The sequence below is a fragment of the Mytilus trossulus genome, chromosome 2, assembly GCF_036588685.1.
Source record: "Mytilus trossulus isolate FHL-02 chromosome 2, PNRI_Mtr1.1.1.hap1, whole genome shotgun sequence".
Lineage (NCBI taxonomy): Eukaryota > Metazoa > Mollusca > Bivalvia > Mytilida > Mytilidae > Mytilus > Mytilus trossulus.
The window spans coordinates 16,288,167-16,576,524 of record NC_086374.1 but is presented as its reverse complement, the minus strand read 5'-3'; the positions used below and the strand labels follow the sequence as shown (position 1 = coordinate 16,576,524).

Sequence of the window (288,358 nt, the reverse complement as noted above, 5' to 3'; positions counted from 1 at the left end):
TTTCAGTTAATAGAATTTGGAATAGCTCGAAATTATTTATTATAACTTTCGTAGTCATATCTTACTGATGTCGTTATAACCAGTGAAGGACAGTTGTGTTCAAAATTGCTTTGACTTCTATCAATAGATATCAATTCGATCATAGCAGCAATATTTTTATATTCAACACAACACACATGGTATATATAAAAAACATCGATCTAGATTTTTCCTTATATTTTGTTGATTTTTATGAATGAATATAAATTTTATAACACTGATGAAAAACATTTCTTGAGTCGATATATTTATCAGCACGATATAATTACATCTTGTTCGTTTATTATTATGTCATAACATATTGTTATTTCATAAATATTGGTAAATATTGTCGCAAGGAGATTAGTGTCAGGGGTCGATCTAGCCATTGTAAAAGGGGGGTTCCAACCACACGTTGCCATTCGAATGCATTGATCGTATAAAAAAGGCGGGTTTCAACCCCCGGATCCCCTTCCTGGATCCGCCAATGAGTGTACTGCACGAGCTTGCAATAGTATGATATATATATACAAACTACAAGGGATAATGTGAACCAATATTCATCCATTAATCCTTTTGTCGTACAGCAATGCTTGAAAAACTGGACTCAAAATTAAAGATCTTTTTCGTCGGATAGTAATTGTTTTTAGGTAATGTTTTATAAGTTCATATGTATCATGAAAACGATCTTCCCAAGATACCTTAACTCTAGTTTTTCTTAATTTTCTCACTCGGTTCACTGTAAAACAGATATATGAACTGTTATTTTAAGAAGAGACATATTTTTCTAAAATTGATATAACATGGTGATTTAATTATTTCTTTTTAAAAGAAAAACTTCGTCCGAAGGCATGAATAATTTTCCAAAAAATGAGGATGCCAAGTGAAAACGATATTAGTTATTATTCTATACATAATTGTTAAACGGCAAATTATTTCTTTGCTTTCATATATCGAAATAAAAAAATGACTATGTAAAGGCTCTAAAGTCAAGAACATAATTCATCATTAAAATCTCTTTTTTGTAGGTAATTTTTCTTTTCAATTTTCCTCTATCATCTGTATTTTTTGGCGTTCTCTTTAACACAGAACATGTATAACAATTGTAACTCAAGGGCAATAACTTTCATATTGAAAAAATGATAATGCCATCTACACCTATTTTAGTAGATCCTGTAATATTAATCAATTTGCCATTTATTGTTACTATCAATCTAGATCAATAAATACCACAACAAGTGGAATGATGAATGATTTAGGATTGCCGATAACTTTTTTCCTTTAAGTAAGTAATTCTCGGTCTCTTAACGTTTTCAAGATAACAAGCAAATAAAGAAGAATTTGTACAAATCGTCAATTATAAAGGGCAATAACTATAATAGAAGTCGTTTTATCGTTTTTGACACAAATAGACAGATGTTAGTCCTCAACCTTCTGAACAACTCTGTCGTTGTCAGATTGTCTCTTTCTTTAACAGTCTTCAAGATAAAACTTGTATGTAGCTTAATATTTTCTCTTTTTAACCATGTTAGCCTGTCAGTTAGCAGGCGTAGTCATCGGACATAGTTTTTTTTTCTATAGATAACACAATGTTGTGTATGGCTAAATTTAGTTTAATTAAAGAAGTTTATCGCTATTTTGTGCATTTTTCCTTTGATCTTTTTTTGTGATAATTTTCATATCATGCTACTCGCTTGAGATGAAAAATTATCACTAGAAACTAAGCATGCACGTGGCGTTGCTAACGAAATTGACATGTAAGTGACATGAAATTAACAACGTGGTCATAGGTAAAATAGCGATAAAAAGATTATCATTGTTCATCTCAACTCGATTGCCTTTCTCGCTTTCGCCGTCCCGGTGTTATATAGCCATTCTTCCCCCATGCCAGTTTTTCCCCCGGGGGAAAGACTGGCATGAGCCAATATTTCCCCCGTGGAAAGTTTGGATCATTGCCATTTTTCCCCCGCGGAAAATTGACAATACGTATACATATAGTCACTTTTCCCCCATGCCAATCTTTCCCCCTATATTATAGATATCACTGTAGATATATACACGTCTGAAAATTAACCCGAACAGTGTTAGAAATAGGTTTATAGATACAAATTTTTAGTTCTTTTACATAAACAAAAGTCTGTCTGCAGGTTTATCAGTCTATCTATGTTTCAACTAATCTGTCTTTCTTTGTGTCCCCTAGTCTTTCTACATTCTCAACTGCATGTCTGTCTGTATGTCGACAAGTCTGTCTACATATTCACCCGTCTGTTCACATGTTTACCAGTCTTTCTACATATTCACCCGTCTGTTCAAATGTTTACCAGTCTGTCTACATATTCATCCGTCTGTTCACATGTTCACCAGTCTGTCTATGCTCACTAGTCCGTCTATATTTTCACGAGCTTTGAAATAGGTTTCAGTAACTGCGAGTACTTTTATTTCGGTGTTTTGTTTCTATTGTTTTTATGTAAGTGATTATTGTGCAACGTATCAACATTTTTAGTGAAGCCAATTTCAACTGATATTTTTTTTCTTGCGGTGTGCTGTCCTAGGTTGGGTTCATTGGGGAGGGTTGAGTTTATGGCCATGACATTGTTTATGCACCAATGCCCATTCGAAAGCCAGGAACATGTAGTACCGGTTACAGTGGTTGTTGTTGGTTCATGTCGTTTGAGTTTGGGTTTTTTTGTAAATTATTTTGTAATCAATAAGCCTGTTAGTTTTGTTTGTTTTGTTCCCTTATTTGTATGGTCGGAGCATTTTATAGCCGACTATATATGTTTTTTTTTCTTTTAGAGGCCGTACGGTGGCCTTTTATTACTTACTGCCAGGTCCGTGTAACTCCTGTGGATATTTGTATCATAAGTGCTAGATCGTGGTCGACCCTATATATACACCTTTAGGGCAGGTGGGAATATTTTTGTAGATCTTGTACAGCGAGTCACAATAATGGAGGTAGTTCCTGTACTTCCGATCCAAGTTTCCACTGCACGTCTCCCATGCTGGTTGGAGAGGGGGTACATATCTCCCCTAGGTTCACACTTATCGGACTTCTTCTCCTGAATGAAAGCTTAAAGGCGATGAGTATTTTTCTCTATCCATGCCTTTGATGGGTACTTTTACCTTGTGGTACAAAAATGATTTATCATGTAAAGTCAAAATCTTCAAACTGACCAGAAGTGGTTGTATTCAGTAGGTCAATGATACAAAGGATTCACGATTGAGAATGGATGTGATCACTGCATCAGAATGTGCTTCGTGTGTATGTATTCTTTTTTCAGGATAAAAATTTCTAACTGACGTCGCCGACGTCATAAGTTTATAAAGGGGAAAAACTAGCTTATCATGCCGCAAAGGGGAAAAATTGGCCTGATCCTCGTTTTCCCCCTATAACGTTGAGGGGGAAAAATTGGATCATGCCAATTTTTCCGGGGGGAAATATTGGATCGATCCAGTTTTTCCCACCGGAAAAATTGGCATGGGGGAAGAATGGCTATAGGACACCGGCTCAAGCGAGAAAATCAATCTCGTTGAAATGATCATCGATAATCTATAAGTATCTTTAAAAACATTGTACGACGACGGGCTCAAATATCAGCTAAAACACACAAAAGATTGTGGGGAAGCTTGTAACGACTTTGGAGAAGCTAATCGAAAAAAAAAAATATTTTATTTTATCATTACTCTTTTGTTTTTAAGGTCAAGATATTTTGTTGAAATATACTTATTTTGTTCATATTTTCTAAAACCTACCAAAAAAACCTAAAATACTTTATCATTTTATTTTGTTAGAAATTTTTTGTCACAAAAATGTACATAGGTTTATAATTTCTTTTGTAATTTAGCTATTTTTTGTCTATGCAGTTTCAGGGGAAAATAACTCTAAAATTATAAACCGTTCGTACCAACGGTTACTTCTTGCAACGGTTGCTTGAAAGCATAATCGAGTGCTCACAATATTATTTACTATAAATACAAGAAGTAACCGTATGAAATAAGTACCAAATTACAGCTAAAAATTCTCAAAGTAGTTTAATATATGATTCATAAAACATACGTTGATATTAAGTGTATACATCAATTATTTCCAAAAGTTAAATGACGGCTCCCAGTTCGTACTACGGTTGGTACGGTTGCAAATCTGGAAACCTCTAGTATAACTATTGTCATCACTAATATTATGAAGTTCCTCAGGTAACACAGCACTTGAATCATCAATATTTGACTGGGAAGAAAAAATCGATTAAATTCATTTGCCTTCTCAATTTTTTAAATATTAAGTTGTTATGAACCATTAATGGGGGAACAATTGCGTCGTTTGTTTTTAATCCGGATATTTGTTTAACCGTTTTCGATCAGTTAGTAGTGGACGGGTTACTGTTCATGATTTTTTTAATTAAATTGTTGTTATAATCATCCTTCGATTTTCTTATTAAACTTCCTTTCGTATTTTCTTAAATTTTGACAACTCTGATGGGTTATTACTTTTTTTAGCCTTTCTGTGGATTCTATTTTTTTTTTCTTATCTTTTTTTTAACATCATTTTGTAGCCATGGAGGTTCATTTTTGCGAACAGTTATTATTTTATTTGGAATACATTTTCAGCAGCTTCTATGATAGTTTTTGTTATTTCGGTTGTAAATTGTTCAACGTTATTTAAGTTAATTACGGAATCCCAATTTTTTTCAGATAAAATGTTACAATATCTGTCATAGTCTCCTCGATCATATAGCCAAATTTTCCGCTTAAAAGATTTTTGGCGACATTTTAGAAAGTTCAAAAGGCTAATTATAAGACAGTGAAAACATATTTGGTCTAATAAAGGTGGCCCGACTCCACAGTTATTTATTATGTGAGCATCATTTGTTATAAAAAGGTCTAACAATGAAGACGACGACTCGGTAAAATGAGTAGGTTCATTTATCATTTGAGCAAGACTAAATTGGCTTAACAAAGGTGTAAATTTTGAAGACAACATTATCATAAAGGTAGACAAAAATAAGACGTGTTTCAACTAGATATAGGAAGATGTGGTGTGAGTGCCAATGTGACAACTCTCCATCCAAATAACAATTTAAAAAGTAAACCATTATAGGTTAAAGTACGGCCTTCAACACGGAGCCGTACAAATACATGGTTCGTCATATGTAGCATCCAACTACAAACCAAATAGTTAAAAAGAACTAACCGAACCCCTATTGCGACAAACTCAACAAAAAACAATGCATTCAAATATGGATCACACCAAATCTTCCTATATCTATATTTCTTTCAATTGACGGTCATCCTTTTAAATTTAGTCATTCTTTATAAATTACGGTCATCCTTAACAATTTACGATAATCTTTTAACCAATTACGGTCAGCCTTGTTATGAATCGCTAATCCTGTTACGGTCATCTCGATTACGATTTACGGTCATCCTCGCGTATTTTTCAAATCCAAATTCCCGTTTTATACACGTTCCTCGGTAGAGATTTGTGACTTCCGAGTGAATCTTTTATATATTTACATCGTATCAAAGTATGCTTTGTAAAGAAAATGATGAAGAAACACCTTAACAGACAATAAAAAAACTGACCTAATTTTTCATCCGACATCTTGGGATGACCGTGAATGCAGTTACGGTCATCAGCTTTACCCCAGTGATGATATATATAATGAGGCAATTATCATTCCGAGTCCAAATGACGAAAATGCAATCAGTTATAGTCGCCGCACGGTCTTCAACAATTAGAAAAAAAACCTGTAAATAACTGTCAAGGGGACCCGACATAAAGAATGTGAAAAAAATCGTTCAGTGCCATATCAGCAGTACAAAACCGAGCATGTAAATTTTTCTTATCGGTGGGAAAGCGCACATTGAACGTAGTTTCACGCGGTGATATGGGATGGACTTTGCCAATAACCAAACAACGAATAAATTATTGTAGACTTTTGTGCAAATTGATCCGTACTGACCAACAAAGAATTTCATACAAAACTTTTAAATGGACGTCTAGAAGAAGAAAGGGTTGGTCATTTGAAGTGCATAAGATTGTTGACCGGATCAGACTAAAGGATCCGACGTATGACTTAACATTATCGACTAAATCAGTTATGCATATGATAAGTGAAAAACTATGTGAGCTGGACAACACAGAATGGTATGAAGAACTTTTTGATGACCGTCGTAATATAAAAAACGGAAACAAATTGCGCACTTACAGATGTTATAAACAATGTGTGAAAACAGAACCTTATGTGCTTTTAAACATTTCTAAACAGGAAAGGCGTGTTATGGCTCTGTTTCGCTCCGCGGCTCTACCGCTAGCGCACGAAACTGGCAGATACTCCAGGCCGCCTACACCCGTAGAAGATAGACTTTGTTTGTTTTGTGAAAGTTGCAGTGTAGAGACTGAAAAACATTTTCTGATGGAATGTACACTTTATGACGATATTCGGTATAACCTTTTTCATGAATGTTCAAAATTAATTCAAAATTTTTTCAGCCTTGACATAGATAACAAATTTATTGAAATTATGAACTGTTCTGATATACAATATTTCCTATGCAAATTTTTATATTAATTTTTCTGGCGAAGAAAATTGTTTAACTGCTCTTCATAAAATTTTTACTAGCTTCAGAGTTTTATTATTTTAATTTTACCAGGAAAGTCAGATTTCGACAATTTTTATATATATATATTAATTGAATATAGTGATTTTTAATTTTAATGGTGACTTTTTTTGTGACTTGTATGTTTTTACGGAATAATATATTTGAAATTTTTATAGAATTTTAAGCTTTTTAGTGTCTCATAAGTCGTTTTTTATGGCTAGATATTGATTGTTTTATGTGTATATATTTATATAATGTTGCTTATATTTATGTCAATCAATATGTGACACTTTAATAAACTATTTACTTACTTACTTTATATATAATGAGGCAATTATCATTCCGAGTCCAAATGACGAAAATGCAATCAGTTATAGTCGCCGCACGGTCTTCAATAACCCGACAAAAAGAATGTGAAAAAAATCACTTAAAAAAATAGCAACCTATTTCATATCAATACAATTTACGAAAATACAAACATGTTTATGTTGCAATTTTGTAAATATAGACAATGCAGTTTCTTATAGGAACCCCCTTTGCGGCCAAATCTGTGCCACCTTTACTATGTTTACTAAGTTTTGTGAAACATTATATCCTAGAAGGGAAAGTTGTTATGCACTTCTATTTTATTCAATGGTCAAAATATAGGGCTGTGCAGCATATTTCAACATGTATATGCCCTGCACCTCTACCAGTTTAAACTTATACTAAATTACTATACAACCCCTGCCCCCACTATTGAACTTCCTAAGAATTAAATTTTAAGCGCTACCTTGTTTTTCTATACTGGTAACATTCCGAAAGTTTAAATTTTCACCATGAGATAAAATACAGAGATCATATCTGAGAACCAGTACGTTAAAAAAATTAACATATCTATTAACATTATATATTTTTCTAAAAGAGGCGTGGCTTGTGAAACAGCTGTATTTACAAAGTGCAACATTAACAAGGATTTTTAAAGTCTTTCCCCTACGTGAGGAAAGACCTTATTGTTTTTAAGGTCTTTCCTCTCCGTGAGGAAAGACCTTATTGTTTTTCGCATGTTTTTTTTTTTTTTTTTTTTTTTTTTTTTTTCATCCAGCATTTGTTTGACATGGCCTCCCCTCGTTTCTATTGGAGTTATCAAAACCAAATATGGACCATCGGTAAACCTCATTATGAAGTATTACCAGATGAGGCTGTGTAGGATTTCATCATCCCCTTTAGAAGTTATCTCCCTTTTATTGATTTTTTTCAACATGGCCCCCCCTCGTTGTTTTTAAAGATATCATGATCTTATTTGGACAATAGGTACATCTCATCATGATGTATTACCATATGAGGCTGCATAGAATTTCATCATCCCCTTTGAGAGTTATTTCCCCTTGAAACAATTTCTTTCCTTTGCTCATTTCTAAAAAAATGTTAGAGATAGAATCGATTTGAAAACGGCAACATGTACAGGAACAGATGGCAATGTTAATGAACATATACAATCATTTTGTTATTAACCCTTATAAGGAGTTATTCCACTTGAAAAAATGTATACAATTTTAGAAAAAATCTATTTCAAGAACTGGAAGTCGTAGAGACTTGCGACCTTCACCAATAATCTTTAATTCATGTGACCTTCAATATGCACCCAAGGTCAAAGGTCACAGAGTGCAAAAAAAAATTACGCTGCAATTTCAAGCTTACATATTAGGAAAACGATAAGACTTTGCTGCCTACATACAGCGTATAAAATGTTCCTCTCGACGAACTCTACATTTTATATAATAAGCCCAAAAATGTCCGACCGTCTGTTCAAAAGTTACAACGGGATGATTCTTAAAAGTATAGTATTTTGGGTATATCTTTTTAAAGGTTACAGATATCAACCTACTATAAACTGAAAAGATGATCAGTAATTCAAGACCTTCAATTTGAGGTCAATTTCAGGTCATGATGAAATTTCACCTTGACCTTCACATTATACTATGACCTTGACCTTGTGATATTTGAAAGGTCAAGTGGTCCTGAATTGAATGGTGGTAGTCCCATGTCTCCACGACTTCCGGTTCTCAAGTTTGGTATTGCATCATATATTTGATGATTAATTGTGACCTTGGTGAACTATGAAATTGTCCCAATTCTTTTTCTCTTATGTTGTCCTTCAACTGTAGATCATTTATCATTTAACAGATTTGAGATATCTGCTGTCGTTTTAGAGATAATGCAGTTTGAAGTTTTGCGAGCGGCGGCATGTATTTCTGAATCAGCACCAGCTTACCACTTAAAATGTTTTAGAAATTGAAGAGGTTAACCTAGTTATTTGATTGACCAAATACCAAAAGCATTCCATTGAGAAAAACACCAAAAAATCATTTTGAAATTTTCATGTTTTGCATTGACTTTGTAAGTTTCATAACTTCTATTTATATCGTTGATATTGCATCATTTTTGGAACTTTGTCAAATGGGGTCATCTGATATATCAAATTGAAGGTCTCAATAAACTCTACTTAAAAATGAAAATTTTAAACCTCTTTTTCATCCCAGGTGGAAGGGTGGGGTCATTTAGTGCAAGAATTCAAATTTCTCAGATGGTAAGGTTGTCGCATATCAAATGAAAGAACATAAAGCGTACATTTCAAATTTCAAATTGACGTCCCCAAAAAATTGTTGGATGGGGTCATTGAGTGCAAAAAATTATTTTTTTTTTACTATAGGGTTGTTGTATATCAAATGAAAGGTCATGATGTGTACATTTGAAATATGAAATTCCCAACCTCCAAAAATTGATTGGATGGGGTTATTAAGTGCAAAAATCAAACTTTTTAGAACATGGCGTTGTCGCATATCAAATGAAAGCTCATCTACCCTGTGTTACATATATCATACTTTCGATCTCAAAAATGTAGGCGGATGGGGTCATTAAGTGTAAAAAGCGAAAAGTTTCAGAAGGTATGCTTGTCGTATATCAAACGAAAGGTCATACAAAGAACAATACGAAAACATCACTTTTACAGGAAAGACCTTTCAATTGTTTTACAAACAATTGAGATACTAGTTAAGGTCTTTCCCCTACGTGAGGAAAGACCTTATTGTTAAGGTCTTTCCCCTACGTGAGGAAAGACCTTATTGTTTTTCTAATTAAGGTCTTTCCCCTACGTGAGGAAAGACCTTATTGTTAAGGTCTTTCCCCTACGTGAGGAAAGACCTTATTGTTTTTCTAATGTTTAAGGTCTTTCCTCTCCGTGAGGAAAGACCTTATTGTTTTTCTAATGTTTTTTTTTCTTTTTTTTCTTCCAGCATTTGTTTGGCTCGCCCTCCTACCGCTTCTATTGGAGTTATCAATACCAAAATTAAACCATCAATAGACCTCAACATGAACTTTTACCAGATGAACTTTTGTAGGATTTCACCTTCCCCTTAAGAAGTTATCTCCCTTTTGTTGATTTTTTTCAACATGGTCCCCCCAAAATGTGTTAAAAGATATCACGACTTTATTTGGACAAAAGGTAGATCTCATCATAATGTATTACCATATGAGGCTGCATAGGATTTCATCATCTACTTTGAGAGTTATATCCCCTTGAATCAATTTCTTTTATTTGCATTATTTTCAAAAAGTATTAGAGATAGAATTTAATTGAAAATGACAGCATGTATTAGAACAGATGGCAATGTTTATAAACATAAACAATTTATTTGTTATTAACCCTTATAAGGAGTTATTTCCCTTTAGAAATTAAAAATATATTTTCAAAAATTTATATTCGAGAACCGGAAGTCATAGAGACTTGTAACCTTCACCAATAATCTTAAATTCATATGACCTTTAATATGCACCCAAGGTCAAAGGTCACCGAGTGCAAACAAAAATTACGCTGCAATTTCAAGCTTACATATTAGGAAAACGATAAGACTTTGCTGCATACATACAGCGTATGAAATGTTCTTCTCGACAAGCTCTACATTTTATACAATAAGCCCAAAAATGTCCGACCGTCTGTTCAAAAGTTACAACGGGATGATTCTTAAAAGTATAGTATTGTGTGAATATCTTTTTAAAGGTAACAGATATCAACCTACTATAAACTGCAAAGATGATCAGTAGTTCGAGACCTTCAATTTGAGGTCAATGTCAGGTCATGATGAAATTTCACCTTGACCTTCACAGTATACTATGACCTTGACCTTGTGATAGTTGAAAGGTTAAGTGGTCCTGAGTTGAATGGTGCTAGTCCCATGTTTCTACGACTTCCGGTTCTTAAGTTTAGTATTGCATCATATATTTGATGATAAATTGTGACCTTTATGAACTTTGAAATTGTCCCAATTCTTTTTCTATAATGTTGTTGTTCAACTGTATATCGTTTATCATTTAACATATTTGAAATATCTATAGTCCTTTTAGAGATAATGCAGTTTGAAGTTTTGCGAGCGGAGGCATGTATTTCTGAATCATCAAGAGTTTACCACTTAAAATGTCTTAGAAATTGAAGAGGTTGACATAGTTATATGTTTGACCAAATACCAAAAACATTCCATGGAAAAAAACACCAAAAAATCAATTTGAAATTTTCAAGTTTTGCATTGACTTTGTAAGTTTCATAACTTCTATTTATATAGTTGATATTGCATCATTATTTGCACTTTGTCAAATGGGGTCATCTGATATATCAAATTGAAGGTCTCAATAAACTCTACTTAAAAATGAAAATTTTAAACCTCCTTTTCATCCCAGGGGGGCGGGTGGGGTCATTTAGTGCAAACATTCAAATTTCTCAGATGGTAAGGTTGTTGCATATCAAATGAAAGAACATAAAGCGTACATTTCAAATTTCAAATTGACGTCTCCAAAAAATTGGTTGGATGGGGTCATTGAGTGCAAAAAATAAATGTTCTTTTAAGGTAGGGTTGTTGTATATCAAATGAAAGGTCATGATGTGTACATTTGATATATCAAATTCCCGACCTCCAAAAATTAGTTGGATAGGGTTATTAAGTGCAAAAATCAAACTTTTTAGAACATGGTGTTGTCGCATATCAAAAGAAAGCTCATCTACTCTGTTCCATGTATCATAATTCCGATCTCAAAAATGTAGGCGGATGAGGTCATTAAGTGTAAAAAGCGAAAAGTTTCAGAAGGTATGCTGTCTTATATCAAACGAAAGGTCGTACAAATTACAATACGAAAACATCACTTTTACAGGAAAGACCTTTCAATTGTTTTACAAACAATTGAGATACTAGTTAAGGTCTTTCCCCTACGTGAGGAAAGACCTTATTGTTTTTCTAATGTTTTTTTTTCTTTTTCTTTTTTTTCTTTTTTTTCTTCCAACATTTGTTTCACAAGGCCTCATCCCCTTTCTGTTGAAGTTATCAAGACCAAATATGGATCATTGATAGACCTCATCATGAACTTTTACCAGATGAACTTTTGTAGGATTTCATCATCCCCTTTAGAAGTTATCTCCCTTTTATTGGTTTTTTTCAACATGGCCCCCCTTAAATGTTTTAAAAGATATCATGACCTTATTTGGACAAAAGTTAGATCTCATCATGATGTGTTACCATATGAGGCTGCTAAGGATTTCATCATTCCCTATGAGAGTTACGTCCCCTTGAAGCAATTTCTTTCTTTTACATTTTTCTCAAAAAGTATTCAAGATAGAATCGATTTGAAAACGGCAACATGTACAAGACCAAATGGCAATGATAATAAACATATACAATCATTTTGTTGTTAACCCTTATAAGGAGTTATTTCCCTTGAAAAAATATACACAATTTTTGAAAAATTGTATCTCGAGAACCGGAAGTCGTAAAGACTTGGGACCTACACCAATAATCTTAAGTTCATGTGACCTTTAATTTGCACCCAAGGTCAAAGGTCACCAAGTGCAAAAAAAAATTACGCTGCAATTTCAAGCTTGCATATTAAGAAAACGATAAGAGTTTGCTGCATACTTACAGTGTATAAAATGTTCCTCTCGACGAGCTCTACATTTTCTACACTGAGCTCAAAAGATTCCGACTGTCTGTTCAAAAGTTACGACGGGATGATTCTTAAAAGTATAGTATTGTGTGTATATCTTTTTAAAGGTAACAGATATCAACCTACTATAAACTGAAAAGATGATCAGTAGTTCAAGACCTTCAATTTGAGGTCAATGTCAGGTCATGATGAAATTTCACCTTGACCTTCACATTATACTATGACCTTGACCTTGTGACATTTGAAAGGTCAAGTGGTCCTGAGTTGAATGGTGATAGTCCCATGTCTCTACGACTTCCGGTTCTCAAGTTTTGTATTGCATCATATATTTGATGATTAATTGTGACCTTGGTGAACTTTGAAATTGTCCACATTCTTTTTCTATAATGTTGTCCTTCAACTGTAGATCATTTATCATTTAACAGATTTGAGATATCTATTGTCGTTTTAGAGATAATGCAGTTTGAAATTTTGCGAGCGGAGGCATGTATTTCTGAATCATCAAGAGCTTACCACGAAAAATGTTTTAGAAATTGAAGAGTTTGACATAGTTATGTGTTTGACCAAATACCAAAAACATTCCATGGAAAAAAACACCAAAAAATCAATTTGAAATTTTCATGTTTTGCATTGACTTTGTAAGTTTCATAACTTCTATTTATATAGTTGATATTGCATCATTATTTGCACTTTGTCAAATGGGGTCATCTGATATATCAAATTGAAGGTCTTAATAAACTCTACTTAAAAAATGAAAATTTTAAACCCCCTTTTCATCCCAGGGGGAAGGGTGGGGTCATTTAGTGCAAACATTCAAATTTCTCAGATGGTAAGGTTGTCGCATATCAAATGAAAGAACATAAAGCGTACATTTCAAATTTCAAATTGACGTCCCCCAAAATTGGTTGGATGGGGTCATTGAGTGCAAAAAATAATTTTTCTTTTACGATAAGGTTGTTGTATATCAAATGAAAGGTCATGATGTTTACATTTGAAATATCAAATTCCCAACCTCCAAAAATTGGTTGGATGGGTTCTTAAGTGCAAAAATCAAACTTTTTAAAACATGGCGTTGTCGCATATCAAATGAAAGCTCATCTACCCTGTGTTACATATATCATACTTCCGATCTAAAAAATGTAGGCGGATGAGGTCATTAAGTGTAAAAAGCGAAAAGTTACAGAAGGTATTCTTGTCGTATATCGAACGAAAGGTCGTACAAAGAACATTACGAAAACATCACTTTTACAGGAAAGACCTTTCAATTGTTTTACAAACAATTGAGATACTAGTTTTTTTTCTTTTTCTTTTTTTTCTTCCAACATTTGTTTGACAAGGCCTCATCCCCTTTCTGTTGAAGTTATCAAGACCAAATATGGATCATTGATAGACCTCATCATGAACTTTTACCAGATGAACTTTTGTAGGATTTCATCATCTACTTTAGAAGTTATCTCCCTTTTATTGATTTTTTTCAACATGGCCCCCCTTAAATGTTTTAAAAGATATCATGACCTTATTTGGACAAAAGTTAGATCTCATCATGATGTGTTACCATATGAGGCTGCTAAGGATTTCATCATTCCCTATGAGAGTTACATCCCCTTGAAGCAATTTCTTTCTTTTACATTTTTCTCAAAAAGTATTCAAGATGGAATCGATTTGAAAACGGCAACATGTACAAGACCAAATGGCAATGATAATAAACATCTACAATCATTTTGTTGTTAACCCTTATAAGGAGTTATTTCCCTTGAAAAAATATACACAATTTTTGAAAAATTGTATCTCGAGAACCGGAAGTCGTAAAGACTTGGGACCTACACCAATAATCCTAAGTTCATGTGACCTTTAATTTGCACCCAAGGTCAAAGGTCACCAAGTGCAAAAAAAAATTACGCTGCAATTTCAAGCTTGCATATTAAGAAAACGATAAGAGTTTGCTGCATACTTACAGTGTATAAAATGTTCCTCTCGACGAGCTCTACATTTTATACACTGAGCTCAAAAGATTCCGACTGTCTGTTCAAAAGTTACGACGGGATGATTCTTAAAAGTATAGTATTGTGTGTATATCTTTTTAAAGGTAACAGATATCAACCTACTATAAACTGCAAAGATGATCAGTAGTTCAAGACCTTCAATTTGAGGTCAATGTCAGGTCATGATGAAATTTCACCTTGACCTTCACATTATACTATGACCTTGACCTTGTGACATTTGAAAGGTCAAGTGGTCCTGAGTTGAATGGTGATAGTCCCATGTCTCTACGACTTCCGGTTCTCAAGTTTTGTATTGCATCATATATTTGATGATTAATTGTGACCTTGGTTAACTTTGAAATTGTCCCAATTCTTTTTCTATAATGTTGTCCTTCAACTGTAGATCATTTATCATTTAACAGATTTGAGATATCTATTGTCGTTTTAGAGATAATGCAGTTTGAAGTTTTGCGAGCGGAGGCATGTATTTCTGAATCATCAAGAGCTTACCACTTAAAATGTTTTAGAAATTGAAGAGGTTGACATAGTTATATGTTTGACCAAATACCAAAAACATTCCATGGATAAAAACACCAAAAAATCAATTTGAAATTTTCAAGTTTTGCATTGACTTTGTAAGTTGCATAACTTCTATTTATATAGTTGATATTGCATCATTATTTGCACTTTGTCAAATGGGGTCATCTGATATATCAAATTGAAGGTCTTAATAAACTCTACTTAAAAATGAAATTTTTAAACCCCCTTTTCATCCCAGGGGGACGGGTGGGGTCATTTAGTGCAAACATTCAAATTTCTCAGATGGTAAGGTTGTCGCATATCAAATGAAAGAACATAAAGGCGTACATTTCAAATTTCAAATTGACGTCTCCCAAAAATGGGTTGGATGGGGTCATTGAGTGCAAAAAATAAATGTTCTTTTAAGGTAGGGTTGTTGTATATCAAATGAAAGGTCATGATGTGTATATTTGAAATATCAAATTCCCGACCTCCAAAAATTAGTTGGATAGGGTTATTAAGTGCAAAAATCAAACTTTCTAGAACATGGTGTTGTCGCATATCAAATGAAAGCTCATCTACTCTGTTCCATACATCATAATTCCGATCTCAAAAATGTAGGCGGATGAGGTCATTAAGTGTAAAAATTGAAAAGTTTCAGAAGGTATGCTTGTCATATATCAAACGAAAGGTCGTACAAAGTACAATACGAAAACATCACTTTTACAGGAAAGACCTTTCAATTGTTTTACAAACAATTGAGATACTAGTTTTTCTAATGTTTTTTCTTTTTCTTTTTTTTCTTCCAACATTTGTTTGACATGGCCTCCTCCCCTTTCTATTGAAGTTATCATGACCAAATATGGACCATCGATAGACCTCATCATGAACTTTTACAAGATGAACTTTTGTAGGATTTCATCATCCCCTTTAGAAGTTATCTCCCTTTTATTGATTTTTTTCAACATGGCCCCCCTTAAATGTTTTAAAAGATATCATGACCTTATTTGGACAAAAGTTAGATCTCATCATGATGTGTTACCATATGAGGCTGCTAAGGATTTCATCATTCCCTATGAGAGTTACGTCCCCTTGAAGCAATTTCTTTCTTTTACATTTTTATCAAAAAGTATTCAAGATAGATTCGATTTGAAAACGGCAACATGTACAAGACCAAATGGCAATGATAATAAACATATACAATCATTTAGTTGTTAACCCTTATAAGGAGATATTTCCCTTGAAAAAATATACACAATTTTTGAAAAATTGTATCTCGAGAACCGGAAGTCGTAAAGACTTGGGACCTACACCAATAATCTTAAGTTCATGTGACCTTTAATTTGCACCCAAGGTCAAAGGTCACCAAGTGCAAAAAAAAATTACGCTGCAATTTCAAGCTTGCATATTAAGAAAACGATAAGAGTTTGCTGCATACTTACAGTGTATAAAATGTTCCTCTCGATGAGCTCTACATTTTATACACTGAGCTCAAAAGATTCCGACTGTCTGTTCAAAAGTTACGACGGAATGATTCTTAAAAGTATAGTATTGTGTGTATATCTTTTTAAAGGTAACAGATATCAACCTACTATAAACAGCAAAGATGATCAGTAGTTCAAGACCTTCAATTTGAGGTCAATGTCAGGTCATGATGAAATTTCACCTTGACCTTCACATTATACTATGACCTTGACCTTGTGACATTTGAAAGGTCAAGTGGTCTTGAGTTGAATGGTGATAGTCCCATGTCTCTACGACTTCCGGTTCTCAAGTTTTGTATTGCATCATATATTTGATGATTAATTGTGACCTTGGTGAACTTTGAAATTGTCCACATTCTTTTTCTATAATGTTGTCCTTCAACTGTAGATCATTTATCATTTAACAGATTTGAGATATCTATTGTCGTTTTAGAGATAATGCAGTTTGAAGTTTTGCGAGCGGAGGCATGTATTTCTGAATCATCAAGAACTTACCACGAAAAATGTTTTAGAAATTGAAGAGGTGGACATAGTTATGTGTTTGACCAAATACCAAAAACATTCCATGGAAAAAAACACCAAAAAATCAATTTGAAATTTTCATGTTTTGCATTGACTTTGTAAGTTTCATAACTTCTATTTATATAGTTGATATTGCATCATTATTTGCACTTTGTCAAATGGGGTCATCTGATATATCAAATTGAAGGTTTTAATAAACTCTACTTAAAAAATGAAAATTTTAACCCCCCTTTTCATCCCAGGGGGAAGGGTGGGGTCATTTAGTGCAAACATTCAAATTTCTCAAATGGTAAGGTTGTCGCATATCAAATGAAAGATCATAAAGCGTACATTTCAAATTTCAAATTGACGTCCCCCAAAAATTGGTTGGATGGGGTCATTGAGTGCAAAAAATAAATTTTCTTTTACGATAGGGTTGTTGTATATCAAATGAAAGGTCATGATGTATACATTTGAAATATCAAATTCCCAACCTCCAAAAATTGGTTGGATGAGGTTATTAAGTGCAACAATCAAACTTTTTAAAACATGGCGTTGTCGCATATCAAATGAAAGCTCATCTACCCTGTGTTACATATATCATACTTCCGATCTAAAAAATGTAGGGGGATGAGGTCATTAAGTGTAAAAAGCGAAAAGTTACAGAAGGTATGCTTGTCGTATATCGAACGAAAGGTCGTACAAAGAACATTACGAAAACATCACTTTTACAGGAAAGACCTTTCAATTGTTTTACAAACAATTGAGATACTAGTGGTTTTTTTTTAAGGTCTTTCCCCTACGTGAGGAAAGACCTTATTGTTTTTCTAATTAAGGTCTTTCCCCTACGTGAGGAAAGACCTTATTGTTTTTCTAATTAAGGTCTTTCCTCTCCGCGAGGAAAGACCTTATTGTTTTTCTAATGTTTTTTTTTTTTCTTTTTTTTCTTTTTTTTCTTCCAACATTTGTTTGACAAGGCCTCATCCCCTTTCTGTTGAAGTTATCAATACCAAATATGGATCATTGATAGACCTCATCATGAACTTTTACCAGATGAACTTTTGTAGGATTTCATCATCCCCTTTAGAAGTTATCTCCCTTTTATTGATTTTTTTCAACATGGCCCCCCTTAAATGTTTTAAAAGATATCATGACCTTATTTGGACAAAAGTTAGATCTCATCATGATGTGTTACCATATGAGGCTGCTAAGGATTTCATCATTCCCTATGAGAGTTACGTCCCCTTGAAGCAATTTCTTTCTTTTACATTTTTATCAAAAAGTATTCAAGATAGATTCGATTTGAAAACGGCAACATGTACAAGACCAAATGGCAATGATAATAAACATATACAATCATTTAGTTGTTAACCCTTATAAGGAGATATTTCCCTTGAAAAAATATACACAATTTTTGAAAAATTGTACCTCGAGAACCGGAAGTCGTAAAGACTTTGGACCTACACCAATAATCTTAAGTTCATGTGACCTTTAATTTGCACCCAAGGTCAAAGGTCACCAAGTGCAAAAAAAAATTACGCTGCAATTTCAAGCTTGCATATTAAGAAAACGATAAGAGTTTGCTGCATACTTACAGTGTATAAAATGTTCCTCTCGACGAGCTCTACATTTTATACACTGAGCTCAAAAGATTCCGACTGTCTGTTCAAAAGTTACGACGGGATGATTCTTAAAAGTATAGTATTGTGTGTATATCTTTTTAAAGGTAACAGATATCAACCTACTATAAACAGCAAAGATGATCAGTAGTTCAAGACCTTCAGTTTGAGGTCAATGTCAGGTCATGATGAAATTTCACCTTGACCTTCACATTATACTATGACCTTGACCTTGTGACATTTGAAAGGTCAAGTGGTCTTGAGTTGAATGGTGATAGTCCCATGTCTCTACGACTTCCGGTTCTCAAGTTTTGTATTGCATCATATATTTGATGATTAATTGTGACCTTGGTGAACTTTGAAATTGTCCACATTCTTTTTCTATAATGTTGTCCTTCAACTGTAGATCATTTATCATTTAACAGATTTGAGATATCTATTGTCGTTTTAGAGATAATGCAGTTTGAAGTTTTGCGAGCGGAGGCATGTATTTCTGAATCATCAAGAGCTTACCACGAAAAATGTTTTAGAAATTGAAGAGGTGGACATAGTTATGTGTTTGACCAAATACCAAAAACATTCCATGGAAAAAAACACCAAAAAATCAATTTGAAATTTTCATGTTTTGCATTGACTTTGTAAGTTTCATAACTTCTATTTATATAGTTGATATTGCATCATTATTTGCACTTTGTCAAATGGGGTCATCTGATATATCAAATTGAAGGTCTTAATAAACTCTACTTAAAAAATGAAAATTTTAACCCCCCTTTTCATCCCAGGGGGAAGGGTGGGGTCATTTAGTGCAAACATTCAAATTTCTCAAATGGTAAGGTTGTCGCATATCAAATGAAAGAACATAAAACGTACATTTCAAATTTCAAATTGACGTCCCCCAAAAATTGGTTGGATGGGGTCATTGAGTGCAAAAAATAAATTTTCTTTTACGATAGGGTTGTTGTATATCAAATAAAAGGTCATGATGTATACATTTGAAATATCAAATTCCCAACCTCCAAAAATTGGTTGGATGAGGTTATTAAGTGCAACAATCAAACTTTTTAAAACATGGCGTTGTCGCATATCAAATGAAAGCTCATCTACCCTGTGTTACATATATCATACTTCCGATCTAAAAAATGTAGGCGGATGAGGTCATTAAGTGTAAAAAGCGAAAAGTTACAGAAGGTATGCTTGTCGTATATCGAACGAAAGGTCGTACAAAGAACATTACGAAAACATCACTTTTACAGGAAAGACCTTTCAATTGTTTACAAACAATTGAGATACTAGTGTTTTTTTTTCTTTTTCTTTTTTTTCTTTTTTTTCTTCCAACATTTGTTTGACAAGGCCTCGTCCCCTTTCTGTTGAAGTTATCAAGACCAAATATGGATCATTGATAGACCTCATCATGAACTTTTACCAGATGAACTTTTGTAGGATTTCACCATCCCCTTTAGTAGTTATCTCCCTTTTATTGATTTTTTTCAACATGGCCCCCCTTAAATGTTTTAAAAGATATCATGACCTTATTTAAACAATAGCTAGATCTCATCATGATGTGTTACCATATAAGGCTGCTAAGGATTTCATCATTCCCTTTGAGAGTTATATCCCCTTGAAACAATTTCTTTCTTTTGCATTTTTCATATAAAGTATAAGAGATAGAATCGATTTGAAAACGGCAACATGTACATGAACAGATGGCAATGCTAATAAACATGTACACTCGTTTTGTTATTAACCCTTATAAGGAGTTATTCCACTTGAAAAAATGTACATAATTTTAGAAAAACTGTATTTCCAGAACCAGAAGTCGTAGAGACTGGGGACCTTCACCAATAATCTTTAATTCATGTGACCTTTAATATACAATCAAGGCCAAAGGTCACTGAGTCTAAAAAAAAATTATGCTGCAATTTCAAGCTTACATATTAGTAAAACGATAAGACTTTGCTGCATACATATAGCATGTAAATTGTTCCTCTCGACGAGCTCTACATTTTATACAATAAGCCCAATAATGTCCGACCGTCTGTTCAAAAGTTACAACGGGATGATTCTTAAAAGTATAGTATTTTGTGTATATCTTTTAAAAGGTAACATATATCAACCTACTATCAACTGCAAAGATGATCAGTATTTCAAGACCTTCAATTTGAGGTCAAAGTCAGGTCATGATGAAATTTCACCTTGACCTTCACAGTATACTATGACCTTGACCTTGTGATATTTGAAAGGTCAAGTGGTCCTGAGTTGAATGGTGGTAGTCCCATGTCTCCACGGCTTCCGGTTCTTAAGTTTGGTATTGCATCATATATTTGATGATTAATTGTGACCTTGGTGAACTTTGAAATTGTCCCATTTCTTTTTCTTTAGTGTTGTCCTCTAACTGCAGATCATTTACCATTTAACAGATTTGAGATATCTATTGTCGTTTTAGAGATAATGCAGTTTGAAATTTTTCGAGCGGCGGCAAGTATTTCTGAAACAACAACAGCTAACCACTTAAAATGTTTAAGAAATTGAAGAGATTAACATAGTTTTATGTTTAACCAAATACCAAAAACATTCCATGGAAAAAAAACACCCAAAAATAAATTTGAAATTTTCATGTTTTGCATTGACTTTGTGAGTTTCATAACTTCTATTTATATAGTTGATATTGCATCATTTTTTGCACTTTGTCAAATGGGGTCATCTGATATATCAAATTGAAGGTCTCAATAAACTCTACTTAAAATGAAAATTTTAAACCTCTTTTTCATCCCAGGTGGAAGGGTGGGGTCATTTAGTGCAAAAAATCAAATTTCTCAGATGGTAAGGTTGTCGCATATCAAATGAAAGAACATAAAGCGTACATTTCAAATTTCAAATTGACGTCCCCAAAAAATTGGTTGGATGGGGTCATTGAGTGCAAAAAAAAAAATTTCTTTTACAATAGGGTTGTTGTATATCAAATGAAAGGTCATGATGTGTACATTTGAAATATCAAATTCCCAACCTCCAAAAATTGGTTGGATGGGGTTATTAAGTGCAAAATTTTAACTTTTTAGAACATGGCGTTGTCGCATATCAAATGAAAGCTCATCTACCATGTGTTACATATATCATACTTCCGATCTCAAAAAGTAGGCCGATGAGGTCATTAAGTGTAAAAAGTTTCAGAAGGTATGCTTGTCGTATATCAAACGAAAGGTCGTACAAAGAACATAACGAAAACATCACTTTTACAGGAAAGACCTTTCAATTGTTTTACAAACAATTGAGATACTAGTGTTTTTTTTTCTTTTTCTTTTTTTTCTTCCAACATTTGTTTGACAAGGCCTCCTCCCCTTTCTGTTGAAGTTATCAAGACCAAATATGGACCATCGATAGACCTCATCATGAACTTTTACAAGATGAACTTTTGTAGGATTTCATCATCCCCTTTAGAAGTTATCTCCCTTTTATTGATTTTTTTCAACATGGCCCCCCTTAAATGTTTTAAAAGATATCATGACCTTATTTGGACAATAGCTAGATCTTATCATGATGTGTTACCATATGAGGCTGCTAAGGATTTCATCATCCCTTATGAGAGTTATGTCCCCTTGAAGCAATTTCTTTCTTTTACATTTTTCTCAAAAAGTATTCAAGACAGAATCGATTTGAAAACGGTAACATGTACAAGAACAGATGGCAATGTTATTGAACATATACAATCATTTTGTTATTAACCCTTATAAGGAGTTATTCCCCTTGAAAAATTGTGAACAATTTTAGAATTTTTTTATTTTCAGAACCGGAAGTCGTAGAGACTTGGGACCTTCACCAATAATCTGTAATTCATGTGACCTTCAATATGCACCCAAGGTCAAAGGTCACTGAGTGCAAAAAAAAATTACGCTGCAATTTCAAGCTTACATATTAGGAAAACGATAAGACTTTGCTGCATACATACAGCGTATAAAATGTTCCTCTCGACGAGCTCTACATTTTATATTATAAACCGAAAAATGTCCGACTGTCTGTTCAAAAGTTACAACGGGATGATTCTTAAAAATCTAGTATTTTGTGTATATCTTTTTTAAGGTAACAGATATCAACCTACTTTATACTGCAAAGATGATCAGTAATTCAAGACCTTCAATTTGAGGTCAATGTTACATCATGATGCAATTTCACCTTGACCTTCACATTATACTATGACCTTGACATTGTGATCTCTGAAAGGTCAAGTGGTCCTGAGTTGAATGGTGATAGTCCCATGTCTTTACGACTTCCGGTTCTCAAGTTTTGTATTGCATCATATATTTGATGATAAATTGTGACCTTAGTGAACTTTAAAATTGTCTTAATTCTTTTTCTATAATGTTGTCCTTTAACTGTAGATCATTTATCATTTAACAGATTTGAGATATCTATTGTCGTTTTAGAGATAATGCAGTTTTAAGTTTTGCGAGCGGAGGCATGTATTTCTGAATCATCAAGAGCTTACCACTTAAAATGTTTAAGAAATTGAAGAAGTTGACATAGTAATATGTTTGACCAAATACCAAAAACATTCCATGGAAAAAAACACCAAAAATTCAATTTGAAATTTTCATGTTTTGCATTGACTTTGTAAGTTTCATAATTTCTATTTATATAGTTGATATTGCATCATTATTTGCACTTTGTCAAATGGGGTCATCTGATATATCAAATTGAAGGTCTTAATCAACTCTACTTAAAAATGAAAATTTGAAACCCCCTTTTCATCCAAGGGAGACGGGTGGGGTCATTTAGTGCAAACATTCAAATTTCTCAGATGGTAAGGTTGTCGCAAATCAAATGAAAGAACATAAAGCGAACATTTTAAATTTCAAATTGACGTCTCCCAAAAATGAGTTGGATGGGGTCATTGAGTGTAAAAAATAAATGTTCTTTTAAGGTAGGGTTGTTGTATATCAAATGAAAGGTCATGATGTGTACATTTCAAATAGCAAATTCCTGACCTCCAAAAATTATTAAGATAGGGTTATTGAGTGCAAAAATCAAACTTTCTAGAATATGGCGTTGTCGCATATCAAATGAAAGCTCATCTACTCTATGTAACATATATAATAATTCCGATCTCAAAAATGTAGGCGGATGAGTTCATTAAGTGATAAAAGTAAAAAGTTTCAGAAGGTATGCTTGTCGTATATCAAACGAAAGGTCGTACAAAGTACATTATGAAAGCATCACTTTTACAGGAAAGACCTTTCAATTGTTTTACAAACAATTGAGATACTAGTTAAGGTCTTTCCCCTACATGGGAAAGACCTTATTGTTTTTCTAATGTTTTTTTTTCTTTTTTTTCTTCCAGCATTTTTTTGGCACGCCCTCCTACCGCTTCTATTGGAGTTATCAATCCCAAAATTGAACCATCGATAGACCTCAACATGAACTTTTACCAGATGAACTTTTGTAGGATTTCACCTGCCCCTTAAGAAGTTATCTCCCTTTTATTAATTTTTTTCAACATGGTCCCCCCAAAATGTGTTTAAAGATATCATGACTTTATTTGGACAATAGGTAGATCTCACAATGATGTATTACCATATGAGGCTGCATAGGATTTCATCATCTACTTTGAGAGTTATATCCCCTTGAAGCAATTTCTTTTATTTGCATTTTTTTCAAAAAGTATCAGAGATAGAATTTAATTGAAAATGACAGCATGTATTAGAACAGAAGGCAATGTTTATAAACATAAACAATTAATTTGTTACTAACCCTTATAAGGAGTTATTTCCCTTTAAAAATTAAAAAAAATAATTCAAAAATTTTATTTCGAGAACCGGAAGTCATAGAGACTTTGAACCTTCACCAATAATCTTAAATTCATATGACCTTTAATATGCACTCAAGGTCAAAGTTCACCGAGTGCAAAAAAAAAATACGCTGCAATTTGAAGCTTACATATTAGGAAAACGATAAGACTTTGCTGCATACATACAGCGTATAAAATGTTCCTCTCGACGAGCTCTACATTTTATATTATTAACCGAAAAATGTCCGACTGTCTGTTCAAAAGTTACAACGGGATGATTCTTAAAAATCTAGTATTTTGTGTATATCTTTTTTAAGGTAACAGATATCAACCTACTATATACTGCAAAGATGATCAGTAATTCAAGACCTTCAATTTGAGGTCAATGTTACGTCATGATGCAATTTCACCTTGACCTTCACATTATACTATGACCTTGACATTGTGATCTCTGAAAGGTCAAGTGGTCCTGAGTTGAATGGTGATAGTCCCATGTCTCTATGACTTCCGGTTCTCAAGTTTGGTATTGCATCATATATTTGATGATTAATTGTGACCTTGGTGAACTTTGAAATTGTCCCAATTCTTTTTCTATAATGTTGTCCTTCAACTGTAGATCATTTATCATTTAACAGATTTGAGATATCTATTGTCGTTATAGAGATACTGCAGTTTAAAGTTTTGCGAGCGGAGGCATGTATTTCTGAATCAACAAGAGCTTACCACTTAAAATGTTTAAGAAATTGAAGAGGTTGACATAGTTATATGTTTGACCAAATACCAAAAACATTCCATGGAAAAATACACCAAAAAATCATTTTGAAATTTTCAAGTTTTGCATTGACTTTGTAAGTTTCATAACTTCTATTTATATAGTTGATATTGCATCATTATTTGTACTTTGTCAAATGGGGTCATCTGATATATCAAATTGAAGGTCTAAATAAACTCTACCTAAAAATGAAAATTTTGAACCCCCTTTTCATCCCAGTGGGCAGGGTGGGTTCATTTAGTGCAAACATTCAAATTTCTCAGATGGTAAGGTTGTCGCATATCAAATGAAAGAACATAAAGCGTACATTTCAAATTTCAAATTGACGTCTCCCAAAAATGGGTTGGATGGGGTCATTGAGTGCAAAATATAAATTTTCTTTAAAGATAGGGTTGTTGTATATCAAATGAAAGGTCATGATGTGTACATTTAAAATATCAAATTCCCGACCTCAAAAAATTAGTTGGATAGGGTTATTAAGTGCAAAAATCAAACTTTCTAGAAAATGGCGTTGTCGCATATCAAATGAAAGCTCATCTACTCTGTATTACATATATCATACTTCCGATCTCAAAACTGTAGGCGGATGAGGTCATTAAGTGTTAAAAGCGAAAAGTTTGAAAAGGTATGCTTGTCGTATATCAAACGAAAGGTCGTACAAAGTACATAACGAAAACATCACTTTTACAGGAAAGACCTTGAAAATTCAAAACGGAAAGTTCCTAATCAAATGGCAATATCAAAAAACTCAAACACATCAAACAAATGGATAACAACTGTCATACTCTAGTATTATATTTACCAACTCAAAAAATATTGTCAACGAAGAAAACGATACAGCTACATGTATTTGTTATTTTTATAATGCTTTTACTTGTTTTTCTATTTGGTTGTTATAGCTACGACCAAACCAAATTTGTGTATTGAAATTTAATTATTGGAGACCGAAAAATTGCTAACGAAACAAATGATATTACCTGAGGGTACTATATTCACATATGATATTCCGACATTCATGCAATTCATTAGCCGAAAACAGCAATGTCGATATAGTTTCAGTTCGCAAGTAATTACTGTACCCAATCATGGAAAGGAGACTCTACACAATCAAATCTGCTCAAAGTGGTTGCACTGAATTCACTTATTACATAAAAGAGGTTGTCACCTAGACTTTTTTAATTCGAATCAATTGCTTATTTATTGATAATGAGTTCAAAACAGTCATAGTGCAATTTCTTTCTCGCCGTCAGCTTAATTTGCACTAGTACAAACGAAACAACAACAAAAAGTCTGAATTCATGTTAAATCAACTGACATATTTTAGAAGTTCTGATTATAGGGCCGATGAAATATTCAGGAACGAATAGTACAACATTATTGGTTTCGCCGTACTTTAGCAATACCAATAATAAAGCAAGAAACAAATTATTTTTGTTTCTCGGATTTTTACTTAATCAAATTATGACAGTTGAACAGCGTTAAACTATGGTTGCATTTGTTTATTCAGCATATTCATAAATCATTTCACAAGTATTGAAAATAAATTTTGTAAAACGTACTGTAACAATTATTTTATGGAAGCCCCGTCTATATACGATCAAATCTACATTATTAGAACTACAACGGATATAAACACTTATGACTGTGGCAGATGCTGATTTAGGTATTTCACAGTTAGCATGAAAAGTAATATTTCACATAGCTTGTCTGGCTTCTGATAAATATAGGACGTCGTTTTCGAAATAGAAGCAATTACCTAATTCAAGAAATGTATTTACTTGAAGCAGAGCTTATATTCATTGCGGAAATAACAAGTTTATTTTATGTTAAAACATACATACTTGACAATATAACGTCTAATGATGTAATGGATGATGGTGCCAACGAGAGAAGTCTAAAGAAATTATAGGTTTTAAAACCGTTGTGAGAAAAACTTAAACGTTTACGATTATACAATATGTAAGAAATCTGAAACATTATTTAGTTCTTATTTACAAAATGACATGATGAATTTTCGACAAAACCTGATATTGAGTTTTGTTGTAGTTTACTGTTTCAGTTGTTTGGTTGTTTTCATCTTATGGTTGATAGTTTCCCTCTGTTTTAGTTTGTTATTATGATTTATTTTTTGCTTTATTGAATTATGGCTATCAAACAACGGTATATTACTGTATGAATCTTATTAAAATTATTGCAACACAAATTTTGTTAAGTGCACTTTACCAATATGATTTTTCTTGAAGCATCTTCTATACCGAACAAATCTACTAATCAAGAATTACAACTGATATAAACACTTGTCACTTTGGTAGATGCTGATTTGTATATTATACAGTAAATCATGAAATGCACTCAATAGTTGTATTTCACAAAGATTTTCTGGCTTCTGATAAATATACTTAGTAGGACGTCGCTTTCGAAATAGAAGCAATTACATAATTCGAGAAATATATTTATTTGCAACAGAGCTTATATCCATTGCGGAAATTACAACTTCATTTTATGTTCAAAAATACAAACTTGTCAATTTTGTACTTGTTTGGCTTCATAAATATTTTGATATGAGCATCACTGATGAGTTATGTAGACGAAACGCGCGTCTGGCGTACTAAATTATAATCCTGATACCTTTGATAACTATTGTCAATTTATCGTCTAATGATGATGCTAGGTCTGGGTCGATGCCACTGCTGGTTGACGTTTCGTCCCCGATGGTATCACCAGCCCAGTAGTATACACTTCGGTTATAAATTTTCTGTTTACAAAACTTTTAATTTATCGAAAAACTAAGGATTTTCTTATCCCAGGCATAGATTATCTTAGCCGTATTTGGCACAACTTTTTGGAATTTTTGATCCTCAATGCTCTTCAATTTTGTACTTGTTTGGCTTTATAAATATTTTGATACGAGCGTCACTGATGAGTTATGTAGACGAAACGCGCGTCTGCGTACAAAATTATAATCCTGGTACCTTTGATAACTATTGTCAATTTATCGTCTAATGATGATGCTAGACGTATAATGAAGTTATGGCTTTTTAAACAATTGTGAGAAAAACATAGACGTAACCGATTATACAATATTTAAGAAATCTGAAACATTAATTAGTTCTTATTTACAAAACAACAAGATGAATTTCAGATAAAACCTGATATTGAGTTTGCTGATTCGTACCATGCTGTGAATATACAAATAAATCTGATAATATATAGATAAGCCAAAAAGTCTATTTTATTTTTTAAATACTTGTTTTTCTTATGTTATGTTTTGTTACGATGATGCGATAATTATAGTTTTCCTTATCTGTTTACTGCAGTTCTTCTCGTTTTGTGAGAATAGAATCAGTTGTTTGCGTGTCACGGTACTTTTCTATCCCAAATTCATGTATTTAGTTTTGATGTTAATATATTTGTTATTCTCATAGGATTTTGTCTAATGCTAAGTTTATTTCTGCGTGTATTACATTTTAATGTCGTGTCGTTGTTCTCCTCTTATATTTAATGCGTTCCCTCAGTTTAAGTTTGTAACCCGAATTTGGTTTTTTTCTATAGATTTTTTAGTTTTGAACAGCGGTATACTACTGTTGCCTTTATTACTCTATGCGTGACCAACGATATTAGGTTGATGCATTCGTTAAGATGTCAAATTATCAACCAAAAACATTGCTTTTTATACCACTAATTTTGACATTTTTACCTATTATGTCTGTTTAGTTTTATAAGACTTTCATACAAGTGACAGGTTAAGTTCGCTATATAACCTGGGCAAAACCCACTATTTCTACAGCAGAAAATGCACGCACCAAGTTAGGACTATGGCAGTTGTTATTAATTCGTTTGATATGTTTGTGCTTTTAATGTTGAATTTGAAAATGAACTTTCCGCTTTGAATTGTATAAGTAGTTATTATGTTTTTGTTTCTTATATTGACGTAACGGGCTTTTATAAAATGTGTTTTTATCAGAGTTTGAGGATGTACAGTGACCTGCAGCTATTTTCATACTTGTCTTTTGGTGGTGTGGTGGAAAGTTGCCTCATTGAGAAGCATTCAATATTTCCAATTTTGTTCATAGTCTCTTGTTATTTGTTCAGATATATATTGTTTTCCAATCTTGAACCGCCGATTGAAGTGCTCTTTCCGATACGGCATAATTGCGTGTTTATTCATCTCGTACAGTGGAATACATGATCCCTGAATACGTACCACTAATGCTCGGGAGGAAAAATTTAGGTGGGCACATTTATTTACCCCAGTTTGATTCAATGACAGTGAAAGATAATGTTGTTGCACTTGGAAAAACAATTACTGTCAGCCTTATGTATCAAGCACCTTTACAGAAAGTAGTTATTACGTGAGTAAACCACTGCCTGCTCGTGTACTCATTCTACTACAAATAATAATGTCAATTACGTCAACAATATGTTATCTGTAGTCACAGGTGAATTGATACTATGCAAATGTTTTATGGTGTGGTCTTTTAAAAAAATGGCACTTACCAAACGTGGGAGAAGAAAAATGGTATATTGCGTTAAGTTTAAAACGAGATTCTATTTTATGTATAGTGTGAATAAATGAATGAAAGGAAAATAATTTTATGGAGGGAATACGCGATAATAAAACCTCGAAAACAGGTAATAAACACCTAGAAATTACTTAATCTTACCTCCGCAAAAAAACAATAAACATCAAGAGTATGACATTACCCTCCGTTTGTGACAGAACTATTTTTACAACTAAGTAGGACTGACTGAACTTGACTGTATGGGGTGTATACACATATAGTACCTACTGTGCGGTCGGAATAAATACATTCATGGCAGACTGTGTTTTTGACTGCACGAACAAACGCCATTGTTACAATACTATCTGTGGGCGGTTGTTTAATCGTATGAATAATCGTTCGAATTGCACATTCATTGGAAACATTTATTATCTCCTTTGTAAACAATAATATCATAGTGACAGTGTCGTTAGTATTATTTTAGTATGAAAACTATCCAGCTTTTCAAAAATAATGAAACTGACAACGTTCTATGACACTGCTATTCAACAAGGAATAACTGAATGGGATGATAAGGCGTAGTCGAGTATATAGTACATTCAGGTTAACACTAAACGTTGTCATGAACAGTTTTATGTTAGTAGGAGTGATAAACATTTAAACCTCTGTGATAAAATATGTTATCTTCTGTGAATGCATTTACGAAATAGAGTTCTTCTAATAAAATATTATATATCCAGTGTTCATTAAAATATTGAATCGCATGTTTTTCCTACATCTAGAATTATGTTTCGATGAAATTGAGATTGTTACATCCCAAAATGCAATAAAACAAGATTTCCTTTAGTAAATGTAATTACAGGAGTTTCCGTTTATTCAATTACACGATAATCAAACTGATTTTACATTCGCTGAAACCATGCAATGCATTGAAGTCAAATTAAGATGTAAAATGTGACCGAAGTATACAAAGAAATTAATCACCCCTCAACAAACAGAAATAAAAGCTTTGACTATATGATTATTTTGTATTTGGAAATGTTCAACAGACCTGTTATCTTCTAAAACCAGATTATTTATATTGCAAGAAATTAACTTTAACAGATAACAATATGTTTAACCTTTGAATCTTTTAATTATAATTCATTTTACTTTGTATAAACAATAAATAATCTTCTTAATTTGAAACATTGCAATTTGTCTTATTGTTTCGTTTGTTTATTTCATAGATGCATGCTTCCCTTCAATAGGTAAAGACGACATTTTCCTACTTGAACATCAATGGAAGATGCAATTTGTTGATATAGGCCGACTGATTAAAGACATCTAAAGCAATTGAAAGTAAATAAGAAAATTAGATATATATACTTTTTGTAGCTCAGTTTTCACATCTTTGATAAACTCGGTCTAGAAATGGTAGGAAATTCAGTTTTCAAATTGTTATTTTTTTAGTTTGGTGTTGCCTGATTCTAATAATGCTAGCTAGTTTACTCTGTACTTCATTGATCTTGGTCTGGTATTCCGTGACAGAGCAATGAATCACCATTTGGATATTATTAGTGTAAATTGCCCCCTTCTTATTTTATTTTCACAAAAAAACTCAGATCAACTAGTGAAAGCTTAAACACAGTTGAATAAACATCGCGTATACTTTCGTAGTTATAACACAACATACTCACTGTTAACTACACTCAAGCGCTCTTGCTATTTTGTTATAATTGAAGTGTCATTGTCTCTTTTCATTGAAACAGTAATTGGCACCATGCTTTGTAGTGCACATATGGATATGCAGTCCATATTAATATCTTGTGAGACGGAAATCATCAGATGTAATAAATTATTACATTGGTTGCAATGAATTACATTGATTTCCCAGTTAAATAAAAACCGACAATTTCACATGTGAAATGAACGTGGTTGTTTCACTCTCTGACGTCATATACCAATAGGCGTTGTCAAGACGTCGATAACGGCGGATCAAAACAAATTGTGAATGCATAGAAAAAAGATATAGTTCTCAACATGTTTGACATTAATTTCTTTTTAAAAAAGCCATTTGCTAATGTAATAAAAAGAATAACTAATTAAAGAATTCAAATATCGAAAAATATTCAACTCGTGACCGAACAACACTGATAATGAACTCATGCACTACGCACATTCGTGAATAAATGTGTTGTTCGGTCACTCTTTGAATATTTGTCTCTATTTTAATTCTTCCATTAGTTATTCTATAAACATTAAACGGATACACGTGGCACGTAGTTTTGACCAGCACAAAGAACCATCCTATGTCTCTATTGACGGCGATGTCGGTATATATAAATATATATATTGATTGACAGGAACAGTTCAGTTGCTCTGCTCTGTATAGAATTCTGATAAGAAAACTTTTTGTCCAACAAATACCTTCTCTGTTGAATAATGTTGGCTTTACCATAGTCTAATATAATGTCGTGTATACATAGTGTCACATTTCCATCAGCACTAATCAACTTCCCGTATAGCATGTCGAGTGCACTCCTTATATCTTACTGTTTTGCTAAACGTCACATGATCCTCAAACCACCAACAAAAGTATTTGTACGGAGATAGTAGTTTTCAAAGGTACCAGGATTATGATTTAGTGAGCCAGACGCGCATTTCGTCTACATAAGACTCATCAGTGACGCTCATATCAAAACATTGAGAATCACACTCAATTTTAAAGTTGGGTCATTTAAAAGCAACGTACATAAGTATTTCGGAAATGTAATGCAAGTAACACATTTGCGGTAGATTTTTTTTATGACACCACTACAAGATAGAATTTAACATCTTCTAGGGGCTTTTCTTATCAAATCAATCCGTGCAATGTCAATTGCATATATAAGTGTTTACTTAGAAAAGTGTTATACATTGTATGTTCGCTAAGGTATATGACATACACGCTAATATACAAGGGTATAGTACTTATCGGCCTTGCTGTACACCTCAGTAAACCTTAAATCATTGGCGTGTATCTGTTATAAACACAAACTGTGCATTTAATATTATAGAAGTTGAAAAAGTACCACGAATTCCATCTTTTTCAATTTGTACATCAATACATTTTTTGGTACAGAGTCAAATATTTTCTACGTATACAGGAAAACAAACAAAAATTGACTGTTATGAAATTTATTATGTGAAATGACAGATTTTAATAACGCCTAAACTTGGGAAAGGTATATGAAAAATATGTCGAGGTTTTTAAAACATATTTGCCAGTTTTTACAGCATAAGGTCAATACTTCTGATGATCACCTATCAGTCCCCAAGGGTATTATCAACTCAGTGGTCAGAACCTCGGTCCTGACATGATTTATGACAAATCTTTCCAAACATTTTCCGTCAATAGAATTTTTAAGTACCTTAGGTGAATTTGGCTATTTTAGTATGGTTCTTCTTTATCATACAGCTCGTCGACTGTTCTTATACATTAATTGAGTTCACAAATCCGGCTTTGAGGGTTCCTGAAGAAAGAAATTTATGATGTGCTGTTTACATTTTTGTTAAGCACACAACTCTCCCATTGCATGGAGCAGTGGTGTTACAGTATTATACAAGAACGAACAATACGCATATCTTAAATTACTACTACAAAAGATTACGATCTCAGCGGATGGCAGATGACATAACTTCTTTCATAGTAAAAGTACAAATTTCTAAAATTTAGTTGTCTCTTTAAATTTATTCTTAAATTTTTTATTGTTTCTCTTCACAATTACTTTAGAGACTATTAATTCATTAAGTTGTCAGTGGTGATACTGTCAACAATTAAGTTACCAGCTGAAGATGCTGTTCTAAATGTCAGTATTAATTTTAGGACAATTTCACCTGTCACTGCTTATTGCCGCTAAAATTATTTCTGTAAATATTTAACTGCTTGTGTTCAGGAAACATTCCGCGTAAAGTACATCCATGAAGTGTGTTTCTTAGCAAGGGGACTCTCAAACTTTTGACTTTTGTTGGGCAAAACCTTCTGTAAAGCTCTGTTATTCGAAGGTATGCTTTTGTGCATAACGGTGTCACAAAAATAATACCAATCTTTCATATAGATGTGCCACAAAATTCCAGTTTTTTATAGAGATGTCATACAAAATTCCAATCTTGTGCATTCGTTGCTTTGTGAATTCCTATAAGTTCCATCATTGAAAAATTCTGTTATTTTGAAGGTGAAATCAGAAAGTGTTATTGCTATTAGAGTTGTTTTGATTACCCTAGTTTTGTTGGTTTTCTTTCGTTTGAATCCAGAAACTCAGAACTCTTTTATAGGAACACTGACACTCTTTTTTTTTCTTTTCCTGTCGATCTGTAGTTTTCCACTTGCAGTTGATTCGTTTCCATCGGTTGGTTTTGTTACCCAGATCGCTTTATTAATTTATGACTATTGAACAGCGGTATACGACTTTTGTCTTAATTTAAAGGCTTATGTCTGTTTTCGTTTATTGTTGTTTAGATAAATGTAAATATATTCAGTTAATTCCAAGTAAATGTAAACTTTTTTTAATTTTTAAGATTGAATACGAACTATTAGTTTATAGTAGCTTATGTACATAATAATTTAAACAAGGGGGATGCATTGCCTTTGCACAAAAAATATGTATTTAAAACGCTTTAAACAAAAATTTTACTCTACTGTGTCTCACATTGTTTTATGAATTTTACTTTCAAAATTTTTTTTTCATTTCGAACAAAAAAAAGAACAAATGATTCCATTTATTCATAGTATGTTCCGATTCATATTATATAAAGACCGATTTAAGAAATGTTTAGACAATGATATGTTTTTATCATTGTTTTTTGTTTTATTTATATATTTAAATGTGTTTCAAACATTCCATTAATATTTAGACGTTCTAGTGTTCATCAAAATGGAACTACATTGGAAGTGCCAAAAAAACTTTTTCGGGATTGTTTTATATTTGAGGGCAAATATTGCAATGTGCAAATGGTTCCATACAAGGCTGCAAGTTTAGATTAGTAACTTTTCAGAATACCTTGCTGTTTATGATTTATTGAAAAAAAATTACCTGATAGGTTGTTAATCAAAAGTTGCTACTTTTGATCTAAACCAATGCACTTTTAGATATGTTTCTTATTTCAAAAATTAGGTATTCGCACTGTTTGTTTTCAACCATTGATACCCGAAATTAGTTATTATTATCTCTTTTGGTAATGGCTCCCATACTGTTTTTAATATATATATAAACAATAATTGATTACTGAGTTCGATATCGGAAAAAACATTTTAAACAAAATAAAATGGTTATATAACAGAAAAAAAAAGAATTATCTTGTATAAAATGTTTCACAAAAAGTTTCTAACAGAATGACAACAAATCCTTTGTAGAAGCATATCTAATAGATGTTTATATTAGAAACGTTCATATTTTGAAATAAAACAGAACATTCACAAATATGATTACAATAATAATAGAATATATCTCGACACGGTTCAAAGAATCACCAATACGAAATTTGATTAAAAAAAAAACATAAAACAACAGACATGAAAAAACAGCAAAAGATGTACACAAAGATGAACGAAATTATTTTGAAATGATTTCAGAAGGATCTGTAGATGATGAGACATCATAGAGAATGTATTCACTATTACAACAATCTAAACCCAACACTAAAAGATAAAAACCACTTAATCCTTCTCATCAATCTGCATAATATCGACGATAACAATAATATCTGCATTAATCACCAATCCTTCTCTGTCTATTCCGGGGAATTATTCAAAACTATTTAACAACTGCATAAATGCATAAAAATGTGCAAATTGTTTTATTTTTATTTTCACTAGAGTCTTATTAGACAGTTCTGTTTACTTCAAGAGACAGTAATGATATATAGACTATCCTTTACTGATAATATATTCACATGATAGGTGAACAAGTTACTGGGTGATTTAATATATTGAAAAGCTTCTCGGAACTTTTATTCAAATATCTTTAATTGTGACAACAAGGCGGTGTTCGTCGAAAATAAATGAAGATAAGTCATACAATTACCAAAATACCAATACAAACTATTAGCAAGAATCGAATCTTTGTTTGAAAAGAATTCTCTTAATAAACATATCATATTTTGGCGGTCATATTTTATCCCACTGTCTTAAAATCCAGCTATAAATAGCAACATGACTAGGAAATTCGAATATTTAAAAAAAAAAAAATCCATAATAGAAGAGGATGTGGAATGATTGCCAATGAACCAACTCTCTACTAGAGACCAATTGAAATGACATGTTTTGTAAAAGCTTTAGAGATTGGTTACTCTATGCTTTTTTTCAAATAAGAAAACAACTAATAAAAAAAAAAATATATTTAGAAAATCGTCTTAGCAGCAAAATACCAAATTCGCCAACATATGGAGAATAGTTTCATCAACTAGATCGAATTTTTTTTTTTGAGATGTCACTCAAACTTTGTAAAAGATCATCAGAATTTGAGCAAAAAAATTAATAATCATTGGTTTTGGCAAAGAACGTTAAAAAAATATCAGGAAAGTACTAAGACAAGTGTCTATTTCAAAAATAATACAATATTGTCTTTATTTATATAGTGTAGGTGCTGAAGTTATTTATAAAATTGAAAATGGAAAAGGGTAATGTATCAAAGAGATAACATCACGACCAAAGAGCAGTTTACTTTTTATTTCGTAAAGTTTTACCTTTAACTACCTCTGTGCACTGATGCTTCTTTTGGACGTATGGCTTTTGACTGTGGGGGTCGATGTGTGCAAGAGGTTATACAATTTAGTTTCCGTTTTGTTAACCCTTGTATTCACTTCATTGTACTTTATCGAAAACATGTATACTATATATGGTTTGTGTTATCAACTAAAAACACTTTCATGTCTGCGACTTTTTCAATTAACCGTCATTTTGTTGGTTTCATGAACTACAAAAGAAACCATAGAAAAGGTTCATATCTTTTACCATCTGATATATCTGTCTGTTTGGTGTAAAATTGAAAAAAACGTCAGTCACTTTTCGATTAGCTAAGACTGCTTGCTTTCAATCTGTAAGTGTAAGCTACCAGCTCTTTTAGACATTCATTGAGTTTTGGCAAAGAGTGGTTTGGTGCAGCTGATCGATCTGTTCAAACAGGAAGGAAGTTAACAGGGAGATAGTTGTCAGGTGAAAAAAAAATAATGAAACTAATTCACCATCAACTAAATCTGGCAAAAAAGAAAGAGTTTTTACCATCTCTATTTTAGAGTGGTGAATTAACCTCAGACATTTTCTAATTCGATTGAAGATGAATAGATGTGCTTGAATTATTTAAGTAGTCCAAATGCTTGTTAAAACACGTTTTCCCAACATTGATCATAATTTTACTAGTAGGTCAATGGTACCGTTTATGAGTACAATCTGTTTAAATGGCATAAATAGTGCCCTTAGAGTTCCTTTTTTTTTTATAAACGACAAGAAAAATCATTTCAAGGTAGTTAACGTAGATTGTTTTAGATATGAAAAATACTTCTTATCATGAATATGTGATTTGTTTATTTGTGTGTTTCAAATATAACAAATGCATCGATTGTGTCGAACTTGCAATCCCTACTTCTTCTTGTCTCCGTATAAGCATCCTTTATAAGGATCACCACCATATATTATGGCGTATAAAGGAAGCATTTGGAGCCTGTATCGGTACAGATTAATGTGAGCATTTGCCTACCCAATTCCCCAGCCAGACCTTGACAGGTCTTATTACCAGAAAGTTAACCATCCCTAAACATAAAATATAACAAAATAAAACATACGAACTCACACACTCACCTGATTCGCTCAGTCCTCAAAGTATAAAAAGTGTATTTTTTCTATGTATCAAATATCTTTTTTTAATATCTGTGTGTTTTAAATGGGAGAGGGTCAACCCGGATGCCCCACAAATGCCTTGGCAAAATACGTCTAAGGTAATAACGAGGAATCGGTTAGGACAAAATCTATCAAAACCGACACTACCAAATGCCCTGCTGTATCAAGGTAGAGGAAAGCCGAAAATCCTACTGAAAGGATCTCGGAAAGAAACTACCGAACCATTAGGAGAACAGCAAGAACTCTCAGACCCTACATTATACCACTCATCTACCAGTTAGACTTAGAAATATGTACTAAACACATAACCAACTGTTACTTAACATCTATCTTCCGCTTTTACTTTTTTTTTTAAACTAGTCCGTTCCTCTGGTTTCCCTTTTTATCAATTAAAATATGTGATCTGCTCCTTTGACTATTTCGAAGAATACCTCTATACTGATTTTGACGAACTAAACAAATGAGTTATATGAGTATCCATCGTTCTATGCTAATTTTCATGTTTGAAGAAGACATCAATAAACTTGTAAAATCTGTGAATTGTCTAACTTCGTCATCTTACTATCACAACGGTAAGTGTAACTTTTTTATCACGTAAGCCATACAATTGAAAATAGTTGTTTTACATGTGTTAAATTCCTGTTTGGTTGTTAATTAGGTTCTGAAGTGGTTTATTTGCAATTATATGCATCTTTATTTAAAAGAAATTGATTTCATTTGTAAAAGCATTTATTTAAAAAAAAGATAGATATACACATTCAAGAGAAAATCTAAACCTAAGATGTCAAAATAATGTTGTGATTTTTAAGTTAAGAGTTTTCGGGCCTGACTATATACTATAAATGTTGCTCCTCTGAGGCCGTTTCCGTATACAAATAACTCTGTATATCCGATTTTATAAGGTTCGTACACCATTTTGAAGATATCTGTAACGAAATTTCCCAGAGAAAGGACAAAGAAAACTTGGTGCGTCTCACATTAATCGAAGAAACAATTTGTCTTAGTAATCTATGCATACTATACATGGCCTTGCTTGCTACTATGTCGCATGCCCTAAAGTCATAGAAAACAGATCCATCTTTTAAGTGCAAGCTTGCATCAATTTATGTCTTCCACAGGTAAAACAAATTTACGACTTTTTAATTTAATTTTTACTAATGAAATATGGCTAACGTGTGTAAATTAATGATAAATTGTATGGTCTTTGATGATCTATGTTGAATCTGTTCTTAGTATTTCATATTGATATAATGCTTGACACAATGTGTAGACACTTGTTGAAACCGTATGATGACCTCTTTTAAATGTCTGTTGTCAATTTGGTGTCATTTGGTTACACGTTATCGTCTTAATGACTTGTTGTTTACTTTTCCTCTAATCAATAGCATTTCAAAAAGGCAAAGATCAAATGACTTCAAGAGGAGATTCCAATATAGCATTATCAACAAAGTTTGGTAATGATTTTGTTTATAGTCAAAAGATATGTTCAGACACCGAAATGACAGCGTACTGACACCTGGACGGCATTTATATATACATGTACATGGCTAAAATTAAAAAAAAAAATATTAAAACATACTTTTTTTACAATCCACTAAAATTTAGTTAATTATAAAATTTTCGTCAACTTTATTAAAAGGTCACATACCTTTACTTTTTATCAATATTTTTTTTAAACTGACTTTAATCGTTCCTGTTTAAGGTAAATTGTGAAATTCGGGCGCATGAAATTATTTCATTTCTATAGCACAGTGTTGAACCGCTGCTACTACTTCTTAACTGACAGATATTTTTAAATTGGACGTTAATGAATTTGAAAAATATGGAGAAACTAACGTTTGAACTCCTTCAAGCTATGTTGACCTTGGGTGAATTTGGCTATAATTTGTAGGTCCTTTTTGGTCAAATAGCTCTTAGAATGTTTCGGTTCATATACATCCTTGACTTACATATTTCCCGCTATAAGCGTTCAAATAAAGATATATCCAGGAAAAGATCCTCGAACGCATACCATTATACATTTTTTTTCTTTCATTTCTTTCCTTACCGATCCTGTATAATAAAAAAAAACAATGATACTGTTAATATTTCTGTCGCAAATTCTGTTTTATAGATACATTTTTATAATGAAAGGCAGTACTGTGAAATTCGTTATTCTTGTAAAAATCATTCACGTCATTGCAGCACACAATAACCATGGACTTGTATAATTATGTTTTACCGCTTTTCTCATATATATTAGAACATTATGAAAGCAATTAATTTAAAGACATTCAAACAACAAAATTTTCAAAAATCAACTACGTTTAGGAGTGTATGTATCCGCTCATGACGTCGGTGATCCTTTTTATGTGCATTTTTCAGGTACATGTTCTTTAACTTTTGAGGGATTCATACACCGCAGGTTTTCAAATGATTAGGTTCATTGAACGTCGTTTGGGGAAAATTATCTACTAGATAATCGAAAAAAACGCACGCAGTTTATAAAGTTTTATTTTAATTTATATAAATTTTATTGGCTTTGTTTTCTACATTTCCAAGTTATTTAACTCATTTCAATATTTCTATACAGTTTAACAATTTGTAGTTGCGAATTGACAAATTATAAGATTAAAATAAATTTGATCATTAACGTACCCTTGTCGCAGGTTTCTTGATGCTTGTCCAACTTATCTTTAATCTAGAACATCAAGGTCGTATAACTTTCTCAATCTTTGTACAACCCTTCATCAGAAGTATGTTAATATTTGTGTTACTACACGGAAAAAATACATGCGATGTACAAAAAATGACATAATTTGTGAATGTGACTATATAAAGGGATGAAGTGTTTAATTGTAAACAAGAAAGAATTTGTTATAACTTTATTACGTTGTCTCTATCTGCCAAAACTTGTTATGTAATTACTACTTGTAATGGATTAAATTGCCGTACTTGAAAAAAAAAGTTGTAGCCATCGGTTAAGGTTAAGAGGCTTTCCTATATATTGGTGTGGACTTATCTGACATTCAGGCAATTAGTTTGTTTACAGACGGACAACTAAGTACACATTATCTACAATTGTTATCTGTTAGGATCCTCTGTCTAGGGATAGTCTGTGGAGCCATTTGCATAGGATCATTATCACTTTGAAACGTTACTCTGACGGACAGTCCACGCAACATGAATATTAATCATAAAGAATGATAAACGGATCTACTGATCGTGATTTATGTAAATAATTCCAGTGCTGACCTCAAATGATATTCGGAAAGTTACGTTACTTTGAAACCTAAAAGCTTTTCAAAACTCTTTAGACTTTAAAGTACATCATAAACGTAAAAGGAAAACCGAGAAACATATTTTGTGTACAACAAATGTAGGACAAAAAAAAATGATTATTCAATTAAGCTGTCATGCCTCATATAACATGTCATTAATTGTTATTCTTTTTTTTCATATGAACTCAAAGGTTGGATATGTAGTTCTTCTTGTGTGCATCAAATTAACATTTTGCAAAGAGAAATGCTAAACTTTCAAGTTATTTTCTGTTATGAACAGACACCTTCAAACGGATTTTAATTTGTATTTAGCATAAAGATTTCAACAGTGTGTTTAATATTCTCTGCACAACAATTGATGAAAGACAAGCAAAGATGAACCACTTACATAGCGTAAACAACACCACGTTACCCGAACTGTATAATGACACAGATTTGAAAACCGTTATTGTTTATGAAGCAGCAATAGCTACAGTATTGACAATATGTGTTATTTCATCGTGTTTATTCAACATAATAATTATCATTGTGTTTATGAGGTTCAAATGCTTGAGGACAAAACATGATATGCTTGTCATTAACCTTGCATTTACAAATTTAATTATAACTGTGGGAATTTCGTTTTATTCTACTTACACTATAGAACCAGGAGATATTTTTCACCAGAAAGTCGTGTGTATGGGCTTATTTATATGTATCTTTGGAGGAATACTCACATCCCTATTAGTGCTCCTACTTCTGAGTCTTGAGCGATTTCTGTGTATCGTCTACCCTCACTTTCATGGCCGGATCCGAATTCGCCATGTTATATTGTGCAGCATCCTTGCATACCTGGTAGGTCTGTCATATACTATTATACCATTCATATTAAAGAATAACTGGGACCGTTATCATCTTTGTGTTCTGGATGTGTTTCCGTTTGAATTCAGTATTGCAGAACAGGTTTGTGGTATCGTTATTATAACGACAATTGTAACAATTAATGTTATTGTTTACAAAACAGCTCTTTCTCAAGCGGCTAAAATAAATGTTTTACTTAAAAACGTACAGCATAGGCACACAAGAAGCCGTAAATTAAGACAAAAGGGGAAAGCTTTTGTGACTGTCTTTCTATTGTCGGGTATATCAGCTGTATGTTGGATCCCTTTACTGGTAGTTTTTGCATTAGAATCAGATTCCAATTTACCGGAGAAATTCAGATGGATATTCACTCAGTTACTGTACGTTCCGGTAGCGTTGAATTCTTCTGTAACTGCTATTATTATAGGACATAGAAACAGGCATTTCAGAGATGCTATTAAATCTATGTATTGCAAAAAACAACACGAATGTATTCACAACAGTACATTTGCCTTCTGATTGATGGTTATTCTATCACAAACGTTTGCAGGGTTTTAGGTTTTGTGACTCTGTATTCAAATATATATATATATAAAAAATTACGGTGTGCTTTTTTGCTTATAGATACGAAATTCAATAAAGAAGTAACGTTAATGAAATAGCATAAACGATATATCAACCAAAATATACATCTTCAACCGATAACACTCAGAAACAGACAAGCAATCGTGCAAGATGACCAGCTGTCAGAAAGTAGTTAACCCTGCAAAACATTGCAGTTTTAACTTATCCGTTAAACCGTTATGACTTTTCAGTGAATATCAATATTATTTATAATTGAAAAGCATTGCAAATTTCTCCGTTAGACCGACCTGACTGTTTATTGAATACCAAGGTTATGGTTTTATGCTAAAAAAAACGTTGATACTCTCTCCATTCAATTGTCCTGGCTGTTACAAATTTATCCTTTTTTTCTAAACTGAAAAACGATTTAAATATATCTGTAAGACTTAATTGCCTGTTTAGTGAATATCCTTATTATTTTAAAATGAAGAATGTGCAACTTTCTCTCGTAGACCGAACTGGCTGTTCATTGAATATCCTTTAGGTTTTATACTGTAAAACGTTGGAACTCTCTCTGTAAGACAGATAACATTATTCAGTGAATATCATTTTGGTGTCATTTTGTTAAACGTTATAAATCGCTCCTAACAAACTGTTTAGTAAATACCGTATAGCGGGTTATGTTTGCGGTTGTAAAATTTCGCGATTTAGGGACAACAAAGTATACGAATAATTTTGGCGGTTTTTATTTTTGCGAATTCTTTAATCGGATATAAAATTGATTGCTGTTAAAAAGTTATAAAAATTGACAAACAAGTACCTTGTTATTGGTAAATGACTTTTTTACCTAAGTGAAGTCTTATTGGTAATATATCAAGAGAATACCTGAACTAAATTATTTGTCACAGGTGGACCGAGAACACTGTTTTTTCGAAGTGCATTTTTTATACGATAAGTTCAAAGTATTAAAAAAAAATCTAACCTACTCTATTTCAAAAAGATTTTTACAGTGTAATCAATTACGACAAATAAGATTAAAGTTATAAAAAAAGTTTTGCGAGCTCTTACGCAAAATATGGAAAATTCTGTGTTAAGGGGGTATAAAATTCAATTTGACAGTTTCAGACATACTAATTTTTGACTTTTTTAACTAGAAAATAATCAGCACCCAAATGTTTTTAACGTGTAACTTCATCTCTTACTCAATATTTCAGGAACACTTATATCAAGACCTAAATTCTGAAAGTGTATGAAAAATATTTTCAAATTTACAATGTTTACACTAGATACTATATTTTTACAAACTTTGTAAAAAAAATAGCGATAGGTTAGTTACGAAATTGACCGGACCTGTTGTACTATATAGATTATTAAAATTGTCATGAGTGACTTGCAACTTTTATATAATTAACCCTTATGAATAAGGATATAATAACTGACAAAGCATCTTACACTCTTAAATTAAAAATCATTTTGTTATATAACTAATTAACTAATCAACACCTGACAGCCAGTGAACTATGACCTTTTTTTCTTTATGTTGTTCAATTTAACATAAACCATTATTGGTCCAACGAACGGTAAAAACAGTTTACAAAACGCTATAATTATTAGAAAGAACCGAAAATGTGCATAAACTTTCGCAGAATTTAATATCGCGATTTCCCCTTACCTGCCAAAAAGCAAACATAAATTTAAAACGTAACCAGCAATAAGGTGTCATTTTGGTTTTAAACTGTAAATACACTCGTTATTGATACCAGGACTAAATTTTGTATATACGCCAAACGTTGTAACTCTCTCCGTTTGACCTTCCTGACTGCTCATTGGATATCCTCACATTTTTATACCGTAAAACGTTGAAGCTCTCTCAGTTAGAAAGATTTGTTCAGTGAATATCCTTTTGGTGTTATGCTTCAAAACAGTTTAAATCTCTCCATGAGACCGTACTTACTGTTTAGTAATTATTATTATGGTTTAATGCTGTAAATAAAGGCAACAGTAATATACCTGTGTACAAAAGTCATAAATGGATTGGGAGAAAAACGAATCTGGATTGAAAACCAAAACTGAGGGAAACTCATGAACTATAAGAGGGAAACACGTGAACTATGAGAGGAAAACTAAAGAACAACAAGAACACCGAAGTCTAGCAAAAATAATCGCCAACACACATAGAAACTAACTACTTAATAACAACTACCACATTCCTAACTTGGTAAAGAACACTTTAAGAAAAACAATGGTGTGTTGAACCTGGTTAATGACTGACCAAACCTCCCTTTTTATGGCAATGCAACCTTAAAGTTAGTACAATTATTTTCAAACAATTTTCATGACAATGATGGTATGGAAAGGCAATTTCATAATTATTTGGTCTTCAAACGATAAGACTTAACAGATTATCCAACCGAAACCATATGAATGTTAGATGTACAAAACACCGAGACACGCCGCACAACATGCAAATTCACACTCAGTATAAGAGTCATATTTGGGAATACGACAATGATGGTATTGAAAGGTAATTTTATAATAAATTGGACAACAAACGATACCACATAAACAAATTATTTAACCGAAGCCATTAAAAAAATTTAACAAAAAAAAAGAGAATTTTGGATCTACAAAATTCCGAGATACGTCCTATAGCAATGTAGATTACAGTATTGATTGGGTATCGGTTATTAGCTGACAGACGACTAAGATGTTAGACCTCAGTTAAAACAGACACAGCCATTCGTGATGTGTTCATAAAATTTACGCAGTGTCATTTTTAACCGGATTTTTGTGACAAAAATGTCGGTTATTGACTTGGGGATGCTCGGCGGGCGGGCGGGCGGGCGGGCGGGCGCCAATCAAATGCTGTCCGTGCATTAACTCATGAACCGTTCAACCAAAGCTTTTAAAATTTTAATATGTTGTTACTTACAACTAAATGAAGGTCAAGTTGAATAATGGCGATTTTTTCTTTTACCGTTCAGGAGTTATGGTTCTTGAAAGATTAAAAATGGCGTTTCCAGTAGTGTCTGTGCATTTACGCATGAACTGTTCTACCAAAGCTTCCCAAAGGAGAAGGTCCAGTAAGACCCATTTTTGGCCCCAAAATATAGCAGTTTTACAAAATTGTTAAAATGTAAACCTTTAGTTATTTATTAGACAGTAAAATGCTTCTACTACATGAATATGGGCTGTTTTTGACAATATAATGCACATCTATCGGTTACTAGCACCATTAAGTCATGCTAAATTACAGAAAACTTCACAATCCTAGCTTTTTAGTTAAATTTTAGATGGTTGACGTGTAAAACGAAAGTGGCCGCATCCGTGTTCATCCTTAATATTGAAATGTAAGTTGTATTTTACAATAATACATAACATATATAAAGGTTGAGGATAAACACGGATGCGGCCACTTCATTTTTGACAAAAATCATCTGAAAAGTGACATTTTTCGGCATATTTGGTAGATTTTTCATATTTCAGCTCGAATCTGTGCATTTTTTATGACTGAATCAGTTAAAATCTTTTACATAAACTAATTGATTCAAATGAAATAGACACTTAAGTGTTTAAAAAGTGGTCAAAAACTTTCGTCAGATGAAACTGAAATTTGAGGTCAAAATCGGCCCTTACCGGACCTACTCCTTTTGATATATTGTTACTGATGACTAAATGGAGGTCAAGTTCAATAATGACAATTTTGACCTTTACCGTTCAGGAGTTATGGTTCTTGAAAGATCGTAAAATGGTGTTTCCATTCACTTTGTTGCATTTACTCACGTACCATTCAATCTAAGCTTTTCAAATTTTAATATGTTGATACTGATGATAAAATAGAGGTCAAATTTGATATTGACTATTTTCACTTTCAACATTCATCAGTAATGGTTCTTGTGATATTGCCATGACACAAATAAATGCTAATTAGTCCGGTATGCTGTCGTTGTGACAGCCTCTTGTTAATCTTTCCTACTCATAACTCTGTTGACGCAACTTCTGCATAAAGAGCACATTTCTGTATTTGAAGTCAGTATAATGTAAACAAGCACGAACATAACTTATCAAATGATTTATGCATACACCAGACAACGGAGCAGAGGGTATGTTACTGCGGAGGAATGGGAAATTAGGAAGTTGAAATTATCACATTTGTCACAGATTTTAGTATGAAGTCGTCCATTTGTCAGGTCAATATTGAGAGAAAGAAAATATAGGTATAAATCGACCTAATTGTTCATTGAATATTCATTCCGTTTTATACTGTAAACCATTGGTACTCTCTTCGTTATACCGACCTGGCTGTTCATATAATATTTTTATGATTTTATACTGAAGAAAGTTGTAACTATCGCCTTTAACCCGTCCGAACTGCTTAATGAGTATTATTGTAGTTTTATAATGAAGAACTGTTCTTTTTAATTGTCGTTCGTATAGGACTGTTTTGATTGTATAAACCTAGACTTGTATGACCATGTTTTAACAAAATTTCACAGTTAATGTGGGTTGTCCTCCGTATCGTCACATGTCAAATGGTCAACTGTTGAAGGGCACTAAATAACGGGAAAAGTAGTATACCGATGTTCAAAATTCATAAATCTATTGAAGAAAAAAACAAATCCGGGTTACAAAGTTAAACTGTGGGAAACACGTCAAATATAAGAGGATAACAACGACACAACAGATACAACACTAAAACACACAGAAACCAACTAAACTATAACAATGGCCATTTTCCAGAATTGGTTCAGGATATTTAAAAAAAAAATGGTGGGTTGAACCTGGTTTTGTGGCTAGCCAAACCTTCCACTTTTATGGCACTGTAAAATATAACTTTAAAATGACAACATTTCATGACAGGACTTCAAAACAAATAAATGGGAGAACATACAGGACAGAAAAACACACAAATAATAGCTATCAAAAGGTATCAGGCTTATAATTTGATACACTAGACGTTTCGGCTACATAAGACTCAGATCAAAAAAGTTCGAAAGCGAAAACTAAGTACAAAGTTAAAGAGCATTGAGGAGCAAAAGTTACACAAAGATGTGCCAAAAACTAACCTTCGTCATCATTGTTCCTTTTTTCATAAACGTCCTTGTCAGTTAATTGTCGACTGTTTTAATTACCATTTGGAGTATCTTACACCCCTCTTTTTTTAAACTTTACACCGGTTTACTCCCGAAGTCTTAATACAAACAATTATGTCAATCAAGTTCATTGTCAAATATTTTTTTACTCAGCATAAACATACTCATCTACAATAAAACAAATATTTTTCAGTTATTTCTAAATAGAAAAAAATAGAAATAACTTGAATAGATCTTTAGACTGAATAGTCTGAAATCTAGATGTTTTTTTAATTGAACATAGTATCAATTTTTAGAGATGGTTAATTCGATCTTTTTTACTAAACGTGTTGTCAAGTTCAATGAGTCTGGTCGATGATATTATTATCTGTTCTCTGTGCGATACTTCACATTTTAAATCCGAAATGAAGACAATTTTTCGTTGTATTCGTGTTATTTGAAAAATGTTAAATTGGGAAAGGAAAGATCTACGAGGAAATTGCTAAATTGCCATTAATCTTCTTCTTTTTTCAAAATTTAGATGAAACTGAACTCAAATTTGGAATTTTATACCTAATATCTTCAGTGTATGGTGTAATTAAAAATATACGGTATGAAGTATTATAAGAGGGGATGGTTTATCGACATACAAAATTTTCTTTCAGACTGTTCAGCAATTTGTAATGTATTTCAATCATTTGCTACAGAAATGTACATAAAAGTTATTAATAGTTAATTTCAATGCCCCATTTCCAAGAAAAAGAAATGGCAAGGATAGGCCTATGTCATTATGACAGCAATCAAAGGACGCAATCAATAAAAATTACTTAAAGAGGGTACCCTACAATGGGCTAAGATCAATATAAAATTTCATATGGTAAGTTCACCCGGTGTATAGACAATTTGACTTTGCTGAAAATAATCTCAGCACTCAACACTCAGGCCCCTCCCATTGATTGCCTATTGTAACACAAGTTTCTAATTGTTACAATTAAAACTGACGCTTCAACACATTCCCTATTGCCTTTCTCAATTTTATTTTTAAAAAAAAGGTTTAAAACGTTTTTGTTAAGTGTCATGCAAAGCTGTTAGACACCTATATAACACTCGCTTGTGTAAACATTTCATATAAAACATGTAATTTCTTGTTGGGTTTCAATCAACTTGGTACATTTGTAACATAAGAAGTTAACCTGTCACACATTTCTTTGTTTGTTGGCTCATTTTTTTTGTTGTGAAGCATTCTCATGTTCGAATGATGTAAACTCGTGTTTTATTTTTGTCATTACATTTGCTATTATGTAATATATTTCAACCAAATTAATGTATAAATATTCTACATGTTCACATACAGAGAGAAAAAAACTAAGACCAAGTAATGAACAAATAAACAACAACACTTAATCAAACAAATTCTGCGACTTTAACTCATAGTTCGTTAAACTCCAACCACAAATGCACTCAATTTTTTAATGTTTTATTATTAGAAATGCGTTGCAAAACAATGTAGATGGAAAACACGTATTGCATACATAACAATATACAATATTCTGTTGCAAGATCAAAACGAACTTTTGCAATTGATCTTGCTTTTTGGTTTTGACATAATAAAAGTTCCTTAGTAAGAGAAGACTTACCAGGCTAAAATGTAAACTAATAATCAACAAATACAAAAACGTCAATTGCACATTATTGTAACAGTGTTTAAAAAAAGAAATCGCTCGGTTTTTCTTAATCAAAAATAAATGTTCAAAAGTAAGCAATTTTGCAAGTTTATGAAACAAAAATGCATTTGTACTTTCATTTGTCATATTCGTTCACATCCGAAATGTATGAGAGATCATTTATCACGCTGGTATCATTTTGGAATCCTTCGTTTTACAGGCAAAAAGTAAAATCACAAAAATACTGAACTCAGAGGAAAATCAATTTGGAAAGTCCATAATCACATGGCAAAATCAAAAAACAAAACGCATCAAAAACGAATGGACAAAAACTGTCATATTCCTGACTTGGTACAGGCATTTTCAAATGTAGAAAATGGTGGATTAAACCTGGTTCTATAGCGCTAACCCTCTCACTTTAATAACAATTTAATGCCTTAAACACGTCTATTTTCCCCCAAGCCAAAGTAAATGGTTTTGCAATCTACTTTTTGGTTGACGTATTTATGATGGAATTTTCAAAGTTCTGTAGACAGAGCAGTCGTGTCGTAACAATATTCGTCATTTCTGATTTCTTTTGTCATTGCATCTGCGTGTAGCCGCATATAATAAAATGATTTAATTCTTTTTAGTTTGTATCTTCAAACATTTAGTGTGCATGACTTGATCTCATTATTTTCTCTGCACTGTCTGACAGTATCATTGCTCTTCCATCATATACACTATTAGGTTTGAGGTGGAAGGAAACAATGTCTTTATTACTTCAAAAGATAATTACGTCGATTTCTCTTTCCCATACGGTTGGTACTGTACAGTGCATATAGTTGATATATTTTAAATGTCAATAAGGGGTCTTGGTATCATGTGAATATACAATTACCAGAAAACCATCATTTTCTTAATAGACAGGGGTCAAGGGAAAAAATCTACAATCTACATTCTAAAATAGTTGCGTAACATACAGGGAACGTCCTATTGGAAAACGAGGGGAGCATAAAATCTTCTGTGTATTGGGTATTTCTAAAAACTATTTGTCTTTCAATTTTACAAGACTACTAATAACTTTTTATTTACTGTAAAACTGAGGTGACTACTTGATTTAAAAGTCTGGTTTGTTTGAAAAAAAGAAAGTTAAATAGAAAAAAATCCGAACTCCCATGAAATTCAAAACGGGAAGTCCTTTACCAAATGGCAAAATCAAAAACTCAAACACATCAAATGAATAGAAAACAATAGTCATATTCCTGACTTAGAACAGGCAATTCCTTTTCAGAAAATAGTGGATTGATTACATTATTTTGATTTACAAACGAACAAATGACAACATACACGTTGAAATGTAAATTCACATATCTATGCAACTTGAAGGTTGTCATATTTCAGGGATTGCCTTTATTAATAATGCATTTATAGAGATGTACATAAATAAGACCGTTTGTTTTCTCGTATGAATTGTTTTACATTGTCACTTCGGGGCCTTTTATAGCTGATATGCGATATGGGCTTTTCTCATTGCTGAAGGCCGTACGGTGACCTATAGTTGTTAATTTGTGTGTCATTTTGGTTTCTTGTGAAGAGTTGTCTCATTTGCAATTGTACCACATCTTCTTTTTATGTTTTTATAGATATAGAGATATACTGAGATATAGTAGGGTTTCATCATAAATTCAATTAAAGATGGTATTTTGAATCAAGAGTGCAACATTCTATTTTGTTTATGCTAAGCGTGCATTCCGTAATTTTCGACATTGATTTATATGATATAAAAAATAAATTCATAATAGATACCAGGCCTAAGTTTTGTATGTATACTATTGTATTGTTTTTCACTGCATCTATTATACAAATCTGTGTGCGTCAAGTCCTTTTATGTACTGGTATTTGTTGCATATTTGTGTGTACCTTTTGTTAATCACACTTTCAATACTAATAGGGCAAAGATTTAGAACACTAATTTTACCTATTAGACTATAATCTATTGATGAAGACTGTATGTGGGTCGCTTCATGTTCCATTCAATGTGTTTTTGGTCGCTGTCTCATTGACACATATCCTACATCTCATTTTGTTCATTTGATTGTGTCTTAGATTTGCTTAAATAAGGCACCACACACCAAGTAAATTCATGTAAATTCCATAAAAGTCAAAGTGACTGAGGGAATAAATTAAACATACATGATTTTAATGTGCAAACTTTAGAGTGCTTACAACTTAATGGGACATTTTAATTGCTGAAATCTAGGTTTAAAATACGGTAAAAATACCTTCCATTGCATATCTTAACATGATTTACAGGGTTCCTGAATGTCAGGTCAATGATAAGCAGAAAACTGTCACCATTCCTTACAAAGCCCAACTTTAACTGTTTGAATTATGCTCCTCCTTTTTAGATTGTGTGATGCACAGCTACTTCTAGAACCCCTTTTCAAAAGATATGTACCAAGTATCAAAACGTATGATGATGGATATGCAAGCATTTACCCGATTGAGTCGGTTCGGTTCGACCCTCAAATAAAGAGTCAATACATTTTCGCTTTTCATTTCATCATTTTTACGTCTTTGTCTTTTTATTAGTTTACCATAATGAACATAAGCCGAACAAATTCATTATTTTCATTATAGATCAATTTGTAAATTTAACACTAGTTTCACTATTTTAATTATTCATTATTGTTAAACTACATACTCAGTCTGGTAAAAATGAACAAATAATACCACATCTACGTATTTTCAAACATAAGGTGCATCAATGGTTATTTATAAAAGACCTAACCGTTTTTGTTGAGACTACTCGCTATAGTGAACTATTTATAAGGGAAGTGTGCCTCATTCAACACTTGTGACGATAGAATTATCTTATTATGCAGCATTACAAGTTTTATAAAAAATTACCAAATGAGACAAATTTTCACCAGAGACCAAAACGAATTTGAAGTTAGCAACTACAAACGTGCACAGTTCAGGATTTCATTTGACAACACTATTGAAGCTATTAAAATGATAACAGAAAATACCGACAGATCAAACGATTACACAAACCATCAATGATAGACCCCTCCAAAATTAGTAAAAAGCAAATATAACGAATAGCTCATGATCAAGACATATTGACATGGTATAGGCGCAATATAGCGGAAGCAAATTAACAGGTATGCTTATGATTGTTTCAGCTGAGTTATGTTTACGAATGTGCCCTGATAATACGTTTTGAGGTTGGGAGATAAACGAAAAGTGAATCCACTGAATTCACATCTTTCAACTAACTACCACACTTGTTCGTACCTACTGACATAAGTCTTGAACTGCAACCGTGGTGGTATTTTGTTTATTTTGTTTTTGTTTATTTTGTTCTTTCAGGAATTTAGTGTTGATGACTAATTCTCAGCAGTTTCAGTTAAATTATTCGCACCTGTGTTGGTTATTCTTTAGTTTTCTATGTTGTGTCATGTGTACTAATGTTTGTTTGTCTGTTTTTTGTTTTTTTTTAGCCATGTCGTTGTCAGTGTATTTTCTATTTATGAGTTTGACTGTCCCTCTAGTATCTTTCGTCCCTCTTTTGTAGACTGTGAGATTTCGAACTTAACATTTGTCTACAGTCATATTGGCTTCCGCATGCTGATATCTAAATTGTTAGAATTTTGTGTTGCTGTCTTACTAACGTATATAACCCAAACTTTTGACAAATGGAATTTTATATTTCAATATTCCTCGCGTACCATTTGATAGTATTAATCCTTTCGGCATAATTATACAAAATGAAAATAAAAATACACTGTACAGAGAAATTTAAGTTCATTTAATGTAAATGCATTGGTTTATACAATATATTATATCTATAAATCAAATCATGCCTTGGCCCTTGCGTCATTAATTTTCTCTGCAAACAAATAAACATTTATAAAGCCAAATTAATCAGAAGTCAATATTTACAAAACCTCGAAATATTACACTAAGTAAGATGATACATTATAAACGAAATGATCAGCAAACAAACATTCCTGACATTTCTAGCATGATTTATATACCTTTTTTTACAAGCAGCTTAGGAACAATTACGAGTATTGATGTATTTTAATATATACAAACAGTGAAAAAATAAATTTAGTGTGATTCTTCGTGAATTTCTTTGTATTTATAACAATGTTGAAACTCTTAATGAAATAGAAATGAGATTCAGTCTATTAAGCAAACACAAAGCAACACAACACAAAATAACACAAAGTACATCTAGAGGTCAACAGTATACTAGTATCTCCATCAATTGACAAACCTGTTCACCACTAGTCAAGGTTAACTCGCCCCTAGTCTTTACAACAGGTTGAAATAAATTCAGGACTACTTAAAAAAGATGGCCTATAACTGTCTAAAGGTGGAAAAACAATTAGACAAGCAGTATAGTATAAGGTTTGACCTCTCCTGATTATTATGTATCCATTGGTGCATTGGTCCATTACTGGTCAACCTAAGCGAACCAACACAAGCTTGTTTTATTTACTTCTTCCATTTAAATAATTTCACCAAAGAATATAACACAGGTCTGCTATTAATACAAATTGTATAAAATGCATTCATTCAATATATAAGGCATAACTGTAGGATCATTGCATGACTAACGGAAAGTAAATAAAGTCTTGCATTTCTAATTAGAACAATTTAAAACTAGCAGATAAAAAAAAGAAGAAGAGATTAAACATAAGAACGATCTACGCTGCCTACAGTAGAGTTAAGAGGAAAAGGGACAACCAACGCATTCTGTAAACACAAGCAAGGACCACATGGTCATATACTCATTAGCACTTCTCTTTGTTTTCGGAAAGGGTGTTTGTTTTTAATACACAATCACGGCTGATCGAAATACGAACATTTAATGTAGGTATTATCCAGTCTTCAGACAGTGCAAAACACAATTTCGTTTAATTGTCCCTGCCTATCCTCTGTGCACACATAACTTAAAGCCAATTGTTTAAATGTTAAATACTAGTTCATGTATGTTATCATCTTAAATAAAGCTGAATCATTTGATAAGCAACTGCAAGTTCCTTTAAGTAGTCTTCAGGGAGATGGAAATCTGTATGATTTATTCGTCAGCTATCAGATCGTGAGGTCATCCGAGTTTACAGTCCGTCAGCAATTTGATTTTTCTTTCATTGGTCAATACTGGAAAGGAAATTATCTGGTTATTAGTACTTTAATATGTCTTTAAACTGGATCAGTTTTTTTAATAATATTAATTCATGCTTATAATTGGAACATTTGATGAAACGCCAAAATAAATAAAATTAAAAGCGTCTGAAATCTGTAAATTAATCCTGTTAAATGCTGAACTGGTTAAATGATCTTAAATTATCACCTATTTCTAATTCATTATGTGACCTGATTACAAACTGAAATATATATATTAACATAATTTCCATTTGTCTTTATCTTTAAAGTGTATCTGTATTCAACACTCGATGGCTTGTCGTATCCCTATATGACATAATGATGATGGTGTCAAGTTAATATGCTTCTTAATTAGGGATATGATTGTATATTGCATGTAAAATAAGCTATACCCTCCTACCACTTCTTTTGAAGTTATCAATATCAAAATTGAACCATCGATAGACCTCATTATGAACTGTTACCTGATGAACTTTTGTAGGATTTCATCATCCCCTTAAGAAGTTATCTCTCTTTTATTGATTTTTTTCAACATGCACCCCCCTCGTGGTTTTTAAAGATATCATGACCTTATTTGAACAAAATATACATCTCATCATTATGTGTTACCATATGAGGCTGCATAGGATTTCATCGTCCCCTATGAGAGTTATATCCCCTTAAAACAATTTCTTTCCTTTGCATTTTTTTTCAAAAAATATAAGAGATAGAATCGATTTGAAAACGGCAACATGTACAGGAACAGATAACAATGTTAATGGACATGTACAATAATTTTGTTATTAACCCTTATAAGGAGTTATTTCTCTTGAAAAAATGAACATATTTTTTGAAAAATTCTATTTCGAGAACCGGAAGTCATAGAGACCTGGAACCGTCACCAATAATCTTTAATTCATGTGACCTTCAATATGCACTCAAGGTCAAAGGTCACAGAGTGCAAAAAAAAATTACGCTGCAATTTCAAGCTTACATATTAGGAAAACGATAAGACTTTACTGCATACATACAGCGTATAAAATGTTCCTCTCGACGAGCTCTACATTTTATAGTGCAAGACCAACATTGTCTGACCGTCTGTTCAAAAGTTACATCGGGATGATTCTTAAAAGTATAGTATTTTGTGTATATCTTTTTAAAGGTAACAGATATCAACCTACTATAAACTGCAAAGATAATCAGTAATTCAAGACCTTCAATTTGAGGTCAATGTCAGGTCATGACGAAATTTCACCTTGACCTTCACAGTATACAATGACCTTGACCTTGTGATATTTAAAAGGTTCAGTGGTCCTGAGTTGAATGGCGCTACTCCCATGTCTCTACGACTTCCGGTTCTCAAGTTTGGTATTGCATCATATGTTTGATGATTAATTGTGACCTTGGTGAACTTTGAAATTGTCCAATTCTTTTTCTATAATGTTGTCCTTCAACTGTAGATCATTTATCATTTAACAGATTTGAGATATCTATTGTCATTTTAGAGATAATTCAGTTTGAAGTTTTGCGAGCGGAGGCATATATTTCTGATTCAACAAGAGCCTACTACTGAAAATGTTTTAGAAATTGAAGAGGTTAACAAAGTTATATGTTTGACAAAATACCAAAAACATTCCATGGAAAAAAACACCAAAAAATCAATTTGAAATTTTCAAGTTTTGCATTGACTTTGTAAGTTTCATAACTTCTATTTATATATTAGTTGATATTGCATCATTTTTTGCACTTTATCAAATGGGGTCATCTGATATATCAAATTGAAGGTCTCAATACACTCTACTTAAAAATGAAAATTTTAAACCTCTTTTTCATCCCAGGTGGAAGGGTGGGGTCATTTAGTGCAAAAATTCAAATTTCTCAGATGGTAAGGTTGGCGCACATCAAATGAAAGAACATAAAGCGTACATTTCAAATTTCAAATTGACGTCCCCCAAAAATTGGTTGGATGGGGTCATTGAGTGCAAAAAAAGAAATAAATTTCTTTTACGATAGGGTTGTTGTATATCAAATGAAAGGTCATGATGTGTACATTTGAAATATCAAATTCCCAACCTCCAAAAATTGGTTGGATGGGGTTATTAAGTGCAAAAATCAAACTTTTTAGAACATGGCGTTGTCGCATATCAAATGAAAACTCATCTACCCTGTGTTACATATATCATACTTCCGATCCCAAAAATGTAGGCGGATGAGGTCATTAGGTGTAAAAAGCGAAAAGTTTCCGAAGGTATGCTTGTCGTATATCAAACGAAAGGTCGTACAAAGAACATTACAACTAGTATCTCAATTGTTTGTAAAACAATTGAAAGGTCTTTCCTGTAAAAGTGACGTTTTTGTAATGTACTTTGTACGACCTTTCGTTTGATATACGACAAGCATACCTTCTCAAACTTTTCGCTTTTAACACTTAATGACCTCATCCGCCTACATTTTTGAGATTGGAAGTATGATATATGTAACATAGAGTAGATGAGCTTTCATTTGATATGCGACAACGCCATGTTCTAGAAAGTTTGAGTTTTGCACTTAATAACCCTATCCAACTAATTTTTGGAGGTCAGGAATTTGATATTTCAAATGTACACATCATGACCTTTCATTTGATATACAACAACCCTACCTTAAAAGAAAATTTATTTTTGCACTCAATAACCCCATCCAACCCATTTTTTGGAAACGTCAATTTGAAATTTGAAATGTACGCTTTATGTTCATTCATTTGATATGCGACAACCTTACCATCTGAGAAATTTGAATGTTTGCACTTAATGACCCCACCCGTCCCCCTGGGATGACAAAGGGGTTTTAAATTTTCATTTTTAAGTAGAGTTTATAAAGACCTTCAATTTGATATATCAGATGACCCCATTTGACAAAGTACAAATAATGATGCAATATCAACTATATAAATAGAACTTATGAAACTTACAAAGTCAATGCAAAACTTGAAAATTTCAAATTGAATTTTTGGTGTTTTTTTACATGGAATGTTTTTAGTATTTGGTCAAACATATAACTAAGTTAATCTCTTTAATTTATAAAACATTTTAAGTGGTAAGCTCTTGTTAATTCAGAAATACATGCCTCCTCTCGCAAAATTTCAAACTGCATTATCTCTAAAACGATAAAAGATATCTCAAATCTGTTAAATGATAAATGATCTACAGTTGAAGGAAAACATTATAGGAAAAGAATTGGGACAATTTCAAAGTTCACCAAGGTCACAATTATTCATCAAATATATGATGCAATACCAAACTTGAGAACCGGAAGTCGTGGAGACATGGGACTACCACCATTCAACTCAGCACCACTTGACCTTTCAAATATCTCAAGGTCAAGGTCATAGTATACTGTGAAGGTCAAGGTGAAATTTCATCATGACCTGACATTGACCTCAAATTGACGGTCGTGAATTACTGATCATCTTTGCAGTTTATAGTAGGTTGGTATCTGTTACCTTTAAAAAGATATACACACAATACTATACTTTTAAGAATCATCCCGTCGTAACTTTTAAACAGACAGTCGGACATTTTTGGACTTATCATATAAACTGTAGAGCTTGTCGAGAGGAACATTTTATACGCTGTATGTATAGAGCAAAGTCTTATCGTTTTCCTAATATTTAAGCTTGAAATTGCAGCGTAATTTTTTTTTGCACTCAGTGACCTTTGACCTTGATTGTATATTAAAGGTCACATGAATTAAAGATTATTGGTGAAGGTCCCCAGTCTCTACGACTTCTGGTTCTCGAAATACAGTTTTTCTAAAATTATGTACATTTTTTCAAGTGGAATAACTCCTTATAAGGGTTAATGACAAAACGAGTGTACATGTTTATTAGCATTGCCATCTGTTCATGTACATGTTGCCGTTTTCAAATCGATTCTATCTCTTATACTTTATGTGAAAAATGCAAAAGAAAGAAACTGTTTCAAGGGGATATAACTCTCATAGGGGACGCTGAAATCTTAATCAGCCTCACATGGTAATACATCATTATGAGATCTACATTATGTCCAATTAAGGTCATGATATCTTTAAAACCAACGAGGGGGGGTCATGTTGAAAAAAATCAATAAAAGGAAGATAACTCCTAAAGGGGATGATGAAATCCTTAACAGGGTCATTTGGTAATACATCTTGGTGAGGTCTAGCTATGGTCCATATTTGGTCCTAATAACTTCAACAGAAACAAGAGGCGGGCATGTCAAAAAAATGTTGGAAGAAAAAAAGGAAAAAAAAGAAAAAAAAACATTAGAAAAACAATAAGGTCTTTCCTCACGTAGGGGAAAGACCTTAAAAACTTCATTTTTACAGGAAAGACCTTTCAATTGTTTTACAAACAATTGAGATACTAGTTTTTTGTTTTTTTTTCATCCAGCATTTGTTTGACATGGCCTCCCCTCGTTTCTATTGGAGTTATCAAAACCAAATATGGACCATCGGTAGACCTTATTATGAAGTATTACCAGATGAGGCTGTGTAGGATTTCATCATCCCCTTTAGAAGTTATCTCCCTTTAATTGATTTTTTTCAACATGGCCCCCCCTCGTTGTTTTTAAAGATATCATGATCTTATTTGGACAATAGGTACATCTCATCATGATGTATTTCCATATGAGGCTGCATAGAATTTCATCATCCCCTTTGAGAGTTATTTCCCCTTGAAACAATTTCTTTCCTTTGCTCATTTCTCAAAAAATGTTAGAGATAGAATCGATTTGAAAACGGCAACATGTACAGGAATAGATGGCAATGTTAATGAACATATACAATCATTTTGTTATTAACCCTTATAAGGAGTTATTCCCCTTGAAAAATTGTATACAATTTATGAAAAAATCTATTTCGAGAACTGGAAGTCGTAGAGACTTGGGACCTTCACCAATAATCTTTAATTCATGTGACCTTCAATATGCACCCAAAGTCAAAGGTCACAGAGTGCAAAAAAAAATTACGCTGCAATTTCAAGCTTACATATTAGGAAAACGATAAGACTTTGCTGCCTACATACAGCGTATAAAATGTTCCTCTCGACGAACTCTACATTTTATATAATAAGCCCAAAAATGTCCGACCGTCTGTTCAAAAGTTACAACGGGATGATTCTTAAAAGTATAGTATTTTGTGTATATCTTTTTAAAGGTAACAGATATCAACCTACTATAAACTGAAAAGATGATCAGTAATTCAAGACCTTCAATTTGAGGTCAATATCAGGTCATGATGAAATTTCACCTTGACCTTCACATTATACTATGACCTTGACCTTGTGATATTTGAAAGGTCAAGTGGTCTTGAGTTGAATGGTGATAGTCCCATGTCTCTACGACTTCCGGTTCTCAAGTTTGGTATTGCATCATATATTTGATGATTAATTGTGACCTTGGTGAACATTGAAATTGTCCCAATTCTTTTTCTATGATGTTGTCCTTTAACTGTAGATCATTTACCATTTAACACATTTGAGATATCTGCTGTCGTTTTAGAGATAATGCAGTTTGAAATTTTGCGAGCGGCGGCATGTATTTCTGAATCAACAACAGCTTACCACTTAAAATGTTTAAGAAATTGAAGAGGTTGGCATAGTTATATGTTTGACCAAATACCAAAAACATTCCATGGAAAAAAAACACCAAAAAATCAATTTGAAATTTTCAAGTTTTGCATTGACTTTGTAAGTTTCATAACTTCTATTTATATAGTTGATATTGCATCATTATTTGCACTTTGTCAAATGGGGTCATCTGATATATCAAATTAAAGGTCTCAATAAACTCTACTTAAAATGAAAATTTTAAACCCCCTTTTCAACCCAGGGGGACGGGTGGGGTCATTTAGTGCAAACATTCAAATTTCTCAGATGGTAAGGTTGTCGCATATCAAAAGAAAGAACATAAAGCGTACATTTCAAATTTCAAATTGACGTCTCCCAAAAATGGGTTGGATGGGGTCATTGAGTGCAAAAAATAAATGTTCTTTTAAGGAAGGGTTGTTGTATATCAAATGAAAGGTCATGATGTGTACATTTGAAATATCAAATTCCCGACCTCCAAAAATTAGTTGGATAGGGTTATTAAGTGCAAAAATCAAACTTTCTAGAACATGGTGTTGTCGCATATCAAATGAAAGCTCTTCTACTCTGTTCCATATATCATAATTCCGATCTCAAAAATGTAGGCGGATGAGGTCATTAAGTGTAAAAAGCGAAAAGTTTCAGAAGGTATGCTTGTCATATATCAAACGAAAGGTCGTACAAAGTACAATACGAAAACATCACTTTTACAGGAAAGACCTTTCAATTGTTTTACAAACAATTGAGATACTAGTTAAGGTCTTTCCCCTACATGGGAAAGACCTTATTGTTTTTCTAATGTTTTTAAGGTCTTTCCTCTCCGTGAGGAAAGACCTTATTGTTTTTCTAATGTTTTTTTTTCTTTTTTTTCTTCCAGCATTTGTTTGGCTCGCCCTCCTACCGCTTCTATTGGAGTTATCAATACCAAAATTAAACCATCAATAGACCTCAACATGAACTTTTACCAGATGAACTTTTGTAGGATTTCACCTTCCCCTTAAGAAGTTATCTCCCTTTTGTTGATTTTTTTCAACATGGTCCCCCCAAAATGTGTTAAAAGATATCACGACTTTATTTGGACAAAAGGTAGATCTCATCATAATGTATTACCATATGAGGCTGCATAGGATTTCATCATCTACTTTGAGAGTTATATCCCCTTGAATCAATTTCTTTTATTTGCATTTTTTTCAAAAAGTATTAGAGATAGAATTTAATTGAAAATGACAGCATGTATTAGAACAGATGGCAATGTTTATAAACATAAACAATTTATTTGTTATTAACCCTTATAAGGAGTTATTTCCCTTTAGAAATTAAAAATATATTTTCAAAAATTTATATTCGAGAACCGGAAGTCATAGAGACTTGTAACCTTCACCAATAATCTTAAATTCATATGACCTTTAATATGCACCCAAGGTCAAAGGTCACCGAGTGCAAACAAAAATTACGCTGCAATTTCAAGCTTACATATTAGGAAAACGATAAGACTTTGCTGCATACATACAGCGTATGAAATGTTCTTCTCGACAAGCTCTACATTTTATACAATAAGCCCAAAAATGTCCGACCGTCTGTTCAAAAGTTACAACGGGATGATTCTTAAAAGTATAGTATTGTGTGAATATCTTTTTAAAGGTAACAGATATCAACCTACTATAAACTGCAAAGATGATCAGTAGTTCGAGACCTTCAATTTGAGGTCAATGTCAGGTCATGATGAAATTTCACCTTGACCTTCACAGTATACTATGACCTTGACCTTGTGATAGTTGAAAGGTTAAGTGGTCCTGAGTTGAATGGTGCTAGTCCCATGTTTCTACGACTTCCGGTTCTTAAGTTTAGTATTGCATCATATATTTGATGATAAATTGTGACCTTTATGAACTTTGAAATTGTCCCAATTCTTTTTCTATAATGTTGTTGTTCAACTGTATATCGTTTATCATTTAACATATTTGAAATATCTATAGTCCTTTTAGAGATAATGCAGTTTGAAGTTTTGCGAGCGGAGGCATGTATTTCTGAATCATCAAGAGTTTACCACTTAAAATGTCTTAGAAATTGAAGAGGTTGACATAGTTATATGTTTGACCAAATACCAAAAACATTCCATGGAAAAAAACACCAAAAAATCAATTTGAAATTTTCAAGTTTTGCATTGACTTTGTAAGTTTCATAACTTCTATTTATATAGTTGATATTGCATCATTATTTGCACTTTGTCAAATGGGGTCATCTGATATATCAAATTGAAGGTCTCAATAAACTCTACTTAAAAATGAAAATTTTAAACCTCCTTTTCATCCCAGGGGGACGGGTGGGGTCATTTAGTGCAAACATTCAAATTTCTCAGATGGTAAGGTTGTTGCATATCAAATGAAAGAACATAAAGCGTACATTTCAAATTTCAAATTGACGTCTCCAAAAAATTGGTTGGATGGGGTCATTGAGTGCAAAAAATAAATTTTCTTTTAAGGTAGGGTTGTTGTATATCAAATGAAAGGTCATGATGTGTACATTTGATATATCAAATTCCCGACCTCCAAAAATTAGTTGGATAGGGTTATTAAGTGCAAAAATCAAACTTTTTAGAACATGGTGTTGTCGCATATCAAAAGAAAGCTCATCTACTCTGTTCCATGTATCATAATTCCGATCTCAAAAATGTAGGCGGATGAGGTCATTAAGTGTAAAAAGCGAAAAGTTTCAGAAGGTATGCTGTCTTATATCAAACGAAAGGTCGTACAAATTACAATACGAAAACATCACTTTTACAGGAAAGACCTTTCAATTGTTTTACAAACAATTGAGATACTAGTTTTTTCTTTTTTTTCTTCCAGCATTTTTTTGGCACGCCCTCCTACCGCTTCTATTGGAGTTATCAATCCCAAAATTGAACCATCGATAGACCTCAACATGAACTTTTACCAGATGAACTTTTGTAGGATTTCACCTGCCCCTTAAGAAGTTATCTCCCTTTTATTAATTTTTTTCAACATGGTCCCCCCAAAATGTGTTTAAAGATATCATGACTTTATTTGGACAATAGGTAGATCTCACAATGATGTATTACCATATGAGGCTGCATAGGATTTCATCATCTACTTTGAGAGTTATATCCCCTTGAAGCAATTTCTTTTATTTGCATTTTTTTCAAAAAGTATCAGAGATAGAATTTAATTGAAAATGACAGCATGTATTAGAACAGAAGGCAATGTTTATAAACATAAACAATTAATTTGTTACTAACCCTTATAAGGAGTTATTTCCCTTTAAAAATTAAAAAAAATAATTCAAAAATTTTATTTCGAGAACCGGAAGTCATAGAGACTTTGAACCTTCACCAATAATCTTAAATTCATATGACCTTTAATATGCACTCAAGGTCAAAGTTCACCGAGTGCAAAAAAAAAATACGCTGCAATTTGAAGCTTACATATTAGGAAAACGATAAGACTTTGCTGCATACATACAGCGTATAAAATGTTCCTCTCGACGAGCTCTACATTTTATATTATTAACCGAAAAATGTCCGACTGTCTGTTCAAAAGTTACAACGGGATGATTCTTAAAAATCTAGTATTTTGTGTATATCTTTTTTAAGGTAACAGATATCAACCTACTATATACTGCAAAGATGATCAGTAATTCAAGACCTTCAATTTGAGGTCAATGTTACGTCATGATGCAATTTCACCTTGACCTTCACATTATACTATGACCTTGACATTGTGATCTCTGAAAGGTCAAGTGGTCCTGAGTTGAATGGTGATAGTCCCATGTCTCTATGACTTCCGGTTCTCAAGTTTGGTATTGCATCATATATTTGATGATTAATTGTGACCTTGGTGAACTTTGAAATTGTCCCAATTCTTTTTCTATAATGTTGTCCTTCAACTGTAGATCATTTATCATTTAACAGATTTGAGATATCTATTGTCGTTATAGAGATACTGCAGTTTAAAGTTTTGCGAGCGGAGGCATGTATTTCTGAATCAACAAGAGCTTACCACTTAAAATGTTTAAGAAATTGAAGAGGTTGACATAGTTATATGTTTGACCAAATACCAAAAACATTCCATGGAAAAATACACCAAAAAATCATTTTGAAATTTTCAAGTTTTGCATTGACTTTGTAAGTTTCATAACTTCTATTTATATAGTTGATATTGCATCATTATTTGTACTTTGTCAAATGGGGTCATCTGATATATCAAATTGAAGGTCTAAATAAACTCTACCTAAAAATGAAAATTTTGAACCCCCTTTTCATCCCAGTGGGCAGGGTGGGTTCATTTAGTGCAAACATTCAAATTTCTCAGATGGTAAGGTTGTCGCATATCAAATGAAAGAACATAAAGCGTACATTTCAAATTTCAAATTGACGTCTCCCAAAAATGGGTTGGATGGGGTCATTGAGTGCAAAATATAAATTTTCTTTAAAGATAGGGTTGTTGTATATCAAATGAAAGGTCATGATGTGTACATTTAAAATATCAAATTCCCGACCTCAAAAAATTAGTTGGATAGGGTTATTAAGTGCAAAAATCAAACTTTCTAGAAAATGGCGTTGTCGCATATCAAATGAAAGCTCATCTACTCTGTATTACATATATCATACTTCCGATCTCAAAACTGTAGGCGGATGAGGTCATTAAGTGTTAAAAGCGAAAAGTTTGAAAAGGTATGCTTGTCGTATATCAAACGAAAGGTCGTACAAAGTACATAACGAAAACATCACTTTTACAGGAAAGACCTTTCAATTGTTTTACAAACAATTGAGATACTAGTTTTTTCTTTTTTTTCTTCCAGCATTTGTTTGGCTCGCCCTCCTACCGCTTCTATTGGAGTTATCAATACCAAAATTAAACCATCAATAGACCTCAACATGAACTTTTACCAGATGAACTTTTGTAGGATTTCACCTTCCCCTTAAGAAGTTATCTCCCTTTTGTTGATTTTTTTCAACATGGTCCCCCCAAAATGTGTTAAAAGATATCACGACTTTATTTGGACAAAAGGTAGATCTCATCATAATGTATTACCATATGAGGCTGCATAGGATTTCATCATCTACTTTGAGAGTTATATCCCCTTGAATCAATTTCTTTTATTTGCATTTTTTTCAAAAAGTATTAGAGATAGAATTTAATTGAAAATGACAGCATGTATTAGAACAGATGGCAATGTTTATAAACATAAACAATTTATTTGTTATTAACCCTTATAAGGAGTTATTTCCCTTTAGAAATTAAAAATATATTTTCAAAAATTTATATTCGAGAACCGGAAGTCATAGAGACTTGTAACCTTCACCAATAATCTTAAATTCATATGACCTTTAATATGCACCCAAGGTCAAAGGTCACCGAGTGCAAACAAAAATTACGCTGCAATTTCAAGCTTACATATTAGGAAAACGATAAGACTTTGCTGCATACATACAGCGTATGAAATGTTCTTCTCGACAAGCTCTACATTTTATACAATAAGCCCAAAAATGTCCGACCGTCTGTTCAAAAGTTACAACGGGATGATTCTTAAAAGTATAGTATTGTGTGAATATCTTTTTAAAGGTAACAGATATCAACCTACTATAAACTGCAAAGATGATCAGTAGTTCGAGACCTTCAATTTGAGGTCAATGTCAGGTCATGATGAAATTTCACCTTGACCTTCACAGTATACTATGACCTTGACCTTGTGATAGTTGAAAGGTTAAGTGGTCCTGAGTTGAATGGTGCTAGTCCCATGTTTCTACGACTTCCGGTTCTTAAGTTTAGTATTGCATCATATATTTGATGATAAATTGTGACCTTTATGAACTTTGAAATTGTCCCAATTCTTTTTCTATAATGTTGTTGTTCAACTGTATATCGTTTATCATTTAACATATTTGAAATATCTATAGTCCTTTTAGAGATAATGCAGTTTGAAGTTTTGCGAGCGGAGGCTTGTATTTCTGAATCATCAAGAGTTTACCACTTAAAATGTCTTAGAAATTGAAGAGGTTGACATAGTTATATGTTTGACCAAATACCAAAAACATTCCATGGAAAAAAACACCAAAAAATCAATTTGAAATTTTCAAGTTTTGCATTGACTTTGTAAGTTTCATAACTTCTATTTATATAGTTGATATTGCATCATTATTTGCACTTTGTCAAATGGGGTCATCTGATATATCAAATTGAAGGTCTCAATAAACTCTACTTAAAAATGAAAATTTTAAACCTCCTTTTCATCCCAGGGGGACGGGTGGGGTCATTTAGTGCAAACATTCAAATTTCTCAGATGGTAAGGTTGTTGCATATCAAATGAAAGAACATAAAGCGTACATTTCAAATTTCAAATTGACGTCTCCAAAAAATTGGTTGGATGGGGTCATTGAGTGCAAAAAATAATTTTTTTTTTAAGGTAGGGTTGTTGTATATCAAATGAAAGGTCATGATGTGTACATTTGATATATCAAATTCCCGACCTCCAAAAATTAGTTGGATAGGGTTATTAAGTGCAAAAATCAAACTTTTTAGAACATGGTGTTGTCGCATATCAAAAGAAAGCTCATCTACTCTGTTCCATGTATCATAATTCCGATCTCAAAAATGTAGGCGGATGAGGTCATTAAGTGTAAAAAGCGAAAAGTTTCAGAAGGTATGCTGTCTTATATCAAACGAAAGGTCGTACAAATTACAATACGAAAACATCACTTTTACAGGAAAGACCTTTCAATTGTTTTACAAACAATTGAGATACTAGTTCTAATGTTGTTTTTTCTTTTTTTTTTACTTCCAGCATTTGTTTGGCACGCCCTCCTACCGCTTCTTTTGGAGTTATCAATATCAAAATTGAACCATCGATAGACCTCATTATGAACTGTTACCTGATGAGCTTTTGTAGGATTTCATCATCCCCTTAAGAAGTTATCTCTCTTTTATTGATTTTTTTCAACATGCACCCCCCTCGTGGTTATTAAAGATATCATGACCTTATTTGAACAAAATATACATCTCATCATTATGTGTTACCATATGAGGCTGCATAGGATTTCATCGTCCCCTATGAGAGTTATATCCCTTTAAAACAATTTCTTTCCTTTGCATTTTTTTTCAAAAAGTATAAGAGATAGAATCGATTTGAAAACGGCAACATGTACAGGAACAGATAACAATGTTAATGGACATGTACAATAATTTTGTTATTAACCCTTATAAGGAGTTATTTCTCTTGAAAAAATGAACATATTTTTTGAAAAATTCTATTTCGAGAACCGGAAGTCATAGAGACCTGGAACCGTCACCAATAATCTTTAATTCATGTGACCTTCAATATGCACTCAAGGTCAAAGGTCACAGAGTGCAAAAAAAAATTACGCTGCAATTTCAAGCTTACATATTAGGAAAACGATAAGACTTTGCTGCATACATACAGCGTATAAAATGTTCCTCTCGACGAGCTCTACATTTTATAGTGCAAGACCAACATTGTCTGACCGTCTGTTCAAAAGTTACATCGGGATGATTCTTAAAAGTATAGTATTTTGTGTATATCTTTTTAAAGGTAACAGATATCAACCTACTATAAACTGCAAAGATAATCAGTAATTCAAGACCTTCAATTTGAGGTCAATGTCAGGTCATGACGAAATTTCACCTTGACCTTCACAGTATACAATGACCTTGACCTTGTGATATTTAAAAGGTTCAGTGGTCCTGAGTTGAATGGCGCTACTCCCATGTCTCTACGACTTCCGGTTCTCAAGTTTGGTATTGCATCATATGTTTGATGATTAATTGTGACCTTGGTGAACTTTGAAATTGTCCAATTCTTTTTCTATAATGTTGTCCTTCAACTGTAGATCATTTATCATTTAACAGATTTGAGATATCTATTGTCATTTTAGAGATAATTCAGTTTGAAGTTTTGCGAGCGGAGGCATGTATTTCTGATTCAACAAGAGCCTACTACTGAAAATGTTTTAGAAATTGAAGAGGTTAACAAAGTTATATGTTTGACAAAATACCAAAAACATTCCATGGAAAAAAACACCAAAAAATCAATTTGAAATTTTCAAGTTTTGCATTGACTTTGTAAGTTTCATAACTTCTATTTATATATTAGTTGATATTGCATCATTTTTTGCACTTTATCAAATGGGGTCATCTGATATATCAAATTGAAGGTCTCAATACACTCTACTTAAAAATGAAAATTTTAAACCTCTTTTTCATCCCAGGTGGAAGGGTGGGGTCATTTAGTGCAAAAATTCAAATTTCTCAGATGGTAAGGTTGTCGCACATCAAATGAAAGAACATAAAGCGTACATTTCAAATTTCAAATTGACGTCCCCCAAAAATTGGTTGGATGGGGTCATTGAGTGCAAAAGAAATAAATTTCTTTTACGATAGGGTTGTTGTATATCAAATGAAAGGTCATGATGTGTACATGTGAAATATCAAATTCCCAACCTCCAAAAATTGGTTGGATGGGGTTATTAAGTGCAAAAATCAAACTTTTTAGAACATGGCGTTGTCGCATATCAAATGAAAACTCATCTACCCTGTGTTACATATATCATACTTCCGATCCCAAAAATGTAGGCGGATGAGGTCATTAGGTGTAAAAAGCGAAAAGTTTCCGAAGGTATGCTTGTCGTATATCAAACGAAAGGTCGTACAAAGAACATTACAAAAACTTCATTTTTACAGGAAAGACCTTTCAATTGTTTTACAAACAATTGAGATACTAGTCTGTTTTTATTTTTCTTTTATTTATCTAATTTTTTGACTTGACGACAAACATTTAGTTAAAATTTCCTGGCTTGCTGTCCATAAATAATGTGGCGCGATTAATGAGATATGTAAGTGAGCACTAACATCCTCCTTAACACGGGATATTGGTGTTACAGCCACGGGTGGGGGGAGGGGGTGGTAACTTCTTAACTTCCTATTATTGGGTATACGGTGATGTGCCAAAACTATGGGTCATAATTTTGCGACCCTCCTTTTTAATGACATCCTATATTAAAATACATATACGATTGATAACCGTATATTGATTTGGGGTATGATCTACATATCATATATAAATATGGTATAAAGAATCTCCCATTATTAAAATATACTTAATGTGCACCAAACGATGTCAATTCATAAATAAAAACTTAAGGGTAGCTGGTATATTTATGAATCATAAGTGATGATGAGTAAGTGCTTATATAAGAATGGGTCATTTTTTAAATATTGTATATATATAAGTATAGGTCATTCTTTCTTACATATGTATATAACTATAGATACTGAATTTCAGTGAATGTTATATTACAATGGGTACGTTTTTTGAGGCAAAATGGCACACCCCTACCAAAATAATATCGATGTTTTTATCTATGCGTTTTACTGTCCCTTTGGTATATTTCGTCCCTCTTTTGCAATTAGTGAATCATATCTTTTCATGCTATCAATTATCAATCAATACACAATAGCATATTAAGTGAAAAAGCGTAATAGAATCACACGATCCTGTGCAATTCTAAATTATAAGTTACCAGTATCGACAGAATGTAGTATTAAAAGTTCTTATAACTGTACATATATGGCATTACATATTTAGTAAGTTTTCCAAACAGAATAAATATGGATCCGATAAAAACAGCATTTAAAAACATTACTACGTTAATAATCTTGGAGAAAAAACTTCATTTAAGGATTTATGAGTTATATTGACCGTATTTGAATTAACATACTCTGTTAACCACATCACTGTAAAATTCAATGTTTTGATGTCTTAGTTTTAATAAGTACTCTACATGTACCATGTGTACTGCCAGACTTTTAAACTGAATTCGTTGTATATATTTAAGAAAACTTTTTAATGTTTCATAATTGTGACGAAATTATTTGCATAAAATATATAAAGTTTTTTTCTTTAAAATCACTGGATCGGTATACCGCTGCTGTTATACTATCAGTTCCCGAGTGTATTTTTATCACAATGGTCAGCACTTCTGTACTGAAATGATTTGTATAAAATAAATCGGCAATTGTTCATGAATTTAGAAATTATTACGATTAACCTTGAGATCGTAAATGCGGAATGTGTCAAAAAGAAACAACCCGACCATAGAACAGACAACAGCAGACGGTCACCAACAGGTCTTCAATTGCAATGCAGCGAGAAATTCACGCACCTGGAGGTGTCCTTCAGCGGACCCCTAAACAAATATTTACTAGTTCAGTGATAATGAACGCCATACTAAACTCCAAATTGTACACAAGAAATTAAAATTAAAAATAATACAAGACTAACAAAGGCCAGATGCTCCTGACTTTGGGCAGGCGCAAAAATGCGGCGGGGTACAACATGTTATGAGATCTGAACTCTCCCCCTATACCTCTAGCCAATGTGGAAAAGTAAACGCATAACAATATGCACATTAGAATTCAGTTCAAGAGAAGTCCGAGTTTGATGTCAGAAGATGTAACCAAAGAAATAAAAAAAAAAAAAAGATTTCAACTCCCTCAGTCAAAGGTGACCTTAAATGAACTTTGGTTATCATATTTATGTCTTTTGTATTTATATTGCTCTTCAATTGTTTCTGTTCTTTACATTCTTTGCTGTCCTATATTCGACTTGGATCGTTCCTGGTGATTGTTAATCTAGGAAATAAACGCTTGAGATGCAAGAAATATTAAAAGTTTTGTTTTGATAATTTCTACCACTAGGTTGATACTGCTGCTGTTGAACTATCAGTCCCGGTGGGTATCAGTAGTCAGTACTTCGGAACTGGCAGGATTTATAACAAACTATTCAAAATTTACGGTTAATGAATGTACAAATAATTACAAAACTTAATTAGGATTCATCTCCTTTAGTCAATTCAAAGTTGACCATAGATAGATTTCATTATTAATTATTTCTTGAAGATTAATCCAACAAAACGCGTCAGCTGGATGCAATTTACTGTGGCTTGTTATACGATGATGACTGATATACCCATATTTTGACCAATTTATTTATTGTGTCAGTTAAGTTAACGCATCAATGTAAATATAACGGAATTTGATGTGACTGTCGTATAACGTGAGAGGGTTAGCGCTATAAAACCAAGTTTAATCCACCATTTTCTACATTTGCCTGTACCAAGTCAGGAATATGACAGTTTTTGTCCATTCGTTTTTGATGCGTTTTGTTATTTGATTTTGTCATGTGATTATGGACTTTCCGAATTGATTTTCCTCTAAGTTCAGTATTTTTGTGATTTTACTTTTTCATGTTTTGTTCATGGGTACTAATTTCGTGGATGAAGGAAAACTTCATACTTGTGGCTATTTAACTTTGTGGTTTTGCCAAAGTCAGTATGTGTTCCTTTTAAAAATATGAAATTCATTGAACATTTTAATTCGTGGTTCACCTGTACCAACGAATTCCTTGAATCTTAGTATCCAACAAATATATATGAATCAACAGTAAAACAAGCTGTTTTTTACCATTATTGTTTTTATATATATTACTTTTATTGATATCTTAAACGCGACAATCGACATTTACATAGAGAGCAATGTGTAAAATATATATACCGTAAGAAGGGGAAAACTAAAAATCACTGCCAACAAAGGAAATTACACAATTAATAAACAAATTGTGTACTTTTCGGACTATATTTATTTTACAAAAACTTTTTTCAAACGTTTGAAAGTGACCTAATTCCTTAACATCATCATGCCGTTATATATGAATGAACTCAGGATTGAGATTTTGAATCTGCGCGAGACGCGCATTTCGTATACAAAAAATTCATCAGTGACACTCGAATAAAAAAGTTAAGGCCAAATAAAGTTCGAAATTGAAGAGTCATCTTTTATGTTGAAAACTATGATAGTTTTTGTACTCGTATACAGCAGAATTAATTTAACAACTTTTAAGAGACAAACAGAAAAAGTACCTTGCGAAATTGTTTAATTTTAATATCCGATATATTGTCCTGTCATTGACAACCCCATATTTCAGCCAATACTTGCATCTCATTTATCCCAGTGAACTTGAAATTAGGGATACTACTGATACTAGAGGGACTGCTTCATACCTTGATCTTTTCCTAGATATTGACACAGATGGATGACATCACACGAAAATCTATGATAAATTACCAATTATCAATTTCCCATTTCTCAGCAGTAACAGACCCTCTTCCCCTTCGTATGGTGTTTACATATCTCATTTGATACGTTATTCTCGTGCATGTTCACATTATTCTTCATATACAGGAGTGTGCTCCTAACGCAGAAAGTGCTCCACACGGTTATGAGGAGGATAGATTAAAAATGACATTCCGTAAATTTTACGGACATCATCACGAATTGGTTGATCCATACGATGTATCTTTGTCTAAAAGAGGGACGAAAGATACCAAAGGGACAGTCAAACTCATAAATCTAAAACAAACTGACAACGCCATGGCTAAAAATGTCTAAACTAACTAAGGACATTTTTACCACGTGTTAAATTATGGTTTGTCATAACGTCGTCTGATCTTTTTATTACCGTACGTGAATTATTCCCGATTGTGACTGTTTTGCTGAGTATAAATTCGCATTGCTATTAGACGTGTTAATGTACTTTTTCATATCAAATTCATTTTTTTAGTTTTGATTTTATATTTGTTATTCTTATCGCATTCTGCAAATGGTTTAACCTTTTTAGTTGTTGTTGTTAGTTTTTTTCTGTTGTATTCGTGTTTTATGGTAAACATAATTGACCACCCATAGATATAGGAAGAAATGGCGTTAGTGCCAGATGAGACAACTCTCCATCCAAATAACAATTTATAAAAGTAAACAATTAAAAGTCAATGTACGAGTTTATTTAGTAGATTTTAGTTTGGATTAACGACATTTATACGATATATTTGGTTAACAGTTTGATTCAGAAGAAACACAGACATAGCTAGATAATACAATTGATTATCTAATTACTACTCCAATTTGATATTAATTAGAAATGTAACAAAAATTAACGGTACCAATTTTCTTGCACCAGATGCGCATTTCGACAATACATGTCTCTTCAGTGATGCTCGTGGCCAAAATATTTGAAATCCAAAGCTTATATAAAAGATGAAGAGCTATAATTCACAATGTCCAAAAAGTATAGTCAAATTCGTGAAAGGAATCAGAGCTTTGCATGAGGGAGATACATGCAATTGGTTTCATTGTTATTAACAAATGTTATATAAGTCTTACAAATCTAATCTTGAATTATATTCTTCTTCTTTCTTTATTTTGGAAAATCGTTTTAGAAATTCAAATGTGACGTCACTTTGTGCTTTGAACTGGCTTTGGCTAACTCGGCTGTGTAATTTTATGCGCTGGTATTTGGGCTGTTTAATGTAATCTATCCGGGTTTTTTTTGTATTTAGTCACCACTTCGATTTAATCATGTATATCTATTTTATAATCATTTAAAAAAAATACTGTTTACAAGAGTATGAATTATTCTTAAAATTAAGGATGTTCTTAAACCAGGCAAATAACCCTGGCAAAATTGGTCACCATTTTTTGGAACTTTTAGTCTTCGGTGCTTTTCAACTTTGTACTTATTTTGGTTTTCCAAATTGTTTTCCTCTGAGCGTCACTGGTAAGTCTTTCGTAGACGAAACGCACGTCTGACGTATTAAATTTTAAACCTTGTACCTTTTGTTGGCTATTATTCGTGTGTTTCTTTGTCTTATATTTTCTTCCATTTATTTGTATTGTAGTCCTGTCATGTGATGTTGTCATTTTAATGTTATTTGTAACATTACCATTAAAGCGGGAGGTTTGCCATGCTACATAACCAGGTTCAACTCACCATTTGTTTTAAATGTCCTGTATCGATTCAGAAAAATGGCCATTGCTATATTATAGTTGTTTCTGTGTGTGTTACATATTACTGCTGTGTTTCTGTTGTGTCGTAGCTCTTTTATATTTGATGCGTTTCCCTCGGTTTTAGTATGTAACTCGGATTTGTTTTTTTCTCAATCGATTAATGAATTTCGAACAACAGTATACTACTGTTGCCTTTATTTACAGAAATTTTAGTCAATCGACAATTTACAAATACGTTTACATGAACACTATCGTCAAGCATGGACTGCTAATAGGAATTATTGTTTTGGAAAAAGGTTATTAATTGTGTAAACATGTCGTTTTGTTTAGTCTTGAGTTTTACATAGGATAAACAAGTGTATGCAATAATTATAGATTATCGTTGGTTATCTCAACGAGATTGGTTTTCTCGCTTAAGCCTCGGTCACACCTTACCGGATAGCTCGAACGGACGCCTAACGGATAAAAAAAAAGTTATCCGTTGACAAAATTTTTATTCGTTGGGAGTCCGTTGGTGTACTAACGGACATATAACGAATGTCTAACGGACACACAACGGACATTGAACGTACGTGAAACGGATATGTACCGGATAGAACGGACGTCGAACGTACATCAAGCGGACGAGTAGCGGATAAAACGGACACCTAACGGAAGCGTAACGGATAAAACGGACGAACAAAATATTCTGAAAATTAAAGGCAATAGACCATCTAAAAATTAAAGGCAATAAACCATTAGAAATTTCAATTGGCATTTGTCCGTTTGACATCCGTGTTTCAACACTGCTTTTGAACGATTCTAATTTCTTTATAAAAATACATCTTTTATTGTAACTTGTTATTGAAACACACCTGCACCTCATAAGGTATAACTTTCAGAAATATTATGTAATGCTCAATAAATCTTTAAAAAATGAAGGAGCTTTCAAAGCAACAAGATTTTTCTTATTTTATAATATTTAATGTTTTGTGACTGCAAAGAAATATATTTTGACATAACAAAGAAGCTCAAATAACTACAATAAGGTCGTCATTAATATTGTTGACATATATTCTTAGTATTAAATTTTATGCGAAAAATACCAAAAAAATATAGATGACGTGTCGCTGAAAAGTTCAATGACTCTGTAATTGGGGTTTCGTGCTAGTGTACTAGCCTAGACTACTGTAAAACGTCGGTTACAAGGCCACATGGTCCGACCAAAGAGTGTCAACCTGTTAGTTCTTGCTTTTAATGAGTTAATACTGTACAGAAAAAAATGAACATACGGCTTGAAAGCTGAATTATATGAATGGTTTTAATCCGAGCTAATACTTTGTGAGCTGACATTTACATTTGTTTTAGCGTATATGTCTTAGGCAACTTATTATATACTCATGTCACAATTACATTTGGATTATAGCTCTTCATCTTTTATATAAGCTTTGGATTTCAAATATGTTGGCCACGAGCATCACTGAAGGGACATGTATTGTCGAAATGCGCATCTGGTGCAAGAAAATTGGTACCGTTAATTTTATTACATGTTATATAATCAGCATGCAGTAGTTGACGATGGATTTAAAACGTCCATAATAAATCAATATAAATATGGTTGAAAATAGCAGCAATATAGAAATTTGATTTAAAATAAGGTTTAGAATATAAAAATGCTCCTCACAATTATGTTGAAAACGCCATCTTTAGTATATTAAAAATGAGTAAACTTTACAATGCTATAGTTGCAAATCACATATTTTAACAGACATACTACACATAACGAAAAGTTATAATTATTGATATTTTGTACCCACCTTGACTTACTATTTTTTTATTTCGGTTTTATTAAGAGTAAGGCATAATGGTTGAACTACTGTTAGAAAATGCGAATATTTTTTTGTAATGGGTTGCATGATGAATTGAACTTTGATGTATATTTTATACGCACTCAGTACGGGGCGCCGAATGGGACTCTTGTGGTTTTGTACAAAATTCAATTCTGTCATAACAAAATCATTTTTGTCTTACAAAACTATGTGCTACAGACTTTTTTTGTGAGAACTTCAATTTTGTGATGACAAAATTCATTTGTGTAGACAAAATTCATTTTTGTCATGACAAAATTCATTTTTGTAGACAAAATTCATATTTGTCATGACAAAAGTCAATTTTGTCTTAAAGGTATGCAAATATAAACATATTTGCATACAAAATTGACTTTTGTTACCTGATATGGAAATTAAATCACAAAAGTCAATTGTGTACGGTAAGATTCAATTTTGTGAGACAAAATTGACTTTTGTGAAACAAAATTAACTTTTGTGAGACAAAATTGACTTTTGTGAGACAAAATTGACTTTTGTGAGACAAAATTGACTTTTGTGAGACAAAATTCAATTTTGTCATTTTTGTTGAGACAAAAGTCAATTTTGTTAATTTTGTTGAGACAAAAGTCAATTTTGTTAATTTTGTTGAGACAAAAGTCAATTTTGTTAATTTTGTTGAGACAAAAGTCAATTTTGTCAATTTTGTTGAGACAAAAGTCAATTTTGTCAATTTTGTTGAGACAAAAGTCAATTTTGTCAATTTTGTTGAGACAAAAGTCAATTTTGTGACGACAAAATTCATTTTTGTGATGACAAAATTGACTTTCGTGAGACAAAATTGACTTTCGTGAGACAAAAATCAATTTTGTTGAGACAAAATTCAATTTTGTTAATTTTGTTGAGACAAAATTCAATTTTGTTAATTTTGTTGAGACAAAATTCAATTTTGTTGAGACAAAATTCAATTTTGTCAATTTTGTTGAGACAAAATTCAATTTTGTCAATTTTGTTGAGACAAAATTCAATTTTGTCAATTTTGTTGAGACAAAAGTCAATTTTGTCAATTTTGTTGAGACAAAAGTCAATTTTGTCAATTTTGTCTCACAAAAGTCAATTTTGTGTAACAAAAGTCAATTTTGTGTAACAAAAGTCAATTTTGTATGCAAATTAGTTCACAGAAACCGAACTAAACTAATTTAAATACAAAATTGACTTTTGTGGCTCAATTTTCAAATTAGGTAACAAAAGTCAAGTCTGTGTAACAAAAATGAATTTTGTCATGACAAAAGTGACTTTTGTCCGCTGATAGATAATTTTGTATGACAAAATTTCAAATTTGTAGTATGATACAAATTTTGTTAAACTGAACTCATTTTTGTTGAACAAAAGTCACTTTTGTCCGTACAAAATTGAATTTTGAGTACAAAATCACAAGAGTCCCATTTGGCGCCCCGTACTCAGGTGTTCAAACATACAAAAACATATAATTTGAAAAGGATGAGATTTGGCGAATCATAAGTCCTTCATGGCTTCAATAAGCATTACAACAACAAATCGGATGACTAACCTTGTTTGTATTGGATACTTAAACTTCACAAAATTCATTACAAACAATGCTACATTGCCTCAATCTACATGATCGACTTAAGACCTGTCCATTAGATTGGAAAAAAACCTCTGTGGAAGTGGAAGGGGGTCTTCAGAAATTCTGTGAAACTGTTAAGTCAAGTAGTATTAATAACCATATGTATGTGGATTCTTAAAAAAACTCTTTAAAGAACATCTGGGTAATTTTAAATCTTGTTCTTGTTCTGCGATTAGTTTGATCAAAACGTTAGATTTTCAACCCTGTTAACGACAATTCCAAATGTGAAATTGAAAAACGTCTGAAAAAAATAATCCAAAATGCTTCTCCATACATACATAGTAGCTTACGATATAAAATTTTCAACAGATTGTCTCTCATGGCCGACCTCTTCTTATTTTCATATGGATTGGAGTTCCTTCAGACACTTGTAAAAATCAACAAGATCAAAGAAGCCGTAATTAAATAACACATTCAGATACATTGACGATGTTCTTTCCATTAACAATCCAATCTTTTCTGATTAGATTCCATTAAAATACCCTCTCCCCCCTGAATTACAAATTTAAGAAACAACAAATACAGTTTCTCCGCCGCATTTTACTCTTATACCTCGAATTTGACATACACGGTCATCTCACTACCAGAATATATGACAACGCAACGATTTTAATTTCGAAATTATCAACGCTCCCAGTGTCTGAGCAGAAAACTGATTAACCAGGAGTATGTCAAAGAACGTCTCGTCCTTTTTGTACAAAAGTTCATTTGAAGGTACCAATATTTTGTTGATAAATATTCCGTATCAACTTCACAAATAATACAGGATGGTGATGAAGTATAGATGATGAGTACTGACGTTGTTCATAATCTTAATAACATGTTATAGTAGGCTTTTATTTGCCTTTGATAATATTACTTTTACTGTGTGGTCTGTTTTTGTGGTATCAATTTGACGTGATTCTGTACTGATACATCCCGTTATTGCTCTATGATAAATTTTGTATTCGTGTATTTCATTTTTGCTAATGTGATTTGTCTGTATAACTTTTTGTGTTTCTTTGAAACATATGATGTGAATCTGTACTTCTACATTCCATCATTGTGTAGTTGTGCTATCATATTTTTTTTTATTCTTGTCTTTTCTTTTTTGCTAATGTGCTTTGACAACTGTACAACTATTTATGACATTTTTTCCTATTATGTCTGTTTGTTTTGGTCACACATTGTTGTAAATATAATAGTATTTGTTGCGACTGCCATACAAGTGAGAGGTTTAGTTAGCTATAAAACCAGGTTTTGATTTTGTCATTTGATTAGGAACTTTATGTTTTCAGTTCAGTATTTTTGTGATTTATTTACTTCTTATGGATATTTGAAGAATCAAACCATCAGTAACAGCAAAACCTATAACATATGCAATTTTCTAAAAGTTCAATATGAATATTATCATATATTTCAGTACTTGTATCATTTTTTGATAATAGTCCAGTTTCATTTGGAAATATGAAACAAGTGTTTAGGCATACAAATAAATTTGAAGAAGTATATTGATTGAAATAGCAATGTTAATTATAACTAAAACCATTAAAATAATCATAACAATTATAGAATCATCTGAAGCAAAGTATAAAATCAGCAGATCATGTGAAATAGATAATTGTAGTCTATAACTATAGTTAACGGGTGGTCCTGTCGGATTAACATGATTTATGTACCTTAGTTTTATAAGTTATTTACATGGATCTAATAAAAGGTTATTATCCATAACGTATAAGTTAATTGTAGTCAGTCAGACTGGGTATTCTTTCTTGCCGAGAATAACGCTTTTTTTTTATCAACACTTATTATAGATGGTAATGTTTGAATGAATATAGCATGTCCGGTATTGGTCATATGTGTTACCTTTTGTTCAACAATTATTTTTCAGATGAACAACATGCAATTTTTATAATGTTTGCAAGTGAATACATTATACTACTAGTAATACTATTAATAAGCAATGATTGCGAAAACTAAATAGTCGATCTTGTAAAAATTAAAACCTTGCTATAAATAATCAAGATAATTTTATTCAATTTTACAAATAATACACGATTATCAATGTCCCTATATGTACCGTATAAATAATAGCTGTCAACCATAATAATTCACGAACAAATTATTTTGAGCAATACTAATTGTTGAAAAACACTTATGGTTCTTCTTTATGCAAAGATTTAATAGTTTTACACCAAAATGATAAAACAAGTTTAGTCATAGTATCATAATGTTCAAAAAAGAAATTAAAAAACATCTAGACGCTAGTATACATCAATAATGTTAAATTGACTATCTAATGCTATCGTTTCATCAGTCAAGCAGGTCTACCAAAAGAAAGTATCCTGCTATGATTAAAACTAAATTACAGTTTAAATGTATAAACTTCCAACGTATACATAGATATTATGAATTCAATGGTGAATTTAAGATTGCAATTAAGTGTAATAACTTATAGAAATTAAGGGTCGTGCCTTTTGATTGCCGTCATAATTTTAAATGTCTAAATGGAAGCTCATAATAAATGTTTAATGCTGCATTTTATATATGTATGTAATTGTCAAACATACTACGGAAAGTATTCGACGTTATTTATGTTCTTTATAAGACACATTTTTACATATATATTGAAATTGCACTAAAGTAATATAACATTAAACGGAATTTTTAGTCGTTTGAAGGTAGGGTCTAAATAAATATTATACTTTTATAATAACACAAAAATTTTGACTCATAAAACATGGTATATTTATCAGCATAATTATGAATTATTATTACCATCATAGGGGAAAAAGATTAAATTCGTCCAGAACCCTTGAGTTCTTTTGTTTTGTGGTCAATCTTTAGTTTTTCAGAGTAGTGATTTGTGAGAGAAAAAAATCATCTTGCTTTCACGGCATCGCATTGTCTTTCTTCTACCTTTTTTAGTCTGTATAATGGCTTTTCCTTATTTCAGTAAAACTTAAATTATTTTGTGCAGACGTTCATGAAAATAGTTTGATCTTAGTAATCACCGCAAATCATTAAGATAGACAAATTAAACATACATTGCATGAAATGAAACTATGGAAACATGGTATGACTTCGTATTATACTGTTAATTCCTGCTTATGTTCTAAAAAGATCACTGAAGGTTAATGTGACACAGATGCTACAGGATTGATATTGTCTTTGTACCAATATTACACGCGTTAAGAAAATTCATGACAATGACACTTTTGGAGGGACTCGCGACAGGGTCTTGGTAAATAAATTATGCAATGAAGTTTACTTTTGTCTAAATGGTATATTTTTTTGTCTAATCGTATTTGTTTTTGTTTTATCAAGAACTAACATAAAACAATTCATTTTTTTTTGTTTCTTATCTTGTACATTTAAATGTTCGTCAATATATTGACAATCAGACACACCAATTACAGGCAAAAAAAGTCCTATTGACAACAATACTGAACATAACATTTGATTTTTATAACATAAAAAACAATAAAAAAAATAAGGAAAATACAATTATGTTCTAATTCATAACTTCACGCGAACATAAATTAATTACAAAATATACTCAACACCTTTGTATGGGATCAGCTCGCCTGACAGTGTGCAGTAAAGCTTTAATTTTGTTAAAGGCAAATGCAGTGTAATACATGTTCATCAGTGTTACTGTCTGCCTATGCCGCTGCAGGTAAGAAACACATAAACCAATCTACAAAAATAAAAACAATTTTCATTATGTATGCAAATACATATTATGAATCAAATAAAGATTCTGTTTTTACACACATTATTATTCACATTAATAAAAAAAAACAAAATAACGCAAGAAAATACATTACGTCGGGTTGAAGGAAGGGAAACTTCACTGCAAAAGCGAAAGGGTTATTAAGTTTAATAATCTCAGCTGGCTTACTAAAGGTTGCCATTTGGACTTAAAACTATTGGTTATCGGAAAAGAAACTCTTTTCTAAGATCAAAATGTGCAAATTGATAATTAAGTTTTCAATCATATAAAGACATCAAGACGATTTCTCGTGATAAAGTAACAAAATAGGTAAAACACAACTCATCATCATCTTCCGAATCTCTATCGTTCTTTCTTAATTCCATCTCCTTTTGATAGAATAGTTTAGTAAAATGTATAATGTTTATATTGTATAATGCATAATCACGTTCATTTTGTATTGGTATACTAGAATATAGTATATAGTTGAATTTTGAGAAGACTTTTTAAGTATGTTTTACTTGTGTCTGGTCCTTTTTGGTTTGAGCAAATAAGAGATTTTTAAAATAAACAGAAAAGTTTCCTGTTGATTTACCATAGTTATATATACCAATAAAGGTAATGATCATAAAGTTGTTGCTAACCTATTAGGCACCTTAACGGAATTATTACTTTCGGCTTTACACTGACCTCGTCTTCCTGATTTTTCATGATCAATTGTTTTGACCCATTATCACAATTGATAATGCATCTTTTTTAATTCACTGTTTACAAATTTTGTGTTTTATATCGTTTCACTATTTTTAATATTTACTTTTAAGAATTAAGTATGTCAATAAATTTTCAATTTTGTTCTCGTACTATCAATATAAAATTTTAATATACATGAAATATTTCCGTTTTTTATGCACCCATGGCAAAAACAATTAAATTTACCCATGTACATTACCTTATTTAACGCCATTATGTACAAGGTTAAAGTTGTCTTTCTGAAATTGTTTTACTTGTCCCTCTTTTTGTTAATAATACTGTATTCGTATTGATCCATAAACCAAGTTTATTCGGTCCTTGTATGTTTATCTATTGGGTTAATGTTAATATAATTATTGATATTTTATAGCTGGTTTTTCTGTGTTGTAATGTTACGCTACAACCTCATGTTAGGTTGGTGCTTATGAAAACTTTCAAACCAGCTGCATTTGTTTGCACATGTCGAGGAATTTGTTGTGAACAATTGTCGTTTTTTTTAATGTGGTTCATATGTGTTTCTCGTTTCCTTTTTTATATATATAGATTAGACCGTTGGTTTTCCTGATTGAAAGGTTTTACACTAGTCTTTTTTTGCCCTTCATAGCTTGCTGTTTGATGTGAGACAAGGCTACCTATAACTGTTAATGTTTAACACATTGTGACTTATATCAAAGGTTGTCTCATTGGTACTCATGTCACATCTTCCTATTACTATAAATAAAGACAAGGAAAATGTGGCATGAGAAAGGGATCAAACAGAGACAACATAACGTGAATTTAAGCAATGGAAGGCTCGGCATTCTTCACATAACATAATCCAAACCGTAATCAGTTTTAAAAGATTTGATAAACGACTTTGAAATGGCACATGCAATAAATGTGTCAGGCCTGATAGTTAACCAGTCATATGATACATCAATCATTTCAAATTCTGAGTGTGATTGTGTTTTTTGTACTGTATTCCTGTCACGTAAAGTCGTAATTTTAGCATTACAATTTAAGCGGGAGGTTAGACTAGCAATAACATAATGCTCAGGTAACCTTGTTTCTTAAAAATAACCTGTACTATACTATTTCAGGAATATGGCAGTGTTTATCAAATAGTCCGTTTCAGTGTATGTTGGCGTTTGATTTTGAAGCAGTACAGTGTTTCTGTTGTTCCTTTCCCCCTCTTATAGTTGATAGATTTCCCTCAGTTTCGGTTAGTGATCCGGATTTGTTTCAGTTATAATGATTTATAACTACTAGACCTCGGTGTTCTAAAACTGCTTTTATATACTAAGACATTACTCACGTCCACAGATTGCAAATGCTTTTATATTAGTAGAATAGTATATCATTAGTATCACTAATTGTATTATGTTATACAGAGAAATGACATTAAGGTAATATAAATGGAGTTCCATGATAAAGCTTTTGATATGTCAAGCAAATTATAGTTTAAATGTTAACACTTCCAACTTGTACAACGTGTTCATATTACAATTGAGTGTAAGTAGATATAGAAATTAAGGGTTGTGTCGTTCGGAGTGTCATTTTTTTAAGTGTTTAAATGGAAGCTCATGATATATGTTTAATACTGCAGTTGTATAATGTTTATTAATGTCAAACAAATATGGGAGAGGAGTCGACGCTTTTTATTTTCGTTATACAAGACAAATTATACATATATATTGATATTACATTATTAACAAAATAGTATACCACGGAAGTTAAGTCGTTTGAAGGTAAGATCTAAATTTATGTTATGCTTCTAAAATAACATATTTTTATTTTTATTTTTAAATATAGATTATTTTTTTCTTTTTTGTTGATCAATCTTTAGTTTTTTATGCTGTGATTTGTAAACAGGTTTTTGTTTCCTTTTATTTGATTGTGTTTTGTGCTAATCATGTCTTTTGTCTATTTTGTATGCTTTAACAGTTTTTATTTATTTATTGTCCTTAAAAACTCTGTTGTCATTCAAAACTTTCCATCTCCAGAGAGTGTAAGAACCAGATACTATATAGTTCATAAATGTGGTGATGCTGTAGGGTTAGAGAAAAGACGTCTACAAACCTACTTTATGTATGTATGATGACATATCACCGAATGTGACTCACGTATTTTACATGAGTAACAAAATATGTGTAACTATAGAGGAAGAATACATTTTGATCATTTCGGAAAACCATAATTTACCGCCAGTTTCAATTCGATTTGTACTGCTCAATCTTTGTTTTCATTGTATTGTTGCAGTCTATTATTCATAATATCCGCTTAACTGTAATTAAGAACTTCTTATTTCAGACAATATTCATCAAACGTAACCCTCTTATTGTTAATACATTGATATGGATATCTTATATATATTTGTTATCATCAAACGTAACCCTTTTATTGTTAATACATTGATATGGATATCTTATATATTTGTTATCATCAAACGTAACCCTCTTATTGTTAATACATTGATATGGATATCTTATATATATTTGTTATCATCAAACGTAACCCTGTTATTGTTAATACATTGATATGGATATCTTATAAATTTGTTATCATCAAACGTAACCCTGTTATTGTTAATACATTGATATGGATATCTTATATATTTGTTATCATCAAACGTAACCCTCTTATTGTTAATACATTGATATGGATATCTTATATATTTGTTATCATCAAACGTAACCCTCTTATTATTAATACATTGATATGGATATCTTATATATTTGTTATCATCAAACGTAACCCTCTTATTGTTAATACATTGATATGGATATCTTATATATTTGTTATCATCAAACGTAACCCTCTTATTGTTAATACATTGCTATGGATATCTTATATATTTGTTATCAGTATCACATTGGCCATTTGTTCTACAGTGAGTGGAGTTCAACGTTAAATCTCTTTTATATTTCACATGTTCATTTTAGGAGTAATAAATATAAAGATTGACAACAACGCTCGCCTTCTGTGATTTACAACGCACGCAATACCACTTATTTGTTATTCGGGATCCTTTATATATATATCTCCTGAGCCGACGTACAAAGGGGATATAGAGCACTGATCAGTGCATGAGCTATGTTAATATCCTCTGTTAAGACCGAATAACAATCAAAGAATACAGGATGTCCAGATTTCAAAACTCATTACCATTTTCCCCTTTAGGTGACCAATCAAATTGCAGGATTGACCGAGATGTATTTAATGCATGTATGTAAAAAACCAATATATAGGGTGATGATCCTTAATTAGGCAATGCTTGTAATGAAAAATGCATGATGTATCTTTTATAAAAATGCAATTACCCTGTCTGAATATGTATACCAGACATGTTTTATATGATTGAATTCCTTATTGAATAAAAATAAATAAAAAATACAAAGATTCATTATTTGTTGGAAATGCAGGCGGAGTAAGAATAGTTTCCCTCTTGCTTATAAGTTGCTGTTTACGTATATTCATTGTATAAACAGCTCATGTATTAATGAAGGAATGCTTTACGCAATAAAAGAAAAAAAGTTTTTCAAAGTTTAAAGTAATTAGGAGGCGTTTTAACATTAGAATAACATTAAAGGAAAATTGCATATCATTCACTCCAAAGTGTTCAATATGCTGTCATTCGTAAACCCAGCAGAACCTCGTCTCATTTTGTCCCTGGTTTTTATATACAATTCAATTTTAAAATTTACGCTGTTTTAAGTTTTAATGCAACAGTTACTTTCAACCCATCTGGATCATTAGTTTTCATTTGACAGATATTTGAATTTATCCAAACATTGGCAAACTAAAATCATATACAAATAAATAAATAAAGCGTTGGCGCATCAATGCAATTGTATGCATGTCTGCTTTATTTGATCATTTGCCTTTTGATTTTTGATTTTCCTTTTTGAATTTTCCTCGGAGTTCGGTATTTTTGTGTTTTTACTTTTTTTGTAATTTGAATAAAAGTAACATTTTTCAAAAGGTGTGTCTACTTTTTGTATTTTAAAAGTCAATGCATGGTACTAGTCAAAAAATTGTGAAACTTCCGTGTTATCTTCATTGGTTATTGGGACATCGTAGAACAATTCAGTTCGGGTCGGCTTTCTAAGCACCAGTTAGAGTTTGAGTCTAACAGCATATTGAAGTGTAAAGATGTAACCATATGGTAACTGAAAATGACGCTGTGTTAATTGATTGATCCAATTAATACATGTCCCTATACAGTATAAAAAAGAGGGACAAAAGATACAAGAGGGACAGTCAAGCTCATAAATCGAAAATATACTGACAACACCATGGCTAAAAATGAAAATGACAAACAGACAAACACTAGTACACATGATAATAAGCCACATAGTCTACATAAATGACAAAAAAAAGATTTATTGGAAAGAAATTATCAATATTGATGAAGGCTGTGTTTAATTCTTTCCTTTAAAATAAATAATTTTCGGAATTCCCAAACACCAATATTGTTTTTTTCGTTGGCTGTATTTGGTAAAATCCTTTGAATATTTTGGTCCTTAATTCTTCAACTTAGTATTCTATTTGCCCTTATAGATACCTATTTACAGCTGGGTTTTTATTACCCTATGTAAGTACAATGTATTTAAGACATTTTAGAACAACATATTGAATGATAAAGAACGGTATAACAATGTATAGAACTACTTAATATTTTATAACCAGATGCAACTTGTCCAAAACTTCATCCTTTATTGTAGGAACTTGATACCAGTGATATTTATATGCATTTCACAACAGACAATAGACGATATATTTAATAGATAATTGAATAATAAAAGCAAAAGATTGCCAACTTGTCAACTTGTCAACGTATTTTAAAGAACTGAAGATGATCTCGGTACTATATCTGCTGCTGTGTGTGATTCTTTCACATACCATATACGAAGGTAAATGAAGGAACTATAGTCTCTCTCATTTTAAAATATGTTTTGCACTGATAAAATATACGCATTTTGTACTTTTTTACTTTTTGTGTCCGTATAATGTAATATTTTTGTTTTGTAACGGTTGCCTTATGTATTCTTGGAATGTACTATAATAATTTTGTTACAGATGTTGTGTTATTTTCGTATTGTAAAATTACCTGTGAATTAATTTTAGTATTTGATACAGTTTAAGTACACAATCTCATTTTCCTTATGTTTGCATCAGAATAAACAAATCAGATGTCATCTATAATACGATTTTCAACAACAAGTACTAACAAATAATGCATTGGAATAAAGATTTGTAAACAATTTATAGTTCGCTATGATGATAAATAAAACAGAAATCGGTTTATACTATTTGTTTTCCTTGCTGCTTATAAACAGTTAACTTACTTGATAATTTGTAGGTAATAAACAATTATGTATACAAAAAAACCCACCATATTTAGTTTCAATTGAACAGTGTTTAAAAAAAATTGAATCACAGTAGATGTGAAAAATTTCCATTACTTAATTAATATCGTGACAAGATTGAACTTTACTCTTTTTTCTCTACCTACCTTTTTAAATAAATACCTTTTCATTGAATATGATAATGTTTATTAATGTTAACATTCTAATTCATTCTACACATCACAGTAGCAGCACAATGTAGTGGCACATCAGCTGAAATAATTGTAGGATATAATATTAATAGCATCACACCTCCTGGATATCCTAACGGATATGCTGAGTAAGTATTATTAAATAGTATATTAGTTTAAACATTTTGTATTCGCTCAAAGCAAAAATGGCCGGACACTTATAAATACGTATCAGAAGATAAGACAACTATCATTCCTAGTCTCAATTTGTACAAGTTCAACATCATTAGTCAAATTACAGAAAACATGGAGCCTTGCCTCACACCGAATAATGACATGTCTAAGAAGTCTAACCCACAACACAATGTTTTCTCAACAATGCAATATGTTTAACCATTCAAATTGAGTGTGAGCGTGCATTTCTTAATATCAACAACATCAAAATTACTAAACTGTACTGAAAAGGGGATAAAGAGAGAACGACACAACAAATCAGGATAACGATGATTACTAGTAATATTTAGTATAATGATAGACTCAAACTTACAGGCTGGGTGAGTATCAAAACAGTATATAATGCTATTTATAACGAGTATTTTCGATCTGGTTCAGCAGTATTCTCTCGAACAGCGTTTAATTGAAACGAAACATAGAATTGACTTGGTAACATTGCAAATTAAAGATTACAAATGGTGATTATGACAATAGTTTTACACACATTATTATCATTACCGTACTTCGTATTGCAGATATCTAAATTGTTCTTGGATTGCTAGAACGCAAGTGCAAGGTGATTTTTTGTTAATAATGATAACAGAGAACACACTTTCATGTAGTGGTGACACAGTCAACGTTCATGACGGTAACTATTTTTAAATATATACAATAGATTTAGGAGATGTGGTGTGAGTGCCAATGAGACAACTCTCCATCCAAATAACAATTTTAAACCATCATAGGTCAATGTACGGCCTTCAACACAGAGCCTTGGTTTACACGGAACAATAAGCTATAAAGAGCCCCAAAATTACTAGTGTTAAACCATTCAAACTGGAAAACCAACGAACTAATCTATATAAAAAAACGAGAAACGAGAAACACGTATAAATTACATATAGTACGGTGACCAGACCCAATATTTTTGAAATTTAATCGTCAAACATACTATATGGCTATATCATATATCATTGGATTCGGAAAAATGAGTACTTTTGGAATATCGATGTCGTCAAAAAGAAATGTGGTAACAGTTTTGCATAAATTACGGTCAAAGATTCATACTGTTTTCTTTTTTTCTTTCAGTATTTTCAAAATTGAAAGATATCAGCAGCATGTTGTGTTAAATTTCAAATTAATTGAAAATGAATTATCTCGACAATGTCCAAAAAAAAAGGAACTTATTACTTAGTAATCGATTAATTCTGAAAATTGGGAAATTGCGTTTTTCAAACACTTGTTCTATAATACAAGATCAATACAAATTCCGTTAAAGTTACAGTTGTTACCTTGCCGGTTGACATTCAACCTCAGCAATAAAAGGTAAATGTTGTTTTCGAGTAAAGCCTTCTATCACGAATGTTTATTTTGAAAAAGCTCATGCATGTAATTCATTGCAACCAAAAACCACCAATTACCTCGAAGAAAAGTTACAATTAAAAAACCCAATCAAAATGATCACTAAACAGATTTCATCCAGAAGTATCTTCTGATTCATCTGTCAAGGAATTTCTACATAATTCTTACCCTTGAAAGGAGCAAAGCTCCGTACATGTAAGGTTTTGTTGTGAACAAACACTTTTCACATGAAGATTTTCCCTTACATGAACACAAAAGATCCTGCAAAAATTCTGCTGACATATGTCCTTTAAGATAAACAGGGTGTAATGAAATAATTATTTTTCGCCAACCATATTTTAAAGTTGACAAACAGGGGGTTTAGCAATGTGTGATGCGGTCAAAATTGCTGCTTCACAGAGAGGTAACCTGACTAAACCTACTTTTTTTTACTGGTGGCGAGCTTGACGCGAATTTTATTCATATCATGATGGAATGATTTAAAAAGATCTTCCTCTTCTAAACTAAATTCTTGCACAAACAAGGGTTTCACCTTCGTCAGTACCCCCAAAGCTCTGTAACTACAATAGTCGTGTGTGTGTCTTTCAAAGTCTTTTATAAAACAATTCAAACGAGAAAACTAACGAAAAACAAATATGTAACACAGAAACGAACGACAACGACTGAATTACAGGCTCCTGACTTGGGACAGGCACATACATAAATAATGTGGCGGGGTTAAACATGTTAGCGGGATCCCAACCGTTCTCCGTAACCTGGGACAGTGGTATAACAGTAAAACATAAGAAAGAACTATAAAAATCAGTTGAAAAGGCTTAACACATCAGATGGACAAGAATACAAGTGGATGTGGCCAGGTACTTGTACAGCCCAACAACAATAAGACACTAGGAATAGATCTGAGAGTACTCGCAGTTATCTGATAGTTAGTTCAAAGCCACCAACAACTAATAAATCATACATCTAAGACTAAACTATCAATCCGTACACATCCAACTGCACCTACAACTCGCATGCATGTGTCATTTGTTTGCAGTAGTGAACACACAGAACAATCACACCCGTATCAGAGATCCTTATGATTATTATGTCGCTCTTTCCCATTTCTATTAACTTTATGTCAAAGTATAAGGCATTAATTATCATACGAGTATTGGCCTTTGGTGAGTGCTAAGCAAGCTACGACAGTCATTAACATTATTGTCTAAAATAACTTCGACAATTTCGGATTTACAAACGTTCCAGCTGAGTAAAGCTCACAATAAGGTGGAATCATAGGAAATTTGTTTTGAAGAAGAAAAACTACCAAAGAAATTAAGGAGAGCCTGTTGGTTTTCTTTAACAGAAAGAAACTTCTTCCAGTCAGGAGTCCTTCTCCCTTCAATAATCTGATACACTTTGGTTGAAGGTGTACTCTTTGTGCGGCTTTCCTTTTCAACAGACAACTTTATTGAGCTTTTCATGTCGTAGCGGTAAAAAAACATGTCTGCTACTGTGTGCGCTAGAGAAAAGCATTGGGTCATATTTTTATAGTAGTCACCGGAAAGATCACCATTTTTTTTTGTTGCTTTTCTGTTATCATCAATACATTTAAGCAATGCCATACCACCTCTCAGACTGGTGTTAGGTGTGAGTGATGGATCAAAGAAAGGTAGGGAAAGTGCACAAGAGGCATCATAATTGAATTGGTTCACCAAATCATGTTCAACAAACGGTCCATACTCTACAGCACATTGCTGGCAGATTCCATCATTAAGTCTTTCAACAGAACTTAAGAAGCAACATTTACTCTTTACAGTAAAGGAAGTGATTCGATACTTTTTCTCTGTCACACGATACAGTTTTCAAAATTAAAAGCCAGGTGTTGCCTTTTTTAACTACTAAAACCTAATCGTAAATGACTTCCTAATTCAAACATTTTCCAGATAACTACATGTCCAAATTCAGACTTGGTTCTTAATTTATGAAATATATAAAAAGAAAAAAAACATATCAAATGAAAATACGAAAATATGAAATCTTTTAAAAATACACCAAAAAACACGATAACCAACACGAAATGGAACCATGAACTAACAAAAAAGATCGAATTGAACAAATTTTAGCAATGAAAAATCGTTGTGATACAAAATATCATTTATAGATTAAAATAATAATATCGGCCCGGTTCATTTTTTTTTAACTTGAATTTCAAGTGGAAAACCTGTATCTTCATTTTGTAGTGTACATTTTGTTTCAATGCACAAGTTGAAATAATGCTTCTGAAATAAATGATTTTGAAATTGTTGTTTAATAAAGGTTTGAAATATCATATGAATGTTGTTTATTTTACATTTTGCGTAAAAACAAATGATGAAAATAAATTGAAACGTACTCTATTAAAAGCAAAATATTCGTAGTATTCAATTTTTGCAAAAACTCCTCAATAACGGATTAATTTTGCTAATCTTTGTTTCAAAATAATGTGTTACAACAATGTGTATAATAACAAAAAGCATATCACGAATGTTCTTTTAGAATGTAGGTCAAAAATCTTTTGAAAGTATTTTTTTCTTTAAAGTAAGGGAACGAACTTCAAAGCCCATTTTACAAAAATTGCACCGTACGATTTTTTGACGACAAGTCAAAATGTGAAGTGTAACCTTTGAACTACCAATACTGTGATTTACAGCCGTATAGTCCGAATGACGATTAAACTCCTTAAATAAGCGACTTTTCCTTACTTGGTCACCGTACTAACAAACGACAACTACTGTACATCAGAGTCCTGACTTAGAACAGGTGCAGACATTTGCAGCGGGATTTTTTCATTTCTAATCGAAATGGTTTATTTTTTTATTTTTAAAGGAACATTTCATATTTGTGTGTGATTGTTCTATGAGCTGTACACGAAGTTCTCTATTGCTTTTCCTCCATTCAAAAGTGCTCCAATTTTCTTTTTTTTTTCTATATATAGTAGCAATTTAATGATTCAGAATTTATTCTACTGGTTTATTCCCGTTGATTGTTTTTCTTTCTTTAAGCATGGTGTATGTGGCTTTCATAAAACTCTCAACTATTGTTTCATTTACTAGGACATGCTTAAATAGATATAAGAAGATGTGGTATGAGTACCAACGAGACAACTCTTCATCCAAGTCACAATTTGTAAAAGAAAAAGCATTATAGGTCAAAGTACGGCCTTCATCACGGCGTCGTTGCACTCATCGAATAGCAAACTATAATGGGCCTCCAAAAATGACAAGTGTAAAACCATACAAACGCTTGAATTACTTGACTACATTCTCGTCCAAACTGATGATTTTGATAGTTTACTAAATGTTTCCTTGTTCAATAGAGAACTGTAAAAAATGATGGAGTGATATATAAAAAAAAAAACAATAATTCACTGCCTTAGTATTAAAAAAAAACTAAAAATGGTTTCTCATGCTCAATGTTTTTCGTTTACCGATGACAAGGTGATAAACCAATAGAGAAAATCAATACGATTTACTTAATTTATATCTCTTGCTTTACAAATCAACATATGCAAACTGTTTGTCATTTAAGGTCAGAATAGTTCCGCTAATAAATTGAGTTCGAAAGGTTGTTCAGATAATGGAAATGTTGCAACCAGTGGATTCAAAATAACAACAGCGGAATCGGCATATATTGAATTTGTATCAGACGGTATATCTGCATCTACTGAAAAAGGATTTGATATGAAAATAATCAGTGGTCATGATTTTGGTAAGCATAGTAAATTTTCGATGTTCTTATGTCAAAATAAAATATGCAATGTACCGCGAAATTTTGCTGCATCACGATAATTGATTTCTGATCATAAATAAAAAAAAATCTGATTAGTTCATTTACCAGTTGTCTAGACAATGCATTAAAAAAACAAATACTTTCACTAATTAAACCCTTTCAGGTTTATATTTAAAGCATGCAATCAATATATCAATATACTTTTTCTATTTATAGCACTCTTTTTCATTTTTCAATTCATTATAATCTGAATTATCTCATTATTCATTGTTATCTTTTTACAGCAGGATCAGCATGTGACTCATCGGTCACTCTCACTGCAACCAGCAATACACAATATATTTCTTCCCCTAACTTCCCTGAATCGTATCCCATGTAAGTTGCAATATATATGCACGACACGAAACATACTAGATATTATTAAAATAAATGTGGTCAGTTAATTCAAAATGAGTATTCGAGCTTCGTTTTCACCTCATATGGAAATAACTGACTACATATGTTTCGTATTAGGTCTCTAGCACACTATGTAAACATTGACAATATATATCTTTTTCATTTTTCTTCACGAATATTACGTATTCAAATGAATGTCAACCTAGAATTAAAGCATAACAGAGTAGATAGGAGCTATATGGTTTCCTACAAACGTGTGTACATTCATCTGTAACACATTATTCAAATACTTAGAGACAAAATATAAATATTAGGATAATTTGCCATGGTATTTTCGATATAAAAACAAGGAAATGGGGTATGATTTCCAATGAGACAACTGTCAACCAAATTTGGAATGAAGTGTATCTAAGCAATTAAAGACACCTGTACAGCCTTAAAAACAGCAAAACATCCTATTCTTTATAGAAGGCTTTAATAGGCCCCAACATAAAAAATATAAAACAATTAACTTTCAAATACTAACGCCCTAATTTATAGCAAAACAATTCAGGAAAAACACCTATGAAAAACATGAACCAACGACAACCACTGAAATACAAGTTCTTGCCTTGAGGTAGGCACATACATAATATGGCGGGTTAAACATGTTTGTGAGCGCTAAACCCTCCCCTCACTTACTTATCATGTTTTACTTCCATACCACAAAGGCACCTTTCATATGCAAATTATTTGATACTATTATACTAAAGGTTTCCATTCTGAATAGATGATTTTGCCGTTCCCTGTATTTCATCCTGATACTTTGACCTCTTTGTTTGAGTTGGCAATTTAATATATATACATTTGTATCATTGTGACAAATAGCAACAGAAAGTTTTTCGATATCTGACATCACCACTGCTTAATGTAAAATTGAAAAAGGAAATGAGGAATGTGTCAAAGCGAAAACAACCCGACCATTGAGCAAACAACAGTCGACGGCCACCAATAGGTCTTCAATGTAGCGAGAAATTCCTGCACCCGTAGGCGTCCTTCAGCTGGCCCCTTGAAAATATGTATACTAGTATAGTGAAAATATACGTCATACTAAACTCCAAATTATACACAAGAAACTAAAATTTAAAATCATACAAGACTAACAAAGGTCAGAGGCTCCTGATTTGGGACAGGCGCAAAATTGCGGTGAGATCTCAACCATCCCCTTTATCTCTAGCCAATGTAGAAAGTAAATGCATAACAATACGCACATTAAAATTCAGTTAAAGAGAAGTCCGAGTCCGATGTCAGAAGATGTAACGAATTTTTTTTTAATAAAATGACAATACATAAATAATTACAGACTACTAGCAGTTAACTGAAATGCCAGCTCCATCCCTCAATTAAACTGATTGAAAGATTATGTCTTCATCATATAAATATCAGGCACAATCCCTCCCGTTAGGGGTTTCGTATCATACTATCATGAATTATATTAGAAGAACAAAACCCGTGTCATGCCAACAACTGTTTTGAATAAATGTGCAAAACGCTTATAAGTGAATCAATATTAAAGCCAAAATATTGTAACGTTCCGGGGTTCTCTTGTCAGGATGAAACACCCGTATTTACCTTTGTGGGCCTCCGGTGAAGGAATAAATAATATAAATCATAATGGAAGTTCATAAATTGTATTATTATTATCAATATAAATTCAGCATAAGTAAATCATGATCACAACAGATACAGTGGTTCATAAAACACATGAATAGAGTTATAAACAAAGATACATTTTATTCTTAACTGCAATACAATCTAGTCGGTGCTAGAAATTTAGTCGGTGCAGAATCTAGTCGGTGCTAGAAATTTAGTTGGTGCACACCGAGCAAATAATTTTAGGTACTGCTTGGTGCAGGTTATATATTGTTAACCTCATAATTTTATAAGGATCATAAAATATTATTATTTAAATAACTAGAAGCTTTTTATATTAAGATAAATACTTTTCACCAAGTAATTCCACTTGGTGCAGCACCGAGCAAATCTGCCTGGTGCTAGCCAAAAATTATGTCAACACCGAGTACGCTACTTGGTGCACTACGGCAGACGCAGGTTTTAATAAATTTTCCGAACAGTGAATTAACTTCTCTTTACAAATAAAAATAAACAATTACCAATCTCGGGTTGAATCTTAAGTGATTTTGTGTCATTTTACTGCATGAGATAAAATATAAAAGTTGCTTGGTGCAATATAATTTTGATTGCAAGTAAAAGTGCTGCGATCGTTCTGCATTGAGGTGAAAAATCCTACTCGGTGCACACCGACCTTGTTATTTATACTTTGGCCCCGCCCACAAATCTGACGTAGTACACAAGAAAAACAAAACATGAAGAATGGCGCCGATAAGTGAAAGTAACGATAAACTGAGACAATATTTGGCAAATGCACTGTCAAATGAAGATGACACATCGATTAAATAGAATCATTAGATAGGTTTAAGTACAGGTAAACCACTCCTCTCATAAAAATAGCATACAAAGCGTACTCGGGAACATCTGCATGTCGAAGTGTGGAACGGGGGTCACAAATTACACATAAAGAAAAATATACATTTAAGTTTTATCAAATAATGCAAAGGGCCAGAGCGTAACAATATGCAATCTTTTATGACCTGACAACAGTATCGTAACAATATCCCTTCTAAATAAGTCTGTTTAAAGGTTTTGTAAGTTTTTGAGGTGAATACTGATATTGTTGTGCTTTGTTAAGCAAAACTCTCATTCCTTTCACGGATTTAGCTATACTTTTTGGAACTTTTGGATTATATAAATTTTGAATTTTTACATATTTTGGCCACGGCATCACTGAAGAGAAATGTATTGTCGAAATGCGCATTTGGTGCAGAAAATTGGTACCGTTAATTTTATTATTACCATAAGAGATTGGATGTGAAATACCTGAACGTAAAAGATGTCTGCATGTTGAGTTATATTTACGATTTTTTTTTAGTTTGATAAAGGTTTACACTGGTCACTCAATATGTAGGCGTGCATTAATATAATAGGATTATCTAAAAATGTAGCATCCTCAGTGTTTACATGCTTTGAATGGTTAATAGGAAGATGTGGTGTGAGTGCCAATGAGACAACTCTCCATCCAAATAACAAAGTAAAACATTAAAGGTCAATGTACGACCTTCAACACGTAGCCTTGGGTCACACCGAACAACAAGCTATAAAGGGCCCCAAAATAACTACTGTAAAACCGTTCAAACGGGATTTTCAGCGTTTGTTATTACCAAACGCTTCTTCTATTAGTCTGATGTTAAAAACATTCAATTAATATTTAGTATTAAAGGAAATAATTCCTCATTATATAGAGCATAGGAATCATGAATACATTAAAACATAGCAGTCTTTTAAATTATAAATATGAATTATAATTTAACGATGGTGATATTTCGACCTGAACATATATATTAACTCATAATTTACCAATTCTTCTTATATTCAGGGATAAAGACTGCCAATGGATAATACACACTACATTAGGAAGAGTTATATTAAACCTTTTGTTCATGGACATTGAATCCTGTCAGTATGATTACCTTAAAGTTACAGATGGTTAGCTATTTAATTTTACTTTCTTACGTTTATCATCACAACTATCGTCACTGTCATCGTCATTATCATCATTTCCATCACCGTCACCTTCTTCGTCATCATCGTCTTTATCACCATTACCGTCATCGTCAATTTCATTAACACCATTTCCATTACCGTCACCGTCACCATCATCATCGTCTTCATCACCATTACCGTCAATATCATTATCACCATTTCCATTACCGTCATCGTCATCTTCATCATCGTCTTCAACACCATTAACGTCATGGTCAATGTCATTATCAACATTTCTATCAATGTCACCGTATGCGTCATCGTCAATATCGTCATTATCACAATTACCGTCATTATCACCATTTCATTTACCGTCACCGTCATCATCATCAAAATATGTTTCATCAATGTGTGTTTTTCTGAATTCTTAGAGTTTAATCGACAAGTCTAAACAGCATTATTTCTAATTACTGTCAGAGAAGTGTCAGTTGCTTTTCAATAGTTTTGAAAGTGTTATGGTTCATTTGACTGCGGTTTTATAAGTGACGTATGATTTCAGCATACAATATTAATCTAATGTAGATAAGAAATGAGTCCATAAAAACTGACAAAATCAAACGCACAACTGTATAAACCAACGGCAATAGAAATGCACTGTTATATTTTTGACTCAGTTAATATAAATAAAGGCAACAGTAGTATACCGCTGTTCGAAACTCATAAATTGATTGAGAAAAAAATCCAGGTTACAAACTTAAACTGAGGGAAACACATCAAATATTAGAGGAAAACAACGACACAACAGAAACACAACGTTAAAATGTAACACACACAGAAACGAACTATAATATAACAATGTCCATTTTCATGACTTGGTACAGGACATTTAAAGAAAAACAATAGTGAGTTGAACCTGGTTTTGTGGCGTGCCAAACATCCCGCTTCTATGGCAATCTTAAATATAACATTAACATGACAACATTACTTGACAGGACTAGAATACAAATAAATTTCAGAACATATAGGACAGAAAAACACACGAATAAAACCTAACAAAAGGTACCAGGTTTAAAATTTAATACGCCAGACGTGCGTTTCGTCCACATAAGACTAATCAGTGACGCTCAGATGGAAAAAAATTCGAAAGCCAAACCAAGCACAAAGTTGATGAGGCGGCGAGGACCAAAAGTTACAAAACATTGTGCCAAATACGGTTAGGGTTTCTTCCAGGGATAAGAACATCCTTATTATTTAGAATAATCCATACTTTTGCAAACAGGAAATTTTATAAATTGACTTTTTAATAGATGTACATGATTAAACCGAAGTGGTGACTAACTACAGAATGAAAACGGATACATTAGATAAAACAATATAAACCAGCTCATAAAAATACACAACTAAAATATAATGAAGGGGTGATTAATAACCTTAACCATAACACACGAATATAACCAAAAAAAAAATAAGATTCACAACTACAAATGTTAAGAAAGTTGACAGAATCCGATGAGAATAACAAATATAACATTAAAACAAGAAGGTTTGGTACCATTAAAATGTTAAATCCCGCTGCAAATGTTTGTACCTGTTCACAATCAGAAATCTAATGTATAGAGGTTGTCGTTTGGTTTTGTAATTTAAACGTGTTTCTCGTTTCTCGTTTTTTATTTAAATTGGACCGTTAGTTAGTTTGGACACAGCATATGAATCAACCAATTCATGATGGTGTCCGTAAAATGTACGGAGTATCATTTTTAATCTGTCCTCCTGATAACTTTGTTGGAGTAGTTTCTGCGTAAGGGTCACATATAAATGCATTTATCTTGTGGGGTTTCACCTAGTTTTATAGTTAGCTTAATATCCAACTTGCATGACAAGTGTTTAAAGTCTGTTATATTGACAAAATTAGATGAACAACAACTATTTTTTTTTTAAATTTCAGCGTTTATAATTTGTTCTTCTTTTCAGTATTTCGAGAACGATTTTACTACTTCTAAGTTACCGTTACAAAATTTTACGCGTTGCTTATAGTATATATATCCATATTCTAATTCCTCGAGTCATTTGTATTTATACTGTCAGATTAAAGCCAATTTCCTGATATTTGATGCATTGTTTTACTCCTTCTTAGAGGGATATAGTCTAAATTTCTGTAAGGAAAGATATTGGTCGGAGATAACATATGTCTCGAATGGGACGTCCATAACAGTCGATTTCCATAGCGACGAGGAGTCACAACGACAAGGATTTATGTTATCGTACCAACAGACAAGTAAGTATAATAGCGTTTAAAAAAAATTGTATGAATTGCTTAAAATTTCAAAATTTAAACAACTTCGCGTATGTGCTGTAATATACAAACACACATATCTTTTTTTAAACTATGAATACACAATGCTGGTTTTAAATAGATTTTAACAAGAAGAGAATAGACAGCGTAAGCCGAAAACAAAAAAAAAGCTAAGTGACGGCACTTGTATTTATGTTCTTAATTTCAAAGTCACATTGAGGCCTTAATAACTGAGCAATGATTTTCACCTCACTGCAAGTTTTAGACGGCTTATAGCGCGAGTATTAGTTGAATTATTTGCTAGCTGACAATCTCGCCACAACTTTGAATTAAAGAATAAAACCATTGAATAATATCAATAAAATAAATTTGACAAAAATATAATGTATATCACTGTGTAATAGAACAGTTACATGCTTTGTTTTGTTGTTAGATTGTCTATGCAAATATTATAATGTAATTATGTATATGATAAAGGTAACAGTAATATACTGCTGTTCGAAAGTCAAAAATCGATTGAGAGAAAACAAATTTAGGTTACAAACTAAAAAACACAGCAAATATAACAGTTAAACAACAACACAATAGAAACACTTAAGTGCAACAAAATATACTACAATGAAACACACACACAGAAACAAACTATAAGATAAATATTGCCATTTTCCTGACTTACGTACAGGACATTTTAAGAAAAAAATGGTCGGTTGAAACTGGTTTTGTGGCTCGCCAAACCCTTCCATTTTTATGGCAATGTTAAATATCACACCACTAAAATGACAACATTGCTTGACAGGACTTCAATACAAATAAATTAAAAAGCATTCAGGACAGAGAAATAACGACATGTTAATAGTTAAAGGTAACAGGCTTAAAATCTAACAATATTTTACTTAATACGTTAATTCATTATCAAAATCAAATTTGTCTTCTTTCTTTTAAATCAAATTACTGTATTATCAACTCATTTTGAATGTATCAGTTGAGACATTTATTGCATGCACAATCTGAACAAAAACATGAGAATTAATAATTCCATGGAAGGTTTTGTGAAAAAAGATGGCAAATGTTAAGATTGTAGACCAGGCAAATATGTGCTTCAAAATACGTTCATAACTCGGCATAAATCACTGAGACTTTAAAACAGCTTTCAGTTGTGAAGACAAAAACAAAAATATAGAACCTAAAAGCAAAATCACTCCATAATATAAAAAAGGAAAGCAAAATGGGACTTGACAAATTGGTTTTTTATCTTTTCTCAAAATTAGCTGCGAAAATAAAACCAGCTACATACGATCATGACAACACCTAAGCAACTTTAAAAACAACGTATTTGATTTCAGCATAAGATATTATTTTAGGAAGAAAAAAATAAGTTCAGATATTTCACATTCAATGATTTTTCATGGTGGGTATGGTTGTCCTGCGAGAGAACGTTCTGTGCTAGTGATTCGGTCCTGACGGGTGCTGGTGATCATTGAAAAAATGTAAACAAAGACAAAAATGATGATTTTTGACATTTTCTCTCATAAGAAATGAGAGGAAACAGTTGAGATTTTTCAATTTTGTTTCTTATGGGTTTATAAGCAAACCATTAAAAAACTGACACTCTAAACTGTTTCAGTAAGCGTAGCACAAAAGGGCTCATTTTCAGAAAAATCTAGAACTGGAAAAATAAAACAAAAATGCTCATGAAGTCCGCTTTCTATACTCAAATCCAAAAGACAAAATTATTTTGTGAAAAACCCGTGCAATTAAAGAAAATTTTGCATTTTCTCAGTTGATTTATGTCCTGATACTGTGCTGGTGGGTCCTGTCATTGGGTCCTGATACGGTGCTGGTGATTTTGGGTAAAAGTTTGTCATATTTGAAACAAATGTTACACAATCAATAAAATTTGACTGATTACTGTATTCAATCGGATCTGTGACTCCTATTTTTACTTTAGTGCATCCATTTGGCTGTTTTATAAGCGTTTTCAAATTATAGTAACTCATATTACATAAATACATAAATGAGCAACATCTTCCGTCCAATATCAGATGAAAATATATCTAATTAGAATAGTTTTATTCAAGATATTAAATGCCCTTCAATTGATAATTCTTTACATAATATGTTAACTTAAACAGTTTTAGAAGTTGCTTAAAGTAAAGCGACATTTGTAAGAGGGGGTCTTATATTGACATTAATGTTTGACTGGTTTATTCAGTTAAATATGCGTTCCACACACCGCTCGGAACTCCATAAAACCAACCCCTCCTCCTTTCCTCATTCATTGGTACAGTAAAGAAACAACACAACAATTTATCACATAAAACAATAACATTAAGAGACAAATTATTGAACAACGCATACTCGCAGCTACTGTGAAAGCTAGTTCAAAGCCGCGTATTCAACTAACACATTCTACTTCAAAGGCGTGTTTGAGTTGATGTTTTGTCCTGAAAACAGTTAAGGATTATTGATCTTGAATAATTGACACTTTTGACTAAAATATAAAGGCACAGAACCAGGACCGTTTTTCTTATCACCAGCACAGTGTCAGGCCAATTTCATTTAACGAACTTGCACGACTTTTGCAATAAAATATTGTTGTAATATACTTTGCATGATACTTATGACGTATCAATAAGCAACAAAACAGTCGTTTTATTGTCGTTCTGATACAAAGTAAAAAAAACACCAGCACAGAATCAGGAACCACCAGCACCCGTCAGGACCAAATAACCAGCACAGAACGTTCTCTCGCAGGACAACCATACCCACCGTGATTTTTGGTAAAATTCTTTAAAAAGCACAAACTGTTGGCATCCATCTCAAAAGATAAACCTAACCTTTAAGCAGACTTATTCGGAAGGGATGTAATTTACGATATTGTTGTCAGGTTATTAATTATTGCATATTCTGATATTAATATTGATGAAAAAATGATAAAAAAATGTTGTTGGCTTGAGTCCTTTGTCAATTAATGTATCATTGTAATTTTGCTTAGTTGCTTTTGATACCTATTTTGATATCGGACTCGGACTCCTTTTCAACTAAATGTTACTGTGCGTATTGCTATGTGATTCTTTATTATACATTGGATAGAGTTCATTTATGTGGTTTGGAGTTTAGTGCTACGTTCATTTTCACTGAACTAGTACACAATTTTATTAAGGGGCCAGCTGAGGACCACTCCAAGTGAGGGATTCTCTCGCGGCGTTGAAGACCTATTGGTGGCCTTTGGCTGCTTTATGGTTGGTTAGTTGTCTCTTTGACATATTCCCCATTTCCATTATCAATATTGTTATTTTAAATAATAAGTATAAATCTAACTGTAAAGACATTAATATGTGTACAACTGTCAGGATTTATTTTCTTTTTCAGATTTGCCATGCTCATACTGCACAGCAAATATTACAAAACCATTTTATATTTTAACATTCATCTTGGCATTTTGTCTCTGCTGAAAATATAGCAAATATGATCATACCTTCAATTAAAAAGTATATTTGAGTATCATATATAATGCATTTTCTGTCATTGCCAGAATTAATGTATGGTGCGAAAGGATTTTAGTATAGAATCAAAAGAAAAACACCTGTTGAGTTGAGAGTCTAGATATTTGTTTTCCATTGATGTTGTTTCCACCATCTTAAAATTGAATCTAGTCACTTTCCAAACAAACAGATCAGATGTTCAATAACAGCATTACTTTGAAACATCAGTTGGGAATAGTTTTAATCGACCTAAGAAGTAGACGTTTTACTAACCTATCAACAATAGGGTTCGTCGGGAGAACAATGCAATCCCTATATTGCATCATTAGAACTTTTTAATCAAACTTGATTCTCTGATCTAGGAAAATACCATTATTTGCACACGTCACAAAACATAGTTGCTCAAAATACCCTTCAATTTAGTAAACAATTAAAAAATATACTGCCGAAATAAATTGTAAGAGAATTTGTTTGAAATGTTTTTTCCAGATGTAAACATCTTTTCACACTATGGGTAACAGAAAAATCTAAATGTTGGTACTTACATTTACACAATGCTTCATATAACAGAAATAAAACGTTACTTTCTTGGCAAATAACTATATGAAATTATACAATCAAATTAAAGACATATGTTACTGCAGCAAAATCAGAAACAGTAGTTTGATAAACGGTCATACCTATTACAAAAGGGATATCTTTGTTAGTATTTTAATAATTTAATTCATTAGCAGTTTGTAATTTTAGATGGGTGGATGAAGAAAGAATAACAAAAAATAAGTGTTTTTAATATTAATGATGATGCACTGACACTTGTCTGAGAAATTTTTTCTCTATATACCTTAATGTAACACAAGGTATTTAAACTGCATTATCGAAAAATGTCAGACGGTGACGAAATTCCGTTATATGCCGCTTTCTAGGCTATCAACCTCCCTAAAACTTGTAATATCGTAAATCTAAATTGATTTATCTTTACAATGGTGTATAATACGCCTACATTTGTTGTTGGAGTCAACCGTAGCAATCTTACCCAAGTATGTCAATCGTAATAATGTTTCCAACCGCTGAAAATTTGGCAATAAACGTCTCGCAGTAAATGATTGATTATTAAAAAACTGGTTAAGAAAAAAACTGTTAATTCTTTGTCTGAATAGAACTTATCAACCAGCAAACCTAACAAATCTTCTTTGTGGTATGTCTAATAAGTCACGAGTTTCCCTTTTTAAATTCAAATTTTCCCATGACGTCAATGTCATTCAGGCTCTCTCTTGACTTTACGTATGAAAATGAAAAGATCAGATAACTCCGAGAATCATTTAGACATTCCTATAAAATTGACCAATCGGAAACCGAGATATATATGTAGATGTGACGCGTTTTTTGCCAAATCATCAGCGGTTGGCAAAATTATTACGATTGACACACTTGGGTAGGATTGCTACGGATGATTCCGACAACGAATGTAGGCATATAAAGATAAATCATTTTAGATTTACGATATAACAAGTTTTAGTGGGGTTGACAGCCTAGAAACCGGAATACAACGGAATTTCGTCATCGCCTGATATTTTTCGAAAATGAAAGTTAAGTACCTTGTGGTGTATTAGGGAATATAGGGGACAACAAGTGCCTGTGACATGTTGATATGAATTGGCCAGCTAGGGAAATTTGACATTAAGTGATATTTAATAAAGGCTTCGGTAGTTAACCACTGTTCAATAGTCCTAATTTGATTAAGCAAAAGAAAATTCGTCAAAAGGAAATTCGTCAAACAATTTAATTTGAGGGAAACATATAAATCATAATAGTAAAAAACGGAACAACAGGAAAAATGACCTACAAAAAAATCCAACCCTAAAACACATAGATTGTAGATAACAACTGTCATATTCCTGACTTGGTATGGGACATTTTAAGAAAAACTGTGGGGTTTAACTAGCCAAACCTCCCGTTTTAAACGAAACGTAATCCTTCTATATCAAACAAGCTTTAAAGAGTAACTCGGTTGAAAATAAACAAATATCAATATCATATCAAACACAATATAATTATGAAGAACTGAAATAGTTTAAACAATTAATCAAGTTGGTAGGGCAAGTCGACGAACCAATTATAATAAGAGGATATGTGGAGGTAGAGTCATCAATTTGGCACTACAACAAAACACGTAAAATGTAAAATACTCCAGTAATTGCTGCAATGATTCCATTACATGCAAACTATGATATGTCGATGAGAAACTGACAACGTCGTTGCGAAAAACAGAGACAAAAACAAACACAAGCCTAGAAGTAAAGCACTACATAGAAAGATACATACTGATCAATGACATACAGAAATGATTGATAGATTGATTGGTGATAACAGAAATGGACAAGATGTCTTGACGAATTGTTTTAACTTATGAAGTTACTCTCATTAGCCATTGTGTTTTGCTAAGCGAATACGACACATAATCGTTGTTAAATATTGGAATCTGAGAACGGATTGTAATTATGATTCGTGTATTGTTGTTTTCTAGAAAAAAAAATTCTAGGTTTTTGTCATGACACTGTCAGTTTGTTATCGAGTCATGAGTTTCACTTTCCCTGTGAGATCCAACCAAATACTCTCTTTGCGTACATTTTTTAGTTGTTAATACATCTATAGTAAATAATAGGAATACAAGAATTATTCAATATTGCATACTTCAACAAACCACACATACCACAAAATATGGTTGAACAATGACACACAATGTAATCCCTAGTGTTAACAGTGTATAACTTGCCATTTTTTTTTATACCTTTACCCAATTCATTTCTTGATATTTCATGCATGAAATATTAAGTAAGGGGATGAACCTACATGTTAAAGAAATTTGGGTGCTGAATCTTTATGTTAAGTAGTGATTTTGTCTAGTTGACAAAAGTCAGAAATGATCATGCCTGAAACTGTCAAACTGAATTTTTAACCCCATTAACATAAAATTGTTCATATTTTGAGTTAACTATGGTAGACTGTTCAATATTTTTGATATTATATGCCCCAATAGTAAAACACTACACTGAAAAACTCTTTTTGAGATAGATCAGGTGCGATTGTTTTTATTCAAATGTATTGTCAAAAAGAAATACAGTGAGAAATAAAAGTGTTTTCGGGCCTCATGGTCCACACAGCTTTAACTAGTACAAAAAAAAAATATGGTTAAGTTAAACCAGTTTAAGGCGAACCCCAACTTTGCTTAGTTATACACTATGTTGTAAACACTATAACAACCTGCAATGTCCTGCCACTGATCGATCAGATCTCATAAAGCAGCTGACATTTGTTTTCTCGATAAACATGCGTACGTTGTTGTTGTCAGATTCTTTAAAAATGTTCGATTGGAACTTGGACACAATGATAGCCACTGAGACAAATATCCAAAAAAATATCAAAGAACAACGGTGTAATCAACTACAGGTTACCCACAAAGGCTTTAACAATGAGCAAATACCATACTATATAGAAAGATAAAAAAAAGGTAGTTAAACAAATGTAAAAAGAAAAGAAAGGTCATAAAGGTCATAAAGTTTATCATATTAACATTTTAGACATTTTCATTTTACATGCATCTGTTCTATCTTTTCCTTGAGATAAATTACAACTGATTATTATCTCGACCAACATGCAAATTGTATTTTTTTTTATACCTTTAAATGTTAATCAATAAAATCTACAGACATATACTGACCGTTATTGATTTAAAATATGTCACTCGAATACTTTTAACAACAGCGGTAGTGTCTGACTTATATAAGTTCCTCCATTCTTTAACGACGTTGTGGTTTTTTTTTAAAGAAAATATTGAAGAACAAAATATTCATGTAAGTAAAATGTTGTTTCACAATTGACGTCTATCTGTAAAATTGTGTACTTAAATATATGAATGTTTTTAACTCTACATGTATTTTATATATTTTTCTCAAACACTAAATGACTTATGATTTGTGAAAAATAAGATTTTGAAATCCAGACTTTACTTGTAGTTTAATTAACTGTTTTTTTTTATATTCTTATTGGATTAAATTTCAAGACAAAGCACTAAATATGATACCCCATTCAATTCTTCGCTACTTTGAAAAATAAAAGTCATCGGTATAGCATGCATGCTTAATGATTTTATTAATTATAACTTACAAGTTGTATAGCGTTAAAAAACTTAATTAATAATCAACGTCAAAAATGTCAGTCTTATGGACGCCATCGGGCGCGGGAGTTTCTCGCTGCATTAAAGACCTATTGGTTACCTTCTGCTGTTGTCTGTTCTATGGTCGGGTTGGTGTCTCTTTGACACATTCTCCATTTCCATTCTCAATTTCAAATCCTTGGTAATATTTTCAACGTTGAAACATATAATGCTGTCTAGAATAAATACTTCAATGATTTATAGAGGACAAAATAATGTCTTTAAAATTGTTATATGTGAGATACAATTCTTTTCAAAATGCATTTCTCACAATCATCGAAAAATTTTAGAAAGGAAAATTAGTAGAAATGTGCCCGTCTAGTTTGCAGAACATGTTGTTCGCTATATGTTTATCTTAAACAAAGAGTTCGGTAAAACATTAAAAAATAAAGGAAAGGTAGACGAGGGGAAGGATTATAAATCTCACGAACATAAATCCTATATATGTAAAGCAAAATTATATCCGGGTGAAATTTGTTCCGGAGGAAAAAATGTCACAGTAGTTGTTGTTATTTTTTTATCCGGAGGAAAATATTTCCCTGGGGTATTTTTTCCTTTGCCGTGAAATTCTATCTGGGTAGTTAACTTATTGAATAGTTATTAGAAAAAACGTATCCTTTACAAATACTATAAAATAATAAAAATGTATTTGAATTAAACCTATTTTGTAAAAAAAAAACATATTTTAATGGGAATTATTTCACAAATTATCATTGAAAAAATTTCCTAAAAAAATTTCAGTAAATATCATTCTTTTAAAAGAAAATTATCATTAAACATAGGAAAGAAAACCATAAATAATTTCAAAGATCATAATTGTGAAATAATATCATGATTAAATAAGGTAAGTGAAATACATGTAAAAGTGAGTTGTTTTCAGATCTCAATACAAATATAGATTAAAACGTAAAGGTAGAAATATAGTTGCATTACTACTATTTAATAACAGTAATGGAAAAATTTGATTATGATAATATTTCTAACTATATAAATAGTCTGGGGACAAATATGTTGTTGTTGATTATATGGAAATCAGATAAATTATAGCATAACAATATATTGGAACAAAAGCAGTTATAACAGCTGGATAGTATTTACCTGTGAAATAATATCTGTCTTATTAAATATTTATGTTGTAAGTCATCTTGTTATATAAATGAATATATAAAAAATAAGATTCAAGGAAAAATTTCACTATGAAATAGATTCAGGAATATATTATATTAATATCTTTAAGATATAAATTGCTCATATATAATTACCTCCCTTTGATAAATTATGCAAATTTGTTCTACCTTTGTGAAACATTTTACAATTAAAGTCAGGTATATATTGATTGCGAGTAACTTCCATACTAGTTAATGGGAGTATATTTCACAAGGTTCTGTGAAATATGATACGGCAAATATATACCGGTACATACTATCCGCATAACACAGATAGATTTTCACTCTTCTGGAAAAATTCTACCTGTGAAATACCATGCCTGGAAATAAATTACCGTGACAAATTATCCTCAGGATAAAATATCACAGAGGAAGAAATAAACCGTTACATATGCATAACATTTCAGACTAATTAAAAAAAAACAAAAGTAAATCACGAAAATACTGAACTCCGAGGAAAATTCAAAAAGGAAAGTCCCTTATCAAATGGCAAAATCAAATGCCTTAAACACGAATGGATAACAACTGTCATAGTCCTGACTTGGTACAAGCATTTTCTAATGTAGATTAAGGTGGATAAAATCTGGTTTAGGCAAGTATATAGTCAAATTTGCAAGGCAACTATTTTGTCAATAAATTGTGTCTTTATTGGTAAAAGAGAGGAAAAATATACCAAAGGCAAAGGGATTTTCACTCTCAGAAGCCGAAAATAACAGACAACGCCATGGCTAAAAACAAAAAAAGACCACTCACAGATAAACAGCAGAACATAAAACATAGCAGAATAGAAAACGACAGACTGACCAACACGTACCCCACTATAACTTTGGTCTATAAAAGATACACCGGAAGGGTAAGCAGATCCCGCTAATAGTTTTTGTTTTTGATTGTACATTTGCTAACGCAAGCAAATGCTTGAAATTCAAGAATTTCTAGTATGACTGATTGTTCAAAATATATTTAATTTAACTCAAATACACCTTCATATGCATGTCCCATGTCATAAATCTCACTTATATTGTTAGTTTGCTATCTCATTGACGTCACTCCAACATCTACTGTGTTTGAATTTAAAATTAACTTGGCGTCCGTCGTCGTTAACTTTTACAAAATCTTCTCCTCTGAAACTATTGCACCTAATTTTACCAAAATTGGCTACAATCATCATTAGGGTATTCAGTTTAAAAAGGTGTCCGGTGACGCGGCCAAGCAACCCAGATGGCCGCCATGGCTAAAAATAGATTATAGGTGTAAAATGTAGATTTTGGCTGATATCTCTGAAACCAAAGCATTTGTAGCAAATCTGACGGGGTAAAATTGTTTATCAGGTCAAGATCTATTTGTTCTGTCATTTTCAGACCTATCAAGCAACTCAAATGAATCGGACAACCCATTTTTGGGTTGCTGCCCCTGAATTGGTAATTTTAAGGCAATTTCTCCGTTTTTAGTTTATATCTTGAATATTATTATAGATATAAATAAAATGTAAACTCATATAAGACTTACTAAGGAATTGTTAAACGTAATCAAAATCAACACTTATAATTGAATCCTAGCAGTACAGTACGATATCCGATCGGATCGACTCGGTGAATATAGGGTATATGCCGTTCAGACGTCTCACAGCAATTACAAACCAAAAGATATGCATTTCCATCCTGTAAGCGTATTGTACTGCAAAAAACATATTGACAAGTAAAAAACGTAACGTAAAACTTCCTGCGATATATGCTCCCTTTCAAATGCGAAATTTGGTAATCAGAAATCATCACTTTCTATGCTAAAAAAAGCAGTTTTGATAGTGAAAAATACCTTTCCCTAGACGTTTTACCATCAAATGCGATTTTTTAATGTGTCTGAAATACATTTCAGAGAATGATTTATTATAACATATTTCATTGCATTTATTGAAAATGCACTAAAAATACGGCCATTTAGTATTTTTTAAAAGAGGACGATAACATTCCACGATAGTCCGTCGGAAGGGGACGATAAATGGCTGATCCGTGTTAAGAGAGAGCCACGTTTTGCTAATGCCGCTACAAGGCAGCACTCGCACCCTCAAAGTGGAAAGGGATTAATACAAGTTGCAAAACTTGTTTCCCAATCCACTCTATATAAATATGTTTAAACTAACATTCCACGTAATTCAAAATAATAAATCATGACAGACGTGATTAATAATGGAAACCAAATGTCCTATTGGCAAATGTAAATAAGATTAGGTTTAAAGAAGTATTTAAATTTAAACTTCTGAACGGTTCAATAAAAGATAAGTATCACTTTATGTAAATACTTAGTGTCAGTATTTATTTTCCCGTGACTTGAGACAAATGAGTTTAAACAACACCATATAATTATAACATAAATTACATTTACATTTCCTAATTGAAGAAGTATTTCGTTTCTTCTTGATTGTAAATATTGAAGGTTACGGCACTAAATATAGTATCAAATAGCACTTCAGATTAAACAAACAAGACATACATGAAGTACATGCCAAGATCACATGATTGTCTCGATCAAAGCTACGGATGCCATATGGTTCCATCCACTTGCTAAACATTCCTGTCCATATTACATGCTTTCCCTTGAATATGTTGTCCAATATGTTGAATAGGATCTGTGTACTGTCCGAAGCATTTAAAATCAAACTCAGTTTTTGCGGATGAGTCTTCTATGTAGTGGTTTGCATTTCTTTTCGTAGCTTTTAAATTGTTTTGGCATTGCTTTGTCAGTGTGTTTTTTTCAATTATAAATTTTGAATGTCCAGTTGGTATCTTTTGTCTCTTCTATATCAAAAGAGTGGCGAAAGATACCAGAGGGGCATTCAAACTCATAAATAGAAAAACTTACAACGTCTTGGCTAAAAAAACAAATAAAACAAACAGACAAATAATACTACACGAGACACAAGATATAAAACTACAAACTAAATAATACGAATCACATATTAAGTTATATCAAGTTTTGTCTTATATGATGAGAAGTTACAGACACAGTTGGACAAAACAAAGTTACCATACGAATGTATACAATCAAAGTTGTAAACACCGTCTAAAAAATGTGTCTCTGCAAAAACTCTGAATCAGTAACTTGATAACCTGTCCTTCTAATTATGCCAGGAATATCGATTGTAAGCATCTTTAAATTTACTTCATAACAGCTTGTAATTCAGATGGGTGGATGTTGAAAGAATTGCATATAAAGTTTTATACACTTACTCTAATTTATATTCTCGGTTTATCTAATACATATATTGAACTATGTTTTATTGCGGTTATTTGTTATTTCATATGATTTATTTGAGCCGTTATTAGGGAAAAGAAAAGTAATGTTATGTGATGAATTAGAAATAGAAATTTATATAAAAATTTTGCATTAAACAAGTTGAAAGAGTTTTGTATTCGTTGTTTCTTTTAAACCAACCTTTAAAAAATAATAAATTATACTTAAATTATTTTTATTGAAAATATTTAGGTGTTCTCAAACACTTGAATACTCGTATAGCGTATATTTATATTCATTTATTTTGAAGTATTTACATTGAAAGGTAATTGACTATTTTATCAAATAACAACAAATAGAATTGTCCCAAATGTTTTCAAATAAGAAGTCAATTGGTGTGTCAACTACATTCGCGTGATAACATGTTAAATCGTATGTGATGGTAACTGTCACTACTTATTATAGTTTTAAGTAGTTACTAATTGCGCGATTTAAATGCACAGACTTTAATTTTAAGGTGGTGAAATTTTACAGCACTTGTAACTTTGACGTCATATATAAGACTCGTACCTAAAAGCATCAACTGAGATACTTTGAAAAGAATTAGAGTGAAGTAAAATTGCACCGTATATTTAGAAAAAAGATAGAAGTTGTCACAAAAACCAGAAAACAAAATAACTGCAATCAACAAGTAATTCGTTGCGCTTCATTTGTTTAATGTGAGACCAAAGTTGCAATTGAAGTCATCATTTCAAAGGCAATAAATTGATGTTCAGTGATAAAACAAGTATGATTATTTTACTCTTATCAGCTCAATTTATTGTTTGTTTTCGCTAAAGAGTTAAGGGAAGAGACCCAAACAAATATATGGTCCATTTTAAAACCATAAATAAAAATAAATAAAAAGTAGCATATAGTTTAAACAGATCAGCTGTGTCGGCAAGGTTAAAATATTTCGGTTAATTTACCATCCAGACAACGGCTTTTACTGATATCTGAAGTTAGAAGAAAGGAGTAGGTCCAGTAAGGACTGATTTTGGCCTCAAATTTCAGGTTCATCTAACGAAAGATTTTTATCACTTTTCAAACACTAAGATGTCTATTTTATTCGAATCAATTAGTTTATGTGAAAGATTTTAACTGATTTAGTCATTACAAACAATCCTATTCAAGCTCAAATATGAAAGGTGTACCAAATATGCCAAAAACTGTTACTTTTCAGATGGTTTTGGTCAAAAATGAAAGTGGCCGTATTCGTGTTCATCCTCAACTTTTATATATGTTACGTATTATCATAAAATACAACTTACATTTCAATATTAATGATGAACACGAATGCAGCCACTTTCGTTTTACACGAAAACCGTCTAAAATTTAACTGAAATGCTAGAATTGTGAAGATTTTAGTAATTTAGCATGACCTAATGGTGCTAGTTTCCGATATATGTGGACTGTATTGTCCATACAGCCCATAATAATAGCATTCTACTGTCCAATAAATAACTAAATGTTTTCATTTTAAGTATTTTTTAAACTGCTAAATTTTGGGGCAAAAAAGGGGTCTTACTGGACCTACTCCTTTGTTCATTTTCCCTTAGATCTTACTGCCTAATATTTTGCAGATCATGAAGAGGACTTAATACTCGAAAATATTAGGCAATGCCATCATTTAAAAGTACAGCGACGCCGCGTGATCAAGCCTGAATTCCGTCTGGGGTAGTGTATTAATGAAATGCGATACAGGCTCGCTTAATATTCTTTACGATAAAGTCAGTATCAAAAACAAAAATGCTATCATTATAAATATAGATTATTACATTGATACCAGTGGATTATCGGATTTATCCAATCGAGATAGTTCAATTATCAATTTTAAAGTCAGAGCCTCGGCGATGACTTTAAAATTTATTCGTAAACTATCGAGATTGGATAAATCCGATAATCCACGCGTAACTATGTAATAATCTGATTCTCTAATGATTAATAGATAAATTTTCCTTTTTTTTTCTTAACAAAAATCCCCTTCGAGTGCCTTTTACTTTCCTAGAAGTTGTCAATTTCATTTTAAAACACCTGTTAGAATATTTTGACTCATTCAGAGAGCTGTGAAAGGTTATGACCCTTAAACTCAGCCAATTATCTATTGAGATCATGGTAATCGTAAATCTTATGTAAAGTCGATTTCAATCAGTCGGTATCGCTCGTGGTTTATTTTTAAGACGAAGATTGTGATATTCTTTCGTATACATAGTTATCTCAAATAACACGTTGGTTAATAATTAATCATGCGCTTATGTAACGTTTTCTTTGATATCATTTTAATGGATTTGAGATTATTTGTACTGTATCAAGACATAAGGTAATATGTACATGATAAAACCTTTTTTTTTTTTATTAGGAACTCCTTTTTTGCGGAAAACTCTATTGTTCGGAAAAATTAAATAAAACTACATAGAAATTTGTCCTCAATATTAAATTAATATGTATTTCTTCATTGCTAAAATTTCTCAGTATACAAATAGATATTTAGAACAAATACATGTGTACACATGTGTTTTTTTTTATTTTCCTACTGCACATTATTGAAAACACACTATCACAAACTAGTCAAAACATTCACTTCATTTTATCATCGGTACATCATTCGTAAATATAACTCAACATAAGATAGGATAACAAAAAATAAGAGATAAGAAAATTATTTTGATTCGGCATAAGTACAAATAAGCAACACAAGCTCTAAGGAGCTTTGACCGAATATAAAAACATATAAATAACATAATAACAGTGTTTTTATTGACATATAAAACAACATGTAGACATCTTATACAATATGCTTCCCTTTTATTTTTTCTTCAATTATTCAAGTATATCGGTGTGTTATTTAAAACAAATGTCATTCATGATGGTTTACATCTCAATCCAGTAATGTTCTGCGTCTAACTTAGATTTTCCATACTGATGTTTTATCTGAGTTTCATAAATGTCTGTTTTTCAAGTACCAGAAAGCTTTCTGAGATTTGTCGGGAATTGTCTATAATATAGTTAACTTCCAAAATACTTTTAAGTATTAGGAATTTGTTTTTTTTATATATACTTATTTGCATTTACTTTCTGTCGTGTTAGAATTTGTCCTTATAATTAAGAAAAATAATTATTTTCTGATCCAAGAAAACTTCAATCAAAGCCGGTAATAATGTTATGTTATTTCATATGATGATTTTATCTTTTATGTTTTGATAAAATCACAGTGTTTCAAGTGAAAAACTTGTGCAGGTTAATATCAACAAATCGCATGTAAAAAAAAATCTCAGGAAAAGTTAGTATTTCAAGTTATTACCATATTAATTGACAACTTTCTTTGGTGGAGGTGTGCAATTGCAAATTACTTGATAAATAGTTAGAAAATAAAATGGGCGTGAGACACGTGTAGGTGAATAGATAACTTAATAAATAGCGGTATTATATTGAAAGGTCTAAATGAAATAACTCTAATAACCAGGATAATCCATATTTTTACAAGGTTAGTTGTTATGCGTTCTTTGATAATGTTAATGTGAAGTGGTTCTTTATTTTAAAAACATCCAAAAATTACGAAAGAAATATACTTGAATATCTCTTTATGTAAATATATTTTCTTCTGTTTTTGTTCATTGTAATTTATTTTTAGATTTAGCAACGAATATATAATCAATTGCATTGCCTTTATATTATTCTGATTATATACAGTTTTTGTAAAAGGTCTTGATAAGACCGTCACTGATGAGTCTAATGCCGGCGTCACACATTGGCGTATAGACCGGCGTGCACCAAACGTACCAAAAAGAATTGGCAAAGTCGGTACACGTTAGTTGTAAGCAAGGGGAAAATTAGCAACCGTTAAACGCGAGTTGCATAAGTTTGAAGTACTTAGTACGTCGAAATTCCAAGGTATTCGCTTGGTGAACGCTTCAACTCGGGGAAATTTTTATGCAGCAAAAATCTTTCAAACAGCTCAAGCGTGTGTCTAGCGTATACCTGTACGCAACACGCACGTTATACATACGCTACAACTAACAAGCGCGTTTAACCCGCTACAGATAAGTTTGAGATACGTTTCGGGCACATTGTATACGCTTCAAGTTCGTTCGACTAATATGGACGAAAAGCGTGTCTGTATGGAAAATTAAATTATGTAAGCCTGGTACCTTTGATAACTATTTATTCATTTACCGATACAACTCAGATATGTCTTGGAATGGTCCTGTATGTTATGACTTTTATACAATTTGAAGTAAAATTGGGAAAGATACAAATGGGTTTTGAGATGGTCTTGGTCGTAAACTTCAGATGTTCCATGTCAAAATATGAAAATAAAGTATGGCATCTGTGTAAATGTAAACACTGATACAGTCCAAAATAATTTGACGATACTTATAATATACGTCAATGATCAGATTATATACCAACGGACCTTGGTAGACGGTGTAACTGTTATAGAAAGAGTAGACGTTGTGTGTATCTCTGAACAGATATACTTTCTCGTGTTTTCATTTAGCATTGTCCGTTGTTTAACTACAGATTAACTAACAGTGTTGTTTAACGTGTATACAGGGTCAAAATTACCCGATACGAGAGGCATTTCATGTACTGTCCCCCTCCCAATGGACATTAGAGGCGCATTTTAGATCCGGTTTTGCAAAACGGAAGCCCCACTGTAGCAATAACTCAAATAGTTCATCAGCCTCTATCGGTCAGAGTCCTCTCGAGGTTAATGTAGCGATCGAGTGAAAGTCTGAATAAAACACCTAGAGATGTCGGACGGGAGAAGTACAGAATTGACCATATGTGTAAACCTCAAACAACCCTTAGGGTTCATTACAAATACAATCCTAATGTTTTACGTGAATATCTGAAGAATGTTTTGTTGACATTTACTAATGATTATCTGTTAAAGCAAACATATATTAGCATTTTCTTTTTAACAGATTAGATTTCTTCATCTAAAGAAGTCTATTTAATGCTTGTGCCGTTTAAAAACAAGTAGGAATCCGTTTTCAGAAAGGAGAACTAATGATTTAGATTCTATAACTAGACAATTTAATATTAAGCTTTATATATGTATTTAACTGCACTTCGAGTTTATGCTCAAATATATGAATTTTAAGATTTCTAAAGATTTTTGATATACACGAAAACAGTATCACAAAGGTTGTAAAAGCTATTAAATAAATGAAGCACATGATCATTCTATTTTTTGTGCAATTAAGTAAAAAATTGCTGTTAAGATATGATGAATCTGTTTTATCTTTTTATGATTGGGATTTTGTATTTTAAAAGATATATCCTTTCAAGTCTAAGTAACATTTGTATTTTGCCTTGTTAATTCTATTTAGCTTACTCTAATGGTTATTTGAAAGTCAATCATTTTACAAGTAAATGCGATATTTAGTCATAAAATGATTGCTTTTGTTGGGTTCAACAAATCGCATGTAAAAAAAAATCTCAGGAAAAGTTAGTATATCAAGTTATTACCATATTAATTGACAACTTTCTTTGGTGGAGGTGTGCAATTGCAAATTACTTGATAAATAGTTAGAATATAAAATGGGCGTGAGACACGTGTAGGTGAATAGATAACTTAATAAATAGCGGTATTATATTGAAAGGTCTAAATGAAATAACTCTAATAACCAGGATAATCCATATTTTTACAAGGTTAGTTGTTATGCGTTCTTTGATAATGTAAATGTGAAGTGGTTCTTTATTTTAAAAACATCCAAAAATTACGAAAGAAATATACTTGAATATCTCTTTATGTAAATATATTTTCTTCTGTTTTTGCTCATTGTAATTTATTTTTGATTTATCAACGAATATATAATCAATTGCATTGCCTTTATATTATTCAGATTATATACATTTTTTTTTCATTGAGTGATACTATCTTGATCAGACCGTCACTGATGAGTCTAATGCCGGCGTCACACATTGGCGTATAGACCGGCGTGCACCAAACGTACCAAAAAGAATTGGCAAAGTCGGTACACGTTAGTTGCAAGCAAGGGGAAAATAAGCAACCGTTAAACGCGAGTTGCAAAAGTTGGAAGTACTTAGGTAGCAATACACAGTTAGAATTTTAGTTTCGCATTTTGGCCCCTGTGGATTTTTCAAATAGGAAAGTTATTGTGTAATAAAAATCATTTTAAACAGCTGAGTACTAATTTAGCCTTCAAAGATGGTTTATAAGAGCATCAAGATTGTTTTTAACATGTTTTATGGGCTATTTTCTGTTTGACAATCCGTATTTTTATAGCTTGACCGGCCATCGGTCCAGAAATTAATGTAATGTTTACAAACACTTTTTTTCTACACGAAGTTTTTGACGCCATTTTACAAAAAAATGAGACGAAAGACATATGATTTTCATTGGATCTACTGAATAATATATGTACACAGTTTCAGAAAAGGTATTACTTCAAGCGATTGAAATTCTACTTTATCCAAATTTTGGTGAAATATGTGACATCTTTTCCACCCTTTTTGCAATATTTTATAGTAAATAAGTGCAGATTGTTGCCATGGATACACCCACTAGAAATTATATTTTACCATTTTATATACTGGATATAAAATCTATGGACGATTCTGATTACATACATATGCACATAAATGACACAAACAGTAAGCTTAGTATTGCAAGAAAGCAATGAAAAGGGGATGGTAAAATTTATAAGGGCAAATTTAAATATTTTTTCCTAACTGTTTATTGCTACCTTAGGACGTCGAAATTCCAAGGTATACGCTTGGTGAACGCTTCAACTCGGGGAAATTTTTATGCAGCATACAAATTTTCATCCAGCTCAAGTGTGTGTCTAGCGTATACCTGTACGCAACACGCACGTTATACATACGCTATAACTTACAAGCGCGTTTAACCCGTTACAGATAAGTTTGAGATACGTTTCGGGCACATTGTATACGCTTCAAGATCGTTCGACTAATATAGACGAAAAGCGTGTCTGTATGGAAAATTAAATTATGTAAGCCTGGTACCTTTGATAACTATTTATTCATTTACTGATACAACTCAGATATGTCTTGGAATGGACCTGTATGTTATGATTTTTATACAATTTGGCGTAAAATTGGGAAAGATACAAATGGGTTTTGAGATGGTCTTGGTCGTAAACTTGAGATGTCCCACGTCAAAATATGAAAATAAAGTATGGCATCTGTGTAAATGTCAACACTGATACAGTCAAATCAATTTGACGATACTTATAATATACGTCAATGATCAGATTATATACCAACGGACCTTGGTAGACGGTGTAACTGTTATGGAAAGAGTAGACGTTGTGTGTATCTCTGAACAGATATACTTTCCCGTGTTTTCATTTAGCATTGTTCGTTGTTTAACTACAGATTAACTAACAGTGTTGTTTAACGTGTATACAGGGTCACAATTACCCGATACGAGAGGCATTTCATGTACTGTCCCCCTCCCAATGGACATTAGAGGCGCATTTTAGATCCGGTTTTGCAAAACGGAAGCCCCACTTTAGCAATAACTCAAATAGTTCATCAGCCTCTATCGGTCAGAGTCCTCTCGAGGTTAATGTAGCGATCTATTGTGAGTCTGAATAAAACACCTAGAGATGTCGGACGGGAGAAGTACAGAATTGACCATATGTGTAAACCTCAGACAACCCTTAGGGTTCATTATAATACCATCCTAATATTTTATGTGAATATCTTAAGAATGTTTTGTTGACATTTACCAATGATTATATGTTAAAACAAACATATGTTAGCATTTTCTTTTTTAACAGATTAGATTTCTTCGTCTAAAGAAGTCTATTTAATACTTGTGTTTTTAAAAACAAGTACATGTAGGAATCCGTTTTCAGAAAGGAGAACTAATGATTTAGATTTTATAACTGGACAAGTTAATATTAAACTTTATATATTTATTTAACTGCACTTCGAGTTTATGCTCAAATATATGAATTTTAAGATTTCTAAAGATTTTTTTATACACACAAAAACAGTATCACAAAGGTTTTAAAAGCTATTAAATAAATGAAGCACATGATCATTCTATTGTTGTGCAATTAAGTTAAAATTGCTGTTAAGATATGATGAATCTGTTTTATCTTTTTATGAATGAGATTTTGTTTTTTAAAAAATATATCCTTTTAAGTCTAAGCAACATTTGTATTTTGCCTTGTTAATTCCATTTAGCTTACTGTAATGGTTATTTGAAAGTCAAACATTTTACAAGTAAATGCGATATTTAGTCATTAAATGATTGCTTTTGTTTGATTTTTTTCACATCTGTATAGATAGGAAATTGTTTTGATTATTTATATTGATTGAACAATGAGCACTTTTATTACAAACTATGGTTTGGTTTAAGATCCGGTGAATTTGAGCTTAACGAAAAAGCTTCCTTAATTTAAGTGTCTTATAAAAGGGAAATCTTTAATTATTTAGTTTTACGATATACGAGCCAAGCTATCCATCTAATAACAATAATCTTAGTAGTTTTACTACACAGGTGCGTATTTTAACCCTCAATGTCTGTTCGAGGCAAAATTCTTGCACACACTATAGACGTGCACATACACGTAATCCATTTAATATTTTATTATTAATTCAATCCGCTTTTTTAACGACGGATATTAAAGAAAACCGAACAATCCTGGTACTAGTTTGAAATAATTGAGTTTTTACTGAGTTTCTGCACATCAAAACATATGTTTGTAAGTATGTTTCTGTAGTTCTATCATCAAGTATTTTTTACAGAAATTTCTTAATATCAAGCGTATGTACATGATGTAAGCAGCCATGCAACTGCGCAATTTATTATTTTGAAGATTGGTCAAGATTGAATCATGAGAACTCGAATAAAGCTTATCAGGAACATTGATCATCTAAATATGTACTTCTTGATTTTTTACATTTTTTTTTAACACAAAATAAGAATGATTTTTTTCAGGATTTTTTTTGTCATTTATATGATCATGTGGTCTAGAAGATAAAGATATAAAACATGAAAGGGGATGTTTGTGACATGTATAACTGTTTCATCCATCTCGAATATGTCTTAACCCTATGTTGTTTGTTATGCATGTCACGTGATTGTATGAATGTTTGTTTTTGGTTGGTGATCTATCACGGTTTGTTCTATATTGTGTGATTCCTGTTGCCAAACAATGACATTATTTATTTTGTATTGTTACATTATACGAGGTCAATCGTGATTGGTTAATAAAAGTTTTGTTGCTTTTCCTTTACCTCAAACCTTTGTTTATAAATTTCATTTTTGTTAAATATTAACCTCTAAATCTATAAAGAATATATATTTTCAATTAAAGAGAGAATAATCCGTGGTTTGTCGGCGAAATACTGAAGTTGATATAAAAAAAAGAAGATGTGGTATGATTGCCAATGAGACAACTATCCACAAAAGACCAAAATGACACAAACATTAACAATTATAGGTCACCGTACGGCCTTTAACAATGAGCAAAGCCCATACCGCATATAGTCAGCTATGAAAGGCCCCGATAAGACAATGTAAAACAATTCAAACTAGAATACTAACGGCCTTATTTATGTAAAAAAATGAACGAAAAACAAATATGTAACACATAAACAAACGACAACCACTGAATTACAGGCTCCTGGCTTGGGACAGGCACATACATAAATAATGTGGCGGGGTTTTAAACATGTTAGCGGGATCCCAACCCTCCCCTAACCTGGGACAGTGGTATAACAGTACAACATAAGAAACGAACTATCAAATCAGTTGAAAAAGGCTTAACTCATCAGATAGACAAAACATACAAGTGGACGTGGCCGGGTACTTATACATCCCGACACAAAAAGACACAATGAACAGATCTGAGAGTACTCGCAGTTATCTGACAGCTAGTTCAAAGCCATTAACAACTAATAAAAAAATCATGCCTCTTAGACTAAGCAATCAATCCGAACACATCCAACATACAATGGATTTAGTGTACAGACGTCATATCATAAACAGCCAGAGAAAATCATGACCTTGTGCAATGCCAAGTAACTCTTTACAGTAGGCTAAATGACTTGCAACTCAGATCTGCTAAAAAGAAAGACGATATAAATGTCATAATAATGTTTTAGGTTTTTTTAAATATAGATCTCCAGGTAGCACTCCACAGTTCGGTGTGTACTTTCGCATTTTGGCCCCTGTAGATTTTTCAAATATGAGCTAGTGTGCAAGAAAATTAATTTTTGGATAGCTGAGTATTAAAATAGTCTTTGTATTGGGTTTATATGACAACCAAAGTTATGTAATGTATGTCATATAGGCTGTTTTCTTTGTGACAGTCCTTATTTGCATGTCTACCATACATTGGTCTGGCAGTTATTGTAATGTTTTTTTCCAACTTTTTATCGCACGAACTTTGTGATTGGGTTTTACGAAAACATGAGGCGAAAGGCACCCATTTTATATTTGATCATTAGGAAGATTTATGAAAACAGTTTCTGAAAAGGTATCACTCAAAGGCATTGAAATTCTAGTTTGGTCCAAATTTTGAGGAAAATGTGACATGTTCAACCCCCTTTTTGCAATATTTTTTGGTAAATAAATGCAGAATGTTGACATGGATACACATAAAAGGAATTTATTTTCACCCTTTTTACTTTTGAAAATTAAATCTATGGAAGATACTGATTACATACATATGCACATGTACATCACAAACAGTTAGGTTAATGTATAAGAAATCCAGGAATAGGAGATGATAAAACAGTTTGTGGCTCATTTTTAATTTTATTTTTTAAATGTGGAGTGACTTCAACGTTTTTCGTTACTTGTCTATCATCGGATTTCAAATGTTTAGCTTTGAGCGTTCCTGATGAAAGTAAATCCAGAAAAGCGCGTTGGACGCAAAAAATTATTAAACGTGTTGTTTTCAATATTTTGAACGTGTACTTATCAAGCTCATATGGGTTTCAAGCAACAAACAATCCCTTCACGACTGCATCTCATTAAAGTGGACCAATTCTTTAAAATATGTAAAATTATTAACTTATTAATAAGTTAAAGAAATCTGAATGTATTGGTATGTTTAAAAACATAAGTGAGAGTGTCCGACTCACTTTACTGGATTTACCTCAATCACAACAACCCAATCAATATTAAGGCAAGTTTGTTTCAATGTTACTTTCCATTCGAAAACAGATAAACAAATTTCAATATAATTAAAGGCAACAGTAGTATACCTATGCTCAAAACTCGTAAATCGATGGACAAAAACAAAATAGGGATAACAAACACTAAAACTGAGGGTAAAGCATTAAATATAAGTGGAAAACAATTAAAATGTAACCAAACAAAAACTACCTAAGACCGGTTATCGATCGCAATATTAGGTATGTTACACATATACCAATATAACGACTGGGGCGAGTTTAAAGTTACCTTGAACTTGTTTACAACGTTCTTCCAAATCGGAAGTATTTCTAAACCAAACGTCGTCTATTGGCGAACTTTTTAATCTTGGCGTCCTAGCAGACGCTCCTCACAGAATGAATTCTGAGATCAATCTGTCGAGAGTGTTATCATAAAATCATAATTAAAAAGATAAATAGGAACAAAAACAAATAAAAAATAAAATGTTATGAATAACAAATATATTCCAAAACTTTGACATAAACAGTGAAATGAAGAGACCTGAACGGACCTGAAATTATACTTATTCAAACTCCAATAACTGTTTTATTTTTCAATGGATTTTTTTTCAACATTATCAAAAAGTTCTATATATAAGTAATAATATTACAATGAAGTTAAAATTTGTTTTATACTGCTTATTTGACAAAATCTTATAATGAAAAAAAACTATAACAAAGTGTCATTGGCATTTGTCATTTGTTTCATTGAAATTGTCTTAAGAAGAAATGGTAAACATTTTGCCTGCTCTGACTAACGCTTATAGCTTAATTCCTAATGTTATGTATGTAGATCAACACTTTGATTAGCGTGCTTGGTTTGTTTTTATATTTTTGATAATTATATTTTTATAATGTCCGATTGAATTTAAACAAACATATATACAAGTTTACATATCTATAAAAAAAAAAAAAATAGGGGTGATCTCATCAGGTGCTCCGGAAGGGTAAGCAGATCCTGCTCCACATGTGGCACCCGTCGTGTTGCTTATGTGATTATAAATACGGTAAATAGTCTAATTCGGTAGGTCACATTCATGAAAGGGAAGAGACTTGTAGTTACGACGTAAGGAACATATCCGATATCATTTGTGAAACGGTTATTCCATAACGGTCAACCAACTCGTGATGGCGTCCGTAAAATTTACGAAGGGATGATTTTAACTTCACAATTTGGAACTCTTGGTTTAATAGCTTCCTTGTGCGCAGTAACCCTCTATCAATAAAATCATGATAGGAAATGCAAGCACGTGAATATCGTATCAATCGGGAGATATATACCCTGTATGCAGGTGCTGCTGGAATGTTGCTACTTAGAAATGGAAAGTTCACAATTTGAAAGCTGAAATAATCTCTTTTGTCGTAAAGTTTTGTTTTCAACCGACACTCGTTCTCAATTTCTAGATATAAGTCAAGATATGAAGCCGACTTAACTGTATCTGTAGTATCCTTTATCTCCAATTCGATGGGATAGATGCGTTCCACATAGTCACCAAATTTTGAATTGTTTAGTGAAAGAACGTCATCTATATAGCGGAAAGTAGAGTTAAAGGATATTGCTAACTTCTTATCTTTCTTCCTAAGAAGTTCCTGCCTCATAATAATAAAGAAACAAGTCGGCAAGTGGAGGGGCACAGTTTGTCCCCATTGGGATACCGACAGTCTGTTGAAAAACACGTCCCCCGAACGTAACAAATATGTTGTCAATCAAGAAATAAAGCATCTTCATAATATCGGTTTCAGAGAATTTTTTGTTTGAATCAGAATGATTCTTTACAAAGTAAGATTTATCCCTCCCTACGACAAGATACTTGTATCTGTGTTGGCCATTCTTTTTTATGAAGAAAAGTAATACCAACTGTTTCAATTTGTCTTTTAGTTTGGAATGTGGAATACTTGTGTAAAGAGTAGAAAAGTCAAATGTTTTGATACTGTTACAAGATGAAAGAGATTTAGATTGTATGTACTCTAAAAGATCTTTGGAATTTTTAAGTAGCCACATCCGATGCACGCCACCTCTAGAATAGGCAGTTTCACAATAACTTTGAAGCCCGTCTTTGATTGCTGATAGAAAAGATGTTAATAATTTAGAAAGAGGTCTCGTGGAGCACTTTGGAGACCCAGCAATATACCGTTGTTTGTAAGGACACTTATGTAGTTTAGGTATCCAATACAGTGATGGAAGATGCAGTTCTTCATCTTTGGATAAAATACCAAAGGAACAAAGAACAGACCCATGATTTTCCAGGATTTCCTCTTTGGTAAGTGTCGTGAGGGTATTTCCTCTTTGGTAAGTGTCGTGAGGGTATTTCCTCTTTGGTAAGTGTCGTGAGGGTATTTCCTCTTTGGTGAGTGTCGTGAGGGTATTTCCTCTTTGGTTAGTGTCGTGAGGGTATTTCCTCTTTAGTAAGTGTCGTGAGGGTATTTCCTCTTTGGTAAGTGTCGTGAGGGTATATGTGAGGGTATAAATGAAGATATCAGTCTTAATTACAAAGATTTTATTTCGTGAAGTTTTTTTCGGCTTTGATAACTGTTTCATCAAAAAGTACTTTTAAAGTTGAAGTTGGTACACAAAATTGAATTAGGTTTACAGGGTTAGCTATAAGAAATACGGATAAATGAAAATGTTTTGCAAGTTTTCCGTTATCATTACTAGACGTCGTGACACGCGTAATATGCTAGGGACGGCATAAACTGCATTCGCGTGTTCCTTCCTCCACATAATATAATTGTCCTGCTTTCAACAACAAAAAATTATGCATATATTACAAAAATGCGAAGTGAGAAAAATTCAGTATCACAACTATAAGTCATTGTATTGTCTCTTGAATACCATTGCTTAAATTAAATCATACTTGGTTTGAATATATAATGCAGCAATATTCCTCCAAAAACACATAATAACTAAAAATCCTGTGTAAATTATAAAATCATATTAGATTATAGTCTCACGGCATTTATACGTGTGTGTAATATTTTGCATTTACCCCCCCCCCCCCCCCCCCCCCCCAACAAAAAAAAATAAGCAGGAAGAACTAGATAGTGCGCGTTCCCAAATTAACGTCATTTTTCTGTTACACTACATGGTAGCAATATCTGACGTTGCGTCATTGTTTATACGCACTCAAATATACGATAGAAAACAAACGACACAACAGAAACACAACGTTGAAATGTAACACACACAGAAACAACTATAATATAACAATGACCACTTTCTTGACTTGGTATAGGACATTTTTTAAAAGAAAAATAAATGTTATCCTAACTATGAGGCTCACAACTACGTCATTAGGATTCGTTAGATCGTTGTTTTATTGGTAGTTATATTTGAGATGCAGAACAGCAACGAAAGCGCTGTTATTTTGCTTTTTGGGTGTTTTTCGGTGTGCATGTTCTAATTTTGTGTCCAAATAGATACCCCATATTCTTTGTTTGTCTATTAGATCACATCTTCTTTTTATTTAATTAAATGACTGGAATGCATGTATTATTTTTAATTTATACTTATAAACGCAAACAACAGGTTTAAAAATGATTTAGACTAAGTGTTTGCTAATGAAAGCTTTCTTTTACATTGTATATCTGTGCGTGTTATGAACAATTGTGAACTTTCCATTTCTAAGTAGCAACAATCCAGCAGCACCTGTCTACAGGGTATTTATCTCCCAATTGATACGATATTCCCGTGCTTGTATTTACTATAATGATTTTCTTGATAGAGGATTGCTGCTCACAATGAAGCTTTTAAACTAGGAGTTTCAAACGGTAAAGGTGAAATCATTTATTCGTAAATTTTACGGACGCCAGGGAATTACCGTTTCACAGATGATAGCGGATATGTTCCTTACGTCGTATTTACAATCCCCAATTTCCCTTCATGAATGTGATCTTTCGAATTATACTATTTATCAGATTTGTTATAACATGAGGTAGCAATACACAGTTAGGAGTTTAAATTCGCATTTTGGCCCCTGTGGATTTTTCAAATAGGAAAGTTATTGTGTAATAAAATTCATTTTTTAATTTAGACAGCTGAGTACTAGTTTAGCCTTCAAAGATGGTTAATAAGAGCATCAAGATTGTTTTTAACATGTTTTAAGGGCTATTTTCTGTTTGACGATCCGTATTTTCATATCTTGACCGGCCATCGGTCCAGAATTAAATGAAATGTTTACAAACACTTTTTTTCTACACGAAGTTTTTGACGCAATTTTACAAAAAAATAAGATGAAAGACATATGCTTTTCATTGGATCTACCGAATGATATATGTACACAGTTTCAGAAAAGGTATTACTTCAAGCGATTGAAATTCTACTTGAAGCCAAGTTTTGGGGAAATATGTGACATCTTTTCCCCCTTTTTGCAATATTTTATAGCAAATAAGTGCAGATTGTTGCCATGGATACACCCAAAAGAAATTATATTTTAACATTTTATATACTGGATATTAAACCTATGGGAGATTCTGATTACATACATATGCACATATATGACATAAACAGTAAGCTTAGTATTGCAAAAAAGCAATGAAAAGGGGATGGTAAAATTTATAAGGGCTTATATTTTTTCCTAACTGAGCAACACGACGGGTGCTACATGTAAAGCAGGATCTGCTTATCCTTCCGAAGCACCTGAGATCACCACCAGTTTTTTTGTTGTTTTCGTGTTGTTTTTTTTTGGGTTTCTATGTTGTGTCATGTGTACTTTTGTTTGTTTGTTTGCCTTTTTAATTTTTAGTCATGGCGTTGTCAGTTTACTTTCGATTTACTGACCCTGTTTGATGTTGTTTTCGTCGTTTTGCGGATTTAATGTAAATTTTATTTCTTTTAGAACATAATAACCTATATTTAAAATATTGTTTTTACTTTCGTTTTTTTAAGTTCTTTTATTCAGTTTTTGGAGTTGGTCAAGTTGTGAAACATCAGAAAAAAATATATGAAGTTTGCTATTATACATGGAGTATTGTGGGCGACCAGTAGGAAAATTCAAAAAATTCAGTCGAATGATACCGATCCGCGTGGTCGCTTGAACTGCATTAACTTTTGCCAATTTCACAATATTACAAACCTAATACTTGAGTTTCTTATTTTCATTTGAATGAATGTAATAAAATAATAATGTTATAAATTTAGTGCTGTATAAATTCTTGTATAGTTTCCTTATTTAAACTCTAAAGACCGTAACTAATTAATAAGCTAAGTAGTTAAATTATGCATCGTTCTATTTTATTGTATGATTTATTCATTTATTCTTCTCTATCAAAATCAAAGAAATCTATAGATGAATATCAATTCAATCGCATTCAATTCAATTGAAAACCAAAAGTGCATTTTTTAATGAATTTGGGATATTATATAATTTACCAGCAGGGATTATTATTCATTATGAATGGTGCATAACCCTATTATCGTAATTACATTGAAGATAAGCAATAAAATTGAACACAACACGCGACTTTTTCGATTTTTATTTATATCTTACAAAACAGTCATATTGACGATTTTAAAAGTTCATTATGTTGAAGAAAGAATAGGTTAGGTAATATATATCTTACAATTAAAATCATAATCTTATAAGCTATGAAATGAAAGAACATAGTTCTTGACATTCTATTTGAGTATTATGTCTCATACGTATAAACAAATTAAACAGACTGAAATACGTACATACAAATTAGACAGACTAAACATATTTTCTTTTATGTTGTAGACTTATGACTAACATGTTTATGTTCGGTGTGAGCCAAGGCTCAGTGAAGAAGGCCATACTTAATTACCTATTATGGTTTATTTTTACACATTGTGACTTGGATGGAGAGTTGTCTCATTGACACTCATACTTCACTTTCTTATATCTATTTGTTAGGTATAACTTACTTTTGCAGAAAAGCGCATCACCCATATGACATATCATTGAACCTGCGAGACCCGCATTTACTATATCCAATGAGAAGCCTTCTTACAAAATCGTGATGAGAGAACTCATTTGCAGAACCCAAAACTAATTTGCATACAAAATTACTATTGGGAAAATTGATTTTTGTGACACAAACTTTGAATTTTTCACAACTGTTTAACAAAACTCAATTTTGTCGAACAAAAATTAGCACAAAATTGAATTTAGTCTCACAAAATTGACTATTTTGTTTTAATTTCCATATCAGGTAAAATAAGACAATTTTGTATGCAAATAAGTTCATATTTACATACCTTTTTGACAAAATTGTAAATGTTTTGTAATGACAAAAAACGAATTGTGTTTCAAAAGAAAGAATGTTGTCAGTACAAAATTGAAGTTCTTATAAAACAAGTCTGTAAGACATAGTTTTGCGCTCCGTAATAAGTTGTAAGCATATATACCTACTTGCATTATTGGCACTTCTACCATTTCTCTTATTTTTTCTCTAATTTTTTTTTTATTAAAATGAATTCGGTAATGCTTTTAAAGTGATTTGATTTTTATGATTTTTCGTTTTTGTCATGTTAATATTGTTTTCAAAATGAATAAAACAGTACAAAGACAGTGTGTTGCAGGAGTCCTGGGACATACTCTTATTTTCTTTATATTATATATCATTTGATTTCTTTATGAGTCTTATGAAATTTAAGTGTAATAAATGAATTCAAGCGATTACTCTATTGTAATTGTAATTAAAAATAAGAAGTTCAACTTGCATTTCAATATTATGTTTTGTAATTATGTTAGACAAGTAAATGTTTATATCACGAATCTAATACTTTCTACATGACAAAGCTTTAAGTAAACAACATAAAAAATAAATTTAAAATTCACTGGCGAATAACAATGGCATCATACTTACTAAGCGCAGTCAAGTTTTTCAACTTGAACTGTCAATAAGTAAATTAAATATTTTGACTACTTTTTTTTAATTTTAAAACTAATATTTTCCTAATTAGTTACGCCTCTGTATTAAAATATGGCGGGGTAATTAATCCTGATAAATATCGGTGTATTAGATTGCTGATAGAAATATACGGATTTAATCTTGACAGTATTTTCTATAATCTCTAGGTATGATTGGTAATTATCGTCTATGCATTTACAATGTAGTTTAAAGTTTTAAGGGAGTATCCTCCATAACTGTCATCAAGGTACAGTAAGTGTATAGTAGTTTTAAATGATATGATTCTAAATTAGTCAATTTATGTAATATCAGGATATCTCGTCAATAATGTGCAAAGAACGAGGACTTGACATAAAGAGAAAGAAACAGTTGTAGCATAGCTTTTGTATGGTACACACATGTTGGGGAAGGTGCCAAACGGGCTATGAAAATCACAAAGATTCAAAGAAAAATCTGCCAAACATTTAATTTAGCTCTTTTAAATATACTATACATACAACCCCGTATTAATATTGAGCAGCACCAACCCCACTATTTAACGGAGCTTAATCAAGGAACAATTTGACATACATTCGGATTTGCAGGGATCCCAAATGAAATTGTAACGAAATGCAACGTTACAGTTAGCAATAAATGTGTTCTTAATGAAAAATGACCCATTTATATTGTTTTTCTTTGATATTAGTTTTCACAATTGTATCAAATATGAAATGTCTGATGTAAAATTGTTGAGCAAAATGTGCTCGCAACCGGGTTGAATTAAATAAATAGGATATTCTCCACGTAATAAACGCCGATGAGAACTGCAGACAAAGTACCTATATAGAGTTTATAAAAGTCGTATTGCATTTAAACAAGCTATTTTATTGACTTGACGAAATAACATTTTTTCTGATCTATGATGGGTTTTATTTATGTCATTTCAGATGTGAATCCATGGCATTCTAACAGAAAACTACTTGATCAATCATATATTTAAAAGCAATATCAATGTATACTTGGACGTAACTGTGCAGCATTATGTAACAATATGAATGGTGCTTTTGTTATTTCATTGGTATCAACATTTGTTATCTGGAAAGTATCTGGACAATGTTCTGGTACAACTGAAAATACGACTGTCGGATACACAACAGTTAAAGTGTCTCCACCAGGATATCCAGCGCCTGGCTATGCTATGTATGTACTGTTCTTCCTAAATATATATATATATTCTGAATCTAATCATTTAATTATCTTAGCTAGTAAACTGAAGCTTGAAGGCTAGACTTGAATATAATGCTGTCTAGGAATGCATGTTTTGCATTCTAACTACTAGTATTATGATCTCAACGTCACTGATGAGTCTTGTGTAGACGAAACGCTCGTCTGGCCTATTAAATCATAAGCCTGGTACCTTTGATAACTATAAGTACCAACAAATTTTGTTTGTTTTTGACAATTCTTAGATCATAAAAGGTTTTAAATGATTTATTGTGTAATTATCTTTGAAAGTCGCAGTTAATACCATCCTTGCAATCTCCCATATTTTGTCATACCCCTCCTTCTTTATGCACATTTATTGTTATCACTCTCAATTCTTCAGATTTAGTTTCGATTTATATTCATATAAGAAAGAAGATGTGGTATGATTGCCAATGAGACAACTATTCACAAAAGATCAAAATGACACAAACATAAACAACTATAGGTCACCGTACGGCCTTCAACAATGAGCAAAGGCCATACAGCATAGTCAGCTATAAAAGGCGCCGATAAGACAATGTAAAACAATTCAAACGAGAAAACTAACGGCCTCATTTATGTAAAAAATGAACGAAAAACAAATATGTAACACATAAACAAACGACAACCACTGAATTACAGGCTCCTGACTTAAGACAGGCACTTACATCAATAATGTGGCGGGGTTAAACATGTTTGCGGGATTCCAACCCTCCCCCTAACCTGGGACAGTGGTACAACAGTACAAGATTAGAAACGAACTATAAAAATCAGTTGAAAAAGGCTTAACTCATCAGATAGACAAAAAATAAAAGTGGACGTGGCCGGATACTTATACATCCCGACACAAAAAGACACAATAAACAGATAGAGAGTACTCGCAGTTATCTGACAGCCAGTTCAAAGCCACTAAGAACTAATAAAAAAATCATATCTCTAAGACTAAACACTCAATCCGTACACATCCAAAATACAATGGATTTAGTGTAAAGACGTGTTATCTGCAAGAATTCTAAAATAAAATACTTTTATAATAGTAATCAGAAAAGACTTAATTCCAGCAAATAAATATGTTTTAATTACTATTGTTCCTATCTTTTAATAAAAAAAGAAAGATAAAACTACTTCAAGAAAAAGGATTTTGAAATACAGTGTAAAAAAGAAATAAACAATAGTAAAATCACAAAAATACTGAATTCCAAGGAAAATTCAAAAAGGAAAGTCCCTAATCAAGCGGCAAAATTAAAAGCTCAAACACATCAAACAAATGGATAACAACAGACTGTCATATTCCTGCTTGGTACAGACATTTTCTTATGTAGAAAATGGTTGATGGAACATTTTACTAGTATGAATGAAGTTACTATCAAATTATATGTGCAAATAGCTCTCCGAAGTTTTCTACAGCTGCTATTTTTTGCAGAAATTCGAATTGTGCTTGGTTAGGATCGACCTCAATATCTGGAGACGTCCTTCTATTTAGAGTTACTGACATCACTTTAAGTTGTGCAGGAGACGCGATTAATGTTTATGATGGTAAGATATTTGCTTTTACGCATTTAAAAAGTGTATTTATAGTCCTGGTAACTTATTATACAAAAATTGTACACCCATCAGCTTGGATATAATACTGGAATGCATTTGGTCATTTTATGCTCATACATGACATCATGTAGTGATTCGGGAAGTTCTTTGGTGAAATAAGCTATTTCTTGTGTTACAAACGGTACACAAGTAAATATATGTTCGACTAAATAATTTTTATATATTCCGATTTAAAACCGATCGTAGATGACATCACTCCCTATGAGCTTCCAACGCTTTTTTAAAAATAAAAATATGAACTAATGTGTTGTTTCATTAATAAATGCATGGTCAAAATAAATATGGATCATACGCAGACTATCTGGTCCCTGAAATATCTGCTTTTACAATGTAACCGAGGTGAACAAAAATAAAAATAATATAAAATAAAGAAAAAGGCTTAATTAAGTGAAAAGAAGTTTTTTGAGCTTCTAATACCTTTTGATACATTGTATCCATTGACGTTAAAATGATAAAAAAACAAAACCGCATAGTTGGCCAGAAAAGGGCAATGACCTAAAATATACAAATCTATTCAAATGAAAAAACTATTCTGATGAAAAAGGAAATAATTTACGAAAAACACATATGACAGATATGAACCAAAGACAACCACTGAAATACAGGCTCCTGACTGTGGACAGGCACATTAAGAGTGCCGGGGTTAAAATTAATTGAGCGCTCAACAATTCCCTAGCCAGGGATAGTGGTGTACTCGCATCACTTACAAACAAACTATCAAAAGCAGTTGGGAAAGGCTTAAATCATAAGATCGACACACACCAGATGAAAATCAGACGCTAACACAAACCAGACGTGGCAGAGTACTTTTCCATTCCCCGTGCATAACAACCATAGCGACAAAAATGACAGACAGAGAAAATTCGTAGTTACTGACAGCTAGTTCAAAGCAAAGATGAAAAAACATGTATCTTAGGCTAAAAATTAATCAGTAAACCAACTTCCAATAAACGTAAATAAATCATACACAGAGAAAATAGATGTAGACAAATTGTAATACCGTGAAAATACATATTTCTATAACAATAATGTTTTGTATAAATTTAATTTACTGATAACAAAATCAATATGTAAACCTATAATAAATTTATCCTGATCGTAAAACAATTTCCGCGTTCCGTCATCAACATCTCCGTAAAAATGTATTTGCTACTGCGTTTGAAATAAGCTGTCTGCAGATATAGCCAACCTTTCAAACCCATTTTTAACTTATACACTATAAATTTTCTTTATTTTTTTTATTCAATTAGGAACATCAACTTCTGGGACCCAAGAACACAAAAATGAATGCGCATCGGGATCTGGTTCAAGAACTCTTGGTTATCAGACCGCTTCAACTGGAAATGTTTACACGACTTTTACATCCGACTCCACTTCTTCAGCTTCAGAACTGGGATTTCTTATGTATATGATCAGTGCTAATGATTTTTGTAAGTACAAACACACTTTTACATAATTTTCCCTAGGGTTTTTAACAATTGACTTGCATGCTTACATTCACGTTACTTTTTGTCAACAACTACTTTTTTTTCTCATACCATTACAACAGAAATACTAACACTATATTTGAAGGGGTTAATTAGACATTTAAGTGAAAACTTTTCAATTAATGTTCTTAATTTGATTATACAACAGCTGATATTAGAGTTTTAGAATGCATTGCTTGTTTTACAAACTTGTTAACCTGTCTAGGTTGCTTCCAGTACTTAATCGACGATAATTATACATAGAAGTCAATATAGTTCCTGCAAAAATCAAAAGTTTTCTATTTTATATAGCATTGAACACGTTTGAAACAGTATGAATAAACAAGGCGTATATCTTTTTAAAGCTGGAACAGGGTGTTCATCAGCACAAAGTATGAATGCCACAAGTACAGAGCAGTATTTATCAAGTCCAAGCTTTCCAAGTACTTACCCACTGTATGTATCTTAACATATTTTACATTTTAGTTCTTTGTATACAATTATGTTTCCTTTGCTTTGTCGTTCACTTCTTATCGTTTACGCTCACTGAAATTCAAGAAAAAATTAAAATCGAAATAAAATTGAGAATGGAAATGGGGAATGTGTCAGAGAGACAACAACTCGACCAAATAAAAAAACAACAGCAGAAGGTCGCCAACAGGTCTTCAATGTAGCGAGAAATTCACGCACCCGGAGGCGTCCTTCAGCTGGCCCCTAAACAAATACATACTGGTTTAGTGATAATGAACGCCATACTAATTTCCAAATTGTACACAAGAAACTAAAATTAAAATAATACAAGACAAACAAAGGACAAAGGCTCCTGACTTGGGACAGGCGCAAACGAAAGTCTGTTATCGAATGACAAATTCAAAAGCTCAAGCATTAAGAAATGGAAAACAATTGTCATTTTCCGAATCATTCCTTATTAGGAACAGGATTTTCCTTTAATAGAATTTTTATATTTTCAGAAATACAGTTTGCACATGGGATATCACAACAACAGATTCAAATGCCAATGTTATTTTGAAGATACTATTTATGGATATTGAAAAGGAATCATCGTGTGGGTATGATTACATAACAATAACTGAATCGGGTATGTGTTTCATTTTTTTCATACAACAAAAAACATTATCTTTGTTAAAAGAAACACACTAATACAAGAGGCAGTAAACTCAATCAAAGCAAACACTGGAATTCTGTTAGATTTTAATGTCAACCTACATCCCACATTGGTATGAAGAAAAGTCAATGATATCTGTCAAGAGTCTGGTTGCCAATTTTATAATTGACCATGTAATCAAAGAAGCATTTTGGGAGTAGTTTCCATTAAGAGGGACATACATTTTTAATGTAAATATATAACAAGCGGAAAGAGTCAATCATTTTTTGCGAAATGAATGTAAACTTAAAGTCTTTAAACAGATTTGTAATACAATTTGCTTTGTTAGAATATTGGTAAGAACACCTATATGAATATATATAAAGGCAACAGAAGTATACCACTGTTTGAAAGTAATAAATCGTTTGAGAGCAAAGAAAGTCATGTTTCAACCTAAACCTTGGGTAAACTCATCAACTATAAGAAGAAAACAACGAAACAACAGAAAAAACTGAAGTGCATAAAAAAAAACCAATGCAATACACACAGAAACATCCTATCAGAAAATAATATACACCTATCGTAGTTGTAATGGCAGGTAATTTTGTCTGATATGACATCCTTTCAAAGGAGAACCAGTCTATAAATGTCAAAAAGAAACAACCTATGTCAAAAATGTGTAAAAATGGACTTCAATCAGTAACTAGCAAATAATCTATTGGAATGAAAAATGCACATATTTCTTTTAATTCCTGGACATATCGTTTTCTCTTCTTAAAGCCAGTCCCACTAGAGCACGAAAACACCACGCTCACTGCGATCTAAAATAAATTCAGATCGTGGTGAGATCGCGGTATGAGCGACATGAAAATGTAAAAATTTCGTTGCGTTCACGATGCTACTACGTCCTCATTACGCTTCTAAAACGATCCCCACTACGATTATAACACGTTCTTATCGCGCTATTCTGCGACCTCACTGCTTGTATCAAGATCTTTCTATGCTCATCACGTTCTCACCACGACCAGTCTACTTGTTATCCGATTGCAACACGATCTTACGACGCTTCTATTGCGGTTATAGCACGTTCTAACCACGATTATACTATACGTTCACACCGATCTTACTACGTTCTCACCAATAACGTAAACATTGTGATAATACCAGTTACATTCCTTCAACATCTGTTAATACGTAGATTTCTCGGAAACTATATAGTCATGTCATGACACAAAAAAACTACCAGAAAAGGTTGGCGTGGTGGTAGGGGTTGATGTAGAGGCAGAAGGAGCCCCGATACTTACGAATCCTGATACATCGAACCTAAATTACAACCTATTGTTGGTCCATCAAGCTCAAATCACAATATTTCAATTTATATATATATATATTTTAACTATAACAAATAAGACATTGATGTGTGAAGCTTGTTTGAGCCATTAGATAAATAGACGTGAGGTCCAAATTACAGATAAACAAAACCTGTAGAGCTGTATAACACAGTATTTTCGAGGGTCTAAAATGTCGCGTTTTTCATTGAATAAGATATACAAAATAGATTGGTGACCATTAATGCGGGGATAAAAAAAAACTTTCATCAATACCTTAGCACTTTTAACTTGGCGGAATTTATTTTGGCAATTTTGTTCTATCGAATATAAGAGAAAATTAACACTGTGCGAAAATAACCCGCTATACGGTATATTGTGACAATGAGAAAGAGCATGATTGTCGTGGTTCGAATGTAGTTAGGTGGTAAGAAGAGCGTGACGAGGACGTCATGAACGTGCTAGAATCCTACTATGATCTTCAATAGCGTGGTGAAAACGTGGCATAGTCGGTAGTGTAAGCGTAGTTATACCGTAGTTAGAACGTGATTGTCGTAGTGAGGTCGGAATAACACTGCTGCGAGATCGTAGCGCAGTCTCTCCGAATAGAATCTAGCTTTTGCTACGCTCTTGCTACGATGGCACAGTGATCTCTTTGATCCTATCACAACCTTACTGTGCTCTCACTACGCTTTTATAACGACCTGGTTTCGCCACGACCGCACCACGTATGTATTGCATATGTTAAAAGTTGGCCACGCTCATCACGTTCTTGAAGACCTCACCACGAAAGTGATTCGACTTTACTGTGAATTACACGATCGCACTCGGATCGTCAACATTTGCATTTTTTACAGATTGTAGTGCGATCGTGGCCTAGTAGAACTGTGATGTTAGATAACAAATTGTACTTTAAATTTCATGATTCATAATAAAGTAAGGTATTAGAACAATACGAAATTTAAAGCGCTGTATTAATTGTATATTCTCTATGCGCTAATATGAGTATATATTTATTACATGTTTAATTAATGTGAACTGCATTTACACATATGTGTAAGCCTTTTTTTTTAATTTAAAATCCTGTTATAGTATGCACAGTGAGTTAATAACTCTTAATGAGTTAGACCCTTTTGTAAAACGACTTTTGTCATTTAGGGCTATATTAATTTACCGATGTTAAAATCGTGTATATCCGTTACTAAGAAACAACTAACAGAAGTGAGTGAATCGCGTGCATTTAAAAAGGATCGAAACCTCGTATTTGGACATAAAAAGCGTCTCCTGGTAAAATGATTCAATCGGGAATGGAATCGGTAAATTACAGATGAGACGAACCTTCTATTATCTATAGATCTAAGACCGCGAAAGCATTTCATCAGTAAGTTGAGACAACATACCATATCATCTGTCAACCCACTCTGTTTTGATTGTTTCTTTGATTATTTATAATGAAGAATTAACAGATCACACATATGTGTTAGTCTTATAAAAAAGAAGATATATGTTATGCTTTTTTATTTTTAATTCATTTATTTGTTTTGGATTTTTTTATTTAAAAAAATAATAAAAAATTCAAGTATCAGAATTGTAACATTTCGTGTATCAGAATTGTTCTTGTATAGTATGCTAGACTCCGTCTAATTATTCATTCTTTGACCATAGACGAATATAAATGACAATTTAAAAATAATAAATTATAAGAAAAGTGCGATCAATAGAGCGATGACGATTTTTCTAGGTCTTTTAAATTTTATGTCGAAGAATGCAAAAAAATAATTCATTGTCTTCCGAATTAGCCATAAGTGGTTTACCTGTAATTGCCTTGTTTTACTTTTTAAAGTCGACGCCCTCTGCTTTTTGAGAATGATACCTGCTGTACACATGGCTTACCCGTTTCAAGCAATGGTAAAATGAAGGTCGCATATTTCGGATTCAAATGGGATGGATTTAATGGCTTGAAGTCAATAATGCAATGATTTTAATTGAGTTTGACAAAATGTAATCAAACTGACTGTAACGATTTTTTTTTATCTAAATATATTGTCTTTTTAAAAGTTACTCTTGTTACTTGTTTGTTTTATGCAATAAAACAAAATTGATAATTGTGTGCTCATAGGCAGACTCTATGATGGGCTTACTATTTGGTTAAAATGTCACAATTTTGTTTCACTTAGGAACAACAACAAAACACTGCACGCAAGATTTATGGGAACCTACATTCACATATACTAGTTCAGGAAACAATTTTCGTGTTGAATTCAAGTCTGATAATGCCAGTCCAAAGAGAGGATTTTTGTTATCCTATGTTCAAAAAGGTATGATTTTCATTATCAAATTAATAGAAAGATTTTGCGCAGCATCAAGCGAGCATCCAAAGCAGTAAATTTGATAACTTAGTCAAGTACTTCGGTACTGGCATGAAAATACAGATTTGTTTGTGTTATTAAAATTTGCTGTTACAAAATATTAGAAATTATTATAAATTAAGGAATGTATCTCCCTCATGCAAAGCTCTGATTCCGTTCACAGATTTAGCTATACTTTTTGGACCATTTGGATTTTAGCTCTTCATCTTTCATATAAGCTTTGAATTTCAAATATTTTGGCCACGAGCATCACTGAAGAGACATGTATTGTCGAAATGCGAATCTGGTGCAAGAAAATTGGTACCGTTAATTTTATTACTGAATTTTATCACATAGTTGTGTGAACATTTGTTATATTGAATAGTCTTTTTATATATGTTAAATTCAAATCGTTGCTCGGTCTCTAATCGACGTCCGTTTCTTAAATCGACGTCCAAATCTGACATGTATATTTATATTTATCTTGATAGAAGTTAATCAAAGCGATCAACATTGAAGTGTGGCATTCCTGTTCATATTAATAATGACATGCATTTTTGTGTGAATCAATAAAAAAAAAAAATCCAACCACAGAGAGAACTGAAGGCAATCTAAAGGGCGGTGTTCAGTCTTCAACCATTTTTTTTTATAAATTTAGTTTAGGTCCCAATATGCCGCTTTGTTCCTTTGCTTTGACTATATCCATGTAATTCGACATATCGCCACAAGATGATAAAAAATTGGCCATCGATTTGTAATGATTACATTGTGACATTAGAATTGGACGTCAATTTGAGAAACGGACGTTGATAAGAGACCGGACGTCAAATATTATGACGTCGCGGATAAGTTTGGATCAAGTTTATTTATGCCGAATGAAGCATATTTGACATTAAAAGCATTTAATTTTTTAAAGAGCTTGGCATATATTTTAGACTTATCAGTACCAATTTTCTGCATATTGATATTGTAAAGTATTAGCTGTGAGTCACAATTCTAAATAAAGCGCAGAGAACAAGTTAAAACAGACCCTACATAAACCTTGTCGAAATCTGAATATTACGTAATCATTTTTATCATGTAATAAGTTATGTGTTATTAACTGCAAATATATATCAAGACATAAATCAAAAATTGCAAGGTTTTATTTTTTTTCTGTTTTATATTGTTTCAGATACCTCAACAGCTCAGTCATCTGGACAATCTGATGGTGATTCAACAATTGGAATAGTATGTGGAGTACTTGCAGCATTACTAGTGCTCACTGCAATAGTGGTTGCTATTATTTTATATAAGAAATACAATAAACAGCAAAAAAAACATAATAATAAAATATGTCCATCTGTATCACCCAATGATTGCTATGATAATAATAAAAATGTTTCGTATACTGATAGCATAATGTTTGCCTTACCAGAGTGTACTAAAGATATGTCTCAAAAAGCTATTTTTTCAGAAAAATCCCTTTAAGTTTTCCCAGGTCATAAAAGTATATCTACTACTAAACAGATTGATGTATACTTATTTGCATTTATATAATATGATTTATTGTGTATACTGATCTGTATTGTAATAGTATGAACAAATATTTGATTTCTTATTTTTAACTTTTTATGGTTACTAGTGCAATTACGCTGTTTATATGTGACACATATATATGTTTTATGAAATTAATAAATCTTTTTTGTTTCAAGCATTATTACTTTTTATTGAACAATAGATTTATAAACTTGTTTTCTTTACAAAAATAGATATTTTAGTCACATTGTATCTTCCTTAATATATATTACTACTATTTCATAACTTGTAGATTTATTTTTTCTTGTATATCATATTCTGCATTATTATATTTTTTTATTTGTATAACAATATATTTCTTATATATAAATGTAGTTTCTTTATAATCAGTCTGTTTAGTAGTGTATTATACTTGATCCTTTCTTACTCTGTTTCACTAAGTTCATACTTATCTTAAATTCAATAACCTGTGTCGATAGTTAAAAGGATTGTTCATAAAAACAATATTGAACTTATCCCAACAAGTAATATAGGTGTGTATAATATGCTAGATGTATCTAGAAAAGCATCGCAAAATGTATGAAGTTAATTAATATCAAAATAATGATACCCCTTATTTAGTTAAGATATGTACATAATTTGAAAATCTATCAGACTTAACCAGTCGAAAACCAGGTTGAAATAGAACAAAAGAATCGAAGCTCTTTATTAGAGAAGGCGATAAACGTTTACCGTATTGTTTACTATAGTGACAAAAGTTTTAAAAGTTAATAGAAACAAATAAAAATTGCAATTTTCTTCTCTATAACGAGGTGTTTTATTTTAAAAACACCATTATCTAGTACATAGTTGAGCAGAACAATTAGATATCAAGTCGACGACATGGGTATCTTTCAAGTTGGATGAAGAAAATGCATAACCTTCGATTTTTTTTGAAAAGATTACAACGGACGAAAAACATGTCAATCTATTAGTTCAGTAATTTTCGTGTCTGTCCTTCCATTATGTGACTGAAGAAAATATTCCAAAAAATGGGTAACAATTGTATCAAAAAGAGAAAATCGAGTGCACCTTTTTATGTTAGGGCGTGTTTGAGTTGAGTATTTTGTCTTGATATCGTACAAAGTAAGAATATTTCATACATCGTCTCGCTTCAGATTCTATCATTTTTATATATTAAAGCAACAGGTTGACTTTATAACACACAAAAAAATCATAGTACTAAAAGATGAAATATATGGGTCAAGCAAAATACTTATCTAATGAGTCACAAAAACAGAGAAAGTGTGTTCGAATGGCATTTTTTTTACTGAAAGTACTTGACGACAGCCTTTCATGTTGGATGATGAAAATGTATATCTTCGAAAAATTCTATTTTTTTTGTGTGTGATAACTAGGGTTTATAGTCTTCATACACTAAAAAAATCTAGTCTGCCCTTCCACGAAATATTTGATAAGATTTTTTTTTAAATGTTCATGAATTTTCGAAAATTCCACCTGACAACCGATAAGAAAAAAGTTTTAAGTTGAATAAATGCAGACAAGATTATTAACTGATGCTCATTAGATAGTTGATATATTTGTCTTTTAAAATACAACTGACATATAAGGATCGTAATGGTGCAATGTGAATAAATTTATCGGTTCCAAGAGCAAAATTGTTAGCGCGTCATCCCTACAATGGCTTCCATTTCAACGATTGTGAAAACGAACTGGCGTAATGGGGAGATAATTTTGACGAAGTAGGATCCTGACTGTAACAATGGTATAGAATTTAGCTTATCTAGATAAAATTTTATTGTAAAAAGGGAATTTTACCTACAATAAAAGATCGTGCGAGGTTCATCGACAAGAGTAAGAAGCACTGTTTGTTGGTGTCGTTTGTCAAGGCGGTATCAACAAGTAATCGTGATTAGGTCAGTTGAAGGAGAATCAATTATGTTAATCTAAAGGTAGTTGGTATGATTAAATGTGTATCGGGTAATTTATAACAAAAAGCTTTAGACGTGTTTAGCCGAACAGTTTTCTCATTTTTACATTATTCAACTTCCTGTGTGCTTGTTCATATTCTTGACGCCAATCTTTGCTCCTTTCTTATAAAATCGACATACCAAAAAACAAATGTGAAGCTTAGGAATGGAAAAATACTAAATTTTTGAACTCGTTCAAAAGGATATCTTCACGTCTCAATCTTAGAAATACTACCATCGCTAAAATTTGTATGCCCCACCTACGATAGTAGAGGGGCATTATGTTTTCTGGTCTGTGGCTCCGTTCGTCTTAGTGTTCGTTCGTCTGTGCGTCCGTTCGTTCAGGTTAAAGTTTTTGGTCAAGGTAGTTTTTGATGAAGCTGAAGCTCAATGAACTTGAAACTTAGTACACTTGTTGCTTTTGGTATGATCTTTCTAATTTTAAAGCCAAATTAGACTTTTGACTTCAATTTCACGGTCCAATGAACATAGAAATGAAAGTGAAAGTTTTTGGTCAAGGTAGTTTTTGATGAAATTGAAGTCCAATCAACTTCAAACTTAGTACATATGTTCCCTATAGTATAATCTTTTTAATTTTAATTCCAAATTAGATTATTACCCAATTTCACGGTCCATGGAACATGCAAAAGGATAGTGTGAGTGGGGCATCCGTGTACTTTGGACACATTCTTGTTAACAATAAAAATCGTGTTTACCCTTCTGTCGATAATGTGTCATGCCTAAAAATGACTTACATGTCCCCGTCTTTTCACTAACAATACGGTTAGGTCCATGTTAAATGGTCGCACATTTTTCTTTAATTTTTTAAACTGATATTAACTGAAAAATAAACAGGTTTATTATTACTCACATGAAACAAAACCTGGATGCGTTATTCAGTACGTAGGTGAAACTGGACATATTTATCTAAACGCACGCCTGTATCGTTTTGAAAGAACCGAAAAATGTAAAAGTATCATTTATCAACATCTTAAGAAGCACACTCATCCTATTAAATATTTAACTGTTCAACCTTAAAAAGTAGTAAAAAAGAAGCCGAGTGAATCTCACTCAAAAGGAGAAGGTCCGGTAAGGACCGATTTTGGCCTCAAATTTAAGTTTCATCTGACGAAAGATTTTGACAACTTTTTAAACACTTAAGTGTCTATTTCACATGATTCAATTAATTTATGTGCAAGATTTTAACTTATTTAGTCATTTAAAACGATCCAATTCCAGCTCAAATGTGAACAATCTACCAAATATGCGGAAAAATGTCACTTTTCAGATGGTTTTTTGTCAAAAACGAAAGTGGCCGCATCCGTGTTCATCATCAATCTTTACATATGTTATGTAGTATCATCAAATACAACTTCCATTTCAATATGTTGGATGAACACGAATGCGACCACTTTCGTTTACCCGGAAACCGTCTAAAATTTAACTAAAATGCTGGAATTGTGAAGATTTCAGTAATTTAGCACGACTTCATGGTGCTAGTACTCAATATATATGCATTGTTTTGTCAAACACAGCCCTTATTTATGTAGCAGAACCATTCTACTATCCAATAACTAAGAAAAAGTTTAAATTTTAACAATTTTGTAAAACTGCTATATGTTGGGGCCAAAAAGAGGTCTTACTGGACCTACTCCTTTGTACGATCACGGAAAATAATGGAATTAAATCGGATTAAAAATTACAGACAGTCTACCCTTTCGGTCTGTGCAAAAGGAAATCACGAATTCACCAACATTCAAACTTACTTCATTTTCAGAAAACGACATCTGTAACAAACAAAAAGTGTTAGCTACCTCTTTACAAGCATAACCAAATACAATGAAAGTCCCAACTATGAACTGGCTTCTAAAGCTACACAAAAAACTTACAATTATAGATTTATTTCATCTTCAAGCCATTTTTCCACTACTTAATTGTCTATTCTACTTTCTAGTACACTTGGTACAATACAAAAGCCTGATAATAAATTGTTCAAATAAAGCCTTTGAAAATTAATAACTTTTGGAGTGTTAAACACTCGTTGGAAGTACTTGATAAATTGCATTCATATATTGGTGATTTTGAATCTGTTCAAAGTTTTGATTTTTCTACCCTATATACCACTTTGCCTCAAATTTAAATTAAGAAAAAAAATCACATTCCTAATTAAATCGGCATTTAAAAAGTTAGAATGCGAGTACGTATGTTCAAACTCTTTAAGGTCATTTTTAAGTAGCAATAAACAAAAGCACTGTGTCAATTGGACATGCTTTAATACTATATATGCGCTTGAATTTTTACTAAAACCAGTTTTATTTGCTAATTGAAAATTAAGCGGAATAAAATAATTTAAGACAGCAGAGAAGATAATTCTGTTTAATTGGTTATTACTAACCGACTTAAATAAAAGAGTGAGCTATTATTACTGTAAATGTATAATGTCTCTAGTCTGGTCAAAGGGTCAGAGTGTCCTACTTAATTAAACGATAAATTGTTGAAATTAGATAACTTGTTTTCACGTGCAGAGAAATTTCTTTTATGTCCAATGCATGACCGGATATCATCTTTCTTATTGGTCAATGGCATTGCGGGTCAGCACGAGTTCACGTGTAAGTGCATTGTGGTCACTTCCTTTTATCATCAGTATTTGATGTGTTAACTTGTGATTCTTATCAAACAATTTGTTCAAAATTATATGTGGATTAATTTTGGACTGGAGTGATTTCATTTTAGCTATTTCAGGTAAAATCGAACTATACTTTTATATTCTATGCTTACATTTTGAACAAACGTAGAGTTATTTTTTTTTAACCATCCTTTCATTCGGATAAAACTCACTATTTAGATTTATGCCAAACATGAGCAGTTGGTCAAATTCATTTCTTTGTCAAAGAGATATTGGGTCAATTTGATTTTCATGTGGGTGGCGACACTATGCGTTTGCGATCAAAATGTAATTATTTACCATTTATCTGAAGATTAACCTGATTGTAATTTTACAAGTTACTGCATCCTTTACAGCATCATAATATTTGCAGAACGTATATCCGCCTTATGTATGTGTAAGATACATGATTCGTTTAAATTTTACTACAATTAAAAATTTGATTATTGCATAACGATAATAATACCATACATGATAGAATGCAAAGTTATACACTTATAATTTATATGATGTTATTAACGGTTTCATACATTTTAAGTACTCGTATATGAAAGAGCAAGACAGTTTAAGTATTAATGCTAAGCTATTGTGTTACAAACCCATTTGACTTACTTGTTTGGGTAAGGTTGGAGTTATTTCAATTGGTGCAGTGAGCTTGACTGCTTGTACTTATGAACTCTGTGTACTATGTGCTTTTTCATTACGTTTTATGCAGAGTTCATTGTTTTATGCTATGTCATGAAACTCATGCTACTTTCGTAAATCTCGTCACGGCAGTTTGGTTTGAGCTTATCATAATTTTGCAAGTTAGCCTAATTGCTATAATTGTTAGTATTTTAATTTATGCAAGTGTACCTTGTTTGCTTTATGTGATCGGTATAAAAAGGATATATCTCTTACCTATATGTTTATCGCAACCCAATGCTTATTTATTACGAACCAATTTACCTGTCTTTTCCTGTTTTGGGTAATGTGGACGATATTTAAATTTTCGCAGAGGGCGTGGTTGCTTGTACTTATGTCCTCTGTGTATTATTTTTCTCAGAGGTTGTGGTAGCTTGGTCTATGACCTCTGTGTATTTACTTTTGCAAATATTGTAGTATGTAGTGGGTATTGTTTTATGCTTCGTCATGAAACTCATGCTGCTTCGGTTTTACAGAGGTCGTAGTAGCTTGGTCTATGATCTCTGTATTGTTGTATGCTTCGTCATGAAACTCATGCTACTTTTTCAGAAGTCGTAGTAGCTTGGTCTATGACCTCTGTGTATTTGCTTTTGTAAAGTTAATTTGTAGTGGGTTTTGTTTTATGCTTCGTCATGAAACGCATGTTATATTTTTGCAGAGGTCGTAGTAGCTTGGTCTATGATCTCTGTATTGTTTTATGCTTCGCCATGAAACTCATGCTAAACTACATTTAATTATTTTTTCGTCATGGTGATTCGTTTGGAATAAATTAATTTTGTAATCAATTCTTTAACTTCATACAAAATTGCCAGTATTTTGATACATGTAGTCAGATTTACATGTTTTTCAGTTTGTAATACATGTTTTTATTGTATTATTTTATTTATCTTTACTAGTATAATTCATGTAAATGATATAGTTTGGGTTGCGATGAACGTAATTGATAATTTTTATGCCGATACTTATGCACTGTAAGATCGTTTGCTTTTTTCTTTATACTAGATTTGTTAATAAAAAAAAAAAAAACATTGGACAAGACATATATAAATATAAACTGATGATATTTTAAAGTTCATACTCTTCATTTAATACATGATAAAAACATCTTTTCTGTTTAATGGTTGATTATTAAAGAAGAGAAACTTTGATAATTTAATTATCGCATATTATTCCTTAACATGCGTTATGTTTGTGGTCCTTGAGTAAGACCAAGTTTGTTTTTAATGAGAATTTAATTTTTATCCATTATTTTATATTCTTTTTTTGTTTGTTTATTTCATGCCTTGACTATGGACGAAGAGCGCTAAGAATGGCATTCATCTACGAAAGAACTTTCTCCATTTAAGGACGTGTGCAATAAAGCGTGATATCAACAACTTCCATATACTTTCTTTTGCAAGCGGTATGCCACAAGTCCGATAATACGAACATACGAATATTGATGGGTTGCTGTTTCGCTGACATTAAGGACACATACCTAATTTCGTGATTAGAATTTTGATCCAGAAGTGCGAGTCGTATCAACATTGACTAACCAAAGCCTAATTGACTGTTTTATAAATACAAATTTACAAAATACGACTTCAATCAGCATTTTGATACACAACTGGACCCTAGTTACGATGAAAGCTCAAAGCACCTAATGTTATTCCATCATCTCTTTAAAGTTGACTATGTCGTTAATTGTCCAGGACTCTCGTTACTTAAATACAGCACTTAGTTTTGGAGGAAGGAAAATAAAACAAACAAAGACTTCTGCCGCAGTTCATGGATGAAATGGTCCTAATAGTGTCCGTGATTCAAGGATTGAAGTCAAATACGTTTTATAGAATTTAACAGCTAAAAAGAAAGAAATTTAGTATCAGAACTTTATACTTCAGCTGTTGCGGGTCAGTATTACCTGACAAAACATTATGATCTTTATTTCAAACCATCACAACTGTCTTGTTTTGGGTCAGCATTGCCTGCCAAAACGTTTATTATCTTTATTTCATATAATTACAACTGTCTTGTTTTGGGTCAGCATTGCTTGCCAAAACATTTTATGATTTTTATTTCTTATACTTGCAACTGTCTTGTTTTTGGGCCAGCATTGCCTGCCAAAACGTTTTATGATCTTTATTTCTTATAATTACATCTGCCTTGTTTTGGGCCATTATTGCCTGCCAAAACGTTTATTATTTTTATTTCATATAATTACAACAGTCTTGTTTTTGGTCAGCATTGCTTGCCAAAACATTTTATGATTTTTTTCTTATAATTACAACTGTCTTGTTTTGGGCCAGCATTACCTGTCAAAACGTTTATGATCTTTATTTCTTATAATTACATCTGTCTTGTTTTGGGCCAGAATTGCCTGCCAAAACGTTTTATGATTTTTATTTCATATAATTACAACTGTCTTGTTTTGGGTCAGCATTGCCTGCCAAAACGGTTTTTATATTTATTTCACACAATTTCAATGTATCTTGTTTTGGGTCAGTATAGCCTGCTAAAACGTTTGTGATCTTTATTTCATACAATATATGTCTTTATTGCCGCCCTCCTCATGCTTTCTTTACACCTTGTTCGAATGTCAATGGGATCATTCGGTAGTCTCGGTTTAACTTCCTGTCTGTATACAGGAATAATTCGTAATTCATGTAAATGTTGCCGTGCTTATTCATACTAATTATTCAAATTATATATATAAAACGACTTAATGGTTCATTCCAATGTTGTCTAAATGCTATGGTCTTTAGAGATAAATCCATCACAAACCAAAGTTTTTATATTTAACTAAACTGTTTATTAACTAATTTTTTTTTTCTTTTGGTTAAATGTTTATAGTATGTGTCAAAAGCTATAAATATTTACTCGGTTAAAACTTACATCTTTTTAACTTTTATTGCAATTAAGGTACAAAAAATTATATTAAACATCACTTAAAGCTGGAATTTTTTATTATTCATTTTACAACTTTATTTACTACTATACAATATAAACCTTTTTTAATCATTTTTACCAGTAAAAGATAATTTTAGAGTAATATCTTGGTATATGAAAATAGGAACTTTTAATATTTTTGCTAAATGTGGAAACGTTTTACATAATATAATTGTATTCACGTCGCCAGAGTCCTCGGGTGGGGGATCCACTCTTTTAGCCTTAGAGTGGATTTCACATCCACTCTTTCAGCCAAAGAGTGGATTTGTGGCAGGTTTTTCTCCCCACCTTTGCTATTCTTTGTCATTTATTCAATTGACATGATATTAGTTGATGTAATTTCGTAGTAATTATGTATTATTATTTCATATTAAATATGAATTTTTATGTCAAATGTTTTATTTGCAAAATGTATTTTTTGCATTTTATGATTTTGAATAAATGACCTTTTTTCGTCAGTTTAGTTTTTATATCACATAGCAAATCAAGCTCAGACTATGGCTTGTGTATACGTAGTATGTTTATGGTATCTAGCTGTCTGTCTTAAAACCAGTTTTATTTGCTAATTGAAAATTAAGCGGAATAAAATAATTTAAGACAGCAGAGAAGATAATTCTGTTTAATTGGTTATTACTAACCGACTTAAATAAAAGAGTGAGCTATTATTACTGTAAATGTATAATGTCTCTAGTCTGGTCAAAGGGTCAGAGTGTCCTACTTAATTAAACGATAAATTGTTGAAATTAGATAACTTGTTTTCACGTGCAGAGAAATTTCTTTTATGTCCAATGCATGACCGGATATCATCTTTCTTATTGGTCAATGGCATTGCGGGTCAGCACGAGTTCACGTGTAAGTGCATTGTGGTCACTTCCTTTTATCATCAGTATTTGATGTGTTAACTTGTGATTCTTATCAAACAATTTGTTCAGAATTCCCACCCACATACCGCCCTTTATTTTATCTTTTGAAGTAGATATGTATATTTTTACTAAATAACATTTTTGTTCGCTTTGGAGATTCCGCATATCGTCAAGTTATTGGAATTGAAATGGAAATAACTGTGCAGCACTTATTGCGGGCCTGCTTTTATATTGTTATGAGTAACAATTTATGACTAAAATTAGCAAAGACCCATCGGAACAACATTTGATACAAAAATTTAACAATAATTTTAGATATTTGGATGATATATTGGCTCTCAATAATGACGACTTCAATATGCTTACTAAAGAAATTTATCCTTTTGAACCTACTTTAAATAAATCTAATACTAACAATGTCCACTGCCCTTTCCTCGATCTTGATATCTAGATCATTGACGGGAAGCTTAAAGTCATAAGAAACCTCAAATCAAAAAAAAATAATGCATATGGTTTTTTATAACTCAATGGATAGTTTTTCATTATGAAACTTGTGTACATATACTTTTTCTGAAGAAGATTCTTTAACTTATTCATATTTAGAAGAAGTTTACTTTATGTTAATTGCTTCCTTCCAGGAAGCAATTCCCCGACATATTTTCCGTAGCCAAGTGACCTCAGGGTGACCCATCTCGTAAAAATCCTTTGAAAACAATACGCATGGATGTCCTTTAAATAAACTATTAAGTGAAGTTACATGTTAAACACGTGCTCAATTTCTGTGCTTTTTGTTCATTTTTAGTCGATTGTTGACAAACAGGTGACAATCGTTAAACTTTGGCTTCAAAGCACGAACTTTAATTAACTGCCATATTTTCTGCCATGACACTGACTGATTGAAAAAAATGGCGATTATACGAAATTTACACAAAACAAATGATAAATTCGTGCAAAGAAGACTAAGTTTATGATGTTTGTATGCATATGTTCAAGAATTGGAAGAAAATTAATTTTTACCGGTCACTCGTTTCCTTTGACTTTAATACAAAAGTTTATGATAAAAGAGATGATTTTTCACTTCCTATCGTTAATTATCCATTTCTAGATGATGAGGTTCCTTTCACACCATCTTATGGTGTTTATATTTCTGAACCTTTACAATTCGCTCTTGTTTGTAACAACGTATTAAATTTTAGCGATTAATTAAGCATAAATTTATGTATTACTGAAAAAATTATTACACCAGGGTTTTCAATATCACAAACTAGTCAAAACATTTACTAAATTTAATCATCGGTACAAAGAAACGATTCGCAAATATAACTCGTATTTTACATCCAATCTTTTATGGTAATATTCTTCACAAAGCACAAAATTGTCAGTATCACCTGAAAAGCTTACAAACGCTTTAAACAGACTTATTTAGGTGGTACCTAACACTACAGAGAGCTACCTCTGTAAAATCAGCTAAACGTTTTCTTTACAAATATAGACATTTTAGTCACATTGTATCTTCCTTAATATATATTATTACTATTTCATAACTTGTAGATTTATTTTTTCTCGTATATCATATCTGCATTATTATATTTATTATTTGTATAACAATATATTTCTTATATATAAATGTAGTTTCTTTATAATCAGTCTGTTTAGTAGTGTATTATACTTGATCCTTTCTTACTCTGTTTCACTAAGTTCATACTTATCTTATATTCAATAACCTGTATCGATAGTTAAAAGGATTGTTCATAAAAACAATATTGAACTTATCCCAACAAGTAATATAGGTGTGTATAATATGCTAGATGTATCTAGAAAAGCATCGCAAAATGTATGAAGTTAATTAATATCAAAATACTGATACCCCTTATTTTGTTAAGATATGTACATAATTTGAAAATCTATCAGACTTAACCAGTCGGAAACCAGGTTGAAATAGAACAAAAGAATCGAAGCTCTTTATTAGAGAAGGCGATAAACGTTTACCGTATTGTTTATTATAGTGACAAAAGTTTTAAAAGTTAATAGAAACAAATTAAAATTGAAATTTTCTTCTCTATTACGAGGTGTTTTATTTTAAAAACACCATTATCTAGTACATAGTTGAGCAGACCAATTAGATATCAAGTCGACGATATGGGTATCTTTCAAGTTGGATGAGGAAAATGCATAACCTCCGATTTTTTTTGAAAAGATTACAACGGACGAAAAACATGTCAATCTATTAGTTCAGTAATTTTCGTGTCTGCCCTTCCATTATGTGACTGAAGAAAATATTCCAAAAAATGGGTAACAATTGTATCAAAAAGAGAAAATCGAGTGCACCTTTTTATGTTAGGGCGTGTTTAAGTTGAGTATTTTGTCTTGATATCGTACAAAGTAAGAATATTTCATACATCGTCTCGCTTCAGATTCTATCATTTTTATATATTAAAGCAACAGGTTGACTTTATAACACACAAAAAAATCATAGTACTAAAAGATGAAATATATGGGTCAAGCAAAATACTTATCTAATGCGTCACAAAAACAGAGAAGGTGTGTTCGAATGGCATTTTTTTTACTGAAAGTACTTGACGACAGCCTTTCATGTTGGATGATGAAAATGTATATCTTCGAAAAATTCAATTTTTTTGTGTGTCATAACTAGGGTTTATAGTCTTTATACACTAAACAAATCTAGTATGCCCTTCCACGAAATATTTGATAAGATTTTTTTTTAAATGTTCATGAATTTTCGAAAATTCCACCTGACAACCGATAAGACAAAAGTTTTAAGTTGAATAAATGCAGACAAGATTATTAACTGATGCTCATTAGATAGTTGATATATTTGTCTTTTAAAATACAACTGACATATAAGGATCGTAATGGTGCAATGTGAATAAATTTATCGGTTTCCAAGAGCAAAACTGGTTGCGCGTCATCCCTACAATGGCTTCCATTTCAACGATTGTGAAAATGAACTGGCGTAATGGGGAGATAAGTTTGACGAAGTAGGATCCTGACTGTAACAATGGTATAGAATTTAGCTTATCTAGATAAAATTTTATTGTAAAAAGGGAATATTACCTACAATAAAAGATCGTGCGAGATTCATCGACAAGAGTGTGAAGCACTGTTTGTTGGTGTCGTTTGTCAAGGCGGTATCAACAAGTAATCGTGATTAGGTCAGTTGAAGGAGAATCAATTATGTTAATCTAAAGGTAGTTGGTATGATTAAATGTGTATCGGGTAATCTATAACAAAAAGCTTTAGACGTTTAGCCGAACAGTTTTCTCATTTTTACATTATTCAACTTCCTGTGTGCTTGTTCATATTCTTGACGCCAATCTTTGCTCCTTTCTTATAAAATCGACATACCAAAAAACAAATGTGAAGCTTAGGAATGGAAAAATACTAAATTTTGAACTCGTTCAAAAGGATATCTTCACGTCTCAATCTTAGAAAGACTACCATCGCTAAAATTTTTATGCCCCACCTACGATAGTAGAGGGGCATTATGTTTTCTGGTCTGTGGCTCCGTTCGTCTGTGTGTTCGTTCGTCTGTGCGTCCGTTCGTTCAGATTAAAGTTTTTGGTCAAGGTAGTTTTTGATGAAGCTGAAGCTCAATGAACTTGAAACTTAGTACACTTGTTGCTTATGATATGATCTTTCTAATTTTAAAGCCAAATTAGACTTTTGACTTCAATTTTACGGTCCAATGAACATAGAAATGAAAGTGAAAGTTTTTGGTCAAGGTAGTTTTTGATGAAATTGAAGTCCAATCAACTTCAAACTTAGTACATATGTTCCCTATAGTATAATCTTTTTAATTTTAATTCCAAATTAGATTATTACCCAATTGCAGGGTCCATGGAACATGCAAAAGGATAGTGTGAGTGGGGCATCCGTGTACTTTGGACACATTCTTGTTAACAATAAAAATCGTGGCTACCCTTCTGTCGATAATGTGTCATGCCTAAAAATGACTTACATGTCCCCGTCTTTTCACTAACAATACGGTTAGGTCCATGTTAAATGGTCGCACATTTTTCTTTAATTTTTTAAACTGATATTAACTGAAAAACAAACAGGTTAATTATTACTCACATGAAACTAACCTGGATGCGTTATTCTGTACGTAGGTGAAACTGGACATATTTATCTAAACGCACGCCTGTATCGTTTTGAAAGAACCGATAAATTTAAAAGTATTATTTATCAACATCTTAAGAAGCACACTCATCCTATTAAATATTTAACTGTTCAACCTTAAAAAGTAGTAAAAAAGAAGCCGAGTGAATCTCACTCAAAAGGAGAAGGTCCTGTAAGGACCGATTTTTGCCTCAAATTTAAGTTTCATCTGACGAAAGATTTTGACAACTTTTTAAACACTTAAGTGTCTATTTCACATGATTCAATTAATTTATGTGCAAGATTTTAACTTATTTAGTCATTCAAAACGATCCAATTCCAGCTCAAATGTGAACAATCTAACAAATATGCGAAAAAATGTCACTTTTCAGATGGTTTTTTTGTCAAAAACGAAAGTGGCCACATCCGTGTTCATCATCAATTTTTACATATGTTATGTAGTATCCTCAAATACAACTTCCATTTCAATATTTTGGACGAACACGAATGCGACCACTTTCGTTTACCCGTCTAAAATTTAACTAAAATGCTGGAATTGTGAAGATTTTAGTAATTTAGCACGACTTCATGGTGCTAGTACTCAATATATATGCATTGTATTGTCAAACACAGCCCTTATTTATGTACTTTCCAATAACTAAGAAAAAGTTTAAATTTTAACAATTTTGTAAAACTGCTATATGTTGGGGCCAAAAAGAGGTCTTACTGGACCTACTCCTTTGTACGATCACGGAAAATAATGGAATTAAATCGGATTAAAAATTACAGACAGTCTACCCTTTCGGTCTGTGAAAAAGGAAATCACGAATTAACCAACATTCAAACTTACTTCATTTTCAGAAAACGACATCTGTAACAAACAAAAAGTGTTAGCTACCTCTTTACAAGCATAACCAAATACAATGAAAGTCCCAACTATGAACTGGCTTCTGAAGCTACACAAGAAACTTACAATTATAGATTTATTTCATCTTCAAGCCATTTTTCCACTACTTAATTGTCTATTCTACTTTCTAGTACACTTGGTACAATACAAAAGCCTGATAATAAATCGTTCAAATAAGGCCTTTGAAAATTAATAACTTTTGGAGTGTTAAACACTCGTTGGAAGTACTTGATAAATTGCATTCATATATTGGTGATTTTCAATCTGTTCAAAGTTTTGATTTTCTACCCTATATACCACTTTTCCTCAAATTTAAATTAAGAAAAAAAATCACATCCCTAATTAAATCGGCATTTAAAAAGTTAGAATGCGAGTACATATGTTCAAACTCTTTAAGGTCATTTTTTGTTTTAGATTTACGAGTTTGACTGTCCCTTTGGTATCTTTCGTCCCTCTTTTAAGTAGCAATAAACAAAAGCACTGTGTCAATTGGACATGCTTTAATACTACATGTATATATGCGCTTGAATTTTTACTAAATAACATTTTTGTTCGCTTTGGAGATTCCGCATATCGTCAAGTTATTGGAATTGAAATGGGAATAACTGTGCATCACTTATTGCGGGCCTGCTTTTATATTGTTATGAGTAACAATTTATGACTAAAATTAGCAAAGACCCATCGGAACAACATTTGATACAAAAATTTAACAATAATTTTAGATATTTGGATGATATATTGGCTCTCAATAATGACGACTTCAATATGCTTACTAAAGAAATTTATCCTTTTGAACCTACTTTAAATAAATCTCATACTAACAATGTCCACTGCCCTTTCCTCGATCTTGATATCTAGATCATTGACGGGAAGCTTAAAGTCATAAGAAACCTCAAATCAAAAAAAATAATGCATATGTTTTTTTATAACTCAATGGATAGTTTTTCATTATGAAACTTGTGTACATATACTTTTTTCTGAAGAAGATTCTTTAACTTATTCATATTTAGAAGAAGTTTACTTTATCTTAATTGCTTCCGGACATATTTTCCGTAGCCATGTGACCTCAGGGTGACCCATCTCGTAAAAATCCGTTGACAACAATACGCATGGATGTCCTTTAAATAAACTATTAAGTGAAGTTACATGTTAAACACGTGCTCAATTTCTGTGCTTTTTGTTCATTTTTAGTCGATTGTTGACAAACAGGTGACAATCGTTAAACTTTGGCTTCAAAGCACGAACTTTAATTAACTGCCATATTTTCTGCCATAACACTGACCGATTGAAAAAAATGGCGATTATACGAAATTTACACAAAACAAATGATAAATTCGTGCAAAGAAGACTAAGTTTATGATGTTTGTATGCATATGTTCAAGAATTGGAAGAACATTAATTTTTACCGGTCACTCGTTTCCTTTGACTTTAATACAAAAGTTTATGATAAAAGAGATGATTTTTCACTTCCTATCGTTAATTATCCATTTTTAGATGATGAGGTTCCTTTTACACCATCTTATGGTGTTTATATTTCTGAACCTTTACAATTCGCTCGTGTTTGTAACAACGTATTAAATTTTAGCGATTAATTAAGCATAAATTTATGTATTACTGAAAAAAATTTTACACCAGGGTTTTCAATATCACAAACTAGTCAAAACATTTACTAAATTTAATCATCGGTACAAAGAAACGATTCGCAAATATAACTCGTATTTTACATCCAATCTTTTATGGTAATATTCTTCACAAAGCACAAAATTGTCAGTATCACCTGAAAAGCTTACAAAAGCTTTAAACAGACTTATTTAGGTGGTACCTAACACTACAGAGAGCTACCTCTGTAAAATCAGCTAAACGTTTTACTTACGTTGTGTTGATAATGGAAAATTAAGCTTCTAAATGATCAAATACTGTCAGTCAAACTGCTATGTAACCAGTTTATTTTTTTCTGATAAAATGGTTTGATCAAATTTTTGGAAATTTCTACATTTTTGTCAAAGGGTGAAAGTAAATTCTCTGTCAAAAATTTTGTGAAAATTAAACGAGCCAAATTAATTTTAGTGAAAGTGTTGGGTACCACCTTAAGAAAGGATATAGTTACGATACTGTTGTCAGGTCATTAAAAATTGCATATTTTGGCTTTGATATTGATTCACTTATATGGTCTGTGCATCGGAACTTAACAAATTTATTTAAAAAACAGTTGTTGGCATGCATGACACGGGTTATGTTCTTCTTATATATCTTATGATAGTATGATACTAAACACCTAACGATGGGGATTGTGTCTGATATTCCTATGATGAAGACATACTCTTTCAATCAGTTTAACTTAGGCCGGGAGCTGGCATGTCAGTTAACTGCTAGTAGTCTGTTGTTATTTATGTATTATTGATATTTTATCTTTTTCCTTTTCTTACATCTTTTGACATCGGCCTCGAACTTCTTTTGAACTGAATTCTATTGTGCATATTGTTATGCGTTTACTTTTCTTCATTGGCTAGATGTATAGTGGGAGGGTTAAAATCTCATAATCATGTTTAACCCGGCCGCAATTTTGCGCCTGTCTAAAATCAGGAGCCTCTGGACTTTGTTAGTCTTGTAGTGTATGCCCTTATATTTTTACAGTTAGTTTTTTTTTAGCTTACTATATGCGGTATAGGCTTTGCTCATTGTTGAAGGCCGTACGGTGACCTGTAATTGGTAATGTTTGTGTCATTTTGGTCTTTTATGGATAGTTGTCTCATTGGCAATCATACCACATCTTCTTTTATATATATTGCATGATTTTTAATTTTAGTTTCTTGTGTATAATTCGGTGTTTAGTATGACTTCCATTATGACTGTACTAGTATACATATTTTTAAGGGGCCAGCTGAAGGACGCCTACGGGTGCGGGAGTTTCTCGCTACATTGTAGATCCATCGATGGCCTTCGGTTGTTGTCTGCTCTATGATCGAGTTGTTGTCCCTTTGACACATTCCCCATTTCCGTTCTCAATTTTTTTTGCCATATATATGTGTTTAAGTCGGACTTCAACTCATGATTGTATCGTCTGTTTGATTGATTGATCAGTTGGTTGATGTTTCACGCCACTTTCAACACTATTGTGCAATTTCTATGTAGTCAGTATTATAGATGGAGTAAACTGGAGTGACCAGATATAATAACCGACCTTCGTATGATAATCTGCTAATCATAATTCATTAAGATTGGAAATGAGTGAACCTGTGTCATGAAGGACCGAATTCACAACCTTAGTATAAACTAACTAGTTATACAGTAACTTGACTTCTTAGTGGGTATTCGGAAATTTATTCGAAAAAAATATGATAAAATCGTGCATATAAAACTAAGTTAATGATATATGTTTGCATTGGTGCAAGAATTAGATTAACATTATCGTTTAACCGGTCACTCGTTTCTTATGACTTTAAATGTACAAAAATGTGACAGTATAACTTCTGGGTGTCCATAGTTTTTTTTCGAATTTCAATTTTTTATATTGGAATGGAATAATGAAATCAAATATCCGTATTGTGTTATAAATAAGTCTCAAAATCTAAGATGTACACAAGCGGGTGTATTGGAGTCACTAATTATGAAAAGGACTCTCTTTTTCCGACATAAATGATCGGAATATTTCTGCCTTTACCTCCAAGCTGAACATGAAGGGGTTTTCCCATGACGGAAACATACATTTATAGTGGAAAGTGACAACATCAACTGCAATACCTTTCGATTTTGTTTTCTGACATGGCAGTTACTTCGCATTTGTGTGCAGTTCCTGTTCGGTATTTGATTTTCTATGTAAACTAAAAATGTTTTGTGGATTTTGTTTTTTTTTAATGATTTCTACCCTTCTTATATTGAGATGGTCTTTAGATGTTATTGAATGATGTACCCTGCCTGTTGTGAATTTAAGAAGAAAAAATTGGCATTTCTTTGATCATGACTAAGGATGGTCTTTACTATCACTTACCCAATATTTTCGTTCTGGTATGAAAACGGTATTGTGTAATGAAAATGGTTTGTACATCTCACGCTTAAGTCTGTTTTTGACGAGTTTGTTTTTTTATAGTATCTGGTTCTTTTATGTTACATAAGTTTGTTTCATTATTGACGAGAACTTCAACATTTAATTATGTTACTGGTGACGTGAAGTTATATTATTTTTACTGTGTCGAAACATCTGATGGGGGATCAACTGTTAGTCATCGAAAGTTCTGCAATTAAGTATCTCAGCACTTTGTTCCTGGCGAGAAACTATGGATATTGTTTCATTGCAATGTGTTTTATAAATAAAAGCAAGTCGTTTTGATTCATCTGGTGCAGTTGGGTTTTTTTTTATATCATAAGAGGTGTCAACCATATTTTTCCAACAAAAGAGAGAGGGCGTTCCCAATTGTTTCCCCTGAATTCACCATTGATTAATATTCAATTATTGACTAAACATTTTTCTCACAGGCATGATACCGATATCACAAAGTGAAAAGGATTTTAATTGAAAAATTATAATCACATAGAGGACTTTTCTTTTTTCATCTTCATTACAAATCGATTCATGTGATACCGTGATGTACAATATATTAGTATAAACATGAATATAGTAAAAGTGTAGATACCATAAATCAAATACAAACAGACTACCTACACCATGGCCAAAGTAAAAGAAAACTACAGACAGAACATTTTCGAGTTAAATGAAGTATTTTATGTTAAATACAGACACATGGCAACAGGGTAATAATGGTAGATTCACATAATGGGTTTGTGACCGCGAAACACATTAATACAAATATAGAAAAACAGTAAACATTGAATAAACACATAATTATTTCTATCTAACGTCTGTTCTCGTGATCATTCAATATGCCTAGGTTTTTTTACTTTAATAAATTAAGACTGCAATCAACATCGTCGCCATTTTCGAGTTTTGCATTTACAAGTAATCTAGTACTTCCGAAAGTCATATTTACGGTAACAGTTGTTCCAAGGTATTGCTTGTCAAATTTAGGGAAACTCACACAACCTAGTTTCCATGTGGTTATACCATGTGGATCTCGTGTGTATTCAGGATCTCTCTCCGTTGACGCATACACATCAATTTCTAATGATCCACCAGAATTAACTCCCACTGCGTTAAAATTGTGCGTCTTCTGTTCCCCGGGTCGAAATGTATCGCCTGCTCTTACAAATGGATGAAATTTATCTTCTATGTATTCTTCCTTTTCTACTTTGTGGTAGTGGGGAGATGAGCGAGAATGCTTTTCTTCATCAAATACTACACGAGTACTTATGCCATACGTATGACGAATGACTCTTTCCGTGATTATATCTGGTGCAAATCCATAAATGGCAGCACCTTTTAACACCACGGATCCTGGGTCAGTTGGAACAAATACTTTCGCCTCGCTTTTCTGACTAAGCGTTTCCTTGATAGCAGACTGGACAATTGAAGATTCCGAAAATCCTCCTACCATCAGCACTGCATATATGTCTGCCATTTCTTCATTTGAAAATAAGTCGTCTACCGTTTTAATCAGCCCTTCTCCATTTGTTCCTCTCAAGGAAGCATCGAAAAACTTCGTAAATATTTCGTTCTTGAATGTTATTTTGCCTCTCTTTATCGAAACATCTCCGATTTGTTTTCTTAATAGACCTGATAATCCTTCAATTTCACGTATGCATTCTGGCAGCGTTAGTAATATTTCTCCTCTAGATTCGTGTTTATAACTTCTTTTCTGTATTTCAAATCTGTTAAAAAATTCATAGATTTCATCTCTATATTCCAGCTTTAGTTGTGTCCATGTCTCTGTTCCTATGCATGTTCTCCAGAAATCCTCAAATGCTTCATCAACCTTTCTACCTCCCCAAGGTCCGCCAGTTGCTTTGTATATTTCTCTTAATTTATTTTTACCTTCAGTTGTTGTAACTTGATACGTCGTTATATCCACGGTACCACCTTAAACATAGAACAAATTAACCGTCAATTTTAAACTAACTTAAGCACCTGAGATCACCCTTAGTTTTTGGTGGGGTTCGTGTTGTTTATTCTTTAGTTTTCTATGTTGTGTCATGTGTACTTTTGTTTTTCTGTTTGTCTTTTTCATTTTTAGCCATGGCGTTGTCAGTTTGTTTTAGATTTATGAGTTTGACTGTCCCTTTGGTATCTTTCGTCCCTCTTTTAAGCATAATTCAGAACAAAGTAAGTTTTAAGTTTTGAATTGAAAATGAAATAGAACAACTTAACAGTATAGGGAAAACTGATATAAATATGAAGCTAGCTCATCATTCTTGTTTGAACAAAAATTAACCCGGGTGCAAATCACAAGCGGTTTTTTGTGTTGTGCTGTTACAAACCACCGCTTCGTTTTAAAGTGATGGCTGGGCGCCTACAAACATGTTTAACTCCGCCACATTCCGTGTCTTTCTAAAGTAAACTGACTTTTTTTATATTTTTAAATAATATGGTTTGTACAGAATATAAGATGGAAAATGATATGTACCATACTTCTTATTTCATGTTATGGTTATTGTTAAAATGAAACGAGAAAGTAAACAACGTCAACCGTTATTTCAGTCATAATTGCTTAGATTTAAGTTTTATTCAAGAGCCTGAGGTCCAGTGGTTGTTGTCAGTCATATTTGCTTTTCGTAAATAGTTTGTTTTAAAGTATGCCGTTAGATTTTCTCAATTTATCAGGTTGTATTTCTATAAAAACAGACTATGGAACTTCCCATAGGAACTCCTTTCACGTCTAAAATAATACCACTTTTACCAGAGATCACCCCTAGTTTTTGGTGGGGTTCGTGTTGTTTATTCTTTAGATTTCTATATTGTGTCATGTGTACTATTGTTTTTCTGTTTGTCTTTTTCATTTTCAGCCATGGCGTTGTCAGTTTGTTTTAGATTTATGAGTTTGACTGTCCCTTTGGTATCTTTCGTCCCTCTTTTACAATAAAGTTTCAAAAGAAATTGTATAATAGAATGGAAAGCTCATATGCACTTCTATTTTTTTCAAAGGTCAAAATAAAGGGCTTTGCGGAATATTTCCAACCTTTATATGCACTAAACTTCTACGAGTTTAAACTTACACGCAAATACTGTACTTTCCCTCTCTTCAGTTTTGGTGTCCCTCCGAAATCAAGACTGCTAAGTTTTGTCTCTATGACACGAAACATAAATGTCATACCTGGGTACGTGTGGTTTGTGAAACATCCATTTTTATCTTCATTTGGGTGGATACTTGGCTCATTAGCAAGTGTACTACATCCCCTTAGTTTCATAAGTTATTGTACCAATAGTAAAAATTACATAGAAATATAAAAACTAAACAGTAAAAGTTTACTCTTATTCTAGAGAATTTGTCATTTCAATAATATTCATTGCACGTATTAATTGCAATAGTAAAATGTAACCTGATTCTTATTATGGACAAACAAAGACGCTTTAATTTAGAAGCAAAGCTGATAGTACCTCCTAAATCTAGAATCATGATTTTCCGTCCATTGTCAAACGTCTTCAAGTTTACGGAAGTTTCATCGTTCCTCTCTAAAGCTAAATAGTTGCAGCACAATGCTGCAGACTCTGGTTCTAGTGTGATTTCTAATTTATTTTCTGCTATCCCTGCCTTAAAATGATAAACAAATATTTTACCTAAAGAATATCTTTCGTAATCAATAGTAAGTGTAGGCATTATATGGTATTCACTCCCTCAGATAAAATTGACACCGTGGTTTTGGTATAAAAAATTTAAACGATTAACCACTTTCATTCGAGATGACATTAAATTTTCAATAAGCGGAATCAAAACTCTTTTAAAAAAAACTACTACCGTCCTACCTTTTGTTGTGATCAAACTGTATAATTCTGACCTTCACATTATCCAAGATTAAGGATGAGATCTGGTTATTTCGGAATGACATATGCGGAAACTATATATGTCTATACCTAGGATTACAGTTTAGACTTACGATTCCGGAATCGAAAAACAAGTGGTCATCTCAAAATACAAAAACAAACCAACACTACAGATACAAAAAAGCAAATAGTGTCTTCTATAACAAAAATATGTAAACAACAAGTTAAATTTCATGTGTCCGCTGCACTTTTTTTTTTATTTACCACCAGGACTGCACAAAGCCGAATATTTGAAGACAAGGATTTATAAGGACCGAATGTGTAGATAGATGTATGATACATCTATTATCAGCATGAGCATTAGACTTCACCGCGAAGCAGGATACTTTTGATGCAATGGTAAGTATACAAAAACAAGCAAAACAATTGTTCAGAGAGGATACTCTACAAACTGTGTGTTGCTGTTGAAAACATAAATAGCAAAGTTTTAACTATTTGAGTACCCCGATTCTCATTTTAAAACTGAGTCTGGCGAACAATGTAAAATATATTTCGGACATATAGAAGTTCGTTGATAACAGTTTTTTTTTCGTTTTTTTTCTCCTGGAATTGTTTTTTTTTCTATTGAAACCAAATACCTATCTTTAATTATTGTTGATTAGTTGTAGAACTTCCATTATATTGTTTAAATCAATTTTTTGTTTACTCTATATTTTTTGTAACAATTTAAAATAAAATTGAAAATAGACCAGTATCGAAACGTTTTGATCTTATATGCATATTAAACTTTACTCACAACCTCTTTACTTGCATACACCATAAACTGTTTTGCAGATTCACTCCATATAGCAGGAAGAGTTATGATCCATTTAACATCTGTTTCTTTAATAACACATGATTTCATAAGTTCCTCTAATGCTGTATCCTTTAAAAATTTGATTGCTTCTCCAAATACTTTATAAGCTGGCATCTTTTTACCGCTTTCATCTTGTATCTTCATATTCTTCCGCAGTTCCTAAAATGTCAAGAAAGATAATTTATGAGTTTCAAATACTAAACATAGACATTTATAAAACAAAAAGGTGCAAAAGTAAAATCACAAAAAAATCTGAACTCCGAGAAAAACCAAAAATGGAAGTCTCTTATCAAAATAATGGCAAAATCAAATCATTTAACACATCAAACGAATGGACAACAACCGTCATATTACCGACTTTTTACAGGCATTTTTAAATGTAAAAAAATGGGGGATTGAACCCAAAAGGACATTAAAACTCATGAGTCAAAAATCAACTGACAACGCAATGACTAAACTAGAAAAGGACCAACAGACCAACAGTAAACAAAACACAACAAAGAAAACTAAGGAGTGAGAAACATGAAGTCCACAAAATCGGGGTAGATCTCAGGTACTCAGGGAGGGTAAGCGGATGTATGTGTCTCCTGGCGTGTTGCCCATGTTTATAGTACAAACCCAACATAAACTGTAAAAAAATCGATGAGAAATTCTGAACTCTTAAGATCATTTCCAGGCACAAAAAACTATCAACGGAAAGAAAAGATGTGAAGTACCTATCTCATAGTACTCACAGTTTTCGAAAGTTATACTAAATTCAAACTTCTATATTTGATTTGTATTTTAGCTTCAATGAATATGTCATGACATGTTTTATTTGTTTTCAATGTCTGCTTTTGATAGACAAGACATGAACATTTTTTAACCAATGACTGGATGACATTATCACTATAACTTATTCCGTAAAAAGTGTAGATGTCATATATTTTAATGGAATAATTAACACTATGAATTATACCGGAAAAACGATAAAGATTACGGAAAAATCGTATTTTTGTTTTATTCTTTTTTTTTTTTTTTGGTTTCGTTCTTCTTTTTTCTCTTTTTTTTTTTTTTTTTATCTTTTATCGTGTGTATTTCGGTTCAAGGTAAAAAAAAATCTTTCAATTTATCATTCATCTTATCTAACATCTGAATTGTAACTAAAAACACCAAGATATTTGAAGATCTCTAAAATACTCCACAAACCTTTTGATGCTCTTCATATAACGCCATTTTAAAGTATCGAAAGTAATAGTATTCCTTTGCTTCATCGACACTCATTTGTGCATAGATATTCTCAGCATCATACCCAAATGCAACAAACTCTTTCATTTGGTTTAATAGTATAATTGATTTAGTTTTATACAGTGTTCCTAACTCGCCAACATGCCAATGCTTGCAATGGACTTTCAAAGGGTTTATTTTGAAATCATTTCGTGTCAGAAATGCGAATCCTGAAAAAGAAGTTCCAATATCCAAAGCGACGGAAACAAGTACCCCTGTGGAATCAGCGTCCAACGCTGTTGGGTCTGCAATAATTCCAGACATCTGGGTGGATGGCTCTAAACTGGTCCTGCATAAAAAGAATTAAATATGAGCGAAGAAGATGCTAAATAGGCATCAAGTGGTTCTCTTTTTTAGCTCACCTGGCCCAAAGGGCCAAGTGAACTTTTCTCATCACTTGGCGTCCGTCCGTCGTCGTCCTGCGTTAACTTTTACAAATATCTTCTCCTCTGAAACTACTGGGCCAAATTTAACCAAACTTAATCACAATCATCATTGGGGTATCTAGTTTAAAAATTGTGTCCAGTGACCCGGCCAACCAACCAAGATGGCCGCCATGGCTAAAAATAGAACATAGGGGTAAAATGCAGTTTTTTGCTCATAACTCAAAAACCAAAGCATTTAGAGCATATCTTACAGGATGTAAAATTGTTTATCAACTTAAGATCTATCTGCCCTGAAATTTTAAGATGAATCCGACATTCCGTTGTTAGATTGCTGCCCCTGAATTGGTAGTTTTAAGGAAATTTTGCTGTTTTTGGTTATTATCTTGAATATTATTATAGATAGAGATAAACTGTAAACAGCAATAATGTTCAACAAAGTAAGATCTACAAATAAGTCAACATGATCAAAATGGTCAGTTGACCACTTTAGGAGTTATTGCCCTTTATAGTCAATTTTTTACTTTTTTTTCGTAAATCTTAGTAATCTTTTAGAAAACTGAAACTACTTGAAATTTGGCCACAATCATCTTTGGGGTATCTAGTTTAAAAAATATGTCCGGTAAATCGGCCAACCAACCAAGATGGCCGCCATAGCTAAAAATAAAACATGGGGGTAAAATGCTTATAACTCAAAAACCAAAGCATTAAGAGCAAATCTGACAGGAAGTTAAATTGTTGATCAGGTCAAGATCTATCTGCCCTGGAATTTTCGGATGAATTGGATCATCGGTTGTTAGGTTGCTGCACCTGCATTGGTCATTTTGGGGAAATTTTGATGTTTTTTTGTTATTATCTTGAATATTATTGTAGATAGAGATAAACTGTAAACAGCAATTATGTACAGCAAAGTAAGAACTAAAAATAAGTCAAAGTGACCAAAATAGTCAATTGACCTCCTAAGGAGTAATTGCCCTTCATAGTAAATTTTTAACAATTTTCACAAAATTTGTAGATTTTCACTAACATTTTCCACAGAAACTACTGTTATAGATAGAAATAATTGTAAGCAGCAAAAATGTTTAGTAAAGTAAGATCTACAAACACATCACCATCACCAAAACTTAATTTTGTCATGAATCCATCTGTGTACAATGTGTAATATAAACATAGACCAAGGTGAGCGACACAGGCTCTTTAGAGCCTTTAGTTAAACGTGTGAACACAATAGATATTGGCACCACTTTTGGAAATTTTTGGTCCTCAATGCTCTTCAACTTTGTATATGTTTGACTTTATAACTATTTTGATCAAATCGTAACTGATCAGTCTTATGAAGGCGATCGCGGTCTGGCGTAGTAGATTATAATCCAGGTACCTTTGATCACTGTTTAAACCCTGGTTCAATCCACCATCTTCTACATCAGAAAATGTCTGTACCAAGTCAGGAATATGACAGTTGTTATCCATTCGTTTGGTGTGTTTGATCTCTTTATTTTACCATTTGATTTGGGACTTTTCGTTTTGAATTTTCCTTGGAGTTCAGTATATTTGTGTTTTTACTTTTTTTTTTAATGCATTGAATAATGAACAGTTGTCCAGTCCAACTTAAAAAGATATGTACCGGATTTTTTTTTTATCGATTTACGAGTTTTGAACAGCGGTATACTACTGTTATCTTTATATATAGTTTTTGGTAAAAAAAAGATATAAGCAACAATCTTTTCAAAGAATCGGTGTTTTGTGCAGAATATTAAATATATCAGGTATAAGATTTTTGCATCTTTCTTTTTTTTTAAGACTTTTGATGAGTAAATTCAGATACCACTTAGGACGATACAATTTATAACGTGTTGTTAGTTTAAGACTCTGACATACTGTATTCAGACTAGTATGGATGAAGACATATATTGTCCGCTGACTTTTTGTCATTGGGTTGCAGTCTCATTTTTGTATACCTCAGCCTTTAATCTTCCTCATTTTTTTTTAACATTGTATTCCATATCTTGTTGCGAACATGGTTATGGTTAATGATATTGCTCTTTGTAATTTTAATTGTAATAGTTAGGAGTCAATCAATTATGCAGGTGTGTCTTATCAATCTAATTTTTCAACCTTCCCTGGTTTGTATAATGTAGGTTGTTTGAACGTAAATTAATATGAAAATAAAACTGTTAAGATCTGAAGGATATTTTTTTTTAAAGATGTACCTTTGTATATGGTTCTCGTATTTAAATCATAAAAGATAGGATGACCTCTTAACATGCCGAGAATTAAAAAAATCGATGTAAAAAGTGAGGAAATATGAACATTATTTAAACTGTGAAATGATATAGTTTAAACACATCATTGCTTTTCTACCTTGGAGCCAGTAATACCCTAATGTTGAGTGTTATCTAAATTTTACTTCCTAATCTTGGAAATACATTTGACAATAAATGTTTAGTCCTATCAACATTTTTTTTTATAACTTCTATGAATAAGAAAACAGAACAGTTACGTCATAAAACAAAAATATTTTCTATATCACAAATTGTTTTTTAAATAACTATAGGATTTTTTTTTAGTTGTCATGTGATAAAGAGATAACAAATTCATTTTTATATATATTTAAAACTTGGTTAGAGAAGGTGTGATATAGAGTTTTTAAAAGCGATCCGGTATTATGTTTAAGTATTGGGTCAAGGCTAGTTGTATTTGTTCGAGTCGTAAGACTGTACGAGGACATCATAGATCATCATACATAATTAATATAAAACACCCACTACAAAAGGTGACTCATACAGTCATACTAGATCGATATGATAATATTTTGTGTAATATACACTTCTATCTTGACACCTTTTAAAACCAAAAATAGAAAGTTGAAATCTTGTAGTAGGACCAGTAAAAATTCTGTGTTGATCGGCTTGTCTGTATAAGTCCTATATTGTATTAATGACCAGCTCTCAGATTCATGGAATCGTCTTAAAAGGACAATTTATAAATTATTTTTCAACTCATTGCTTAACAAAATGTGTTAGTTTTATTTTGGAATTAAATATATTATTGTACATATATATGTACATGCAATCCTTTGGCAGTTTTAAGGGTGGGGTTCTGTTGTATCAAATAAAGAAATTGTTGGGCTGTCAGTTCATTGGAGGTGACCACAGTAACTACAACGTACAGAGTGCTTATTGTCATGTATTATGAATATGGATCATGTTGAGTTTAGGTCATTTATATATTATGGTTGTGTCGGACAATTCTCCTGTGGAAGTTTTCATATTAATCTTGTATCAAGTCAGGAATATGACAGCGATCCTTAGTTCGTTTCTTGGTACGTTGCATTGATATTTGTTTTTTGTTGTACTTCAGTGTTTCTGTTGTTTCGGTGTTTTCCCCTTAAAATTAATGTGTTTCCCTCGGTTTTAGTTTGTAACCTGGATTTGTTTTCTCTTGGTCGATTCAATTGTGACCTTTGAACACCGGTATACTTCTGTTATCTGTATGTGTTATTATATTATTTTGTTATTAAACATTATTTACAAGAGAAAAGAACAAGTTACTGTGAGCAACAAACCTATATTAGAGTTGTGTCTTATTTATTTGAAATAATTTAGAAAAAATATACTTAAGTTCGGACAAGCATGTAGTAGGGTCCTCAGTGCTGAGGCGGGTGTTATCTACGGATTGACACATTTTTTTCTTCATCTGTTGCTGTTTAAAAAATTGTAGACAACGACGACATCAACAATTCAATGAGGCTTATTCTCCTCTTTTCAATGATATAAAAGCCGTGAGCTATTCCGGTAATCGTTTATATTCGTTGACTCTACTAATGTCGAGGAAAAAAATAATGGTCATGTTTGTTAGTTTTAAAATAGATGATTTAAAAAGATCTGTAGTTACCTTACACTGCAATTTCTGAATACACATCAATCGATCAACCTCTCACCATTAATCAAAATATATGTTTCCAATTGTAATTTACTTCCTTAATATTGTAGTAGATTGTTTTTACCTATTTATAAATTATATGAAACTGATATGGTTGTGTGAAGTTATTTAAAAAACAAAAGAATGCACTTTTAGTTACGTTGTTATTGGTGAAATTGCATTTAAGAAAATCCGACCATAATTATGTTTGGACTTATATCTATACCATATGTATGAAACAATTATATCCTGTACGAGTTATTTTTACAAAATGTGAAAACTGCAGTAACTTTATAAATAATAAGATAAACTGTCATGTTCGTATACACATTAATATAATTACTCACATAATTTGGAAATTGTTCAAAATATTTGAAATTGGCAAAATTATCCCTCAAACGCGTCAATGTCCGAATTCCTTTGTAGCGGCGTTTTATGGGCACAATAACATGGATCGATTTTACTTAGAATAAATTTAAAGGACAGGTAAAAAGTCTTGAACCATCAATCAACGTTCCTCGGCAAGAGCATAGTCGCTATAATTTATGATGGTTGTAGTAAGAATTTCCAAAACTGATGATTTACGTACCAGTTAGACCATGCTATTTTAAATCATAAACTCAATCGCATGACTTATGTGCTAAGACCGAGTGTCGAATTGTTTGCATGACGGATACATAGACTACCTTATCTTTTATGAAACTTCCCCAGTCATTTTCCTTTAATTCCACTCACACGGCTTTGGTGTACAAAGTTGGGAATCATACTCATTTGTTTTTGGTGTGTTTATTGATAAAAGAAAGTTTTGCTGCTATATGTTTGAAACGCCCCAATGCTGAAGCTGGACAAATGCAGATTGTATATCAATAACAGCTCACCTGACATTTCACAGAGTAATATTTATGTACAGTCCTCTGTTCTTTTTCATTGATGCGTCAACTTAAGCGTTCAAAAAGTAATATAATGTGCCTCTTTTAACTGTTTCCATGATAATAGTGACACTGCCACTGTTAATGCTAAACATAATGCTCACCTTTGCGTAGCGGGTAGAAGTCGTCATATGTAACCAATATGTGTTCTCTTCCTTCCATCCTCATCTAACAGGAAGCTATTGGTATATATGACCATAATTGAAATTTTGTGAAATTGAACAGTCAGGATCCTACTTCGTCAAAATTATCTCCCCATTACGCCAGTTATTTTCACAACCGTAGAAATGGAAGCCATTGTAGCGATGACGCGCTACCAATTTTGCTCTTGGAAACCGATAAATTTATCCACATTGCACCAATACGATCCTAAAAGGTCAGTTATATTTTTAAAAGACAAATGTATCAACTAGCAAATGAGCATCAGTTAATGTTCTTGTCTGCATTAATTCAACTTAAAACTATTGTCTGATCGGTTGTCAGGTGGAATTTTCGAAAAATCATATAAACATTTAAAAAAATTCTAATTAAATATTTCATGGAAGGGCAGACTAGATTTTTTTAGTGGTTACAGACTATAAACCCTAGGTAACACACACAAAAAATTAGAATTTTTCGAAGATATGCATTTTCATCATCCAACTTGTAAGACTGTCGTCAAATACTTTCAGTAAAAAAATAGCTATTCGAACACACCTTCTCTGTTTTTGTGACTCATTAAATAGGTATCTCACTTGACCCATATACTTCATCTTGTAGTACTGTTATTTTTTTGTGTTATAAAGTCAACCTGTAGCTTTAATATATAAAAATGATAGAATCTGAAGCGAGACGATGAATAAAATACTCTTACTTTGTACGATATCAAGACAAAATACTCAACTCAAACACGCCCTAACATAAAAAGGTGCACTCGATTTTCTTTTTTCGATACAGCTGTTACCTATTTGTTGGAATTCTTTCTTCAGACACATAATGGAAGGGCAGACACGAAAATTACTGAACTGATAGATTGAAATGTTTTCCGTCCGTGGTAAAAAAAAAAAAAAAAATCGGAGGTTATGCATTTTCGTCATCCAACTTGAAAGATACCCATGTCGTCAACTTGATATCTAATTGTTCTGCTTAACTATGTACTAGATAAATTGAAAACTTATGCAAATGGTGTTTTTGAAATAAAACACCTCGTTATTGAGAAGAAAAATGCAGTTTTGTTTGTTTCTATTAACTTTTAAAAAAATTGTCACTATAGTAAACAATACAGTAAACCTTTATCGCCTTCTCTAATAAAGAGCTTCGATTCTTTTGTTCTATTTCAACCTGGTTTCCGACTGTGAATTAGTAGGAAATTGTTTCTTGTCTAAAACAGGGAGAATGTGCAGTGTCTTTATATTTCGCAGCAGAAGCAGTTTCTTTTTTTACTGACTCATATTCAATATCGAACTATATTGACGCCGAAACCGTATTGGTCTGCCTTAGGGAACGACCAGTGAACTTAACGAAAGGGTAGGTTAAAGGTGTATAATTTATTATTATGACCCCCATTGGTGAAAAAAAAATTATGGTCAAGCAGATGACAACAAAAAATATTCCGAATCGAGATAAATTTTGGTAAAATAATTTGATTGATGCCGTCGAAAAACTTTTTAAAAATCCTCACAAAGACAAGAAAACTTACTACCCCCCTTTTTTTTAAATTTAAATGGTTTGTCCCTTCCCGCCGCCCACCTATTACATCATTAAATCTACAAAACATAGTTTAATTATGTTTAACTAACAATAGGGGATACTGTTTTCCTTAAAATTGGTAACTTTGTGAAGTGAATATTTTTTTATAATACCAAGTAAAGGATGTGATTAACACCACGTGTTATGCAAAAATGTAAACAAAAGACTTTGTGTGTGATTGCACATAATTGTCACTGCGTCAATATAAAAAGATTTATAATTTACATAAACTCATCATAAATACCAGGATTTATAAGTTAATCTGCAATTCATAGTTTGCGGACAAAAGATCAACGTCCAATGTTGATTTTTAATAGAGGTTGGCCAATTGAAAATAACTCCATTCCTAAAGATACATCTCCAAAGCCTTAGGTTTGCAGTTTAGCCTCGTTCTCTAATTTTAAATTGAACTGATTCTTAAACAGCAAAAATGTTGATAAAAGATACGTGCCATCTTTAACATAATTATAATTCCCTTATAAAAAGAAACGTCGTTCAGAGAGATGATATGTATTGTAAGGTCATTATTTCACCCTGATTTAAGTACTACAGTGTAACTGTTTGTAAACAGGTTATATTCTACATGAAATACTCCAAATGAAAATTTGAAAGAATAGTTGCAGGTAACAGGGTTTTTTATTGGCACTCTCATCTGTTAATTAAAAATATAACAAAATATCTTACTCTGAGGAAAGTCCTTTAAGAAATGGCAAAATCAAAATGGCAGAAAATAGTGAGTTAAACCTGGTTTTATAGCTAGCTAAACTTCTCACTTGTCTCATAGATATAATAGCCTTGATATATATGCTTGTTTGAATATTCAACCGACTACTAAATGGTTCAACCAACAGCTGTTGATGGCTTTGCCTTTATTCTTCCATATGTCTTAATCCATCACAATCGCTATTTATTGAATTGCAAAAAAAATCTAAATTCTTAATTTCATCCTCAATTTTTCTCGGAAACAACCACGGTGACCTATGTTTTATTTCGTGATATTTTTTTTTCAATTCGCTCAGCTGGACTTAAACATATTTCAAAAAATGACAGTATAACGGGAAACTGTATCGGATGCCATTAATTAAGCAACATTTTCATTAACGGGATAAAGAATGGTTTAAGTCTCGGTCTTGATTTGCGTCACATAACGACTTTTAGAGCTGGGCTTACTGAATCAATTTCTAACTTAAACATTTTTTTTTATCTATTTATCATAATGTAAGTAGCAAACACGTTTAAAATATTCTCACCATTTGTACATTTTCAATTGGACCTTAACCAAAGCCTTTTGGTTTTAGGTCATAGAGTAATAAATAAAACACACAAAGGAGAATTTATAATCTATTTATTTGATATTTGGGCACAGAAATTTTCCTTCCATCACAGCAAGCTGAACATTAGATACAAAATCAGCAGGTACCATTATACTACACATGTCCATGTGCATCTGCTTCTTTATTATATTAACTGCAACAGGAGTAAATATATTACATTTATTACTTATTTCTATTGTTTTATCTTCATCATGTACGAACTACTCAACATGTCTATTTATAAATAATAACCTGACACTATATTTATGAGAATGAACGAATCAACATGAGTATTTAGTAATAATAACCTGACACTATATATATATATGAGAATGAACGAATCAGCATGAATATTTAGTAATACTCCTCTGACACTATATATATATGATAATGAGCGAATCAGCATGAATATTTAGTAATACTAATCTGACACTATATTTATATGAGAATGAACGAATCAGCATGAATATTTAGTAATACTAATCTGACACTATATATATATGAGAATGAGCGAATCAGCATGAATATTTAGTAATACTAATCTGACACTATATATATATGAGAATGAACGACTCAACATGTTTTTGTTTAGGTAAACTAACCTGACACTATATATGAGAATGAACGAATCAGCATGAATATTTAGTAATACTTACCTGACACTATATATGAGAATGAACGACTCAACATGTCTATTTATTAATACTAACCTGACACTATATAAGAGAATGAACGACTCAACTTGTATTTTTAGTAATACTAACCTGACACTATATATGATAATGAACGACTCAACATGTCTATTTAGTAATACTAACTTGACACTATATATGAGAATGAACGACTCAACATGTCTGTTTAGTAATACTAACATGACACTATATATGAGAATGAACGACTCAACATGTCTATTTAGTAATACTAACTTGACACTATATATGAGAATGAACGACTCAACATGTCTGTTTAGTAATACTAACATGACACTATATATGAGAATGAACGACTCAACATGTCTATTTAGTAATACTAATTTGACACTATATATGAGTATGAACGACTCAACATGTCTATTCTAGTAATAATAACCCGACACTATATATGAGAATGAACGAATCAACATCTTTTTGTTTAGTTATACTAACCTGACACTATATTTTAGAATGAACGAATCAACATGTTTTTGTTTAGTTATACTAACCTGACACTATATTTTAGAATGAACGAATCAACATGTTTTTGTTTAGTTATACTAACCTGACACTATATATGAGAATGAACGACTCAACATTCGTGGTGCACATTCAATGAAGTCTCTCAATGCAAAAATCTTGGTTTGATCTACTCCTGTCAACATATTTTCACCCTACCGAAAAAAAATTAATCTCGTTTAAATATGATTAGTTAAAAAGAAATGCTGCTAAATAGGAATAGCTACATAATTCTATTTTCACCGTAGTGAACACCACCCATAGCAGAATAAAACATTTATTTTTATGTTATAGATGCGAGTTATGTCGCTTGTCTGGCAAATATCAATTTAAACAACAAAAATTGCTGAAATGAAAAACACACATTTTTTTTGGAATTTTAGTCGCCTCACTTGTCTCAACTTCATACCTGTATACAAGTTTAATACTGATAGAATATGATACAACATTTATTATTAAAAGTGATTCTCAATGCAAGTTGCATAGAAAAAAGACATATATTACTAATGTTGTAGATTATGAGTGAACGTGTCAAATAATGAGTAGCAATGAGTAGGATAAATTATTTTCAAATGCATTTACTGTTCATTATAAGCATTAAACAGTATAGTATGAGAGGATTCTCGCAACGAAACCGGTGAAGAGATGTTTAAATGGACTTTGAAAGATAAAAGTTTGTTTAAGAAGGCTAACTGCCTATAGTTGTAAATGTCTGTATCATTTTGGTTTCTTGTGGACAGTTGTCTCATTGGCAATCATACCACATCTTTTTTTATATATTCATGTTTTAGCTGTTCCTACATAGTGTAAAAAAAATACTTAAAATAGTGTAGGGAGTTAAATATAGATATTTTTGCATATAGTGGACCATTAATTGATTGTATTGAGTTTATATATGAGCATGTACTATTATAAATGTTATGTCTATGTTCTTCAAATTTCCATGTTACCTTCAAAATACGTTTGACATCAACAGTATACTTGACAAATTCCTCTGTGGATCTCTTTGTGTCTGCCCACATGACATCAATCAACTGTACATCTACTTGTATAACTACAAAAAAGGCAAGTAAAAAAATAAAAAATAATTCTGAAGATAGTTGCCCTTGCAGCTTGCATATTCAATTAAATTCAAAATTAGATGGTATCTCTTAAAATAGTCAGTAATTGCTGTAGGATTTTACAACACATTTAACGAACGAATTTGGATGATTTTAATGAGTTTTGTGTTATTGTCATAAGGCCATCATACACTGCGGCCATTGCTTATTCAATTATAGCTTACGTATTCAAATTATATTCAAAATTATATGGTATCTCCTTAAATAATCAGTAATTGCTGTAGGAAATTACAACATATTTTACAACCGAAATTGGATGATTTTAACGATTTTAACGATTTTTGTTTCGATCACTTTAGGCCATCGAACACAGCAGTCATTGAATATTCAAATTAAGCTCGGATATTAAAATCATAATAAAAAAAAAATGGTATCTCTTAAAATAATCAGTAACTGCTGTAGGAAATAACACCACATTTTACGAGCGAATTTGGATGATTTTAACGATTTTTGTATTGATGTCTGAAGGCCATCGAATACTGAAGCCGTTGAATTTGTGTAGGTAATTTCAAATTAAAACTACTCTTATGAATAAATATGGTCGACACACTGAATTACATACACAAACTCTATATATGTTATACGTAAAATAATGATAGTAGCTTATCCAACTTGACCTGTGCATCACTCTGAATAATTTATCTCACTTATTATGTTGATCTTGCATCTGAATGAATTGCCCCCCCCCCCCCCTTTCCCTCCCCCCAAAAAAAGGCAACAATAGTAAACTTTTTTCTTTCTTCCGATAAACAGGACTTTAGGCAAGAATAAATAATTTAGGCTCGGTCGGAAAGAACATACAAGAAAGTAGTACATATTTAAAACCAAAAAAAAAGTTCCTACGCATAAGTGACATGTTTGGGTAGTTTTGCTATCGAATGAAATCATGGGGACTTTGAATCACTGAAAACCCCTTGTTGAAAGTTTCTTATGAACAATAAAAAAAGAATTTGGAATTTAAATAGGTAGCACATTTGCCTTGTTGTTCAGATTAGATGTACTTGTTATTGTACTATCAAACTTCCGAGAACCAATAACTGCCCTTTATTTAAACTTTAGACAAAGCAGCTATTTTAAAATGCGTGAAATTGCAGAATTTAACATAGAAAGCAATTGGACTATGAATTACTGGTTTAATTAACATGTATTTACATTTAGACGTCCATCGTACAATGTCCACGGCAATGAACTGACAACAACAACTTTTTCCATTTTATTTGACATATTATATCGGTGACCACATGAACATTAATACAGAAGAGAGTCTTTCTGGAACAAAAACAATGCGAAACAAACTTCAGAGAAACATGCATACCAAAATTGTAATTATTTATAATTTCGAAAGAATTAATTTCTCTCAAATAAGAGCGGGAAAGTCCAAATAAATAGAATCAAATAAGTGTGGACAAATATTTAGCAATAAAAACACAACGAAGAAAGCATTGTTATAAACGGTGCAACACATAATCATAAAGTTATACAGTTTATCGTTTATCAAGCTTAATGTGCTTCTTAGTCTAGTTAATATTTGTAATAATAAAGAGACTCAATGGAATGTCAATCACTCACAACGTGTATATAAGTACTTACTTATTTTTTCAAGACACATATTGATTGGAATGTTTTCATCAGCAACGTCAACAAACTTGTTTCTGCAAATGCATCGTTTTAGGTTTGTAGCAAAACATACATATATTCCAAGACTGACGAACAACACAAATTTGAAGAACATGTTAACCGTCAGTGCAGAATACACAAAATGGAAACAATTCCGGCAACTGCTGTGAATTTTAAATATCTCTGTCCGGAGGGTTTTCAATAGGTTTGATGTAATAACGACATATTGAAAATAAAGTGAATTTGTCTGCAACGTGTCATTTTCACCCTTAGTTTATGTCATTTAAATGTAAATGAATCGTCCGTTTCGGCAGCTGTGTGATTCTAATATAATTTGGACGATATTTGTTAAAATTAGATAAACTATATTATGTTAATTGCTTATTGGTGGTAAAATATTCTTTAAGATTTTACACTCGTCCATTTAATTTATTTCTACTGCCTTATTCTTGTATATATTTCTTTATGATGTCAAGGCAGTACACTATTATTCTATTGATGTTAAATTATTTGAAATCTTGTTCAGCAAGTTATCAGAATTTGCTATTTATCAGATAGCATAAATTTTCCGAAGTTGATTTGAATAATGAAATTACAGAAGAAACCAGCCACACCTCTTTGTAAAACATATAAGCATCCATATGTACTTCTTATTCTTCCGTGTTTGTTATTATCTCACTAAATAATTCAAAAATTGGTGACTATTTTAAACGCATCTATCCCATTGAACTAGAGATAAAGGGAACAACAGATACAGTCGGCCTCATATTCATCTTGAATTCCATCTAGAAATTGACAATGAGGGTCGGTTGAAAACAAAGTATTTACGACAAAAAAGATGATTTCAGCTTTCCAATTGTGAGCTTTCCATTTCTAAGTGGCAACATTCCAGCAGCACCTGCATACGGGGTATCTACATGTATCTCCGAATTGAAACGATATTCCCGTGCTTGTATTTCCTATCATGATTTTCTTGATAGTGTGTTGCTGCTCACAAGGAAGCTGTTAAACCAAGATGTCCAAATGGTGAATTTGAAATCATCCCTTCGTAAATTTTACGGTTGACCGTTATTGAATAACCGTTCCACAGATGACATCGAATATTTTCCTCACGTCGTGACTACAATCTCCTTCCCTTTCATGAATGTGACATACCGAATTAGACTATTTACCGGATTTTGTTACAACATGAGCAACACGACGGGTGCCACATGTGGAACAGGATCTGCTTACCCTTCCGGAGCACCTGAGATCATCCCTTGTTTTTGGTGGGGTTCATGTTGCTTATTCTTTAGTTTTCTATGTTGTGTCATGTGTATTATTGTTTGTTTGTTTGTCTTTTTCATTTTTTAACCATGGTGTTGTCAGTTTGTTTTCAATTTTTTGAGTATGTCTGTCCCTCTGGTATCTTTCGTCCGTTTTTTATAGAAAGCCCTCATTTTCTATATTACGTATAACGACATTTTTTAGTTTATTTCATTTTAGATTTTAATATACATTGAGGTCTTCGTGACCATCATTTAGTTTGTATTTTAAAAGTATTTATTCGCACTTTATAGTCACGTGAATCTATTTATTAACATGTCTGCGATTGAAATCATGCAAAATAATGTTAATTTGAAACCCATATTTCTGTCCTTCTGTCTATTACAAATGACACAGTTTTATCTTCTGTCTGTATACAAATATTCGATGTGAACTAAGGTTCCGTGTTGCAGGCCGTACATTAAACAATGATTGTTTACTTTTTTTTTTAAAGTTGATACACAAACCACATTTTCATGCCCCATATTTGGGCATTATGTTTTCTAGTCTGTGCGTCCGTCGTCCCGCTTCAGGTTAAAGTTTTTGGTCGAGGTAGTTCTTTGATGAAGTTGAAATCCAATCAACTTTAAACTTAGTAACACATGTTCCCTATGACATGATCTTTTTAATTTTAATTCTAAATTAGAGGTTTTACCACATTTTTACGGTCCACTGAACGTAGAAAATGATAGTGCGGATGGAGCATCCGTGTACTGGGAACACGTTTTTCGGTCTTTTGAGAGAAAAAAGAGTATTCAGAGTACCGAGTTTGTTGATCTAGTTTGGTCTATGGTCAATACTTGTCTCATTAGCAATCATTCCACATCTACTCAACACCAGATAAAATAAATAAAACACTGTTTGGCTATTCAATAATAAAATAAAAAGTTGGTTCTTAATTTTAAAATAATTTTGTTTATATATAAATATATTAATTTTTCTTTATTAACGTACATAAAGTAATATCACAGACAGATTCAAACCTTACTGCCTTTACTTAATGGCAAGACAAATATTTCTTATAAAAATTAAACAAGGTTTTTATAGAGTATTGATCTTCTTTTGTTCCAAAGTTCTTTTACTTATTCGGGATGTTAAAGTTCACACATTCACTAAAAGTATTTGAACTTATTCTGAATTTCAACTGTATGAATAATGAAATAGATTTTCGTCAAATCCTTCAATTACACATTGCCTTTTTTGGTTAAGATTCATAGATAGTTATAATATTAAATGCAAGATGAATACTTAAACAAATGCTTGTGTTTTGTTCCTGATTTGAATGCCCTTCGATACAAAAGAATTAATGTTGATCATGTTGATGGGTTGAAGTTGATGTTGCTACAATCCCGACAACAGCTAATGGTAAGATCACAGTAATAATGACATGTACACAAAGGAGGATCAGCTTGACCGTCCATGCCTGAAACAGATAAAAAAAAGTTTTCTTTCATTGACTATGCATAATTAGTTGGCCATTTGATTTTATATTATAACAATAATTTTTATAGTGGATTCCACAATTTTAAATACCTTTTCGTAGATAATTAATTTACAATAATGACAGGTACCAACAACGAAGAACAATAAAAGGGATGTTTATCGTAAAGTAGTTTGGATATACATACATGTAGATATTTGTTAAAGGCATAGTGGCATTAAATATTTTAGTGTTTTGTAAACTTGGGCTTTAGTTTGTTTTTGAGGTTTTTTTTGCCATCGAGTAGTTTCAATTTCTCTTCGCCTTAAGAGCTTGGAATCTTCTGCATCTTTTTTGTATCTATCTGAACTTATAAGAACAATAGTAATTGAATACAGTTAGCATTCAATGTCATCACGGAATTTTCTTCTTGTCTGATCAGTAAAACATTTATTCACATAGTTATTAATCGGAAACTATTTAAAGTAAAACGATTTATTTTTAATTCCTGACTTATACAATATTTTAATAACACTTTTCTCGTTTTAATATTAGATAAATTATTTACATAAGGTTGCTCTACTTTGTCCTTTTTAGCTTCTTCTTTATCTGCAACACCATCGCTACTAACTGCCGTCATTTCCCTGTCCGCTAAAGAAATAAGAAAATTATAAAAAAAAAAATCCTCAAATTCCTTATTTGGCCTTTTAACTTTTTGGGATTTGAGCGTCACTGATGAGTCTTTTGTAGACGAAACGCGCGTCTGGCGTATATACAAAATTTAGTCCTGGTATCTATGATGAGTTTATTATATATTCCAATAATAAAACGTAGTGAGTCAAAACACAGACAAATGAAGATTTTATCGCAACATATATTTTATAACAAAAAAGTTGATGGACATCATCGTAAATTTTAGACATGATGCACCAGAAAAAAGAAGATGATCACATGTTTTGTTTGTTTGACATACGTCATCTAAGCTTTACACTTTTATTCACCTATTCAGTCTGATTTTGTATTCTTGAAAAATAAAAAGCAGAATTTTTAAGAAAACTGTTCTCTATAAAATAAAAATGAGAATACATGCATGCTTGATTATTGGATATTTCTAAAAAAAATAAAAAAATCGATGTATATATATATATATATTATACACTAACAGGAATACTGTCCATGAAATTCAAAATACTGGTATTTTCAAGATATATTGATATTTCAGCAAGCATTCAGTAGAACTTTGATGTCAGTATTTATAAGTGGCACACGGTATTGAATAACCATAGACCTGAAACTTGGTCTCAGTTATTAGAAACGCACAGCTTGTAGTTGCTAAGGAAAATGCCACAACAACGTGTTTCTGACAAGCAGACGACCGCTCAGACGGACAGAGGTAAAACAAGCATATCGCTATTCCTTAAAGATGGGAATAAAAGGCTTAAAGTGTGTCATTTCGTTTGACATAACCTAAATATTTAGAAATACTTCGACTGTAGATACTGAAAATGAAAGACAGACAATGCTAAATAGTTACCCCTCCTTTTAAGTAGGTTAGTATAACTTTAATTATAGTACTCAAATGTTATAAACAAGAAAGTTAAAAAGATGAACTCACATTCAACGGGCTTTGCTTGCTTTCCTTCTAAATATTTAAGTACTTCAAGAACTACTATCATGGCAATCTGGAAGGATTCGTACCCAAGAAATACATAATATGCTTGGTTTGAAGTATCAGTTTCTTCTAGTCGTATCCCAATAAATATGTTTATTACTGAAACGAATTAAGTATATCCAATAACATACAAAAAGGAAAAAATATATCAGCAAACAGCTACTAGTATAATTTTTATGTTAATAAAGAGCTATGACAAAATAATCATAGAGAAAAAATCGGATGTATTTCAACATCCTGATTTAGTATCAATTAAAACACTTATGCGCAGTGTAACTTATTTAAAACTGGTTATTAATATCAAGAAAATGCTTTTCGGTGTCCGAGTAAGAAATATCTCCTACCTGACTATCACACAATGTTTTTATAAATCGTTATACATGTTTTGTCAAATGTAGCTTAGCTAATCTATTCCTTGTGCGAAACCTCCATAGTATTTAGAAAATTACAGTTTTTTAAACAGTTTATTTACGAATTTGTATGACTAAATGTCAACACGTACAGAAGTGTTGACTACTAAGTTAGTAATAACCCGGTGGAAACCTCCACCAGCAGAGGCAGACCTCCACGAGCAGAGGTATCTACGTTGTGATTGTTAATTAAAAAAAAATACAGGTAAACTGAAGACGTGTGGACTTGTACATGTATGATCTATTAAAATTTCGTTTAAATAAAAAGTTTTTACAATACTCACAGCCTAATATTAGAACACCAGCTCCAATGCAATAATGAACCCAATACTCACAGGCTTATATGAGAACACCTGCTCCAATGCAATAATAAACCCAATACTCACAGCCTAATATCAGAACACCTGCTCCAATGCAATAATGAACCCAATAAAAGATTTTACAATACTCACAGCCTAATATGAGAACACCTGCTCCAATGCAATAATGAACCCAATACTCACAGCCTTATATCAGAACACCTGCTCCAGTGCAACAATGAAACCAATGAATGTTTTTACAATACTCACAGCCTAATATGAGAACACCTGCTCCAATGCATTAATGAACACAATACTCACAGCCTAATATCAGAACACCTGCTCCAATGCAATAATGAACCCAATACTCACAGCCTAATATCAGAACACCTGCTCCAATGCAATAATGAACCCAATACTCACAGCCTAATATCAGAACACCTGCTCCAATGCAATAATGAACCCAATAAAACACAGGTCTGTATTTACTTTGTTTATCAGGTCTTAAAATTCCAAGTACTGGCTGAAAAGAAATTGAAATTCATATTGGATGTAGGATGCAAGCAGTTGAGACTGTTCTCTGGCTTAAAAAACAGGTCGTCTCGTTTTGCTAGCGACTAACTAACCAGATTACCGAAACCAATTTCTGCGATTTCGCTTATATGTGTAAAAAGGGGTCTACAAGTATCGCTTGAAATTGTCTGTTTTTATTTCTTTTCTCTAACTGAAATGTTCAATTTTACCATCACATTCAATGCAATCATTATTGAGTAGAAAGTTTTACTTTTCAAAATATCTGTTAGATCTTAATTTTTTCAAATACAATTTCACTCTGGTCTTTTTGATTTAAATCGTACACTCATAAAATGAGCAACACTTACATTTATAATGACAAAACAAAACACTATAATCCCTATGTATGGATGAGATCGCTCAAAGTTGTTGCTGCCTACCTGAAAAATAAAATTGGGTCTATATAAATATTAGTATTCCGTACCTATGTTAAAGTGCATACTAGTAGTTTAAAAAAAAAAAATATAAACTAATATAAACTAGTAACAATTTTGTGTTGTCTTTAAACATTTATACTTCGGCTGTTTTCTGCTATTTTGTTGGGTTGACGTTTTTTGGACACATTTCCAATTCTCATTTTCTATTTCATTTGTATTGGAATTTTTAAAACGTGTTTTTATAAGATGAAAACTTTTGCCTTTACATTACACCATAAAGCATGGTGCATGGAAGGGTTGTTATTTTGATACGTGCAAAATGGTAGTTTCTGAAAATCCATATTTCAATCTAAAATGAACACTTATTCCTATAGATCAAGGGACGAGGATGTAACCAACTACAACTATAGATCTTCCAAAATTGAGATTTGTAAGCGATTACAGATACTGCATTTATTTAAAAGTGGAACAACGCTGTGTCGGCATGAAGCATTTCGAAACAATAAACGACTCCGAGTACGGGAGTTTCTCGCTACATTGAAGACCTGTAAGTTGGTGAACTTCTGTTGTTGTTTGTTCTATGGTCGGGTTGTTTTCTCTTTAAAACATTTCCTGTTTCCATTTTCAATTTTATCAGTGATGTAGATTTGAAACTTACCGTGAACTTTCCTTGAATTATGATACCAAACGATATTATAGTTAAAACAGCTGCTGAAACCATCAGTACTCTGTGGATCTGTGTAAAATATTATATACTTTTATATCCTATAGGCTATAGTATATGGATATGTTTTCATATACATTATTATTGACAATTTTAATAATTAAATGAATAATTTTAATTAAAAAAAACAACCGTATATTACCGAATCTGTTCTCGTATATTATTAACGTTCACTTGGTATGATCGAGACCCAAACAATAAATAAAAAATCAAAATATGAAAAATCAAAATGTCCTCATCAGAAGCACTTGAACATCGTATTAACTGAGATATATATATTCAATATGCAGTCGCTGCTGGAATGTTGCTAAATATACATAGAAAGTTCAAAATTGTGAATCTGAAATCCTTCAAATGATTACTTCAACTGAAAGTTCAATATGAAGAACGAGTTTTGGAATTGAGTGCATGTATCAACTGATATATGTTTCTTTTTGGTAGTTTGGGATCAATCTCAATGATTTATAACCATATGACATAAGGATAATGAAATTACGTTGGTATATATGTGATTAAATGTGTTTATTTAACTTGATATCTTTATATATCTACTTATCTATGAATTTTAAATAATTTTTTTTTACCAGAAACCATATATCACTTCCAAAGACTTTCTTGCTTGACCACAACGGTTTATAATATCTGGCAATGAAATAACCGAGATTCGCTAGTATCATCCAAGCTATTATGGCAATACAACCTGGAAAAAAGCAAAATAGATGGTATAAACACGGATATGTCAATATAAAAGGTCCATGGTATAAGTAACATTCTTTGCAAACATTTTTTGGGGAAATTGTTTTACTCAAAATATTGTTACCACCAAACAGGTAAACGGCTAGCTGCTTATCTTTTCCAACTTAATTCAAACTTAATAATGGGTTCGTGTTGCTGAAGTCTATAGTTTTCTATGTTGTGTTTTGTGTATTTTAAAAATTGTTGTCTGTAACTGCAGTCGTCAAGATATATCAGTATATCCTTATTAGCCATGATTAATAAACTACCTATTTATTCTATTGTTTTATACTTTTAGATTGGCCGGGTATCGTATTAAGTTGAACTTACACACACTCAATTTCGATTCAGACAATTTACAAATTTCTTGCAAATTAAATCTTATCGTACTTTAAGGAATGATTCATATAAAAAAAGAAGATGCGGTATGATTGACAATGGGATATATTGAATGATATATTGAATGGTTTTATGCTAAGGGTCAAATTTGTGATCTAGCCATGAAACTTTACTTAAAGTCTTAATTTTGTATTTTTTATATGAAAATTCACAACAAATTTAATCTTTACCAATAATGATAGAAACAATGGCTCTTCAAACATGATACTCATTTCATTCTTTGAAAACACCAAACTGAATATACTCTCTACTAACAATTCTTCTTTATTATGAATCTTTTTTTTTCGATTCTAAAAACGAAATTATGAAATGTTTTTACCTTTAATTTAAAAGATCTCATTCGTACTGATAAGTTGGTATAACCAAATGTTTCTCGGACCTCGAAATGATAATGTACTATACGGTAGAAAGCAGGAGTACTTATCTTTTCCACAAGTAGCTATAGTCATCTGTATTGACGCATATGACAAACCAACGGGAAATGATTAGGACTCTTACTTAAGTGGTACATCCTTAAATTGTCTTTTCAAGTGTACTCTTTGGTTCAATTAAATATGTTATCGACATTATACAGGAGATTATATTTCTTTTCCTCCTTAAAGACTCGACGCTGTGTAGGAGTACTACTGCCCAACCCTCCTTTAGTACCAAATAAATAGCGTATGTATATTCTTTTGTATAATAAATAATAACACATTTATTCCTCTGTCTGCACGTGTGACTGAATGAATGATTATTATCTTGTATGGTGGGATAGATGATAGACTTGTACGACAAACGTACGATACAGACTCATCGGATCCAAAGTCTTTACAAACAAAACATGTCAAGATATACTTACCATGAGCTTTCACTCTCATATCAACTCCAGCACATACGTTGGTTAACGATTGTAAGTCCACTTTAACTGAAGAAAATGACCTCCCAGAAGCTGCATGTTGTTGTATCGTATTACCTACAGAAATAAATAACACAAAAGTCCATTCGTTTGAATAGGAAAGTTTACACTGGTCACAGTAGCGTGGCTGTTAAACCTGTTAAACTAGTTAGCTGCTTGTGTAATTGGTGATTGAAGAATTATTGTATAATAATAAAATAATTTTGGTTGCTCGTCTGAAAAATATGAACAAGCAGATTGGAAAAGAAAAAATGTTCTCTTTAGGATGGCAGATACAAATAAAAAGTTATTTAAGTTGGTCTCGCTTTCGAACTTGAGTCAGTTAAGAACTTTGTCTAATGTATGAACACATGTCTAGTGTAAAAGACTGTATATAAACAAACTGACTTTGCGATATGAGCTTTGCTCATTGTTGAAGGCCGTACGGTGACATATAATTGTTAATTTGTGTGTCATTTTGTCTCTTGAGGGGAGTTGTCTCATTGGCAATCATATCACATGATGGGTCATCTTCTTTTTCATAAAGATGTGTATGTGTGTGTTTTGTATTTGTCATTAAGTTGCTACATCTCATTTAATTTTAAATACATGTATCATATAAAACTAATTGTACCACCAGATACGCTTCCTCTTGCATACAGTATGTAATAATCACTGTTGAGGTCAAACACTTGTGGGTTAGTGTTTGTTAGTGTTCTTGCAAAAGAACATGTAAATACGTTCCCTATATAGCTTCCTGTTGCTCCAGAAAGTCCGTCAGTTGGCTGAAAAATATAGATGTCAATTAATTCTTTTGAAACTCGTATACTTCAAATAATTTGCAGGTTTTGTTTTTTAGTCATATGTGTTTAAATCAAAGACAACACAGTAAGTTACCGATGTTCAAATCACATAAGTCTGCTAGGAAGATAGCAATACATTAAACACAGATAACTAAGGGATTTGCATGAACTCCTGCGTCGAAAGGATGTATTCTTCAATGAACGAATCAACCACTAGGCGAAACCCAGTCAGTCAGAATGTTACAAGCATGAGTAAAGGACACAATCGGTAAATTTAAAAAACAATCTAATGTTGCTTATACTTTTATCTAAAAATATATATATGAGTGCGAAAACATGTTGCTATTGATTGTTTGTGAACCGATTCGTCATTCTTACCTTACAATTTATACAGTATGATTATGAAAGAAATTGCCCACAACTACCACACGTCACATTATTTCTCTGACACTACTGACAGAATATTGACTAAAACGCATATTCTTTATCTCGTATGTATGTATATAAATTGGAATTACAAAATATCCTTTAAATTTAAATTACGTATAATTTATGTAACGAGTCAAACTTGTTTAATTTATCATTAGTTACTTACGTTAGGTGTGACAGGGGAATTGCTGCGACCTGTATTGTAAGAGTTCTGAGCTGTAATTGTGTTCGCACTGTTGGTCATTAGACATGATGTTACACTAGTATCATCCTTAAATAAATAAGCGGATACATTAATATATAAACATTAATTCTAATATGACGTGCTTCTTTCGCTTTGTAACCAACACCGTGTGAAAATTCTCGATATATCTATACTTAGCGCAGACTCAGAAATATACATAATAATGGATGTTACAATATACCTCCCACGTAAATCCACATGTAATTGAACCTATTTGCAAACGCATTGCCGATTTTATTGTATTAGAAATTGTAATAAAACAAAAGACAAAAGAATTTTTATTCTTATTCGGATGCATAATAAAAAGAATTAGTATACTTCAACTTGTTGTGTTTATTTCCTAAATATAGTAACACAGCTATATTTTGTGCAATGTCAATTTCATCATGGAACATCGTGTCTCCACAGACAGGGGTTCATTAAGGGATGGAAATAAGCTTGATATTTATGTTACGATTTTAAAAGCTATCAATCATATACTAACTTAAGTTGCAGTAAAAAAATATATATTGTTTTGTAACCATCGTATAATATTGTATTAAAATGGAATTCTGAGGTAGATTTTGTTTTATTTTCTATTATATTGCATGATTTGCATATTAACTGATTTCATGGAGTCAACATGGCAGCTCCTTCGTTACGAAATGTCAATTTTGGTTTTGACGGTAGCTTACGAGAAAACATGTAAATTAAAAATCGTGAATATTGGGTTTTAGAATTAAACATATTTTTTCTAGCGGTTATAAACGAAATAATCAATGCAAGCTAAAGATTTCTGAGAATATTTGAGCTTTATCTAACAAGGAGTAAAAAAGAACAGCTACACACACGGCTTCAGTATTTGAGTGAACTTTAATATTTGTCCTATTAGAATCGAAATAATTCATAGAAGCCATAGATTTGTTGGAAATTTACACATGGCCTGGGCCGTGATATTCGAATTTTATCCTGAGCGTTAGCGAGGGATAAAATTAACGAATATCACGGCCCAGGCCATGTGTAAATTTCCAACAAATCTATGGCTTCCATGAATTATTTCTTAAATCAAATATGCTTGAATCTTTTGAAATAGACAAGGATGGACTTAGATGGAGAGTTGTCTCAATTCCACTCATGCTACATCTTATTATTTATAAAAATCAATAGCAAAACATTCGGAATAATACTATTTACAAACACTTTAAATAAAATCTCATCAAAGGTACCATGTCATTACATTTTCTATTTCTATTCACATTAACATAACGATGGTTGCAGCTTTTTTTTTAAATACAGAACGTTGAGACAATAAACTTTTCATTTTTACGATCAAACAGAGGATCTTGTATTCTAGGATGAAAATTTATATTGGTTTTTCAAAATATATTAAAGACTACAATTTTATGAATAAATTGAGTACCATGGCACACAATATCAGTAATTCCTATCTTTATAAAGAAAATATTCGTAGCATTCTTTTTCAATATCTTCATACCATTGATTGAGAATTTGATAGTCCAATCGCACCATACTGATCAGCATTAGATGTAAGTTCTACTTGAATTGTAAAATTAACTGCTGTACTGTCACTAGTCCATGATATAAGAAACGTAGTGCCATCATCACCACAGTCACTATAACAGCCCTTTGTTTTCCCACATTCACTGTCCGGAGTAAATAGTGCCTTCAATATAAAATTGTGTCAGTTCAAATTGTAAACAGTGCGTGAAATTATTTCAAAACACTCTACTGTCTTTAATGTCACAGTTAAATGCTAGACGCGCGGGTTTTCCTGTGTAACTTTCAAAGAAATTATTGCTATGGTATAGACAATGAATATTCTTAAACAAAACTTGAAATGTGAATCAAAATTTCACTAACATAATGACTTATTAGCCTTTAAGGTGCGTTGTTTCTGATTTTTTGATTTTCACCGCCGTATTCAACCTTACGATAATCTCTTGTCAATCCATGTGGTAGCGAAAACAATTTAACCTTGCTTTCCAAATCATGTCCTGCCAAGCTCTACCATGTTCAAGTAAGTTACCTCTTTGTTTTTTTTTTATTGTATGTTGTTATGTTAGACGTATGATCTAAGGCAAAGCGGATGTTTGTGCGCACATTTAACAGGTTTTAACTGCCTTACGATGTTCCTGTACCCAGTTATCCTAACTGGATAATCAATCCGTTGTTATGACTTTGAATGTCCGTTCATGTTAGTGGTTCGTTTGTTCTGTTGTAATGTTTATATTTAAAAAAAATGTACTTCCTACTACATGTATCGTTTTTATGATTTTTTAAAAACATTTATGGTTTTAATTGATTTAAATATGTACTCACGTGTGTGTCGATCAGAAAACAAAGCCACAACAAAAGTACATTCATTGTAAACAATATCTATAAAATAATGAAAAATAATTGTCAACAAAATCATTCAAACTTAACAAGCAATTATAGCTAACAAACAATACTTGACAGAAGTAGGTGAAGTGTGTATAATGAAATAAGTTTGCCAGAAATAGTACTGAAAGGTGTACATTGAAAACAAACTGATCTGTTAAAGTTTCATTCATTACAAACACATTGTGTTTATGAATAAGATTTTATTGAATTATGTGTATGTCTACCTACCTTAGATGTGTTCGATAATTATCCAATTTTATGTATCGAATATTCACAATGTTATAATATGGTGTGTATGAAACATGTCCGGGTGTTGGTTATAAATCGCTAGCTAATATGGATATTATACTATATTTCGTGTCGGTAATATACATTCTCCTTATGTACCAATTTCAAATATAAATATTAACCTTTCTGCTCCATATAACATGAACAAAAGTCCGACTTTAAAATCCAATACAACATTAAAATGTTGCTACGTCAAACGGCATATTGATTTATAAAATTGCAAACGGTCTTTTCATCATTTAGAAAGTAAAAATCTAATTTGAATTATCACTGGTATTAAAGAGATAATAGTAACTGCAATTACGATTATCCCAATATGGCGACGGCAGATATAGGTAAAATCTTTACAGTCATTTTACTCAAATGTAGCATGGTTTTGTAACTAGCTACTCAGCTGCAAGGTTTTTCTATACCATTACATCATATTTGAATCGTAAGGGTGCACTGGAATTGTCTAAGCGCTTTGAAAATTGCCGTTGAAAAATTCGGGATGATAATCGTAACTCGGAAAAAAAGATAATCGTAATTATGGTATTAAAAAATGCGAAGATAATCGTAACTGGATAGTGTTTTATTGATATTGACACTAAAAACGTATATCTGATAGCACACGATGAAATTATGGTGATGAAATAATCACGTTTCAACATCTTATGACATATCTTTTTGTGCATATATTATTTATGGTTCTAATGAAAACAGCTACATACTATCATAAAATTGGAAGGGTGAACAAGCTTTAAGAAATTTGTATATGGGAAAAACACGAACTATATTAAAATACAGAAAACTCCCAAAAACAAGGAATGTCACAAAATATGGGAATGAGCGATGAGGCAATTGTATAGAAAGTTATCGGATATATGGCAATACTTGTCAGGGGAAACGCACGTGTCACCCTACATCAGATTTGTGATTAATAAAATTGAGAATGGAAATGGGGAATGTATCACAGAGACAACAACCCAACCATAGAAAAAACAACAACAGAAGGTCACCAATAGGTCTTCAATGTCGCGAGAAATTCCCGCAACCGGAGGTGTCCTTCAGCTGGCCCTACGACTGTTCAAGAACATTGATTTATCCTGAATAAAAACATAATAAATATAGTAATTATTGTTTTAAATCATTTAATGCAGGTGGCTATGTGTGCTATTTCTTCCCCCGGGAAGCGACTGCTGGTTCAATTCTAGTCCATACCCGTTATGCCATAATGAAGTAGGAAAGACGTTTAGTATTCGCCAGAGACAGTTTGACGAGAAATTAAGAACAACAGTTTTGCACTTTTGGGATATGGGATATTGCTTATACCCCTCCATTTTCTCCCAAAAAAAAAACACTTTAAACGCGCACATAACATTGAAACTTTGAAAACAATAAGAATATCTACTTACAATATCTAATACCTGACCCAACAGCTGCTTCACTGTCAATATATTGAACAGGTACATAGATATAGGAAGATGCAGTGTGAGTGCCAGTAACTCTCCATCCAAATAACAATTTTAAAAAAGTAAACCATTATAGGTTAATGTACGGCCTTCAACATGAATACAGTAAAAGGTAATGTATATTGTTGTCTGTTATAAGGGCATTTTTCAATAAAAGTGTGAATTTCAGACCTAAAAAAAAATAAAAATCAACTTGTCGAAATTTTTATTTCTAGAGTTATTTTGAATAACTCTATTGTAGACCTGTTTGTAAATAAAAAGTGCAATCTTAAATACTCTTTAAAATTATATCATTTTCATAATGCATGTACTGTTTCGCAGGGGACATTTGTCCATTACGAAACTGCTTTTAAACGCACATCTTATTGCATTTTAATGTCTCCTATAGACATTCTAATTTGTTTAACTTTATAAACTAGAAAGATCTCATTTCTGAATGTGAGAACTATTTTTTATCGATAAATATTAGACAGTACTTCACATATGAACGTACAACTTATGTTACGTAGTGGACATTTTCATGAGTGTCGAGTGGATAAAACCGCTTGGATCGTAGTGGACAAAAAGTTTCGTAGTTGACATCAACCCTATACTATGTTGATAACATACTGAAAGTTACATGAAACTAACTCTTGCTATTTGTTTTGAACGAATAGAATTGAAAAGAAATAAAAGTCTCCAATACTTGTTTCGTAGGTGACCGTTTTGTAGTGGACATATTTAAATGTTTACAATCTCCATATTGCAATAGTAAGAAGAATAATTATATTCATCAAAACACGTATCAAGCTGTACGCTGATTTTGTTTCATAATTTTAAAACCTGAAGGAGATTTGAACCGTTTCGAAGTGGACATTAACAAAAATACGGTGTCACTCTGGTCCATTTGATGTGCTCTTTTTTGTCAATAATTTAAGTGCCGTTATTAAAACATCATTTATTTTGTAAGACCCTTATGTTTATATCTCTTGCAAATATTGAGCATAAATGTTGAATAGGGCGTCTAGGGAAATGCCAGGAATCCATAGCTTATTGGTCCCTCTAAAAATAGTATGTTTCTTTGCTTAAAAAAAATTAAATCTAATTTCATGTACTGACTGCACAACAAAATACTTGTAAAGATCAAAAAAAATTTTTTTAAAGTGGCTGTGACAAGAAATCACGGTTTTGTAAAAAAAAAAAAAAAAAAGCCAATAAAACGAGAGAGATATAAGTAAATTTGTCTTAAATATTAACCTGTAAGTTTCTTCATTTCTTATTTTAGTTTCCGTTAGTGTCATCAATTAACTGTACGTTGGCATTTTAATACACACAATACCATTGAAATCTGAAAGACACATTTAATTTTTCAGTTACTATTATCCGATAAAGAAATTACGATTATCAAACAAGAAAAATTCCATAGAGTTACGATTATCATCCCGAATTTTTCAACGGCAATTTTCAAAGCGCTTAGACAATTCCAGTGTACCTTTACGATTCAAATATGATGTAATGGTATAGAAAAACCTTGCAGCTGAGTAACTATTGACAAAAACATGCTACATTTACGTTAATTGACTGTAAAGATTTTACCTATATCTGCCGTCGCCATATTGGGATAATCGTAATTGCAGTTACTATTATCTCCTTAATACCAGTGATTATACAGCGTTAATGGTATTGTTATGTTACCAATGACAACTTAAATAAAAAATATGAATAGAGTACAATGTCTTTCCGATCATTGGTTTTCATAGAGAGATGAATACAAAAATGTGATGATGATGCAACAATACAACATTGTATAGCATGTCTTCGCTTAATAAAAGAAAACCTCATCTACTTCTTTATCTACATTTTAAAAAAACTCAAGAAAGAAAACCGTTTTCAGTACTACCGTTTGTGCTGGTGGACTTAAACATATTATTCAAACTTCAACAAATATTTTTTATTCGTGAATACATTAGCTAGATATCCTTGTTTCAAAAATGTCGATTGATAATTTAGTCTGTGAGAACATGATTGATTTACAAGTTGCAGTTGAAATTGAACTGGCTTTCATTTAGTGACTGCGAGTACTCTTGTATGGATGCTCTGTGTCTGGTGTTTTTATGTTAGTTTTTTGTGAATTGTAATGAAAAAAGTAAAAATCACAAAAATACTGAACTCCGAGGAAAATTCAAAAAGGGAAGTTCCTAACCAAATGGCAAATCAAAAGCTCAAACACATCAAGCGAATGGATATCAACTGTCATATTCCTGGCTTGTTACATGCATTTTCTTTTGTAGAAAATGGTGGATTTAACCTGGTTTTATAGCTAGCTAAACATCTCACTTGTATGATAGTCGCATCAAATTCCTTTATAGATCCATTGAGTTTGAAAATTTATTTGCAATTTTTCTAATAAAAGATTGTTCGTATGAATGGTCATCGTTATTGTCATTGTTATTAAATCAGATAATACCTGTTCATTTCAACTTTTTTGTATTTTGTGATGTATATGAGTTATGACAGATGGAAATTAGGGATCAATTATTGATAATCCGACATAACTTCATTATAGATACCAGGATACAAATCCTTATCGCTAAACGCGTATTTCGGCTACAAAAGACAAATCAGTGACGTTAGAATCAACGAAGTCAGTATGTAAGCGTCTTTCAACCAGATGCTGGAAACAGGTGTTTCCTTAAGAGCCTGTGTGAAACTTTAATATATACTAAAAAGTAAAATAACAAAAATACCTAACACCAAGGAAACATTTTTTAAAAACGGGAAGTCCCTTAAGAAAAAATCAAACTCATTTAAATTTTAAACTGACATTTAAAATCATAAAATATATGAACGAACATGATATGGTCAACTACGCGTGTAGTAAACCATAGATGTGAAGTATATATACAACCATATTAGTATTTCAAGATCAAAAGCGCATATGGAGTAAGACCTGTATTCAGAAATCATAGTCATATAAAATTATAATCACCTCTAAATGTAATATATTTTTTCATATCGACGACCATCTTGGTTTTAAGATCAACAACACAAAACATCCTAACATTTAAAGAAATACCATCATCTTAACAAATGAACAGAACATAGACTCGACCTAAGACGAGTTTTCGAGTTTTGCGTCTTACTATTTTTCACGATGACGTCGTAACCATTTGATCCAAAGAACATTATCTCAAACTTCATAGTTTGAACTAGCAACAGTAGTTTATCGATGCTCAATTCTAATAAATCGTTTAGAAAAATACAGATCAAGGTGTTAAGCACATTTTATTGATATACTGAGGAAATTGCATGAACTTCCTAGGAGTAAGGCAAGATGCGTCAACTGAATAAGCGTCTCTTGTTATGAATACATTAGCTGCAATGCAAAATCACATATATAACATTATAGTTCAAAGTTGGTAAAATAAAAGATCGAATGGATAATGTGTGAAAGCACTGTATATGTGTTTGAACAGAATGCATATACAGTACTTATTTCGGTAAAGGTAGCACAATACAAATATTTTTCATCCCCAATCAGACACCTTTAAACTGATGCAATTATACTCATCTTTCTTTAAATGTTATAAATGAGGTACCAAAAGAAAGAAGAAGGATTAATCTTTCAAATTGTGATAATTTCATAATGACATAATTATTATATGATTAATTATTATGTAATAAGTTGCCATATTGTGATGTCCATACTTGAATGAATTTAGCTTCTTTGTTATTCATAGCATCCCAAAATATTTTATAGATTCTTGCACAACACAGTTTGACATCCAAAAGAGTGTCTCAGATTTGTCCTGTTGCATTTTATTCTCTCATAAATCTTCAATGAAGTTTGCAACATCAATTCATAATAGACCACTAAATTCAATTGGGTGTAAAATTTGTTTTATTGATGTTTTTAGAAATCTGAGACACAGTTTTAGAGGTCAAACTGTTTTGTACAAGAATCTATAAAATATTTTGGGATGCTATAAAAAACAAAGAAGCTAAATCCATTCAAAATTTCGAATAATAAATGCATACTTTTGCAAACAGTAAATTTCGTAAAATGTTCATATAATCGATTTTCATGTTAACACCGAAGTGCTGAATACTAGGCTGGTGATACCCTCGGGTACGAAACCAGCAGTTGCATCGACCATACGGGAGTGCAATCACGATACTGAGTTATTTTAAACTTCAAACAACATAGATTCGAATGCTCGAAATTGAAGTAATTAACAAAAACATATTGGTATGCCTCTATAATTATTTCAAAGGAACATGAATTTAGCAATATCTGTTATTCCGTTCATGCATTTCTGACATGAAACTTTACTCTGGTCTCGGAGCACAAAAATTGTGCTCAAACAACCAAATCCCAATATATTCACTAAAGGTAGTTTTTTCTGATATTCCTCTGAAACAGAGCCACATCTCCATCATCTTTTATGTTTTACGAAGGTATCTCAATTATACGTTTCACATTTCCTGTTTTAACAAATTGATTTGTCGAAAAGTAGTCTCTGGTGCAGCAGAAACTGTCCAATTTTTATGTTGATATCGAGATATCAAACAGCTTTGATTGGTGTCTCTAAATCTTTAGAAAAACATACTAAATGAAGTTTTTCTGAATAATTTTGTGTTTCATTTGGGTCGAAATATTGTCTATACTCTTCGTCGTGTGGTTTTTGATTGCCTACAGGGTAGCTTTTTGTCTAATATGGTTTGTATAGTGATTTTGATAATGACAGTGTTGACTGTTGTACCCCTATATTTGACATATTTACATATTGTGTCTGTTTGTTGTGTTCCCACATCGTTGTCAATACAATGGATTTTTTCAACTGTCATACAAGTTAGAGGTTTAGCTGCTAGCTATAAAACAACGTTCTTTCACTATTTTGCACATACGAAAATACCTGTTCTAAGTCAGGAATATGACAGTTGTTACCTGTTCGTTTGATGTGTTTTAGCGTTTGATTTTGCCTTTTGATAACGGACTTTCCGTTTTATATTTTCAACAGAGCTCGGTATTTTTGTTTTATATGTGACTTTTATACATTTTATCTATTACGTCTGTTTGGTGTGTTCACAAATCATTGTCAGTAGAATGAAATTGTATGCGATTGTCATACAAGTGAGAGGTTTAGCTAGCTATAAAACCATGTATATTTCACCATTTTCTTCATAAGAAAATGTCTGAACCATGTCAGGACCATGAGAGTTGTTTACCATTCGTTTGATGTGCTTGAATTATTAAGAGTTTATAAATTAAGGTAACAAAAACAAATTAAGGAAATCACATGAATCCAAATTAAAAGGAATGATACAGGTTGCAGAAATTGAAATTTGTTTCTGTCCTTATTTTGATGGATACAAAATTATATGTGTCGGTAAGGAGTGGTACGCAGATCGTGTTTTAAAATGATTATAGGCTTTACTAAAAATACTTAACCTTGTAAATTGTCACGATATCGATCTCTTCTAATTCATTTGAACATAATACATAGAAGCAACCCGGATGTCGTAAGCATGAGTTATTACAAATAGAATAAAAATATCCGTATATAGTCTATAAATAACTATTAGAGATCTACACTTTCGGCATCTTTTTCGTAATGTTCTGTTCATCTGAATATATTCAAACCCAAATCAAAGGGAGAAAAGGTTGATTAACCTAATCAAATGAACAAACGTTTTACAAACAAAGAACATTCATGTCTTATTTCATACTTTCCCATAATAAACTAAGTGCTTCCTGATAAAAAAAAAAAGACATCCATTAGTTGAAACCATTTAACGACAAATTTAAACTACCCATTAATTTTACTCTAGAAACGCGATCCATTTTCACTTTAAATTGGCATTCTGTTTCTTTGGTCATTTATTTTAAACGACAATTAGAAAATGTCAAAAACCTAAGGAAACGTTTTGAAACCTAGGAGTTTTTTTCTCTGCTGCGTGAGTAGTATTCAGTTCGTATTTATACCGTTCCTTGCACGACATTTGAACATATGAATGTCATATTACCTTATAAAACTCCAAAAGATGGCCATTTTGATTTTAAATTGACATTTTGCTGTCATTGCGCTATAGTATAGGTTACAAGAGCGCAATTATTCGTAATGCATTTTCCATAGGGTACAACTAGTGCTCCGTATTTTAATCCTAAAGACTACACAAACTAGGGAAAAACTGGTAGCAGTTCCTGTTACTTGAAATGCCAGTGTTGCATTACAACTAAAAACATATATAGGGTTATGCGGCTCAAATCGACTAAAAATGCAGTCGAAAAATACCGTCTACTTTTTTCGCTTAATGAAAAATGCATATTTTTAATGGGATCGACGTACAGAAATAGAAGATATTTTATATTCTTCGTAAACTGTAAATATGATTTTCGGCAATTTTTAAACCTAACTGGATAAGCTTTCGATTAAATATAATTCCAATCCTGTATCAACCTATCAGAAGCCGTATAGGATTCTATTCTGAGTACTATCTTGGGGTAAAAACATGTAAACAAGTAATTGCGCTCTTGTAACCTATAACAACACTTTCAGGTCATGGTTCATTGATAGAAAACACGACGACATCTTATCTAATGATGCATAGTCTTGTTTAATTAGTGTAAACGAGTAAATCGACCTATCTGTAAAGTATTAAAACTGTTTCTGGGCAGTTGTGTAGATTTATTCCATTAAACAAAACAAATAAATATTAATCAATGATGATGGCACTCAAGGCAAAAAACTTTCAAAAGTAAAGCATGGTAAACAACACAATATTCATTTTTCTTAACGTTTTGTTTAAAACTAATTCACACAACATGTCCAAAACTCTTTGGACTAAAAACATGCCACAGTGTTCAATACTATGCAGATAAAAAACACAACAGTGTCTAATCATGTGCGACCAAAAGGATACCAAAAAGAAAAAGAATGAATATTGTCAAAGTAAATGATTATCTTAAAAAACAATGTTCTGTATTCTTATGATTTTAGATACTCAACAGGATATTTCTTTTTTCGCATACTGGTCAATCTACTTGAGAAGTATTCCGCTCATATTTCAATATGTGTCAACATTAGTGTCATATTAATCTGCATTGGCGTTATAATTAAGTTCATCTAAAGTAATAAAATCTCAATTGCATTAGTTCATATTTCATATTCGATGAACAGTTTTATACTGTTAATCAAAAGTAAGTAATTTCCTTAAAATTCGTGATAAAGTAATCTCTAAGAATGATCGGTCATAATAAAAAAAAAGAACATGTAAGCATAAACGTCAATTTAACGACAAGATGTTTGAATATAATCTGTAGATATTAACCCAAACATAAATGTATATTCAGTTTTAAAGAAGTAGGGTTTATAAACAATAAACAAACGGTTTTATTTGCAAAAATGTCAAGCGTTTTTCCTGCCTGTACTGTCTTTTAATGAACAAACGATTTTCCAATGTATTTTTTTTTAAGTTTAACGTAAATTGCAAACTTTGATGGTCTTTCATGGCTAATAAGATCTTTTACATTAACAGTTTTACACCTTTGTTTTATTAATTCATTAAATTTAGATTAAAGTGTTTTACTACTATCTTCATCGCAAGTTATTCGTTTTACATATTTTTTTTATCTTTTCTATTTTGTTACCAACTTAAGTCATTTTCGGTTTTGTTCTTTTATCTATTTTCTTATTCCAGGACTCGATTTCCTTAGCCGTATTAACTTTTTGGAATTTTTGCATCTCAATGCTCTTCAACTTTGTACGTGTTAGACTATTTTGATCTGAACGTCACTGATGAGTCTTGTGTAGATGAAACGCGCATCTCGTGTATTAAATTATAATCCTGGTACCTTTGATAACAATTATGTTTTTATTTATTGTTTCAAAACTTTTTTTTTTATTCTTATTATTATATCAATCTATGGGTTGTTGATTAATTTTAAATCTGGTCACGATTTTATTCGTCTCCTCTTTGCCTGATTTGTGGCTTTTTTTTTTTTCGCTCATTAATTTGACTGGTCCCCTTATTTTGGCTTCAAACAAATGTTGTGTTCAAATCATATCTCTACCCGACGGTTTACATTATGACGTTGTCTTATCGGTTGTGAGGTTTTTTTGATAGTTTGATGAAACCCTTTTTTTTTGGTCGAACATTGTCTAGTCCATTTATGTCTATTATTAAAAACGTGTTCCTTATCTGATTACTTTGCCTTTTGCGTAACTATTTAACCGTCTGCTTTTTTTTTTACATCGGTAGTGACAGTTTTACATGTAATTTTGCCATGTGATTATGGACTTTCCGAATTGATTTTCCTCTAAATTCAGTATTTTTGTGATTTTACTTTTTAATATACTTTAATAACTATTTAATCTATTAATATTTTAATGGTTGACTGTTTCATTTAGTTTTCAATTTTGATGATTTTCTTATCTTGCTACACGAGTTTGATATATTTTTTTCAATTTTGTTAGTTTTTTTTCCGTTTTATGTCTGCCTTATTTTTGTCTGACTAACTTTAGTTCTTTGTCTCTTATCATCGTATTTATAGAATATTGATTTATTTATTCATTTTTATTTTTTACATTTTTTGTTTGTTTGGTTTTGTTTTGTTTTAATTACTAGTAATGAACTACTGCTAGTATCCAATCATAGTAAACGTTTGAAACAATGTAATTTATCAAATGACATTGTCGTAGTTTTAGGACACTGTTGTTATCTGTATCAACATCAAGTACTATTGTACTTTAATGTCGGAGTTATAAACTACTGTTCAAAATATTGTTGATTTCAAAGACAAGCTTTGTCAACTTTGCTCTTCAACTTTGTATTTGTTTGGCTTTATAAATATTTTGATATGAGCGTCACTGATGAGTCTTATGTAGACGAAACGCGCGTATGGCGTACTAAATTATAATCCTGGTAACTTTGATAACTATTTGTAACCGCTGAAAAAAAGTTGATAGTAACTTATTGTTTTGATTATATCACTTCATGTCGTGTTTATTGTTTAAGCCATTTTTGTTGATGATGAAAACAATATTTTGTTAATTTTTTATTTAAATCATATAAAACTTTGTCCATGATTTGACCCGCCAACTGTTTAAATACAAGCACTTCCGAAGATTTTTTTTTACAAAATTGCTAGCCTGGTGTCTTCGATGATTTTTTTGTTTGTTATACCCATTCTTTTATTTTTCTTCGAAAGCAATATTACGATACAAACAATACACACATTTATTATCTTTTTTATTTGTCATAAACATGATAAGTGTGATATGTAAACAGTCACCAAGAAGACAGAAGATTGTTATATAAAATCAGCGGATTAATTAAAGAATGCATCAGGTAACTACTATTGTTTATTTGTGTTTTGATCAACTTAGCAATGGCTAACATATATCATTTAGGTTATATATATTTGAAAAAATAAGTAATTTCCTTTGAACTTAATGTAGTATGTTAATGATAAACAGGTCAAAAAGTGGAGATGGTTATGTGTACCCGATTTACTCCATGATAAGTACTCGTTTTATACTTTTTAAGGTAAGGAAAATGTGTATTTAACAGTCAGTAAAGACTTTTCGTCAATCTCTCTAAGATACAAAGTATTTATGATTACTTGAACAAAATATATGTGACACCTCTATTTCAATCTTTTCTAGGGCAGGTAGCAACTCTATTATTATTAATTTTTTGGACCATTGCGATTGGTCCAACATAATTAAATGACTTAAACTAAAATAAATACTCTACTTCGAAACTATAGTACATGTATAAAAAAAATTCTGACGTCAGAAACTCAAATCAATCAATGTATTCGTAGATAGTAGATGTGTTTGTGTTCTGTTAAATTGTTCCTCGAAAAATTGTTATACGATGATGACTGATGTACCCATATTTAGACTATTTTATTTATTGTGTCTGTTTAATTAACGCATCAATGTAAATATAACGGAATTTGATGAGACTGTTAATAAAGTGAGAGGGTTAGCGCTATAGAACCAGGTTTAATCCACCATTTTCTACATTTGAAAATGCCTGTACCAAGTCAGGAATATGACATCTTGGCCATTCGTTTATTGATGCGTTTTGTTATTTGATTTTGCTATGTGATTACGGACTTTCCGAATTGATTTTCCTCTAAGTTCTGTATTTTTGTGATTTTACTTTTTATATATCAATGATAACCTGCCATCATACAGACACTTTATGTATCTTTATTATGGTCATTGAACTGTTTTGATAGCAACACGAAACATCTTCAGAACCCTCCTTTCATGTTAGCTCATATTTATTTAAATATATATATTTTTTTGCATTTTATAGCCTCTCTTCTTGGAAAATTTGCTTCGTCGATTAATCGCTTTTTATACACATAAACAAACCATACATGTTAATACGCTTACAGCGCATTTCAGTCAGTATGTAGCTAATGGTAATATCTTTGGTTAGCTTGCTTGTTAGCTGAACCGTGAAGTCATTGTTAGGTAAAGTAAACTTCCCTCCTTTTAAAGTAGCTTAGTCCTACAGAAATAGATATTTTATCTGTTGGGCTAGTCTACTATTGAAGGAGGGAAGTTTACCTTACCTAACAGTGACTTCACGGTTCAGCTAACAAGCAAGCTTACCAAAGATATTACCATTAGCTACATACTGACTGAAATGTGCTGTAACGTTAGATTTGTTTCAATGATAGATGTTCAATAAGTGTACATGTAATCAAATATATTACAATGTTGGTGAGCCTTGAAAACCTGAAATTCCAAAAATGTTGTTCAAAATCTGTCAAAAGTAACCTGTGCCAAGGGATAGACATCTTGAGTATATTATTTATAAAGAAATATGGAAATTCTGTCGCTCCACAGAAGAATCTTTATCATTAACTGTCAGAGTCTTTAACATCGGTATTACACAATCTTTGATTTTGTTTTTATTATTTATAAAATGTCAAATAGTTGCACCAGCCAATAAGTGCATGACCTTAAAAATATTTGTCTGTAAACTTATCTAAATTAGACAATTCAAACGTCGAACTTCCTGAAGTGACAATGTATGCATAACGCCCTGCTAAGCTGATCCCTAGTACTAAATCATACGGCCAAAGTTTAGAGTTTAAGATATAACGTTTATCTATTACTTAATAATTCCTAGGGTTCTATTTACATAAGTCAACGGATGATTTTAACTGTTTTGTTGAGAAAATTTCGCATTTATATTCTTAAAGTTTTTAAATATCTTCGCTCCCCAAAAAAATTTATCGGCTTTCCCTGGTGATGTTTTTTTCTTTTACAATTACCCCTTGTACACCCTAAAATGGATAATATACGTGTAATTCGATACAGCTAGGTATAATATAACTATATCGATAGTCTCAAAGTCATAGATCAAGAATTTCACCGATAAGACGTGACGTATGCGTTGAAATCAGCTTACGCGGTATTAATAAAAAAGCAAAACTCTTATGTTTTATTGAAAAAAAAGGAGGCTGTTCATTTATCATTAAGCATGATAGTTAGTTCTCGTGATTGAAACAGCGGTTTAATTATTCAATGTCCCAAATCCATCTCTGGGCTAATACAGTACTAAATGAACAACTGCATTTCGTTGTTATCTTATAGTTATATACATGTCAGTTTTCGATACGAAGTATTTTTGTTTATTCAATTAGGTTTTTTAGTGTTATACTTGATTTTGTCTAGTTGAAATTATTTTTAAAAAAGTTATTAATTACGCAAGCGGAAAGTTATGTTAGGTTGTAAACTTGTGGTACTTTTATTGTCCTAATCTTTAACATTTGTGATTATCTGAAGACAATGTCGATTGCATTTTAACTACAAAGTTAAAGTAAGTCAAACAGATTATCATTTTATGCATTCATCAGAATTATGAATCAACGTCAAATACAGTATCGTAGTTGAGATTTTAACAACAACTGTATTTGCCAAAACTCTTATATTATCTGTGCTTTTCTGTCCAAAAATTGTTGCAATTGTCAATTTTAAATCCTTATAAAACCAGTTTGTCGTACAGATACTCTTTATGACCACCCCATATAGCAAAAAAAAAAGGTTTGAAAGATCTTCTCCTTTTGAGAATGCCTGCAACAATTCAGAAATATGACAGTGGTTTTCCTCTTGTTTCTTTTGTAAATAACTTTTGATTTTGTTAGTCCCTTTTTTAATTTACATGAGAGTTCGGTACTTTTGTTACACGTTTTTTAAAAGTAACTAAGTAAGTGGAAAATACAATATGCCGGTAACTGGTGTGTGCGGGAAGGTGGCATTTCAGCATTTGTGTAAAAGAGGGACGAAAGATACCAAATAGACAGTCAAACTCATAAATCTAAAATAAACTGACAACGCCTTGGCTAAAAATGAAAACGAAAAACAGACAAACATGACACAACATAGAAAACTAAAGAATAAACAACACGAACCCCAAAAAAAACTAGGGTTGATCTCAGAAGATCCGGAAGGGTAACTTAATTCCAATTCATATGTTTTGTGTTTATATTCTATTTGGGTATTCAATTGTAACACCACTTTTATTTGTGTGTATTTATCTTATAATATTTCAGTAAATTTTTACATGATGGACTTTGAATCTTGCGTGTACTGTGTGGTTGGAATAATGCTGTTTATGCACTCTGAACATGCTTATGTAAGTTTAATCGTTCTGTCTTGGTAAATGTGGTTAAAGCCGAAAAGTTTCATATAAAAAACAGACAAATAAGAACAAATAATTATAGTTCAATTTAAAACATACTTTTGAGATCTATGGTCGGGTTGTTGTCTCTTTGACATATTCCCATTTCCATTCTCAATTTTAATTTTATCAAATCCTTTCCAACCAAAAAACTTTTCAAGATATATTTTACCTATATGTCTTAATTATTTCCAGGCATTCTCGATAAATCCTGAATGTGGTAAAACAAAGGGTTGTTATAGTGACTGTGATAATGGACAATCGTGTACATATTTGGTATCCTGGTTAAGTGGTAATTCATCGACAGAATTCACTATACAGGCAACATTGTCTACAGATACGGACCACTACGTGTGTTTTGGATTGTCTCCTACACAGACTATGGTATGTCATATATCTCTGTCATCTTCTTTTATACATGATTTTATGGTTTTTGTGGATTTTGTAAAGATCAATAATCCTTGGTTATTACTGTCTGTTTTGAATCACTATTCGACAAATAAGTTAATGAAATGTCGTGTACTTTTGTCATTCTATACTTTATCTTGATAAATTGTTCAATTTATACAGACTCGCTTTAGATACAAGTTTTTTTTATTTTTTTTTTATTTTGAACACCGGACACTAGTTTTGTCTACCTAAGGCAATCAGTGGCGCTCGAATTAAAACAGTAAGAAGGTCATATCAAACACAAAGTTGTAGAGCTTTCAACACCGAAAATTCCAAAAGGTTGTGCCAAATTCGCGTAAAGGCGCTATATACCTTATGTATAAAAACCTCAGTAATTACAATGATTTAACATTTTCTAACCAATAAATATAAAAAAGGAATATGTCCATGATATAATATGTCGAAACAAAAAGTGTAACTGCAGAGCAAGATATAACTCTTGGATTAAATTTCCACATGCAGTTACATTCACTCAGTGGTTCCAAATACAAAATTATTCTAAAATTCTATTTAGATTACTTTAAAGCACATGAAACTGTGGAATAAAACATAAAAACACTTGATATATAATTATTTACAATCAGTATTTATTCTTGATTCTGTACTTTTGAAGGGTGATGCTAGTGTTTCATCATGTTTAATGTCTAACAGTGGATCTTTCAGCTACGAAAATTCTTACAATCATGGACATCACAACATCTTAGTAACTTATGTAAGTTTATTCACTCTAATATATATACAATATTTTTTGAAAATCAAATTATTGCACATGATTTTTTTGCTAGCTATGAAACAAGATTTAATCTGCCATTTTCTCAATAAAACAAGAATGTGTCCCCAGTACACAGATGCACCACGCGCACTTTCATTTTCTATGTTCAATGGACCGTATAATTGGGGGTCAGAACTCTAATTTGGCATTAAAATTAGAAAGATCATATCATAAGGAACGTGTATACTAAGTTTCAGGTTGATTGGACTTCAACTTCATCAAAAACTACCTCGACCAAAAACTTTATACTGAAGAAGGACAGTCGAACGACTATCGTAGGTGGGGCAAAAACATATCTGTACCAAGTCAGATATATGTCAGTTTTTGTCCATTCATTTAATGTGTTTTGTAATTTAGATTATGGTCTCTCCGTTTTGCGGTATTTCAAAATTGAGTTCAGTATTCTTTTGACTTTTGCTTTTTACTCAAAAGATAATCCTTTGAAATACTATTTTTATTCAAGTTTTGTCAATTTGACTACAAAGCCATTTAATTGATTAAGTTTATATCTTATACTCTACAGGTATATATTATAACTCAAATTGTCCTCAGTAACGTAATGTTTGTATAATATCTCAATTTCAACAATAACAAAAAAAACTGTTTAGATGGATGAAATTGCGTAGTTATTTTAATATGAAAAGGGAAAACAAGTTGTTGTTTATGTAACGTACTGCTTAGTTACTGGCATAAAATGACACATATCCGTACCGCATATTGTGTCAAACTAAACAAAACAATCTTTAAAAACTTTCCCTGTCATAAACACTCTTAGTTGTAAATATGTATTGTTTGGGTCACTTGAAAGCATGGTGTTTGTCCAGATCCCAGCAAAGTGATATACTTGCCATTTAAAATAAATTTCGACATTACATTAGTTTTAAGATGTTAATTTGGTTTTTAAACCACGATTAATTGGTTTTATTATATATATAATCTGTATTGCAAAATTACACCCATAAAATTCAAGAAATACAATTAAACAATGTTATACAATACAATATATACATGTAGAACATTTTAGAGTTCAATTATAAATTTATGTAAAAAAACACTATCATAAGCTTGTCTGACATGGGTCTGACTTCCTCAGTTCTAAAGACTGCTTAATGAAGACTCCTACATGACAAACAAATTCAGGGATGGGGTTTAGAATATCTTTTAGTTTATTTAATTCATCAAGATGTTGAAATAATGGTACATAGTCTTATATAGATCGGTATTGGTATCAAAATTTTGTGATATTTATTTATTGTATTTTAGCCAACTAACGGACTATCAAATTTGGTTCACTTTTACGTGAACAACATCATTACATGTACATTCAATAGAACAAATTCTAACACAGATTCGAAGGTTTTCGATCTAAATTCCCATTTCTACATGATGTATGCACAAGGAAAGACCAGTGGAGGTAATTATAGTAGTCTTGTTCGTATGGATATGTGTAAACTGAAACAAATATAAATAAAGGCAACAGTAGTACTGTTCGAAAGTCATAAATCAAAATCGAAAAAAGGCTGGGTTACAAACGAAAGTTGAGGTAAACATATCACCTTTAGAAGGAAAATAACGAAACAGCAGAAACACTGAAGTGCAACAAAAAAAACGACAATGCAACACACACAGAAACGAATTATTAGATAACAACTATCATTTTCCTGACTTGATACAAGACATTTTAAGAAAAATGGGGGATTGAACCTGGTTTTGCGGCTAGCCAAACCTTGTACTTTAATTGCAATGTTAAATATAACACAAAGATGACAACATTACATGACAGGATTACAGTACAAATAAATGCAAGAACATTCAAAACAGAGAAATATACAAATAGAAATTACAATCGGACATTTCAACATTCTAATAATTATAAAAGGTACCAGGCTTATAATTAAATACATCATACGTGCGTGCTTTCCTCTACATGAGACTCACCAGTGACTCTCAGATCAAAATAGTAAAGAGAGCAAAACAAGGACAAAGTTGGAGAGCATTGATGACTCGAAATTCTAAAAAGATGTGCCAATCATGGCTACGGTTATCTACGCCTGATAGGAAAATCCTTATTAAAGTATTAAGAATAATTCTTTTTTTGCAAACAGTAAATTTATAAAAATGACCTTATAACTGATGTTAGTGGTAACTAACAACAGAATAAAAACGAACAGCACATAAACCCCGATTAATGTTTCTAAGTAAAGGTTGTTTTGTCTACTGAAGTATGCGATGGGTCTTTAATCCTCATCCTAAAATCTAAACCAACGTTTGGGAAGGAAAACAATTATCGAACATCTTGTGCGTCAAAATTCGGTTTCCAGGTAATATTTTAACTTCAAAACACTATCTTATCTCAATTGATACACAGTTTATATGTTCTTCAGGATAATAATTCAGTACACTGTACAAGTGCATACTTCCTCCTTTTTAAAATTGTATTGGTACATCAAATAAAGTATATTGATTTAGTCTTCGACTAATCTTTTATTATTTTCAAAAAAAACTGTTATAAATACTCTTTGGACTAAAGTCTGTAAAATATAACAGTTTTAATTTGATTTTTGTTTTACCTTGGTTATAATAAATATACGTAATAAACATTAAATATGTTAACATGTTAACAAGAATGCAATTCATAGGTTATGCACCTCTAATTGTAGGAATAAAGTTAAAACATCACAAATATTCACTGTCTTCAGAGAAGGTAGATCTAAAATCCGTTGCTGAAGTAGGACAAGGCGAACCTTCCAGAATAAAGGCACATGGTAACTGTATTCAAATGTTAACGTTCACTACACTCTTTAGATCACTAGATTAAATTATCAAACTAACTTTTATAATATATGTACTTCTTTCAGACAGATTTTTGTTTATGACAAGACTGTATTGCGAAAGTACCGAAGTATATAAAGTTTAATACAGGTTAAATTGAAATGTTTGCTCTGGTTACAGTTTTAAAGCATTTGTGCTATGTTATTGCATGAAAGATGCTTAAAGGTGACATCTTAAACAGTATCTTAAGTGATTCAGACGCCCCCTGCCATATAATTTATAGTATATAGTTGCAGACATTTTGCTATTGTTCCTTCAGATAGATGTTGCAATAATTCTTTATCCTGTATATAGCGTGGCACTCTTCTAATGTAATTCCATGCGGCTGTCATACGAGTGAGAGGTTTACCTAGCTATAGAACCAGGTTCAAGCCACCATTATTGACATAAGAATACGCGTGTACCAAGTCAGGAATGTGACCATTGTTATCCATTCGTTTTATGTGTTTGAGCTTTTGTTTTTGCCATTTGCTTAAGGACTTTCCGTAGAGACTTTTCCTCGGAGTTCTATGTTTTGTCATTTACTTTTTCCTGTGCAAGGTGTCAAATTTCACGTCCCAATTACGACTAAATGTGGTTACTCTTTTATAATTTCCACACAGCCAAACTAGCTTTCTTTAGAGAATGTTTTGCTGTATTGTTATCATTTGATGACGATATTTGTCAACACAAGTCAAACATTTTTATTATGGTATGATGGTCAATAAATACAGTAAGACGTCGGTGAACATGTGATGATAGTATAAATTAAACGAAATTTATTCTCCTGCAACTCGAGCGCATTATTTTTTTAAGAGTTAATGGATTTTGAAACTTGGCCTCTGACCAACAAACTGAAATCCCTCAGACTTTTGTCTAGTTTTTGAGCTAACAGTTAACACATCAATTACCACAAGAAAAGTGTTTAATCATTGAATAATAAGTATTTTTTCCATTATTATGTAGTAAACAATACTATGGTCATAAAATTCCTTTGGTCTAGAACACCTCCTATATTTTTGCTCACGCTTATACTACTAGTATTACCTTTTCAGGTTCGTTAGCCATTATTGCCTGGATGTGTTTTATGAATATTGGAAATATGATTGTTAGATACTTTAAACCACTCTGGTCTAGCAAACAGATATTTGGTTCTGCAGTATGGTTTCAGGTAAATTATTTTATAGCATTTGTGAGATTTGCACAATTGGTCCTTATTTGTCAACATTTTCGTTCTATAAATTGTAATTTTTCGCATTTAATCTTGAATTTAAGACAATAATAAACTCTAAACAAGACATAATACACTATTACAAATAAAAAAAATTAGTATGCTCACCTATTTCCCTTCTGTTTTACAAAATTTAACTTTACTGAAGACTACCTAAAACTATGACTTAATTCTGATTCTTACAAAAAAGTTAGTTTGCTTCAAATGAGTAGTCAAATTACAATAAAACATTGTAACAACCTTTTTCCTGATAGTATTCATGTAGATATTGAAGTATTTATGTTGGTTTTAGATGCCCCAAAGAGCTTTTATTTTACTGTATTGTATTCTATGCTATTTTATCAATTTGAATTTTATTTAATGTTATTTGATTTTGAAGTTCTTTATAGCTGACAATGTGATTTCCAGGTTCACAGACTTCTTATGAGTATTGGAGCTGTTTTGACAATTACCTCCATTTGTGTCGTTATTCGTGGCTCTTTGAAAGTAAGTGATCATTCGTGGATTTTTGAAAGGAAGAACTTTGTTGCAAGCTTTTCACATTAAAAAAGAAAAGACATCTTATACACAAAGTTAATAATACTTTTAGATATTTGGAAGATACTTTGGCTCTCAATAATGACGACTTCAGTATGTATAATAATTTTTTTTATCCTGTTGAACTTACTTGAAATATAGCTAATACTGAAAATGACCACTGTCATTTCCTATCGTTAATTATCCAATTTTAAATCGTGACGTTCCCTTGTCACCATCTTACGGTGTTTATATATTTCAACTTGTACGATTCGCTCGTGAATGTAACAATGTTTTAGATTTCAACGAGAGAAATTTATGTATTACTGAAAAATTAGTACACCAGGGTTTTCGATATCACAGACTAGTCAAAACATTTATTAAATTTTATCATCGTTTTAAGGACATCATTCATAAATATAGCTCAACATGCAGACTTCTTATACGTTCAGGTATTTCACATCCAATTTTGTATAGAAATATTCTTTATAAAGCACACAAATGTCAGTATTCATTTCAGAGGCTAACAATACCTTTAAATAGACTTATTTAGAAAGGATATAGTTACTATATTGTTGTCAGGTCATTACAGATTGTATATTTTGGCGTTTATATTGATTCACTTATAGGGTCTTTGCATCGGAACTAAACACATTTTTTTTAAACAGTTGTTGGCATCTCACGGGTTGTGTTCTTCTCATATATGTTATGATGGTATGATACTAAACCCCAAACGGGAAGGATTGTGCCTGATATTCATATGATGAAGACATAATCTTTCAATCAGTTTAATTGAAGTCCGGAGCTGGCATTTCAGTTAACTGCTAATAGTCTGTTGTTATTTGTGTATCATTGTCATTTTCTTTATTTTCTTTGGTTACATCTTCAGACATCAGACTCGGACTTCTCTTGAACTGAATTTTAATGTGCGTATTGTTATGCGTTTACTTTTCTACATTGACTAGAGGTATAGGCTTAGGGTTGAGATCTCATAAACATGTTTAAACCCGCCGTATTTTTGCACCTGTCCTTAGTCAGCATCCTCTGGCCTTTGTTAGTCTTGTGTTATTTTTAATTTTAGCTTCTTGTGTACAATTTGGAGTTTAGTATGACGTTCATTATCACTGAACTAGTATATATATTTGTTTGGGAGCCAGCTGAAGGACGCTTCCGGGTGCGGGAATATCTAGCTGCATTGAAGACCTGTGGGTGACCTTTTGCTGTTGTTTGTTCTATGTCGGGTTGTTGTCTCTTTGAAACATTCCCCATTTCCATTCTCGATTTTTTTTTAAACATTAGAATGATAAGTGTGTATATCAGAGACCTATAAACCATTGATTTATAAGTTTATGAATTTATATCTACAAGTTGCCGCCATACAGTGATACTTACCATATCAATGGAGTTATTGGTTATGAATTAATTGATTGAATACTATCTTTATTGATTATTAATTGTTTGCAAAATTCTTATAGCTTAAAGATGCTTTAAAATTTAGATATAAACAAGGCTATGTGACCGTACCTTGAACTATAATGGTTTACTTTAATAAACTGTGCCTTTGATTGGGGGTTGTCTCATTGGCACTCATACCACATATTCTTTTATCTATTGATTTGTATTTTTTTTTATAGTGCCTTACAAGTTTCTCATGTCTCCTACATATAGTTGAAGTCGTTCCACATTGTGTTGTTTCTAATTGATCAAAACTGTTGTCAGCAAAATCAAATACTGTTACATTTTTCATATAAGAATACTAACATAAGACTTGTTCTTAACAGTTGAGTTTACATTTGAATTGAATGTGATGTTCTTAAACAATTCATTTCAAATACATCCTTTCGTTAATATGTCCAAGTTCAAGATTTTTTTAATCACATCTTTATATTAACAAAGGAATGTTCAAATCATTGAAGAAAAAACAATAAGATGCAGATGATGCCGTTGTGCAACTGCAGTAATGTATCATCGGTTGATATCAAACATTTCATGTTATTTATAAAGATAATATTAAATAATTATATATATGATAATACGAGTTCCCAAATTCATTGACACTAAAATACAAATAAACTGGTCAAAAGTAAAGACAAATGATTTAGGAAATAGTTCTACACAAGTACAATATCGTACTTAGCAAAGTTCGCTTAATATTTCAGCTATTTCTAAAAAAGATGTAAGGCTTGGACTAGTCCTTATCACATTGCACTATTCTTTGAAGCACTTGATTGTTACATTGATCGTTATAGACAATTCCAAACAGTCTTAAAGCTTACAAAATGTGTTCTGAATTAATAAAACAAAACCGTTAACAAAGTCATAATTGAATCCAATTTGGTAATCAAATGTTTCATAACATTGTTGTTTTGTGTGTTGTTATCGTGCTTTAAATATAGCTTTATACACTAAATCTTGTTTTAGATTGGAGATACACGATTTGAAAATGCTCATCCAATTATCGGCATAACTATTCTTTGTTTGGTCATAATAAATGTAAGTATTTAATTAACATTCTATTTGCTAATCTAACGTTGGTCAATCTTAGTGACTTTCTTGATAGTTCTTATTCAATGATTCCTGCAAAGTTACGACATTTCTATAAGTAGAAGGGCATTATATTTTCCGGTATGTGCGTCCGTTCGTTCGTTCGTTTGTCTGTTTGTTCGTTCGTGTATCGGTATGTCCTGATTCAGGTTAAAGTTTTTGGTCAAGGTAGTTTTTGGTGAAGATAAAGTCCAATAAACTTGATACTAAGTTCCCATGTTCCCTATGATATGATCTTCCTAAATTGAATGTCCAATAAGAATTTTCACACCAATGTCATGGTACACTGACCATATAGAAAATGATAGTGTGAGTGGGGTATCCGTGTACTACGGACACATTCTTGTTATAGATTTATGTTGTATTTAGCAACCGTAGCCAAGATTAGACACATAGTGCACGTTCTGGAAGGAACTGCTTTATGTCTACAACCGATGCTACCATTTCTTTTTAAAGAGGGACGAAAGATACCAGAGGGACAGTGAAACTCATAAATCGAAAAAAAAACTGACAACGCCATGTCTAAAAATGAAAAGGACAAACAGACAAACAATACTAAACATTACACAACATAGAAAATTAAAGAATAAACAACACGAACCCCACCAAAAACTTGGGGTTAAGCTTCGCCATCTCATGTGAACAAACTATTGATTGAAGGAATAATAGCAAACAACAGCTGACCTGACTATTTGGCATTGAAAACTTTTCAGTTGAAAAAAAGTATACTCTAATGCTGAATCGAAGTTGGTTGAATGTTATGGAATAACCGTTTCACAGATGATATCGGATATGTTCCTTACATCATAACTAAAATCCCCTTCCCTTTCATAAATGTGACCTACCGAATGAGACCATTTACCGGGTTTGTAATAACAAGAGCATTTTTAGCCATGGAGTTGTCAATTTATTTTCGATTTATGAGTTTGACTGTATCTCTGTTATCTGTCCCTATTTTGGAGAAATATAAGACACTCTTTTCTGTTTTACTTGAGAAACTATGTTTTCCATTTGTTTAATTTTAATCGGCTTTCTATAGATTTTAGGAGATTATATATGATATACAAAATATATAAATCGACTCCGAAAAATAACTATTTAGTAAAAATACAAAAATACTTTTTACTTATTTTATTTGACAATATGTTTGATGCTTTTTTTTTATTTTATCAAAAGTTATGATTTTAAACATTCAGTGGGCATTCATATAGGAAACAACTTTCACTAAGTTGATTGCATTTATCCGGTTAAACTTGAAATAAGCGTAAATTCATTTACAGTACACAAGTCAGTTGTATCTAGAATTTTACAGTAGATGGTTGTTAAGAATTTATGTTTAAGACAACAGAAGGGATTCTTAAATCAGATTGTGAACTTTCCATTTTAATATGTCAAACGTCAAAACTGCACTTATATATACATATCTCCAAGTTGATATGATACACAACCTGCATGGTTTGTTTTTCAAGTAATTGTTACTTTGAAATAGAGTTATTGGGGAAAGGGGGATATTGAATCAATGATTCTTAATTGAAACTTTGAAATTATACCTTGATAAGGACCTTTCAAATTGAGGTTGGCCTTCTTTATGTCAGCTTTAACTGTAGTTTTGTGTTTGTGTTTTGTTTTTATGTTTCGATGTTTTGCCGTTTATAAGTAGCAGCTGTTGTTAACTCTTTCTTGCACTTGTTATCAAAATATAGTATGTGTGTTCATCAATTGATGGGTCAATATGATTTAAACTTTATCTTGTCATGATGGTTTATTTTTTAGGCCTAGAGAATAGCTTCTTCTATCAAAGCAAAATATCCTTACCCTATAATTACGCATTCTAGCGCAAATTGTTGTAGCTAATTTTATAGCAATATGTTACTTTTTAATACGCTATTTTGATACTGTTTTATTATATTTTAGCCAATGCTTGGTATCTTAAGACCGGACATGGATAGTAAATACAGACCTGTTTTCTACTGTACTCATTGTATTGTGGGTCTCGGTTCTTTAATATTAGGGCGTAAGTACAAGTTTATAGTTAAATGAATTAATTCAACAGAGAACTTTGTAAACGGCAACTGTTATAAAATATGACCAAAGTGACTTTGATGGAATAGAAATGTGACATCCACAGTACAAAAACTGCAAAACAATTTACGATTTTTTAAGAAAACACATAGCATTGATAACTGCTACTCATGAAGTGCCACTTCAAACTTATGATCTCACTTTTTGTCAACGTGAATGGATGCAATTCTTGCAATACTTTATTACCAAGAAGGTAAACCTACGAATGGAGCAAAATTTCTTGTGAGAACTGGATGCGGTGAGGGGTTAGATAATAATAAGACAGCTTCCAAACGACAAATATAAACAACAGACACTTAGATGACAACATACGATACCATGAATTTTAACATTTTGCATGAATATTTAATTTACTGCATGATTACCAAATGGCATCTCTTGGATTTGATACCTATCAATCACAGTAAACCAGATTCTTTCTTAAATTGTAGGCTAGTATGCCAGTTTGTTATGTTAATAAAAAAAAAATGACAAATTAGTATGCTCTTCAAAATAAGAAGATATTAATTATTAATATTGTGTACGATTATGCATGTTGTATTTGCTCATGAATCGATATTGTGTCGATTGTCGATGTTACAACTTTGTCTGAACACAGATTGTCAAGAAGTCTTTGTTCTTTCTTTTTCAGCTGTTAATATTTTCATTGGAATACAACTTAAGAAGGCGAATGTAACCGAAACTGCCTTTTATTTTTTAATCGTTCATGAAGTGCTCAAATGCATAATGATCGTCATATTCGAAGTTCTTCTCATTAAAGAAAAGAATATAATAAAGCAGGAGGAAACGTATCAATTAAACTGTAAGTTACTAATACCAGATGTATTTCTTTATTATAATGGTATTGTGTGATTCTTTGAGTTTGTTTAGTCTATCATAGTGGCGCTTAATTAAGAAGAATCTCCTCATATCTTTGTCATTTCACAACTCAATCTGATTTTATCGGTTTCATACCTTTGTCTGTGGCTTAAACATACCACTTATATACCAAGTTTTACTTTATAGTATGCATAGGAAAACATTTGTTTAATTGATTTTAACATAAACTCTTATTTTTATTTGACAGCGAATGAAATGCATAAACTACCAAGAGACAACAAACCATCACCACAAAATATAGAAACCGATAGACCTCCTTATGTAAGTCAATGAAATTGGTAGAAACGAGAAATAGATAATAGATGACGATTTCATTATTTTTTAAACTTAAAAGTCCTTTATAGAACACTCTTCAAATGTTGTTGGTTTATTTAATCTTTAGGATACACGGATTGAATCGTAAATTCATATTATATGTCACAATGAGAATGCTTCAGTAAGATTTTTTCTCAAGGAATCATTCATCATTCTTGAAAAACAAAGTCGTGTTGACCTTCGAAGGGACAAAACACTTGTTAGACAAAACTTCGAATAAATTTGTATGAGCTGGTTCTTTAACAGAAAAAAAACCCATTTAAAATGATAGGTTTAGCTAGCTATAAAAATAAGTTCAATCCACCATGTTCTACATAAGAAAATCAATGTGCCAAGTCAGTAATATGACAGTTGTTAACCATTCGTTTGATGTGTTTCAGCTTTTGATTTTGCCATTTGATTATGGACTGTCCTTTTTGAGTTTTCATCGGAGCTCAGTATTTTTGTGGTTTTACTTTTACATTTTACTTTTTTATTTTATTTTCAGGCATGGAAACTCAGGAAAATACTTCTTTCCGTCCATGTATGCATTGCCTTGACATTTACCCTTGTTATGGTTATATTGGTAACAACATCAACGTCTTCATAAAACTATATTTGTATATTTCGGAACAAACTTCTATAACACATTTTTTGACATTTTGATATGCATTTGTATATGGCTTCGTTGTATTGAAAGTAAATTTAATGCACTCTAATTTTTGTAAAAATGTTTTTGAAAAATATTATTTGTTGTCATAATATGATATCAGAATTGTAGTTGAAGATATTTGGCACATTTTTTTTTGAATTTTGGATCCTAAATGCTCTTCAACCTTTGTACTTGTTTGGCTTTATAAATGTTTTGATATGAGCGTCACTGATGAGTCTTATCTAGACGAAACGCGCGTCTGTCGTACTAAACTATAATCCTGGTACCTTTGATAACTATTTACACCAATGGGTCGATGCCACTGCTGGTGGATGTTTCGTCCCCGAGTGTATCACCAGCCCAATAGTCAATACTTCGGTGTTGACATGAACATCAATAATGTGGTCATTTCTATAAATTTCCTGTTTACAAAACTTTGAATTTATCGAAAAACTAAGGATTTTCTTATCCTAGGCATAGATTACCTTAGTCGTATTTGGCACATTTTTTGGGAATTTTGGATCCTCAATGCTCTTCAACCTTTGCACTTGTTTGGCTTTATAAATATTTTGATATGAGCGTCACTGATGAGTCTTATGTAGACGAAACGCGCGTCTGGTGTACTAAAGTATAATCCTGGTACCTTTGATAACTATTGTAGCTGTTTTGGTGGTTGTGTTTGTTATTATTTTATTTAATATTTTAAAAACAAACTGACTAAAACATGCAATAGCGTTCCAATGACAAACTGCATATAAAAGCATGTGCTTATGACATAGAATTGAGGGTAAGTTCATATCCCTGCATGTCCATGAAAAGTGCATGACGTTAACATGACACCAACAAGGTAAGTTCTAGTTAACGATCATTCAGTCTCTTTATTACTTTGGTTGCACATTACAACACAGATATGTATAGTTATTTCAAATTTTAATTAATTTCTACTTAATTTGCCAAACAAAATAAGCAATGATACAATGAAACGATTGACCTTTAGTAAGAAAATAATAAATTTTACCATCTACCAATAAAACGAGTTCCCTCCATATTCATATCGTAAGAGACCTTGGGTCAATTATTTTATACAGAGTTCAAATTCAAGTTTTTTTTATATTTCTCTAAGATCTCAATATAAGAAACATGACAATGAGGTCGAGGTCACATAAAAAAAAATGTCTGACAGAAATATTCACCTTACAGTTATTACATGCACCAAATAAAGTTGACTAACTGCTTATAGTATTTGAAACAAGAGTGCACACTCAGAGTGCACATGCTGAAATGTATCGCCTGCTTTACTGGTCATTTGATGGTATGTTAAAAATGTTTTAAAGATAAAATTTGTTCTACAAGTATCCCATAAACTAAACCTTTCTTAAGATCCATGACATGGAGGTCAAGGTAACATAAAAACTGCCTGACAGATAAATTCACATTAAAATTATAGCATTTTTTTTTTTTTAAAGTTGACTTGGTGTAATAGTTTTTTAAACAAGAATGCAAACGCTGAACTTGATGAATCGCAAGATTTACTGATCGGGATAGAATTTATTCTACACTGAGTATCACACAAACTAAACCTTTCTAAAGATCCATGACATGGAGGTCAAGATCACATAAAAAATGTCGGACAGACATGTTCACCTTACAATTATTACATGCACCAAATAAAGTTGACTGATAGTATTTGAAACGAGAGTGCACTCGCTAAAATGTCTCTCCTGCTTTACTGACCAGTGAGTGTATGCTAAAAGTCTTCTAACCGACATGTACAGTAACACCTTACTATTATTACATGCACCAAATATAGTTGACGTATTGCTATTAGTATTTTAAAAAGAAACGAAACAACGAAATGCAAATGATATCGAGGTCAGATCAGAGAGAGATATACACATAATCATGATATGTCTCTGGTCACATGATACCGGCTATACATGCATGTACACCTTACCATACTTTCACTCCTTACACCAAATAATTAATATAGTAGACCTATAGCTTGAAACAGATCAGAACGCAAAAACTTAATATAAAAAATTAACTATGAAAATGGGTTTTTTTCACACGGAAATCCGAATACTATAGATAATTACATGTCATTTTTCATATCGCATATATTATCAGCCCTAGGTTCAATATCAGCCCAAGAGCCGCATGGCTCGAGGGCTGATATTGACCGAGGGCTGATAATACATGCGATATGAAAAATGACATGTTATGATCTTTTTTTATCATCATATGCTTCAACAGTAGAGAAAAAGAACAGATTCATATATTGATCTTTTGCGTGGTTCCCGAAAAGAAGTTGAAAGAGTAAAAAGATCATGGACGTCGGACCCAAAATTTGATACAATTCAAAATGAAATATTTCTATCATATTCCTCAACAGAGAAAAAAAAACATATTTTTATATGGACGAATCGACAAAAAAATAATTCAACAATATACATAATGAACATTGAATGGAAAAGTCAACGTTTTTAAGGTAACTTTCTAAATCATGTTTCAGAAAAACTATAAAAAATGCATTTATTAATTTAATTTTTTTTTTAAATTTAATTTAATTTTATAATTTTACACACTATACATTCCAGTATTCAAATAATTGTTTTGTACACTACTTTGTAATGTTTTTCACTGAAAACATAGCATTGAGGTGTATTTTCCGGAATTTGCCGAATATCACCGGAACGCCATGTGATAACGTTACGGAAAGGCATGTGATAACAATCAAAGCATGTGATAAACTTTTCATATCAGCCCGCTAAGCACCAATTCGAAAAATATGGAAAATACTTTAATTTAATGCTATTATCATACGGTAAAAATCATATGTTATTTAGTCTAAGTATATGATAAATATAGAAAAATTAAACATGGCAAAATCCGTATCGCATGCTGTATCACCACGAGAAACCAATATCAGTCCCGAGGGCCGAAGTATTATTCTGTTTATCATATATTTTAACAGAATCAGATTCATGGAATATCCGGTTTTCTTGTAAATCGTCCGAAAATATAAGCAAGAAAAAGGAAATTATGCCGATTTTCCTGTATTTTTTCAGCTGACTATTTTTACATACTTCCTTATTAGCTAAATATCCACATTGTAATTTCCCTTTTAACCTTATTTCATTCTCAATATACTTCGCAGACCATGTATTTAAATAATTTACTTTATATCATCGGAATGTCTACCTATAAAACCCATAAGAAGCACCATGTGGTTGTCAATGTATATCTTTTGTGAGTTACGGCTCGTAGCCTACCTTATAATTATATGCATAAATATAGAGTGGGGTTTCTTTGACATGGTTTATTTGTTTCGTTCTTTCATAATAGTTGCTTCCCTACAACTGGCAACCTAATTATTCATCTGAAGCTGATAGCTTGGTATATTGTTTCCTTGTTCTAAACACTGGCTAAATACTCATATTGAGTGGTTCTGATATTCTTCCTTATTGAATATTCACATAATCATTCTGTTCACTGCCTACAAAAAAAAGTTACACTATGTACAGTACCTTAGTCTCATATTTATAGAAGTCAGCTGTAAAAGATGTTTATTCTTTGTGTTTTCAAAGTAGGTTTCTGACCCAACATAATTTGGTTTCAGGACGCAGTTTTCATATTTCGAAATGGACAAAAACTTTTTATTCAAAGTTTTTTTTTCGGAAATATTTTTTTCCGGAAATATTTCATAGTCTTTCCAGTTCCATTATGTAATTAGAAAATACTCCCGCCACTAACTTATAAAGGAAGAAGACTGTTTATCCATCAAATCCTTGTGCACATCCATCAAAGTGCAACAGTAAAATCTACATGGTAGCAAAAATATCCCCTTACTTTGATTCAATGGTAATATCAAGTCCTTGCCCTTTAGATAAGAAAAGCAAGTATACCTTAGTTATAGACCTCATTTGCTCAGTGCACCAGTGCTGCCACTGGATATCACCTAACACGACTTAGTCATTAGATTTTTGCTGATTATGTACACACACTAGTTCAGCTCTGATTTTGGGAAGTTCATGATATTTCAGTGTGCCATTTTGTGGACTGTTGACAGTCTTTTTTTTTCTTTTTGCATTGATTCTATCGGGTTTTCTTTAACTTGTGCTTTTGATTGACATCTTCTTTATATTTGTCCCAGATAACTCAGACATCCACGGGACTGCCCAAGATTGTCTTGCAAATCAGCTGTTGGACGTCAGAGTAATCTGGGACTGACTTCATATCAACTCTTCTTTTTGATCTCCTTTGGCCAACAAATGATGCGTGGAAAGGATAAGGGGAATTATCAAAATAATTGGACAGTATAATAGACAAAACTTATCTGCAAAGCTCAAATCCTATTGAAAAAATATACATACAAACAGAGACAAATATCATCAACCAAGATATGGTCAAGATAATATTCCGTGCACATTTTTAAGGGCTTTTCACTTTGTTATTCTTTAATCCTAACAGACTTTGCTTATTATGTTATTCAAGTGTTTATGATAACACATACTTTTGAATAGTGTCCTCTTGGAATCTTGAAGGCAGTTGTTTTAGAAATATTTATCTATTATATAAAAAAGAAGATGTGGTATGATTGCTAATGAGACATCTGTCCACAAGAGACCAAAATGACAGACATTAACAACTATAGGTCACCGTACGACCTTCAATAATGAGCAAAGCCCATATCCCATAGTCAGCTATAAAAGGCCCCAATAAGACAATGTAAAACAATTCAAAGGAGAAAACTAACGGCCTTATTTATTTATAAAAAAAAATGAACAAAAAACAAATATATGTAACACATAAACAAACGACAACCACTGAATTGCAGTCTCCTGACTTCGGACAGATACATATATATATAATGTGGCGGGGTTTTACATGTTAGCGGGATACAAACCCTCCCCTAACCTGGAACAGTGGTAAAACAGTACAACATAGAACAAACTACAAAAATCGGTTGAAAAAGGCTTAACTCATCAGATGGACAAAAATACAAGTAGACGTGGCCGGGTACTTAAACATCCCACCACAAAAAGACACAATAAATAGATCTGAGAGTGTCTGTTCACACATCGTTATCAATATAATAGAATTTTATGCAACTGTCATACAAGTGAGAGGTCAAATTAGCTATAATACAAGGTTTAATCCACCATTTTCTACATAAGCAAATGATATACCAAGTCAAGAATATGAAAGTTGTTATTCATTGCTTGATGTGTTTGAGATTTTTATTTTGCCATTTGATTGGGGACTTTCCTTTTTGAATTTTCCTCATAGTTCAGTAGTTTGGTGATTGAACTTTCATGACTTTATAGCTAATTATTATCTACTTTTGTTGTGAACTTACTTATTTATAGAACAAACGGGTCCGAGCGGGTAAAATCATACATGGGCTTCACAAAAAGTATTTGTCTCATGAACCAATTACAACAACTTTATACAGCAGTTATGTTTTTATGCAAACAACATGTAAAAATACAATACTTTATTAAAATACACATTAAATATACAACACAGTTTATTCACACAGGAATACGTGAATAAATCATAACAAATGAACAACCAACGTGAATGTGTTTCAATCGTCGATTGCGTTATATATAACAGGGGAAACTACGATCTATAAATAAGACAAAGTATATATTTAGAACCTGATGTGGAGATCAGTAAAATACTATAGTGTGTTAAATGTATGCTGTTTACCTTTTATAAAATATGTAACAAGTTAAACACCAATCTTCTTATTCGTCATTGTGTACAACAGCTTCACTCTTCAAAACCAAATAAACAGTTGCTGGGCGGAAGTTGACGTCTACAATGGAAAAGTGAAAGTATGGGAATAAATATAACGTAACGTCGTGTAAATTGTACTTTCACAACAACTTTACAACATCATACAATGTTAAATCTATGTTACTGAAATCCAAATTAATACAAGGTATATATGCATGTACATATACAGCTCTCAATCAAATTTATGGTTTTGAAATTCTTTCAAAATTAGTAAGAAATATTGAAAAAATCAAATGAAAAATGGAACCAGAGAAGCAGAGAAGTTTTCAAAAAAGAACTTGTTGAAGAATGTATACTGTGAATGTAATTTGCAGAAAAAAAACCTTTTGCAGAACCACAAAAAAAAAATAACCTTTAAAAAACATTTTTGCCTATGACCAGGAATATTTGTACATGAACCCTTGAAAAATATATGAATCCAAAGTTTACTTGAAATTCAGTCATTGGTTTAGTCACCTTTCATCAGAAAGCTACTGAACTCTTCTGCATGGATTTAATAAGATTAACTTTATATATATAAAGTGATGGAATAAAAATTACACCCATCATGAGTAGAGATACCCCTTGATAACATTCTATAATATATTACCAAATAGGTATTTTATCTATCTGTAAATATTGACATTACGATAAAATATGGGTATTGTGGTATTTGTATATGCTTGTATTCCTTTTGTGTAACGATGTCACTGTTTTGTTGTAGGATAATTAGAATGTGATTTTTGGGAAGTGTTATAGTGACTGTCTAATGTGTGACGGACATCAGTATTTTGACCTGTAGTTGGACTTTGTATCACTTTATCATTCATCTTGATCTTTACAATGGTAAGTTTTACATCTTAGAATTCATCAATTAAAATAAATTTATTAAAATTAAAAAATAATTTTTGATAAAAAAAACTTATGTTTCTGGGTATCAATCATAATTTTTATGTAACATTTTATATGTCAATATATACAAATGTACCTCCCTTTTTTGGACCTGACTCGTATTGGCTATAAACTAATCCAGATGATTTTTTAAACTGCACCTTTTTACCTCTTCAACTCTTTATGCTGTTGTTTTAATCTGCAAATATAGAAAAAAAAATATGAAATTTTTAGAATGACTTTGAAATGGGATTTGGAAGCTTAATTGTAAATGACATTTATCAATAGATATGAGAAGATGTGGAATGAGTGCAAATGAGATTAATCTCCATCCAATTCACAATTTGTCAAAGTAAACCATTATAGGTCAAAGTACAGTCTTTAACATAGAGCCTTGGCTCACACCGAACAGCAAGCTATAAAGGTCCCCAAAAAATGACTAATGTAAAACTATTTGATGCATGAGTGAAATCACAGATATATAACATATTATGATATTTGACTTTTATTTAAAACAGTGTTGAACATTTTTGTTTGTTTAGAAACCGTATTTGGTTTTTTATGTAAAAACTGTATTTGTTTTTTTATGTAAAACAAGAAGCACACCATATTTTTGCAACTATCCCAAGTCAGGAGCCTCTGGCCTTTGATAGTCTTGAATGATTTTTATGCCCCATCTAGGGGCATTATGTTTTTGGTCTGTGTGTCCGTTCATCTGTCTGTCTCTCCCACTTCAGGTTTAAGTTTTTGGTCAAGGTAGTTTTGATGAAATTGAAGTCCAATCAACTTGCAAATTAGTACTCATGTTCCCTATGATAATGATCATTTGTATACCCCACCTACGATAGTAGAGGGGCATTATGTTTTCTGGTCTGTGCCTCTGTTCGTCCGTCTGTGCGTCCGTGCGTCCGTTCACTTCAGGTAAAAGTTTTTGGTCAAGGTCGTTTTTAAAGAAGTTGAAGTCCAATCAACTTAAAACTTAGTACACATGTTCCCCATGATATGATCTTTCTAATTTTAATGCCAAATTGTAGTTTTTACCCCAATTTTATGGCCCACTGAACACAGAAAATGATAGTGTGAAGTTCAGGTTAAAGTTTTTGGTCAAGGTAGTTTTTGATGAAGTTAAAGTCCAATCAACTTGAAACTTAGTACACATGTTTCCTATGATATGATCTTTCTAATTTTAATTCAAAATTAAAGTTTTGACCCCAATTTCACAGTCTACTGAACATAGAAAATGTTAGTGTGAGTGGGGCATCCGTGTACTATGGACACATTCTTATTATGATCATTTTAATTTCAATTTTAAATAAAAGTTTTGACTCCAATTCCACGGTCCACTGAACATAGAAATGATAGTCCTGCTTCAGGTTAAGGTTTTTGGTCAAGGTAGTTTTTGATGCAGTTGAAGTTCAATCAACTTGAAACTTAGTACACATGTTCCCTTTTATATTTTGTTTCTAATTTTAAATGTAAAATATGAGTTTTTACCCCAATTTCATGGTCCACTGAATATAGAAAAGGATAATGCGAGTCAGGTACCTGTGTACTATGAACACATTCTTGTTAATTTTAGTTCTTCAAATCATATGTTTTGGAGTTTAGTATGACATCCATTTTCACTAAACTACTTTGTAGTGCTCATTTTTTGGGGGGACTTTTTTCAGTTGAGGTATTTTTTTGCTGTGTTAAGACCCATTTGTGGCCTCAGGTTGTTTTTTTGCTGTTTGGTCATTTTATTTTCTCTTTGACACATTTCCCATTTTCAATCTCAATTTTATTGTTCAAAATGTAAATTTTTATTTTGATTTATCATTTTAAGACCTATATAGTTGTTATAAGATTTGTCCATCCCTGATGTCCATCTAGCATTGGTAATAGGAAAAATATGTTGAGTTATCTCCCTTAGACCATATGAACATTATGCAGTTTTATAACACTACTCCCATTATGTTTACTAGATTATTCTGATTAAAGAAGAGAAGCTGATAAGTCAAAAAAATCATCCTAGAAAATTTAAAAAAAAAATCTTCAATGAAATATTACATTTGTAAGCTTCTTATCTCGTCAGCTGATTTAATATTTATAATTAATTAATCATTCAAACCATCTTCCCTATGGTTAAATGGTGAATATATTTATAACTTTTGACCCTAAACAATAGTTCAACAGTAGGTGCAAACACAAGAAATTAAAAAATCCTCCTTTATAAGAAGGGAGCACTATATTTGGGACAGTTAGATATAAAATTATTCAAATTTTAAGAATCAATCCATTTACTTACCTAGCTTATCAAACAACTTATAAGTAGGCAATATAGGAAATGTGTTTTGACATAATAGGTCTCTAAACACATTTACCTTCCTATAAGAAGTACTATTGCTGAAACACAGTCATGGTGTATTTGGATCAGCTTTACTTTTATATATATTTTATGTCTAAGCTGTACTTCTTCAACTTCTACCTATGAAATATATGTAAATTAAGAACTTTTATGTGTGCATTTGATATTAGGAGTATAGGAAATAATGCATACAAATAAGGCAATAAAGGAAATTTTAAATGATTGATCAAATTTTTGAAAGACCTGTTACTTCACAATTTTTCCAGTAGTAAAACATCACAAACGTATCTACACATTTCTGAATCAACAGTATTGGTGGCAGGCTCACCACAGTAGTTTTAGCTTATGATGTATTGAAATGATGAACAGAATGTATGGATTTAGTCAGTGTAAAAGTTGTCAGCATTGAAACACCATGCTATCTAAATTTTATCTTTATATTGCAAAAAAATGACACAAAACCAATAACAGGTGTGTCACGATTACATCTTGTAGTTCAGTTAGGTCACTAGTCATGACCATATACATGTATAGGAGTTTGGTAAACAATATGTAGTTTAATGTAATATGTTTTAAGTTATAATAGCCTTTAGTTTACAAATCTTTAGTTTGTTTTTTTTTGGTGGAAAAGGGGGATTATTAAGGAACAAACCTTTCTGTCCAAGTGTCTGTCTATCCATTCTAAGCTGATTCTCCTCTTCACTTGATTAATACTATTGAAGCTTTACCCAGTTGTAGTATACTGTCAGAAGATGTGTGTAAACTAAAGGAATATAATGCACGTCCAAGATAATCAAATTAGAAGAGTGGAGAATGCTTATAATGATTTCACATACAATTCTATTTCAGGTTTTAAATGTCTTTCTTGTACATTAATTTAATTCTGGCTAGATGTTGCAGAATAGTTGTCCGTTGGCTTTGGTAGTTTATAGTCACTATGCATTCACTTGCTGTTATATCTTTTGTTCCTGACATGAAACAAATTATATTTCAGTGAAATATTATACTGAAATTTTTATTTTCGAGTTATCTCCGCTGCTTTATGCAATAAATATACATAATTCTAAACCCCTGTTGAACACCTCAATGTTATATTGTGTTTTTATTTTGTGAGTGATGTTTTTTACACTCTAATGTAGGGCGAGGTTAAATATTTTGAAAGTTAAATTAATTGTATTACAAGATGTAGTAAAAGTATATTTATTGTTGTATATAGATTTAAATATGTAAGAAATTATAAGTTCTCCAAAAACATGAATAACATTTATTATGTTGTTTTAGGAAAGACAAGGATTGTAAAAAGTTTTATCCAAAGATATCTCCAGATGTTATTATTAAGGAAAAGACAACATTCAATACTGTTACAGGTAAATATGATAATAAGAAGATGTGGTATGATTGCCAATTAAGACAGTTCTCCAGTGGATGAAATAGGATGTTGAAATTAACAACTAAAGGTTGCCATAACAACTCTCCTCCAGATACTGAATGTCGTAGTATTAACAACTATAGGTCAACATTTGGCCTTCAACATGAATGTGCAAAACACATACCAAGTACACATAGATGGCTATAAAAGGCCAGAAAGACGTATGTAAAATAAATGAAATGAGAAAACTAAAGGTATGATTTATGTACTTTAAATACAAATATGACTTACAGAAATATACAACAACCAATGAATTACATACTTGGGACAGGCACATACATTATGTGGTCAGTGAAAAACTTGCTAGCACCAAACTCTGTTCATAACCTGTAACAGTGAATGTCAGAACAAGTATGGCATGCATTAAATCCAGATACAATGTATTTGAAATACTACTACAATATGAAAAAGAAGATGTGGTATGACTGCCAATGAGACAATGTATTTTATAGTGTGATTGTTTTATCTACTGGTATACTCCTGAAGGTCACCCTGTAGTAATATATCACATTTCAATATCTTTTTATTATTCTATAAAGATTGAAGACAATTGTAAAAACAGTAAAGTAGATGGTTCAGACAGTAAGACTGGTTTTGTTTGACTCATCAGAACTTTAATTTTCTAATGACATCAATATATCAATGCTATCTTTTTATCATCATTTATTTCAGTTTAACTTATAAAAATCATTTATCATTTTATAATTGAAGTTTAAGGCATATTTTATCAGGAGCTTAAGCAATTGTCCTTCTATATAACACAGAAAGAAGTATATACTAAACCATCAGAATTATACACAGATACAGATTTTGACCTCAAAGTTAAGGTAAGAAAGATGTTCTAATAAAGCTAGGTTAAGCTAGCTTTGAAATATTTCAATTCGCCAAAACCAGACCATCTTCTCTTGGGTTACAAAGTAGCTGGGTGAATTCTATTCTCATTATTCTTGTGGTGGGGGTTGGGGAGGGAGGGGAGGCCATAATCAGTAAAATGGGAAACTAACTGTCTGAAAAATAAGAAACTAAAAGTATAATCTATTTTCAAATAAAAACCAAATGAACAAGATAATAGAGAAATAACTAGATAAATGTCATAACAGATTACAAACAAAATATGTAGCAGGGGAATTTAAAAGAATTTTTTGACCTCATTGTAGTTTTATAAATTGTAAACACCCCCCACCCAACCCCAAACAAATTTGATGTTGAGGTCAAAAGGTTAATTACAAGGTCAGCTATTAATAGACTGAAGTTTTGCAAGAGTTTTGAACCCTGATGCTATCGTTTGCCGTATATATGTCCATACCATATGTTCAATTAGTCCCCGTCCCACCATTTGATGTAAATTGTAAGCAGACTTTACAGTCAATATTCGGTCTGGCCTATGTAAAAATCTATTTCTTCTAACGATCCATGAAAAGTGCATGCATCTCAGCCTTTGAACCCATGACACTTCTGTAATTTTATAATATTTGTATTGCAGATCACTTCATTAAAGGTAAAAATGTTTTAAAAAATTGGCCTTGTATAAGGTGCCTGTTCTCTATCTCATCTTTTGTGTATAAGTCATGCACCTTAAAGTCTAGTGTGTCAACTTGGTTAAATTACCAGTGATAACAGTTGAAAATATTTGCTATTTTAAATTAGTATATACGGATAAGCCTTTGATCGATATCTTGTTTTCCCTTTTAAGTACTACATTTAAAACCAAATTTAATTGTCAATGTTTTTAAAACCTGAAATAAGTCAATAATTATGTTGAGAACTCAGTGAAACGGTATACATTGTATCCCTGTGTCGGAACCTATAATTTGCAAGTTGATTTTGTAACTATAAATCCTGTTGAGAAATTTTTTCCCAAAGTGTTGATAATGAAAAAGGAAGGATAACATGTATGTTGTCAATGTAAATCTTGAGATGATGTGATCTTTTATGATAAAATAGAAATCATTTCACTGGTGAATAAGATTTAGAAAAGGTTAACACTTTCACTTGCATTGGATTAATTATAATGGGGTGAGTACTATATAAATGAAATTCATTACCTAAACAAGGGTATACTTATGTACTTCCTTTTGGCAGAAAAGATTCAGCATTGTTTTGAATGTATCTTCTATCCATCGCAGTAATTTGTAAACACATTCTGCAATTTGTTTTGAATTTTATGCCCCATTTATGTGCATTGTGTTTTCTGGTCTGTGCGTCTGTTCGTTTGTCGTTTTTCTGTCCCACTTCAGACTAAAGTTTTTGGTCAAGGTAGTTTTTGATGAAGTCCAATTAACTTGAAACTTAGTATACATTTTTTTCTTATGATATGATCTTTCTAATTTTAATGCCAAATTAGAGTTTTTACCCATTTTCGCTGAACATAGAAAATGATTCTTGTTCATGTTTGACTAAAGAATTTTTATAAGAATGTTAGCCATCATACATAGTTTTATAGCAAGTCACTTGACTTTGTTCTTTTCTAGATATTGTTACTTGAGTATGTGTGCAGCTCATAATTTTCCAATGTCCAGTGGATTATTATCTAATTGAAAGATGATTCAGTTAATACCTACCTACCTAGTGGTTACCTGTGTTAATTTTGTATACTGACATATATTGTTCTCATTTACTTGGTTTACAGCTTAACAGTAATGAAGAACTAAGAAAACCAGGCACAGATCCTGTCATTTTAAAAACAGGAGTCCAACCCTGACACACCATTAAAAAAAGGGGGAGGGTTTAACAAAGTTTTACCTTGGACTTAATTTGACACAGTATATTTGGGGGTTTACTTATTATCCAGTCTGTTATCAGATTAGTCATTCACCTGTTGTGATCAGCTGATGCTAAGCTCAAACCTGTTGTGTTAATTACTGTACAGAGAAATCATAATTACCATATTTAATTGACAAGTAAAAATTACAAGTGTTCCCCTGAGCATAGGAATTATCAATAAACAGATTATCTTTGAATAATATATGTAACAATTTAGTAATGATTCTTTGAACATTTAGTTTAATGTGTTTATATTGTGTAGTAATATGATTGGATAGGAAAGATAATTGTAAATATGCCCCAGGCTGTTGTTTAAAAAACATCAGAAAATTTATTTATTTTCTTGTAAACTGGATCTTACAAGCTATTGAATGAATGTTTTAAGTCGTGGTTTGAACAATTTAAAAGTATCAACATCTTTATCTGTCTGACATAACAGGCTAATACTTTGTGGTTAAGTATTGTCATCCGTACCATTTTAATATTCTTGATTATTGTGGGCATTTTTAATTAAAATAAAAGAATCTATAGAACAACAATAACATTGATTATTTTCATATTTAAATATCACTAGTAAATGGACTTTATCAATTAAAAACTACTGAGAACATTTTGGGCCTACTGTATTCTCTCAATGGATTGTGGGTGACCCTCAGTGAGGGTTAAAGTAAAAGAGCTTGTTGGACTGTTTTCATGAATGATTGAGAAACAATTTTTATTCAATTAGAAAAATATTTGTATCAATACAATGAAGCCCAAGGCAGGTTATTTGTACTATCTGTCATTGTACAAATCACACTTCCTTTTCTAAAAGGATAAAGCCTTAGGCTAAAACAGCAGCAAGGCCATTGTCATACATTCCTAAGTCTTGTACTCATAAAGAAATTGGTGTTTTTTATGTGTCACAAAAAAAAACCTTGACAAAGAAAATTATGTAATTTAATAAATATTAAGAAATTCATAAGACGAAATAGACATTGGCAGCTGTCAGTTGGCTATTTGGTGAAAGAGAATTGGATTTCTGCGTAGCTTTAGATAATATGGATACAGAAACCTTTTATTGTTTCCCACCAAAGGCTTAATTTATTAATGCGGATATAATGAATGTTTAATGAAGGAATCTATTGCATACCTTTTATCAAAGAATGGATTAATTTTAAACATTGGTTTTCGAACAGGTTGTGCTTGCTTCAGACAAAGCGTCATTACCAATGTATCTTTGGAAGGTACATTTTGATTTCAAAGATTATTTTTTTTGTGGATAAATGCTTATTTGGTGTTTTATTATTATTGAAATGATCAATTATAATCAATGAAGATAATTATTGCTAGAAGTGAAATTAATCAATTAAACACATTAAAATTTCATCAATATTGAGCCAACTAGTGTGCATGAGATTTCATAGAATGAGGAAGAAACCTTCATAAGTGAAAGTGAATATTATTTGTACTGAAGTTAAATGAATGTTTTAATAACATTTAAGGACATATTTAATTAAAAAGTAACACCTTGAGAAGAGAGATATTGTCCCAGGTGAAGACTGAGCTAAGTAATCAGATTATAATAAATGATAAAACACTTGGGACACTACAGCTAAGATAATATTTTAATTTCGTTCAGTGTAAATGTTTTAAGCTGTCAATATTTCAACTTGTGCTGAAAAATTTCGGAGGAGTAAACTAAAATCTTGTGACTACAGATGTGAGATAAAGAAATGAGGACATTTTTTGTCAGCCTTTTCTCAAAAATTCATTAAAATAACTAAAAGCTGACATTGAATACCATCCTATTTCTGAGTGTGAAGAATACACAAATAATTGTGGTATAAATACTGCATTTCTTTACTGAAAGGATTTAAAATGAAATGACGATCACCTAGTAAAATGAGATGACCGCTTGGATCAAATTATAGGGAAGACTATTTAAAAGACTCCCTGTTTATTGTGTTTTCACTGATGCATGAAAGGAGATTAATTTTGGTGGAAAAATAAATGTTTTTCGTATCTGGTTATTTGACAATTTTCGACACTTTTCGGAAGAATTTTCTGAGGAAGTTCCTTAGTTTTGGATACAATGCTGAAGTGGGTTAAGTCATTGTAAGTATATAAACTTTGTATGATCATTTAAAATGAAAGACACAGAAATAATCTATATATATTTTATACCACCAGTCATTATCGTGGGCGTAGGGAACAGGTTATTAAGTTTTGTATAACTAGTTGACAAGGATTGTATTTAAAATTTGAATCCTAGCTTATTTAAGGTAAAAATAAGGAGATATGGTATGATTGCCAGTGAGACAACTTTTCACCAAATGAAGTGGATGTATGCAATCAAAGGCAACCATACAGTCTTCAACAATGAGAAAGACTCATACTGTATAGTCGTTACTAGTTAAACTGTTATCCTACCTTACGTGTGAATATTCTGCATTATTGACCATTTATAATGTTTTCAGCAAGAACAATAGCATTCAAATCAATTTACAATAACAAAAGTGGCTCTTGGTCATATCTTTTATATTCAAATGCACCAAAAAACAAAAATATAAGATTAATAAAAGTCTGAAGTTAAAACTTCATATTTGGTTTTAATACCTTCTGTCACAATACATGACAAGAAGATCCACTTAGGAAAAGTTGATACCTTTGAATCAAAAGTTGTTATCCATAACATATCCCATACATCATTGGCACATTTATAGAACTCTTGGGTGTAATTTTAAAAGACCAGTGACGTATGAGGTATCAATTGGTTTAAATAAATTTTATAAGAATCAAATTAAATGCATATAGATTTCTGCAAGTGAGCAGAAGTGAAGTAATTGGTTCAAGGATTTTAATTTTCTTCTTTCTGAATGTGAGAAAAACTTGATTTAATGATATTTGGGTATGTGTTTGGTTTGGACATTGGAGGCTTAATGCTAAGGACATACACTGGGTGATCTCAGTCTACAAGTATGTGATAGATTTAGTTTGAATAGTTCTATATGATGGTAAAACCCATCTGTATAAAGTTTTGTAAGATTTTATAGTGTAATAGATTGTTTTTTAATCAATAGTAAAGCAATTTTACATGGAAGAAAATGTGCAAATTTTGTATTCCATACGTTGTGATATATTAGTTACCTTTAATTAGAAATAAAAAGGTCAATTTGAAGATATAACAGAATTTTACCTTTTGGCAAATGACAATAAGCAAGGCCTTGGTGTTCCAGTAGTCTATTATAGTTCAATAGCTTGTCAACTCTTAGGTGTGTTTGAACAACTGAACACAGATTAAGATTTGAGCTGCTATTTTACCTATTTTCAAATTTTATGCCCAATAGTAATGTGGAAATAAGTAAAACTTCTAGTTTAGGTTCAATAAATTGTGTACTTCAATGATGAAGGGTGGCATTGTGATTTAGTATTGCGTCTAATCTTCTAGTTTTAGTTCAATGAATTGTGCACTTCAGTGACATTATGTTTAAGTAATGTGTTTTCTTCTGGTTCTTCTGCTTCTAACACAACCATATTTGGGCTTTATCTTTTTTGTTTCACCTAGGGGCCTTATGTTTTTCAGTCTGTGTGTTTGTTTGTTTGTTAGTTTGTTCCACTTCAGGTTAAAGTTTTTGGAAAGATTAGAACTTGTTCTAAATCTTTACTTAGGCACCACCCTCCCTAACAGCAGGACAGGTTAGCTACTGTTACTAAATGTATTCACACTAAAATATAGTTCCCTATGGTTCTCATGAATGTGCACATAATACACAAATAAACTGAAAAAAACTGGGTATATTATTGGAGCAGTTCATTCAAGAATGCATGTTATTAAGGTGTGTTGATGTGCAGGCTTTTTTATAAACATTTTGATTGAGGTAACTGGGTATTGATTCCACTAGTATGATTGACAACTGTCATTATCACTAAACAATCAGAGACAAGGTGGACCTTTAATTAGAATGCCCCACCTCCTTAACTGCCAATCAAATTGACCACATTACCTATCAATCTCAGTCTTACATAATTATACAGACCATTCAACACACATCTAATTCTTAATACACAAGCATTTGACCTCATAATATAATACACAAATGTGTATATAAGATGTTTGATATTGATAAGGATGATAGATTTATTTATTGCCAATTACTTTTGATCTACATTACATAAAGTTATTCTGTAAATTATATCTGAAAGATAAATGACTAATGGATTAACAAGATCTTAAAAAAATGAAATATGAATATAAATATGAATATATAAAAGGTATTCAAGTATGGCCTATAACTTACTTGATAATTTTCCAATAATCATGCATCTGTAATTAATCAACAATTTAGATTAGTTCACTTTTTTTATCAGGAATTGGCTTGAAACAGTTTTAAAACTTATAATAATTATTACAAACCATTGTTTATTAGATTATTTCCCATCAATCATTATGTCTATTTTAGTCATTTGAATTTTTATTAGAAGTAAATATATATTTTTGCAATCAAGAAAGAATCCACATTTCAATAATATAAGTTTTTTAATTGGTTTTTGTTGAAAAATAAAATTGAAAATGCCCTGTGTTGAAAAATACTTAAAAATTTGATCAAAAGGCACTCTAAAACTTTTAATTTTCAATGCCATATAACCTCTGTTTCAACTTACAAAATGCCCCAAAACAACATTTAGAATATATTTGTTGGCACTTTAAAGCTTTTAGCTGTATGGCTTACAAGGATAGTTGATAACAATTACTAAAAGAATTTTTGCATTTTTTTGTTTTTTTAAAACATGTTCTGAACTGGCAACATAATTTCAATTAGATATATATTAACTGCAGTTTAAATAAAATTGTGCAAATTTAGAGACTCATATTATTTAATTTGAGCTCATTTTATCCTCATACTGGAAAAGCAAATTTCCTTCTAAAGACCTGCTGTAAATGTAATTTTCAGCAACAGTGCTCTATAAATGTTCATTTTCTCCCACCATACCTTAATATGAAATAATTCAAACTACTGTTCTAATCTTTCCATGAGTGATATCCATCACTTTGATTGGTCATGGTACATAGTTTTTTAAAAAGTTAAAAAAAGTTTTTTTTTCACAGTCCACCAAACATAGAAAATGATAGTGCAAGTAGGGCATCCGTGTACTATAAACACATTCTTCTGATGTTTGGTTTGAAGGTGTATTACCATAAGAAAGTACATCTGTATGGTCATGACTGTCATTCTACCTTGACCTTGACCTCTGATATACTTCTAGGTTAAATTACTTCATTTTTTAAAGGCGGTGAAAAAAAGCTATCAACATTAATAACATGAGTCTATTTATAATCTAAGATACCCATCACTTCTGATTATAATGATTAAAAGCATTGTAAAAATTCACAGTATAAGAAACCACAAACACAGAAGGGTCCAATTTAAGTTTTGCATATATTTCACTTTTTAGTGTTTTATCAGTATGTATAGTCCAATGTACTGAAAAAACACACCTGAATGAAGATAAACTTTATTTAAGGTTTAGAATTGACAAGAATGACGAGTGAAGTGACAGTTTGTGCTTAACACTAGAAATATTCTATTGCTTTAGTTGAAGTAGAAAGTTTTGTACCTAATCAGTTTTGTATACCTGTATACCTCATACTTATCATATTGTTTACTGAGGGGTTGTTTGGGTGGATAAATTAACCAACTTTTTTTTAAATGATAAAAAATGACTAGATTGTGCAATATTATGTAGGTTGCATGCTTTAAAAACATAGCATTGCTTTCTTAAACTTTTCTGAACATAGGTTTTCCTTTGAGTAAATAAGTTGACCCTTAGTTTCCCTAAGATAATCCTGGCTATCTTGACCCTTGACATGTATAACCTGTAAATTAATAGTCTACTGAATATTTAATTTATTTGGAAGACTGGTATGAAGTGGGTGTGACTGTGTATTGTTAAAATACATGATAGGCCAAACAAACTTTTTGTTTGTTCTCTATAGATATGATACCGAAACATTCATATTTGAAGGGGTATTTTCAAATGCTGTAAGATACAGGAGTCAGTTTCACAAGAAAACTTGCAACTAAGATTGATCATTAGCATACTGATTTGTTTATGACTTACGATCACTCTTAGTCGTAAGTTTTTTTTGTGAAACGGACTCCTGAATTAAAAAAAATATGTGAGATCTTCAAATCTTCTGAAACAAATTGTAAAAATGTCAAGATATTCACAAATATGTGAAATATTTTATAAATATTAAATAACTTTTTCACAAAATGACTCATAGAATGTGTTAAACAATTTTTCTTTTGAAAAATAAAAATTTATATAGTAAATCTTCATTGTCATATTGTATCTTTTATAAAGTGTGAAAATATATTGCTACTTAAAAATCTTTTATGTAAGAATACATAACAGAAATTTTTTTATCTTGATTAATTTACATGCATTGTTACCCAGTAAGCTTCCTGTGTTATGAAAAAATTCTGTTGCAAGGTGAATGTTTGAATAGCGATAGAATATTGTTTAGATAATTCCTGAACAATACTGTGTTCAAAGTTCATAATGCTCTTAGAATTCAAAATATAATTCTGCATCTGGTGCCTGAATTAGGATATCCTATTAATTATTTCTTTATTTCTGAAATATACTATCTTGATTTGCACTTTTAACAATTTGCTAGGGACAGACATAGAAATTGTAGCCAAAAAGAGAGAAATTGACGAGGGACAGTGCAAGACAGGGATGACTGTATAATCTAGCAGCTGAGATGGCTTAAACATTTGACCAAATCTTTATAGTTCAAAAGGTAGAGGACCTAGATGCTTCATTCTTTCTACACAGATACCTTATGTTACAAAGCTTCTATCTGCCATATATCCATTGTCCTTGACCTTATTTTCCTGGTTCAATGACCACTAGAATAAGTTTTTCAATACTCACTTATAATGCTCGAGCATAGATGTTATACATCTATGTTAGGAATAAAAGGATGACTATACTTGGAATCTGGGTTCCTTGCAATGTCTTCCTGTCCTACAGGTAGGGTTCACTTGACTGACCTTGACCTCATTTCATGGATCAGTGATCAAAGTTAAAGCTACATGGTCAAGCATGTATCTAAGATGTTATACACATAAGGTTAGGTCAAGTATATTTGGTGTATGGAATGATTGTAAGGTGTACATGTCTGTCTGGCATGATTTGTCTCACTGTGACCTCATTCACTTGGATCATTGATAATAAAGTTAAGTTTATGTAATACTAGTACAATGTAGTAAAATCTTCATATTACAGACTTTCAAATAAATTCAGTGATAAGTAAAACAGGCAAGACATTTCAGCAGGTGAACTCTTGTGAGTTAATATGTTGGAAAAAGTACTGAGACCCTTTTGATGATGTGTTAGAACCAATCTGAAGGTATATAAACATAAAATATGAAAGTCTTTGAACTTAAAAAAAGATAAAAAAAAAATCAAAAAAGGAAGCCAATATTATGCCCTACACTCTTTTAGTTAAGGAGTGTGCACCACAGAATGGTATTCATCAAAATTTCTTCACTCTTGTATACAGTCTATTTGTTGAACATATCTGTATCTATATAAGGGGTAGCAGGTTCCCCAAAAACACTCTCTGAGCCTTTAAAGGTCTGTCTACATTAAAGGGGGGTTCATGACACATTACATAGGTTTTTGTCTCCAATATAATTTAGAGATTGCTTTGCTCATCTAACCAGCTTCTAACCTTTATATTTATTTTGGACAGGTTTTTTTACCTAACTGCTTTGAGTTAGTTTTATAAAACTTGGATATTGTTTTATACTTCTATTATTCCTTTCAGACACTGTAATTATTTTTCAGACATAAGATGTTGCATGATTGTCAATGAGAAAACTATTTATGGACGTAGATATTAGCAACTACATGTATACTGTTACCTTGTTTCAGAAGATTTTATAGACAGAAATATGTTCAAAAAGATATTTATTCGTCTTTTTTCTTTTTGAATAATTATGATACTTCAACAATTCTAATAAGAACCTGATCAAATTTGTCACCAATAAAAATTAGCATTTCATTTACATCTGTGTGTGTTATGAATATGCAAAGTAAATGACAAATATGTTGAAAAATGTATCAATAAAATATTATCAATGCAGAACATCTACAAAGTCACACTTGACTTATTATTATTTGTCATGTCTTAGTGAAAATGGTCCACCTATTTTTATTAACTCTCAATGAAGGCCATATATAGTTACAAGTCCCCTTTAACCTTTGTGAAATTGAGTTGTGTGAATATAGATTAAATATTTGTAACATATAAACTGAATGCATTCTTTAACAAGCACCTGTAATACCAGAATAAATCCTGTGATATCTGCACATATTGTAGTTAAAAATATTGCTAAAGTAATTCTTACTATTGCAATTATCATCTTGTCTTGTTCTCTGCAATAATACAAAAACTTAAAACTTCTCAAGAGAATAATAATAATATTTGCTTGGCCTTATGTAAATAAAGTTTTGAATGGCCTGAGATGCCATGAAGATTATTGCTTGATGTTTCAATATAATACATAATATAAATGTATGTAAAAGTGACAGGATGATGGGTTTCCTTACGATTGTATTGTCATCTCATGGTCTTTATGTAACAGCTTATTACTAAGGGACCATATGGGAATGCGTATTTTAGACTTTGTATTGTATAATAGAAGTATACAGTGATGGTTATGCCAGTACTTTCATTTCGTGACATAATATTTTTTTAGAGGATTAAGAAAGCACATTATTGTTGAAAAATGATAAGATTACGGTAAGTTTGATTAATTTTGATATATATTTTTTTAACTTAATTAATTTTTTGTTCAAACATCTGATAAAGGTCATTGAAATTTGAAAAAATACTTCATTTTTCAGTTGAAAATAAATTTGAAGTAGTTGAAGGGTTTTTAAAAATGAAAATTTGTCTGTTAAGCTCTTTAAGTTTCATGGAATTGTTTGATAACTGATAAAAAAAAAAAAAAAAAGATGAATGAATTTTGATTTTGATTTTTGAAAATATTTCATTGTTGAATGAGTCAATTGCAGAGGAGGGAAAGCGATGTTAATGTAATTTGATGCCACACGACTCAAATGCACCAACAAAATTATCTAATCTATAAATAATGGAAAAAGATAAAAAAAAAAGTAAAAAAAACATAAATGCATACCATTGTAATTCACAGTTACATATTTCTGACAGATGTTACTGGATCGATCACACATAGTACATAAGACATATATAAGGTGCATAATCAGCATTTATTCCACTCCAACAATCTTAGGTTTATTTTTTTTTCTCTCTGTGATAAATATTCAAGGTATTTTGATGTTCTACTGTTTATTATCATTCTCCCCTCTGACAAGTACATGCTCATACTGAGTTATTTGAAACAAGTACTTGTGATACTATAAGCTGATGGGGAGCACTTTTCTTCAGAATATTAGAAATTATTTCAAACAGGTTTTACAGCTCCCTCAGCAGTTAATGTTGACATTACTAGAATATTTTTTGGTTTTGATGATCTTGAATCTTGTTTTAATATATTTTGATTCCCAAGTATTTTGTCTTGATGGTTGACCTGTTGATGGTAATTTAAGAAATGTACGTGTCCAGTGCATTGAAAAATGGTACTATATGTTTGGATTACCAAGACAGTTCATTGACAACAGGAAAAACTTTATGTTTTTTCTTTAACAAATATTGCAAGTAAAGCTTTCATAAATGCATGAAATTGCAACTGCTTTTTTTCTCAATTTCATGATCTTTCCTATAGGATACAGCTTTGAATCTGTCTTCCCTGATGATACATGAAAATAATTTATCTTTCTGTTTAATATGAGTAGCAAAAAAGACAAATGTATAAGACTGACAAATGTGTGCTAATATCAACACTATATATTAGCAGAGAGACTTCCTTTTCCAATTAGTAACGCGTTATATTCAGGTGATTTTTGTGGTGATATTATTATCTCATTATTATACTGATCTGTATATTGATGAATTGTTCAAGTGATACCACTACAAACCAATCAATTAAACATGATCTATTTATCAGATGTTATGTAAATATCTGCTGAATAAGATCTTTTTCTGGCTTTTCTAATTTTGCTGAATGAGCAATTAATACTTGACTTCAAAATGTGAAATAATTCCACAGAATGAATTGTTTTGACATCAGATACCATGAAATGAAAATTTGATTACCCATGCCATATTTTTGCTTTATCTTAAAAACTATAATTCTGCAATTGATAAATGATGGTACTGGCTTATGTAAAATATTCTGATATATATAAATGTTAAGAATTTCGTCTGATTGGGAGGTAGGATTCAGAACACATTCATGTTTTTACTTGAAGTCTGCAATTTACAAAAAGTTTAGGACATTTTGTTTCCAAGGCTGTGTATTTGTGTCCTTGACCTTTTGTCAATCCGTTCATCCATTTGATACAAGGTCATGAGTTCAAGCTTGGTGAACTTTAACATAACAGTGTATTGTTGTTTTGTGAATTAGGAAACAGTTGCTGCAATCAAGCGTTTGTATTTGAAAAAAAAAATAACAGTAATGGAACAATCAAAACCAAATAATTGAAAGCCAAAGCATTAACCTATCTGAGCCATCACATTTTGTTGCCCCATTCAGTTCCTATAGAAATCATTTATATCATATAAAGAAGACTGTAAAATTGACATAAATGTTCCTGTTTTGTATATAACTGGTGTTTTAGATGGTCAATGACTTAGAGTATTGGGAATTTATGGTATTTTGATGGACACTATTGGAAGTTATAATGTAATTATTTCAGACTTTCTCATTTATTAGTTTTGTTTGAATCAAATTGATTGCCATGACCTTCATCTTTGTAAAGGACAGTTTCTAACAAAATGTTTGACTATATTTGGTAAATTAATTGATTTGTATGGTTTTTATTTTGGTCTGTATTGTGTTATTAAACGAAATGGTGAAAAATGCCTTTTATAAAGGTTTTATAGTCTTAATTATGAATGTTAGATTTTTCCATATAATGCTTTTTCAAAAATCAGTGGCTGATCCAGAAATTTTCATAAGTGGGGGCCCACTGACTGACCTAAGGGGGGCACACTTCAGAGATTCCCTATATAGGCAACCAATTTTTTTCCCAAAAAGGGAGGCAGCCCCCCCCCCCCCTAAATCCGCCTCTGGAAATACAATAAAAAGTTATCTGTCACAGTGCTTAATTTCATGCAACAGGTTGTCTGATTGTGTATAGATTAGAAATGAAAAACCCAATTTTGTGTGATGAAGAATTAAAAGAGGGACGAAAGATACCAAAGGGACAGTCAAACTCATAAATCTAAAACAAACTGACAAAGCCATGGCTAAAAATGAAAAAGACAAACAGAAAAACAATAGTACATAATGACACAACATAGAAAACTAAAGAATAAACAACACGAACCCCACCAAAAACTAGGGGTGATCTCAGGTGCTCCTGGATTAAACTGGATGATAGAAATTTAAAATATATTTCATGAGAAGATATGTGTTTCCAGGAAAGAAATAAGAAGTTCATTTTCTTACTTTATCAAACAAAATGGGTAAGTTCACAACTCATTCCTTTATAAAAATTATATTATCAGAGTTATCTCCCTTCAAATGTCAAAGTTGAGAGAGAAAAAATGAATCAAAAAAAGATCCAGTTTTGGCACTAGCTTAGACTAAGAGACACATGTGTGAAATAAATGATAGATATGATTAAAATTTCACATTCAGTTAAAGGGAAAGAATTGCTCTAATAATTCATCAATTTAAACAATCTTCACAAATATAACCTGAAAACATTACTTTCAAATAAGTTGTCAGAAGAAGAAAACCAATTTGATATCCAATGTTTTGAGATAATCAGTATATTTGGTAGCTAAAGCCTTATAGAGAAAATGCCATGAACAATCTGACAGAAATGGGTAAATCAATCGTTTGTGTTCTGTTATGGAGAATTGCTTTTATTTTCATCTGCAGCAGTTGATTGTATCGCCTAGTGGCTTAAACTTTATCAATAAATAGAAAACTAGCCGAATTCAAATCAGATGATGTGTATATTGGTAATTAACACAGTGGAATTATTTTCTTGTGAAATTTGAAAAATTAGCCTCAGGTAAGCTGTAATGTGGTAAATGTATTCTAATATGGATTGTAGATTTTATCATTTAATGGAAAACTGAATGTTGTATAGTAACTTAAATTGTGGGATTTTTAACAAATAGAAGAGATACAATGTGGGGTAATCTTAGAAATATTACAAATGTTGACAAAATAACTGGCAAGTAAAACACACATTTTAAAGGTTTCTATATACCACTTTTGATGAGTATAACAGAATATTAAAATGAACGAGCTTGTGAGTGAGAGAAACAGTTATCACTAATTTATTTCCGATAGTACTAAAATGAATACCTTCATTTTTTACCTTCAATAATAAGGATAATTTCAAAGTGCATTGTGGTTTGTGTAACGGAAACTTCTCAACCTAACATAACATTTTATTACAAGGTTTCAACATTCCTTCTTAACTTTCTTTCAAGTTAAAAGTCAATGAAATCCCAAAGATCAATGAACTTGCACGGTTGAACTGCAGCATTTTATCCTCAGAACTGTAGATTGGTGTAATTATCTTTCCATTGCCAAATTATATATCTAAAAGCCCAATATTCTGTATTTAATATTCATCACAGTGTTTTGTATCAGTTGTTGATTATCAATACAGACATGCATCAAAGGCAAGCATCCTGGCATGTTTTTATTTCATCTTCATTATTGAAATCTCAATAATTCAATTTGCATGTTAAATGTTAACCATTAATTGTCAAAGAAAATATCAGTTAGCTAGCATCGAAGGGCCTAGAACATCCATTTATTTCAGTCTCAGTCAACCGTTTTACTCTATCAAGTCACAAAGATATAGGTAAATAAATTTCTTTTACAGTAAAATGTCCACTGGTGAGAAGTTTTGAATCTGCAAAAGCGCTTCTCTAAAATCTTTTAGGAATGGAACTATTTATATGCAGCTATTGCAAGGCAAGGGGGCATTAAGTGTTACCCTAGTCCTTACGTATGTCTGTACAATGTTATAGTCAGAGATCCTTGTCTACATTTCTATTGTAGATATTCACTAAAAAGTTCAAAGAAAATATATTTCTTTGAGTAATTGCCCTTGGAAAGATAAATATGTATGTGCAATGTGCACAACATTAAAACACTTTATTTAATAATGCAGGCGACATTGAAACACTTTATTAAATAATGCAGGCGACATTGAAACACTTTTATTTAATAATGCAGGCGACATTGAAACACTTTTATATTATTAATGGGGAACTATTCTCAGACTAGTGAAGTAGAAATCAATCTAAAGGGAGTAACCTGTAACTGGGCTTTATTACCTAATCTTTCTTGACACATATTCTCTGGATATAAAGTAAAGGGTATGCATATTTACATTTTTAGACATATGTCTAAAGATAAATGAATTGTAAAGTAGCTTTAATCTACTGATTCAATGACTACACTAGCGTATAATTATAGTTTGTATAAGTGAGATTTTTTTATTGACTATTTAATTGAAGGTTTGGGTGTAGCTCGTCCCCTGTTTCTATATAAACAGTGTGACAAATTCATGTATTCTGAGATAGACTTAAGTTAAATGGACTTTCTGTTTGCTCAATTTGCAGCATATAAAGAAGAGCTAGAATTAAAATTTTGACTTTAATTTACAAATACTTGTAGTCTTATACAAATAAAATATACATATGTATTATCCCTGGGTGGGGATGTGAACCACTTTCTGAAAAAGTCTTACAATAAAATCATATTGAAAATGTGATAACTTTTGGAACCAGTGCATTGGTTTAAGCTATACCAGAAATTAAACTCCTTTCAACAAAAGGTTTGACTTCAGCACTTTTATATCAACATGCATTTGCAGGAACCACTTGACGCTTACAGATTATAGACCAAATACATTTCAGCTGATATAACCAAGTTGTTTTGTCTGAAAAATTGAGATAGCTTAAAGTATCCATTATTGAATTTCTCTTAATATAAGTTGAAAATTTAAACCTGAATAAGGAAAAGATTTCAGAACATCTGTATATCCCTGTCATTTTCAATGGAACAATGACTACAAATAAGTTTTGAATATAAGAGGTAATTGAGCAAGGATTTAAGCTAAATTTATCTTCTGTAAAATAATTTTGATTCTGCTTCATGAACGAAAAAAAATATTGATCAACGGTCTTCCAATTTTTCCAACATCATTATTTGTTTTATCCTTAATTAGATAACAATTATTATCTGTCAAAATTGTTTTAAATTGTTTATGTAATAAAAAAGAAAGAGCAAGTGTCACAGATGAAATAAGATTCTTTTATGAAAGTTTTAAAGTACTTTAATATTTCTTTCTTCTGTGGTTGAAGTTGCTTCATCCATTAACTTTTGACACATATACTTTTGTATTATCACCGACAAAGGACCCTGCAGCTTTTATGGTCAAATCAGACACACAAACTAGCAGATTTATTATGATAATTAATAATTCATAAACTGTTTATCTTTAAGAAGATGATATATTTATCTGCCTGTGTCTTTTTGCTTCATTTACTATTCTGTTAGGTTTGGCAGTTTTTTTATGTAAAGATATATGAGCCTCTGATAATGAGAGCTATGACTAACAATCATAATTCATATCTTTGACTAATTTCTATTCATCTTCGGTGAACGACATAAAAAGGGTGATTTGTAGTTTAATTAAACAACAATGGATATATATATGATTTTTCTTAGCTATATAATACATTAAATGAGCTCAAATTAATATATTTGTGCAAAGACATATAATAGCATAAAGAGAACAAGATAAATAGAAAAAGTCCTATTTAGAATATTAAGGGTTAAAATATCTTGCACTTGAAAAGGACTTGGTCTGTTATAGCTTTTGTTCACTTGACAAATGAGTCTTGTAAGTCCTTTTGGACTTTCAGTATAAAGTAATAAAAGTACAAAGGAATCTCAACTAGTTATTTCAAAAAAAATCTTAATAATGTTTCTTTTGAACTCAAGAACCATTCAGTGAATTAGATATCAGCAGCTCATCTGTACTTGGTCCAAAAACTTTCTCTCAAGTTATACAGAATTTATATTGTATCAAGATAAGGCAGCTAACTGTATTTGCTTAAAAATCAATTTAATGTAAGATATGTGGAATGTGACCTGCTGTCTACCTAGTACCTGTGAAAGGTATATAGAACTATCGATAGATATTATTGTAATTCTATATAATATCAATATATTAATAAAATATTTTATAAAGTAATACTTATATACATGTTAGGTTATTAATATTATCACCATGTGGGCTGATTTGCTTATATTAAATACTATGTAAAAAATCATAGAATAGAGAAATTTTGGAAAACGTATTCTGAAAAAAATAAAAGTTTGTACTAAAATGAACACTGATACATTGGAGTAGTTAGTAGGTCTATTGGTTGACCAATAAGGCTTACAAAGGATCCCAAAGTAAGGCTCAACAGTTTTGGTCTCGTAAGGTTTGACACTACAATGTCTAACTGTCCCACAGTGGCCTGCTTTGGTAAAGTAGCTGTGGCTGAGAAGAGGGCCTTTCCTCAGTTACAAAGAAATTGCATACTGAATATAAGTACCTATGTAAAAGTTGTGATAAGTCTGTATGATGATCAGATCTTTATGATTAGATTGACTTGAGGCTGAGGTGGTTCAAAAGTGGTGATAGTGGTTATCAAACAGTCAAACTGAAAAATAATCGATTTTTACATTCATTTCTCTATTAGATGTATACCACACCAACTTTTTTGGTTCTTTATTACTATTGATTGATTTTTTCCTATATTCCCTAGGTGTAATGTTTTGATATAAATAGTGACAGAAATGGTACTTTTATGGTCACTATGTTGACAAACATAGGTGACATTGATCTAGTGCAGGACACATGGTCACAGACAATACCTGTTTGTTAATTAAATGTTAACTGCTGTCCTATCATTGGCCATTTGTATTCCCTCTGGATATAAAAGTCCTTTTATTGAATCAGTCTGGTAAACCATAGGTCTGTTGAATGATTAGGAGATATGTTGGAAATCTATGTTGAAAATAACTTTTACATTTTTACATTTTAACAGAGGCAAATAAGCAAAATAAGTAAAACCCTTTTGGAAAAAAAGGGGGGAATTGTCCTGTCCCTATGTACCTGTATATCTGACCTGTAGTCAAGTCCCTATGAGTAAAACATTTTGTTGCTATTATTTAAACTACACTATTAAGGTATATCTGCCCATCTCTATGGGACATGTAAGACTTTTATAATGGTTACTTCTATATATTGCTGAATCAGCACTTTTCTTTATCTCTTTCCCTTAGGCCATCAGGTGTCCATCCACTAATGAATACAAAGTTTTCATCACTTTTGCTTGATTTAGAAGTAAGGAGACATCATATGTATGGGGGACTCTCGCGTCATCTTAAAAAGGGAGAAAAAAATAGGAGGACATAACACAAACAATACTTTGTCAATACACCATAGATTTATTTTAAACGTCTGTTGTGTAATGGATCTCCTCCTACTAATATAAAAACATTATTCAGAAGTTTTTATTATTATATGGACTAATTTAGTACAATAACCAGAGTGTGAAATAAGTACTAAGGCTACAGGCAGACATGTTAATCATTAAGCGACAGGACTGTCAGGTTTATGACAGTCATGGCATAACCTACGGCCAACACAAACATTAATATCACCCTTAATATAGTAGTGTTGTATATAATCAGTAATAATACTTTTGTAATAAGACAATCTACTTGGAATTAGTTTCTGTTCTAATATTATATTGGTTTTAGTATGAGTTTCTTGGATTAATTGATTTACTAAAAATAATTTGTTTTTATCATCACGGAGGGTTATAGAGATGTCAAGGGAATGATTTGTGGCGAGAATATAGAAAAAGTTTTAATATGTGAATTTCCTAGATCAGTGTAGTTTTATATTAGGCAACTGAAAAGGCGTGACAAGAAGATACTTAAAAATAGATAAAAAAAATGTTTAACTGATTTTTATGTTGTAGATATTTTGAATATTAAAAAGTAAAAAAGTAAGAAAAAAATCAATTTTAAACAATAATTTAGAATAAATGCATGATATGGATTTCACTGCATATATATATATAAGACTTTTATGAAATATCCAGACCCTATCAAGTGAGTCTCATTGGGGTCTAAGCGAGATGCGGGATTGATGATTTTTTGTAAGCGTGACACATGAAAGTCAAATTATTGTGTCTTGAAAATGCGAAATGAGAAAAAAAATGAGAATTGTTTATGTACACAGTGTAAGCAGGATAAGGGAATCTTACAAAACAGTAAGAGGGATCTGGGATCGAAACCCCCCAATGAGAGACCCCCTATCAAGACTAATCAAAGGGGAAATCTCATATAAATCATTTGTTACTGTTTTAAAGCATCAATCAGAAAAAAGGCAATACTGAACATTTATCCCAAGTCGACTTTTCCTTGAAGAGTAACAACATTACTTTTCAGTTTAACCATAAATAAAAAAAGTCTATCATAAAAATCATCATTCTTAAAATTAATATTTCATACAAAATATGGAACCTGATAATATAACTTATCTCTAAACAAATAATGTAGATAAAAAGAGCACACCTTTAATTAGAGGTCAGATAAGATGAAATATTATATGTTTACAGAAGATTTGAGATAATTATATGTAAAGCTGCCATTAAATATTTTAGTTGATACTGATTTAAGTGAGTGTCTGTGACAATGTTGAGTTGTAAGTTTTAGTATTATTGCTATAATCCTCTCCATACTGACAAAGTCAAGAAACATAGGAGATATTGCTATTCGTTTGATGCATGTATGATGCATTCGTGAATTGACTACGCGACAAATCATCCATTATCTCTTACTTCATATTTTCGTAAAGCATGTGAAATATCCCACAATTTGAGGTTTTGTGGTGACAACTTTTGGAACCTTTTCATATTTGCGATTTTCATTTTTGTAATTATAAAATTGTTAAACTTTGAATAGATGCTCATCTGTGATATAACGACTTACTATATTTTGTTATGGGTTAAATTTTGTGGCTCATGACAGCAAGTTCCTTTTAAAATATTAAAATTTAAATTTTGTCATTGAATGCTTGAAGACTTTTGTGGGATAGCTATATATATATATATCTTAAGTTAAAGAAAACAAATGTCTTTCTTAACTCTTTTTTTGTAACATTTAGTTCATTTGGAAGTTAGAGTTACTCCCCTTTGATTGATATAGTAATTTGCCCAATGCATGTTTAATTTGTTTGACCTTTTATGTGACAAGTTGACCACAGGGCAAAAATTACTATTTATTAGCATTCATTGATTATTAATTAGTAATAAGACATTAATAGCTGGAAGGTTTGTATGTTTGACATGGATTACTGATATATATATATGTTATTAGTGTGGGAGGAACACAGCTGTTAATGGAGATTATTTATAGATATTTAAAAACATATTAGGCCAAATGCAAGTATTTAAAAAAATGAATAAATAAAAAACAAAAAATGAGAAAAAAACACATTCATTCTTCTTGAGAGAGATTCACACAAGCTACCATATATTGTCAATGGTTATACAATGTTTCCACGTATTTAAAGATATTAATTCTGGGTTGGAAAAGAAGGCAAGTTTCCTTTTCTTTTTAGAGAATTTTGAGAGAGAAAAATGGCAATTACATCTTATGAGAACCAGCTGCTTGTGAAAAGCAAGTGATTTGTTACATTGTTTTATTCAACAGAAAGTTATAGACTAAAATTGTAACTTGTTATATAAAGCAATGTTTGCTTTATAAAATCCTTCACTCCAGATATTGAAATAACTGAACTGTCAGTTTATTTCTGATATAACCATAAAACCCATGTCATCTTTAATATTGTCCATTTATGGTATTGAAAAATATATAAACGGAATGGATTACACATATGAAAAGATAAGATACACTTAACCTAGATATGATCAGAATTGTCTTATTTACTTTATAATCAGCTGATTTAAAAATCTCTAGATAAACTTCTTATGAATAGATATTAACTTAGATTTTATAAAAACTTTAAAAGTTTGACAAACCTATGAATGAAAGGGCTTACTACACTCGACACAAACGTTGGAATATCGACAATACTAAAATCTATCCATTCATGAGTAAAGCCTTTGTAAACAATACAACAAAAGACCACTTCATGGTTGAGAAGATTTCCGAAAGGCTAGTTTGAAATTGACTGGATTTTTACTTATTTTTAATTTCCTGTTTTGGCCTGGGTGTATATAGGTGTCATATTCATCAGTCGTCGTAGGTGTTGTGTAGGTAATCGTTGTGGATTTCAGGTGAACAAGACTGTGACATAGGTTTACTAATTGTTTCGGAAACTTCTGTGCTGAAAAAGTGTATTAATTATCTCTGCCTGCAGGATTATCAATAAGTGTTTAATACCAACAAATCTATATTGGAATGAATTCTTAGGAGAGTTTTAAATAATTTGAAATAAAGGTGAGTCAAAGTGATATGGCATTGTTACTTTCTGATATAAGAACTTTGAATGAATATGAATATTGGATGTATTGTTAAATATTGTTGTTTCAGCATTCAGCATTGTTAAGATACAAGATGCATTGGTCCTAAAAAAAAATTAATTTTAAGTTTTGTAATATCCGTATGATTTTACAGTCTGACACACAGAAATATTCAGTTCTTATTACTTAGTACCTCCTGTTTGTTTTTAAATCTTGTTTTTACAAATAATTGCCTATGAAATGTGGTTTCATATAAGTTATTCTTAAAGTTTCGTCTCTATAGTATGTAGTTCTATAAGATATATCTTCCAAGTTCATGCCATAATGCATGTTGTATTATAAAGTTGATCTGACACCTGTGAAAACCCATGCATTGATTCATATCTATTTTCAATACATATATTTGTACATGTATTGTTAACTGATTTACTTAGAAGAAAACTTAGTTAAGCATTCCAATTGCTATTTTGTTCCATGTGTGGTAGATTTTTTTGGGGGTTACGTCCAAGTTTATTTTTTGGTGAATTTGTATCCTGTGCATTATCTATTCAAATGAAACTATTTGGTTGTTGCAAAACTAAAAGTGCTTAGCCTTTTTTCAACAACATAAAAAGGAGGTTATTAAAAAAATATTCAAATTTTCTCCCAATTTTGATATTTTCTTTTTTTTCATCATACATGTAATGCATGATTAATAATATGGTTCAGCTTAAACCATTGATTCATTTGTTTAGTTCCTAATCTAAGTAGTGGTTAATTGACATCAAACTTGGTATTGTCCATTTAGGATATCAAAACTAAGAATGCATGTATTACCATCAATATAAAAAATTACAATATTTTGTTGATGCTGGAATTGATTTTCAACATTAAAAAAAATATGTTTTTTTTATAAAACAAATGCAAGATTTTTTCCTGAAATTAAGTTTAAAACATAGAATTTGATTATCAACCAAAGAAACAGTACACCATATTGTTGTTTGTCTGGGTTCCTGGTCTGACCAGTAATGAGTGTTTGATAGTGTTATTTTCATGGCTTGTTAAAGGCTGTATTTATGGTCTGTTGGTTGTTATTGTCCACTGTGAGGACTCTGAAGTAGGTAACAATGAGACATTCTAAATTGATGTGTCTAATATGTTCAGACCCAGGAGATTTATGACTTTGAACTGATGTGTTTTTGTTCAATAAATTTTGCCATGAATTTAAAATTTTGTAACGTTGATGGTCATTGTTTGGGATATTAGTTATTTGTCAGACATTATGGTTTTGCACGTTTATTGAAATACCTAAAGATTTAACAGGTGATTTTTTTCAATGTTTATAGGAGAGATGTTTTGAAAAAGATGAAGAGATTATGAATATTTTCTTTACTTGACGAAACAGAACATTAGTGTTGACACAGTTTGAGTTATCTGTCTGTCCATCTGTCCTTTATCAGGTTACCTCTTTATGTATTCATTAGTAAATAACCTTGTGTTGAATAATTCTTCAACAATGAACAAAACCAATATTAATAGGACCAGGAATGACAAAATGTAAAACATCCAAAAGATAATATCAATGTCCTGGTTTAGTCAAATACAATAATGAAACATTTTTACCAACCACAACCAATGGATAGTAAGGTTCCTGGCATTGCATGAAAACATGTTTGCTAGCAGTCAACCATATTCCCATCCAGGAAAAGCATTGTAACTATGTATAGCAAATTATTGATAATGGTTAATTCAACTGATAAAATTCAGAGGTGGATTTAGAAGGGGGCCCTGTCCCCCTCTTAAGCATTCCATGGGGCCCCTTATGAAAACTGATGGATCAGCCACTGGTCTTTTTGAACTTTGCCTTATTATAAGTAAACGTAACATTAATTGGAGAAGGTTCAACAATTAATTTAAATGTGCAAGTTAACAAAATTTTAGAAAGATAATAATATACATCACAGTGTATGTGACCTTGAAAACAGCAACCGTTGTTGAAAGAAACTAAAGAAATAATAAGAAACAGCTTTTAATATACAATTACTTTTAATAGTGAGATACAGTACAAATATATATATATATATGTAATTGAAATATTTTGGGGTCAAGTTATCAGAAGATTTAAATTAAAAGTTTTGACCTAAATAAGATACCAGTTTTGATGTAACTTTGACCTATAAATCTGGTGTTTATAACATACTTAAAGCTGTATACTCAGAACGTTAGATTTATTTAATGTTTAATCTTTTCTTTTCTCATCAAAGGAAAGTTGCCAGAACATTGTGGTCTAATCCATGGTCAGAAATATTATTTAATTCTTGTTATCTACCGGACTTTCTGGACTTTGTTTGACCAGGGACTACAATATTTGCTTTTATGGATAAAAATCAAATATTGAACAATTAAGTGCAGGGTTAGTTAAAACAGCATATTTAAACAATGGACTGAATATTCTTTATAAACTTTTACACACATAGTTGGCTTTACTTTTGTTGGAATTTTGTTTTTACTAATGGGTGATTTAAATATTTGAGGGGATTACCACGAAAACACAATGGACATAAACAATTAGAAGGAAATTTTACTATTAATAATTAAATCTGGCATGTCTATTCATTAAAACAGTTGAATTAGAAAGTAATTTAGAATCAGTATTTTATTATGGAATTTTCTCATAGAAAGTAAGTATTTATTACAGCATATCTTGAAATAGTTATGTTTTTGAAATACACATTATTTGTTCATATATTACGTTCATTGTTGTTTGATCTTCACAACTATCATGTGAGACGCTGTTTAAAAAAACCCCAAAAACATATTTTCTTAATTGATCAAGCATTAAATCAGAGGTTCTGTGACATATCTGACATCTCCGGGTCTATTATATGATAAAAATTAGTCCAACATTAAACCATGATGGTCCCTAACATATTCAGCTTGCCCCCTGGTTCTTCACAGAAATGAGCTATATTTAATCTGGATAGCCAGTAACATACTTAAACCTTTCCTGATGTACAACAGAATTGGACCATGGTTAATCTGGATGGTCTGAGACATACTGGCCCATAGTTAATACAGAGGGTCTATGGCTTATTTAACCTTAGGTCTGTGATGTAGTAATAACCAGGGTTAATACAATAGGTCTGTGACATATTAACCATTTCCTAGTCTGTCATATAATAGGACCAGGGTTTATTCAAAGGGTCTATGACATATGCACCATTTCCTAGTATGTCACAGAACTAGACCATGGTAAATCCAGTATCAGGGTTTGACATATTTAACCTTCCATGAAGGGATAAAACATAACTTGAAGTAACAGATCAAGAGTTGATGACCTTTGTTGTTGAAAGGTCAACTTGTAATACCTGTTGATTTTGTTCATGTCTCAGCTATGAGTATGGTGGACAACTCCATCAATTGTTGCTTCAGGGATAAAGCATAGATTAATTTATATATTTGTTCAGTCCAAAGTTTGATTTTACTTTTTTCCAAACAATGGCTAGATTAAAAAGAACAACTTTTTTTTCAAGATTAACCTCTCAACAGTTCTTATCTGGAGTCTGATTTAAAGTTAAGACTTTCTGAGGTCTATCAGGTAATCTAAAGTGGTGCACTGGTATTTTACCTAAGGGAACAAGCTATGAATAAAGCTGGGTTTAATATGAGAAGGGGATTCCTTCCAAAACTAGTGTTAAGATAAAAACAAATAATTCTCTCAAACATGAATTTAGAGAAATTGAAATAACAAGATATCAGTTAAATGTGTCCTTTATGTACAAGGTAAATGGTTTCTTTTCCTAAAGAAATCAATAACTGATTATTGTTTCAGACAGGTTTTTCATTTGTACAAAGTATTGGTTATTATTTCCTTGAAACCTTTTGTTTTTTTGTTGTTTTTTTAAATCTGCAAGTTGCTGTATGATGTAAGAATTATCCCATTATCAGGTCAATTTATCTACTTTGGTGCATCTGTCCTTATTTGTTATCTAAGTTGGCTCTGTTTTAGGTATCATACTATCTTTTAACTATCACTTGTCTTATGAAAACAGAAGTGCATTTTTTGGTAAATGATATTTCATCAACTTTGATGACACATTGATGATACCATTAAGGTTGTTAATAAGTTTTGAATTGTCACTTCACAACTTTAGCTCAACCCCTCTTCATACATTTAAAACCTTGAAATGGCCATAAAAATTATACTTGATGGATTATTAACCTAATTTACATGAATTTATGATATAGTGCTTAATTTAAATATTATATTATCATAGACAAATATTATAATGGTGTTGTGTCACTGAACTTTGGACAAAGGTTTAGTCAGTTGTTTAGGGTTCTCTATTCTTTATGAAAGAATTTCTTAATAAGAAATTTAATCACCAAACCTAAATGTTTTTATTTTGGGACTTTCAGGTTGATTTTGTTGAAGTCAATATTAAGACTGAAGTACTGAATGTTCCAAAATAAAGATAAATGTGTATGAATTTTTTTACACCTGTCATCTTAGCAGCACTCTATAGCTTGCATGTGTGTGAGCCATTCTGTGTTGAGGGCCATACATTCTGTTTTGCAGGCCAACCATTCAGTTTTGAAGGCCATACATTCTATTTTGAAGGCCATACATTCTATTTTGAAGGCCATACATTCAACTTTAATGGTTTACTATTTACAAATTATGACTTGGATGGAGAGTTGTTTCATTGGCACTCATACCACATCTTCTTATATCTATTGGTATGGTCAGACCACTTGTTTATATGAAATGATGATTAAATCCTTTTGATGGTCTTATGAAACATGATCATTTTTAATTTCATTTATATTGAACATGCAGTGAAAATTTGCTAATTCACACTGTAGCGGGCCATATACACATGTACTTGAGTTGAACTTTGATTTCAGGAGCACAATTATGACATCAGAAGATAGATAACATTTGTGTTGCAATTACGTGTTAATTTATAAGTGAACTGTAACATTAGAACTCCTATGCACTTTATCAAATTTTTAATGATACCTTAGATGTTGAACAAATTGAGATCTATCGATTTATATAAAGTAATTTGTGGTTGTTTATCTACCTTCTTTCCGTAAAACAGTATGACCATATATGGACAGTCTTATGAATAAAAGTTCAGTGATATGTTTATTATATTTGATATCTATATATAAGCCATCGGTAATTGATTTTTAGGACAATTTTGTACCCAGGTATGAATGATTCATTTATCATGGTATAACATGCCTGTCACTTTTACGCCTAGTGAATTTTTTGATTAAAATCAGAATTTTGTGTTGCCCTTGAATGAATTTGAAATGTTGAGATTTAATGAAGCAAGTATTATATCAATCTGATAGACTAACTAGCTTGTTTTGATAAATTAAATGGATGTCATTCGTTTGTTTGACATGACCATTCTGTATCAGTAAACCTTTAGAACTACAGTGGTCAGTTCTGGGGAATAGTGAAATGGAATTTAAGAAAACTGTGATACTATCTTAGTTATTGAAGGACAGGTTTTAGGAAACATACTTCTTAAAAGGTAAACATTTAACTTTCAGATACAAACTACTTATTCAAATGAACCATACTTTCTTGATGTGAAATTTTTTTATGATCCTTAGATTTGAGGTTAAGTTATCAATTTGAGGCTTTTATAGTTGACTATATGCGGTATGGGGTTTGTTCATAACTTGTTGAGGGCTGTACAGTGACCTATAGTTTTTATTTGTTGTGTCATTTGGTTTCTTGTGAAGAGTTATCTCATTGGCAATTTTACCACATCTTGTTTTTAAAATTGATCAAATTTCCATCACTGCCATCCACCCATTCATAGTCCTCTGGATGAAATAGAACCTCCTTTTGTCTGAATGTTACAGGTCTGTCAATCATAGTCTTCTGTTCAAGGACATGAACTCTGCCCTGGTGATTTTGTTGGTCTCATGATAGTGAAAGTGCTTAAGCTTAATTTTTAGTTCTACATCCATTTTATAACTGAGATGCCTTAAATGATAATATGTTTATATGACAATAACAAACACACAAAAAAATGAAATAACTTTCTTAAAAAAAAAGGGGCACAAATGTGTGCTATCTTTCTGAAATAACATATACCAATGCACTTTGCCTATTGTACTGTATATATATATTTTGAAAACACCTTTCGGCTTGCCATAAACCACAAACATGAGAAAATTTAATTTCCACCTGTAAATAATTAATTGCAGGTAAAAATTACATGTGACACATGATAAGAATATTTAAGTAAAGCAAATGGGTGTGTGATCTGTTTTTGATTGATTGATGTGTAAATTTCAAGTGTAAATTTCCATGTTTTTGGTATCATTTATTTCATTACTTTACAGGATTACTATAATCTAAAGGTAAAGCATAGTTTTTGATAGAAATTTGAAATTTAAATTTAGTATAATATGTTATGTGTCATATGGCTATTGAAATGATCTATTGAATATGATATAATGCCTGAGGTATAAAAGTTAACAACAAATGCAGAAAATATTTGTGCATTGTTGTCGTTAAGGACATAGTACGCATATAAAATATTTATGCAGATAATAACAACAAGCTTAAATTTTATAAACAGGGTTTTGAAATAGTTGCCAAAATTTTTTTTTTACAAAAGAGCGCAAGGCTTTATAATGAGAACATAAGATCTACAGTAGTAACAATTTAATATTAATATCCAAAGCAAAATAAGATAAAATAAAAATCAGCTTGTACTTTCTTTTGATTTTTTTGTCCAAGTTTATGGGCACAGAATTTGACAAGGAAACAAGTGTGAAATTGTTAAGGAGGTAAAGTTTGAAGTAAAAGGTCACTTACAGGGAATTGTATCTAACATTTTTTCAGCATTTTGCGAGTGGGCATTCTGTCAAATTATTACCCTTAAATCTGTATTGACTGCCTGTTTATCAGATGCTGCAAAATATATTTTCTGTGAGTTCAGTCAAGTTGGCCTGGATATTCACATATACGAACCCCAATAACTCTTACTGCTATTTCTACAGTTAGGTATAAGTTTTTTTTCTGTCAAAAGCTGAATAATAAACTATTTATGTTTATTTTTGTCTTAAAAAAAAACATAAAAAAATACTTTTCAGTAGTAAAACTCTAGGGACAGCAGTCATTTTATGAATGTAAATACTATATGTTACTATAAGTGGTAGTTCTCACACTCACTTGAGTACTTACTATAACAGTATTTTAAGACCAAGTTACTTGTAATTTATGTAAGATTAAGATTCAAAGGTGTTAATTAACTGTAAATTATTGCTTTAAAGTCAAACATTGAGTACAATAGGTGAAACAGGTAAATTGACTTATTTAAGCCTTTAATCTGAGATCATGACCTTTATAAATATGGCCAGAGTATAGGATTAGCTCTGACTAATAGCAGTGGGAAGTTTTCTTACGTAACAATAAACCATTGAAAGACATAATATAAAGACTACTTAAAATAAGATCAAAGATTAACTGGGATACTCTCTGTCTTTTATAACTGATATTTAAAGTTTATTTGAGAAATGAGGACTGAAGAGTTGACTGGGCCACGAGTGACTGGGTAGCAAAGAAGAAGCAATGCTTCATTGCCTGAGGTGAATAAAGAGAGGGCATGACTGTTGATATTCTCAGTTTAATACTAAGAATTAATCAATATGCTGTCATTTACCAAACAATCTAACTATCCCTACATGCTCTAAAGGAAAATGTTGTGAAAACAGAAGGGTTAGACCAAGAGAAGTATAAGCTTTGACAAAAGACCAGTTGCCATACATTATATGTGTTTACTCTGGAAACATTAGGCCTTTAGTAAAAATTACTTCCAATGTAGCTCTGGAAAATTCCTTTATTAAATGGCAAAATCTATTCCTGATTTGGTACTCTGCAGGCATTTTCTTATGTAGAAAATTTTGGATTCAACTTGGTTTATAGCTAGCTAAACCTCTCTCTTGTATGACATTTACACAAAATTCCATTATATTGAAAACAATTTTAATACCACCATTTTAAGGTCTTCAGTTATCAGAATAACAACATTTTTTTTCAACGTATGCAATTTATATATTTAAATGAGAAATCATTTACAAATTACTAGGTCTGTGACAGCAAGGGTTGTTACAGTGATATAACAGGATAGTCTCAGTAACTACTGACCAATGCTAATTGATTATTTTATGTTTTCTGTATGACCAGTGACCCATTACTTTAAACATATAAAGTTTACATATGGACAGTGTGTATAAACATAATTATTTCAATTGAAACATGAATATAACAGGTCACAAAACCAATATTATTCTGTAATCGACCTTTTCATTTTGTCTAGAGGGCAACTAAATTTTACAGCAATAAAAGTTGTATGTTTTATTAGTTTTGTCTATTTTAAATTGAATTGAATTTGTTTTTATGTCTGAATAAGGACAATATTAAGTTATAGATACAATTTCTTTCTATTGAGAAACATGAGTGGCCAGTGGTATTTGAATTCTGAATAATTGATTAATAAATCTCCCAACTTTAAATCTATTTGGCAAAGGACTTGACTTTTGTTATATCAGAAGAATGTTCAGATAAGGTTAGAATTAATTGGTCAAGTTTAGTACCTTTTACAAGGCCACTAGTTTCATTTTAAATCTTAAATGTATAACCAAACACATATATTATCTATATGAATAAAAGGTCTAGGGTATACATGAAGTAGACAGCAATCCAACACACACAATCTTGAAAAGAGATCAAGAGGTCATGATAGGATCTTTGAAAAATAGACCAGGGTTTATCATTTTTGGAAACATAACATTGATTGTTAAAAATACTAAGAAAAACTCATTTTTTATGTGATCAAAGTGAGAAATTATTAAATCAGGATGCCTTAATTAATGCTCTACCAGGATAAAGGAAACATGATGCCTTTAATATGACCAAAAAATACTAGTTGTATGCTCTATACACTAAAGTAATCAGTGGTATCAGACTCGTTTTAAGTTTTAAAAATCTTGTACAAAGCATTGTATTGGTAAACAGGAACTGTTTCGGCTTATGTTTATCAGATGAGGAAACATTTGTGCAGAAATTGTTGCCTATTGTTTATTATAATATCTTAAAAAATCTATATTTTTTGTTTGTTACAAAAAGCACACCTGTTAGGGAAGTATCTATAAAGCAATTGTCCTTTCAAGATAAAACATATTTAGATGTATTAGATGACAAAGTAAAACTTTTAAGTTTATTACAAAGGACTATTTAGTGTGCATGGTAAGTGTAAATGTATTTTTCTTGCCAGCATCAGGACATTTGTATTCTTTACTAATCTATTAAAGTATTAAGAGGCTGTGATGAGGCAACAACTTTTAAAACAGAATAACACAAATGGGAAAGGTTAACATAGGAGGGAACATCATTGTAAAAGGAAAAATATTCAATGCAATAGAATAAAAGTGTGGGAGCTAAATAGTGCAAGTATTGATTGTGGTAGACATCCACAGTTTTAAAGTTAACTTTACAAATCATATATCCACTCTAAGAGTTAACTTTACAAATCATATATCCACTCTAAGAGTTAACTTTACAAATCATATATCCACTCTAAGAGTTAACTTTACAAATCATATATCCACTCTAAGAGTTGGTTCTGATTATTGCAATCACCTTTTTAGTCTTTCTGGTTTCCTCCCATGAAAGATGGAAGCCATTGATATTGCCAGGTCACTTCTTTTTCTTTAAATAAAGGTTTTCCTCCTTGGCTAGCAAAGATGACTTTTAGAGGATTTTTGCCTTTTTGTGTTAGGCATTTAATGTAAGACATTTAATGTGAGTTATAAGACCAATGACAGTTAAAAATAAAATCACTTTATGAATAAAAGGCTCCAATGATTTTATCTTTGGGAATTCCATTTTTCTTCAATACTTTGAATGGTGACAATTTAAATTAGGATGCATTGTCTAGCTTATTCAAAAGCTACTAAAACAAGATTTAAATATCTTCTCCTCCAAGAAAAATGATACCTGTTTTGAACAATAGTCTTATTCATGACTTTGTATAATTGAAAATTAATATTGTAGGTGATTTAGTACACACATTGTAAGGACCTGCTGACAAGGACAGGTTAATCGTGTATACATAACAAGGACATATATGTGTATATTCAATGAGCAAACAGATTGTTGTGTCTTTAAATATTTGATTTATTTTTAAATGCTCCACTTTAGGATAGGTGATGGTATGCTAAGATTTAAAAAAACGATTGTAAATGAAAACTGTATAAGAAATTTAATTTAAACATCAATCTATATTTCCAAATAAGGAAGGTTGTCAAGTTGTTAAGTCTATCAGGAATACTAATAAAATTGAAAATGGAAATGGGGAATGTGTCAAAGAGATAACAACCTGACCAAAGAGCGGGAAACAGCCGAAGGCCACCAATGGGTCTTCAATACAGCGAGAAAATCCCACATCTGTAATCATGCTTCAGCTGGACCCTAAACAAAATTGTGTAATAGTTAAGTAATACACATGTTCATTTTTTATCCAAAAAATATTAAAAAAATACTAAGTTAGTGTTATTTTGAAGTTAACTGAATATGCTTTAAATGGAACACTCAGCCAAATAAAGAAGAAAAAGGGTTATATCGCTTATACATTGTACATAATACTTCAAAGACAACCCTACTGTTGCAACAAGTAATGACACAAATTGTAGAAAATATTGAATATGTCTATTTTGGTATTATTGTGTTGCTTAGATATTGTTTCATTAAGATTACGACCCACTAATTGCTCTCTTAGTGGCACGCTAGCCCTGAGTGCTGGAGGTTGTGGATTTGATCCCAAGATGTCTCAAACTGGAGACCTATAAGAATTAGTAATTTATACTTCTCTACTTAGTACATGGTATTTTTTGTAAGAACAGAGGTTTTCTTTGAGTGAAAATAATGTGGGATGCTATGGTGACATGTCCTCCTGTAGACTGTTATGACCTAGCAAAGCTGCATATAAAAAATCAGGATCAGCATGTCATCCTAGGACTTAATTTGGGTTTATTTTCATATCACATTACCATTTTTTTTGTCCTAAAGGTGCCCTTGGATGTTCAACAGCCATCTATCATCATCATTGACTTAAATACAGAGCTTTAAATTATATATATTATAAGAGAGATAACTCTGATTGAAAACTGAACTTCCAAATACCAAACTAATTGATGTGAAGATATATAAATATATATATATTGAGCGATTTATGTGTTATATGAACATAACATAATAGATTTCTTTTTATCTTTTTCAGTAGGGCAATGAGTTCCCTGAGGAAGGGGGCTCCTCCTCCCAGAATGAAAAAGAAGAATTCTGACGCTGCTGTGATAAGTAATGGCAATGGAAGTACTTCACTATATTATGCAAATGATCCACCAGATGATGAAAACATGAATGAAATAGCTGATGAGAATGTAGAATTAACAGTACTATTGCCAGAGGGGAATGTCAGGGATACAAGTGTCAACTCCAAGTAAGTTTGTACCTAACTGTAAAGGATATTTAGATGATGTAAATAAACTCATCATTGATACCTATATTTAAATTTTGTATACCAGAACAGATTTTTCATCAAGTAAGACTCATCATTGATGCTTGAATCAAAAATGTTGAAATGGCAGTATAAAGCATAAAGTTAAAGAGCATTGGGAACACAGAATTACAAAAGGATTGAGAATTACAAAAGGATTGGCCAAATATAGCTACGGTCATCTATTCCTTAAAGAGTAAGAGGTGTGCTGAAGCGAATACATTAAACAAATATTCATAATTACCTTTGTGGAGGTTAATTTTCACCTTAAGCAACTTCATAGTAAATACATGCACTAAAAACAGACTTAGGAATGTGATCTGTAATAATAAGCATGACCAGTGTTATTGTTTAAACCATTATTCTAGTACATGTACTAGTTAGTAGGTAATATTTGTTTTCTTGAAAGTAATAAAGAACCAGGGTAAATGAGATTGACAATCTATCTGGAAAAAATCTTTTAATAGTACAATAGAATATGTACTGGAGCTGTAAGGAATGGGAGATAACTCTATATGTTTTAAGTCAAGATTATCACCAACACTGAAAAGGAAATCTTATGGGTGCACTGAGTAATTTATAAGTTTCAAATTATAATGTATATAGTATTGATTATTAAGAGTGGGCAGTTCAGTTCAAACAAATTTAAATGGAATTTTATCTCAATAATTTTATTTTTTCAAACCATGTTTAACTTGTAACAGAATTGCAGTACTGTTGTGCAAGTTTTTCAAATGCGGAAGTTGACTAATCTTTTTTTTATCTTTAATGTTATGATAGTTCTTTTTTGTTTGTTATCACTTCCTTACTTTGTACAATAAATGCATCCTTATAATTTTTTATAAGCATTCCAAACATACAGTTATATAAAACCATTAATTGTCAGATATATATATGTAAAAGTGAACAAACAAAACACATTGTATACTGGGGAAAATATGTCATGTGCTGTGAGCAATGTTTTGTATACCCTTGGTTAGTGGTTTGGTAGATGTATAATAACTAGTTTCCTTCAACACTTTTTATCATTATTTTCTGTGATGCTGACATATCAATGAAACTTTTGTCACTCTTGTCTGCGAAACTATGTAAAATAATGACATTCGTGTGTATATGTGAAGTGTTGAGGGATTGATCACCGGGGCGATATCTTTTTGCGCCAAAAAGTAACTCATTTGCGCCACAACTTAATTGCGCCAATACCTCTTTTGCGCCACCTAATTTTCAAAACTATAGGTATCATTTGCGCCAATAAAATAATCATCTAATTGCGCCAATTCTATATTATATTTTTATTTATATATAACAACTAAATGATTGACTAGGTACAAACAGCAAAAAATTCCTCTGACATTGTACACTGAAATTTCAAATTATCCTCGCATCCTAATAAAATTATACCGCTTTCTTGATCGTTACACAATACAAAGTCATCATCTTTGTTTGTAACAACACCAATATCATCCAATATTCTGTAAAATTCTGCTCGATTTTTAGATTAAGCCGGACGCAGTTTTCTTCTCTCATATGCATAGACTGACACACATATTTTAAATCTTTCTTTTGTAAATTTTCTTCTTCAATTTTGTAGATCTCTGAATTTATTATTTTTGAAGGTCGCTCTGACAACACATTGGTTGCTTTTCTTTTACACGCAGTTCTTAAAAAGTTGACGTTCTAATTTCTGGACACTGATAATGAAAATAATTATATTTCTTTTTACAAATGAAAATATTGTATTTTATACTGCCAAATCTGCTATGAAATTTTAATAAAGCGAAATTGTATTTTATACTCGTGTTAGTTGACTTGTATTTGCATTATAATTTTAAGAAAAAATTGTTTTATAGTCTCTCAAAACTCTTTATCGAGTGGCTCTTTTTGTTAACGTTTGTTTTAAAAAGCTGTATATTTTATATGTAACAAGTGGCGAGACTTTAATAAAGTATTTGTCTTCTCTTGTCTTGATATAGGTAAAACATGTAAAGGTATGATATAGGTAAAAAATATTAGCAGGTAAATGTGGCGCAATTTCATTTCATTTATTGGCGCAATTAATACCATCAAAATGAAAGAGAGTGGCGCAATTAATACCTTTTCAAAACTGCAATTGGCGCAAATTGATTCTGCCCGATCACCGTGAGTGAGCCATTTGATCAGATCTTAAGAAAGTCTTAGTATCTACTGGTAAATAAGTCTGATAAAAATTTTACTTCGTTCAATGTTTTATTTTAATGTTTTAGAAATGAAAATGTTTTCAATTTCATTAATTGAATCAAAACTTAAAACTATTAGGATAAATGTGGATTCTTATGGGCCATAAAGCAGTGTTTTCTCAAATTTATTATTTGTAATGGTAGAAACTTAATATAGAATCAGAACCTCAACTATTTTGAGCCATAAAATGACATTAGTTTGACAAAACTGTGTTATCTTTACATAGCCCATGTCCCTCTTAAAAGAGTAGATATATAGTAATGTTTAAAAGAACAAATTGAATATAATGCTTGTACAGGATTAGAAAATTTTAGAAAAGTGCAAACTTTGGAATGCATTTAATCATAACATTAAACATGACATATATAATATTTTATAAATGTAGATTTTTTTCCCCTTTCCATTTATTATTTGGGGGGGGGGAAATCTTTGTTCAAACATATGTTTTCCTATCTAAACTTGTTTTATTTAGTGTCATATGAAATATGAAAACTAAATACCCCAGAGTAAATGTCTTAGGATCACTTCTACAAAGACAGATATCATTTGTCAGGGAGATTATAAATTTAATAAATCATTTGGCTTTGTGTAATCTAAAATTATCATAGAATACCTATAATTAACAATGTTAACACCTGTAATTAGAGAATTGTACACTGTGGGATACAGTGAGATGTATTCACCTGGACAAACCTTTACACACCTGGAATTTCTTATTGAAATCTACACTAGTTCAATTGTTCCTAATTTAGAATTGATTAACTCTTGCTTTGATCTTAATATTAAAGTCTATTCTATATTGATTGATAATCTAAACATATATATAAAAAGAGAGAATTGCACAAAAATATAATCATTTCACAAACAAATAAGTAGAGGTTGAATACATCTAGTAAGTATTTAAGTGAAAAAGTCATATATTAGTGGTATGATTATCCTTCTTAATAACATATTTTTTTTAATTTCACACATTAATTTAATGCACTTTAAAGGACTATACTGGCGCCTACTATAAATCTATAAATCTATTATCCAACATTTATTGCAACTTAATTTCATTATAGTAGTCTCAGTCTGGGCATATGATTATACCAAGATGGAAATGTCATCAATAAAATTGTCTGTATTAAAGAATAAGTTAAAGGCTTTGCTCATTGTTGAAGGCCGTACGGTGACCTATAGTTGTTAATGTCTGTGTCATTTTGGTCTTTTGTGGATAGTTGTCTCATTTGCTATCATACCACATCTTCTTTTTTATAAATTCAATATATAAAAGATGACTTTTTGAAAGAGTTTACAAGATAATGAAATGCTGTAGGCGCCAGTATAGTCCTTTAAAGTGCATGTAGAACCATTACAAATATCTCTAAAGACAGAAAAGGTTTTAAATTAATTGAATAACAGTTAAAAAGAATTAAGCTCTGATATAATAGTCTGTCTTAACCTAAGAAATGATACCTTTGGACTTTTTTTTCAGTTTTTTTTTTAAATCTTCTTGTCTTCAAAGAAAATGTGTTAGAGCCACCCGTATATTAACTGTTGGATGGAAAATTGAAAAATTTTACAAAATTATATAGTAAACTAGGACTAAAGGATCAAGGCAATAAACGTAGTATGATATTTTGTAATAAAATTTAGCACAATCAATCCTATTGTGTAAAAAAAGAATTTTATTTATCATCTTTGCATTTTAAAGTAAACTTAAAAAAATTCTATAGTTTACATTTTTTATAATTTAAATAAACCCACATTAAGGATAATACCGAACAAACCTCATACCATAGGTACATATAAATCTAATTTTGATTTAAAAGAAACAGACTATAACAGATTTACCTGCTCATCCATTGAGGGATCATGTGACCTTACTGCTAGTCAATATGTATACACACACAACAACACCTGAATGGGAATATTAAGAAGGGATGTTATGTGCCTTTGAGGGACCCTTTGATATCTAAGGGGTCAGGATCTGGATAGATTTTATCAAATAGTGCATGGCTAAGGCTATTCTAAAACAACAATGTTTAAAAGGAAGAAGAAAACTCTAAAACTGACTACAGGTGGTTCATGTTCTGACACAGGTGAAAATTCACAGGTAGAGTGTTTCTTTTTATTAATTAATTTTAATTACATATAATAATTTTGTTAATTTCAGCATTCCCATGATGGATTTATTAGTGAATTTAGCAGCAACGAATAAGTTAAGTCCTGCAGGATATACAATTGTGGTTTTAAATGAGGAAACGAGAAAACCAGTGGATTATAAACCAAACCAAACTATTGGCTCCTTGTGTCCTAAAAATATTAATGGAACCCCTAGACATCTTACTCTTCAATTAGCTCCTAAAAAGGGAGATTCAGAAAAGCAACGAAATGTTAAGAATGCTCAGCCCTTTGAGGTATGTATGTAAACTAGAAAATATATAGCTAGACATATGGTTTAATACATGTAGGTATATATCTACCCATTGAATATTCAAACACAGCACAATGAAATAAAAAATATTGGAAAACAATTATGTTGAACAATTGAATGATCATCAAACATTTTGCAGTTCCACATGTATTTTTACATACAATGTACCTTGCTATAAATAGGGAGGTACTTTTAAAAATAATTGTTTTTCTGCCTTGTCTCTGGGACTATTATATTAACGTTAGTATAATAGTCCCAGCTTGTCTGAAACTGGTCCAGCTTTGAACAAAGTTGGCATGTAGACTGTGTTTAAGGCCTTTTGTTTTCATTTAAGTCTATTAAGAATTAAACATGGCTGTTATATGACATTCCTTATTCTGATAAGATCAGTTTATCCAAACTATACCTGTGTTAATTATTATACCTTAGTAAGCAAGTACTTAAATGACCTACAATCTCAACTGAGCATATGAATGCATCTTGACAAGGACCTCCATTGAAAAGAAAGCCTCTTTGACTTCTCAAGTACAATGTATAACATTGAATGTCAGATCTCGGATGCAAAGAATTTTAAAACTTACTTGGTGGAAGAATGTACTATTGTAATACAGGCCACTCTGACTTTTTTTTTGACTGAGGATACATGTATATAATGTCTTAGTTCAAATCTTAGATCTTGTCTATGTGACTTATAATCATAAAACTATTGACTTACATGTAGCAGCCCTTCTTAAAGGGTAGGCTTTTTTTCTGTCTACTCAATCTAGGAGGAATGGATATCGTTACTTACTTACATGTATTATAACCCAGCTATCGGTAGTTGTATATACAAAAAATGTATGTATATCACATGACGAAATAAGATCTGTGTTTTATTGAAGACATTGTGGATGCCACCTTCTATGACTGCTGACAATTTGACTATTTGGTGTAATATATTCAATATCTGTGAGATTGCTGAGATTTAGATACAGGTCATCAGTTTTAATTTAAAGAAATTGGTTTGAAGCTGAGTTTTTAATTTTATTGCATATAACCTTTATGAAGGATATACCAGTCTAATGTGCAAGGATTGTAAAATTTGATATCCTTGCATTACTATATATAGCTACATACTTATTTAAATATGGACAAAAAATTGATATCCAGGCCTGTAACCTGGAATTTCCAGGGGGGGGGGGGGTATTTGGACTCACAAACTTGACTTTAACAGTCATAATTCGAACAGAACGTTGACTTTAACAGTGCTTATTTGTTAGGGGGCGGGAGGGTTCGTGGCTACGGGTATAATATCTACAGAGACATTCTGATGGTTTCTAACATTCTCATGCTAATAACCATGACACATTATTGCATACAGACACGCATTACACAACAAACTTTCACTGACAATTTAACCAAGCAGACATGTATGTACACTGTTAATGTAGTTTATTGGTAATTAATATAGGGATTTATAAATTTAATGAATTTTAAAACTATTCAATTATATACAAAGTTTATGTCTTAAAGATTAGGAGTAATTTCACTTACTTGTAAACTTAGATAAAAGGAAAAATGGATAAGTGAATAAGATGGACTTGGTTAAGTTTAATACACTTTTATGTTAAAGAGATATGTTTATAAGAAATACTAAAAGTTCACTAGAGCATGCTTGACATTAATGATGACATTAGACGCATGATATGATTACTAAAATTTAAATGTGTTGTAATGCATTTTAATGGCTTAGAGTTCTACTCTGTAAAACAATAAATTATTGATATTAAATGGAGATATACAATTGTAAAACATTGTCTTTAATGTTATATCAAAAACTTTACTATAAATAATAATATTATAATTGGGTCATATATGTTTGGTAAAATCTAAATTGCTCAGTCAGGTGATCTATGTTTCCCAAATTTATTTACTGGGTAGTATAAACTTGGAGGAAAAAATACTAAAGGGAAAACATCAATCAATTAGTTAGAAACTTATGCATGTTATGAGACTTGTTGTCTAGTTTCTCTTACCACAGAAATATTGCTTTTAAAAAAAATCTAAAAAACCTTACCAAAATGGCAATGGCAAGCAAAATTATACTGAAAGTCTTTTATTTTGCATGCTATCAATGTCAGAACTCAGTTACTTTTCTTTCTTATATAAGTCTGATAAGAAAACTAAATATTTGTGACATGAATGAATGATACAAGTTGAAAAATAAACACATTTTATATTTATGATGTGGAACAAATTGTCAATTCCAACTAAGAAAAAAAATTGCATTTAGGAGATAATATTTTGTGCGTTGCACAGTGATACACTTTTACACCTTCAGGAAGTTGTGCGACTTTGACACAGTTTTAATGATTTTTAACACCATTTCATGTAAATATACTGCCAGAAGGTGACTATGGTAATCATCTTAATTCACATAATAGTTTCTGCATAATATTGTGACAAGTGTGTGCAGCAGACATGCATGTAATCACTGAATAGTGGGGGGATTTGTAGAACTGCATTAATGTGGTATTTGATGAAAAAACTTCTCAGCCCATCTAAGATGCAAAACCTATAAGCCCAACCTATAAGTTACCACTTGTGTGCCCTTTAGACAGGTGCAGATCCATGATTTAGAATAGAATAGGGCCCCTGGCAAGACAGCACAAGAAGGACTTGTAAAAAGTCTATGTATTAATCATTTATGTACAAAATGTAGCTCTAAAAGTTAAGAAGATTGGCCTCAGATATCATAGATACCAAATGCATAATTTTGCTTGTCATGACCAATTTTCTGGATTTGTCTCTAATGTCAGTTTATTGGTATATCATGTCTATGTTTTTCAGTTTATAAGTTTTAAATTGACTTAAGTCATTTAGTTTGAGATTTTTCAGTGTTCTGATGTTGTATGCTAAATTAAAGACAATATACCTTCCAAGTTAACTTTAAAGATAGTGTATGTGATTTTCATCCCTAAAATTTAGGTTGCGGTTAAGAAAACAGTGTTAAACAGATCGATTAAGTTCAAATTAAATCTTGTGTTATTCACATCTCGATAAAAAGGAAACTGTATCATAGTTGTACAAGATTTTGTCATCGTTAAGTTGACTTCCTGTAGAACAAGAAATGTAAACAAGTAAAATTATCTTGACCACCACAAAACATCAATGACAATGGAATGTATTACTTGTTGTTTATTAGGAGTTGATGACGAGTTTCAAATGGAGGTTAGTCATACTATCATGTCATTTACCCATGTTAAACATGTTGTATTTGGTTTTTATGTTTTTGAAATTCAGTTCAGTTAGGATGTCGCAGGACAGTACCCTTGTTTTCACAAAGTTCTGAACACAAAATTCCTGTTAAAAGTATAAGCTTTTAATTTTATGTCCCACGTATAGGATCTTTGTCATGTACATGTACTTAAAAGATGCTGATTCAATTTTGAAAAATGCATGATTTCTATTGATGGCTTTCAAACAATTTATATTCTGTTTGGGAGGAAATATTAAAGACATTTATTCTGTACATTTGGTTTAAATATGAAATCTGAAGGCTTATTTTACTGTGCAGTTACTTATAAATTTAGTGTTTCAGTTTGATAGAATGTTTGTGTGTTTGAAGTTCAGTTACAGCTATTAGAAAATGACCAATTAATTGGACACCTACAGATCAACTCCATCTTAAATAAATAGCAAGCATTTACACTATATAATTTATAACATGTACTTGTATACATATACATTTTGTACATGTATATTTTTTTCTTTATAAAGGAAGTGTTGCATTTGCATGTATCCAATACATTAAGACTATAACAGTACAAGGAAGTCACAGATTTATAAGGGTTCTTGCCATTGAAGTTCTCTACTTATATCAATTGTTCTTGATCTGTTTATACTGATTGGTCTTATTAAGATAGACTAGGGTAGTGAATCTTGAAACTTGTAATCTTAACTGATGAATGACTACTCTTGACAAAGTTATAAAATGGAATTTCCTTTATAAATATTATAACTCACTTGACTTATGTAATACTGATAAATATTTATAAGTTGTTAACATTCTAAATCATATAAATGAATATAACGGAGGACTGTTGGTTCAGGCTCTGATCATTCTACATCATATAAATGAATATAACGGAGGGCTGTTGGTTCAGGCTCTGATTTATTAATGCATTGGAATTAAAAAAAATACAATTTATAGTACCGGTATCTCAAGGATATTTAACTCTTTTTGAATTGTACAAATGTTATGAAAGTTTAAGCTTGGTATGGACCAGAGAAGTTGAGTAACCTCATTTTTGATGTTGCATCACTAAATCTTTTTAGTCTTTGTACCACTTATACTTGTTTTGTTTCAAAGGGCTGACATTTTTATGCCTCACCAAGGGGCAATATGATTTTTGGTCTGTGCATCCTTTTTTTCGTCCATTACTAGTAGTTCATTTGTCAGTCTTTCCTGCTTCGGGTAAAAGTTATTGGTCAAGGTAGTTTTGATGAATTTGAAGTCCATTCAACTCAAAACACTGTACACAAAATTGTTCCCTGTGATATGATCTCTCTAATTGGAATGCTAAATTAGAGTTTTGACCCCAATTTCATGTTTCACTGAACATAGAAAATGATAGTGTGAGTGGGACATCCGTGTACTAAAGACACATCTTGCTTTTTTGGTTACCATACCAAAAGTTACATTTAGCCAGCAATAATCAATAATGTGCATGTACTATTTGCCACTTTTCATCAAACATAAATCTATCATTATATCATCGTCATACTGTTCTGATTGCCCCCTTAGTAAGTGGATACTATTGTCAAATCTCTTCTGAAATCTAAGATTGTATCAATAAAGAATTGATCATTACCTGTATTGTGACACAAATTTGTTCTATAAGTTTCACAAGTTACAGAACTACCTGTATTGTTTTGACTTTATTGATACTAATGATTAAAAACAATTTATTTTTTAATCAGTTGTATAAACAATCATTATGTACACAATCTTCTACTAGTATATAATGGTGAATGTGTTAAATGTCTCTAAACAAATATTTGGCCAACATTTTGTGGATGCAAGATATATTTGGTGTGGAACATGATATTCCAAACTTCTGTTTGCTAATATTTTTGGTCAATAATTGAACAATTTCAATAGCATGCACATCAATATCAAGAAACAATTACCAATATTTAATGTAGAATTGTGTTTCTAGTATGCAAGCTCTTTATGTGAATTATGTGACAAATAGTTACACAGTACCACTATATACAAGCACTATACTTTTCAGCTGGGACAGGCCTCCTTGGGTGGGATTTTCTCGCTGTAGACCCATTAATAGTGGCCTTCAGTTGTTTTCTGCTCTTTGGTCGGGTTGTTGTCTCTTTGAATCATTCCCCATTTTCATTCTCAATTTTAGTTTCACTGTTTGTGAATGGTTTGAAGTATGCAATGGAATGACATGTTTTGCTGTTTATAAAATTGTACCACCATTAATTACTGATATACTATATTTTTTGTTCACAACAAGGAAGCATATTTCTAGACAACACACAAGTTTAAGTACATGGCAACATTTCATTGGGGATACATTTGTACTCGTAACAAGTGACATGACGCCATATCTATAAGTCATAACTCACATAGGACACTACATATTAACAAGGTGTAGCTGGTGATTAGCAGAAAGGAACTGCTTCTTTTATGCTATGTTACTATGGAATGTCATATGACACATTGTTTAGAGAAGGACCCAGTAATGTTATCTCTTAAGATGAGGTTGTTTTTCACAATATATCTCAACGGTAAATGATAGTTTTATATTTTCTCAGCAACACTAAAATTCTTAGTTGTGGAATCGTACAATGATGATGGCTAAGGTTTTTAGGATTTTTTAAAGCAAAACATTTTACAAGCTATGAACTGCAATGTGTATTTCTATGAATAATAAAAATCATGAGTATTATAAACATTCAGGGTATAGCACTGTCACAGAAATTTCAAAGTGATAAAAGTATTATATAAAATGAGACAACTATAGATATCCACCTAATAACATGGATGAAAGCAACCATAGGTCACCTTACAGCCTTCAATAATGAGCAAAACCCACACTGCAAAGCAAGCTGTAGATGTCCCCATCATAACAAAATGTGCAACAGTTCAAACAAAAAAAGCACCATCAACCAAGATTTATACATGTACAAAACTAGAAACTGTATTTTTTTATAACAAAATTGAGTATATGGCAATGTGTGCAATAGCAGGAATTATCACATGATATTTGAATTATTTTAATGATATTATTATATAGCTATACAACTTGTATTAATCTTCCTATCCTTATTTTGCAGATGACAAAGAGATTTACAGTCAATCTACCTCAGAATCAGAAGAAAGTACTACGCATCAGTCCTAATACACAACTAGAAGTTATACGACAACAGATATGCTCAGAGAAAAATCTAGACCCTTTTCGTTACACATTTCAACTCCCTTCTGATCCCCATAACAATCTGGATATGAAGTTGACTGTAGGAGATCTGAAATCACAGGAAATAAACATGACTGGTGCAGGTAAATTAAATATAAACTGTCCTTATGTTGTGCAGTTACACCAATGTCCCAGGTCAGGGGGAGGGGGGGCTTCAAACAAGTTTAACCCTGCCACATTCTGTATGTGCTTGTTCCAAGTCAGGAGCCTGTAATTCAGTGGATGCCGTTTGTTGCTGTATTTGTAACACATTTGTTTTTTGTTTTATAAATAATTAGGCTATAAGTTTCTCTATAGTCATTAATTACCGTGTCATTTGGTCTATTGTGTAGTGTTTTCTCGTTGACAATCATACCCCATCTTCTTATTTTGATGACTACATATATCCTTTTCATCACTGATCAGTTGTTATATGAATTATACGAAAGGCCCGAAACATTGAGTAGTAAGAGTATAAATGTGTATATTTGTTTTTACTGAATTTCTTATGAGCTTCTAATAGTTAAAAGAACTGAAGACTTAATTTTATGAGTATAATTATCAAATTGAAATCATGCAATCTTTCATTATGATGGCCTTATCAGGACATTCTTAAATCCAGCATTGTATGCATACGAGATTACTATTATAATGCAACATACTAAAGATATACAAAGATTTTGAACTTAAAAAATATCATAAGTAAATAAACCAAATCTTTGAACTAAAGACATTTTTAACAATATTAGATATCCAATATCATGTTCTTCAGAAATTATACTGATATAAGTTGTTTGATTTATAATCACTTGTCCTTCCCTGTAAAAAACCCATTCATTCTAAATTCATTGAAAAATTAGAGGACAAAAACTAATAATTTGTCACCCAGTTAAACTATCAACCAGGTTATTAAGTGTTGAGGTCTTGTATAGTGTTCCTGCCATTTTATAGATTGGTTTATACTAAATAAGTTTTTGTGAGAAGATCATACATGCACTTTACTAGTAGGAAAGTAAATTTGCATTGAAACAAAAACAAAAGAAATGATAAAAAAATGATAATTATGTTTGCCCATATACTGAGAGCCTATATGAATGAAACAACTCGTTAAAAAATCACCTACCCTAATTGTGTCAATAGATATTTAATTTATACTGTCTCATTTGTTCAGAAAAGCTATGGCGTACTTTTTAATATATCGGGAACATGTGTAAATCCCTTCAAAAGTGTCACAAACAAAAACATCTTTTTGACGGAATATGAAATGTTGAAAAGTTATTTGTTCTTGTGCTGAAAGAAAAAAATACATTTATCTGAAAGACTTCCATTAACCCATCACTCAATTTCTATTTACTTTTCTTAAAATTAAAGTTATGGGGCACTTTTAAAGCTGATCTAAAACTAAATCCATTCGGCATTGTGTCTGTTTCAACTTCTCAATATATACAAACCTCTGGTAAGAAGTTAGGTGACAAAACATTAGTCATCTGGTGTTTTTTGCATTATACTTGATTAACAAAATTACAATGTCCCAAAGATATTTATAAACAACAGAAATACATTAGGATAGATAAATTAAGATTGTAGTCAGTATTTTCCAAAAGATGTTATTTTCAATTTATATATAAAAAAAAAACAGTTTTAAAATTGTAACCAATAGTACTTCCATTATTATTTTCTTGGCCTTACTCCTGGATCCTGCTTCTTTAGTCAAATATATATGGTGCTAAAACTTTATTAATAACTATTCACTGGCAAATAAAGTTATTAAAATCTGAACTGTTTTAGCTTCAGATGTAGAATTTTTCTGCTTATTCTTTATCATTGTGAAAAGATCACAAATTAATACTAAACAATTACCATTTTCATAAATTCAGGAAAAGTTTCAAAAAGATATTGCTTCATTAAGAAATGATAAGTACAGGTATACTCAATGTATAGTATTTTTTCAAGTTCAACTTGAGCGAGCTTTTTTGGGAGCAAAACCAGCCATAATGATTAACCCTTTCCATTCAAGAAAATATTCTCACAGTACAAATCTATTTTTTATGTTTGCAATTATCCAAAACAAAATTATCATTGTGTGTTATAATAAGGGGCATGAATGAAATTTTAGAATACAATTTTGCTTACATTAAATAAGTAGTTAAATTGTCAGCGACTCAAGACTTCAAATTTATCATGCATGACAATTTTGATTTGATTCAAGTATGTACTGACACTTTTAAATAGACTTTCACAGAGGAACGTTTATAAATTACTTTTTCGCTGGTAAGTAGGTATAATATTAAATAGATATGCATTAAAAGAGTACTGGGGTGCACTTTTAATCAGATTAATTCATGGTCAAGTATACTGGTCAGGACAATGCACACTATTTTGAGCTGGTTCAGAATTAGAGCACTCTACATTGTGACATTTAGGACATGGAAATTTCAATGAATCATTACTGGTTTTTGGTTTGGCTTAGTTTCCAAAACAGAACTAACAGTTTTCTCTGAGTCACAAGGGGAATTATTTCAGGTCTTATGACAGTAAATAATAAACCTAAATCACAAGCTTGTAATTTTGGGCTTCCTTCTGTAAACCAAAGGTATAAACAAAATTTTTTGTCCCCATTATATTAAATGTAACCCTTTGAAAGGCTCTTATAATGTTTAAGAGACTCTTAAGATTTTGAAGGATCACACATTTTCTGTCCAAATTCCATTTTTCTTGTTAAGAACATTTTAATGTTTGACATCATGCAAAACGTTGTAGGTTGTACATCCTTAGTCCTGGTCAGTAGAAAAAAAGTCATTTGTGTCAGACCTGATGTAAATACTGAATTTGAGTACAAAATTGAAAAAATCAAATATTATCATAAGATGATTAAGTACCTCTACGGAGATATATAAATGAAATATATACTGTATTTTGATCCTGTGATAATTATGTTTTGGTTGGTTGGGTATTAAATATTTGCTATACTGTATAAACCTCTTCTCTGTAAAATGTTTTTATATTTTCTAAAGAAATAGTATATATAGAAATGAAAAGATTAAATGGTGTGGTTAGAAAAAGTAGGACATAATGAAATCTCAACGTTTTATGAAGAATGACTTGAAAAAGAAAATTGTATGCTTTCATACCATGCTTACTGCTTGTATACAGTATGTTAATTCTCTAATAGTTTAATAAAACTTTCAAAACAACTTGTAAGGCATGGATTAGAACGGTTCACTGATGTATTGATTTAATGAGAAATAAAATGACCGATTGAAGGAATAAGGTCAGGTAAAAGGGGCTAGACTTCAAAGGGACACAACTCAGAACTTATATTTTACTTAATTTATCTTAAGTATGTACATATAATTAAGTAAAATAACTTTATATCTTTTACAGGAACTGTAAATAGTGCCATGTCTATGCCAAATCTATCTGGGAATCAGAGAACAGAACAGAACCTTTCTTACATGCCTTCAGCCGGAGAAACAAAGAAAAAGAAAGGTTTCTTCTCCTTTCTTAAAAAAGACAACAGTAAAAAGTTTTCTGTGGTAAGTCAGTATGTTACTGTAGTATTTTTCCTGGTTCATGGATTTTGAGGCATTGTGTATAGAATGATTTTCCCTTTTTGACCCTAGCACATTTTTTTTATCCAGGGCTTTGAAACCAGGGCTCATCCTTTTGTGCTGGTCAGATTGATGGACTGTTTCATACTGATGAAATTTATCATGTTGGGATGTTAGTCAAAGGTTTCTAATTTTCCATTTATATATATTTATTCAAAGTTGTAGCTTTAAACACGTTGATGAAATTTGTATACAATGGTAGTTTAGCCCATGTAAACAGCTGCAGTTGATGGACTAAAGCCAGCAAAAAGTACATTCAGAGTTTCCAGATTGATCCTAATTTTTAACTCTTTAACACAAGTGTTATTTTTATGATGATTAATTGAAAATCTGTTTACCTGCCTATCAGTTGTTACAATGGCTAAATTGATGTATCATTTGTGTGACAGAATCTATCTTCACCATGTTCATTAATATTTTGTTTATTGACAAATTGCAAAATTGGGATAAGAGATTTATGATACCAGAATATGTAACTTGTAAACTTGTAAGAATATGCCATGTTAAGGGAAAAAATTGCAAAATGTACATAGACGGTGTGATGAGTTTTCTGCTATATATTGTTTTGATATTTCCATTCCAGCAAAGTGTTCAAAGAGATGCATATGTGGAGCAACCAGTTCCTCTCAGAGAAAAACCTATACGATCTACATCTCAGGATACTCCACCAGAACAGTCAAATAGAAATCCAGGTGCTAGACCAAAAACAATGTATGCAGTATCTACTTCAAATTTAGACAAAATTTCAGATGCCAAAATGACAGTGCCACCATTAGATCTATCAGGATTAAATAACAGTCAAAATGCTAGTTCAAAGTCTAAATCAATGACTGCATTAAAGGCAGAAAGTGACAAAGTTGTTGCTCCTCCTCGTAAAAAGAGGAGGGCACCACCACCCCCACAAGCTCAAAGTGTTCAAAATACTGTTCAAGTGGAAGTTAGTGTGGAAAAACAAAAAATGGAAAAACATGTCAAATCAAAACAGGAAATCAGTGAAATTAGACAACGAACTGAAAATATTTCTAATAAATACCACTCACGGAATAGTTCTGATTCAAGTGGATATCATGAATTAACATTAAGTGGTGCAGAATCACCTGATGGTCCACGAATTGATGAACATTTGGAAGTAGAATTAAATGTAGATACAGCATCTCTAGACAGTGGTGGTCTGTTAAATGGTGATAGTGGCGTAAGGGATATATCTCCTTCTTCATCACGGAGAAAAGACATTGATGGTGAAATTGGTTCAAGTCAAACTTTACCATTAGAGAGAACAAAGAAAAAGGCAGTGCCATCCTCAACACCTAGGTCTAGTTCTCTGGATAGAACGGGCAAAAAGAAAAAGGCCCCCCCTCCTCCACCTGGTAAAAATCATGTCTTTGTGTGGTTGAATAGTTGCTAGAGTTGTTTCCCTTTGTGTAGAAAATACAGTAAATTCAAAAACGTATTTTATTATTGCAAAATTCCAGTGGGATAAAAACTCAATTTAAATTTGATAGAATTATTGTATACTGCATTTTCTGAAATTGCAATGATTAACTTTGCATTTGTATTTATTGTTCAACCAAATTTTGCAATAATAATTTCACTTAAAATTTCTGCATTTACTGTACATCAGTAAAAACCTCATCTTTATCATCCTGATTGCTTGATCAGATGATAGTAACAACAATATTCAAAAGAATGGCATTCTATTGTCATTTATCATCCAATCATTGCATCATCTCCACAAATCACAAAATGTTCTACACAAAAATCATTTTTGAATTTGTCTACAGGCACATTTGATTCATAAATTTTTACCCTGACTGGAGATTACCAGAGACATATACATGTATACACAGAAACAATATCTATTGAGACAAGAAAAAGTTATAGACACACTGGGTTGCATTATATTGTCTTATAAAACCCTGTAATCAAATGTTATCTAGTTAAGGCTATGGCTAGGTTGTAGGTTCCAAATTATAATAACAGAGATTGTTTGTTTGATTTGAGGAAATTACAAATATTGACCAATGAGAAAGCATTCTTCAGGAATTTTGAATTTTATGGGAAAATGTATCATACTGGCACACTTGGAGCCATTTCTACAAAACACATTGTACTAATAATTTTTTTTTTTTTTTTTACATTAATAAATTAAATTTTCTATATAACTTATTAATCTTTGTCTTATATTTTTGGTGATACTTGTTATTTGTTTTTAAAAACATCAAATTTAGGGGAGGGCTGAGCGGGTAGGGTTTCAAACATGTCATAACACTTCATAGCATGCTGTATCTAGATACAGTGCTCTAGTTCACACAATTAAAGTTTTAACTTTCATGTGTGGTGGTCTAAGGTAAAGAAGGTATGATAAGATTATGTTTTGCATCCTTGCTCTTATTAAAGGAACTAAAAACTATAACAAATCTTTTAATATGAATTATATATCTTTACAATAAGATTGATATCACACACACATTTTCTGAACTATAATGATGACTACAGTCCATTGCATGTTAGAATAATTGGGACAAAATTTGAAAGATCAAAGAATTTTACTGTTTTTTTCCATTTCACAAAAATGTTTCAGTGCCAAATAATAATTCTTATCATACCTCCTCCTTTACATTATGGTTTAGTATTACACAGAGTGTGATTTGGACAGAGGATTGTATAACTTTGTGTAACCAAGTCTATCATTTATACATGACTTTTTTTTCATATTAAACATATTAAAGGAATTGCATTTGAAAGTATTCTGGCAAAAATGCGGAGCGAAATTATTATAGTATAATTGGCATTTAATTCTGAAAAGTGTATGTGATAATGGTTTTAAAAAAACGTGAATGATAGACTTGCGTATGAATAAAACAGTGTTTTCCCTAGGATGTGTGTTAAGTTTGAAGAATGGGGGATAAGGTCAGAAATTTTGAAGGATGGGGGTCTAAATTAATGCATGGCACATACAATACATAAACCCTCTAGGGAAAACACTGTGAAAGTATTGTATGATTCTCACTGCTTATACATTAATTTTCTGATTCCATAACTGAAAAATAAATTAACATACTGTTTCTTTTTTGGTGTATGGCAAAATTTCTGGTTAAAAATCTATATAGAACTTATATCTTTAGTGAGAATCATGCACTCCATGCTAAGCTGTTAGTAATGCTAGTCAATAATACAGAGCTTGTAGTGTTTGCTGTGATTTTCCAATCATTTCCATCTTTAGGTCCTCCACCTCAGCCTCCTGTAAAAACTTCTATTTCCTCCACTGCACCTGCTCCAAAAACAAAGAAAAGTAAGTAGCACTGGTTTATCAAGTACTTTTTATTTCTGTAAACCAGATTGTGCAATCATTCGTAGATGGTTGTGTTTTTATTTTGCCTTCTCTGGAAAAAAGTTTGACACTTTAGAAAAGAACATCGTGAGAGGACGGTTGAAAATGGAGGATGACAAAATGTATTGCATGAATGATAATAATTTATATAACAGAATGGTGTGAGGTTCAGAAATTTTTATAATACATTAAACACAGAGAGAAGCTGGATATATTTATGCTTGTGTTATTTGATATGCTAATGTCCTTAACATTGTTAATATTTACATTAAGTCTAAGAATACTTTACCAAAGGGACATAATCCTTTCTTAGCTTTACAAAATTTGAAATATTATCTGCTTTAATAGGTATCCCTATGACTATGTAGAAATATGATATTCAGATTAGACGAATGACCTTAGCTAGAATATATATATAATAAAACTATACTATTGTGTGTAACGACGGGAATTTCTGATGACCTCTTTATTACAAGCAATATAAACACACTCAATGCATGCTATTACAGTAGGCAAATGAGCTAGTTACATTGTAAGCGATATTTTATACATAGGAAGCTTATTTGCTGAAGTTTTTCGTCAGACATCCATATGGTAGTTGGTTATGACCTTATTTTCATGGTTGAAAGACTTTCTGTAGTTACATTATGTTTTTCTCCCTTGGTTCAGTAGATAAATTACCTAAGAAAAAGTCAGCTGTAAAAAAGGTGGTGTATAATTGCCAATGAGACAACTCTCCACAAGAGCCTAAATGACGCATAAATTAACAACTATAGGTCATTGTTAGGCCTTCAACAATGAGCAAAGCACATACCGTATAGTCAGCTATTAAAGGCCCCTAAATGACAAATGTAAAACAATTCAAACGAGAAATCTAAAATTAACAGCCTAATTTATGTACAAAAATGAACCAAAAACAAATATGTAACACATCAACAAACGACAACTACTGAAATACAGGCTCCTGACTTAGGACAGGCACCTACATACAGAATATGGGGGGGTTAAACATGTTAGAGGGATCCTAACTCTTCCCTCCCCTAAACATGTTAGCAGGATGAATATATAAAAAAGAAGATGTGGTATGATTGCCAATGAGACAACTATCCACAAAAGACCAAAAATGACACAAACATTAACAACTATAGGTCACCGTACGGCCTTCAACAATGAGCAAAGCCCATACCACATAGTCAGCTATAAAAGGCCCCGATACTTGAATGCTTAATACAAAAAATGTAGTGGTACATGCCCGTTTTGTATAAAATAACTGACCTTGACTTTTCATGGATTTATTATATGATCAACATTATGTTTTTGCATTTAGGTCAATCTGACCAAGGAAATCTACATCAAGACTTCTTTTAAAATGTGCTCCATCATCTTATAATATTATACTTTTTATATCATTTCCTTTATTTTCATTTAAGTCACTGACAACTGCTAATATAGGATAATTGTTACTGCCAATAATACAGGTTGGATATAATCATAAAAACAACAGAACTTAACTATGCACATCATTTGTTGACTCAATTATAAAATTAGTTAAACAATATGAAAAGAATTGGTCCAAAATCATTTAAACTGATCTGACTGGTAAATTTATATTTTTAGAAGACGACGATGTTGCAATAAATGCAGTCCTCGATAGCTTGGACCAGGATTTGGACGACCAAGATACGAGCGGTGAGGGAATGATGATGGTGGAAAATTCTTCAATCCACAGCGAGGACATTGATGTGGATTCAACATCCCATCTACCTAGACCATGTGCTTTTATAGCTCCGCCTCCACCTTTAGAACCACCTCCAGATGATTCTGAACCTGTGGATTATAACATGATAATTAATGGTCGGGTGGACACTGTGGATGTTGGTGTGGAGACAAGTGATGACAGTAACTCGTATGGTCCAGTAAGCACCAGAAGTTCTACAGATTCTCCTGTCAGTAGTAAGTATTTAATTACTGCTTGTTTGTTCAGACCATATAGTAATAACCATCCCATCTATAGGCCATGTAGTTATAACCATCCCATCTATAGGCCATGTAGCTGTAACCATCCAATCTATAGGCCATTTAGTTGTAACCATTCCATCTACCATACACTATACCAATAGTTATAACTGTTCTACAGGAATATTTAGTATTAATATGCATCACACCTATAGTCAAAACCATATAATTGTAATCCTCCTCTGCAAATTAAAGACTAACATAACCATTTTCACGTTAATTTAGAAAAACAGGTACCTTTATGTATGAGTAAATACAGAAATCTAACCATAAATGTTATTTAAAAATAAGAAAGCAATTATAAGAGCAAGGTTTGATTTTTCTTTGACCTTCTACTGTAGGTTAAGGCATACTTGTTTTCTCTTGCCAGCTTATACATTATATTGTTATTCGTGATAGCTGTAATGAACTGATTGTTGATAAGTTAGAGTTATTCCCCTTACAACACAATATTTCATGTATGGTATCAACATTTCTTATACTATTTTTATGTGAAGGATTGGACAGTTTTATTTACTGGGAAGATAATGGTAGGATTATTGTTGTGATCTCCATGTGTGTGTTGCACATTTGAAAGCATTAGTACATTGCAACCTTTTCTGTTTTCTGTACTACCTATTCATAAATCGGTTGCTTGAAACCCAAATAATGGCAGCAAAATATAAGACATACACTGTCAGTACATATCAATTTTTGTTGCATTAAATGATGAACCCTTAGAATAAACCTAGATATTAATAATAAATCTTGTTTTATTGAGAAGTAAATTTTTTATTTGGTGAAAAATTTCCATCAAACTAAATAATTTTGATAAAGAAAATTGATATTTGAAGATCTGAAACATGAACGATAAATGAATTGAAATTTTTGCAGCATAAAAAAATTAGATATAAAATCTTGCCAGCTGTTAGAATTTATATAAGAACCTAAATTCTCAGACCTATTGACCATGATCTCTTACTAACTCAATAACTTTAAATTTTCTTTACTGTTTTTTCTGCTTATAAATTGCCTTTTTTCTCATAAAATAAAAATGCATTTCATGATTACTCAATTTTTAAGCTTTACTTTATGCCTTAGATGTTAAAACTCAGCCTTATTTCTGTTTTTACTGCACATTTTATTTGCACTTTTTAATTTATTTGCATGATACTGCCAAAATATTGAACCTCTTATGCTTAAAATTTATGTTGATCTCAAGTTACATGCACTTAGATTAAAGACTTTTTTTTACATTTTACTAAATTATTATATAACTTTTTTATCTTTGCGGATTCCATCTTAAGTTGCAGTTCATATGCACAGACATTTAGAAGATCAGAATATTTTCAAACACATCTGCTCGTGATGTTTGTTTGATTTGCTAAAAATAAATCAGTGATTTAGTTAAATATTTTTTGAAAAAAATAAGACTGCACATTAATCCCTAATTTAGATAGATGTCTGATTAGAAAGTAAAAAAAAATGATGAAATCTTTGATTGAATAGGCACCTTCTTTTTTAGATTAAAGTATATATCAATTATTCAAAGAAAAAAAAAACTTAATGAGGATTACAAATTAAAATTTAAGAATCATATAGCTGTATACAGAACTTATAAAATATTTATTACAGTATATATTTGTCTTGTGTCGAACCTCCATGTCTTTGTTCTAATTAAATCAAGATCTGTGCATTATCTCTACCCTGTTTTAACTGACACATGAAAGATTATTTTTTTGCCAACATGTGACTAAATTTTATGAAAATGAATCAGGAAATTTTTAATGTATGACAAATCTGAATTTTATTGAAAAAATTGAGGGAAGATTTCAAATTGGCAAACAAAAACAAAATCCCAACCAATAACTCCTTGTTGAATTAGTGTTGATGTTAAATGCACAGATGTTGAGATTGCATGCATGTTCTAAGCTTGTGTAATCCATGTGTATCCTCTATTTTACCTTGTCCTAACAGTGCATAGCCGAGCTGAGAGTCATACCAGTATCAGTTCTGTTAATACCGTTGACGATGTTAGCATGGATTTTGAACGAACAATAGCTGTTTGCCAAGAGGAAGTGATGCGGGCAGAACAAGGTATTATGGGATACCATGTGTGACCATCTCATAATAGTGCCTCATCATGCTAACACAAGAAACTTTCTTTCTTTTTTTTTTTTTAATTTGTCTGGCTTGTATTTTTTAATTCAGCAAATAATGGTGTCCTTGTGTACATTTTATCAACAGAGATTGACTTACAAAGGGTTCTTGTCTATAAGGGTAAAAGTGTAAAACATTTTTTACACATCTACATCTACATAATACTTCTTAACTTCAATATGCTGAAGATTTCAAGAAGATTGCAAATTTGATAGGATTTTTCCTTAAAACTACAAACTTGATAAGAAACATTGACATTATAAAGAGAGATAACATAGATATTTTCATACTGTTAGTTTTACCATTTGTAAAAGTATTTCTACAAACTGAAATGATAAAAAGAAAGTTTAAGTGAAATGAACTTCGGAATCAATCAATTCTTGGATAATGAAATACAAAAATATTGTCGGTATCATTATAATATTATGATTGTACCAAAATATTAAGAAGGGAGACAACACTTTAAAATTTGTTTTGATTTCTGTTTATGCTTAAAGCAGCAGGAAGTCAGTATGAAGATGTTTTATTAATTTATAAGAACATCTTACTACTACCTGAACCAGGAAGATCTCTTGTAGATAAAGTTAGTACTTTAACAAGGACATCATCTCTATAATCTAATTACGTTTGTAACACATTAACACACTATAATTTTGTGAGAAACATAATATTGATACTGTTTGAGGATAAAACATTTGATTAATGATTAAGTATGGTAACATTTTGTTATCTTCTGGTTGCTTTTTCATTGCTTCAATGTAATGCTTTGTCTTTACTCTAATTTTACCTCTTATTCACAAAAGCCCAAAGAATGTTAAATATAACTTTCTTTAGAGTTTAAATTTGAATAAAAGCTAATCTTATTCTACAAATCTTCATCCTTAATACTTACAAAACTATACACTTTTTTATGAAGTGAGAAGTAAACCATCTCCAACACAAAATCAAATCTACTTAATAAAGAACTAATCGAAGTATTTTTAATGGGAGACGGATTTATAAAAGTTTTTCCAAACTTGCGTCCGAATTCGATATTTGAACTTTATGTAACATTGTAGTATATATCTTGTATTTTTTCATTAATAAATACTGATTAAACGTAAGTATTTTTAGGAAATAAGTCAACATCCTAGCAAAATCTGTAGTTCATGCTTAATTGTCTCTGGTTAAGTTTTTTGTCTGACTTCATATCAATTTTAATAGTGAGACTATGCCTTTCACACTTTATTTAATTCATTAACATCTGAGTTCATATCACAGTAACAAAAGCTCATAACTAAATGTAATAGTGTGATAAAAAACTGTGTAGTTGTGTATTTTGAGGTGTAAGACAGCATTCAGTATAAAAATGGTCATTGTAAACTACATTTCATAGTTGATTGAAGTTTATATGAAATAAACTATCAACTTGACTGTAAAAATATGAATCATGTTAAATTGTGTAGAGATAGATATTTGCAAGTAGATCATTATGACCTAGATTCCATGCATCATTGACTATGCTTTGTTTGATCCTTATGACCTGGATTCCATGCATCATTGACTATGCTTTGTTTTGTTGTCTGGTAGTAGTATTATCTTTGAGAGAAGACAAATGAGAAGAAACCAAACAGTTCTGTATCCCAAAATTTCAGATATTAAAATCTGATTTTTTTCAATCTAGTTTTACATAGAAGCAATGTTGTGGTGACGGAAAAAAATTATAAAGATAACTTCTGTAACCATTAAAAAAAAACCTTAAATTGTTAAGGCATGGCATGAAATGTAAGGTAAAATTGTGTACCATAGCATGCATTTTTAGCTTTATCACAACCAGTCTTGAGCAAAAGAGTTTCTTTGTAGTAAAGGTATTTCTTAGTGTTTTGGTTTAACGTACTTTTAGATATTGAATAAAGCCTACAAAGGAATTATTGACCTTTCTTTAACAGTCCCTGAATAGCTGATAATATACTGAACAAAGTGTAAATACAATGCTTTCCCGATTTTCACTGGACCTGAAATAAGGGTCCTCTGTTTTCATTTGATTTTTTTTGAAGAATATATATTCTGCAAAAAAATGCATAAAAAAAACCCACAATATCACCTCACCTTAAAAATGGTTATTGCCAAAATAAGTTTAATGTTAAATTAATTAACCTCTTAATCTGATGGACTTATATATCTTAGATTTTACAGATGAGGATAGAATTTTGTACATTATGAACAAACACTCATCACGCTATTATTTCCTTTCTTTGTAGAAACCCCTGAATATAAAACCGAGATGGCACAGTTTGTGGAGAAAATGACAGAAATGACTGTCGATGGTAGCAAGAAGGCTGTAGATGATTTTGAAGAGGATGTAATTTCAAATGAAGCAGTAGCCGATGATGCTGTTTATATTTTCTCAAAAGATACCCAGGAGGATTCAGACGATATGGATAATATTCCTCCCACAGAATCAAATCAAAGTGAAAAGGATAAAATCCAAAATATACGAAACTCAGACAGAGAAGTTGCTGAAATTACCTATGATTTCAAAATAAACACTGTTCCCCCAGAATTCCAGTCTGGAATGGAAGCTCCTGATGAGGTCGAGTTTAAGGAAGAAATCAAAGAGGTTCAGCATGAACAGGAGGAGGAGGAAGAAGAAGAGGTTGTTATAACAGAAACATATGAAATCATTTATCCATTTTCAGAACCAGAAATTGCAGAAACTGAAGTTGAAAAGGAACATACAGAAATTTCATATGTAACCAACCAGAAACCAGAGGTCAAAATAGAAGAATTACAAACAAAACCAGACAAAATACAGGAAGTTGCAAAAGTTCCTCAAATCATTCAAGAAGAAAAAATTATTCCTAAAGAACCAGAAAAACCAAAACCTAAGGAAGAGTTTGTTTTGACATTTGATGACCTGAGTAAAGTGGATTTCTCATTAATGAGAAAAAAGAAAAAGATTCAACCAAAACCCAAACCAACATATCAAAGTACTCCAGATAAACGTCACACTGTAGCAACACTCGATGAAATCAAATCTAACTTTGCCATTAATAATGATAATGTATTTATAACCCCAACTAAGGGACATAATCTGGAAATGGATGATGGCTTTATCATCACTGAAGCAGGTTCTGTGAGGGGACATAAGGGGGAAGTGAAAACAAAATGTTCTGAACTTAGCTTTTCTCCAAATTCTGAAGGGGAAATGGAACATGTTTTAGAAGAGAAATCAATTTCTATGATTAATCTCCCAGCGGTTAGGGCAACTTTAGACAGTTCCATAGAAGACAATAAAAGTGAAGACAATATAAAAGATGACATTGTAGTTTCAAGAACAGAAATTGTATTTTCTGTGAATTCAAATTCTACGAAACAGGAAGAGGATTCATCTGATAGAAAAACTTCAGTAAGCAGCAACTTGGAAAAGTCTGTCAATGACTCTGGTGTTGAGGCTGAACATGATACAAGTATAGACCATCAGGAGGTACTAGCCACTCAATATAAACAATTACAACAACAGTTCTCAATGTGGAAGGTACAACTAGAAGATAACAAAAGATTACTATCATCAAGTCAGGCAATTCCTTCTGATGAAACCACCAAACAATTCCAACAACAATTACAGTCACAAATTCAACTTCAGCAACAGATGATTCAACAAATGCAACAGAGTATGGAAGCTTTATCATCACAACAACAGCAAGGTAGTATGGTGGACCAGTCATCACAAAATAATCTTTCGTCGCAGGACAAATCATCACAAAAACAAATATCAGTTGATATAGGGAATCATGTCAACCAAGTTATTGAATCGACTTCTGTGAAACAAACATTTGTTCCTCCTCCACCTCCAGTTGCCCCTGCCTTGCCAAATGGGAAAGCTGTTGTCGAGGTTACTTCCTCAAACGAACAAACAAAACCAAAATCTAAAAGTAAACCTCGTAAATATATAGAACCAAAACTGGACCCACGAGAGGAACTAATGATAGCTATTAAAAACTTTGGTGGAAGAACTGCAATGAAAAAGGTATGTTGTGATTTTATTTTAAACTTTAATTAAAATGAAATTCAGTTCGTCTCAGTTCATTCTGACAACAACTGATGATTTAATAGGACAAATCTTGAAGGATAAAATGGAATGAGCATGTTATTTGCATGTCAATTAAAATGATAGTGGCAAAGGAAAGAAAAAAATAAGTACAATTCAGTTTAAATAGGTTTCCAAGAACAAAATTCAACTTGAATTCAATAATTACTGATTAACAGAAAAGTTTAGAAATATACCTAGTGTGATACATATACCGGTAGCAGAAATGACAAATTATTTACAACACATACTCAATGTATTTGTACATCAAATTTGGAAATATTTAAGGTCAAGATACTCTGACATTAATAGTGCAAATTTGTGACTTAGACAAACTGTCACTGGACAAACTTGCATATATTTTATCAAAAATACATCACACACATGACACAAGCTTGTATATGTTTATTTTAGATATTTGATTTCTTTTTTTTTTCTTTTGCAGGTGCCTGTTAACAAAACCCACTGGCATTCAGGAATACCTTGAATTGTCAAACAAATGATTAACAAAACTTCAATGGTGCTATAAGAAACACAAGAGTTATCTTCTCTTCAAGAGTTGTGTCCCTTGTGTGATCAGCTGAATCAAAGTCAGAAAATGTGATAGACTGGCCAGCCATTCATAAACTGACGACATTTGAATGACATTTAGGTTCAGAATGTATTGGTGTTGATATGAAGAGCAGAAGTATTTTGATAATATGCCTTGTTAGCCCATGTAAATGAAAGGGTTTTATATTCCATATATTCTTCATTTTGGGTATTTTAACAAAACTCATTATTTACAAAAATGATTTTATAGCAATTGGAACACAAGTATTTTGGACCTGAAAGGCAATTGTTACTAAATGGGAAAGATTCAAAACTGACATGTGCAGTTACCAAAAGTGTGCATCTATCGTATTGTTAAGAGAGTGAAATCTATAGGAAATTATCTTTTATATTTTATTGGGTATCCTTATATAGATATAAAATTATTAAGATAGTTGAAAGTACCTAATGAATATTTAAAAATTTTGAAATATAATTAAATTTAAGCATTTAATATTCTTGTACATTTTGATAACATAACTTTTTGAAACATATCATTTTTATTAACAATGTTAGCATTTATACTTGTATATGTGTATTAAAAAGGGAAAATTGGGGACGACAAGTAACTGTGATACATCTTTATAAACTAATAATTAGAATGATATAAATCTACAAATTTTTGTTGCTCTACAACAGTCTAGGTAAAAAGCTCCAGGTTTACAAGTATGATTTATAAAACTATTTAAACAGGGTTTATCCTTGTATTCTGGAATGTGACAAAAGGTTGATGCTAAATATTCTTATAAGCATTTATCAGTAGAAATCAACGAGAGGCAATGGCAGAAAAGTACCATTTTAGAGGAAATATGTTCCTAAATATTTGTATAATTGATAAATTTCTATAATTTGTCTTCTAGTTTTCATGGCCAGTAGGCTGTTTACGTGCAATGTTTTGTTGAATAAAGGTTGGAACTCATAACATAGAAATATTATTAGCACACAAAAATAAAAATTCTATGGGGTTCAACAAGGGTAAATATGACCACTGTATCTTGTTTTATTTGCATGAATAACATTGATAATTGTACATAGTTATAAATTATAAAAGACTTACATACATTAATACCTGTGATACCTTGTTGATATTTTTATGTAATTGTGTAGTATATATTTTATACAGAATAATACTCCAGTATTTAACAGAACAAGTGTTTAGAGTAGTTTATTTTCTTCTTGACCATTTTGTATTTGTAACTGTTACAAGCTTAGTGACAATGAAAAAACATCAACACTTGTAAAGTTTTATATTCCCTAAAATAGAGGGGCATTAAGTATGCCTTGTCATCTTTCCATTTCTTTCCTGTTCCTCTTTTTTTATTTCAATTCAATTTTTTAAAGTTTTCCTTTCTTATATTTCTAGTAGACATATTTGTATTAACCACAATTTCAGATTCATAGTTTTGGGGGCCTTTTTAAAAAACATGCTATTTTACATATTGAACTAATTTTGGAAGATAGATAGATAATTTATGTGTCTTACTTATTTACCACAAAAAGAAGTAGATAAAATGAGGAACAAAATTGCAGTTCTGTACTAATGCCAAATGGTCAAGAAGCAATAATGAAGATCTGGGTTGGAAGTTTTCTCAATAGAAATTTCGTAATACAGCCATTCCAAAAAATTGTACAGGAAAAAATTTCGTATGTCTATTCAGATTCATATTCAAATTATTATTCATTTGTACTATACAAAGTATAAAATTCCCACCTAATATTATACTATGTTAAAATATGGCTTTACTTTAGAAGCCAAAAGTAATAAAATATTTATATTAAATTTTAATTTGTTTTATTATTTGATACACTACTGTCTTATCTGCAACAGTGCTGTAATAAGATACTAATAATACAGATTAGTCCAATGGATGGAGTTTATAGAAGGTTAAATGGCCGTTTGCTGTGGTATGAGGATTACAGATTAGTCCAATGGAGGAAGTTTATAGAAGGTTAAATGGCCGTTTGCTGTGGTATGAGGATTACAG

General features: G+C 31.6%; 8 protein-coding genes across 28 annotated transcripts; 5 read left to right on the top strand and 3 right to left on the bottom strand.

Annotated features, from left to right (window-relative positions):
* The first annotated feature begins 40,890 nt into the window (after positions 1 to 40,890).
* Positions 40,891 to 42,242, top strand: LOC134704939 (melatonin receptor type 1B-B-like). Its single transcript, XM_063563724.1, has one exon. It carries the CDS (start codon positions 41,234 to 41,236, stop codon positions 42,215 to 42,217), a length of 984 nt encoding a protein of 327 aa, XP_063419794.1. The 5' UTR covers positions 40,891 to 41,233; the 3' UTR covers positions 42,218 to 42,242.
* A 37,383-nt stretch (positions 42,243 to 79,625) lies between these two features.
* LOC134704938 (neuropilin-2-like) lies at positions 79,626 to 102,150 on the top strand. Of its 2 annotated transcripts, none has more exons than XM_063563723.1 (9): positions 79,626 to 79,726; positions 86,214 to 86,402; positions 87,084 to 87,177; positions 87,778 to 87,890; positions 92,153 to 92,332; positions 92,638 to 92,728; positions 96,243 to 96,352; positions 98,484 to 98,624; positions 102,015 to 102,150. In XM_063563723.1, the coding sequence occupies exons 2-9, from the start codon at positions 86,345 to 86,347 to the stop codon at positions 102,095 to 102,097; spliced, it is 870 nt and encodes a 289-aa protein (XP_063419793.1). In that variant the 5' UTR covers positions 79,626 to 79,726; positions 86,214 to 86,344; the 3' UTR covers positions 102,098 to 102,150. The 2 variants fall into 2 exon arrangements, with proteins under 2 accessions (XP_063419793.1, XP_063419792.1); XM_063563722.1 differs by lacking the exon at positions 79,626 to 79,726 and adding an exon at positions 83,039 to 83,237.
* Positions 102,151 to 105,863: 3,713 nt separating this feature from the next.
* Positions 105,864 to 139,404, top strand: LOC134704937 (deleted in malignant brain tumors 1 protein-like). Of its 4 annotated transcripts, none has more exons than XM_063563718.1 (8): positions 105,864 to 105,978; positions 129,739 to 129,991; positions 131,460 to 131,572; positions 132,892 to 133,071; positions 133,473 to 133,563; positions 134,079 to 134,206; positions 137,718 to 137,858; positions 139,063 to 139,404. In XM_063563718.1, exons 2-8 carry the CDS (start codon positions 129,843 to 129,845, stop codon positions 139,356 to 139,358), a joined length of 1,098 nt encoding a protein of 365 aa, XP_063419788.1. In that variant the 5' UTR covers positions 105,864 to 105,978; positions 129,739 to 129,842; the 3' UTR covers positions 139,359 to 139,404. The 4 variants fall into 4 exon arrangements, with proteins under 4 accessions (XP_063419788.1, XP_063419790.1, XP_063419787.1 ...); XM_063563720.1 differs by lacking the exon at positions 105,864 to 105,978 and adding an exon at positions 116,322 to 116,431; XM_063563717.1 differs by lacking the exon at positions 105,864 to 105,978 and adding an exon at positions 128,884 to 128,979.
* An 18,838-nt stretch (positions 139,405 to 158,242) lies between these two features.
* On the bottom strand, positions 158,243 to 167,909 carry LOC134706604 (heat shock 70 kDa protein 12B-like). 2 transcript variants are annotated; one of them, XM_063565693.1, is made up of 5 exons: positions 167,809 to 167,909; positions 163,454 to 163,820; positions 162,206 to 162,424; positions 161,026 to 161,179; positions 158,243 to 159,510 (listed from the first exon to the last, which is right to left on the bottom strand). In XM_063565693.1, exons 2-5 carry the CDS (start codon positions 163,793 to 163,795, stop codon positions 158,432 to 158,434), a joined length of 1,794 nt encoding a protein of 597 aa, XP_063421763.1. In that variant the 5' UTR covers positions 163,796 to 163,820; positions 167,809 to 167,909; the 3' UTR covers positions 158,243 to 158,431. The 2 variants fall into 2 exon arrangements, with proteins under 2 accessions (XP_063421763.1, XP_063421764.1); XM_063565694.1 differs by having other exon boundaries at positions 162,209 to 162,424.
* Positions 167,910 to 171,822: 3,913 nt separating this feature from the next.
* LOC134704936 (uncharacterized) lies at positions 171,823 to 176,064 on the bottom strand. Its single transcript, XM_063563716.1, has 4 exons — positions 175,728 to 176,064; positions 173,967 to 174,070; positions 173,063 to 173,171; positions 171,823 to 171,959 (listed from the first exon to the last, which is right to left on the bottom strand). Exons 1-4 carry the CDS (start codon positions 175,867 to 175,869, stop codon positions 171,838 to 171,840), a joined length of 477 nt encoding a protein of 158 aa, XP_063419786.1. The 5' UTR covers positions 175,870 to 176,064; the 3' UTR covers positions 171,823 to 171,837.
* Positions 176,065 to 177,951: 1,887 nt separating this feature from the next.
* On the bottom strand, positions 177,952 to 188,936 carry LOC134706603 (ferric-chelate reductase 1-like). Of its 2 annotated transcripts, none has more exons than XM_063565692.1 (13): positions 188,814 to 188,936; positions 188,341 to 188,397; positions 187,496 to 187,684; positions 185,944 to 186,048; positions 185,180 to 185,330; positions 184,510 to 184,623; positions 183,119 to 183,234; positions 182,469 to 182,546; positions 181,742 to 181,813; positions 181,284 to 181,383; positions 180,095 to 180,250; positions 179,048 to 179,130; positions 177,952 to 178,482 (listed from the first exon to the last, which is right to left on the bottom strand). In XM_063565692.1, exons 2-13 carry the CDS (start codon positions 188,383 to 188,385, stop codon positions 178,363 to 178,365), a joined length of 1,329 nt encoding a protein of 442 aa, XP_063421762.1. In that variant the 5' UTR covers positions 188,386 to 188,397; positions 188,814 to 188,936; the 3' UTR covers positions 177,952 to 178,362. The 2 variants fall into 2 exon arrangements, with proteins under 2 accessions (XP_063421762.1, XP_063421761.1); XM_063565691.1 differs by lacking the exon at positions 188,814 to 188,936 and adding an exon at positions 188,632 to 188,813.
* A 10,455-nt stretch (positions 188,937 to 199,391) lies between these two features.
* On the top strand, positions 199,392 to 215,094 carry LOC134705630 (putative ferric-chelate reductase 1). The gene is made up of 13 exons (XM_063564351.1): positions 199,392 to 199,472; positions 202,705 to 202,787; positions 203,028 to 203,216; positions 203,896 to 203,994; positions 205,318 to 205,468; positions 206,715 to 206,819; positions 207,921 to 208,036; positions 208,505 to 208,582; positions 211,034 to 211,105; positions 213,071 to 213,170; positions 213,870 to 214,040; positions 214,305 to 214,378; positions 214,920 to 215,094. The coding sequence occupies exons 2-13, from the start codon at positions 202,716 to 202,718 to the stop codon at positions 215,019 to 215,021; spliced, it is 1,329 nt and encodes a 442-aa protein (XP_063420421.1). The 5' UTR covers positions 199,392 to 199,472; positions 202,705 to 202,715; the 3' UTR covers positions 215,022 to 215,094.
* Positions 215,095 to 218,787: 3,693 nt separating this feature from the next.
* Positions 218,788 to 288,153, top strand: LOC134706602 (cordon-bleu protein-like 1). 15 transcript variants are annotated; one of them, XM_063565683.1, is made up of 15 exons: positions 218,788 to 218,891; positions 221,572 to 221,693; positions 225,367 to 225,452; positions 226,246 to 226,341; positions 259,247 to 259,465; positions 263,898 to 264,141; positions 270,498 to 270,720; positions 274,001 to 274,152; positions 274,811 to 275,594; positions 277,451 to 277,519; positions 279,176 to 279,511; positions 280,072 to 280,104; positions 281,531 to 281,650; positions 283,954 to 285,722; positions 286,228 to 288,153. In XM_063565683.1, the coding sequence occupies exons 5-15, from the start codon at positions 259,254 to 259,256 to the stop codon at positions 286,267 to 286,269; spliced, it is 3,984 nt and encodes a 1,327-aa protein (XP_063421753.1). In that variant the 5' UTR covers positions 218,788 to 218,891; positions 221,572 to 221,693; positions 225,367 to 225,452; positions 226,246 to 226,341; positions 259,247 to 259,253; the 3' UTR covers positions 286,270 to 288,153. The 15 variants fall into 15 exon arrangements, with proteins under 15 accessions (XP_063421753.1, XP_063421750.1, XP_063421752.1 ...); XM_063565680.1 differs by having other exon boundaries at positions 218,788 to 218,924; XM_063565682.1 differs by having other exon boundaries at positions 218,797 to 218,924; positions 226,279 to 226,341.
* Positions 288,154 to 288,358: the final 205 nt, after the last annotated feature.

Coding starts and splice junctions, on each gene's coding strand:
- LOC134704939 (XM_063563724.1), top strand. CDS start 41,234: ATGAACCACTTACATAGCGTAAACAACACCACGTTACCCGAACTGTAT.
- LOC134704938 (XM_063563723.1), top strand. CDS start 86,345: ATGATCTCGGTACTATATCTGCTGCTGTGTGTGATTCTTTCACATACC. Junction 87,891..92,152: donor CACAGTCAACGTTCATGACG/GTAACTATTTTT, acceptor TTGTCATTTAAG/GTCAGAATAGTTCCGCTAAT. Junction 96,353..98,483: donor TTACCTTAAAGTTACAGATG/GTTAGCTATTTA, acceptor ACTCCTTCTTAG/AGGGATATAGTCTAAATTTC.
- LOC134704937 (XM_063563718.1), top strand. CDS start 129,843: ATGAATGGTGCTTTTGTTATTTCATTGGTATCAACATTTGTTATCTGG. Junction 129,992..131,459: donor CCAGCGCCTGGCTATGCTAT/GTATGTACTGTT, acceptor TATTTTTTGCAG/AAATTCGAATTGTGCTTGGT. Junction 134,207..137,717: donor CATAACAATAACTGAATCGG/GTATGTGTTTCA, acceptor TGTTTCACTTAG/GAACAACAACAAAACACTGC.
- LOC134706604 (XM_063565693.1), bottom strand. CDS start 163,795: ATGTCTGGAATTATTGCAGACCCAACAGCGTTGGACGCTGATTCCACA. Junction 162,425..163,453: donor TATATGAAGAGCATCAAAAG/GTTTGTGGAGTA, acceptor TTGACATTTTAG/GAACTGCGGAAGAATATGAA. Junction 161,180..162,205: donor TGTATGCAAGTAAAGAGGTT/GTGAGTAAAGTT, acceptor TATCATTTTAAG/GCAGGGATAGCAGAAAATAA.
- LOC134704936 (XM_063563716.1), bottom strand. CDS start 175,869: ATGTTCTTCAAATTTGTGTTGTTCGTCAGTCTTGGAATATATGTATGT. Junction 173,172..173,966: donor ATGTCAAACGTATTTTGAAG/GTAACATGGAAA, acceptor TTTTTTCGGTAG/GGTGAAAATATGTTGACAGG. Junction 171,960..173,062: donor ATTCTCATATATAGTGTCAG/GTTAGTATAACT, acceptor CTCCTGTTGCAG/TTAATATAATAAAGAAGCAG.
- LOC134706603 (XM_063565692.1), bottom strand. CDS start 188,385: ATGAATGTACTTTTGTTGTGGCTTTGTTTTCTGATCGACACACAC. Junction 187,685..188,340: donor GTTTTCTGATCGACACACAC/GTGAGTACATAT, acceptor TTTATATTGAAG/GCACTATTTACTCCGGACAG. Junction 184,624..185,179: donor AAGAGGAAGCGTATCTGGTG/GTACAATTAGTT, acceptor TTATTTCTGTAG/GTAATACGATACAACAACAT.
- LOC134705630 (XM_063564351.1), top strand. CDS start 202,716: ATGATGGACTTTGAATCTTGCGTGTACTGTGTGGTTGGAATAATGCTG. Junction 202,788..203,027: donor TGCACTCTGAACATGCTTAT/GTAAGTTTAATC, acceptor AATTATTTCCAG/GCATTCTCGATAAATCCTGA. Junction 208,583..211,033: donor TTATTCGTGGCTCTTTGAAA/GTAAGTGATCAT, acceptor ATCTTGTTTTAG/ATTGGAGATACACGATTTGA.
- LOC134706602 (XM_063565674.1), top strand. CDS start 230,352: ATGCTGAAGTGGGTTAAGTCATT. Junction 275,595..277,450: donor GGCCCCCCCTCCTCCACCTG/GTAAAAATCATG, acceptor TTCCATCTTTAG/GTCCTCCACCTCAGCCTCCT. Junction 280,105..281,530: donor TATTTACTGGGAAGATAATG/GTAGGATTATTG, acceptor TTGTCCTAACAG/TGCATAGCCGAGCTGAGAGT.